Source organism: Camarhynchus parvulus, chromosome 10, assembly GCF_901933205.1.
Source record: "Camarhynchus parvulus chromosome 10, STF_HiC, whole genome shotgun sequence".
Taxonomy (NCBI): domain Eukaryota; kingdom Metazoa; phylum Chordata; class Aves; order Passeriformes; family Thraupidae; genus Camarhynchus; species Camarhynchus parvulus.
In genome coordinates this window covers 1,180,776-1,469,133 of record NC_044580.1, presented here as the reverse complement: position 1 = coordinate 1,469,133, position 288,358 = coordinate 1,180,776, and the positions used below count along the sequence as shown (strand labels likewise).

Below are 288,358 nucleotides of genomic sequence, written 5' to 3'. Positions count from 1 at the left end.
TATCCCAAAAGATTATATGAACACAAGCGTGTATATTATTTAAGACAACTGAATTTATTTACAAAACAATGTTTCATTTTAAAAAATCTCATCCTTGTGCTAATGCCTTCTATGAAACATTTACATATTGAGCAACTGCTAAAGTGATTACAGCTGAGACAAATCACTTATTTAAAGCTCCAAGATGGTGAGTGTTTAACTTCACCCTCTTTCTACCCTTCTCCCCCATAAATGCACATTATTTACTGTTTATCAGCAATATATAGAATTTACCTTTACCTATCTCATTTAAAACTTACACCTGAAGTTCCTCAAAGTCCTTTCTAGACCTAATTTAAATAATCCAAACAATAAATTACTGGAGTAATTCTGTGAGTCTATGGGGGTTTTTTTAGATTTTTTTAGGTCTAATTTAGTGTCTCAGTAAAATACTTTGCTTTTTATTTCTTATCTAGAAGGCCCAGAACATGACTACAGCAAGTTGGTATCTGCTTACAAAATACTTTGTAGATACAAATTTGTTACCAGAATTATCTTCTGCTTCACCATTTATAAATCCACTAACTGCTATGTTTCAGAGCACTTACTGCATTACTTACTGCTCCTGGGAGAAAAGTCTTATACATAAATATTAGATGACCAAGTGGTTTGTGCAGAACAGACCAAATACTTCTCTGATGAGCTTTTAATGGGGCATGTGAAGAAAAAATATAAAGGGAGGGAAGCAGAACAAACCAAAATGCCCACACAAACACTCTTCACTGGACTCTACTATCATCATTACATGTCAAACTCTTTGAAACAAAACTCTCACCAGAAGAGCATATTTTGGTCTACATTAATAGAAACTCACCTGGTTTAAAGAATAAGGGATCATTTTTAAATATCTTCAGTGACTCAATCACACTTTCAAATTTTTCCTTCAAATAATACTCTTCCTGTTCAAACTCCTTGTCGTTCCTGCCAGGCTTTGAATTTCGGCTCTTTGTCTCACTATCATGTTCTTTCTTCTGTTTGACACAATCAGTGTTTTCAGTCCCTTTACCTTCTTTTGCTTTTTGTTCTTTATCCTGATGGGATTTTGTTAGCTTAAGTGCTCTGTTTGCCTTTTCCTTTTCTTCTTTTACTTTTGTAATATCTTTTTCATAGTGACGAATCCCACTCAAGTGTGAAACTAACTGTCTTGTGGTAATAGTGACCTAGGTAGACAGGATAATGTGAGCTCTCTTCATTGAAAGACAAAAAAATAAATCACTGAAAAAGTAAAATTCACCATGACAAAGAACAGACAAAGGTACAAGACATTTTAAAAATCACATCTTGAACAGAGTATTAAAAAAAAAGGGTATATGTGGACACACACTTGATATAAAAGTGAAGATCCAAATATGCTTTTCTGAGCAGGAAATATCAGTACTTGTCTAAATGATTTTGAGTGTTTTATAGGAATAGGTCCAGATCAGGCACCTGTACACAGATAGCTATGTAGTGGCAGGAACAAAAAATTTTAAAAACTCTTACCAATAAACAATTACATACCTTTTCACCCTCGTAGACCTTTTCTGGAAATTCAGGGACATATTTCTGCACTGGAGCATCTAAATCCAGCTTCCCCTCTTCCCAGAGTTTAGCAACAGCCATCATGGTGAGACACTTGCTGATGCTGGCGATGCGCATGACGGTCTCTGGCTTGCACAGCACACGGTTCTCCACGTCAGCATAGCCCAAACCTGCCAGGAAATAAAACACTCTGCTAAGTCCTTTGCACATGCTGAATTCATTACATGCAATGAATTAGATTTACTGGCTCTTTAAAATATTTTTCCTCCAGCTAAACTGGGATATGAAGCGTTGAACTATCCCAGCCCCTGCTTCAGTTCAGTCAGTAACATTTTACTGTAGTAGCAGCAGGTAATCAGAGCCCATTGGATTACACAATGGCATCTCAAATTGCTGATTAAGACTACAACAAACATAATGATAAATGAGATTAAAGATTAAGCCAAAATTTACACTCCTGAGGTCAAATATTCAGTGTAGAAAACCCAAAGAGACCAAAATTTAGACTGTAAAATAACTGACCAACAGTCATAAACACTCATTTTACTGTTTTGAATTAATGGCTAAAGCAATAAAGGGTCTTATTGTATCAATACAGAAACTGAGAGAGGAAATCACTCACAAATTGATTCCCAAACTGTAAGGTTTCACAGAACCCAGGTGTTACTATGTTTCAACATCTCTCAGCATGGCTTCAATTAAAAAATACAGTTTAACACTTTCTGTAACAGTGTTTTCCTATGTAGCCAACCCACAAGTCTGGTAGCAAGAACTGGAATTAGTAAAGCATTTTCGAGCTGCCAAACCAGTCTTCAGTTTGAGAGAGGTTTGAAGAAAGTGAAAGTGATGTTACAGCATAAAAGCAAAAAAAAAAAGCAGCAATGACATATTTGCAGTTTTCAGTACAAGAAAGGCCTGCAAGCAACACATCTCTGTCTATACACAACTGTAGTCTAACAATGAACTGCTCAGGAAATAAAGCCCCAAACCTTGACAAAGTACAAGAAATAAAACAGATGACATCCATTTGCCCTAGACCCTTTCTCTTATATAGCTGCTACTCAAGTGCCTAGTGCTTGTTAATGCAGATGATGTTCTCCCAGTGAAAACACCTCCCAAACCTCACACCATTGCCATCAGCAAGAGAGCAGGTTCAGCACTGTGGTCACAGAATACATGCAGCTCACACCTGTCCCTGCTTTGGCCCCCACAGAGAAGGGAGGAGGAGACTCAAACAACCCAGAACGGAGTGTTTTGAACCTCATGAAAATGTTTCTGAGAACAGATACACATTTTGGTTGGTTTTTTAAAAACATCAAATGTCTACATGAGATGATATGAGAAGTACTAACACACTCTACTTACACCCTGTGTAACCAGAAAAAACAACTGCAATTTCTGAAAGGATAGCACCTGTTAAATCCCAGTAAAGCCACACCTCAGCCCACAAACAGGAGACAGGTCACCAAATGTGAGCCCTTATTCCTTTGACTACTAAGGAAGTTCCTGTGGGGAGAGCAGTTCTTTACCTCCTACATACAGTGCTACCAGACACTGTACAGCTCCATGCCCAGAGTACATTCAAAGGTTAATCTGAAAAATTAATGGAAGAAAGCTCCTCCAATCTAACTGTTGAGACATACAAGCATATTCAGGAAGTTAACAAATTATCAATTCCTAGAAATGATTGAAGTTTACCAAGGAAGGTGTCATTTGATACTCCCTAAGCACCCATTTCTGGCTACTGTACAGAGATGGGACATCAAGTAGACAAAATCCCAGCCTGATTAACTTGTTTGAATTGTTCATTTTTCAGATGTTCATCAGTTCTTGACAGTGTGCACAACTACTTCTCCCACATACTAACCTTCTGACCAGACTTCCTTTCCATCTACAGAAACTCCAACTAATATACCAGGGATTCCTGCTTCATCCTGCAAAAAAAAACAAAATGGACAGAAGACATTTAGAAGGATATTTAAGTTAAAAAACACCTCCTCCCAAGCCCTCGAACTGAAAAAGCTACAAAATACAAAACCCCTACAAATAAACCTGCTTATTGTTGCCAAATTATAGTTGAAATTTTGTTATGTATCACTTTGGAACTGGTACAAACTGCTTTTGCAAAGCTGACATTTTAACTCAGCTATTGGGAAAAACATACCTAACAAGAATAGCAAGGTAATATTTTTGCTTTGATAATTAAATTACTGAATGGAACATGCAAGAGAAACAAAACATGACAGTTAATATGCAACCGGCAAACTGCATCACCTACTGGCAGGCAGTATTTCAAAAAAGCTTCAGCTGGATTTTTGAAGTAAATACAAGGTGCTTTTTAAACAGAATCACAGAATATCCCGAGTCGGAAGAGACCCACAAGGATCTCAGAGACCAACCCCTGGCCCTGCACAGGAGAGCTCCACCAATGCCACCCAGCGCCCGAGAGCGCGGCTCAAACACTCCTGGAGCTCTGCCGGGCTTGAGCCGTGACCACTTACCTGGGGAGCCTCTTCACTGCCTGACCACCCTCGAAGCAAAAAACTTTACGCAATACCCACCTAAACTTCTCCTGACATAATTTCCTGCTGTTTTCTAGTCACAGAAAGCAGAGACGAGTGCCTGCCCCTGCGCTTCCCCTCATGAGGAAGCTGCAGCGAGGTCTCTCCGCCAGGCTGAGCCAAGTGCCCTCGGACGGCTCCAGCCTCTCTCCCCACAGCCTTTCAGGCCCCCCTTGTTCTCAGACGCCCCACACTGTGCCACACTTCCACACACCCCTGTTGAGCTGGCCTGAGCTGCGCCAGCCCCGACAGCCTCCACCGGTCCCCCCTCAGCACCTTGATCCTCCGCACCAGGTCCCTGCTCCTCTCCACGGCCGCGCCGAAGCCCCGCGGCGACGGCGGCTTCTCCTCCCGCCCGCTCTCCGGCTCGCCTCCCGCCGGCGCCGCCCGAACCCCCAGCGCCAGCCCCAGCGCCAGCCCCCAGCCCCAGGGCCGCGGCCCGGCCCCGCCGCCCCTCTGCGGGCCGCGGGGAGCCGCCCGGGAGCCGCCGCCCGCCGCAGGGCCCGCGCCAGGCCCGCCATGGCCGGGGCGGACATGGCACCGCCGGGCCACAGGCACCGCCTCGCCGGGCCGAGCCCCGAGCGCATCGAGCGCCGCCGCCTCACGGAGCAGCGCGGCCGCGGGGATGGGCTCGGCTCCGGCGGGACCTGCGGCGGCGGGATGGGCTCGGCTCCGGCGGGATGGGCTCGGCTCCGGCGGGACCTGCGGCGGCGGGATGGGCTCGGCTCCGGCGGGATGGGCTCCGCTCCGGCAGGGACGGGCTCCGCTCCAGCGGGACCTGCGGCGGCTGGAGCACGGCAGTGCGGCTCGCCGCCTTCACCACGGGCAGCACACGGGGCGCTCGGGCCTCTTCCCCGGGGCTCGGCGCGGCTGGCCGGCCACGGAAAGAAACGGAACCACAGGAACGATGAGGTTGGAAAAGAGCTCTGAGCTCAGCAAGCCCAGCCCGTGGCCGAACACCTCCTTATCAGCTGGACCACGGCGCCAAGTGCAGCGTCCAGTCTTTCCTTGAACACCCCCAGGCTCGGGGACTCCCAACACCTTCCTGCTCAGCCCATTCCAATGTCACTCTTTCAGTGAAGAAATTCTTCCTAGTGTCCATCCTAAACCTCCCATGGTGTAGCTTAAGATTGTGCCCTTTCATCCTGTCACTTGTGGTGTGGAAATAAAGTCAGACCCCCAGCTGGCTACACCCTCCTGGTGTAGGCAGCTCTAGAGGGCCATAAGATCTCCCCAGAATCTCCTTTTCTCCAGGCCAAACACCCCCAGCTCCCTCACCTTACCAGATTTGTGCTCCAGACCTTTCCCCATCTCCATTGTCCCTCTTCGGACCCGCTGCAGCACCTCAGTGTCCTCTTGTCTTGAAGGGCACACAACTGGACACAGCACTTGAGAGGTGGCCTCAGCAGCACCAAGTACAGGGGACTTAGAGCTGGTTCCTTTAGTTAACCAAAAGCCACCAGCTGTGTCCACAGGTGGTATTGGGCAAAATGAGCCAAACCCCCGTGAATCCTCCCCAAACACTCATTTGAAAAGAAAGGTTTTTGAAGCAGGCTCAGTACCACTCACTCCTCCTCCTGATGGAGGTGAGGTTGTGACTCCTACTAGCACCAATGTGGCTCTGACAAAATAACCTATTAACCAATACTTTAATTGCTTTGATGCATAAGAAAAAGGTAGAGAAGGTGAAGAATACTTGAAGCCACAAAATAATTTCTTAATTCTGCACTCCCCAGCAAATGTTTGCAGACCCAAATGAAAAAAGCCTGCTGCTAAACATATGCCAGGCAGAAGTACAGCAAGCTAGGCTAACACCCAGATAAACCCTCTTAACTGCAAGATGACCATATTTGAACTCGGTTTGTCAGGAACTACTTACAGCAGCTGGATCTTCCAGCATTGGCTGTAGTGTCAGGTTTCAGCCTAGAGCAGTGTGGCTGGCACAGCTGGCATACGGAGAGTTCTAGAAGGACAGACTCCCCACTTCTGCTTACAAGTGTGGCTCACTTCTTTGAGGTGCTAACCTAGGAATTTCAATCTTCTTCATGTCTGATGATCTCAAAAATGGCAGGATTTGACAGAAAGTCAGGCCAAATGGCTTCAATGTGTGAAGTCAAATGCAGACCAGCTGCTACCTGTTTCACTGCAGGAATTTATTGCTCATTAATATTTTCTCAATAAAACTCCATTGCTTATCGTAATACAACTTCATACCCAACTGGTACAAGATGATGTATTTACTTTCTTGTAACTCATTTTCACGGTGTTAAGCTGTCTCTGGAAGCATTTTGCAGCAGGATTCTCTGCATTCCTACATTAACCTGCTCAGCATGAACACTCTTTGACATCACACTTTTGAGTGGGCCAGAAACAGAGCTTGCCATTTTTCTCTGCTTGCCTTAATGAAGAGCTTTGTGCTAAGCCCAGTAGCACAACTTGTCCTATTGTTATCTGGTATACTTTCCTCTAAACTGCTGGGTTTGCTAACTTTGAATCGAGCTATCAAGCTTACAATGTTTTGAGGATTTTCTGCTCTTTTTCTACTGTTAGCAATAGAAAATGAGGACAGCAAGCACTAGGCTTATCCAATTCTAATTTAACAATAAAGACAGTGTTTTTCTTCCATTCTTGTCCATCAGTGACTCAGAAGTACAGGCACAGAGTCTCAGCTGTAATCCATCTTTATGTAACATAACCAGAAAAGTCAATCTGGCGACCCCCCTGGCATGGTGGAAAAATCTCCACATGGTTGGTTTAGTACTAAACCAGCTGATTTTTCTCCTGCTCTGCTATACTTGCTGGATTTGTGTTGAGATATGCCTTATTGAGATGATAAAGAATGGTGTGAGACAGTGGGTCTCTCAGCAAGGCAGGGCTGTGCTCACTCTCCTCCACTAGGGCCCAGTTCTGGAGTCTCACCATCAAGAATCCCTTAAGGTTTTAGAGCCTCTAAGATGTGGAGAGATAGAATGCAGAAAATAGTGCAGAAGGCAGTCTCAGCCCTGAGGAGTTGCAGCTGTACTAATCACCAAAGATTAGGAACAGGCCTGCACTTAGCAGGCCACAGCTGTGTCCAAGGAGAAGACGAGTGCTGCAAAAGAGTTTGGAGTTTGTCAGTTGTGCTGTGAACAGAGATGGAGTTTGCTGGTCGTGCTGCAAAGAGGAAGTCAGTGCTGCAAGGAGTTGCCCATGAGAAATCACCAAGAAGATATGGGAACCTTTTCAAAAAGAGGACAATGATTGGTGAGCCCAATGTGATTCTGACATGATGCTGTCGTGATTGAGATGTGATCCTGTAGTGATTTAGGTAGAGAACTGTAGAGAGAGCAGTAAGGAGGAGATCCTATGGTGTTTGGGAAAAAGGACTTAAATACTAAGCAATGTGATGCCAAGGTGATTCAGGAAGATGATGACAGACTTAAGAGAAATAAGATGGTGGAGTCAGGCAGACCAAGAGCCTGAGAGCCTAAAAATCCAGATGAGCTACAGTCAGGCAGACCTGGGAGCCTAGAAGTCTGGACAATGTATGAGATACCACCCCCAAGAAGAAGAGTGCTGGGTATGAGGAGCAGACGCTGCACACTTTGCTGATTTGGTGCATTGGAGCGAGCCCCGTGCCCCTGCCAAGGTATGGCCACAGTCCAGAGGGGACCCAGGACAGTGCTGGGTTCCTCCTGAATGGCAGAGTGTGCAGCAGGACACAATGAGAAAGTCACTGCTACATGAGCAGACAACACATAAAAGAAGTTTTCTAAAACTGAATAGTGGCCATCTCCACAGTAACCCTCTGTGATTCAGGGTTAAGCTGTAGGGTGAGGTGCAGCCAGAGATGGAGCCCAGGGTAGCACTGAGAGCAGCAGGGGAGGCTGCCTGGTCCAGACCTGACAGATTTCAACACCTGGAGCACAGGTGAGCCGCTGGGGACACAACGAGAAATAACATATCAAGTGAAGGGCCAACTATTACAACAAAAACTGTAAAAGGAAGAGGAGAATTATTAAAGCACCAGTGGGAGCTGGAGACAGAGTAGTTCTGTCATTCAGTATGGTGTATTTGCTTGTTGATGAAATACAAGCATTTTGTTTGTGAATTGCAACTATTAATCTTTGATTAGGCATAAGTGTGAAAGTTTATATTCCATAAGCATAAGTACACTCGACAGATATTGGATTGATGTTGTTCAAATTCTATAGCTATTGATAAAATTATGTAACTGTTGATTTGTTACTATCCTAATATATGGCCTTTAACTTGTTCTTGTGAGTTGCCTTATAAAGTTGTACAGCTATTGATATTGTCAACATTCTAGAAGTGTAAGAGTTTCTGATAAATATGTAAGGTGAGTTTGAGTAATGAATCAAGGTCAGTGCACAGACACATTCCAGAGTTAAACAGAAATTACACAAAAGGTGCTTGCACTGGGCTTACTGTCTTTTGCATAGGGCCCTGCAAAAGATAGTAAACACAACATTAGTTTATGAAAAGCCTTAGGTTGATGTTCTAGACTGTGAAAATCAAAACTAAATCAGAACTTAGAAATGCATGTTCTTGCTGTGACCTGTTGCCTGAACATTTGTATGCTGTTAGTCCTAAGTGAGATATGTGAATATGTTATAATATCAGTTTACTTGAACATATCTTTCCAGAGATATTGCAACTTTGTAATTAAAAGAAAAGGGGGAATTGTGGAGGGATAGAATATAAGAAAATAGTGCAGAAGGCAGTCTCACCCCTGAGGAGTTGCAGCTGTACTAATCACCAAAGATTAGGAACAGGCCTGCTCTTAACAGGTTGCTGCTATGTCCAATAAGAAGAGGAGTGCTGCAAAAGAGATGGAGTTTGTTGCTGTGCTGTGAAGGAGTCAGTGCTGCAAGGAGATGCCCCTGAAAAATCACTGAGGAGGTATGGGAACCTTTGCAATAAGAGGCCAACACTAAGACAAACACCAAATGCTCAATAATACAAGATCTCCAAACAAAGTTGTCTTGCCCTTCAGTTGCATGCCACAGCATTCACTGGCTTTTCCATAACATTGATGATGTGAGCTGGGGAACCACAGGAAGGTGGGCAGCAGCTTTTGTGCTGTTCTGCTGTAGCCCACCAGCAAAAGGTACAATATGCTCACTCTGCTGATGATGGCCACCAGTTTGTGGAATCATCAGGCATTTGCAAATTGTGAGGTTTCATCGATGTTTCCTAAAACATAACTTCTGGGGCAAAAAAAGAAATCAGGAATTTTGAAAACAATGTCATCACTTCTATCAGTCCTCCTGCATTTCTGCAAATGCTTTTGTGGATTCTGATGTCTCAGCAATAATAACAGATGTTATTATGGTTGTTCCTGCTTGTAGGTCTGGACTTTGATCACATTATTTCTTGCTATGATGATCTCATTTGCTTTTCTAGCTCACTGACAAACTCTGCAGTGACACACCCCAAAGTATAACCCTTCCATTAAAAAATGGGTAAAGTTTTTAACAAACAACATGTAAGGTTTGGAAGATAGAAAACAAATGATCAGTATTAGTTTTCCCTCATAAAGGGCTGGGCAGACCTGCAATCATGAGCCCATCTCTGCTCTCTCATATTATTAAATACCATTTGTAACTGCCCCAGACCCAGACTGAAACTTGTAGGATGAATGTGTAGGAAAGGGCTCTTAAAAATAAAGAAAGTAGTAGTGTAAGGAAGCTCCTTTGTTTTCTTTTTTGGATTTATTGTGAAACAATGAAATGATCCATTAATCCAATGGATTCCCATTATTCCAACTGGATTCCAGTAATTAGACTAACTTCTGTAAAGATTTCTGGATCTAAAAGTGTTGAATGTAATGGAATATAATTAACAGAGAAGAGCTAAAGTTGCCAAAAAGGATTGTAATTTATATTTGTACTAGATAAAATGAAGAAAAATAGGAAAACAGCAATTAAAAATACTATCTGTGGATACATAGATATGTGGAAAATTTATGTTGACGGAAAATGCAAAGAGTGAAGGGATAACAATTACCTTGATCAAACCTGATGATTCTACTCTCAGGACAGGAAGGAAATAAAAGACTCAAATTATTTCTGAATTAGAAAAGAAGATAAATAAAGAGAATATTAGATGTAGAGAGAAATCAAGCTCTGCTTTCTCTCTCTTTTCAGAAGTAATTTCATTTATTTGAGAACCAAGAGACAGAACTTTTATTTCCCTCTGGCTTGAAGCATTTGCACAGTAGATGGCAGTAAAAACTCTCACCCATTTAACCAGTTGCTAGCAAAGGGAGAGGTTCCACTGCTGTGGGAACTTCCTTGGCTGTCCCAGAGTTACTGATCTCAGTTATTACAGTCTCCTCACCCTCATACATTCTTTTGCTTGGTTTTTGTCAGTATAGCAGTCCTCAGAGTATTATTTGTCAAGTGAGGTAAGAGGTGCCTGATCTCAGTGTATGTACAGTGCAGTAAAAGAGCTGCACTGCCAATCTGCACCTGTAACATTCTGTGCTGATGTCAGAGCCAGCCATAAACCCAGGCATGATCCCCCAAAGGTACAGAAATAAAGGCATACTCACAGCTCCAGTTTAGCATTTAAATCTTCCCCGGGTTGTTTGGGTTGGTTTGGGTCTTCTCCATAAACTCTGCTGAGAAACATTAGTCAGGAACAGATCTTTCAGCATGTAAGATATCTTACAAGAGAACCAAGGGAAAAGAGCAGGATTAAAAGCAGTGGGTCTTCAGACAGTGAGATCAACAGATTTATCATCAGCTCTGCCTAATTTACTTCATTTTCCTGTGTACTCAGGATGTATCATTCTGGGCATTATATGTTTTCAATGAAATAAAATATGCACAGAGTGCCACACTGTTACTGCCTTAGTTTCAGAAGCTGCATGTAGTCTGACATAGTTCCTAAAAAAACAGGATGGGAGTTTGGAAAATATTTTTCATGTTAAAAAAGGAATGCTGAAAAGACCATGCTGTGGTTACAGATCAGCCAAAGTGCACACACACATATTTTTCTTCTTTGCAAAAACATTGGTTTTAAAATTCCAGTTTTGCAGTGGTGATTTTCTCATAGTTTTAATTCAGGGCCTACTTGAACCTTTTTTGGACCCAGAGGAAAAATACTTTTCACCAGCTGAAAGTATGTAGTGAAGGAACATTTGTGAAATGCATCAGCGTAAAAAAGAGAAAACCACCACACATACACTCTCCCTCCAAAGAAAAGAAAACATGCAGATTTTTTTTTTCTGTTTTTTCTTAAGTTATTCTCCAGGTAACAATCCCTTCTGGTAGAAAACAGCACAGAGAGCACTCAACAATTTTGTGCCTGAGAATGTACTCACATTTATCATTAGAATTCAGTTGCTGTGAGTAACCTTTTTACCTTTTCCAGCTTTTCTCCCACTTACTGGGCAGAAGTAGAAGACACCATGGAAAATGATGGTGTGCATCACCACCCAGAGTGCCAGAAGCACCACACAGCATCAGAGAGTTTCACTTTCCACTTGTATCTTTTCAGATTCAACCATGTTGTTTCAAAACAAAGTAAGAGCCATGGAAGATGTAAAACACCTGAAAGATTAAACATATTAACAAGGTATTGTGAGGCTTATATGCCCAAAGATAGAATTACATGTGCAGGCACTTGGGAAAGCTTTCTGGCTTGCTCTAGAAAGAGCTCCTCCATAGCCATGATATTTTATGAAAAATCCTTTCCTTAGGATTTTTTCTCCTGAGAAGCTGAGAGGTCTCAGGAACAACATGTAACCAATGGTTATCTGCTGCTGTGGAATGCAACAGGTGCATCTGTGATTGGTCTCATGTGGTTGTTTCTAATTAATGGCCAATCATAGCCCAGCTGGCTCGGACTCTGTCAGAGCCACAAGCTTTTGTTATCATTCCTTCTTTTTCTATTCTTAGCTAGCCTTCTGATGAAATCCTTTCTTCTATTCTTTTGGTATAGTTTTAATATAATATATATCATAAAATAATAAATCAGCCTTGTGAAACATGGAGTCAGATCCTCGTCTCTTCCCTCTTCCTGGGACCCCTGTGAACACGGGCACACTCCTCACAGGTAGGTGATAAGTACCTCTCTCCACCCTTTCTCCCCAAAATACAAAGCTTAATGAAGTGAACATGGCCCAGAGTCAAAGATGTGGCTGTGACAGGACAGATGTGAGGGCTCTGACAGCCTGACACTTACTGGTGAGAGAAGTGGGCCAGGCACTGCATTCAGCCATCCTGAAGTGCCAGCACCAAGTGCCACCTCCACAGCAGGTGTCTCCAAGCCAGGAAGAAAGAAACAGGCACATTTGCTTGGACAGATACAGCAGCAAGAGGGAAAATGTGGTTCCAGATTTTCCATGTGAATCTTCAGGCATGCCCTGTCTGAAGAGTACAGTCCTGATTTGCGTTTACTGTACTTATCTGTTCTTCTAGACAGAAGAATCTGGATCCTGCTCAGTACCTTGTCCAGCAGTTTTTCCAAGCCATTCAACATTATTTGAAGCCCCAGCATGTATTTTTACTGATATCTTGTTCCACAAGCAAAAGGTTCTCTGCAGTTGATGCCAAATACTCACCCAGATGTAAGTGCAGGCTGGTTGCCAGCCCATTTCCCACACATTTACTGCTCTGACCACCCATTCTCGTGTGCTTTCACCTACCTGTGCTGCAACTACACCTTCATTCTGCTTTGCAGACATGTTCTGTGCCACTAAAATTGCTCTTCGTGGGAAAGGAGTACAGATAGCTTGAGAAACTGCACAGGCTAGTAAAAAACAGGAAAAGGGCTCTTATCAAATTAGTAACGTCTCGGGTATTTGGGTGGAGGCATTTGGCACTGGGCTTGCATATTCTTATGGGACTGAGTCCATGAATACTACAAACTCCATTCCTTTGCTTCATATTTTTCTTCCCAAACTTAGATATATTTCAAAAGAGCCCCTCTAAAGATGCCTAATTACTATATGCTACACAAATTGCTAAGCAGGCATTTGACTTTATTCCATTTCCATACAGGATAAACCAAGTTAATGACCTTTGCACAGGTTTATACTGCAATAGCATATTTGCAAAAACTAAAGGAGGTATTTCTTTAGTACCTTTGCAAGCAGGGCTGTGGGAAACAACTAAGAAAATTTTTAAAATTTTGCTGCTGAGGGAAGACAACTCCCTGGGTAACTTCTCTAATATGCCCTAAGTGTAAGACAGTTCATCTCTCTGGTGACTTGGAGTAACTGATCAACTGCTTGAATTGGAAACACTGTCATTTATTTCTTTTACCTTGAACACAACTAGGACCATTTCCTTGTTTTAGATGCTACTTGTACTTTCTGGTGTATAGCAATGTCCATCACACACTTAACTTATAGTTATGCCTTAGTGTGATTAACATTACTCAGTAAATCTGTTTTACTACCTGCACACTCATCTCAGTGTCTGACACCCAGCTTGGGTTCTTTTCATCCTTTCATCACCAATAACAGCAAGCTGCAGTGTGAAGACAAGCAAGATAAGGACACATCCATCAGAGGAGAATCAAGACTTGCTGGTGCTGGAAGGGAGGCTGTGCTCTACTTAGGGGATGACGACATTTTTTCCAAGTGCTGTAATGAAAGCTAACAAGTTCCTACTCGAGTTAGTGCCTGGCAAATTTAACCAACAGGTGTGGGTAAAAACCATTTTTTATGTGGGCTGTTGTGTTCTTCTAAATTCTCAACCAGGAAAATGAAATAGAACCAAAGCTAAATCCCCATGTTGTCTGAGAAATACATGTATAACTGATAAGTGACATGCCTGATGTTAGAGAGCAATGTCTTCATTATTGATTCACAGGCAAAACAGACCTGGGCTAAAGAGGAACTGGGAAAACAGATATTAGGGCTTCCTGGGTTTAAAGTAGCTTGAAAAGGGATTTCTGCCATCTCACACCTTTAATACAGCATGCAGATGTCCTACTCAGATTAAAAAAAAATTCTCAGCACCTCTGAACACCAGCTTTTTCTTTAGAAATTGAAATATAACATTGCACTGCTCACTGTGGGCAGCTGTTTGGTTTTTAAACCTACATACCAAATGTCACAGCAGCTAAAGATCCAGCAGCTTTGACACAAGAGAGAACTTTTCATTGTGCAATGGCTATTAAAGCTCAATTCTGCAACACTGAGACTTTGCTCTAATGGAACTGTTTGTTTGACTAAGGCTTAGTCAAACAGGCAGGCCTTAGCTGTGTGTGCTCCATATGTGTGTGTGGCCAAAGCTGTGTGTGCACCTGGGTGGTTTGGTAAAATGATCTTTAAAACAACTGAGCTGAAATGGCACAAATCCCTACACAATCTGCACTCAATTTAAACTTGGATTTTATCATTTTTCTCTAATTAAATCCAAACTGTCAATAGTTAGTGATTCACAAATATAATGGATCTGGAGCAAACCCTTCCTCTCAGTCCTTTTGCCAGCTGTAGTGTTCCTACTGCTGGCAGCACAAAAACTGAAGGAGATGCAGAGGGAGGAGGCAATAACTTAATTGCTCAAAATGACAGTAATGTCTGGATCTCCTGCACACAGACTCATAAGCTCATGTGCTTTTCATTCCAATTTATGACAGTAAGTCTCAGCACTGAGCACCTCCCATTGACTGACAGCCAGTTTGGGTTGTTAGCTGTGTATCCACAATCCTTCCCAGCAGTTGTTCATTTCCTGGAACTGCCTTGCTCTCAGATGTAGCAGCGTGTGAATGCAACGAAAGCACACACACATGTGCTGCATGTTTGCTACCTGCTGACAAGCAGCAAAAAATGGTGGGTTAACTTTTTTTTTTTTTTAAGTATTGTAATTTCCTGGTTAAGATAATTGATAATGAAGCCCTAGCATAGACAAATTTTACCCAGATTCTGCCAGTGTGGCAAGAACCACTGAAAGGATGGTTTTTACAGAAAGATTTCCTGCATACTTTAAACCCAGACAAGGTTGACAAAGAATTCCTGTTACCTAGACCTTAGCAAACATCTTCCCCTGTGGCAAAGGAATGTGCTGGCTGCACAGACATGTGGAGGCTGCAGGAGCAGGACAAAACATAACACAGCAGCATTTAGAGGGGAGGATTCATCCCTCTGTAGATCATCTTTGTGTTCTTCATACCCTCCCAACTGGCCCTTAGCCCCCATGTGCAATTCTATCATCTTCTTTCCCTTCCTATTTTCTCACCTAATTCATGTTCCAAACTTTTTTTTTTTTCTGGAAAGCCTGCAGCAATTACATCACCCTTTTATCCTATTTCATGGTCTACATGTGTACAATAAAAAAATAAGGAAGTAGCACAGCAATCCAGATTAAGCAGAAAGAAGTCTGGCAGGCTCTTCCTTGCTGGCTGCAAAAAACCATAATCCTGAAAGCAGAGGAAAGATTCTGAAGCATTTTCCCAGGCTATTTCTCCAAGTAATATTCTAGTCAAGAAAAACATTATAAACTATCCATTGGGTCTGCAAAGAAATGCTCTATTTTTAAACTGGAAACTCACACAGATCTCCATGTTAATATCTATACCAATGTGTCCTAAGAGAAAACAACTTACCAGAGCTTTGTAGTTGCTCCACCCTGATCATTCTTTCACCAGACCTGCATAATTTTCTCCTCAGTGGCACAGCCAGCTATCACTAGGTGCAGCACTTTGCAGGTTTTAGCCAAGGAAACACTGTTTGCCATGAGCTTTGGCTGTGACAGACCACATGGACTCTTGACATTTCTCTTTGTGTCTCAGGGCAAAGAATGAAAACTACATCAAAGAAAGGAACAATCCCAAGAAGCAGATCATAGTCAGGCCCTGGAATAGAAGGCATTGAAAACACTTTGCTGGATCATGGCCTCAAACATGTAACAACCCTTTATACCCACGATCCATAAATCTTGCTGAGAGGAATAGAGAAATGTTCACAACCCTGCATGTCAGTGTGTTATGACATGTGCTCTTGGCAGCTGCAGCTGAGTCTGCAGGACTTGGGGGTTTTGTGTGTCTTTCCTTTATTTCTTTAATGAAAAAGAGGCTGTTTAATCTTTATCCAGCTATTTCTCAAACCAGCAAAGATACAGGAAGAAGCCAGTGCTGTGGTGTCCTTAAGGCCCACAATACTCAAATCCAAAATACTGTAGAATGTGCTTTCATTTTGGGGCATTATGAGTCAGGAAATAACAAATGGAAAGGAGTGGTGGGGTTTTATGTGTCTGTAAGATTTCTATCTGTTTCTGTTTCCCATTGTTTCCATCTGGACTATCTGCACTGCTCACTAAGCTGCTGGCATTGAGGGGCATCCTGCATTTATGTAATTCTCAGCTGCAGCTTATGAATTGGCAAGGCTCTGACTTACAGAAAACTAGATGGGTTTGCAACTGAAGCCAAGGAGATGATGCAAACTTGTACAGATTCTCTGTACCTTGGAAAGAACACAACACACACTGAAGACAGTCAGTTATACAGCTTCCCTCCATTAAAAGAGCTATTGCTGTGTGCATTTTCAAAAAATCCTCCATGAAGATAAAAGGCATTATCCTTGGTTCCTCCACTTTGACCTTTTTGCTGCAACCCCCACTTACTCTTTCACTGATGTTCCTGTTTTATTATTAAAAGAAGCCCACCCAGAGGAACACCTAAAGGAAAAAGTGCTCTCTTTTTCTATGTGCTGAGTAATGTAAAGTATTCCCTTCCTCACTTTTAAAATTTAGTTGGCTAATCAATTTTCTTTTCCTGTCACTAAAGAACATTCTAGCAGTCAGTGACAGCCCAGTGTAATAGATATTCCTGTGATATTCACAGTATAGTGAAGTTTGACAACCCAGATTTTGAGTAGCATTTAATACACAAAATACTTACAGACCCAGAGCCGAGAGGCAGTGCTCTACAGGGGCAGCTACTGCTTTAGCCTTGCTTCCTAATCAAAGTTCCTGTTCTTATCTCTCACTCATTCATTAACTCTGGAGTGAACTGACTGACCACACAGAACTCCAAAAGATAAAATACATTTCTGCAGGTTTTGTGAACATAAGGAACCATTAAGATAGAACAGGCCTCTGAGGGTCATGATGGAAGGAAAGCACACCCTGCAGCAGGCCTTGTACATTATTTGGTATTCTGATACCAAATATCCCAAGGGGGAGCAGGAGACAACAAAAATGTCTGCATATCTGGAAAATAATTAATTCCAAGTTTACAGCCAACCATGAGATAGGAATCTGCAAGAAGGCAGGTTTTGCCAGCTCTGGTGCTCCCAGAACTACTCATTTCCTTGAGAGAGGTCAGCTCAAAACCCAAACCAGACAATTACAGAGCATGGCTGCACAATTAGGGTACATTTCAGACTGCCAAATAGGTTTTTGGATTAAAAGAAAGGGTGAGTAACTCTCCAAACCAGGACATACATCTTGAGGAATGCTGAACGATGCAGGGTTCTGTGAGTTAACAAATTTTTATTTAAAATAGCGAAGTAGCTGCAAATTTGCTAGAATGGTGTGAAATCAAGGCTCAGCTTATTTTTACAAGCCAGTGCTTTGTAGCTTCACTGACTTTTGTCTGATTAGACACCCCATGAGGGGCAGTAGCTTATGAGATATGGTAAAAACAATTTTCCTGCTCCAGCAAATATGCTCTTATTTGTATTTATGGGTCTGTTGTTAGTCAGCAAAAAGCCACTTGGTGAGATCCATCATTATCATGTTCACTGCTCCATTCAGCTCTCCCTGAAACTGGAAAGCTTTTACTTACCTATTATGAAGCTTTATGGATTCATCTGCAACAGTGCACTTTGGGGAAGTCCACTCTGCCAACAGATTTTTTTCAGATTAATTCTTATCTCCTTGCCTGCACCTGCTTGCCCTATTAATGGTGACATGATACCATTAAGAGATATGAAAACCACAGCCTTCTCATATCCTTCCACACAGGGAGAGCTGAACTCAGATTCCCCCAACCACAAGGCAGTTTGTGGTCTCCTGAAAAGCAATATAAGCAGCAAACAAAGGGTCGGACCTCACTCAGAGCCATTGTTTAGGACTCAAGCACACCCCAAGGGCCCACAGCAGCAATGCAGTGGAGCTGGCAGCACACCCAGCTGGGTCAGACTCACAGCCCAGTGCCAAGAGCTCCTCTGTTCTACTCCTGCACAGCCTCTGACTCTCTGGGTGGCCCTGGGCCCCGCTCCACAAACAATTCCCAGCACAGACTTTGCTATGGGAAACCCTCCCTGACTCCAGCAGCACCAGGGGAAGCCACGCAGGGATTTGAACTCTTAGAGCTCAACTACCTCACACCTCATCCTTGTGCCAAGCAAGGAAGGAGCAAGAGATTAGAGTAACTTACCTCAGCACTTTGTGGTTGGAATTTTATCTGTCAGTCTCCAGTACCAGCTAAAGCCTTGTAACATGTATTTTGCTTCCCAAAAACACAAGAGAAACATGAAGCCACGGATTTCATCCTTTCTACTTAGCATGACTTTGCAGCAGTCAACAAATCACATAAAAACTTGTAATGTTACCAAGTTCCTCCCTTTAAAACCCCCAGGCTCATACCAGTACATCTTCCCTCTCTGACTCCCACTTAACCTGAAATTATTGTGTATTACTTTACCCTTTACCAGCTTACACCAGGAGCTGATAAAGCCATCTGTTTTCAGTGGCTTGCTAAGGGCCCACTAATGGAAATTCTTTGGTGATCTGGAAGGTATCTGTACCTGTCTCCTACCAAGCTCCTTGCTGCTAGAGGGATGGACAGCATCTGCTTTCAGCAATATACTACAGAAAAAGAAGGACAAAAAAAATTATTTTTCAAGTCCTGAAGCTGCCTATTGACAGACCTAACAATTCAAATAAAGACACCTACATATGTAGAAATTAGCAACCAGTAGTGAAAACTTGAGTGGAAGTACCTCTTCTGAACATGACACATGATTTTCAAAGGTTTATCAGTGTATTGAAGGAAATTAGCTCATGTTACCAGGTAAGATATACAAATAGATGGTAATGTTTCCAAGAGCACGCCCTTCAGGACTCATTTCCCAAAGAGCTCTGCAATGGTCTTACCAAAACCATTTTGGTCAATGATGAGCAATTCTGGAAAGTTCTACCATCTGCTATGGGATAACTGCCTCCTGCACACAGCTGGGCATGCAGTGAAGTGACAGGGACAGGCTCCTGCAGTATGGCCCCCAAAGGGCCCTCTGAGAGCTGCACATCCACATCTGTCCAAAGCACCCCACTTCCATACCTGGGCCTAACAACACAGCAAAGACTCAGAGCCAGTGTGTTAACAGTGATTCACAGCATGAGAGACACTGCACAATGCAGGGGTCACACAGGGATGCACAGGAAACTGATGTGATGAAAAACAAACCACAGGAGGACAAGATTTACAAAATGTCCTAAAATGTGCATTTTATTTCATATCATTATACAATGTTTACATACAGGTATACTTTTAAGACTGCTCAAAGAAAGTGTGAAAAAAGTGAGGCAAATATCAGTTTAAAAATTCCTCCCCTACCCCAAATCCCCACAAATAAAATACATTTTAACACAATCTCTTCCAAATTAATGTTTTGTCCTGAATTTATTGAATCTTTCATTTCAACATGAAAAATACAATCGAATGAAAACTCAAGGTGAAATGCTGACCTACACTTCTGTATTGAGTTGCAAGAATACAATTTAAAACCTTCAGAAGCCTTCACTTGTCTCCACTGCTTATATATCTTCGTTTTACTAAATTAGAAGGCACAGAAAGTCCAAATTCTCACCGACCAGTCAAGTTCTGATAAAAATAAATTACTGTGCTGGACAACTCCTGACTTGTCTGATATCAAACAAAAGACTTCAAGTAGAACCTTTTGTTCAAAATAGCACCATTTCCACCTGATCTCTCTTGAACACGAATCATTCTTCTTGTGTAAAAACTGTAGTTGGCACTTGAGGTGGGACACTTTCTGCCACAGCCAGGATTCTTCAAAGACTAAGCATACCAAATTGCTGAACTCTCTACAAAGTGTAGGTAACATTTTTGTTGGGAAATGGCACGTTTAAACCATAATGTAATGTCATTTAACCCGCATATGGCTTGCCCATTTTGGTGTTTCCCTGACCCCTGCTCCATAATTTAGCAGATGTTCTTGTGACTGTGGTGAAACTAAAATAAAAACATGTTTATGGGGCTTCACGGCAAGCAGGTGTAAAAATAAACAAACAAATAGTGTGGTTGCCACTAAGAAGGTTTTCACATGTTGTTTAACTCCAGTAAAGTTTGATCCAGCATCTGATGCATATTAAGGTTTTCTTCTTTGGCATGCGCCACTTTCTCTGTTGTGGGATTAGAAAATTAAAACATGAATAGCAGTTCTTTGGAGGCACTGAACATGAAGGCATGCAATCATCATTTCTCTCACAGGGTTTAGAAAGTTAAGAAATGTGCATGCTCATAAATATCAATGTTTCCAGATAACACAACTAGAGAGAATTCCAAATTAATAAAACAAACAGCAAGTAATGCAAGTTTGGAACTGTTCACAGCTGCATTTGTGAAGAAAATGCACTGCCAAGAGAGACACAATGCTCTGGAAACTCTTTGCTTATAGGTGAGATAAAAAAGCAGCTTTTTTTTTTTTTTTTTTTTTTTAAGTAGGCAATAAAGAAAATAAGTTCTTTGCGGATACACAATTAATAGTTTCATAGATTTCAAAAACACAAAGAACAAAAAAATTAAAACTATTTTAGTTTTCAGTGAAGTGACCTTTAAGAAATTTATTTCTTCTAGAAAATAAATTCACTCAAAGTTAGTAGCCTTATGTTGCATGCACACTTTTATAGGACAATCACTTAACACACATAGTTAATACAATAAATGAGCATAATGTTCTGGTGGTGCATCCCACCAGGATCCAGTAATAGTAACTTCATACTAGGCAAGCATACCTTTAACTGATTGAGTATTGTCAGATGGAGCTCCCATTCTTTTTTTTTTTAATGTCAAATACAAGCCAAATTCATAGTAAGGCAAAATTATCTTATCAAAGTCTCCAGACAAAACAGCTGTAGTATCCTTTAAGTTGCTTTTGAAATACAGAAATATGAATTCTAGTGAATATTTTTCTCTCACTGTGGTAAAAATCTTAGGGCCAATTCATGTTGGATAAACTGAGTGCCTTTCTGCAACACAGGCTGTTAGTTTTTGAATACTGTTAGTGAAATGCTGTAGCTCTTTACTTAAGTAGAAAGAAGCTACTGCACAGCAGAAGAGCTTAGTGCTCCTCCAAAATAGGTGAGCAGACACAGAATGAAAAGCCTCATCCAGAAGAAGCATTTCCATATTTTCCCAAGAGAATTTCTTTCATTAATTTACCACAGAATTAACAGGAAAAAAAAATTTCTAAGTTTCTTGCTTATTTCTACAATTACTGATTCATTTTTCAAGGAAATTTGGAAGAAGGTGGTTTCAAACAAGTTAACAACATAGTCCCACTAAAGTTTAATCCTCATTCAATGCCAGCTTTAGTTCATTAGTTAGGCGACTGTTTTGCTCAAGTTGCTGGTAGAGTTGGTCTGTACAGGCAGCAAGCAGGTTAGAAGGGAAAAAAGAGGCAGAATGAAGACAGATTAGACAGAGAAAACAGTTAAATAAGAGTTACTAAAGAAACTGGTCACATGACAGACAGTTCAGTAACATAGAGAGAAACATTTTACCTCTGTTTCTAGAACTCTAGGAATAGCTACTCCAAGGACAGCTATTGTACCATAGCAAGAACTGGCTAAGAATCCTGTTGTGGGGAACAGCTGTGAGACAAAACTGGAATAGAAATGGAAGAACTGCAGCTATACTCCTAGTAGTACTAAATCTTACTTTACTCTTCTGTACAGTGTGTGAAATTGTTTCATGTGTGCCATTTTTCTTTGCAAACTATTTAAAGTGTAGTGGAACCTCATCTGCCAGTAGAGAGAAAGCAATTGCACCACAGCCAGCATCAGTAACAACAGGGGAGATGCCAGTAGGCAACTACCACCAGGTCTGGCTCAGCCCATACTCCTTTCCTAGGAAGTCTGGTGGGCTGAAATGTTATTTTTGATAGGTAAATATTACTGGTGTTACTGGAATCCACACATGTTGATACCTTTAAGTTGCTGAGTTTTACTGTGTACAAAAACAGACTCACATTTGGTGAAAATGAAAAGGAAGGATGAACACTTTGCTCAAAAACAGCAAACAGAGAGGACAATTTGTGTTGGAACAGAACGGCCACAGCCATGTTGTGACAGCACATTAAGTGAGAGTTGCTCTGCAGAGTGAAAAAAATGTTCCACAATGGCTTTTGACTATCTTGTGCTCTCAAATTGTCCATGCTCTTCTCAATAACTGCACTCCTGACCTCTTGATCCCAGATTATTCCCCTACAGGAAATGACTGTTTCTGACTCTTTTCCACAAGCTGCCTAACAGCTTCCACAGGAATCCCCTTCCCCTGCAGGCACTGTTCACAGCACAGGCAAAGCTGTGCAGTGAGCTGGTCTGCAGGACATGCTTGCATGGTGAGCAACTCCTCCCAGCTTCCTCCCCAGCCCAGACTCCCACAGCCAGCTCAGTAAAGCCAGGACACTTCACAGCTCTGATCCTGCACCAGTAACAAATGGATCTTGTCCCTCTCATCATGATAATGTCACATATATGTGGAAAAAAACAAAGCCTTAGAGTAACTAAAATTTCACTTTGTCTAGCAAAGTGTATATAGTTGTTATTCCAAAATGAATTATGTGAACTTACTCTTATTATCATCACAGAAATCTCCTCTCTGACTGAGGCAGAAATTTACATTATTCCTCAACTTCCAAAACAACTAAATCCCCCAGTAAAGCAGGGAAGGCACTTCCCAAGAGTACAGTGAGTCCTGGATTCCCATGGGCCATGTGTCCATCTGCTCCAGAGGCAGAGGCTGGCTCTGCAGGAGCCCCAGCAGCCAAGCAGGGACTTCTGGCTCTGTGCAGAGCCAGCAAAGCCCAGCAGAGCCCAGAGCCAGCCCTGCACTCCTGGGAAGAAGCCTCAGGCACAAAACCAGCTAGACATGGCAGGTACAATTCCACAACTGAGGGTGACAGGAGTGCTGAGCCACACCAGAGCAGGGAACCACAACAGCTCCCTGGAGTGAAGATCAGAGCAGAAGGAGCAGCCAGGAATTCTGCATGCAGCTTCCTGGGGTTCTGCACTGCACTGCTCATTTCCAGTGCTCTGTCCAGCAATCTGTCATCCCTCAGTGCAGAGCTGATCATGTGTGACTGACACAAAAGGCAAAAATTTAATACTGATGTTTAAAATCACTATGTTAAAAACTGACAGGTTCCTACAATGGATTTTGCTTTTTTGTTTACTTTTCTTAAGAAACACCAGTATTGCAAGGAATTGAGTGGACAAAAAACTCTGCTAAAACAATGAACCTAAACACAATAGATTAAGAAGCTGGAGCTGCTGTAGCATATTTTACTCTGGCTCAGATGACAAGTTACAGTTGACCACAACCCCCTACTCCTGCATTTGTGAAGCTATTAACCTCAGTCATTTTACAAATGCTCATCCCATTATATTTGGTTCACTTTTATATATCCCATTCTATCTGGTTACCCTTCACACACAGCCACTTACTGTGTCAGTTGAGGATTGGTAAGTTACTGAACTTTATTACTTGAACTGTCTGTGATTGCTGATTTATATCCTGGATTTGGGGTTCTGCCTCCAGCCAGCAACACTAGGATGTGTCTTAGGTAGAAAACTGGGATATGCCAAAAAGTTATCCAAGGATGGCAGGCTAGGAGGAGCATGCATCCATCCCAAGCCTTGTTGGGAAAACAAGTTTTGAGGAGGGGAGAAAATCTAGTTTCAACTGCACTGTTGAATAATCTTGAAGCTGAACAAGAAAGAGACATTTACATTATTCTAAAAGTTAAAAACTACAGTTCAGCTATGGTATAATGAATTTATTTAGCTTTGGTGACTTAGGAACTTTAGCAATATATAGAGTATCACCAGAAATCAATCAATATATATAGTATCACCAGAAATCAATCTGGTTTTCGCTTCCACGTGAACTGGAAAATAACTTCTTTCACTGTGATGTAAATAAAGTTAAAATAAGGCAATAAACTCCCTAGTTGCAAATAACAATACAAAAAGTGCACAAGATGTCAATATTTAATGCTTCATCCTTGATCAGACAGTGACAACTGAAACCTGAAATCCATGATGTTCCACTTTGCAGCAGAGTAATTTCATTAATAGCATACTCATTAGAATTTTCCTACTCCAGCTTTGAAACATTTCTCATGAGTCTGCAATTCAAACTCACAAGTCTGAACTAAGCACAAGCGGAAAGCTACTGAAACCTCCCCAATGAACTTCCAATACTATCATGCCACTCAAGAAAAAGATATTGTAAAAACCCAGAATGTTAGCAAGCATCATCTTTGCTGAATAACTGAGGTGTGAAAGAGGGAAAACCTTTTTTGCAAGACATTTCAAGGATTACTTTTGGATGAAAAAAATAATTTAAAGTTTATGATGCTGCCTCTTTAAATCTGTTTCAAATATACAAGTTAACAAACAAAGACATTTAAATAAAGATAAGAAGTCTTCAGCATAAAGCTAGGAAAAGATTTCAGGCTTTAAAGTGAAAAATCTGGTTACATCAAGGATGTAACTGCTCCCTCAGCCATGCTCCCACGACCAATGACCCCAAGGAAGTAGTGACCTTGCAAATTTTGACCTAACAATAACAACTGGAAGAGTTCCTATTACATCTATTTGTCATTTTATCTGCAGCAGAGTTTGAGAAAAACTAAGATAATAACTGTCAGTTTTCACACACTGCACTTGCTGGCTTGGCATTGTCAACCTTCAGGCAAAAGTGTTTTCAGCTAAAAAATGAAAACACCAAAAAATGAAATCCCTAATGGCATAAAAGCGCAAATTTTATTAATAACTTAAATAGTTACTTAAATAAATAAAAGGCAAAGGAATAGCAAAAGGGATACAGCTGGGATATTTATTTTACATTGAGAAATGTAGTTTCTGTACAGCAGAGCACAAACAGAGCATGTTCTGAGACAGGTGATAGAGGAAGAGTCAACTAAGCTAGAAGACAGGACAATGAGCCCATGAAACATCCAAAGCTTGGAAAGATGTTTTATCCAACCCGATGAAGATGTCTTTGGAGAACTGAAGCAAAGAAAATTATCTGCATGAAAAGAAAAAGTGAGATAAGGTAGAAAATGAAAAAAGGTGCAGTAAAGACTTTCAAAAAAGCAGCAATGGCACAGCAGAGCCCAGCATGCTGAGATGACTATGCTAGAGAAACAGCACACCATGCTGGGACTGGAATGATACAGTCACGTCCTCATATACCAGTAGACTACAATTTTAAGTCTGTTTTCCACTTAGAAATATCCCAAATTGAAGAAATATTGTAATCTCTGTATAAAGAGGAGGAAAAAAGAAATCCATTTGCTTGATAAACCACTAAGCAAAACCATATGTCGGGGAGGAATTTAAAAACAAAGAATCAAAGCATACAAAGCAAGCAACATGAGACCTCTACTAAAATGTTGGTAGAGAGAAGGAGGAAAGTAATGAACAGACATGGGGACAAAAACAACATGAAGAAAAACCATTTAAAATATGGGTGGAAACAAAATCCGTTTCAAGCTCTAAGACATAAGCAAACCTTATGTTGAAAGCATGCCTGGGTTTCCAAAGGGGAATGCTGGGACTAAACATTGCACCTCCTAAGCACCGGAGAGCCAGAGCTCTTCCCCTGTCCCATGTCAGCTGCAGTGTTCATGCATGGGAAGGTGGAGGTGGCACAGCTGACCTCTGTTCAGAGTCACTTTGTGTCAAACACTGCACTGAGCAGTCACACCTTACAGCTGTTGACTCTCCTACTTTCCTGCCACTCTTTATTTTTCTCCTTATGACTAAAGTTGGTATTGCCACATTTTTGGTGTATGCAAATAAAATTCCTACTGCTATCCAGAAAACATGCAGAAGAAACCTACAATTCAATTGTTGCCTTTATGGGTTTAAATGACAAGGTATTTTCAATCCATTTCCACACATGGAATTCAGTGATAACAGCTAAAATTTTCAGAGCAGTTATGAAAATTTAGATAAACACTTTCTACTGTCATTAACAGAGAATAGAGCTAAATCTAAATTTCTCTGACATTTTTGCAGGAACTTTGCCAGAGTGAAAATCGTGACAGCAGGCAAAGGAATACGCTCTGAATGCAACACGTACCACAGCAATTTTCTTTGGTAAAACAAACATGATGGGCCTGGTAGATAACATTTGAACAGAGGTGAACTGAAAGGATAAACACAGAGCCACAAACAGAGGGCAACCACAAGACACAAGGATTGCAGACACAGAATCAAAAAGTAACCACAAGCTTACAAAATCACCATGAGTATTTACCAGGCTTGGCACAACACTCACCCACACTTTGCCAGGGTAAAGCAATTGTTCATGGTATTTTGTACACCTATTCTCTCTAAAGGAAAGCATCTCCCGCTACACAGGGAGCATCATTTCACAAGGGTGGAAGTGCGCAATCAGTGAGGGCAGGGAAGCAGCAGCGGGCACAGGCTGGGAGGACATTTACATGGAAGTCATATCATTGAGAGCGTGGTCCAGCTCCTCACTGATGGCTTTGTACTTCAGTTTCTGAGCATAGAGCTCATCTGGTGTTCCCCCAGGAAAAGCAGAGGTGTGCAAGGAAATGGAGCAGGATCATGGGATGGAAGGTGGAGGTGGTGGCATGGGGGTACCATCCAGAAGCCATAGGAAATGGGAAGAGTGCACAGAAAGAAGTGTTGTGACAGACAAAATGAAATAAAATTAGAGAAGAATAAAAGAAAGAGAGTAGTGAACAGTTCTATGCAAGAAAATAGTGAACAGTTTTATGCAACAAATTCATTAACTGCACTGCCAACAGGGTAACCTGTGATATACAGAAAAGCAAGAAAATGAGAGTACAAAAGAAGCAAAAATCCATGTTTCTCTGCCCTGGATTTTTGTTTTAATGCTTTTTTGTTTTAATCAAGAGGGGACACAAGAGCTAGGGAGAAAAGATCCAAAAATGGGGCTCAAGGAGGATATTACCCTTTTCTACCACTCTTTTTTTTAATCACTCTGGTTTGTGTGATGTCAAACTCAGCTTCTTACAGCAATTTTTGTTCCTTCTAAACACTTATCTTTCTTCTCTGCTTCCTTCCTGAGTCAGGGATCATAATTTTCAGCAGCTACTTAGGCATTTCATCACCTTCATGCAGAATCCAGCCTGCCACACCATGCAATTTAGCTTCTTCAAATCCTACACTTAGTGTAATGCCTCTAAATAGCCAACTCCACATAACTTCAAATTACAAAGTCCTACTGAATTGTTTTCTCCAGAGGCAGAAAGCACATTCTACTACTCTGCTGCAGTTCTGGCAGATTTATCAAAACCTTACAAACAAACCTCTGAAGTTGAATAATCCTTCTGATAACGTATACAATCTATTAGCTTTACCAAACCCCAATAACTGGTCTATGTCACAAAATGCCTGCCCCAACCCACACTTAACACAGCAATAAATTAGGTTAGCTTGCTACATTCCTAACTATTGCAAACATAATGCAACTCTTCATCAGCTCTTTACTAAGATGATAATAACACTTGTCATCTGTAACATTTATATACTTCCAAATAGAAGAGTATAAAGCAAAAAATGGAAGGAGTCTTGAGAACATAAGAGAAAAAGCAACAGGCAAGAGCAAAACACTGTTCACCTGAAGCATTTAAGACATCAATACATTTCATTTAGAAAATATTTTGTCTACTCTTTAGGTAGACCCATTTATACAAGCAGAACAATTCAGCTCAGTAGAATTGGGTATTAAAAAAAAGCAATAAAAACTCTCACACAAGAGAAGAATAAGGGATATGTATTTCCACAGTAAATAGAAGAACAGCCCCACATACCTTCTAGGTCATCAATGCTCTTCTCCAGCTTGGTTACTGACCTCTCAGCAAACTCAGCACGAGTCTCAGCCTGCAGTCAGGACAAATGCAGACTACTTTAGGAAACATAATTCAAGTGAGGAAAAAAGCACAGTGAGAGGAGACAAATAATAAGGCTAATATAAACTAATTTCTAGGGGAGATATTTAACAGTAAACTGTTTCCAAAATGGTATGTTCATCCTTACAGCATCAAAGTAGTGTTTATACTAAAAGAATCAAAGGTGGACTGGAAGATATGTTGCAAAGAACAGCTTTCATTTTACCTCCTTCAGTTTGTCAGTCAGAACTTTAATCTCCTCTTCATACTTGTCTTCTTTCTGTGAGTACTGTAATTAGACAGAGGATCACTGGTATTAGATGGGTATTCTAAATATACCCAAAACCCCTCACTTTGAAACTCTTGTAACAGATTATCTGTACACAAGAAATTGTTATAGGTAAAACAAAATTAATTCCACTTGGAAGGCTGTGGTAGTGTGGTTTATAACAAGAGTCAAACTTTTCTTGAGTTACATTCCAGTGCAATATGGTGGGAACTTTGAGAAGAAATTAGTACTACCGTTTTAAAGAGGAATGTCTTCTGGAGAAATTAAATGTTAGTATACAATGCCATTCTGAGGGACATTCTATAATTAACGCTTAATCTTGTCAGAATACTCAACAAAACGTGTGGCCAAATAATACTGACCTATTTGGAATGACAAGACATGCTATGTTCCAGTAGGAGCCAAATAGGAATTGAGTAGTAAAGCCAAATGCCTCTACTGACAACAGCCCTGAAGAAATGCTGCAAAGTGACTGGCATACAAAGGAAACCCCATAGGCCAGATGACAGTGTAAGGGACACATTCTCACATAAGTCTCTAGCCTACCTTCTCAGCCTGAGCCTCCAGCGACTTCAGGTTGTTGGTCACAGTTTTCAACTCCTCTTCAAGCTCAGCACATTTGCTGTTATTTCGGAGGTAAGGCAGGAAAGGGGAGGATGGAAGATTCAGTCAAGCAAAAGAAATAGGAGAAAATAGGGGGGAAAGATAGAGAAAAATGAAAACCATTACAGGGCAAAAGAATGGCCTCAAAAGCAGCTGATCCATCACAGACTGAAAGCAGCTCTTTGTGATGCCAAATACCAGTTCAAGTGCACATTAAGACAATGACCAGACAGAAATTTATCTACAGCTCTTGGCTTACACAGAAACATTTACAGAGCTTTTACACGTGAGACAGTTCAGCTTCTTTTGGCTGCACAGGAGATCAGTTTTAAAGATAAAAATCAATAAACAAAAAAAGAGACCAAAGAAAACCACCAAAGCGAGATGCAAAGAGAGAGTAAAGAGCATAGCAAGGACTTATTTGTTACTACTGAGTGAGCTAACTGGCTATGGAAGCTGAAACACTTGGGTTGCAGTTAAACCTAAAAACTGTTTATTAGTATCAGTACCTTATCCTCTGCAGCCATTAATGCTTTCAAGGTTTGATCCATTATTCTTAACTGTTCTTCCAGCTGTCGGACTTGGCTGTTAGTGAACACATGAAATGCACAAAAGCCATTCACAAAATCAGTGTGCAGGTACAGCATGCAGTGACAAAACACGCGCACGCACATAGAACACATTTACTTTGGCACTGACCGTTTGTCTCAACCATTACAGTAAATGAGCAAAACATAGCTTGGAGCTGAACACACAGTGTGCTGCCAACGTTTCATGCAGTTATAGTTCTCTTCTAGCACCTCACATAGATCCCAGGGCAGCTGCACACTTACCTTTCTGATAGCTCAGCACGCTCCTCAGCGCGCTCCAGGTCGCTCTCAATGATCACCAGCTTACGAGCTACCTGCAAGGACAGGCAAGGCACAATCAGGGATGTTGCTGCACTGCACCTCACCTGCTTCTAGAACCTACAAAGCAGGAGGCCAGGTCTCTTCATTTCTTGGTCAACACATAAGTTTTGATTACATGATATCTTCATTATTCATTTGAGACTTAGTTATTGACATTTTTCAAGACCTCCCTTTCATTCACCAAAAGGCAACTGAAAAATATTTCTCTCCCTAAGAGCTTAGGGAATATTCTCAAGCATTTTAGTGAAAGATCTAAGCTCAGATCTCCTGTCACCTTGTCCCTTGAGGTATCTGAGTGCCTGATTTTCCTTCCATAGCTGTGGAGAGGGGTGTTTGTGATCTTTTGAACTTAAAAGGCAAAAGAGAAAAACAAAAATTACAGACCCAGCCTCATGGGCTTCAGAGAGAGATGACCTGCACTCAAGGACTGACCTCTTCATACTTGCGGTCAGCCTCTTCAGCAATGTGCTTAGCCTCTTTGAGCTGGATCTCCTGGATTTCCATCTTCTCCTCATCCTTCTGGGCCCTATTTTCAATGACCTTCATTCCTCTGAAAAACGTGAAAAAAATACAAGGTTCAGGGCTTGCCAGTTTATCTCCAGCTCTACTCCTTGTGGTATGTGACTTTCAGACAGTGGTATTCAGGTGAGTGAAGCACATCGGACACATGAGTCCTCACACCAGAGATTTAATCCTGTGCACTTACATTTCAGAAGTTCAAAGAACAAAACATGACTTAGGAAGAAAGAAAAAGTGTGATTTGTTTAGCTCTTACTGTAATTCAGCTGTAGAATTCTTTTTCATTTTAAACTGCAGGAAAAACTCCTCTTATAGAAAGGTTAACAAAGGTTGTTGCTTCTGAAGACCTAATAAGACTGAAAACATCTGTGCTTTTACACTCATCAACAGCATGTTAGAACCCTTGCAGAACTGAAAAGAACCATGTCTATGGGCCAGACTCCCCTGGGTTTTGCCATGCCAGAGCCCTAGAAGCTCCCTGTGCTCTCTAAAAGCAAAACTGAAATCCTTCATAACAAGAAACACTGTGTGTTGCACATGTCTGATATAAAATTACCTTAAATGTTTCAAAACACACTGTGAGTCTCTGGCAAATTTCTTTTCAACAGACTCCATTCTTAGTAAGGTAGAAGTACACATGCAGAATGTGTGGGTTTCCTTCAGAACAAAAGGTTCTATCACAGGTATAAAGTACCATTGGAAGAAGACAGAAGATCTTCCAAAGTCACGAAGTTTGAGTTCCTAACTTACACTACTGACTTCTGGAAATGTGAAGGAATTATCAGCCTCTTTCCTTTGCTCACCTTCACATACCAATCTTGCCAACAGGAGAACCAAAGCCTCTTCAAGCACTTCACTACTCTCCAGGTGAGATTTTCTACCCACAATGAAAGCAAGAATCACCTAACAGCACAAGAGTATCACAAGGAGTTGTCATCCAACCAGAGAAGTCTGGGCTGGGCCAAGCAGTTTTCCCAGGATGTGAATGATACATCAAAAGACCTATCACACTTAAATCTCATCTTCATAACTGGAAAAGAATCCAAGCCCAGATATTTTGGACATTTCTACAGACAAGCTGTAACTGAAGTCCATGTAGGCAAAGGAAGAGCAGATTACACATATTCAGAGACCTAGGAGTGGTTTAATTTATGTCCCTAACCCACACCCTGGCAATTATGATCTTTGTCATAAGGGTAACAATCCATCCAGGTGTGGCTCCACCCACCTTTCACTCTCATCTGCAGCCTTCTCAGCCTCCTCCAGCTTCTGCAGGGCAGTGGCCAAGCGCTCCTGAGCCCGATCCAACTCTTCCTCAACCAGCTGGATGCGTCTGTTCAGAGAAGCTACTTCACTCTCAGCCTAAGCACAGGAAAAATAGAAATTAATTCATAGTAAGGCACACATCTTCCCTTGTAAAAGGTTACCCCGTTACCTGCTAGTGCCACTTAACAGTACTTTGTCATTTCTGACTTTGTCCACTAGAAAGTCCATACACAGAGATTGAATTGTGAAGTTGTTGCTTAACAGAGGAAAAAAGTGATTAATGCTTGCTTCCAATGAAGCACATCAAGGACTGTACAATTTGTACTAGAAAGAACTGCACAGGAAGAATTATGCACCATTACCCAAATATTTTCTGTTATTGTATTTGCAGACATTCATTACAGACCATCCCTTTTTTAAATCAAACCAACACAAGCTAATTACTCAATTCTTCTGTTACCCCAATTCTTTTATTTATGACCTTTCACCGTATTTGGCAAGAATTGTCCCGACATTTCCTTGAGTCCTGTAAGAAGGCTTCAGTGTAAACATGTAAAAACACACCTGGATCAGCATGTGCAATGAGACAGCTGCCACAGAGAGAGTTTGAGAACATTTAAAAAGTGCCCCAACACCCAGAGGTTTTGTTTACAAGCAAGCTGTGCAAGAGTGGACAAAAAAGGCACCAGCAAGGACCCTAGTACAGGCAGCAATCCCTTAAAACATCCTTTTTTTTTCCTCCCATAGTTCCACCCTCAATCTTCCCCTAAATTTGCCTTTCTTGAATTACCTGTTCACTGAACTTTCTGTACAACACTTGCAACTCATTTGCCTCTTATCACTACAAGCTATTCTATATTACAGCTCCAAACCTGCACTTGGCCTAAGTTGCAGAGTAAGTTCTAAAACAGCCTTCTTGTGGTAACCTCACCATTAAACTTACTTTCTTTCAAAACTATATTAACCACAAAGTATATATAAAAGGGTAACTATTCTAAAAAGTTTATTACTTCAGAGAATAACGCTTAATTAGTTCTGAAAACATATATGATATATATTTGCTGTATGTGAGGAAGTACACATCTGAATTTCCTATGACGTCTAGTTGAGGGGAAAACCAACCCTCTGGCAAAAGTGGATACCAAAAGTATCAGTTTGGTACTTTTTCTTCTCTAACCAGAAGTAGCTGGATAGAGTTGTCCATATCAAAGATTTTGCTGTTCATAACACAAAAAGAATAACTTACAGACCAGAAAATAACCTTTGACACAAAAGTAACAATGTCCAGCTAGAATGACTGGAAGTAACACATGAACAGGGAAGCAATTATATCTTTGAACATTAATATGCATTGGCAGTGAACACAGAACCAGAAGGAGAAGAGACTTCATCCTTAGAGATCCACATTAATCCAAATATAAACCATTTAGCTATGTAATCAAAAAGAAGTATTCAAAATCTCTGGTTTTGGACTTCGGGCTTTAAAACAGTGAGAATTTGAACTTTCACATTTAAGATAGAAAATGACCCTTCATAAAGGCTACCCTAGGGAAATTTGTAATGTTCAAGTTAATTATTATCATGTCAAGACTGCTCATCATGATAACAGCATAAAATTGTGCTTCAAAACACAGAGTGACTAAAGTTCAAGTTTTCACTTCCTGCTCCAGTAACTCACTAAGGATTTACCAATCAGCCTTATATGGCCCCATTACTCTTCTGCAGAGCAGGACTTCTCTCCTTATATGGCAAGGAAGGAAAAAACCCCAGTGACATTCGGGGCACTCCCACTGCTACCATGCAAACATAACCCACGTTTCTGCCGTGGCACTTACACACCACATATTTTTACAATGAGTGCTGACATGGTTAAGTTACCACTGGGTGTTAATTATCACTATTATAAGGGAGATTCTGTTTTCCAGAAGGAGGAAGAAAAATGCGTTTTGAAAAAGTGGTTACCAACAGCCCCTTGAGATGCACGTACTCAAACCAAGATTCTTCTTTAAGGGAATGGCTGCTAATCACAGCTTGAAGCTTTTAACAATCTGGTATAACAATCAAAAGCTGGAGGCTGTGCTACGTTTTGGCCACAGCTGTAGCTTTTCTGTTGTTTGCATATTTGTACCTTGCACAGGAAGAAGAAAACCCTCACCTAACAACCCTAGCTGGTCACATGCCATACATGTAAGGCATTACACTGAGGGAAGGGGCAGATTCACACCTCAGCTCGCTTGCTGCAGTGCTCTCACAGCCTCCCTCCTCAAGCATGCAGAAATACAGCTGCAACAATAAAACCCCTCATCTGTAGCCAGCACTGCAGAAAAAGCACACGTCTACATGTGCCTGGGAGTTCAGCTTTTTCAGCCTTTATTCACCCCAGCACTGACCCCTCCACATAAAAACCTAAATACCATGTAAATGTACTCTGCAGAATTCCACATCATCCACATAAACCAACTCCAAGGAAGAGACAAACATTAACCTGTAGGGTCCTAAGCCTTACTGCAATGTAGCTGAACTCTTAAGGGAAGGCTTCACCAGAAGGCTGTAACCACTCCTCCAGCACTATCCCTTCTGCCACGAAAGTTAACAGCAAAACTTTCCTTTTCAATAGAAATTCCTTAATATGCTGGTCAGAATAATACATGTTACTGAAAGTAGGAATTTTTGTGTCCTTTACTCCACAAAGCTTAGAAAACAAACACAAGTTTTTGAAAAACAGAAACCCTTATGAAATGAGTTATGGCTCTTCACTGAAAAAACTAGATATGCCAAGCGATCTGCAAGAATGCAATAGTTACACAAGCACAAGTGGCCATATTTTGCTCCAGAAGGAAGATCACCTGCAAGTAATCAGGAGGCTCTTCTTTTGAACTTACTGCCCAGAATGTGTAGAAAGGCCCATATTATAAGGAAATCAAATAATCACAATTTTTTCTATTGTAATAAACTACACAAGAGCTTTGCTCTTTTGCTTTGTTTTCACGCAACCACTGGAGACATTAAAACTGCCTCAAAGAACACTGTACATTTTACAGCAGGAAACATTCAGCTACAGCTGCTGGAACTCCCAAAGGTCAGTGATAAGGCAAAGAACAGCCCTATCAGGTTTTTTTATTGTGATTGCCACCCATAATTACATCTCTCTGCTGTGTAAGCCTGTGCTGCTCACACCTGATCCTGCCTCTGCCTAAAACCAAGCCTACTGTTCCTTTCCCCTCTTGGCGAGCAGCTTTGACGAACGGCACACACTGCAGATGTTCAGTGACTGGGGTTGTTGGGGTGTTGTCAGGTACCGTGGCCTCTCAGGTGCACTCCTGCGTACTTCCCCACAGTCGCCATGCTGACTTCCCTCACAAATGAACTCGTTTGGATGGGATACGAGAACTAGGACTAGTGGGGAGCAACACCTCATAAAACCTTGCTCATAGCCTAATACAAAACAAGTAATCTCAAACATCTCGCCTAAGTCCGAGCTCACTCCAGCTCGGGGTTTTGCTGTTGCCCAGCACACCCAGTGCTGTCTCCGGGCGCGCTCACCTGGGCCCGGCCCACGCAGCACTCGGGTTACCGAGCCGGGAACGCAGCGCCGCGGGCCGGCCCCGCCGCCAGCCCGGCAGGTAACAACCACCAGCCCGGCAGGTAACAACCACCTTGTCGGGCACGGCGGCGAAAGAAGCGGCCTCCCGCCCCCCGGCCGGAGAGACAGGCGGGGCACCGCGCCCCGGGACCCGCACCTCCAAGCCCCGGGCCCAAGCCGGGCCGAGGGGCGGCCCTACCTCCTCCCGCAACGCCCGCTCCTGGTCCACCTCCCGCTGCAGCCGTCCCGCCCGCTCCTCGGCGGCGTCCGCCTGCTCCTGCAGGCTGCGGATCTTCCTGCGCACGGCCTCGAGCGAGCTCATCGCCGCCATGCCCGCACCTCGCCCAGCCCGCGCCGTCTCCCTCCGCCCGCCGCAGCCCCGGAAGTCCCCCCGCGCCGCAGCGCTCCGGGGCGGGGCTGCGGCACCGGGCTGGGACCGGGGCGGGGACGGAGGATGGTCCAGCCGTCCTAGGGACGGGCCGGTCCTGCCCAGGGATCGGCCGGTCCTGAACCGGGATGGGCCGGTCGTGGCAGTGAATGGGCCGGGCCTGGCCCGATCCGACAGCGGTTGGGGTGGTCGTGGCCGGGGATGGGCCGCTCCTGACCGGGGATGGGCCGCTCCTGACCGGGATGGGCCGGTCGCGGCAGGGAATGGGCCGGTCCTGCCCGGGATGGGCTGGTCCTGCCCGGCGGATGTGCCGGGGCAGCAGCGCCGCCTGGCGGCAGAGCACTCGAGCTGCCCCGGCCCGGCCCGGCCCGGCCCGGCCCCGCCGTTCCCCCCGCACACCGCCCCATATGAGCGATGTCACCAAATGCCATCGAGGAACCCGCCAGAGGCTGCTGCACCCGGCCTGGCTCCTGAGACACGGGCAGGGGACAGGGGGCTGCAGCTGCCCCCTCTCAGGTGGGGTGGCTCCAGGGATGTGTCTGGCTTTGGGAGATGAGTCACACCGGACAGGTAAGATTTTCTCGTCCCAGTGAAAGGCGAGTCCATCCCAGCGAGCCGACACTCCCTCCCTGCCTCTGCCCTTTCCTAAGGCTTGGAACTATCCAAACGAATAAGGTAAATATTGAGGCAACTGCAATGCCCCAAATATACTCTTCATTGCCAAAAAAAGAGAAATACATCCCTAAACTGTCAAACATATTCCATGCATACAAATAAATAAGACATTTACCTCAATGAAAACAAGCCAGACACTCTCCCACCCTCCACCTCAGGAAAGACTGCAAATAAAATTGCCCTCAACTAGCTTCGAAACACTGCTTTCCAGCAGGGGCAGGTGGCATGGGGATCAGTTAGGAAGATCATTAGTTTCAGAAAGGGAATCTAGTAGCATTTCTCCAGTCTTCATCCAAGGCAAGCTATTTCCAAATAGTCTGCATACTTTTCCATATAAGGAATATCTCCCTTGGATCTATATGCGGTTCCTTTGAACAAGCTAAATAAATGTCCTGCTAGGAAGCTGCCTCTCCTATGGCAGCCTGCACAGAGCAGACATCTGATCCACATTATACACGGATCCCTCTCCCCTGTTCCTTTGAACACTTCTGTTTGTTAAGTTCTTGGGATCTCTTTCAAAGCTCTACAATTAAGTTGCCATACTGAAACGAAGCCTTTTTTTTCTTTATGCCTTTTAGAAATAAAATAAGATAAAAGCATGGTGTCTTCTATGTTGTTTGTAACATTTCCGTTTCTGAAAGTATCCTTCCTCCCCTGAAATACTTTGCTTGCTTCATTTGTGGCAACTCCGTTCCATTTTGGCTTTGAGGTTGACTTTTAAAGCTGAGCTATAGGAAAAGGAGGCTCATTGCTTTGGAAATACTGTAGTATCATCTAATCCTGTAATTCAGACCTGAGATTTACTCAAGGAGAATTGTATTGTCCAACAGCAGCAATAGAGACCAAGACCTTAACTGCACAGACTCTTATGGTTCCATGCATGCGATCCATTAAATGCATGTCAGGAACAGACAGGTGGGAGGGATGAGGGCCTGGGAGAGGCACAAGCTCTTGCCTTATTACCATATAAAGTGCTGAGCTATATATATCTCCCAGCTTGCTCCCAAGATCCCTGTCCTCTGAACAGCAAAACTAGCAAGTATCATCTTCCAGGCAATCTTCTGTCACACAAGACTGAACTTTTCTTTGACAAGTAAAGCAGTTCCACTGATTTCCAAGGGGGAAAAAAACCCAAAAAAACAGGAGAGAACCTTTTATCTCAGGAACTAGTGAGCCAAACCAGTATCTACCAGCAGTTCTAACACATGCATACCTAGGAACAGCTCTCTTGAAATCAGAACTTGCAGCCCTTGCTCTTCTAGATCTCCCTCTCCTGCACCTACTCACTATTAACTCTCTGCTTCTGTTTCACTATCAAGACAGTGTTGTTCCACCCTGAGTTGTTTTACCCATCACCTGAACAGATAAATCACCATTTCTTTACTTTCACATCTAGAGTGGCAAGTACACATAAAAAGCACACGTCAAGTGAGCAGAAACCCAATCAGACACCTCTGATAGTGTGCAAACCTCATGCAGGGAGGCAGTGCTGTGTTTCCCACCTCCCTGTCCAGGAGGTGCCTGGACCCTGCCTTCAGCAAGGCTTTGCAGTGCTGCTGAGGAGGAGTCCAGGCTGTCCTGAGCAGAGGGAGTGTGCGGTTTCTCTGTTGGGTTTGTGGTGAAAGGGATGGGGGTAACTTACATCTGTGGCCTTTTTGTCAGCCAGTTCCAACTTTTCCTGTGCATCTTTAAGGGACTCGGAGTATTTGTCCAGCTCATCCTCAGTGGCCTTCAGCTTCTTTTGCAGAGCCACCAGCTCGTCCTCCAGCTGTGATATGGGTGGAAAGTGGTGGAGAGGGGAGGGCGGGCGGGAAAAGGTGCAGCAGGCAGCGTGATCGTGCAAACGGAGAGGTGCGAGTGCAGAAGAGACAGAAAAGGACAGACAGACAGACAGAGAGAGAAAGAAGGAGAGACAGTTAGATCCTCTTTGCTTGCAGCAAGGGCACGATACCTTGGCAGCATTCTCCTCTGCGGAGAGGAGGCTGTCCTCAGACTTGTGTAGCTCTTCCAGCACTTGGTCCCTGGTATCCTCCGTCCCACGCAATTGCTTTTCCAATTGCACAATGTCATTCTCTAACTAGGTGCACAAGAGGAAATATAACGCACAAATATGTTTCTCCCTTGGCTTAGAAAACTGAAACTAATTCATAAAATCACTCTTCCTTTCTCCCTCCTCCTTCCGGATCTCCCAGAAACGTGCAATCAATGTATCCCCCTCCCTGAATCGAGAAGCCCCAGGTGTAAAGGAAGGGGCTTGGAGAAGGACAAAAAAGTGGAGCATGTGTCCGGAGAGGGGCGGGAGGGCAGTTCGAATCGGACACATCTGCCGAGTGATGCTGGAGTGGGCGAACACAGCTTTCACTGTCCCTTGCCAAAGCGCCGCACATCTGCCCAGTGCTAACCAGGCGCTCTGGACAGCCTCTCTAAGCCGTCCCCCTGTGACAAAGGCACAGAGGCCACGCAGCCGTCCCAGGGCCCAGCTCCCCAGCGGGAACGGTGGGGAAGGGGGAAGAACCTCCTGCCGCACCCCGGGAACCTCCAGCCGGCGGCTGCCAGGCTGAAGCTCTGCCTCAGGGAAAGTTCAACCAGTTCTGCAGGGCGCGGGGGTGGAATATAACAAAGTACGGTGAGGGGGGAAGAAGAGGTGTGGAGGTAAAAAAAAGAGAATAGTCTGGAAAGATTTGCGCCCCGGCGCTCGCTGCGCCCGGGCCCCCGGTGCAGACCTGCTTGCTTCTCTCCTCCGCTGCCTTCTTGTCCGCTTCGGCTTGCTCGGCTCTGTCCAAGGCGTTCTCCTTGTCCAGCTTCAGCATCTGCATCTTCTTCTTGATGGCATCCATGGCGGCGGTGGGCTAGGGCGCGTCCCCGCGCGAACTCCTTCCGAAAGAAAAACTTGAAAAGTTGCGGGAGAGCCCCGAGTCCGGACGCGGGCCCCGGGGGAGCGGAGCGGAGCTGCCGGGCGGGGTTGATCCGTGCGGGACGGGGCGCCGGCCGAATGCAAGCGGCGGGCAGCGAGCGCCTCACAGATATGTACTTTCCCAGGGGGCTGACTGCATTCCTCAAGACATCCAATACTTTTTTGGAAAGGGCTTTTTTTTCTTCCCTCCCTCCCTCCTCCTTTCGTCCCTACCCCTTTCCCTCTCTCACTGCCCCCCGGGTTTTTTTGGGAGGCACAGCTTTCCCATTCGCTGCCGCCTGCCATTTGACCGCAGATATGACTATATATGGGATGCGATGGGCGAGGTAAGGCGGGGGAGCAATTTGTTCCCATTTCCAAATAGGCAGGACGGGACATTTCGCTGCTACTCCTGGGAGGAAAAAAAAAAAAAAAGGCAGCTCGGTGGGGAGCGGAGGAGACGGGCGCGAAGGCTGCTCGCAGCGGGCAGCGTGTCTGGGTGACGCCGGCCCCGGGCTGGAGCCGTCCCCGCCCGTGGAAATCAATCGGTTCTACAGCAGGAGGGTGGCGGAGTCCGAGCGCATCAGGCGGCAGGGGAAGGCGGGGCACGGGGGCTGCCGGACAGGCACTAAGGGGTTAATCGCATGCACGTACGGAATGAATGCGTTCCGAGACCTTCCCCCGGCAGCCCGAGGAGGAGGAGGAGGGGGCACCTCTGCTCAACAGCCAGGCTGCTGCTAATGTGGGCGGCGGGCGCTGCGCCGGCCCGGGCAGCGCCGGGCACCAATTCCAGACTTTGCGGGGAGAGCCGGGCAGGGCTGGCCTTCCGCCGGGACCCACAGCCGGGGGAAGAGGCTGAGGTGCGACCCTGACCCCCAGAGCAGTGCCGGGGCGGGCAGAGGTGCCAGCGGCTGTCGGTGCTTCCGAAGTGCACCGCTGTCTGTGCAGGACCGGGCCGGGGCTCTGGCCCTGCAGAGGGACGCGCCTCGGTACTGCACACGCAGAGAGTGAACAAAAAAAGCGAACGGGAGCTACTGCGACCCTCAGCGGGAACACTGGTGGGGCCATGGCCTGCCAGGGGTATCCAGAGCTGCGAGGGAACGAGCCCAGGAAAAGCTGGGGCAGGCAATCTAGCTACAGCGGTGACTTGCACCCTTTCATAATGCCAGCGAGGGACAGCAGCAGATAGACAATTAACAAAATTACATATAATTAAGTGAAGACCTATTTAATTCACTTCTGGCATGTCTCTCACAGTCTCATCAGCAGAGTGAGCAAGACACAACACGTTGTCCTCAGGATGCACGCTCCCTTGTACAGCGTAGAAAGTACAGGGATGTGCATGAGTCCCACAGGATGTGGGTTACACAAAGAGCAAATTAGGCAGCCTTTGTCTACACTCAATCCTTGTAGCAGAAAATTCCTCCCTGGTGCTGTCACTGCATCAGCTGAGCTGATGTTACTTAGCAGGAGGAGGGAATGTCCTACAACTTCTGGCCCATGGTACTTACCAGGGCAGATAAGGGCTGGATTGGCAAAGCTGGCCTTGGAGGCCAGCTCCTGGAGAGCTTAAATAGGCTGCACACAAAGCCTCAGCTCTACAAGATAGCAAAGCCCCTGATGAGGGTTCAGACCAACAGTTACAGTCCCCAGGTCCTCAGAAAAGCCATAATCTGAATTAACCTAGGAACTATACAAAATTCAGAGACTCACAACTTGGCATGGGGATTCATGTGTACTGCTCCTAGGGAGCAGAAGTCCACTGTCAATATAGAAGCTTTCCTTATGCCTACTTAAAGAAAAGATGATTTCTCACTGTATTGGTTTAATAACCAAACTACTACAACAATAACAGTAAAAATTATTGAGTAAAACATTGCACTTCCACGGAATGTTTCCAAACACAAGAGTATTGAAAAAGTCTACAGATTTAGTTACAACCACCTCTAAATTGTAGTTTTTCTCTTTTCACTTACCTTGATTTTACACTATAGTCAGGTAGAACAGATTAGGGCCTTTCTGAGGTAAGTATAGTGAATATTTAAAAGATACCTAGTTACATATTGTTCAACAACCTGACTGCTTTGTTAAATGTATCAGTATGTTTTAACCCTAGTTTAGGAGAACATATTCCTCTGCCATAGAAGATGCCTTAAAAACATAGAGTGTCATGGCTGGGAATTCACTGAGGTAGCTCTTCTCACTTTGGGGAAAGAAAATGTCTTGCGAAATTAAACAAACATCTGTCTGGTTAATTTGGGAGTGGTGCTGATTGGCTCCTAAAAGAATGCCTGTGCAGCTCCTGTTGGAGTTTTCTGAAAGAATGTTAGCCATGACATGGGAGCCTCTAGGATACAGGAGAAAGGATTAGATACACGCAGAAGGAAAGGAACTTGAAGTTTAAAAAAAATACCTAAAGGGGGGTATCACCTCCACAGGAAAAAAAAACTTGAGGTTCTACTTACATGAAAATGTCCAGTTAATAAGCTTTTTTATAGCAAGATGACCTGTATCCATGGGACTGAACTGGCTGATGGTGATTTAATTTTTGTTTTCCTCCTAGAGAGAATATGAAAAGTACAGACATGTGTTAACATGCTTGCTATACCTTTCATTAACAATTTCAATTACTTGGAAACTTCTGTTCCAGCTGGCCAAGAAAGATAGGTGTAGAAATGAAATAGCTTGTATAGTCTCTCCCTCTTTAATTGGTATGTGAAGACAGATTGTATGCAAATTATTTTTACTTATTGAAAAAAGAAGGCAGCACAAATTTGTTTTTGTGACATAGTACCAATTCTCTAATGTTACTTGTCACCTCTTGTTTTTCATCACATTGGCTCATCTAATCTTATCTCATCTTATCCTCTCTCATTGATAAATGGTGCAGGAACTCCCTAGTAGTAGGTTCACTTTCTTCTGGGGAGTACCTACTGAACTCATTTTGAATTCTGTTAATTTAATTGGGCTCTTTAGAAAATCAAGGCAGCAAACTCACAGCACCAAGAAAGGATAGCTGGTTTTGAAATTCACAACTTTTCTGAGAGCAGGTGATGCCACAGTTCAGGCTTACTGACAATACAGTAAGGAGCAAGGCTGGGACTTGTTTATATAATGATGTTTCTGTCATGTCACCTATCCCTTGTCATGGGCAGAAATTTCCCTTGAGGAGGATCTGCTGTTTGGGCATAGATTGGGTTGGTCATAGGGGGTTGATTCTGAGAACAGACAAAAGGGCAGGTGGACATAATCACTTGGAAAAACTTCAAGCATGCCTTTCAAGTTGCTTTACCTACTTCTTATTCTTCTCCTAGGTCTCTTTCTGGTTTGGGTTGTGGGTTGGGGTTTTTTTGTATGTGGGGGGTTTTTTTTTAAGGAATATACAGGAAATGACACCTAACAACTGGTTCTGCGAGTTCTATAAAACATGCCTCCTAAAAGACTATTAAGGATTCAAGTTAGGTCAGTCAGAGTGAATTCACAGGCCTGTATGTCATTTGAAAAGTGGAGTGTTCCCTCACATGGAGGCAAATATAAATGAAATATAAACCAATTTCTCAAAGGCCTCTGAGACCTCTGCTGCCCTTGTAAAACAGGAATGTTCCTTTTGGACAAAGGAAGCCAACCATATGAGTGTAGGATATTATCAAAAATAGGAAATTGAAAACATCTGCATTCACCTAGAAAAACAAATAAAATAATACTGATGAAATCAGGAAAGTTTTATTAGCACAGTCAGCATATTTTATCCTGTAAGGATCTCCAAGAGCTTTGCACTACAGAAACTGAGGGACAATATTTCTGAAAGAAGCATAAAAAGAGCAAATTTCCCTTGGGGAAATTGGTCATCTATGCTTCAGCCATAAGGGAAGAGAAGGCCCTGAAGCAGAAGGTAGGAATCCCAATGGCCAGTTCTCTGCACAGCTCAGTAGGCAGCAAACAAGTACAGAAATACTCCAGAACATGCCAGTCATGCTTAGTACATGCTGTAACCCTGTAAAGGCTTTCTGTAACAGTTCCTAGGTAATGGTGGAGGGCAGTTTAGCTTTTGTAATTAAGAATTATGGGATTATTTACTGGAAAATTAAGCTTCAAATTATTTTAATAATTTTCCTCTTCAGAACTAATGTTTGTTTGGTTTGTCATTCAAGAAAGTAGTGAACTCCTTAAGTAAAACAGTATTTATAGCACAGTCTTCTGCACCTGCCCTGATCTGTAATCCGAGGGTCTACTCAGATACCACACCAAATGCTAAGAAGCACATGACCTAACTCATGACCTAAGATCTTAAAATAGCTCTGAGAAGGTCTTTTTTATTTTTTCCCTAAGACTCCTTTCACTCTAATTGCACTACTGTTATTTGCTAGATTTCAGCTGAGCAAACATATCTCCCAAATTTTTGTATTGTGCTTTTTTTTAAATCAGATTTGCTTTAGCTGGTAGTTAGGAGTTACTAATGTCATTCTCTGAAAAAAGTCTACAAAAAACAAGTAACAGAAAGACAAAACCCAAAGTCCACTCTTGGTAAGATGTCTTCCTACATCTTTCTCTTTATAGCTTCAAAGTGGTTCAGAGCAAAAAAAGATTAATAGATAATTTAAAACTGTTCATCTGTATTTATATATTGTTGGATTTATGTCCCACTCAGTGAAGTCTTGAGTCACTTAAATCTGACTAAAGTAATCTTCTATTTTAAAAAAGTGTTTAAAAAATAGTCTTGAAAAAGAATATCCAGCCCATTTTGATTAAGAGTATGGTATTTTGCAATAGAAAAGAAGAACAGTGAAGAGGCCAAGTAAAGAAAAAGACAATTAATATGCAATGGGGGAAGAAATACTACAATCAACTGTACCCAAACACCAAACTGCAAAGAACTGTGAATCAACAAATCCAAAAAGAAGTAACTCTTCCTGTGAGAGTCCACTCATGACCTTACAATGGTGCAGAAATTGCATTAGATATTATGATCTCTGATTTACACTTGTTACATTTATCCCAAATGATTACATTTATCCCAAATGATAACAGACCAAGTTCTACTGAATGCAATTGAGAAAAAGTTGTGGACAACAAGAAGGCCAATACCTTCAAAGGCAGAGTTCCATCCTTGTGGAGCAGTGCTTTGAGCTATATATAGATAAATACACTATCACTGTAACATCTGCTGCCATATCTACAAGATTACAAGGTGTCCTGAAATTCAGCTTTGCAGTTTTGCTGGGGATTTTTCCTCAGCAGAACAAAGAGCAACTACCATTGCATACCTCTGACAGATTTGTGTTACTGATCTTACTGGTACAATAACATATGATAGTAGCACAGAGCAGGAATGAAAACTAGGAAACAAGAAACCTGATTATATTTCTGATGTCCATCCCTTGATATAACAGCAGAGGGATGCTGTAGAGAACTATCAGGGCAGACAGCAATTTCCCTTCTCTTGGCTGCAACTGGGAAAAGTTCAAGTGTTTTAGGAATGTCCTGAAATCAAGTATCAGAATTCACAGCAGTTCATACAGCAGTGGCAACTCCTGCAGCACAGAAGGAAAAAAGAAAAGCTGCTGCAGTAAGTGAATGAACAGAAGTTGTTGGGCTGTACATGTGAGCATCCCTCTCCTGACAGGATTTAGTTTTGTCTTGTGGAGGTTCTCAACTATCACACAACAAGGCATCAATCTGAATTTGGACAGGATGTAGGAAAATATGTCCACATTCATACAAACTATTAACATATCTACCTACGACTGATGACTGAGGAATTTATACTGAAGTCTTGAGAGATTTCTACCATGAAGAAATAGCAGAGTGGGACATTTCTACTGTGTGACTTTGGCTCTGGGAAAGGCAAATTTGCTGATAGCAAAAAAGTTAATATTGCACTTAACCTTCAGGAATGATTCTGTTTCAATCAAACTGTGTGTATACCTCAAGAAAATAATTAATTAAGTTGTGAAAATTCATTATATAAGCCTAGGAGGTAAAGAGGTTATTTTTGGAAGACAGGAGACTTTTTATTTGACCTGAATATTCACCTTTCTCAGGATTAGGGAAGATCCTGAGAACCAAACTGATTGTGCCTTCAAACAGTGTAAATGTTTGTCAACAGCCAACCCTGCCAGGTCTGTCCAAAGTTTTTTTTTACCATCAAAGGTAGACCCACTGGGGAACAAGAAAACCCACAAACAAACACTTTAAAAGAAAAAAAATGTCTGCTGAAACCCAGAGAAGTAATTTTTTTTTTCCTGAGAGGAGAGAAAGGGAAGAAAGATGCATGCAGCCTTATCTTATAAACAGCCATTCATCACGTAGCAGAACAAGTAATACTTTATCCCCTTCACCGCAGACCTTGTATTTGTACAGCCTGAGACCAGCTGCCACAGCAAGAGAGCTGGGAAAATGTTCAGTCCCAGCTCAGGAAACAGGAGTGCAGCCCAGGTGCAGCCTCTCTCCTGACATCTCTCTCCATGTGTCCCACAACCTTATCTTGCTCTTTCCTATTGTCCCTGATAGCAAACATGCATTTGGTATCACTGAGATCTTTGCAACTTGATATGTTATTAGCATGCCAGATGAGATTCAGCAGTAGTAAACACAAGAAATCCAATCCACAGGAATAACAAATATATACTAATCTGTCCTCTCATTAGCTCCTTTTTCGTTCTCTGAAACATTTCAATAATTACTTGACAGTTAATGTTTTTATTGTTAAAGAAATTACTTGATGTTCTCATTAATCTTTATGCTATTTTTATTAAGAAAAGCTATTTGGGCAGAACTCATGGGTCTGTATCCTTTACTTTTACATACTGCTCCCTGTCCCAATGCAATAGAAAAAATAAATTCCCAGATCATTTTCCTGGAATCAATCCTGATTTGAATGTAAATCCATCAAACCTCAGAAGACATTTTTTTTAATGTTCCAGCATAAGATCCAAATTACCAGATGCAAAGGGAGTATCTGAAATAGCAAGTTGACAATTTCAGTGAAAAATACTATTTTTCTTCAGAGAAAAACTATCTTTGAGTTAGTTAAAATTATCTCACATACCATGATGCCAAAATTAATGGCTTTTCATTTGTGTGGGACAGCTACTGCAAGACTGCCAAGGGCTTGCCACACAACAGCCCTTGGGCAATAGCAGAGAGAAGAGTCTCTGCACACCCATCACAAAGGTACTGCTGTAATTAATGCAGTGTATCACAGCATGTGTATTTCAGCATGCAGGTGCCAGTTTCAAGCATTAAGGTCATTACAGATAATTGGAGTTCACAGCTCCGTTTCATTTTGCAGGTAAAATTTTCTCTTTATTTCAAATTTTCAATTAGTTTTACTGAGCAACACATTGGTTTGAAGCCTGTCTAGAACCTGGTGTCACACCTCTCCCAGTTCCCCACTGGCACTGTAACAGTGGGTGGCAAAGCAGCAGTTTGCAAGTGTCAACAATAAATCCAGTGGAAGTGGTAATCCTCTGCCTGTCAGAGTGTTTAACATCCATCTCAGCCCTCCCATGGTCTGCAGCAATTGTTAATCAAGCAGAATTGAAAACTGGCACTCAAATGGCATAGCTGCTATGGCTGGATAATAGCCTAGGAGCTAAAGTTTCATTAGGAGCTATTTTAACATTCATTTGTCTACAGGAACAACAAGCTCAGCAAACAACTGGACTGTTACCAGAGCCCTCTGCCACAGGCTCCTGGAAGCTCGTGGCTGAAGTTAAGTTTTACAGAGAATCACCCACACACCTTCCCAGTGCAGGCAGCAGTGAGTTTAACCAGAGCCCCAATTCCCCAGTGGCCTTTTGCACAAGTTTTACTTTGCTGATTGCAATTTCAGCTCAGCAGTTTAGAGGAAAGATGACAATTTCTGACACAAAGGCTGCATGTTCTAACACCAGCACATCAAACACAAATCCTGATGAAACTGAAGGCTGCTCACAGCCTTTCTTCTTTAGTACACAGGTCTAGAGCCAAGGCTTCAAAACATAAAACTGCTGAGAGTTAGTGAGAATTAAATATTCTGGACTCATTCATCTAAGCTACAGAGATGAGGAGGACTCATGAGTGGGACATTCTGACTAATTTCATCACTGATGGAAGGAGGGCCCTGCATGCTAACAGCTATTCCTTCTGAAGACCTTGTTAAAGCTGACAACTACTACAAGTCTAAAACTGAGGCACTTTTTGGATTCTTGACAGGATGCCAGCTCAACTTCTCTATGTGCAGCTTTTAGTGTTTTGGCTATTGCCACAACAGCCTGAAGGATTTTTAAGGCAAGATCTGGCAGTGTTTGCTCATTGCTCCTGATTTTATTAACAAACCCAGTAACAGTCAGCAGATAGGTAAGAAGGGCACCCTGATGGCAAGGGAATATAAGGAAAAAAGTGTGACTTTTAAAACATTTTGTAATGTATTTCAATTTGAGTGTTATACAGGTAAATAGCATTTTAAGATCTGTTGGTTTGCTGAGATAAATCCTGAGTCAGAAGATGGGGTACATGCTGAGCAGCTAAACCTTAACTTGGATTAGAAAAGTAATACACCATGTTTTTGTCAGGGCTGTTGTACAAAACAGGATTGTTTTGCATGATATTTTCCTTGCAAAAGCAGAGCACTGGTTTCATTCTGTTGTCTACAACTGCTCAAATCACTACAGCATATTGTACACTTCACCTGAGCCCTTCTTGTTCACTCTAAATACTCCTCACATTACTTTGATGTAAAGCAAGATACAGATGCCTGTTTCTACAATACTCCAGGGTATAATTGCATTTCCTGTACTTAAGACAATGATATATTCAGAACTTCCTGGTATGGTTACTATTTATCTTTTCTTCTCACAGCATCGCTTATTACCCAGTTCACTTTACAGATCCTTTGGGCACGTATGTATCATATAATAAGCACCCTGTAAAAATCCCTAGGCAAGTGTCAGAACTGAGAGATGTTTAGCTGCTTCAGTACCCAAAGGTGTAAACTCTAATTAGCACTGACAGCACTGCCAGGACCAAATTCTGCTCAGCACCTCTGCATGGTACTGTACTGCCCACCACAGCCTCAGCAGCCTGCTTGGAGGTAAAGCTGGGATTGCTGATTTGGGACTATTCTCTGCAAAGAACACCTGATCATTGGCTTCTCTAATTAAACAGGGGATCTGCAGAACCCCCCCCCTATTCTGCAAAACATAACTTCAGGATGGATGCATAGATCAAACATCTAGTTTTGGCTGAGTGTTCTACATACAGGGAAAATAATACACTCCTGTACCATATATTAAAAAATATAATAAAAAAACTTGTATGGAATATTTAATATTAGTGAAAGATTTAAAAACAAAACCAATGGGTTTCTTCCACCTCCTACATGAGGTGAATCAATTCTCAGTATTAATACAGAAGTTTCGTGTTGAGAATAAGCTCTTTAAGTTTCTTTTCATCCTTTTCGAGTTTTGTATGATATTAAATTTCACTACTTCTTGCATGAAGTTTATTTTGTTTAACAACTGCTTTCAGTTGAAGACCTTAAACTCTCAAGAATTTAACAAAATAGTTGGGGGACATTTTTGGTTTCTTCCCCCCAAATAAATAATTTATTCAATAAATGACAGTGCCAAATTTCATAACAGCTTTGTAACATGTCCTTTAAATTTAAATACAGCAAACAAAGGACAAACTAAATTGTTTAAATTGATTGGATTCCTAAAAACATTGCATGATTTTTTAATTAAAAGAGAAATTTTATAAAAGCTCATGTAACATTGTAGAGATTAAATAAAGGGAAGGTATCCTGTTCTAAATGAGGGCTTATCACTGATTCCCAGTTAGTGCCTTTGCCATGTAACTTACCTGCTTTGTGCCTCTGGTTCTGAGTCTGTGAAAAAAAATTAAAACAGGCTGAAAAATTGCTGTTTGTGAAGCACTGTGAGAACAGTACACAAATAAGAATATTGCTATCTTCCACTACATTGCTGCTAGCAAGGATATATCCTACTTATTTCTAGGCATCTGTACAGCACATAGCATCAGTATCAAGGGAAGTGGGTGAAAATTCTACTAAAACTTCAAAAATAATTACATGAAGTATCACTAAAATCATTGGGACTAGAAATCATATAGAATCACACCAAATCTCCTTTCTACAGAGCCTTGTCTTCAAGAGAATACAGCTGGTGACCAGAAGTTTGGACTAACAAGGCACAAGACCAGCTGAGCCTCTGCTCAGCTCTGCCTCGGCCAGCCTGAGCAATCTCTGACAAAGGTAAATGTGCACATGCTGGCTCTGACAAAACCAGGGATTACTGCTCTTCCTCTTCAGGTTTCAAATATGAGCACTCAGCCCTCAGGGAATTTTTTTTCTCAGATTTTAGGGCTACAGAAGCCCATTTTACAACATGGCGTAACAGTAACAAGTAATACTCTTAAGTTCACAATGTATGAAGCAAAACTCAGACCCAGAATAGTAGCTTCTTTGTTACCTCATGGCACATTTTTTTCTTTGAACTTACAAAAAACCCTCAGGGTTTATGTTACTCAGTACTGGAATTCAACACAGAACCCACACTGCTTATTTTTAAAGCAAAACTAGACACTCAAGATTAAAAGAAAAATGAACAAGTCACTGAGTGATTTTCCCTGCCAGCTGAGCATTTTGCAACTCAAAAATTTTCGAGAGAACCCTCCATTCAGGTGTTCTGAATTTATAAGTAAGGGGATTTCCTAATTCTATTTTTCTTAATCTGTAATTTAAAGGTATATTTTTAACATTCTAAACATTCTCACTCTTCCTCTTCTGACTTCCCTTATTATTTTAAATTAAGATGAAACATTTGCTATGTTAATGCAAAAAAATTTTTCTCCCCCAGAATTGCAGAAATTTGGCAGTAGAAACATGACTGCAAGAGCATTGGGACTAGATAAATTTCTGCTCTCCTGTCTTCACAAAAAATAATTTACTCCAGAAATAGCTGAAAACCTGTCTGTTGGAAGAGTGATGACGACTGGGGAAAGATGACAACCTTTTGGGGTGCTTAATTTACTTCACATGTGGGCACAGGAAGCAGTCACTGAGTACACAACACATAACCAAGATGAGATTTTCCAGAAGTTCCCAAAGAAGCCCTCAACTGCTATCAAGAGTCAATAGGCATAACCAGGCACAGGTTTTTATTGAGTGGAAGAGAAAAATGAGGAAGAACAAACCTAGAACTACACTTTTATCTGTCCCTATCACTGACTGTGATAGAGCACAAGAACAAAACAACATAGAACAGGTTTGATGAAGAGAGGCAGAATGGGGGCAAAATAGGAGGCAGAGTCCTGTGGCCCTTGTTCATTCCCTAAATATTCCCTCTGAAACCAGAAGTATGTCAGGAATCTCAGCTTTCAAAAACAAAGTCTCTTTCCTACATTTAAAAATGGTCCGATGGATTAAATTCAAACATAAGCAAAAAAAAATCCTGGAGTGCATCTTTTAATGCCAAGTGTCTGCCTGGAACAAATTTTTGTGGTTGCATATTAATCTCCTGAGAACAGCACAGAAATTTTGACAACTGCAACAGTTATTCATAATGGTCCTTTAGTCCTTTACTTCCACGAAGTTGCTAAAATCTTGCATTTAATTATCACACAGAAAAGAAAAATCCCACTGACCAACTGACCACTGAACAAAACCCCATTAATTTTCAAGAAAAAGATTTGTTATTCATGGGCAGTCTTTGTCCACAGAATCCCAAGGTCTTCCTAAGGAAAACTACAGGACTTACAGGAGTGGATGAAAACGTTTTAGGTTTAGGGACACTGGTGGCACAGAGATCTTGTTGCACTGGGCAGCAGCTGCTCCCAGTGAAAAGGGCTCTCACTGGTGCATTGCTGCCTTGGAAAATCTGCGCCCAGTGAAAAGGGCTCTCACTGGTGCATTGCTGCCTTGGAAAATCTGTTCCCAGTGAAAAGGGCTCTCACTGGTGCATTGCTGCCTTGGAAAATCTGCCCCCAGTGAAAAGGGCTCTCACTGGTGCATTGCTGCCTTGGAAAATCTGCCCCAGTGAAAAGGGCTCTCACTGCTGCACTGCTGCCTTGGAAAATCTGCATGGGATCTAATCAGCACCCTGCCTTTCCAGGGTTGCCTACATCTCCCACAGCAGCTTGTGATGGATGAACTAGCCAAAACCACTGCTGAAAACAACAGCTCAGCACAATAAAGGATGCAGATGCTGCACGCTTTCAATGTAAAAAACCCACAGTAAATCACTTCTAGCCTTTGCCTGGTGGGGGTCAGATAACATTTGATTATCAGCAGGGAATCCTCCAAGGGTGCTAACAGTTTTCTTAAGAAGTTGGTTCAGAGTTCTCTTTTACATGGGATTTTGGTGTACTTCACTTGAACCACTTCAACATTTGTAACTTATGGACTGTGCTGCCACTTGACTACCCTGCCTGGTAAAACACAGAATTTCTTATCATGTGTGGCTTGAGGTTGGAAATGGGCAGTGCTAAAGCTACCATGGCAGCAAGTTTGATAAAACAGTGTGAAGGGCCAGGAGCCTTTTGTTCTTTTATTGTCCAGTTTCAAAGCACACCCAAAGGAGCAGGGAGGAGCTGCCTCAGTGTCCATTAGTCAGGGGACAAGTTTCAGATTGAGCTGGTTTGAGAAAGCAGAAGGATGGAGCAGGGATACATCAAAAGCAGATTTTAACTGGAAACCAGCTGGGATGCTAATAGAGAGTTTCACCAAACCAAATGAAACAGCTTTCAGCATAAACCCAATAATGATATGTTATTGGTGATTTTTTTCCAAACACAATATTTTAGATCTTATAAATCTTAATTGTAGAGTGCAATAGAACATACAATATTTTAACTTGTCTTTGTTAACACAGAGCAGTTGGGGTGAAACAAAACCACACCAAAAATTAAGGAGCCCTCTCTTGATGAAATGGCAACTAAACTTTTCACAGAGGAATTTACCACAGAAGAGTGCAATGGAAATCTGAAACATCTGCAGGAATACACGTTACTAAAAGTAAAATTAGTTTTTTCTTATTTTCCGTGACTATTTTAGTGCCACCAATATTATATAATACCATGAAAGATACTTAGTATTTTTCTTTCACTATGCTGAAGATTTCAAAATCTTGGGAGGTTTTTTTTTGTCTCCTTTGATTAATTTTTTTTAGTATCAAACATTTCCACAGAGCAAAAACTTCTGGAACAGGGCTTCTGTGGACAAACAGGCTGACAATGATGACAGCATCTGTGAGGGGAGAAATCATATTAACAGAAAATTTTAGAAAACAAAAATTAGGAAGGTTGTCAAAGAATACTGATTCTAAAAAAACAATCACAGTATTCTGATTCATAATCTAAATTCAGAATGATTAAAAGCCCTTGGATTCAGCTACTCCAACAATGACAATTTATTCACAGAAATCATCATAAAGTATTAGGAATATTTCAATTAAAGGTTCTCTCCTGTAGTTTTAACTGGGTTAAAATGAAAAAGCTGGACAGACTAACATCAGGCAAATTCTTTACTTTTCAGAGAGAAGTAATGTACTTTGGGAAAAATGGTCTGAATTTGTCTTAATAGTTAATAACTAACTGCTCGGGCAGCTAATTCTCACAGTTCTGCTAAAATCTCTGTTCATTGGGCTGATGAGGTTAAAAAGGTTAACACTCATGTGGAAAAGAAATAATTATAATATTAAAAGGCTGTTTGAAAGGGAAAAGGATACCTTCATCTGTATTTGTGTCTTCAGTTCTGGTGAGCAACAGGGCAAAGGGAAAGCTGAGGAGAAAGACTGGTGAGGGAATTGGAAAAAGTAAAGACTTCTCTTTAAAAAACCCCATGGATGAAAGGAACTTAAGTGTTTCTTTAATAAAGGAAACTAACAACAGTTAGGCTATATAATAACAAATGGTGCAGGAAAAGATAATCAGGAATTTCTTTTTAGCTACTCTTTAGAAGAAAAATGAAACACTCATTAAGCAGCTAGAAAACAAAAAATTTGAAACTGATAAAAACTTGGATAAAATATGAATCCATGAAACTTCCTGCAGCAGATAAAACTGAGGCTAATATTTTGTCAGATAAAAATTAAAACCAGTTATGAGATGATCAGGAAGTTAAACACCATAGGAATTCTTCACATCAGTTTCTTAGCCCTCTATGCTGCTCCTTTTACCCCTCCAAAGAAACAAAACCAAACCAGAGACTCAAAGAGAATATAGTGCCATGCTTCAGGAAGGAAAATCAATAATTAAAGAGAAATCTAAAACATAGGCAGGTAATGCCAGAATTGTACTTTACAGATTTGGGATATTCTGTTTGAAACATCTGGCTCTGGCTATAGAGTCAGACTTCTGGACTAAATTCCTCAGAGCTATCATGATAAGTTTAGCTTTTGCCTTTATATTGTGTGTATGTTACTTTACTGTTTCCCTATCTGTTAGAGACACAGTCAAAGCTTCCTGTGTTTATGGAATGTCTGCAAAAACCACTCGTTTTTTGGGCAGGGAAAACTGACCACAAGTGCTGAATGTTCAGAGGTTTTCTCAAAAAATCAGCTGATGATTAAAAACAGGCTTTGGGAATAGAACTCTCTCTCTCACTCTTCCATCTCCAAAGCAGTGTGCTGATTTAAAAGCATGCATTTTAAAACTAAGATGAGTAGGATGGGAGTTGTTTTGGTTTTTTACTGTTTGTTTGGGATTTTTGTTTGTTTGTTTTCATAAAGGAAAAGTAAAAGGGCTTTTTTTTTCCCTTAGTATCAAGATCTTGGATTGTGTCAACTTTGAACTTTTCAAGTTCTGTTTCATTTGTGTTTGGATCTCAGCTGGGCACATTCTCCCACTGTGCACACACATTCAAAGAATCTGCAGCATTTTCTGTGGAGTAAGAGAAATAGCAAGCAAAAGCCCAAAACCCCTCACACTTTGCCCAAAATGCTAACTCTTGTACCAGCTCTTTGAACAAGAACCACCACACTGGCTTGGGTCTCTCCCTTTCTTACAGTCTCTCACTAGAGAAGTAAAAAATGAGTAAAGTCTGTTAGACTGTGGTTCTAGCAAATGCTATTCCATTCTCAGAAGACAAAAAGAGGAGCACCAGCGCTGCAAAGATTCCCAGGCAGTGGATATCCCTTGAAAACAGGGTGAGCTGGCAATTCACTCCAGCAAGCTCTGGCAAGGCAATGCTCTCAGCCTTACTGTACAACTGAGGAGCTGAGATGCACAAAAGTAAAGCCACTTATCTACTGTAGAAAATCTCCTGAGAAATGGGACTTGCACTCAGGTCTGCTAAATAAGAAAATACTGAAGCAGTTGCTGGAACATCTCTTCTGGAGTCCTGTTCACACCTTACTGTGCTTTCTCATTTATGATGAATATCATAAATAAGAATCATATTATGATATGATTCTTATTCAGTTGAAGACTTTACCCAGATACAGAAAAACATAATTTAATATTAAAAAACTAATGATTCCTTTTTCCTTTGCAGTTTTTTTTTTTGATGCAGTAGCAAGAAAAACCAAAAAAAGAAGGAAAAAGGTGAGAAGCCATTTCTCTTTGTGAGGACTTGACAATACAAAGCTCAGCTGTAGGATGAATTCTGGTAAGACTGTGAGTCCACCAGCTTTGTTTCTTCATTACGACTGATCACATAACAAACCTCAGCTGGATACTCCCCACTGTATTCCTTTCTCATTGCAATGAAGATGTGTGTTGGACTCTATGAAGAGCCATAGGGAACATCACAACAAACTCCATAGGGACAAACCCTCACTCTCCCCTTGCTCAGAGAGTTTGCACATCTGGAACAGAGCTAAGACTGGCACTTGCCATTTGGCAACTCATGTGCCACACAATTTAACCTGGGAAGTCAAGAACATGTTCAAATGAAACTGCAGAGCAATTTTAGGTAGAATATAGTTACTCACACTAGACTTCAGCTGGGAGATGGGATTTATTAGCACTTGCAAAAATTATGCAAGAAGAGATATTGGACAAGACATGAAACATATCTCTTAGATCCTTCAGTAATGACATGTCAAGGAAAATATGGGACTTTCAGCTTCACATTTGCTACTGGTTCCATTTTCAAACCATTGTTATTTCTGTCTTTTTTTGCCAAAAAAAGACCAGAAAAGGATTAAAGGTGGAAGTGGTGCAGCATAACCAACAAAGCACACGGAATCAGCAGCAACAGTAAAAACTCTGGAGTTGAAGCAGTCCAATGCTGCTTCAATTGCTCAAAACCAGAAGAGGGCTTTAGCACATAGCCCTGACCTTGAGGATAAAGGAACTTTTGTAGGGCCCTCCTGCTGGGATGGTCCCATATACCCTTTAAAAGTCTTGCAAAAAAGGTTGCAGAAGCCAAAAGTATGATTTGTTAGAAGCTAGGGTGAAAGCAAATGACTACAAAGAGGGAGTGGATTAAAAACAAATTAAAATGGATCCTTCTGTTTTTCAAGTACTGCTTTTTAAAGTCAGCTTTCCTAAGCTCCAGATACTGCTCCCTTAGCAGACTGCCTGTGGAGACATTCATTAACCAAGGGTATTTTGGAGCAGATGGTTTCCTTTAATACTTGCATATAAGAAATTGGTGTTTCTCTCTCCCTTTTCCACTGTGACTCTTTGAGATTGTCTCAAGTGCCTTGGCCAACTTAATTAGTCCAGTCAGGCCAGACCCATTTCTCTGGCACCAGCATTTAACAGCTCTGGTCAGCAGATGGATTTTTGGGGGGGCAGGTTTCATGTGGCTTAATTCTGAAATAATGAGAGAGAGGGAAATTTAAAAATAAAATAACTAGAAAATAGGAAGACAAGCCTGTGGAGGTGGTGCCATCCATCCATCTGAGAATGCAGAGTGACCTGACCCCACACTTCACACCTTCCCTACTGCAATGCTGGAGCAGATGTGGCAATAGTCAGCAGTAAGGGCTGTGTTTTCTGCAACTACAACCTGCAGATTTCCTTGGAGGTGTGGAAAGAAACAACAGTTATGGAACAGCATTCTTGGATCACATCATGCCAATAGATACAATACTGTTTTTTTAAAAGAATCTAATACAATAAGGGTATATCTGCAGAAGCCAGCAATTTATTACATTAATTTTATTTCCCATTTATAATGATGTGAAAAGATGAGACAGAACACATTCTGAAGGTCACAGATACTCCACAATGCCCTTGCTATTTTACATGGAATATGTTCACATTCTGCAGTGATGGGAAGCAGCCTAGTCTTCTAATAGCACTAATAACACCTTCTAGCCTTCATTCTTACTAGTTTGTTTTTTTTAAATACAGTTATTCTTTCAAATACATGTGCTTCTGGAAAGCATAAGAATAAGAGAATTTATACCTTCAAAGTGACAGGTCTTCAAAATGGGAGGACACTAAAATAGTGACAAATTATTCTTCTGGGTCAATCATCAAGGGTAAGAGAGAAACACCCAGGAAAGAAGCACTAATGAAGAAGTCCTAGGAGATCAAGGATAGGATGCATTTGAGGTGATACATTTCTGAGAAACTTCGATTAGATTATTCCCAAAGGAAAACTGTCCGGTGAACAAAATTATTCATAATTAGATTATCTTATTATAAATTCCTGATGGAAGAAACCAGTTCTGTAGCAGAATTAGCAATGAAAAGACAACAACGACCCTCCCATCTGTGAACCAGATGGGTTTCACTGTCTGTGTCTTGCAATACAAATACAAAACCTGTTTCCTTTTGGTTGTTCTGGGGGTGTACTACGTTTTCAAGCCGCACAATTTATTTCTTGAAATATCACTGAGATTTTGTGACAAATAGCTATTAGTAACTGATGGCTTGAGTAATACAAGATAGAAAATCAGGAAGTCACGGTGTTAAAAACCTAATCAGATCCTTTCTCTTCACCAAATATTCACATGCAAAATTCTCTTTTGGGATTCAGAGATTTTTATGCCATACTGTTGTTGTCTTTAATGACAGACTTTGGTAGCCAGAATTAATTCAGAAGATTTCTGATCATACTTGGGATATGTAAGTATAGTGCAGAGCAAAGACAATGAAGAGCTCTTTGCTTTGATGTTGACTGCAGTACTGTCACCCACTGGGAGACATTACAGCTAAGTCAAGCAGAAGGAAGATCACAGACAAAGGATACAATAATGGAGAACTTTGCTAATAATCTGAACACCTGGAGACTTCCAGGCATGGATATCTCTATAAAACAACAGAGTATTATATTCAAAGTAGAAGCTACAAAAATGCATATATTAAAATCCTGATAGAATTGTTAAAATATTCAACCTTTTGGCTATGGTCTGGGTGATACACTGTTTTATGAAAACAAAAGCCAGTTCAGATCTTGGAAGTGGAACAACTTGCATTGTCCTGAACCACACCAGCTAATAAACCTTGTTTCTCAGCACCACTAAAGGACGTGGAAGAGTGCAGCCTTCCTGTGGCCACATTGCCTCACTCTGTGTGGGTGCATCCTTTGCACACACAGGCTGAATTACGAAACAAGGAGCAGGAGGTTTGCAGCCAGATGACAGCACAAAGTGAACAGTGCCAGGGCTGGGACTCACAGCTTGCCCCAAGAGAATCCCATTTTCACCGCACTGATCTTCCTATAGCCAAACCCATTCTGATGCCACTTTTTAACACCAGTTGGTTGAGTAAAATGACTTAAGCATATGAATGCATGCGCTAGTTAATTAACACAAGGTTTGGGACAAATAGCAAATTATAAGGCAAGCAATTTTCCCTCTAAGTATTGTGATCTAAACAGCTGTAAATTAAATTTAACACGAGCAAAACCAAGAGAAAGACTTTGGACAAAATGCCTACTTTCTTCCCACCCTCCTCCCTCTGGCTAAATCTAGAGTTAACATTGTAGGAGAAATCCCTCAAAAAGCTGTAAAACAGTATCTGCTGTAGAAATGTCACAGCTAGGTAAGAAAGATCTATCTTGCCTCAGGCTCTTTCTTGCTTAAGACTCTCTAGAAATCCCAGCACTCAAAGCAGTGATCCTATGAGTTTCCCACAGTAGGCAGCAGGAATGACAAACATTCTTTCTGAGGCTATTGCCAGCAGTGGACCCCTCACACAGACTATTAAAAATCCCTTAATCCCCTCCACTTAATGCTGACCTAAAGAAACAGAAGATCAAAACATAACCTCTGGAATGACCTTAGCTTGCTCTGTAACACCTCACCAATGGTCAGGGATGTCAAAGAGTTCCCTGCAGGCCCTTGCTGCTCTCTAAGGAATGTGCTGTTTATCAGATCAACTAGAAAGCTCCTTTATCCTTTAGAAATATGTAAAATATATACAAGGCCTACTGGCCATCTTCCTCATGAGATCTACATGCAAAGCAGAAGGCAAAGATTACATGTACACAACCAAAGCCACTGAAACAAAATCTATACAAATCCAGAGCTGGAAAAACAAAACACCTCAAGGTTGCAACATCAACAGACTGATTCAATGTATTGCTTCACATTTTTAAGTGGTAGAGACATGATGTAAGGCCTAGAACACAACTGCAAAGGACAAGAGCACTACTCTGACACATCCTATTCTCTTCCAGCTATGGACAAATTTGCAGGGACTCAAGAACAAGAAGCCAGGGGATGCTAACCCTGGAATAGGGTTAGACCCTGGAAAACTTTCAAGGCTAGCAGAACAACTCCCTTGGTTTATTTTTTAATAATCACAGTTTGGTGTCAGAAAAAAATTGGAAAACAGGTTACCATGTCTACTGGATGTCACAGCGTATGCCACTGCACATGTCACAGCTGAGACAGCCATCATACACAGAGTATCATCATCCAATTTCAGAAAGCTTCACCCCATACACAGTAACACCACAACACTTCAGAAGGCTTCAGGTGTTGTTTCTGCCCATATAGAATAACATCACATCACTGCAGAAGGCTGCAGCATCTGCTCCTCTTGTTCTTCAGCCCAACCTTTTACACCCCTGATGTTGATGCACTGCACCTGTGTGCCCTCTGTTCCCTTTGGGGGTTGCTCAGGGCCCCTGGGCACTCCATGGCTCATTGCTGTCAGTGCTGCTCACCTGCTTCTCACAGCTGGAGCTCATTGGGGATGAGGCTCCACTCCCAATCACCACACACTGTGTGCCTACAGCTGGGCTTAAGGTTTCCATTGGCAGAGTAGCAAATAGCAAAGTCTACCTCCAAAAATCGACTTCTGGGTGAGCTGACAGAACCCCAAAGGGATCTGCTGTTTTAACCACCGTAGATTCTGGAGATGCTGCAAGGTTCAGCAGACCTGAGGAGTTTGATAAGATAAAAGTCCAGAATAGTAAGGTGAAAAAAGTTCTAGGTGCCATATCAACTAATCACAAAACTCAGCAATCTGAGATAAATTCTGTCTGCTAATCACAAGGCACTGGAATAAAGATTCTTATGGGTTTTTTTCCTACTGGTTATATGTTAGTCTGAATTTACTGGAAGTTCTAAATTATGATCACATTTGTATCCCAGCATTTTTCACAAGTCACATGACTGGTTTCCTAAAGAGGCAGTTGCCACTAGGTTGAACAGCTGGTACTTTCTGCCTTTAGTCATTCTGACTCTCAACAAACCCAAGAAATTAAAATCTATATCTCCCATAGCAGTGCTCACATGCCAGACCTTTTTGATGGCCATCTAAGTTTAAAACAAGATGGGTTATTCCCCACTGAGCATGCTTTAAAGAGCTAAGGGGTCTCAGAGATTATCAGGCCATTTCTGGGGTGCCTTGTTTGATGCACAGAAAGGACACTGCCTCTCTGGCAGAGAGGAAGACTCTGGGCTACGCTGCCATCATTCCCACAAACACATCTGAGCTACCTTAATAGCACTGTTGCCATGGTGGTACAAGGTTAACTCAAAAATCACAGTGTAGGTATTTAGCCATCTTTTAAAATGGATTTTACAGCCTATTTTGCCTTAGCTATACTACTCCCAGTGTTAAAATAGCCTGTTAAAGGACAAATGTGTAAAACCTTTAGTCAATGCCTTCCATTCTAATTATATTTTCTGCTCTACTATAGTCTCTGAAAGGAAATGTCTCCAAGAAAGTAATTTTCCAAGGATTTTCTTTCTAAAATATAAAAAGCAGAGATGGAGAAAGAGAATCATGTTTAAAGCAGCTTAAAAGGAAATGCTGGGATTCCCAGAGGGGCTGAGAAACATGTGGGTTTGGGATGAAAAGAACCAAGCCAAGAGCTAGCTGGCTACTTCCAGTTTCCACACCATAAATTGTTACATTCTTAATGTCCAGTCCTCTTTCACATGTAGAAGGAAACTGAATACAGTAGGATGTAGCAGACAAGACAGAGCTTAGCCAAGGGCACACTGTGTCAGGGACCTTTTGGACTCTCTAGTAATGCAAAGAAAAAGTTGGCACAGGGCCCAGCATCTCTGTAAATCAATACAGCTGTTTATTTAAACCAAATGGCTGGCAACCATATCAAGCTTAGATTGTTGTAGACATTTCCAAAAGGAAATGAATAAAATTTCGGGAGATGACAGCAAACCCATGTAAGAACAAAAGAATTCTTTCCAGCTAAGTTTTATTCATTATAGGGCATGCTTTTAGTTCACTGCTTGAAGCCAAACAACAGGAGTACCCAGTATTAGCAGAATCATTGTAAAGCCCAACAGTCAGCCAGACAGATACTTCTCACGTATTCCTGACTGCAGAAAGCTCCTAAATGTATTTGTAGTCATGAATGACATGGGCTTAAGCTTCTCAGCAATGTGTGAGAATCCAGTCCCTAGATTTCACTGCCAAGTGCATTAAAGACTGGCATGGACATGTGCAGTGACACACAATCCACTGGGTGAGAAGCCAGGCTTGGCATGACTCAGGCCCAAGGTTCTGCCTGTGTACAGGGACAACTGCAACACTAATTTTCTGCAATGTGATATCTCACTCTAATCCATTTTTTCCCTTTGGGGCCATGGCTGCAGATACAGAAACCTCTCACTTAGAAAAAGAGAGGAAGAAAACACCTAAGAGGGAGAATTTGCATCTTTTCACTTCCCCTCCCACTCTATCCTGGATCACACAGATGTTGGGGGATTTTGTTATTGTTTTTAAAGAGATTGCTTTTGCTCCCTTTCTATCTCTTCTCAAGCTTGTTGTTAGTTTTTTTAATAACCCTTTGAGAGATGAAAACAGATACTCTTAAAAAAAGCTGCAACCTTTGACACTTTCAAGCTATGTTGTCACACTGCACTGGATAGATGACAGGGTAAGATAAATGTGACAGCTTCAAGTGAGCATGGGGAACATGAGACTAAAGTGTCTTCTTTTTATACTGAGTGAGAAAACTGCTTGACTGTGGGTCAGACTCACAGTTGATGCAGGGGGATAACAGACATCACTTTGGCCTGTCACTATTTACTGTCAGTAAAATAACATGAACCTCTCCTCAAACATTTGTAATTAGGTGCTGGGAGATTTCTGGTTTGTGCAGCATCAAAAAACCAAGACTGAGAAAGTTGTAGATTGTAAAACAAGCATAAATTGTATTTCAGTCTGCATTTTATCAAAGTTCTTGCAGAAGTCACAGATTCCAACATATTCATATATTAAAAAAAAAATCTGTAGTTCCTGACACACATGATGCTTTGCCTATGAATATGGTTTCAGAACTGAGATATTTTCACAAGAGGCCTCCTTAGCTGAAAGCAGACAACTTCAGGAAGTTAAGAACCACTATTACAATAGCAAAGGCTCTACAGACACAGGATTCCTTTCATGCTGTGCCCACTTGATTAAGAACCATGAAGACCATCTTGCTATTGCTAAGTCTGGTTTTGAAGAGAAATAAAACTTCTGTGGCTGAAGATTGCTGACTGCTAAAAGATGGCAGAGGAAAAGCTCTTTGTCACTGTGCAGTGGAGACTTGTAGGGCATAACAGTCAAAAGGCAGCATTAGTAAGTGAAGTGCTTAGTTAGTTCTGTCATTCACTCCTGCACCTTCAGATATTGCTGGAGCCTCTTGGACACAGTGATGATCCTAAAATTGGTCCTTCAATTCTCAGTGAAAGACACCTACACCTTAGACACAACTCAGAGACTCATGGTGAGAGGCAGCAGAGAAACAGCAATTTGTTCTGCAGTTTTTTGTAACTGTGATGTTATTGGTAGAAATTTTGGGCAATGAGTCTTTGGCATTTTGAGCCTGACTATAGCCAGGATAATGTAAAAGAGAAGAAGCATTGAAGAGTTTCCCACAGGTAAGGGTGCTCCAGCTGGCAGCCTGCAGGACTCTCTCCAACCTGTCCCTTTCCTGTGCTGAGCTCCTTTATCTGCACTGATGGATGTGCACCTGACTGCACCTGCGCACAGCAAAGAACCTTAAACATCACCCACTGGCTCACACGGGCTCTAATTGAGGCCTGAATTCCATCTTCACATGATTGTTCTGCCCTACATAACACATAGTTGGCAACAGTATGCACTCCATAGCACAAACAATCCTGTGTTACATTTTGTCTTCCCCTCAAACTAATGCTTCAGCCATGGATTAATCTTTGTTTCAAGAAAAGAAGGTGGAACAGGAAATCTGTCCTATATTGCATCAAGAACTATCTGGGCTTTCTCTAAAAATCAAACCACTCACTTAAAGCTGTATCAACAAACAAAAAGAAATTAGAATATTATGTGACTAAGAATAGAAATTCAGAATCTGATTTCAGATACGACTGCATCAGTCTGGAAATAAGTACTCCCTTACTTGGCTGAAAATAATAGCAATACTAGTCAACATAAACCCTGTCAAGCTCCATGACAGGGAATGTAATATCTTCCCTACCCAATACAGTAATGCATCATTAAGTACAGTAGTGCATAATTAGCTCTGGTATTAGAGACAGGAAAGGAGTCTCTACCTCTTCTGAGGCAGAAGCTATGTCCTGAAGAATCTAACTGTTGCTTTCAGAAGTCTACTCCCTCAGGAAAAATGTGCTTGCTCTGGTCTTTAGTGGGGCTGTTGCAATATTCCCAACCCTGTAATCAATGGTGAAGCACAGATGTAACCTTACTACTGGTCTGAATATAAGGACTGTAGCCACATTTCTCTTCACAGAGAAATGAAAGGCACAATTCCTCCAAGAATATTTCTGGGTTTCACATTCTCTGAATCTCAGAGAAAGAAAAAACAATTCTTATCTTATTTGCTGTGCCTGTGTTTGTGCCAAAGTAGAATGCAATATGGAGATTGTTTATCCAAAGTGATGGGATTTTGTTTCCTTGCCCTATCAGGGCCAGCCATGTGTGTATGTGTGTGTGGGGACTGTGGGCTGACAGCCATGAGATTCTGTGCAGTGTGAGCAGAGTTGAGTACTTGGCAGATTCAGTTTAGATGTAATATAATATAGAAAAATATAGTATAATAAAGTAATTAATTAGCCTCCTGATAAGATGGAGTCATATGCATCATTCTCTCCCCCTTGTCAGGGGCAAAAATATCCACTAGAAAGGACTTCATGATATTGTACATATGATCAAGCACATGCAAAAAACTGCTTCTCAACACACTGAAAAGATCAACAAGAACAAAAATTATATATATATGGTATCAGGAGTACTGAGTGATCTTAGCCACTTAAACACTGAGTGGGTCCTCACATTTAACTTTTTCAACTCTTCTGTAGACACTGATTTTCAGAATGCATGTAACACCTACCACAGAAGGGCACGGCTACTACACCTAGTGACAGGTGTCCTGTACACCTCAGAGAGAGATCACACCACTCCAACCACTTCAGCCTCTGAAATCCAAATCTCAGGATCTGACCAGCATAGTCAAAAGCACACTGTGATCACAAATACCAGCATAGGGGAATTCAGAGATGATATACATGTTTCAGTGTTTAGACAGTGCAGGAGGACACATGGCAGGGAATGTGCTACCTGCTCATCTTCACATCAAAGCAAGCACATTGCTTCCATTCAAACAGGAAAGAGACACATTCTAAATACTCATTCTTCAAGGGATCATAGGAAATTTTAGCCTGACTCTTCTGAAAACCAGGTCTAACAGCAGTACGAGTATATCCATCTTGCTGTACATGTGTGCCTTATACTCAAATTTCTCTTGAAGTTCATGCTGAGGATATGCTGTGGTCACTGCAATAGATATTTGTAAGGACTGTTACAACAGGAAGAGCAGAGAAGACTCTTAGCTCAATTCAAATGTGTTTCAATGAAAGCAAGCTTATTCTTACATCTATTGGGCAGCTGAATCAGAGTAGAGGAGCCAAGAGCAAAAGGACACTATTGGCTTTTTAACTGTGCAAAATGCTTCAGGGCTGGGCAAACTCTCTGTTCCCATTTCTTTCACACACCCGTGAGGTTCCTCAGCCTTTCATCATTTTAAAACTGAGTGCCAACAGTTACAACGTGAAACTCAGGAGTCCACAAACACAGGAATTCAGAGGCATGAGCTGTACACTCTGTGCAAATTGCTATTCCCTAAGAAGCATCAAGCAGGGCCCCTGCCTCTCTTCCCAGACAAAAACAAAACAGCATTTCCAAATGCAACAGGTGGGAACCTGATTTTGACAGCACAACTTTTCCATGTACTATGGAACATGTGGAAGGCTTGCAATGGGCTACATTGCTGCTCTGCCTGCAGGAAATTCCATGCTGAATGGCACACTGTTTGGAGAGAGAAGGGGAGGAGGACAAAAAAGAACAGAAAGAGAAAAATATTAAAAAATAAAAGAACACGATTTGGCTTAGTAAAATATTATTTCTGGATTCTACACTAATAGATGCATTAAAACTGCACAGCTTGCAGAGTAGAAGGACTGGATAGATTAGCATCTCTATATATTCTCTAGCTTCAGAGAAAATGTGGAAATTGTACAGAAGTTTCTGAAGACTGATTTTGAAAAAATGGAAAAACAGCTCATGTTACACTTACATAGCATACAAAATAACAGTATCTGATATTACCATTTCTGTAGAAGGTTGCTAAATTTTCTGAACTTCAATAAGAAATAATGAGGTGGAAGATTGATTGTAATAGTGAAGAGCATACTTTCATACTTATGAAAGGAGTATTTCTCAACAGGAAGGCTTTCAAATCTGGAGTTAGTTTTTGCACTGGCAACTGTGCTTTCTTTTTTTTTATTTCCTGCAGCTGAAACAAGAAAGCAGACTTCTGTGGCCCAGGGCACTTCTACTCTCAATTGCCACACACTCTTGTGTTCAGGCAATGTTTCTTGCAACATATTGATTTTCTTTTGTTTAAGTTATTAAATATTTTCACTGTGGTTTTTTTAAACCCTGCTGATTGAAAAAAAGCACAACAAAAAAAGCCCCAAACCACCACTTGTTTATAATCCACTATCCCTTTATCTCCTACCCAACCCTTTTTACACAGGGGCTACTTCCTAGGCCATTTACTCGTAGTTCCCTTCATAAACCCAAAAAAGTAAGAAGATGTAATGATCAACTTAAGATTGATGCTTGTTCCCTGAACTCTAACATTTGATCAACAATAAAACAAATATTTGTATGGTCGCCCAGTTAGTAATAATAAAAAAAGATCCCAGATGAAGATTCTGTCACATCCAACTCATTCCTGAATCTGTTCTACAAGAACAAAGCAGTTCTCTGAAGTCCAACATAGCTCAAAAAATATTTTGGATCTCAAAGAAACAACTGTGGAAATACATTGTGACTTCTAATATCTTTTAACAGCTGTTGTACTGAGCTCTGCAAACTTACCTTGGTGCTTTGGGATCATGGCCATAATGTTTGGTGGTGATTGGTCTTTACCTCTGCCAATATCACCACATTTCTCTTTCTAGATGAAATTTGCTGCTTTTTCACCAATATATCTGACTCAATCTTCCCACAAAAAAGCTAGCACAGGGTACTTGGAGGTGTCAATGTCAAAGACAGAGAATAGAACTGTTTATATTTATTTGCATTATCTAAATTCACCCTACTTTAGGCTGTCTGATATAGGCCACAAGAATAAAAGTTAAGCATCTGGAAATGGAGCTGTAAATTCCACACTAATCCATTTGAAAGGAAAGGATAAAAACAACTCAGTCACATGTGTATTGTTATCTTATTCACAGATGAAATAACTGATAGGTTTTTGGCTGTACGTCATTCTGGTTAGAGAGTAATAAACTCAAATACCAGCAAATGGCAAGGGAATTACAGGATTTGTTAGTATATGTCAATAAATTTTAGAATTTATGGACACAGCAGCAATACAGGTGATGCTGATGAAAGCTCTTTCTACTACTTCATAATAATTCCAACCACTTCTGGTTATTGCAGACCTAAAGTACAATACCTACATTACAGAAAAGATCCCTCACATGTAATGACATTCTGCTGCTTCTGCTTCTCTGACTGGATATAATACTATCATCTTTCCAGTCTCTGCAAAAGTGTAAGCTAATGCCAGTAAAGAAGTCTTTAGTGTAAAACAACCTTCTAAATTTCTCATATTGATCATTCCAGAAAGTGGAGTTAATTTCTTATGGATATGCCAGCACAGGAAGGACGTGGGCTTGTTGGAACCAGTCCAAAGGAGGGTGACAAAAATGACCAAAGGACTGGAACACCTTTCCTGCGAGGAAAGTTGAGGTTGTTCAGCCTGGAGAAGAAAAGTGTCCAGCAGGTCCTTATTGCTGCCTTTAGTCCAGCAGTAAAGGAGGGTTATTTTGAGCAGGGCCTTCTGTGATAGGACAATGGGTAATGGTTTTAAACTAAAATAAGGTAGATTAAGACAAGATGTAAGGGAGAAATGTTTACAATGAGGGTGACGAAACACCCTTAGGAACCACTCACCTTGGTGCAAATCCAAGTGAAAGTAATGGACCTCTCACTAATCCTAAACACATTTATAATCCTAACTCTAGCAACCCTCTCTACACCCATCCTATTCCCCCTCCTACCCAACAACCTCAAAAACAACCCCACCACAATCACAAACACAATTAAAACTTCCTTCCTAATCAGTCTAATCCCAATAACAATCTACATCCACTCAGGAATGAGTTGTCCAAAGATGTTGCAGGTGCTCCATCCCTGGAAACATTAAAGGTCAGGTTGGACAGGGCTCTGAACAAACTAGATCTAGTTGAGTATGTCCCTGCTCGTTGCAGGAGGGTTGGACTGGATGACTTTTAAAGGTTCCTTGCAAACCAAACTATTCAATGACTCCATGCTGAAAACATGGAACTGAAAATTTGGCAGCAGACATATAAGGAATTAAAGTACTTGACAGATTCTTTGCTGTGGTGGTATCCACTTTATCTTGATAAAAGCTGGAGGGAAGACACAATGGCTAAAAGGCGTAAGTCTGTTGCACTCTTCTTTCCCTGGACACACTGACCTTTTCTTCAGAGGCAGGGGGTGAACAGTCTTTTGTTTCTGACAGAACAGTCATGTTGGCTGGCACTCCATGTATTGAACTCGGTGTCTCCCGAGCTGAACATGTGAGTTACCACAACCCAAACTCAGGAGCTAACACTTTCTGGCTGGGGCGACAGCTGACTAATAACATTTTGTGGGTTGGGCACAGAGACAGATTTACACCACAGTCTCACTGACAGATTTAAATTCAGTAGTTTTTGAGATTACTGCTGGTAAATATACATAAAAAGAAGGTGCTGTGAAAAATTTGTGCCAAGCTGCTGTCCACTTGGGCAAAACCAGAGCATTTGCAATAAAACTTGAAGTTAGAGCAGCCAATGTATGCTCCAGTTTGAAAGCACAGTGAATTTTCTCTTTTATCCTTCCAGCCCAGTCATACCACAGGCATTTACTTTAACAAGCAGTTTGAGATATGCATTTAAAACACTGATTTGCCTCAATAAAAAATTCTGGGATCAAGGTTTCTCATTCAATATTAAGAATGACTCATTGTACCTTAAATGTTTGACCTGCCAAGGCCTTATTTATTATATATTTGTAACTTGTAAAACTACATAAATACACACATCAATTATAAAGGTGTTTGCTGTGTAAATGCAGGGAGGGGTCTCAGATTTCCAGTAATTCCTCTTCACCCAGTTTTACGTGCTCATCAGGTCTTTATTATTACAGCTTCAGGTATTCCTCACATCCAGGCCCTGATAGCAAGAGGGTGGGTTAGCAATGAGACCAACTGGAAGTGGAGGCCAATGTTCCAACATGCTTCCCTGCCTGGGGCTAATGTTAATTCTAAAGGCTTGGTATCAACCATGGTTTTAAACAGTATAGCTTTCAGCTAACTGACACAAAGGTACCAGCATGCTGCTGATTCCCCTGCAGAAAGCTCTTCTACAATCTGCCTGCTGGTCACAAATGCATGAAATGACAGGCAGCGTTTTGATCTCCTCTGATGCTCTTTTCCCATGTTACTGGAGAACTCCAGGTCTAGGAAGGGGACACTATATGTGTATCATTTGGAAGCTGCTCTCTTCTAATGGTTTGCTGGATCTTCAGCTTAGTTCTAAACACAATTGTCTTCAAGGGTTTAATCAACTGATTAGTGTTTGCTCTGTCAAGGCAGTATGGCAGGGATCCTGCTCTGGAAGCACTCATGCATTTCACTCCTTGGGAGGATCTCCAGGTGCCAGAGCTACAGATAACAGTAGTAAGTTTTCAGACAAAGACTTTCCCCTCAGTTATCCATCTGTGTTTACAGGAGGCCAGGATCAACCTAAAGTAATTTGCCTTGGTAGTCTGGATATGTTTGCACAATGCCTATTTATGTTACACCTGGCTCATACCAACACAATGAGGTCCTTACTTTCATTATCACTAAATACATTACCAAGCTTGAAAGAATGCAGCTGTTAGAGATAGAGGAGGATCCCAGAGCACTCCTCTGTTGAGAGTAATAAATTTTGCTTTGCAAAGCACCTGTACTTTTTTAAACCTCGACACCCAGAGCCAGACTGAGTGGAGATAGGAAAAAGGGGACGTGCAACATGAAACCACTACAATTGGGCAACAGCAAACACCATTCACACAGGCCTGTGAAATGGAAGGTGGACATTCATTTTACTTGCCAAGCCAACTTCTCAGCCTGCTTCCACAAAGCCTAAAACTCCTCTGCCAAAACCTACTGTAAGGGCTATGTCACCTTCATTCAAAATCACCTGTTTCCCATAAAAAGCTTATGAAATACCAAGAATATCTGTTAAGTACTAATTTCAGTGCAAACAATTAAAAATACAGATGCTAGACAGCTAATTTGTGAGTTATGAATGAAATCTGCTTCATAATAAGTGTGTCCCCATTAACAAGTGCCTTATAGTTTAATGATCCTAAATATCTAAAAGGTTTATCATTCAAAAATCTTGAGTGAAGGCTACCATAACACTGTGACATGTTTTTTAACAAATGGTTATATGTGATGATGTCAGAAAGCATAGTCAACTCCTGAGCCTTTCTGTACATGGGGGAAGACAGTTTATCATACAGCATCTATTGTTATCTGGCACTGAAGTGTGCTGCTGAAGACCTGGACTCCTTTCCTTACCTGCCTGCATGCTCACATCAGTTCTTTTGAGTTAGCTGTATTGGTGTTTGCAAAAGTTTGTTGAAGCAAATCTTCTCTAGTCAGTGCTTCTACAGCCCTGAAGGGTTCTCTCCTTTGTAACTGATTCCTCTGCAGATAACTGCAACAAAAGTAACACAGAGATCTTGGTGAAACAAACCAAGCCAAGACTTGGAGGGTGTGGTTCTTCTTCTCATCTGTTTTTGAATGACTTCACATACCTGACAGCCAGATCCAGCGATGGACAGCCATCCTAAGGCATTCTGAGAAATGGAAGAAAATTAAGTCAGTTCTGATTTTCTAGCAAAAGGTTATCTGTGAATATTGCAGGTGAAACACTAAAGCTTTTAAAATTTTTTGGACAGGGACCTGATAGGGATGTTTCAGTTTGTTACATTTATTGTTTTAATTTCCTATTCAATTATTTTGTTTGGTTCGTTGTGATTTTCTTTTTTACTAGAAGATGCTATGAAGTGAGAAGGAAACTCACACTAAGCTCCTTAAATTCTTTCTGGGTCTGGCTTCCAGCCTGAAAAAACATTTCATATGATGTTATTTTGCTGGTCTTTAAAGCTCTATAAGCAGTGTTTGTACCACAACAGACCAAAGTGACAGAAATTTCATAGTCACAGCTCATCTTCTGTTAGGAGAGGGAATCTCAAAACTATTTCTGATATTGTAGGATCATCAAATTTACCATAACTGGCTCCCACCCTTGACCTCAGATACTCAGAAATTCCTGTCTGGCCACTTTCTGTCTTGTTTTCCTGCACGTATACAATTTGGTTTCCTGTTCAGAATAACACAGAATGCAACTCTCTCTACTTTCTGATTAGTCAGAGAGCTGCCTGAATGTTCACAATATTAAAAATAAAAAAATACAAGTGATGCTACAGCTATCTGGTCTTTAACATGCTGGTCATCACTCTTAATCTGCAACTCTGCTGGTTTTAGTTCACCCCACTGTGAGGTTTAGAAATTGTTTATTTAAGGATTGTCACTCTCTGCAGTTCATAAATGCCAAATCAAGTTCCTCTTGCTTCTAGCTTGCCCCTAGGCATTGAAATTTGCTCCTGAAACTTTTGGAGAGGGACTTTCCCATAAATTCACTTAAGCCAAGGAAGAGTCCAATTTATCCCTTCTCATGTTACCCATCTCAGAGGGCTTGCTCATGTGGCACTGCTCTGATGCCCCTACTCCCCATGGTCTCTTACATTTGGCTGCTGGAGGACCCTGTGGAGGTTTCTGCTTCCAATGAGTTTCATGCTTTCATGGTTTTCTGGAGCTGGCAGTTAGAAAAACTGAATCTCTCACTCTTTACCTTGTTCCATCAGCCCTGGAAATGACCCTTTTGCAGATATATACAAACTGATGAGTTGCTTTTGCATGACACTCCAATGCAGTCATGTGAGTCATGTTTCATGGGAGTGAAAAATCCTGTCAAAATTCAAAGCACACAGCAAAATAAAGAACACTGAAATATTTTGGATAAAATATTCATAATATTGAACTATTGAAATGAATTGCTTTGATATTTATTTCAGAACTAAGATTTTGCACCAGAATTTGTTGAAACACACAATCTAAAAAACCTGAGATCTAACAAAGTGTATAAATATATTTACAAATATTCTTCATCCTCATCTGCCTCTGTCCCAGATACATAGATATAAGTGCATCTTCTGACTCCAAATTATTAATAGAGGATCACAAATATATGGAGAAAAATGTACTTCCACATCAGCTACCTGTCAGCAGGTGCAGGCATATAATGTCAAATTTCCATTTATCAGTTTCAGACATCCTCCTTGAAACACCACACTTGTTTTTCAGCTGGTCCATGAGTATGTTTCTTTGCTTCATTGGATTGCTCTGACATCTAAATCTTGAACTAATCTGGAGCACAAAATGCCTCTGACTTACTCAATCCTGACCTTTTTTTATTTAACACAATTACAACAGCAGTTCAGGAACCAAAATGTCAAAGTGGAAGACTTACTTCAGCAGAAGGAAGTTACTAGATCAGAATGGGAAACATTTCTGGTTGCATTCCTGGACATGAAGCTAATCTGCTGCTGAACACTGGGGATATATGAAACACAACATGACTTGAAAAAGTCTAGTTTTAAAGCTGAAAAAATGCAGGGGCAAATTCTGGTGGGTTTAAAATAAAACTTTCAAACCAATCATAAGATGCAACTTTCTTCATCTTCTTCAGGTGAAAGGCAAGAATGGAGAACATTTTAAGTTTTGTTCAATTTACCTCTGTGTTTGAAGCCTTTTTAACTGCATGATGAAGAAGCTGTAAAAAAGCAGATTTCTCCTGGGAACATGTGCCTGAGTCATGCTGACACCAGCAGATATAAATAGCTGTGATCTGTATCAATAGCTATTTTCAGAGGGGATAGAGTCAGGCACAGTTGTATTAATTCATGAGAGCAGGAGGGAGGCAGCACAATCAGCTTAAATGAAACATGAGAAATCCTTCATGTAGGAAAGACTGGACAATGTCTTGTAAGGGAAATCTAACCCATGCAATTTCTCAGAGTGAGGTAAGGACAACAATTCTTTCTGGAATCCCAGCTCTCTGACATCACCAGCTCCTGAAGTCACAGTAAGCTGAGAGAACTGAAAATTCTGGCCATTTGATGACATCACTGAGTAAGACTTCCTCTTGTGACTTACCTTCCTTATAGGATAGAAAGGGTTCACATCCTTTTAAAAGAAGAATGCTACCTTCCTATTCATGTTCTAGACTTTTATTTTCTCCCTTGAGAGCTGGCATATATAATTACCCCTGCTTGATTTCCTACTGAAACAAACTCCCAAGCAGAGGTGCAGTAGTAGAAATCTAGTATAAAATTTCTATAAAGGCTGAAACTTCAAGGGGAGGCCTTGAGCTCCTTCCTCACATTTCCTGTTTTCCCTCACCCTGATGATGGCTCTGTACCTTCTAGTCAGCTGAGAGCACTCAGAAGCAAAAAGTCCTGAAGGATGAAAGTTAAACTGAATGTGGATGACTTGAGGCTTAGTTATGGTTCCTGATGAGTTTTTATGTGATAATTATCCTCCATTGCTTGTTGCACACCAGTTCAGAAATCAAAATCCTGCATTATGGCTGGTACTACCTCAGCACATGCAAGTGAGTTTCTGCTCCACAGACTGGTTTAGTTTGAAACTAAAGAATCAAGCAGAGGTTTTGTGATGGTAGCATGCAAACACTAGCACTCTCATGCTATTCTGAACTGAAATGCCCAAAACCGAAAACAACTTGTGCACTCCAAGAATGGCCAGGAAACAGGTGTGAACTGAGAATATCTGTAATGGTCCAGAGAAAACGGCTCACTATGTACCCAGAGTGGAGAGTAAGAAAAAAATAATGTAAAACATGAAAAAATTTATTTTAATACTACTTACAGACAATGCTACAGGATGTTGTCCTTATTTAAGTAACATGTCCTGCTTTCCTATGTTTCCTTCCCTATTGCTGTTTACTGCCTACATATTACAGAGGTCAATGTTTTGGTGCTGTTTATGCTGATAAATAAATGACAGGAGGTTCCTCTCTGGTGATCCATAGTGTACACAGTAACAATGTTATGCCACACTTCAGAAATACACAGAGTCACTGAAAAACCTGTAAGAGTCAAAACTCACTGTGAGGCTGGAAGTTGATCCACATTATCCTGTGCCTTACATGCTATCCTAACCTGTTTTGCTGTACCAAGGGCTCCTATCACAGAAGGAAAGAAAAAGCAGAATAGCACTTATCATCATCTGGCTGAACTTAGAGTTTGGTCACAGAAATCAGAAGCATTATTCTAGTCTATTCTAGTACTCATCACAAAATATTCTATTCTCTACCATATTCTGTGTTAGAGGGGTGGCAAAGCTCAGCTCTGTTCCCCCACAGCTGAGCTCAGGGAGCCCTCTCTTACTTGCACATTCAGCCACAACCTTGAAAGATATCCTGAGGAGGCCAATCAAAACATTCCCCACCCATGGCAGGAAAAAGAAAATTCCTAACAAACCATTTCCCAACCTTTTCCTCAGGGTCTACTTCTAAACCCCAAATTCAAATATAAGATACACCAATTCAGAGAGCAAAGCACCAAATTCCCTTGTGTGCCCTTCCTGACCACGGAGCAGGAAGGAAAGGGGAACACCCTTCTGATAACCTCAGCCCCAGAGGCTGCTGGTTTGCCCAACACCTTTAACTTGGCTGTAATGTGACCCAGAGCATGCCAGCTATTCACTGTACAGACCCTGGCTCACGTCCTGAGCATGAAAAGGAACACATGAACACCACCTAGGAGTTTTTGCTTAATCACTCAGCTATGCAGACCTTACAAGCAAACCACTCTGGACAGGCAGGAAAGAGAATATTTAATACTCTTTTCTAAAAATACGATTAGAAATGTTTCCCGTAGAAAAATCAAAGTTCTTGTCTCAAACTGGAATTTAATATAGTAATTTTTATGTTTTGAATGAATTTGTGTGGTCAAGCTATAGTTTTGAAAGGAAACCTAATCCATATAAAGCTAGGAAAAATGTGAAATATAATCTAAGAATGTCTTTCAAAGCAAAGGCTAGATGAAAAGAGAGATCCTCCAAGACAGAAGAAGCAGCTCAATTGAAGCAGCTCAATTTGATTCATTATGTACAGACTAAATAAGATATCCCTGGAAGAGAACCTGGGAGACTTGCTCTGTTGGCTCCACTAGCACACCTCCTGCTTTATTGACATTTCATATACAATAATGCATTTGAGAAGAAAATGAAACTGCCTGATGAAATAAAAAAGGAACAAGTGGGAGAACTGCTCAGTGAAAAGAAAGGATGAAAGACTATATTTATTTTTTTACATGGCTGTGAAGTATTATTACTAGCTTAATTTGCAGATAATCTCAATATAGGATCCAAAACAAACCACGAATACACAAACAAAATGTATTACAAGCAGAAGACCTGGAAAACAACTGAACTTCTTACAGCAAAAGTACAGAGGTGTCTCTGGAATTTGAGGTTTAATTTATGAGTCTATTGCCATGCTAAGAATTGTTGCATATGCCTCCTGAAAAGGAGAGACCTGTTACACCCCAAATGAGAGGATTTAGGACAGCAGATTAGTAATCATTCAAATAGAGACTTGTCATGAACTATGAACAAACAGAAGCAGCTCATCCAACACTGACACACCTTCAGAAAAATCTGCTCTGTGATTCACAGAGGAGCTGTGATGCAACCTCCAATGCTCTGCTCCCAATTGATAATGAGAGTCTCATGCACCCTACACAAAAAGAAAATCTCTTATATTGTTCCACTGTTATCCTTTTGATTCACCATGGTTTATAATGGTAGTCTTGGAACAGCCTGAGGGACCAAGAACAGGCTCTTACAAATGATGCTCTGTCTGTGACAGGCTTTCCAGGATTTACAACAATTCTGTCTTGCTTATTTCAGGAATTCAATTGGAATAGATACATGAAAAGAGTAGTATCCTGCACAGAGATTTAAATAACTCAAGTATCTTATCCTAGGATCTGAAGGACAGAAAAAATATCAGTCCAAGGAAGACCCAGAGGAGGCTAACCAAGCACGAAGAATTGGAAGCAAGGGGGCTAATAATTCTTTGTTGTGCAGTTTCACCCAACAGTTTTCACTTCGGATTCTTTTTCCCAGCAAATCTGAATACACACACCACACCTCCACTGTAAGTACCAGCAATTCAAGTTGCTTACATGATTTCCAAAAGCTTGTCTGCTTATCATTCTCAAACTCCACAATACAGAATTTATGAGGTATGAAGATTTTCATTATAGCATTTAAAATTCTCTTTGATGTAGAGAATATCTTGCTGATTATATCTGAAAGAAAACTTCTAATTTCCCTAAGCCAAATTATCACATTTTTTTATTCATCCATTTGTTTATTTGATTTTGATCTATGCAAGGAGTAATTGGACAAGTGAACAGAGTAAACAAAGGCATATGACTGTCCTGATTTAAAAATACCACTGTGTTCAGCAAATTTGCCTAGTTTTTCTTCACTTGTTTAGCATTTTAATAAATTGTTAACAATTGGTCTTCTATCTATAGGCCTAAATCAAGGGTCTGAAAAGAAATATTTGGGAAATATGGATCCATTTCAGGTCCATCTCTGTCCATGTCTTACTTTTGAGATGTCTCACAGATGTTAGGTATGACCTCCTAGGTTCCCTTCTGTCCTTGGTGAGAGACCCCTGGGGCTGGTGATGCACAGCAGCCAGGTCACCACACAGAGAAGGGACACCACCACCACCACCACCAGCACTCACTCCTCACTGCAGAGCTGTGCCTGTTTAACAGGCCCCCTTGCTTCTGTAAGGTGCTTCAATCCCTGATTAGGCAACAATGCTGTTTAGCTTGGTAATTTTTCTGCCTCCAGCTGGTAACCTCACGCCAATACTATCCACTCCCCTTTCCTTGTGATGTTTATCATCTGACATTGCTTGGAAAAATAAACCACACTCACCACAGGCCGAGGAAAGCAGATTCTGAACCACTACTCTCTGCTGGTGATTTCTGAACGTGTTGCCTACCATGGAACAATATGCACCAGTGTGCTGTGCACAGCACCAAATCTCAACCACTGACAATGGAGAAAAAAGGATATCTTGTCATCATTTTCCTTGAATTTGATGTCAGAACTCAAAAAGCGGAGAATAAAAAGTGGCTTGCCTGACAGCAGATCTCAACTCCATGCTACCTTTCCTTAACAAATACACTCCCAAATTGACAACACACTGGATACTGTTGCACACAGCCCACTCGGACAGCTCATTCCTGTCTAGCTTGGGCCACAACACCAGGAAGGTATCATGGGGCTGAGCCAACACAGAGCCAACAGGCTGCTGTTATCAGGAGCACACACTGCAGCACATCCAGATCCTCATCTCCCAGGACAAGAGAAAGGTGCCTTGTCAAATTGCCACTCACTCAGGAACAGTAAAGTTGTTAATATAATGTTTTTTAATTGTAGCTGATTTTTTTTCTTATTTCTCTTTGAATGACACATTAACCTCTGGAGGAATTTTATAATTTAGTTTGTGTTTGTATTGTTTTTTTTTTTTTTTTGGAGAGTTAAAATGTAATTTAGGGAGCAGTATAAAAAAGTATACAACAGCAGTGAGGATTCAATTCCCAGATGTCACAGCTCAGGGGGGTTTTGTTTTGTTTAGGTTTGTTTTTTAATAAATCACAGGCACAGTCTCTCTGAATACAGAGCAAATATCTGTGAGAGGTATAATGGCAGGTGATGAGTGGGACAGGACAGCTTTCTCTTCAGGTCATCAGACATTTGTCTTTCAATCAACTATTTGTTAAAAAAACCAATTTTCTACTATGACCCCACACACCTTCAATCAGTAATAAAATCTTCCACTTGGCTTTAACAAGCTAACTTCAGCATTGCAAGGAATTTAAACAGCTCACAAAGAATGCAGTAAATCTCTTGCCCCTTCTCTGTTTGAGGGAATAGCTCTTTAATTGCTTAGCAGAATGATGCTAGAGATCTTTTAAAAAACGCAGGAATTTCAGGCTTAAGCTACACCCACATGTGTAACTGAGAATGGAAAATTCAGTTCTACTGTCTAGGAATTTTTCCAAAAGTGTAATTTTTACAACGGGAAATAAAACTTCCTTTGAAATAATAAATGGACATGACAATTTTAATCAAGAGTCCAGTAAAACGAAATTTCACAGCCTAAGTTTCAGCAGTACAAAGATGATCTGAAACATCACTGGCTTAATCTGCTTCTGGGAAACAGATTGTAGGCTCACAGCAGCAAGATCATGAGACTGCTCACTCCAGAGACCTCCACAGGAAATCCCTGACCATGGGATAAATTGCTGCTAACAAATAGTGTCATCAGCAGACTAGATTTTAGAGTTTACCTTTGGCAATGGTGAGGGTTGTCCAGAAAACAAGCAACGTGCTGGCTGCATGCTGGTTGAGCCCTGCAGAAGGACCTGGCAGAGGCAGGCACTGTCTGTTGCCAGGAAAGAGGATCCAGTTTCACAGGTCTGTGCAACAAGACCCCCGACAGTTCAGCTGTATGAGCACACCCTGAAAAATACTTAGGGACAGCCAACTTCTACCCAGACATTAAAAGAAGAGCTTTGACAACAAAAGCTTAAGCAAAACAACTTTCTTTTTCTTGTTTTTTTCCTCCCCTATATCAGCAAGAGCTTTTGCAACAAAGTGATATTTAGGAGCTGGATTCATCAATATCTAAGTAATCCTACACTCACATAAAACAACTTCTTCCCCTCCATCTTGATTAGAAGCAAGATGTGCGGTAAGCAATTTCAAGCTCTTTAGCTCAGTACAGTATTAGCAACACCTGCCACCAAGTACAAAAATCCCTGTAGAGCATTTTATAGCATTTTATTTTATAGGAGGATAGCGTTGTTTAGGAGTGGTACTTCTCTAGGGTTGAGTGGTTTAATTCCGACTGGTGGTCATTGTCCTCCTAGTTCGGGTGTGGGAGCGAGGCTTGAGTGGAAGAAAGCTCAGAAGAAACCTAGGAAGAAAAAGGCTTCTGATGTAATAAATAAGGCTATTCCGTAGCGTAGTCCTTTTTGCACAATATAACAACCAGAAGCCTCCCCTGACCCTGTCTGATGTGTGTGAGCTGCAGGGCCTAACCCAGCCCTGCTCAATGGCAGCCGTGGTAGGTGCACAACCTCCTTGGAGCAGGCTGCTAGGATTTTCTCCCATATTTTCAGGGACACCACAGATAGTTGGGATGGAGATGAAAGAGATAGGTGTGCTAGCTCGAAGGACTCCCTCAGGAGCAGTAAAGGATCCTCACCGCCCATGCCTGGCAGCCACGTTGGGAACCCGCCCTGGAGGGCCCTGCGGTCCCCTCACGGCGCTCCCGCCATTTTCCCCCGAGGCTTTTGCTCTGCCTCTCCCAAAGGCGAGGGAAGCGCCCCGAGCCCCCCCAGGCGGGGCTGCAAAAGGAGGGCGGAAATCACCGCCCAGAAGTTACTGTTTTGCCCCTCAAAGAAGGGTGAAAAGGTCTGTGAGGAGAAAAGGTGTCAAACTTGTTTTGACTACGGCTTGAAAAGACGTCATGGGAAGGTAAGGCTGCTGCCAAATCCCGCCCTCGCTCCGGCAGAAATAGCCGCCCTTTGCCTGAGGTGCCCGGGGGGCTGAGGGACGCCAGGCCGCCCTGCTGGAGCCTGCCCGAGCCAGCCCTGGGCACACCCGGGCTCCGTGGGTAACCACCGAGACCTCCCCATGCCTGTTCGACAGTGGGGGATGCCAGGACATCTGCACAGAAAGACCAACGTGCCAAAAACCCACAGAGGAAAGCAAAGTGAAAGCGCCATTTTGCTCAGTGACATGTGGGTTGAACTATACAGTATCAGCCATACAACCTTTACAGTCTGTATACGTAAAGCAGACTATTGTGCTGATGTAAAGATCAGAGCTCAGTGGCAAAGGGAGGTTATGAAATGGCCCCCAAACTTTGACTGCACACCAGAGATCATCACCGCAGCAGTTGCAGTATTATCAGCCTCATCCAAGGGCCCTGCCTTCATAATGGCATTCCCCACGGCACAGAGAGCAGTTAAGATGTCCTTGCCCTTGAGCAGCTCCAGTATGTAATCCAGTAAAATTTACAAAAAAAAAAAAAAAAAAAAGGTTGATGGAGCAAAGATACAAACCTGTACCTGTGCAAGTAAAGGGCTCAGGGACAGCCTGTTCCTTTCTGGTGTCTCTGCCACGAGGGCAACAAGCTTTGGCAGATGGTCAGAGTGGACAGCAGGACAGCCATGGCTTATGAGGCTTTAGTGGGGTTTGTCATTACCTTGATTTAGTGGGATGAATCAATGCTTGCCTGTCCAAGCCTCCAGTCAAGTAAAACATGCCAGGCCTTGCAAAGAGCAGAGCCCAGAGTATCACTCACCTGAAGTCATCTCTGAGACACTTACCTGCAGGGGAATAACAGCTGAGGTAAGATGTTGAATACCAGCCATAGAAATGATTTGTTTCGTATAAACTTGAGAAAATGGCTATCAGCCTATAATTCTTATGTTTCTCTGCTTTGGAGTAACTTACTTGATTTTGTCTGTTTCCTGTGAGGTAGGATAAACCTCACTTTAAGGGTCCTGAACTTTCAAGGACTTTTGATCAAGCATGGCAGCTCTAAACATTGTTCTTGAATCACCTGCTTATATCGGAGCAATATGATAACCCACAAATTTATAATCACCTAATTGACTGCTGTGGAAGTACAGCAACAGCTCCTTAGAATTGGTAAAATAGTCATTGAAACAATATCAACAATTTATCTGCTGCCCATTCTGCAAATCTGAGGAAAGACTTGTCTAATGTCAGCACCAACAAAAAATAAAGCTCTTCTATAGTATATTAAGGTTAATAAAAACCTGGGTTTGTGCAGAAGAGAATCAATTTATGGTATCCACAGAATTACGGAAGACAAGACCTGCAAATGCAAGGTAGGCTAGAGTTTTGGCACCATTTCATTATTAAGTACAGTTTTACAGTTGTGCCCAAACATGCCCACATAGAATTTACTGACTGAAGCAAGAGGCAGTGGTGACTTACAGTGTCTTAAAAAAAAGGTTGTTTGAGTATTATGTGTAATATAATACACATGAGTGTATTATATTACATACATTTGAGTATTATGTGTAATATAATACACTCATGAGGTATTTTGCTGCATTATTGATAAGCAGAACTCTCATGTCTTCCTTTTTTTATTTGCCTCTTCTTGGGCCCTGGCAGTTGGATTAAGAAAATGGAACTGGAATGTTTATGGGCTAATAACCCTTTTTAAATGAGAGATTTGGTCTCTAGCTCACCACTCTTTACTAATCACTGCAGTAGGTTAATCCTGCTGGTTTTGGGAAATAAGTCAATCATCTTCTGTAGTTTGATTTTAATTAACAGCACTAGGTAGGCTCTGTCCACTAGAATATTAGTATTGGAATATAGGAAGTGCTTGGAAGGAAAAATCAGGCTCTGCCTCTTTATGTGGCTGAGATTAATCCTCCTCACCTACCACCTAACCCTCACTGATGTGGAGGATGTTGTAATGCCTTAGAACAGAGACTTTAAGTGAGTCTTGTTACTCTGTAATTCATGAAGTCAGCCTCTCAGTTTGCTGACAAGAACTTCTATAATTTATACCTGGACTGCAGAGACTTGAGAGTTTGCTTTTTCCCCTTCCTTTTTACAGCACAACTGGGTTGTTTGTGTCCAACATCCTTATACTCTGGAGTCTTCAGAGTGGCTGAGTCATCATTTTGCCAGTGTTTCTCTGGTCTAATATGGGCAGGTAAGAAAAAGGTTTGTCAATGCCAAAAGCATTTTCCAGAATGCTCCCTGTAAGGCTTCAGACTGAATATTAAAGACTGGGCTAAAATCCAGCACACTGAATCTACAGAATTAGCTTTCATAAGCTAAGTTGAAGAATTAAACATTTCTGCAGTTTCAAGTGTATCCATAGCACCATGAGCTGAGTGTGGCATGCATCTGAGGCTTTTTAAAAGGGTCATGTACAATTTCCAGTATAAATACTTTAGTATGGTGTAATAACTTGGCATTTAAATTGTGTCTGCTGAAAGATTTGTATACAAGTTAACATGAGAATATTTTTCTTTTTATCTCAAACAATGGTTGAAATTGGTAAAAGCATTTCAAAGTATTTTTGAGGTTTATTTTAGGGGGAGGGGTTATATGAGTAATAACCCATGAAAATAGGGCTTAATTAGGAAGCTGACGTTTGCATACTGATCCTTTCCTCCGTAAGAAGGTCATAGAACAGCTCTCCACACACATGGAAACACACAGCAGCTCTCATGTCCAGCCCACTGTGACATGAGCCTGCACAAAAAAATTTATTGCCAGTTTCTAGAGGTTTCATATGCCACTTGTGAATGTCTTAATTATTTGGATTTAATTACTACAGTTCTAGTTGGGATACGCTTGTGGCTTTCATCCAAACTGTGCAGCTGTCCTGACTGAGGGAACAGTTGGTCAATAAAAGGGACTTAACTAGTTAACAGAAAATAAAAATACACAGCTGAGAATGACACACCTATGATTGTACTTAAGCTAATAGATAGGATGGTGGCCTGGAAACATGTGCCCTGAAATTCAGCTCTAAACACAACTTTCTGCTTACCTTGTGACTTTTAGCAAGTCCTGGTGTTCTGAGCTTTCTTTTCCCCATCTTCAGTTTTGGCTGGTAATTCTGGTTAATTCAAACAGATTTACTAGGGGTATTCAAAAAGCTTTTAAGCTCTTGTATTGATTTGTGCAGCCTACATGTTTGCATTGTGCATTATGGCCCATGATTTATAGCTCCAAGGGCCTTACAGTCAGATTAAAACATCCTCTGTCCTGAAGAGCTGACCCCTGTGGGAAACAGCTGATCTCTGCGGAGCCTCGAGGACCACTGCAATGCCAACACCAGTTCTGGTTGATCTGTTCTCAACAAGCAGAAACATTTCAGGTTAGGGTTGAAGATAAACTCTTCAGGTCTGCCATGGAGTCTGATAAAGGACCAGACAGAAGAGGGGATGGTGTGAGATACAGCCAGCACAACTAGAGAGACCAATTAAGAGGCATGGAGAATAAAGCTGCAGCAATAGCAAGCAAGCAGAGGGGACTGGTTGCTGCACCTGAGAACATTCTGACCATCTCTCAGAATGTGTAACAGCTGTGGTTGTTGCTACTAAAGGAATAAAATACCATTCTGAGAAAGGATATAGAAGTTCAGCAAAAGCTTGCTGAGAAAAGAGCAAAAGGTTTTATAAACCATACTGGATTTTGTAGAAAAAGAATGATACATAGAAATGGGATGCAAGTTCTGCACAGGCAGGAAAGGAAACCTGCAAGAGAATAGGATGCATGTTTTCCCAAAGCAAATTCCTTGCACTTCAATAATCACTAGTCTCTGGATTGATCTTCAGACATTTAGCCAAAATGCCACTTAAGGCAAACGGTATTTTGACTGGAACTTGTCTTGGAGGGTCCAGCACTTGAATGAGAAGCTGGCTCTCCATCGTCTACATTTGAAATAAGTTCATTCTTTCCTAAGGTAGAAAAAGAAACCCAGTTCTTTCAGGATGTTTGTTTGCTTGAGGCAGCATTTTGCTTTTTTTTTTTATTTTACGCCACTTCTGATGAGAAGTAGCTCCAGTTAAAATGCCTTAATAACAATGTGAAAGTCCTGATTTTCATCTCACAAGCCATTTCATGCCAGTATGACTTATGCTTGGGACTTGAGAGTTAAGCCCAGGATGTCCATGACTTCTCACTTCTCCAGGATCCTGAAGATGCAAGTTTTTATAGCTGACACAGGCCTGTGCAGAAGCTGCAGCATTTCTGGAGGTCACTCATGCTTCAAAACCATCGCTGTGGTGAAAGAAGAGTTTACAAACAGCCGTGGTTCATTGCACCTGTGTGTTCTCCCCTCTGTGAATGCTAAAAGCCTGCCTGCTTATATTAAAGTGCTGCTGGCTGCATACAAAATTCAGTGTTTATTTTACCCCAAGAGAAAGAGCTACCGCAAATGGCAGTGCCCACGATCATCAAAGTGAAGGAATGGCAAACGCGCGCGTATGGGAGAGAGTCCTCTGATGGAATTCAGTCCTTAGGAGAGAGCCAAGAGCTGCACAGCCCTCCTTCTCCTTTAGGATACCAGTGAGACTGTGAGCTCTTGGCAGACAGCTTCCGAAGAGAGGCAAGAGCATCACAGCTGCACTCAGCCCTGGCAGATGCAATTTCATAGCCATACTTGGGATTTCTCTCTAGGTCGAACTCCTAGCTGCTTTCTACACTGAATAAGGAAGTGTGAGTGAACACTGCCTCACGTTGGCCTTCTCATATTGGGATTATTTGAAATCTCATCTTAGACAATGACAGGACAAGTCAAAGCTAGCAAAATACTGTGACAGCAATTTTCATTGAGGCACTTTCTTTCTCTTCCTGTCTGAAATTTTTGATACCAAAAATACTCTGTAGCTTTCAAAATGTACTTCTCTATACCAGTCAGAATGGAAAAACTGTAAATAACAGAGAAATTTAGATTATGTTTGAAATTAACTAACCTCAGAACCTGCTGTTATGGAAAACTTCAGGGAAAGCAAGACTGATCTTTCAGCATTAGCCCCATTTATAAATTGAGTCTCATGCCCTCCCACATTTCCTTATCCGGTGTTAACTTGCCTTTTAAGGGACAGTGAATGATCTCTTGTTCTTTGGTACTAATGACAAATATTAACTCATCTATTTCTAACATCCCATTTTGTGAGCTTGATTTTTAACATATTCCTTAATATGGAAATACTTTTACTCCTTCTGAATGTTTATCTGATATTCCTGTGACAGAGTTTAATTCTGGCATTCATTTTTGTATGCAATCAATCCACTTAATGGGTGTTTTTAAGAGAGACTGAAGAAACTTTATAGTGAGCTACCCACTTCAGTCCACACAGAGAGGTAGACATCTACACAGTCTGCTGGTCATGTCAAACTGGAGCTCAAGGAAGCAATCAGAACACATATTTCTCTGCCAAGTACATTATTTGAATTTGGGTTTCCTCAGCCTTGGTCTTGTGAATCCCACTACTTAGAACAGCTCCAGCTCTCTGTCCTTGGGCTTGCTGCAACTCATATTGTAAAGAACATGGGGGAGGAGCTGGCTGACTTAGCTGACTATAAAGATACTGCAATATTTAGGAAATGTTACCTGCTGATATTGGCAGGTTTCAGTTAAATGGCAGTGACTTATGCCAACCCAATACACCTGAAAGCATGATCAAAGGAAGCAACTGATATACTTAAAGATACATGTATGTGTGTATAGTGATGGTCCAGTATAACAGTATCTGCATTAGTGAGTAGAGTGGTGGAAAAGTAACAGTTTTGGAGCAAATAATTTCATTCTAAGGACCTGAGTTGGCCCTCCATACATCAGTGTTTTTTTCAGGCTCACTCCAGTCTTGTCTGTACTAAATGCAGCTTTGGGGTCTGACCACATCTTCTGGTCTCAGCTGAAAGGTACCAGAAGTGTGTGCCTCAAAGCCACCCAGCAGTGCAAACAACAGCACAGGAAGTAAGGTTAATAAAGAGACTCACATCAAAACTACAGTCGTGGATCTAAATTAAAATGCTAATGAAGATGGATGTTATGTCCCACTGGCAGTGCAAATGGGTGGTGTGGTCAGTGCTGTACCATTCTTCTGAAAACCATTTGCAGAGATACCCTCAGTACCTTTAGATGTTAATAATAGTGTGCCTGTACTGCGAATTTTTGTTACATACATGCAGCCTGGCCTCTCTCTGTGTTTAAATGCCATTTCAGATTCATTGCTGGCTAGCAGAGTTTTAAATTATGTTTAGCTTTCTTGTGGCACTTCAAGCTTGTAATGGCCCACCAGAAATGCACTATGCTGCCCATTGTCTGTAGAGCTGAGAAACTGCTTACCAGGGTTTTTTATGAGCAGTCTCTAAGTCATTAGTCAGCTTGGTCAATCTCTATTTTCCACTGGCCTATAAACTGGAAGGGAAAGTAAAATATGCTAAGTTGATGCTAAAATACCATGACATACCTCACTGATTTAGCAGGGAATAAACAAAGGGCAGATCTTGCCTTTTATAGAGGCAAGCTTCTCTTTGCCAAAGTTGTATAATCTGCCTTTGCCAAAGTTTAATTACACACAGTATTTGTGGACTTCTGGAATCACAACCTCAGTTAATTTTCATTAAAAAAAAAATCTGTGTTTAAATATCTCCCCATAAGATTTTTTTTCATCACAGGCAGGCTGTCATGAAGGAATCAACTGAAAAATGACCTATTACCTGTGACTGGAGATGCTCTGCATCCTTTGAAGAGACTGCACATGCATGTAGACATTTCTGATCCATCATAGCACATGCTTTGCTCCATCAGTGCCAAGGAAAGGGGGATAAATTCTGACACCCAGGTCTAGTCTGATTGTTTAGAAAAGATCAGTGGAATCGCAGATCTCAAAACTGCCTGAATGCTGCAACAGAACCCACAGCAGTCAGAAGTGGGATAAGAGGGATCACAGAGGTTCCTTACCCTCCCTGTAAGCTCAGGACACTGCAAATGCAACAGCTTAATCATATCAGCATTACTGCTGAGCATCCTAATGACAGGCACTTAGGGAAACTCCTCACACCAGGGTATTTGGGATATGCCTGAATGCCACAAAGCCCTCTTGTTATTGTAATAGTTGCTCAGAATACTTAAAAAAAGAGAGAAAAAAATAACTGATTAAATTACCTTTTGGCTAAAGATACACATTCAAGAATAGATTAGTCCTGCTGTACATAGCCACTCAGAATTAAGGGGGTTTTGTTCCATTTGCCAAACACTTTTCCCTCCTTCTATCAGCACTCTGCTTCAGAGGCAGATAAACAGAGGTTGTGTTTTAAACTGAACTTTCCAAGCTTCTCAGGCACAACACAGGCATTGAGAAAACCTTCACCGACAGATTTCCAAGGTCAGGCAGAGAATTTCTGTGCCATCCAAGTAGCTGTTTTTTCAAATGCCTCCTTCCCATCTCCCCACGTTTTCATTTGATGGCTACCACCAGTTACTTAAGAGTGGGGTTTGGGTGTTTAAGAGGCAAGTGGCAACAGTAAGCACAATCTGGCAGACAGCAAGATGATGTAAATTTTGGAGTGCCTTCTTTCTGGCCACTGGAATGAGTTAGAGAATGGAGCTTTAATCAAAATCCACTCAACTGGAGCTAGTTTAAAGCTGCCTTTGCAGCTCACCTGTCAGCAGTAGAGTTTAAGTATATTGGATTGCCATGCAGGATAGAATCCAAATGTTATAGGAAATTGTACATCAAGAAATGTTGGTGGTGTATATTGGATAATTAAGTACCCCCAAGCTCTGTCTGGCTTACGGATGTGAGCAAGGAAGAAGATGGTTTTGCAGTTTAATTGACATTTCTTGCAAGATAACATTGTGTTAGTAAGCTTATGGTTTATAGTTACATTCCTTTTCCTGACATCAGAGATCCCTACTTACCAGGACTACCCACTGACCCCTGACACTGGAAATTCAGACTCAAGTCCCTGCACTATGGAATTAGTCAGGAATTTGAAATGTCTCCCACATCTGAACAAAATGCAGTGCTGTTGGCTGCACCATTAAATTGTAACCTTGCAATGTCAAAGTTGTTGCTAACAACAAAGAATCCCAACCTGGCATCTGAGAAAGGAGCAGAGAAACTGGAAGAAGCTGGTGATAAGCGTAACTTTTATTAAAGCATCAGAGCAAAACAGGTGCTTGGAAGGAAACTGTACCTTTCAATGCATTTCTGAAGGCATTAGCTGTGCTAGGTAAGGGCGACTTTCTAAAGTATTTGGACAGTGCAGGAGGGCCCAAACCTTGAATGTCAGGCTGTAGCACAAGTTTGCATGGACATTTTCTCTGATTTTGAAATTGTTTCTTCTGCCTGTCAAAGAAGCAGGAGTTACCAAATTTGGTCAGTGGCCCTGCACTTCTCTTCTGAAACACAGTAATGAATGAAATGAGAGCTTGGGCCTATTTGATCTTTATGTTTTCTAAAATCTGGTTTACATTTTCCTTTTGTCTTTCAAGAACAGATACTAAATGATTGATTCAGTGGGTCAGCTCTCCAGGGCTGCATAAACTATCACAGCCTATGTTAAGGTATTCTAATGAAGACATTTCGGTTTACACTGCTTAAAGTCTCATGAGAAGTCTTACCCAAGATGGCCATTATTTCATTTTGGCACGTTTACACTTCTGTGTTTCATCAAATGACTGGTATTGGTGTGAGAAAACAGGGAAAATAAAACCATGTGGATATTTGTATTAAAAACTAGATGTTAACTAACTTATTTGTGTTCCCAAACCCAAGGGAACTTGCAAGGGCAGGGAATTTCCCTTGCTTTGAATTCTTACCTTTGTGGTCCAGAACATATCAACCAAAAATTAAAAAGCAGGGATATTTCTTGCATGTTGGTCCCAGGCTCTGTACATTCCCTAGTGCTGGCAGACTCTGCCTCACCAGAGGAACCTTGGCTGTAACATTTCCAGCAGCAGACTGAAGTGCTTGACACCAGCAAGTGCCAGACAAAGTGTGTTACTGAGCTGTGTGTGATAAGCCTATCTCCAACAGCAACAACAACTACTGTAACTTATCCAGCTCGTTCCCATACCAATTGACATTTTAACTGCACACACACTGCCTAAAGGATCTAGGGAATTTGACAAGGGATTAGTTCAGATAATGTAGCATTATCACCATCCTACCAGCATTGTATCTTCTCTCCACAATGATATGCTTAATGGAATTGCCTCGTAAGCAGCAAGCCTCAGCTTGTTACTGTCCTTCAGGTTAAGTTTTTAAATCTTGGCAAACAGAAGTAGGGACACTCCTGAATAATACTGCACAGCAATCTGTCCTCTCACACTGACCTGTGGTGGTGTTCACAGGGGTCCCAGGAGGAGGGAAGAGACAAGGATCTGACTCCGTGTTTCAGAAGGCTGGTTTATTACTTTATTATATATATTATATTAAAACTATACTAAAAGATGTTTAGTATAGAAGTAAAGAAGTTTAGTTAATAATAGAAGAAAGGATTTCATCAGAAGGCTAGCAAGGAAAATAAGGAATAATAAAATCTTGTGACTGACCAGACAGTCTGATACAGCTGGGCTGTGATTGGCCATTAATTAGAAACAACCACATGAGACCAATCACAGATGCACCTGTTGCATTCCACAGCAGCAGATAATTATTGCTTACATTTTGTTTCTGAGGCCTCAGCTTCTCAGGAGAAAAAATCCTAAGGAAAGGATTTTTCATAAAAAGTGTCTGTGACACTGACCTGGTAGACATCTGGTGTGCTACAGAAATGCTTCCAGGAGAGTTGCCTAAGTAGGATGGAACTGGGTTGGGATGTCCTCTTTAATCCTGTTTACCTGCAATTATCTATGGTGATAAAAACATGAGTACAAATTAGAGATTGCTTTGAGCTCCTTCAGAAAATGCAGACAAATATTAAACAAGAAGGCAGGTCCACTGTCCAGCACACTCCATGGGAATTCCTCTTTTCCAGGACAATTGATTCATGTCATTCCAAGTTAGATGCATGTTCACATCCCTGCAAAGCTCTCTAGGAACTAGAGCAGTGTAAGATCAAAGCACCTCTCACCTCTCAGCATTTAATCTTGCCAAGTATCTCTGTGAGGTTTACGTGCAATTATCTGACTTTACAGATGAGGTAGAGGCTAAAAGACACGAGTGAGGTCATACAGGAAGTCTGTGGGAGGATGAGGTATTGAACTGACTATTCTCATCTCTTGGTGAGACACCATCTCCAGTGGGGCACTGGAGGTTTGCCTTTATCACTGCAGCAGAGTCTGAAAGAAAACAAGGGGAGTCCCTGCTGACAGTGAATGCATCCATGTGAACACATAAAGGGAAGGAATGAAGGGAATTCTGTGTGAGGGTTTACAGCTTTGATCCATTTGTTTACAGTACTGTGATGTGAGCAGAGAAAAGCGAGTCTCCTTGGGAAACCTAGAAAGAATGTAGCTCCTCTCCCTGCCATGGTAGGCTCTGAAACCACTTGGGATGAGAATCTTGGTTAAAGCTGTAGGGTATTTATTAATGTGAAATAATAGCTGATGATTTTTCAGTGCCTTTGATTGTAACACACTCTGCACACTAGACTTGCTGTGCTGGATGTGGTATTTCTGACATTCTGACACATGAAGAGCCAAATGTTGTTTTGGTCCCACACCACTGATGCTAAGGGAAGGAAATGTGGCAAGAATTAAGAATGCAATGATTCAGCTTGGAATTTAGCCAGAAATATCCAGCTTCTTTTAAAAATATATAATTAGATGTTCAAATAACAAAATATGGAAAGATTTAAAAACCCTAAGACCATAAGCTTTTCTCATGCTTCAAGTCAAGGACTGGGAATTTTCTCAGAATGCTATTATCAAGAGTCATTCCAGTTTATCATTGTACTTTCAGAACTGCTACCCTATGACATCTCTAGGTCAAGATGCCTCAGAGGCAGCACACCTTTGTTTCTTGCAAAGGCAAATGAACAGCCAAGTCTTACATGGGACAGACTCTGCTTCTATTTTCCTTCAAGGCCTGCAGGCATGTCAGTCTCTTGGCAGAGCCACTTGGAGCTGCAGACCACATCCTGGAGTGTCTGTGTCACCCTGGGTAGTGCAGGGCCAGGCCAGACAGCTCTCAGCTCTGTCTTCAACTGAGTGCTGCAAATTGAAGACTTCTGCACTCCTGCACCATGTTACTGGGACTTTCCCAGTTCTGTGGGCATGTCTATGTAAGGAAGCATAACCTGCTTGCAGATCTGCCCATGTATCCATCTGAATAATAAGGCAATCTTAGCAATGTCTGTTTCATTGGTGCGTCAGGTTAAAACTCGCAGATGGCCACAAAACTGAGCATTGCTTTGAGCTGACAGGAGAACATGCACCTTTCCTTATTGTAAAATAACAGTTCCTGTTTCTACAGCCAGCCTTTCCCTATGCCTGAGGAGATCACTCTGTGTGGTTTTTGTTTAATTTAAAGGAAACCAAACCAACCAAATAATAAACACCAGAATTTCAAACACTGCTTTATAGGCCCAGTGTGGTCTTTAAGTGTGCAGAATCTAGCGCCCTAGCATCAGACCACAACATTTACTCCTAGAAACAGGTGGCTTTCAGACCTGCTCTGGGGTAGAAAGGCAGTCATTAGCCTTTTAAACTTTTTGGTTCTAATGAGGACCAAAACTATCCAGGTGTAACACTAAAGCTACCAGTGCCACCCTGTAGCTTTAGCTGAGCCAAAGGAACTAAATTTGCATAAGATGAGCAGTGCAGATGAGAACACTCCTTCCTTGTGAATCAGATGACAGCACAGAACCCAGCCAAAAGAAGGGAGTCAGGCATGCTAGACCATATTTCAAATGTGCTAAACATGTTTCATCATGTTTAGCTCATGTTAAAATCACCAAAAGATTTTTTGTTCTTCCTCTTAAACACATGGAATTGGCTGCTAGCTGAGGTATGACACTGAGCGGCTCCAGGCTGGACTGAGGTGTGCAGTTCCACAGGACTGAGAAGGGTTTGCATCCTCATGGGAGAGCAGTCACAGGCAGGGACTTCTTTTCCACTGCTGCACCCTGAAGCAAGTGAATTGAGACATAACTTCACAGTCAAAGCCTCTCCCATTCTTTCAGGAAAACAGAAAAAGCCAGCTGGGACCCTGGAGAACTACAGCAACAATATGTAACAGGCAGCTACTAGAAGTGTGGCTGGTATGAGTACTGGCAAATAGACATTTATTTCTGAAGCTGAACATGACTTTTAAAAGGACACATATCATGAAATTACTGAAGGAAATTACTTGGTCTCTTAAGCACTAAGAGTCTGTGGAGATTTATTGGTCTCCACCTTTTTTTTCCCTTAGATTTTACGGGCAGATGAAAATTTTTATGTACACTTGCTACTTACTCTTCTCTGTCCTGTCTCCATCACGTAGCATTTTCAGCATGGAAAGCTTCAAGACTGCTGTGGTTAAAATCTAAATTGTCCCCTTGTTTTATCAGGCACCATAATATGATGCTCTGTTTCCTAGCATACACCCTGATTTCCTTAGGGATGTGGTGAAATTACCCAGTGCATGGAGACTGACTTCAGTTGTTCTGAAAGTCTGATTTTCTTTTTCAAAATGGTCAGCATCTCTTTAAGGCTGTTTGACATCTCTGAAAATGGAAAGTAGAGCTTTCTAATGCATGTTTAACAGCAGTCAGGGAATGTTAACAGGATGCAAAAGCATTCTCTACAACCAGACAGGGACTATGAAGAGAAGTGACCAAATATGGTCCTGCTTCAGCATTCCAAAATGCCTTTGCTGATGCATGAGTCTGAGCAGCACAAGTTTTCATCACCACACACATGTGGACTACAACACAGTGTATTTGCATTGTTGCATTTTTACTGCAAAAAACCCTACAAGTAGTCACACACAACCCCCCCCCCTCCTTTTTTTTTTAAACATAAGGCAGTGCCTTGGAGAGTGCCAGGGTGGTGGCTGGAGGAGGCTCCTCCCACACCAGCGCCGCTGAGCCCTTGCCAGAGGCTGTGTCTGTTAGCAAATATTGAGGAGCCAATCTACACAGCCCTGCTTTGGGAAGGGTTTCTGAGCTCCCTGGGGACAATTGCTGGCATCAAGTTAACATTGAAGGCATTTTGGTGTGGTCACTGCTTTACTGTGGGCACGGCAGCTAAGTTAAATAAGGACAGAAGAGGTGTATTATGTGGAACTGCAGTCCTGATCATGCTGATAATTGAGGAAGTGGTTAATAATTGCATTTTTGTGTACAAAAATGGATCTTTGTCTGCCTTATCACAACAATGAGTTGTACCTCCAAGAAGAATTATCCTGACAAGAAGGAATACATAGACTTGGTGTGTTAGCTCCTTCTATTTATAGAATTGGATTTCTCACAGAAATATAGCAGAGAGGTACTCAAACTAGTCCTAAATGAGATATTAGACACCAGAAGTAGTAATATTAAAAAAAATACTTCTGAGGAAGTCCCTCCCTTCTCCTTAATGCTAATACTGAGATATTTCCCCCATTTTGTTTCCTTTTCCTGTCCAGAGAAGTTGATTCTGAGCCAAACATAGTAAGAATGAGAAAAGCTGTAAGACTTTAGTTTGAGGAGGAGAAAAGGGAAGAAGCTTTCTATCACTGTATTTCCTAGGTCTCATGCCTGTGTGCAATACTGTTCTGATTGAATTTTATTTTTAAAACAGTTCAAATAGAGCTGTCTGCAACAATATGAGAACTAAATGAAGAGAAAATAGCTTGTTGACCATTCCTGCAATGCAGTTCAGTGTTTTATACCAAAAGTTGTAACACCAAGTGGTTTCCCCTCCAAATCCTGGATCTGTTAAGACACCTGAAGAAGGATGCTTCACTAATCTCTAATTTTTAAAGACACCTGACCATACAAACCTTTTCCCAGATTATAGGAAGAGTTCTCCACACTATGTGAAATAACTTATTTTCCTATGTCCCCCATGCCTAATGAGCAGTAGTTCCACTTCTGGTGCTTCTGTGGATTTTAGAGGTGTGGGTAGAGCTCTTTCCACGAGAAGGGGACAGGAGCAGGATGTGGCTGTGCTGCTGGTAACGTGGGGTAAGTATTGTGCTGGATCTGAACTGTGAGCTATTCCAAGGCATGTTTAAAGAAGGCAATGTTCCCTGCTGGGTCTGCCTCACCCCAATGTCTTTGGAGATACAAATAAAGAGGAAGCAAAATAGGTTAAAAGATAATCTAACAACAGGCAAAATTAGCATTGAAGGTTATCCCATTTTTCAAACTATTATGTTATCCTTTCTACTTAAAATAATTTAGAGGTTATGCCAAATTAACTCTTTGCCCAAGTTAAACCTTAATTACCTCTCTCTAAAGAGAAAAATTAATTCCATCATCTATATTCACTGAGAGAAGAGAGGAAAATTGCCAAGAGCCATATAGCTCAGTGGTAGAAGAAATTCAGCTCTAAGGCTTGAGGGCTGTAAATCCTCAATGTTAATAGAAGTTTTACTCAGAGAGTGAAAGTACAATTTCTGTGTAGCAATAGTGGCAACAATATAGGGGAGAGCTTGGCATATTAAAGCAGACACACAAATTCCACCCAGCTCCTTGTTCCTTTGTTTCCCAACATTTGTTGAATTCTTCCCACTTTCCATGGTTTTTTCAGGAGTTCTTGCAGATGTTTTAGATTTCATCTAATCACAGTTAGGCACTGCTTATGTTGGGGTATGAACATACAGTATGTTTTTTTTCAAACAGTATGAAATACATAATTTAGTATTAAGCTCCATTTTCCAAAACGTCTGTTCCCCTGTGCCTTTTGTTCTCATGTTACCCATTATAAAAATGGACTTACTAACTAGAAACAATTGCTCTACTATTTTCAAGCTTTGACTATTCTGTCTGTTGGTAAAAATTTCATCTATCTCTGTAGTGCAAGGACACTGTGTGGAATTGTGCTGATTAGTATATTTGCAGTTTTACACTTTACCTGAAGAAAAACTCTTGATGCAGTTCAGCATTGCTTGCTGGAGGTTGAACTGGTGGTTTGGGATGAGGTGATGGAGCACGAGCAGCAGCTTTTCTAGGCAGAAACCAGCTGACACAAACAGGAGGAATCAATAACTCTTCCTAGGAATAGCACTCTTCCTGCTTTCCCTGCACATCCCTGCAGCTGGGCAGTGCAAACAGCATCAGTGGCTGTGAGCAAAGCAGGAGCATTGCTCATCTCTGCCACCCCTGCTAGGACGTGACTTCATCTCATACTCTGCTGTAGCTCAAACCCTGACTTGAAGACTCTGCAGGTTCCACACCATCTTTGTGCCAGAGAGGTACTTACAGACAAAGCAGCTTTGAGAGGAGACAAGTCTGGAGCAACATTAACAAAGCTAATTTTGTTTGGTAGGATGAGATCAACTGTGAGTTGCTGCTGGAAGAAAGATCCTCCCGTGAGTCCATTGCAGGATGAAGTTTTCCTATTTCTTTCCTTCCATCTTCCCTTCAGTCTCTCTGCTCCTCTCAAGCAAAGCCAAGTTAAGAGGTCCCAAGCAACTACATGCCAGAAACACCAGTCAAGTCTGACAGAGCTTTTCTCTTATGTTCAGTCCACAGACAAGGAACAAATGGAAGAGGAAAAAGTGAAACTTCACCCAAAATCACTTCCTGAAACAATCACTTTGTCATCAACTCACCTTTCTCTGGTGGGCAAAAAGAGAGTGAGCAGACAAATGTGAGCAGGAAATGCTTTCCAGTCAAACCCTCCCAGTGATGAAGTGCAAAGACAGCAGAAATGGATCACTGACACAGGCATACAGAACTGTCAGCACCAGCAGGCTGTGTGAAGAAGAGCTAGGGGAAAGCTCCAAGCTCACAGTCAAATCATCCCCAGAGCAAGAGAGAGAGAGAGAGAGAGAGAGAGAGAGTGTCTGAGATTGCAAGGCACATTGAATTTCTACAGTGACAGCACTTTTCTGCTATTAATAAGTTTAATCTTGTCTGTTGTGGCATTTGTCCAGTAGGTGGGAGGTTTCCTTAAGTCCCAGGATTTATTCCCTAGTGAAAAATTGCAATCCAATTGAAGAACAAAGCCATGGAATTGTCCTTTTTGGTTTGGTACACAAATCCAGATACTGTTCTGTCCCTCAAATGAAAGGAATTGAGAATTCAGATACAGAGAATATACAACACTTGCAAGAGAAGACATGGTACTGTTTTGCATGAAGTTTCAGCCATACCTGCACTCCAGGGTGGAGTTGGCCCAACACATTCTGGAGGCAAGTAGGATCTTGGTAGTGACTTTCCCCCAAGAAAGGTACTAGGCCTCTAGCTAACTCAAGTGGACTCTCCCTTAGCTGTTTCTCTCCTTGGCTCCTGGAAGCAGCTGGTTTTAAGTGATATTTATAGAGCAGGGTGTGCTGCTAACTCATCCAAACGGTAGGCCTCCTGCAAACTTTTAAGAGGCCTCTGCTTGTAGCAGGCATAATTTCCCAGATCTTATTAAATGTTATTCTGGGCACTAGTCTATACCCTTGTGAAATTCCTTACTGAGCAGATTATAAGGACAGGCAGTGACCCAATAACCTTCATTTTCCTGGGATGATGCAATAGCTGCTTCATGCTCAGGAAGTAGAGTGGGCTGAGCAGAATGAAATGAGCTGCTGAAATTCCCAAGTCAGCATTTTGTTCCCATGCCATTGAGGGTAGAATTTCAAAGTGTAGAATGGTCCTTCAAGTTCTGTCTTTTATGAGGTCAGGCTAAATGCTTCCCTTTTATATATGAAGAGAGGGTGATCTTTGCCAGAGTCTGCACTGGGTTTGTTCTTATTTTGATTTCTGCTTTGGTTGAGAGCTCTGTGTAGCAGGAAACACAGTTTTCAACAGCAGTTCAGGCTCTGCTGGGAAGTGGCCCCTGCAAGAAGCAGAGGGCTGCAGAAGCATCAAAGCAATTTAGCAGCAGCAGACTCTGTTACTCAAATTTCTCCTTTCTACTCAGTCTCAGCTTCAAGACTATATTTGATTTGGGGCAGTGAAAACCATGAATGAAGAACAAAGCTCTGAAGAGGTGGCCAGGCTGAGAGAGAAGTGTAAGGATTTCCACATAAACCTGACCTAGTGAAGGGCAGGTTATAAACACCCAGGATTCTTGACAAGAAAAAATTTTAAGAGCAGTCTACAGGGATCTCCAGAAAAGCATTAAAAATATATTAAAACTGGTAGATTGAGTGAAATCACCAGAAAACATTCTCTACAGTAGTACTTGCAATAGCAGAGGAATAGACTGGATGCACTGACACACTTGTGGATGCTCTAACACACTTGTACGTGCATTGGCTGCAGGGACTGCAAACAATCCGGGCAGCTGTTTAGATTCAGTCACTCAGGATGATTACCCTGGAACCTAGCATTGGGTTTCCATCACAAAGTAAACACTCTGTAAAGGGCAGAGACACAAAGGCCCTGAGGCCAAGCCCTTACTGTGATGTTAAAGCCTGTTTCTCATTCTTGGTGTCAAAGCAATTTGACCTTTTAAAGACTAGTCCAGAATTTTCTTCCTGCCTAATCTAATTTAGGACCAATACATATCAATTCCTCTTATGCCAACACTACTGTGAATTTAAATAGCACCCTGTCTCCCAAATCTGCACTCACCTTCTTGCTGTTTGTATGCAGAGGAACCATATCTGGCTCAGTCTCTTATGCTTAAACAAAACGTTTCTCCCTTTGGCTCTCAGAACAGACTCTGATTTCCTTTTAATTTCAGAATTTCTGCCCTTTGAAATGTTGTGCTTAGCAGCTCAGGATTTCTGACCATGGAAGTTTCTGTAGGGGAAAAAAAAGTTGTCAGAGCATTCAAAACTGGTCCCTAGCATGAGTCCTGCAGGAGCAGCTCTTCACAGAGCTCGAGGGGCTCTGGGGAAGCAGTTAGGCTGAAGAGCTGCCAAGTGGTTTTTGAGCAAAGAAATGCATTTTTCTTTGAAAATCTAAACAAAGCAACAGGAACTCACTGCTGATGGAAGGGGCTGGACATGAGACTGGACAAGTACTGCAAACACAAGAGAATTTTCCAGGGACCATATAATGTGTAAAAACAAAGCTGCAGCAAGATGCAAAATTTCTCCTTAGGGCTGCAACATAAAGAATAGTCTGTTCTTAGTCCAGAAGGAAACAAAATCAGATGAATTTGATCCCAAGTAGTGAACAAAAAAATGCCAGGCATTTTCTGGATGTCTGTGTTATTACAGGGAACAGCCAGGGATGAATTATTTGTCTTTGAGCTATACAGCTGTTAAAGTTCTAAGAAATGAAGTCATGGCTTTTAACATGCCTCAGTTATTGCATATATTTTTGTTTGAACTCTAAGGTGGCTTGGACTCTCAGAAATGCACAGATGTCTCAAAAGCCACTATTTACTTTTCTGCAAGATCAAAAGGGACTAAAACAACATTTGAGTTCACCTGATTTTAAATATAATTCTGTAATTCACCATAAGTAGTGTCACTGGAAGTTTGACTTACTCTTTGGACACTGCCATTTTTACTGTCAGGGAGGAACTAGAGATGGTATAATCCTTGTTTGGAAGCAAATATCTGCAACAAGCCTCAAATGGTCTGCTTGCTGTCTCAATTAATGTATTTTTGCAATTTTGCTAAACCATTCTATAAAATTGAAAGTAACTCAGCATTTATGTGCTAGGAAAATTCAAGTAAAGTTCCCCCAGTCCTTATTCTGTTGCCCTTTTGCAATACAGTGAAGATGCAGCAATGTCTTTCATTATGTCTATTAAAGGATGGAAAGCTCTTTCCTCATGTTTTGACCCCCTACCTTTGGTCACAGGGATTATTTTTTGTCTCCAGCACAGGATTTGGACTTGTCTGTGCTGCAGTGTTTGGCCAGCCCCATTTCTAGGACACATTCCCACATACCCAAAGCTGTGCTGGCTTCTCAGTTCCACTGCAATAATGTGACCCAGCAGAGAGAGACCTCTGCAAATCTCAAAGCTGCTCCATAACCTGTGCCTGCCTTACAGTCCCAGAAGGAAACTACAGACAATTTTCTATTCTATCCAGCAGCTCTCCCTCCACTCAGAGGCAAGCAGGATAGCAGGAACCCCACAGCATGCTTGGCAGGAGGAGAAAGGGTATGAAACAACCAAATAAAGGGGAGTGCCTGCTGTCTTCATCAACTGACACCATGAATCTACTCATTATAAATCTACACAGGGATCAAGCAGTTTGAACTCTGTTGCAAGCAAATACTTTTGAAAAACAACTAACTGGAATGGAAGGTTCTCTTTTAATGGGTGTTATCCTTAACATAGGGAAGAAGATCTGAATAGGCTCTGACCTCTTCTAAGATGGGTTCAATGGCAGCCTGTTTTATTTTACAGAACATTTAGTCTACAAAATACTCAGCATATTCTGTTTTTCCAGTTCCAGGAGAGAAGTAGGACATCTGAAATAGGGGTCTCCTCAAGTTAGGTGTCATAAGCTCTTGGAGATCTATTTCACACCCAAGATACCTTAGTTACCTTAGCAGGCATAAAATCAGCAGGATGGCTTCTGTGGTAGTGTTGGAAACAAAAAGTTTTAATAAAAGGCAAAATAACAAAACTCTTTACAGGGAAAAACCGAGCCAGGTGCAAGAGGTTCTTGCTCCTGGTAAAACACCTCACAAAAGCAATTAGTTTCTTTGTTCTCTTCTTTTCTAGTAAATTGCTCAGGCAGGACTTTTTGGCTCCTGTCCAATTGGCTGTCCTTAAGTTTGAGGTGAAGTCCCCCAGATGCTATGAGATGTCTTTTCACCTAATTGAGGAGAGAAACTTCTGGGCTTATTTCTTTTTTAAGGGGACAAAGAACAGTTTTGTCACTCTGTCAACAGGGGGCACATTCCTATAGACATCCTTTGAAGATAAATTTTTGCATCTAGCCTATTTTCAAATAAAAAGATCTTGAACAAACCAAAATAGGAGGGATGTGGTCATGTAGTAAGGAGCCACTCCTGTGATTTGGAAGAGATCTGAGATGACTCCTGAACAGTCAAGAAACTAACCAGAAAATTTTCTCTGTGGCCTGAAATGCTGAGCTGCAGCATCTGGAGGCATCATAGGCATGTCACAGCAGTGGTTTAGTTTGAGAATTACCCTAAATAGCCTTATTATCACCACTAAATGATAGAGTATGGCAACTGGAATGCAAGCCAAACACAGTGGAATGACCGATGAAGCTCTTTTTCTGAGGTCATCTTGTTGAACTCTTATTTTTTTCCCCACAGTTTTCACATGTGAAATCTCAGTAACACAAGTCCCAGATCAGAAAAGATCAGCAATATATATGAGATCAGTAACATGTCATTAAAGTTCTCACTCACTTTCATTTTTCTCAGGCAAAAAGAAACATTCTTAAAGTTACACTCACACACAAACATTTAGCTAAAATCACTGCTGAGTTCATAAAGCAAAAGTTCAGTCTTAAAAAACTTAAGTCTTAAAACATAATCATGAGACTGGATCTTAAGAAACTGTGCTAGCCTTTTAGAAACATAGTGTCATTTCAACTCATTTACCATTAAAAAATGCAAACAAACGATGAATATTTAGAAGAGAGAAAATACTCATGCTTATATAGCTGAAGGCAAAGAGTAAGTAATTGCAGACAGACCAGAATCACTGCAGCTGACTAAAGGCATCTCTGAGTAAACTTCAAAACAGGTTCTGTGGCTAAAAGTGTCACACTGAAGGCTTCAGTGCCTCAGGATTGTCATTGTATTTTCCAGGAAGCTTTGGGAAAGCAGGAGGCTGATTTAAATAAACTGCAAAGCTTTTGTCCAAATTATTAAAGCTGTCATTTCTCTTGTAGACAAATTCAGAGAAAAAGAGTGCAGCAAGTACTAAATGAAGGGAACTGAGGCTGGTGCCTTAACAGAAGTGGTTACAACATAAGGCAAAGCCAAGGAACTGAGCAAAGATTCTTGCAGATTAAATTCAACTCTGGAAGACAGGATGTTTGTCTAAAACCTTGGCAGTGAAAGATGGTTATTCTTGGCTCTAATCACAATCACTGTTTAAGTCCCTCTGCTATACAGTTACCAATAAAGAATGCATTTGATTTCTCTGGAACCAACAGAGTGCAGAAACATTAATGCACAACATAATGTATATATAAACTAGATGGGAATATAAGTAGTAAGTCTTTGCTGAACATGGCTTCTACTGGTCTGTCTAGTTCTATGTAGCTCACACAAACTGGACTGGTTATTGCATTCAGGGCAACCTGCTCTATGGATTTGAACAAATTATCTCTGTTCCTGCAACATAATTTTGCCATCTGTACAACAGGAGTGACTCATTTGTATTGATGTCCATATAGGAGTGTCCATTTGTAGTGCTCTACAAAGGACAAATAAGAAATGGTTTCTAAGAGTAGATTATTTTTATTAATGCTTGAAATCTGCTATGGTGATCTTGGAATGGGTATGATGGAGAAGGTGGTTCTAGCAGCAGAGCAGTAAAGCCCACGGGCCAAAAGGTCTGAAACACTGTCATTTGGAAATCTCTTAAGCAGGGGCTTAATCCCAAATTGAGGCAACTGTACTGCAGACAGAATATGAAGGATTTTTTTAAATAATGTAAATATATGCTACAGCATTTGGTGAGCTGGGACATGAATACTTTTTCTGGTTCGGAACCGAGGCTGATGCACTACTGTCTGGCAGCACATCCTTAATACACATAATGTACTTATGGGTGAACTGGAAAAAGTACACAAAAAATACAGTGCAAGCACATTTTTAACATACTCACTGCCCCAGAATCTGACATTCTTGCCAAGACTTAATCAGGTCAACAGTTTGGTGACTTATATTCAAATTAATATTTTAATCAATAACTTAGAATATGCAATGCAATTTGAATGCAAAGATCATCAACTATAATGCTGGAAGAAGCCTCCCTGTTAACCTTTTTACTTGGTCAGTTGTTGCCACTTACAAAATACAAACAGCCACAAAGACCTGGTTTTGAACCATGTTCAGAGAAGGTGGAGCATAGTACAGGCAATTATTCTATAACAAAAGGGTTATACTAACAGCCTAGGCAGTGCTGAATGTTGATCTGTGTGGCATTGAAAATTCCAATTAGTTTTAATAAATTCAGCACTTTAAGAGCAAGAAATGTATTTAGAAAACAGCCAGTGACATTCTCTCACTGTCCTAATGCACCCTTTTTTCCACAACTTGAAAATGCCTCTGACTATTAAATTAACATTTGATTCAGTACCATGAGCAAGTTTTCATCATCATAAGTTCTGGCCTTCTAAACTTAATGCTCCATGTAATTTTTTAATAAAGAGATGTTTAACTTCATAGCAAAACTTGTTACATATAACTGTGCCAAAAGAAACCTCCTTCACCTGGATAAACCCTCACAGTGGACATTCTGGAATGGTACAAAGTCAGCAGCCCTTGTTATCCATTTTAAAAATAAATAAATATACTACAAGAAAGTAACCAGGATGGAAATAAAATCATGTTTGTAAGATAAGCTTTACACCATCCAAATCAGGCAGTATATGGGTAAACCTCACATAGTAGTATTGTCTCTGTCACACTAAACACAACTGACTTGCACAGGTGAAAAACTGAAGTGTATATATTGATAAAAGATGTTCCAGGAGGAAAAAACCCAACTTCCATAAGAGAAAGGCAAAGGCAAACAGACTTGTTAAGAAAGGTAAGGTCAAAATAGATCCAAGCATGTCAAACATTGTGGTTAGGCAATACTGTGCAAACAAAAAGAACTCATTTTCCTAGAGCCTCTAAAGTAGTGCCTAGAATGTTCTGAACACAAATTAAAATTGTGCTACACCAAAAATACAATCAGGCAACAAATTTGCTAAATTTCTTTTTTAGTAGTTTAAAGCATCTATTTTCACAGATGTTTGAAAATATTTTAGCCTAAAACATGCCTAGGGCCTCTATAGCTCCTCAATTCATTATTCAGCTAACCATCATTTAAAAAGGAGCTTCTTCGTCTTGTTTCTGTCATGAAAAATAAGTGAAAAAAGCTATCACATCATCAGAGATGTAACATCCATATCTGGTGAGCCTCTTGAGCACGCAGAATGCCCAAAAGATCCCACTTTGACATGAGTGTAATGATGCCAGAAACAACCTCCTCTGGTAACAACATCAAAGTACTTGTAATGCAGCTGAGCAGTGGCAAAGTTCTGGCACAGTTTTCCTATGGAAAACTGCAGTACCTACACACACACAGTTATATTTGACATGGAAAAAATGTTGAATGAAATGTAAATCATTAAAATATAAAAGCAAAACATGCCTTCCCCCAAAAAAACCTGAACAACACCAAGTATCCAGCACCCTTGAATAACTGCTGTTTGGTTTTTCCATATGTTTGTGTGGTTAACATGTACTCTACTTTAAGGATATTGAATAATCACAAAGAATACCTGATACAAAGATACTGACATATCATAAAGTAAGCACTTCTAGTTCTGTCTGTGCAGCAGAACTTGTAATGGAACACCTGGGAATTTCAACCTCTTACAGGCAACTTCAGCCTTATTGTGCTTAAGGAGCAAAATAATCCTTTGCAAGTCACAAATACCTGAAAGGGGAAAAAAAGGAAAGGAAGCAGGAAAGGAAACAGAAACAGAAAAAGAAACAGAAAAAGAAAAAAAGAAAAAGAGAAAAAGAAAATCTTTCAAGGGGCTTATTGTTGCTGAAGACCAAACTAAAATGTATTACTTACTTATTTTTATGGCCAGATAAATACTATACATAATGTGTGGCAGCAGGACTGAAAACTTCATTGCACTTCTCTTGGGGTTAAAACTTTAAAGGGAAAGGAAGACATTGAAGTGAAAGCTCAAACCCCTAGAAACTTCAGCATAAAATTTCAAAACTATCTTCAGGAAGGTTCTGCCACTGCAACGAAGTGATAATTTGAGGAAAAAACGAGGGGTTTGTACTGCTTTATTTTTTAAAATGTTTTTTTTTAAGTGACAAAATGGCACTTACTTATAGCTCAGTAAATGAGGGCAATTTGTGACAGAGTTGTGACTCATGTGACTAAACAGTTTTTGCATTTGGCATCATTGAATGTGCCACAGAAATGTGATGTTCCATTACCACAACCAACCACAATGTGTTTAATGTAAGTAACATGAATATGGAAGAGCAGGTTTCAGAAATCTTGACAATAATGGGCAGATCATTCTCTCTGTTAACCATGATGCAATTACATAAAGAGAAATCTTCCAGTTTAAGTTACCTGCCCCTAAACCAAGCCCACTTCTAAAGGGAAAAAACCCCAAAACCCAAAAGGTTACAAAATATGTAGGGATGATGAATGCCATACTCCTTGGCTGAATATCTTATCAGTTTGATAAGGACTGATGAAAAACAGAAATGCACTCATGATCTCAGCATATTTAGGTTGAGGAGGTTTGTAGATTTATGTACTCCTCCCTTCATTAGCAATTAAGTAATGACCATGCAGAAAATCAAAGGGAATGGGACATATGAAAAAAGTCTGGAATTCAATTTCTGTTTCAGAACTTTTCTAACTTTTGAGGCTTCTGAAGTATAAAAGTTTAGACAAATGATGAAATACTCAATTTTGTGAACAGTTGGGGAAATGACATTAGACTATTTGTACACAAAGAACTTTGAGGCATTTTGTTTTTAATTTGCATACAATTCTCATAGTGAATTCCACATGAAGAAGGGTGAGATACAACAGAGCTCATTCATCATTTCACAAGTTAACAGAACAAAGTAAACATCTGTCCTTTTTATTAATTAGCATCTACCCCTTACTCCAACTTGTCACTTCCTGCTGCAAGTTCCCATGCCAAAGAAATGGATGGACTAGTTCCAAACTCCACAGATGTTCACATGTGAACTTCAGCGATACTGCAAATTGTAACAGCAAGAAAGAAGTTGAAAGACTTTGGATGACCTTATATTCTCTTAATGGTTCACAAATGAAGACCCAAAATTCTGAGTAAAAAAATACTTCAGTTGTCCAGCTCAGCTATTCACCTGACTGTGGTTTCTCTATGGAGCACCCAGCTAAGGAAAAAATACTTTGTCATGTAAGAGGGGGCACTAAATCAGAACAGAGAAGTCTCAAAATAGCTGTGCTAAAATGGACTTCCCAAACACTTTTCTCTGGAGCACAATTTGGACATGCTCTTACCTTCTACATACTGATAAAGTTTTCTAGCTATATAATTTCCATACATAGCTGCATTTGACAAGGTTTTTTTGGCTTATATCAAACTGGTAGATACCATCCTGACCAAAGTATATTACATCAGTATTATCCCGACAATAAAATAGTGGCATCATCTTTCTTCATGCTTTAATGAGATCAAATAACAGTTAAAGGTAGGTTGAAAGGGAAGTAGTAGCAAATCTGTTTTGCAGATCTTTCTGAAAGAGATCAGAAACTGAAGCTATCCAGGTAAGAAAAGGAAAGGCATAAGCTGCAAAGGAGTTGAACCTACCAACAGCAGCAGAAAATCCCCATCACTTGAGCAGTCTTTATTTAGGTCTTACAGCAATAAATACCAGTTTAGCCTTCTGCCCAAAGACTTACAGAAAGCCTTTTTCTTGGTGGATGATTCCAGACTGTGACACTGTTCACAGTGAGTTGAACAAAACCCTAAATTGTGTTGAATGTTGAAGTGGCGAACGAAAGAACTCAGAATTGCACATCTCTGATAGGACAGGGTTTGCATTTGCACACAAGCCTACACATCACAGCACATCTGTCAATGCCAGTGATTCCATTTGGGATACACCAGGTTTTTTTCCTCATGATTGTGGATTTTCCAGCAACTCTACTGAATCTGAAATATGTCAGTATCAGAGAAGAGACAATAAAAACCTTTTTACACTTCAATATTTATTAATTCTCTAGCAGGTTTTTGCTATATATTTAGTACTAGTGTAACAAAAGTCCTGATAATTCTGTCTCATGCAGGTAACTTAAATGAGGAGTTAGCACTATCTAAACTGATGAACTACCATTGGGGGTTACTGGGGAGTCTACAAGACAGGTATTTCCTGCAGCAAGGACAATGAGGTGGGTAAGCACAGAACACAAGTCAGGCTCAGCTGAACGTACCTGGCTGGGTCTAAGGACAGCCCAGCCTTCAGAAGGACTGGAGGGGCAGCATCCTTTGACCTAAACAGACTTGCCATTGTTGTTAGGAGGGCCTGAGAGGAGTTGGACACATGTTGGAAACTACTGTTAGGAAAGATGGTGTTTCTGTAGTTATGCAAATAGTTTAGCTTTTGCTACCCAAAGTCGCTGTGATTTGTGTTCTCTTTTTGACATAGTAAAAGATGTTACTCTACCCAAATTGCTATTGTTTAGGTCACAACAGAGATACTGAGAGCATACTGTACCTTTCTGCACAAAGATTGCTGATAGACTGCTGCTATTCCTTCTCCCCAATTCCTTGGTGAATACTTTTTCATCAATAGCAACTATGAAAACAAACTCTCTAGAGTCCAAATTTTTAAAAAATATATTACAGGAAAAATTGTAAATCTACTTGTAAATCACTTATTCTTTTCTCCTACAATTCCCACAGGTTTCAAAACATAATAATTATAAATGTAATTATTAAAATAATAACAAGAGTTGTGATAGTCTTTTGCTGTACTGGGCATTTCCCTTTTTTAACTGAGATACATTCTAACAGAAATACCACAGTACGAACCAGATAATTTCAATTAAAAAACAAAATGCAAACTATATCAGTCCAATGTTAGAGCATGTGTATGTGTGTATAATACTGTAAAAGTAGTCACACATTAGAGGTATATAATTGAAACAGCATTTTCTTTCATGAACCTGCTATTATTGAGGCAGTGACAAGGTTTCCATTTCTTTGTTTTTTGAGCTCTTTAAAGAATGGCTATTGCCACATTATGTAAACCTAAATACTGTACAAGCAAAAGCTTGTTGGTATCAGGTAAGGAATAATACTAGTAGTGCAAACAGCTGCAGAGACAATTCCTCCAGTTTTGGGGTGAACCAGCTATATAACACTGCAAGAGGATAGGCTTCTTCTTCAAACTCACACTTGTGTGTGTTTCTCCACTCAGCTATACATCCTTCTCCATCTTGGTCTTCTTTTTACAAGGGTACCTGGGGGACAACCACCAGCTCATGGGGTATTTATTATATGAAAGACTTCTTGACTCTTTTCCTACTTAATCTTATCAATGTTTTAGAACAAGTCAAGGAATGATAAATACCTCAAGCATCAGGAAAGTGACAATAATACTGACTTAGTATCTTTAGTAAAAAGTGAAACATTCTCTCCTGAGATATAAATCAAGGGAGGAACAGGAATGATGAACCTAACACTGTACCATTGTTTGATCATCATGCACCTCAGCTGAGCAGGTGGGAAGGAACAATTGTTTATTGCCCTCTGCTCATCCAAAGCTATGACAGGCAGTTTATTTAGCTAAGTGCTTGGCATATCAGTATGCTGTCAGAGCAGTTCTCAATGTGCTGTCCCCCTTTAGCTTATTTCTTTAAAAGAAAAAAAAAAAGAAAAAAAAAAAAAAGAAAACAAAAGAATAAAAAGGAAGAAAAATCTCAGCAGGTTAACAGTTAACCCTCATCTTCTCTCAGCTCTGTGGGTAGAAATTTGTATTGCTGTTGGCGGATCTGAGCCAGTTTTTTCCTTGCCTCTTCCAGTTCTCTCTCCTTCTTCAGCATTTCTTCTTGGGCTGCAATAATCTAGAAAACAGAAGCAGGAAGGAATACTGTCTGTAAAATATTATTTCTTTCCCTAATGACACCACAGTCACAGCTGGCCCATGTGAGCATTCTCCAGAGAAGCACCTAATTTCAATGACTTCATCAGGAATTGCTCAAATTTTTCCAGATGCCAGGACTAGGCCATCAAGAAAAGTATTCTATTTCCACTTGAATAAAAGAAAAAAAGAATCTACCACCATAGTTTTACCATGCATCCATGATGAATTTTACAGTTCTGCATTCTCCCAACATTCAGCAGGGTGGGGGCTTAGAACATGTAGAATAAGCACTATGTCTTAACATAATGTCTGAGTGACAGTAAAATTGAACTCTCCTCACTGCAGGTATCCACAGTATTTTCCTGCATCTCAGAATGCCAGAGAAAAAACAACAGCAGTACAGACAAGCAGAAATAATCAAGTCCAGTATATTTTAAGTAGCATCATGTACTTGCTACTTAATGATGTACTTCATTCATTATAAGGAATTTAAAGTTGGTACCTCAGAGCCTTGAAATCTACTTTTAAATATTGTTATTATTTCCCAATAATTATTATGGTCACAGTAACAAAACCTCATTTGTTTTTATCTCTCATTCTCTATTTCTTTGCTTAAATACATGCAAAATCATTGTTTCATTAAGATTTGGGAACAGTTAAAGTACATGAGAGAATTCTGAAAAGATCCGTTCATTTAATCTGCTATTACAGCAAATGCTCAGTGGAGAAGTGCAGCTACCACATAGGACATCACTGTGTTCTTATGTCGGGGGTTCCATGATAATGAGGCATCAAGTAATTGATCATGGATTTCTCAATAGATTTGTCCAGCAGGTGGACATTGTAACACCCCTCATTTCTGTGCTGGTTTTTTCCCTGCTTTATTTCTGGAGTGATTGTACCAACCTGAGCAATGCCACCCACAAACTTTGTTTTGACCACAACGTCATCATCCTCTGCTTTTCCAAATGCTGCTTTTTGGGCTGCCCTGACAAGATTGTCTGATGCACGCTTGACAGCATTTCCTGCAGCCTTTGAGAAAAAGAAGAAATTTACTAATAAGGAAAATACATAACTAACATGGATTTGTCTGAACATCAAAACAAACATCTTTGCTTGACTGCATAGGAAAGGTACGTTTTTTTTTTTCCCCAGGGAAAAGCAAATTAATCTGTGAAAATCAGTGGTACAGAGAGAACAAAATTCCTTTGTTTAAGAAGCTGAAAGTTGGAGAAGTCACAAATGAGATTTTTTTTCCCTATAGTTTGAAATAAAGCAGTGGATGAAATTACAATTTATAATTTAATGGATTTTAATCAGGGCAAGTTAGCAACTTACACAGCCATGGTTATCTCACATTTAAACTTTAATTTCCTAAAAATTCTCAGATTTCTAAAGAGAAACGGTCAAATATTTGTAATATGTATCTTTGGTTGTAATATATATCTTTTGTTTCTACAAAATATTTCTCTTTTGTTGTCTGAATATATATATATATATATATTTTGTTGTTATATTATATATATATATATATTTTTTTTTTTATTGTTTGGGTTGGATTCTGCCAGCAGCCCAAACCAGCCTGCTCCCACATGCCAGAGACACACTGGCACTGGGAATGAAAGCCACAGCTCCCATCCTTCCTAGGAAGGAGCAGCTCTGAGCCTGTCCCCCTGCCTTTCCCCGGTCCTATCCCATATTTCCAGCTGCATCTCACTTTCAAGTCTTCCTCACTGAAATGACCCATTAGGATAAATTATTTGAAATTTGCTCTGCTCAGTCTGGAGCTCATCCAGAAAGAATGGAAACATTTCCAATTGCTTCATTAAGTTTTGGAAGATTCTGTAACAGTGCAGTCCAAATTTACATTCATGGGAAATGCAGTTCAAATTGGGGTATGAAGGAAAAAGCCAAGACACTCAAAGTCCTGAATCCAACCTATTGATTAAAGCTATGTAAAACATTTCTGCTGGGGGCAAAGCCAGCTGAAAAGTCTCAGTAGTTTTGGCATGTCCACCAGTAAAAATATTTAGTAGACATCAACTCGTTGTTGCTATGATAAAGGACATGATTTCCAAGTGCAAACTGCTCTTCCTTTCATTATTCATTCTGGGCCTAAAATGAAACTTGGTAAAATGGCAAAGTTCAGTTTCAGTCCAACTTGGGCTTGTTTCCTTTTCACATTCCCTTCCAATTTCTCACATTTGATGTGTATTTAATAATATTTGCCCACAATGACAGAGAACTCCAAATTTCCTGTCAGAGCTGAGAAAAGTCTCTAGTAGTTGAATTTTTCCTGTTCCTATTGTTTGTTCTGCATTTAAAATTCCTTCAGACCCATCTTGGCACCTAGATATTACAGAGCAAATTGCATTATTCCAGTTACTGCCACCTTCCCCACACCCTTTGGCAATGTCAATCTACATGGATTGACTATAAAGCACTAAAACCATCTCAGCCCTATAATTGCCCCATGACATACCACTGTTTTCTGTAGAAACAAGTAGATTTTTCACACCTTCATATATTTTTTCCTCCTAAATATTTAAACAGTTTTTCTACTTTGAAAAAAAAATGATGACATCAGATCCTCATGCTCAGACAGATACTCAGTCATATGTATTTCTGTTGAATTTGATTCTGCCCAGCCATACATGAACTGTTGCACTGAGTGTCCATTAGTAGCAGCTGTGCAAGTACAAGAAAAAAGGGAATTTTCACTGTTCACCAAATGTGGTATAAAAAAAGCAGCTGAGACAGTTGTATGTTCCAGGCTGAGCCTGCAGAGCATGATGTCAGATAAGACTGTGGTCATTTTAAAAATTACCATCCTCAAACAAAACTTCCAGAGACTTTAGATTTTACCCATCAGAACACAGTGGTAATTCAGCAGCAGTTCAGAGAAGCTCAACATGAAATGGATGTGTAACATAAAAGGGAACCAGTTTTATGTAAAGAAGCTCACACAGACTTCAATTGAGATGCTGCATTAGATTCTCCTCTTATTTTTGTCTAACAATGATTGTCCATTTTAGAAATGCTCTATCTACAACTGCTGTCTCTTGACTCACAGAAACAAAGGAAGTCTGACCACAATCCAGGCTAGCACTTAGAGAAATACTTTGTTGAACACATGCATAATCCTGGATTGCTGAAACAGTGTTCACACAGCCCTACCATGGGTTCTCAGTAATTAAAACACAAGTACCTGTAGCCTCCTCATGGCTTCAGAGTCATGATCAGCCTTCACTTTGCAAGCCACAAGCAACTGTGCTGTAGAAGCTGCAACTTGTTTGGCAGATGAGATGAGTTTCTCCTCACTGGCATGGCCTTGGACTGAGGCATTTGCTGCTTCACAGAGATTGCTGGTTGCAGCTGCCACCATTCGGGCCTAAGGCAGTAAAAAAAAAGCCACTGGGTATTCTCACAGATATTATTTCTTCAGAGAATGTGCCAGTTTTCTCAAGAGAAGTAGTTACTCACAGCAGAAATAAGTCCCTGAGACCACTGTCCATCATCAGCTGCATTTGCAGGGATTGCTCCAACCTGAAAAAACAGTTCAGAGATGGCTTACAGGAAAACAGAAAATACAATTGCTCTGTCTCAGACACACAGTAATCCATGAAAAAAGGAAACACCTGTACCTGTGACTCTGCCTAGCACATTCAAGAGCAGAAAATCCAGCTGGAAGTCAGTTGTCAGAGTAACTGTGCTTCCAGCACACATCTGCCTGCTCAGGAAGTGTCCGGCTCACTGTACTGCTTCAGCTGACCCATTCTTGGAACACACAGAAGTAATTACCAGAATAACCAGTAATTAGCAGACTACTGGTGGTTGAAACCACAGCTGAAGCAACAGCTGAAGCAGCAGTTCCTTAAGTCTCAGGCTTTAAAATAACTTACTTCTGTCTCCATAATACATTTGAATTTACATTATTCTTTCATCTCTTCTGATTTGAGCACTGTGGGAAGGTACAGATCAGAAAGCTTCACAGGGAAGCCCCCACGTGCCTTCATGCCTAATAATGGCACTTTAGGAGAGCAGCCCACTTTTCTGCATGCCTTTTCCACTGAAGTGTTCACTGGCATCAGCAGTACCAGCAACAATTTGGAGACAGTTTCCTTCCCATATTGGATGAAAGCAATGAAGCTAAACCCTATAGCTGGTTGCCAGACCCACATCCCCACAGCTGCATGGGTCTGGGTGGTTTTTGGAGAGAAGCTGAAAGATGTGAAATGTAAACATGGTCCAGAACTTGTGTTTTAAAAGAAATGTAAACAGGCATTCAAGCATAATGAGAATTCCAGGGAATTAAATCAAATCATTAAGTACAGCATCAACATAAACAGAAGATATGTTCTCTCATAGCTGTGGTGACACTTATGCAACTAAAAAAAAATCAGTTATAAAAAACCCTAAAGTATTTAGGTTTCAAGTTTTTCTTGCCTCATCATCCCCTGAACAGATATTTTTAAGCAGACCACAGATGAAGTGCTTGTTGGTCCTGTTAAAAACAAAAGCACAAGCTTTCCAGAACCCAGGCTGAAGCAGACAGCATAGCCTGATTGTGGGATCCATGACAGAGCCTGCTCTGAGTTAACAATCAGGTGAAAATGGAAACCATAGCTATACAACAACAGTGGTCCTATAATAAATTGTTCTCACAGGCAACATACCTGGTTGATGTTTAGATTTTATCTTTCAGAGTATACTGACTGTGAAAAATAGTGATGGATGTGAAATGATTTACAAAATCTCAATTCTGATCACACCAAAAGGATGCCACGTGCTGTAAACATTCCTTCCATTGATTGCAACAATAACTACAAGCATGGCCACTGAAATGTCCTGAACTGACATGCAGGCCTGTGTTCCCATTGCATCACAAGACACTGAGGGCACAATTACTGAGGCCTTCTGCTGTTCTGGCCCAGAGCAGTATTGGACATGGTGCCATTTGGGTTTGGATCCTCAAATTGTTGTGTGGGACTATACATTACCAGCTTGAATCACAGATCTTCATGAAGTGAAAAAGCCCCACAGCAAAACTCCCCACGACTGAATAATCTGAAGAGTCAAGCACCTGATTACACTTGTAAGGTTTAAATAAATGTAACTGTGGGATTTTTTAAACAGAACCAGGTCTGGGCCATGTATTATGATGAGCAGTGAACAATTTACATTTTCATTAGTCATTCCAAAGCTCCTTCCTACTGTTTTTAACAGAACCTTTAGGATTTTTGATGCTTTCCCCCACTACTGTTGCTACATGTCCTGTTTACCCACCTTTCCCTGAGCCACCAGTTCCCTCTGGGCTGCTGAAGCTGACTTCACAAGGGCACTGGTAGCAGCTGCAATGGATTTAGCTGCTTCCAGGATCTGTTCTTCAAAATCCAGAGTCTCATCTGCTTGCTATAACCAAGAAAAAACAATGTTACACATTCACCTGAAAGCAACTATACTTTCCAGACTGAGGACATATACAAAGACAAGAAGATTCTGGAGCACATCAGTAAAGTCAGTAAGATCTATAACATCATTTTCTGCAAAGGAGTTTTGTGTGGACCTAAAGCTGGGAGGCAACATAAATATTAGAGCTTGCCCTTGTGCCTGCTCACACTGAAACAGCATCACACAAGATATTTAAACAAAGCCATCAACTTTCTAATGCATTACCTCCACTAGAGCTACTCTAAACTACATTCAGAAAAGTGCAGGTCTGAAAAGAAATTCTTGTTTTTCCTATCAAAATTATCTCTGTAGTGCCATAATAGTGGCTTCCAAGATTGCTAAACTAGGGAAAGCATTTTCTAAATACTTAAAGACTTAAGGCATTGAAAAAGAACAATGATAAATATGTGTTGTCTCATTCACCTGTAGTAAGGAATGTGAAGTAGATACCAAGCAAGAGCACAGATTTAACAGCTTTTGGTAAGAGGTGTCACTGCACAGAAAGCAGCTTTGTGCAGCAGTCCAGTTCAGTGATCTTGGAGATAGGAAGTTCCAAAGCTCTGTCTGGAACACTTCAGTCATCCAAGTATGTCTTTGACCAAGCATATGCAAAACCTCCTAATGAGGGTTTCTTACTATTTAAAATGTAAATTTATTGTTCTATAAAAACTTTCCTGACTTTCAAATAATTTAAACAAATATTGAAAACCTTTGTCCATCTAAACATGCTTACTAGCTTTTGAACAGTTAACAAAATAGATAGAGATGAACAATTATTGTTATTTTAAACAGAACCAGGTCTGGGCCTTGTATTCTGATTGTTTTTGATATAAAATATTCCAACAGAATGTATTTGTTTGTGACTCAATCACAAGCCTACTGGAATCCAAGGCTGTATGACAAGTAGGGCTAGTGGCTACAGTGTCAGGACATCCTATTTTGTGAGAGATAAGGCTTTTGAAATAAAGGTTTATTCTAACTACAACCACAATGTTCTTGTGGCACACAACTAACGTTAAAAAACTGGGCACTCATTTGCAAGTCTAAGCACACCCATCTAAATTCAAGTCAGGTTTAGTTCTCCTGTTACTGCAGTCTGATGAAATAGTAAATTATAAAATAATAAAGGATAATGATAAGTAATTACAAAATGACCCATCAAGCAGCACTCAGTCGTACAGCACTTCACAAAACTGTCACATAACTAAAAGTCTGGGAGATGAAACAATAGCATCCACAGACACCAGGAGAACTGAATCATCTGAAAATCAAAACTGATGTGTAGATAAAGATGTTCGGCACTTTAAAGTTTGTCTTTTTTTAAGAAAAGCCACCTAATCCACAGAAAACTATTTGTCTTGCCTTGCTGTTGGGCCATTCCCATCAACTGAAGTATATGCCTTTGTAATAAAAGAAATTGCTTTGGAAAGTGAGCAAGTCATGTTCCACGTACAATTTTGGCAGTGCTTGCAATGCCACATCATGACCATTGTTATAGCAAAGTACAATCACACTGGCCCTCTACAGGCCTCAAGTTTCATAAATAAAACTCTTATTTCAATCATGATATTGCCAGAGTGATTAAATGGAATCCAGTACAGTCTGTCAGAATTACTGTCCTTATTAAAACAGATGCATTATTGACTTTGATTTGACTAAAGACTGAAACAGAAATGTCAACAAAAATACCACTGACTGACAGTAAATTGAGGAGACTGTTACTGCACTTTTAAAAGACTGTAATTGCACTTCTACTTTTGTCCAAAATTTCTTGCTATCAAGTTTTTAAATTCTTATTTCCAACATAAAATATATGATGTGCATTACTGTGTATATGTCAGCACTGTCAGGAATTCAGACTTAAATGAGTGAGAATTTCAATATTTGCTTATTTATTACAAAGAAGTGTCAGTCTTTGTTGACATTTAATAAAATGCTCATGGCCATAGTGTGATCTACTGGACAGCTATGAATGTGCTCAGATGGAGTTCAATTTGTGAAAAAACAGACACCAAAAAGATGCTGAACAAAAGCAGTTGTTTAAACTCAGTTCAGGGTAGTGAGTGGACTAAATATTGCACACAATTCCTAAGCAAAAATTACTGCTTTTCAAAGAGAATGCCAAGGAATCAGGAGTGCCATTGCACAATGGCTGGATTAACTTCCACTGTGGAGCAGCAGGTGAAGCTCAACAGGAGAACAGACAGCTAAACCTCAGTATCTCATCTGGTAACAGATTTTTTTCTCCCCTGTTTGCCAAATCACTTTCTTTCCAATTATACTGAAATCCAGGGCTTGGAAGATCAAGCCATAAATCAAATTTCTCAAACTTCCAAGTCTTGCGTGCTCTGACATCTCACAACTTCTTTTACTTCTGGAAAAAAAAAACTCTGAATAGTTGATCCTTTCCGTGAAGAATTTATTTTTGTAGCAGCCTTACACAGCACTCAAACTGTTGAATGCCTGTTGGCTTTTTATCTTTTCTAACAAATCCTTCTTTTCTAGTCCTCCTCTGTGATTTTCCCTTCACCATTCTCAGGTGTGCCACATCTCAGGGCTGGACACTCCATGGGGGAGGCACAATGCTCAGCCAGCACTGTGGGTGTCACTGCCAGAGCTCTACCAAGAGCATTCCTTAGCAACAGGGACAGGGAGCAGCACAAGACTGAGCACAGCAAAATGCCCTACAAGAAAAGTAAATATTTCATTCCCATTGTTAAAAGAGTGTGTCTCCTGGACTGTCTTAAGTTCACACTCATCAACAGTACCCTACAATGTGTCAGTTCACAGCCTTCATGAATAAAGTTGAGAGCAATGATGGCAGAAAATATCACATTGGGAGATTTTAGAGCAGGTTTCTTTAAAAAACAAGATCTAGGACAAAAGGGATGAGCTTCTCCTTCCTCAAGCAGCCCCCATGAAGATCAGCATCTCGTTTTCCTCAAGCCTGAGCTAATATGCTGTTATTAACCATGTACACCTATAAATAGATTGGAAAATTAAGTCACCAGAGCAAACAAACATTAGGCTCACTACAAAGTCTTTAAAATGGGATATCCTTAAAATGTTGATTATGCCATTGAAAAGAAAACTAAAAAGATATGGTTTTGTATTGCATTTTAACCATTTTTCTACAGCATCTCCATTATTAGGGGGAGCATAAATAAAGTCAAGGTTAATTGGAAAACAAATGAGCCCCCAATCTCATTGCAAAACAGTAGCAAAAATTACAAAAGACAAACCATTTTATTTTCAAGCACCTCTAATTTTCTACTTTATAATGAGCAAACCAATATGAGTAAGTTTCTGCACTGAGCCATGGAAAGCACAATAAGAATTTCAGTGAAAGTCAGCTGCTGCTCACTGTCACAAAGAGCCCTACACAACTTAAAAGTCTCCCCAAGAGCAACTCTACTGATAAAGGAGCACTCCATGTATGTATTTTATACCAGATTAGATTAGGAGTCTACAGGAAGTCTTCTAAACCTGCTTGTGAGTGACTGAACTCCTTCATATTGCCTTCTACTAGGTTAAAACCCCCGGAGACAGGGCAGGACACTGTAGGAATATGTTTGATATATAGTTGGATTAAATAACAACCTAATATATCAAACATATCACACAGAGTCCTGCAGAAAAAGGCATCCAGGTTTGATTCATCTGGGGTTAAAAAAACAAAGGACCAACTGCTGAAAGCTGCCAGCAGGGAACTCTTCCTGACTACAAGACACCCATGTCTGGAGGCAGAGGCCTGCACAGAAGCTTGAAGAGCAGACAGAACAGGGGATGGACAGCAATGCTCTCTCCTTTGTACCTCATCTACCATACCTTTTATTTAAAAGTGGTTTTTCCTCAGTATTAGCATGAAGATTTTACTAGACCAAATAGTTTTCTTCAGAAAATAACTAGTTGTGGGGGTTATTTTACAGGAAGTAGCATATTTGCATAACAGAAGGAATGTGTGTCTGCATTGCAATACAACTGACTCTCCAAATGGAAAACTGAAAAAATAACAGTCCACGTTCAGGAAAAATAATTGTACTTAAAGGAAACATGACAGCCAACTCCTGCTTAATAAACCATAAAGATCTCAGTGCTTCTCAGATCATTTCCCACCTTGACCACTGCAAGGAGAATACTGAACAGGTTTTGTGTTACAGACAGCAGTAACACCAGCTACCCAGGAGAGTCCTCAAAGTTCTTCCAAGATATGAGCTCAGAAGACATACAGATATTTACAGGGTGTCAGTGGGGCTGTGGACTAGTGGACTAAGCATTTTGGGAGCACATTCACCTGCAGCCAAACAACCAGGATTTGAAGCAAACAAAATAAGCATTGTACAATAAAGCACAGGCAGCAGTTAGCAGGACTGTGTCTCATTAGAAATTGTCCTCTGGGATGATTCCCAGCAGCAGAAAATGAAGATGTCTCATGCTATTTGTGTCAGTCTAAGACATCAGGGGGGTATGATAGGTGCAAAAATATGAAGAGGAAACAAGGAAAAGAAGAAATTAAAAAAAATTCCAAAAGTTAAAAAACATAAAATGGTGGAACAAATGAGAAGAAACCCTACCTTCAGCTATTTGGGGGTTTTTTGGAGGTAAAAGACAAACTGGAACACAAAGATCAAAATTTCAACCTGAAATCAATTTACTCCCATTCCTTGCACTAGTAAAAAAACTTCACCAAAAAATAGAGAATCAGCCACCAAGCAGTAATGATGAAGATGATGGATTTCCTGCAGGTAGACATTCTAAAATTACCAACTGAGGACTCCTCTGCAAGTTCACTTGATGATGATTGCTGCTAACGAAAGCAGGATTTTGTCTAGATAGTCTGTTCCATTGTAGAAAATAACTCCTATTCCTGCATTTCACAGCCTGAGCACAAGACAAAGCAGCCCTTCCTGATCTAAGCATTCCTACTGCAACACTCTGTGTGCTGTCAAAGGTGGGCATTAGGAAGACAGAGCTCGTTCACCACAGGAAATCCTGCTCTGGGAGGACACAAGCTACAAGTCTGCAGCAGAAAAAGTGCTGTTTGAGCCACTCTGTGATCTTCCTAGTAACTTTTGGTGTGGATTATAATCCTTATTGTGAAAGAGATTAAACATCTGAAAAGGATGCAAAGGCTGCTGAAATCCCAAATCAAACAAACAGTTGGATATGAATTTTAGTTTCAGAAAATGACAAACAAACCACTAAGTCACAAGGAGACTGGATACTCAAATTAACATGTTAAATGATGAGCAGGTGTGAGAACTGGGAAATTCACTGGGAGATTACAATGACCCTGGAGGGGCTTAGATGTTGGAAGGAAACTGCTCCATGGTTACCAGGCAACACACATGTGCTATTGTGCAGTGACTGTATAGAAAAGGTGATGGAGGACTTTTCCACTCCTCAGACTCAGCCTGTGGAATCTCATTATAAAGGACCATTTTTCTTTATAAACAAAATGGATGTACTTGTTAAAAAATGCAGACAAAGAGCATTTTTTTTCATGAGCTAATTTATTCCTATCACTGAACAGGGAGTGGGGGGTGAGAGGTCCTCAAAGGCTGAAGCTTCCAAGAACTATTTCATCTGATGCTCCTAAATAACAAAGTACTACCCTGCATCAATACAATCATCCAACACTGGATGAATGGTCTTGAGGCTCTGCTTTTTAGAAAGACTTCTCATTAGCTTTACTTTGAAAACAGATTTGCACCTACAAAGCAGCATAAAGAGGAAAATAGATACATAGTCCTTTCCTGACATCAATTACACAGCCAAAACATGTTTTTAATTTTAAAGAGATGCAACATAGTAATTTCTACTAAAACCTGTTAACACCAGGCAAAAGGTAGCAATTCTCTGGGATCCACCAGTTTCATACATTCCCTCTCTACTTCAACTATGTGAAAATAGTTGGCTTAATTTTAGAATATCTTCAGAGACACATTTGAAAGGATCTGGCAACATGCAACACCACTTGATATCATAATGAACTGTAATTTAATTTCCTTCAGGAAAATGACATAGAAATGATCATACATTGTATCTGATTCTATACTGAAACAGCTACTCTCTAAGCATGGCATAAAATGCTGGCTTTAGTCTTAGAAAATCCTGTAGGTCCTTTGCATTCTCTTGAATCCCAGCTGTGTTACTGCTGCTTTCTCCTGCTACACCACACAAATTCAGATATGAACAAAGGGTCTTCAAAAGAAAGCAAGTAAGAATGACTACACAGCAGTAAAATATGTTTGGAAACAGAAAGGTAAATAATCCCTGAAAAGCACCTTTTTACCCTCTACCCTCAGGGGCAAGTGCAATCCAGAGCAGGGTTTTGTGGCACTAAAACTCATGCAAGGTTTGATTGCTTACACCACTATTGTGGCCAGTAGCAAAGTACACCCCAAACTATGGGCAGTGTGCATCCTCTGCCTTGTTAACCTCAAACAAACAGTGGGGATGGACACTCACCTTGGGCTTGGCTCTTGGTTTCAGCTGCTCTAACTTCTTTGCTGCAGCCTCAATTGATGCTGCAGCCCCTAATAGCTCTGTCTCTGCAATGACTGTTGGGTCTTCTGGATCCACCCACTCTGTCCCTGAAATTAATGGAGATGGAGACAATAACTTCAGTGTCACTGTGAGTGAGCTGCCACTCAAACAGGGGGAATTGCAATCACACCTCAAGTGTCCAATACAGAATGTACACCACAGAAAACTGTAAAGCCGAGGGGAAAGAAATATTTAGTCGGATTATTTTTTCATGAAAGTAACTTATTAAATAATTGTGTAAGCAAAGAAACTTCAGAAAGGGATACTGTCCATGCTGGGAACAAAACCAGTTGTCACTCAACTTGTGTTTATCAGAGGTCCTACTCAGATGACTCCTAATTTGACCAAGCCACAGGGTACATTGAGAAGTCTGACACAGTGGTGGAGAGAACAGGCTGCAGCCAACACAGTCACCCCCAGCACACTCTGCAGTCCCCCTGCTCTGCCCTGGCAGTCTGGTCACTGGCAGTGCCTGGGGATGAAGTTAGCACTGGCTGAAGGAAGCACACTTTTGGCAGTGTGTGTCTTACAGTGATGTAGAAAAAGCCAAAGCAGTTTCTGTACCACATCTGAAGGGTAACTTCTTTTTTGCTGTTGACTTTTTGGCATATCTCTTTTCTCAAAGAGATTTTATAGATCCACAAAATGAATACTTGGCTGGAAGTGGTTTCAGATTTTTGGAAGTTGTCAGTGCATTATTATTTTTGATTTCCTAACACCATTCTCTGAATGATAAGATTCAGAAAGCATCCCTATTCCGGATTGAGGGAAACAATGAAACAGCCAGAAGAAGTTCATAACCTCTAAGGGCATGGTCTAAAAACCATTTCTCAGCTCAAATGCTGTACAGGATGAAGATGTTCTATATTAAATCCTAATACTGGCAGATAAACAGGGTAAAAAAAAAGGCAGCAAGTATAAATGCAGTCAACCCCAAATTTGTAAAATGTACTAGTTGCTCTTAAAAAAAAGGCATTTCACAAAGGTTAAAACATTTACATGCTGAATTTGTTAGGAGACAACTTCATTGTGTACCTATAAATGAAAATGAGGAAAGAAAATTATGAATGGCTAAAACACATTTTACTTCCCACAAAAAAAGCTTCTAAAGTGAATAAAGACATCCTCTACAGGCAGCAAGTGAAAAAAGAAATAAGTAGTGTTTTTTTATTTTAGTGAATATGAATTAAAATGCAAAAATCGTCAGAAATTAATAACTGTGTCCAAAGATGAGAATAATATAAAGATTTTTAAAAAGCACTTAGGGAAGAGAAGAAGTTTGATATTGGCTTGCCTTATTAGCCAATGAAAACAGAAATTTTGAAATACAAGAGAATGCAGGAAAAGTTGAAGAATTCAATAAAGCTACTTGAACAGGGAAATAGCATCATGTAGATCACTGTTCTATGAAAAAGAGTAACTCTATTAAGAGATAAGGAGGGAAGGAGGAAAAAAAATGGATTTCCATATATGAAAATTGCTTATAGTTCAGGTTCATTTGCAAGGATCAGGTACTGATAACAGCAGGAAATAACTGAGGAGACCCTGCAGTGTATATGACACAGAATATCAGATCCTGATTTCTGGAGTGATGAGCACAGCACACTGGGAGCCTGGCTTCCCAACTCACCCTTCATTGCTTCTGCTGACTGGATAAGCTCTGTGACAGCACCTGCAACCCGCTTGGAGAAAGAGGCCAGCTGATGCTTTAGCTCTGGAGTTGCTTTTTGAAGAATCTAGACAAAGAGAATGCACATTATTAAGGATTCCAGGATGCTGGAAGATTCCCAAGGCACTCTAGTGAAAGATTTATTTTGTATAGCAATTGTCTGAGAGCCCAGTGAGAGACCTGTAACTGTCAGGAGGCACAAGGAGCAGAGGCTTACACTACAGTGTTGGATGTACCCCAGGAAAGTGGCACTGCCTTGCACAGCTCCAGACTTCCCCTAACTCAGCACGAATCAGCACTGGCCAGGATGGAGCACATGGATCTGCAGGTCAGGTCACTCTTGATTCTCACTAGCAGAGCTTACAAGGAGTTTTACTAAAATGTGCAGAATTCAGCTGGAATTAGCATGTTCCTGGCCCTAGCCCTAGCTAGGTGATTAGTGGAATAGTGCTTTGAGCAAACGAGTCACTTTGTGCCACTTGCCCAATGCAACATTACACAAGTTAATACACTGGTTTGGGAATTTTTAGATATTGCATCTGACAACTCTTGTACCTAACAAGTGTCATTTTCAAAGAAATATGGCTACTGAATGCCCCTTGGCACCCCTGTGTTGAGGCACCCATGCAACATCCCTAGCCTGAGCACTGAGGGTATAACTGAACTTACTGACAACTGTGTCACAGGGTGCCAGATGGACCAGTTAGAGATTCCTAATCCCACATGATCTGCATTTCTGGAGGTTATAAATTAATGAGATTGCAGACCTAGGGGTTCTAAACCACCAGAGGCAGCCAACACTGGGGTAGGGGCAGGGGGGTGGTATGAGGGGGCAGAACTTGCTTGTGGCTTCAGGGTTAAAAGGCTTAAGGTAGAAAAGGCCTGTTACTTCAATAAAATGGAACATGCCTTTCTTAGCTTAAGCCTCTTGACTTTGCAGAGAGACAGAAATAAATGAGCAAAAACTGATTCAAGTGTTTGGTCTGTTCTGGCACTCAGTTTGAAACGCATAGTGCTAGCCTTCTAGGGGTCAAATCTGAAAAATTCCCCACAGTCCTCTAAACTAAAAATGGAACAGACATCTAATGCTAAATCACTTACTGCAATACAGCTCTAAGAATTCCACTAGCAAGTTCCAATTTTCCTGAACTATTTTTTACTTGCTAGTGGCAAGCACAACTGTGACTGGACTTTTACTTTACATATAAATTTCAGTGAGTTGATGCAAATAATTACACATGCTCTGTTCTCAGCAGAAAAACTGATTTGGGTTTTCTAATCTGCAGTTATGGCTGCAAATTTCATTTCCACAGACTTTAATATGTCAGCTGAGAGCCACCTAAAAGAAATTGCTGGTCATCCATGAAGCTGATTGCTAATTTAAATTTTCTCCAGAAACTTCAGTATCTCATAAATGTTAGTTCAAACACATTTTATTGCTTCCTACAAAAGTAATAGTGACAGAAGAACAAATAATATGGGATAACTAATATAATATGGGATAACTAATATAATATGGGATAACTAATATAATATGGGATAATTAAGTATGGTCAAGCAAAGCCCACTAACAGCAGGATTCATGAGTTTGGATTTGAGTGTAGAAGTTTATGCAGAGCTTTGGGGGTGCCATGTCTGATGTGTTGGAGAGTTCTTTGTGAGGCAGCGCTGGCTGGAGATTTTGGGATGGCTTGGAGTAGGTGTGGCTGTGGGAGTAACAGTAACACTGAGGTAACAGTGCCTTCATAAAGATTGTGTAACCTCTTCAGCCTGGGGCGCAGGCCTGTGCCTAATATGCCTAGTGTTTATTGAGGGCTTAAAAGAAGGCTGAACTGTCTTAGTTTAATTCCTTTGCCAGGGACCTTTTTTAGGTTCAGATCCAGACTGCCTCCAATGTGATCCAGAATGCAGCTCCATTTAAGTACTCCAGTATTCCTCCTGCCTCACAGAGCTGAAATACTGAGTTTCCTTTAGCTTTCTCTGACAACAAAACTTCAGAACCTTGTGACAAACTGACAAAAATATGTCACTAGCAATCACTACAGAAAGAGGGCAGAGAGATTACTCTCCTAGGAAGCGCCCCAGTGTGTGCATGCAGATGACTCCTTACCAGGAGAACGTGCTCCAGGAGCTCCAGGTATCCCAGGGTACATTCTGTTCCGAAGCGCAGGGCTCTCTCCCGAACTTCTTCACTCACATCTGGGTGATAGGATGCTTGCTGAGGAGGCAAAACAACATCAGCATCCAAAATGGCTCCCACAAGACAAGATCAGCACAGAGATGGGGGAAAGAGAAGGGAGGAGATGTTTTTAGAGTGTGCAAATGACATTGGAGCTCAAGGGCCGGCCATTTCTGCTGTAAGCAAATGGTGCTGGAAGAGCAGCAGAGCTCCAGTTCTGGGAAGGCTCATTAATGCTGTTAGCTTGACAGAGATTTAACACAGCAACAGCAGGGCTGGAACCATCTGCTTAAATACAGAGAGAAGCTGCAGCAGAGTCAGGTCTTTGTAAGGATTTCCACTAAGTGTCATGTCCGGCATCTGACATAGGCCCGACTAATTCAACCATTTTATTTTTAATAAAAAGTGAAACCTGCAGCCTCTTCAAGCCTTGTACTTTCTACAATAAACTTCTAGGGAAGTTTTTTATTTAGCAGAAGCACCACTTGTTGCCAAGTGGAAGTTCCCAAAACGCACAGCCTTTCCTCTCACAGAGCAGCTCCTTCCATTCCTGCGCCCCTTCTCTCCCGCTGAGACGGGCATTATCTCCCGGCTCACTTATTCTCGGCCCTTCCTGCACACCCGCAGCATCCCGAGCCAGGAGGGTCTCGGGCTCCCTCTGCAGGGAAGCTGGGGATGAGCCGAGCACGGGAACGGCCCGCAGGAGCCACCTCCCCTCCCCATCCCCACACCCTGGCTGAGGGGATGGAGGTGGGAGGAACAGCGCTGACTTTCCTCATCCTCAGCATACTTCAAACGAGCTGCCGAAGCCCAGAAAGTTCACAACAGTTTTGGTTTTTTTGAAATTTTCAAACAGGGCAAAGGGCCCCCGAGTGTTTCTTATGCACACATTGTAAAGCATCCTAAAATGTCTCTTCTGCATTTAAATAGTACTGTAACACAGGGAATTAGAGCAAGCATCTGTAGGAGGGAAGTACAAAGTTCCTTCTGTGTTTTCCATACATAGCCAAGACTGGTATCAGAATATTTTGGGAGCACTTTTACGGTTCAGTATAAATTCTGTGTACTTCACAGCAGGCTAAAGAGGTGACAGAAGCCATTTTAGGAAATAATTTTCAGAACCCAGAACCATCTGAACACACATCTCACTCTACCAGTGGGGAGTCACAACAGAAATGTCTTCTCCTCCAGCCCTGGGCAGAAGGTCCACCCAAACATCTCAAACTGAAACATGTCTGAAGAAGCAGAACACACATTTGTTTCCTCATGCTGAGGCTTCACTGTCAGCCCTCCTTTTCTCTCCACATGCCAGCACTGCCTGCCTCTGGTCCAACTCCCACCCGGTCAGCAGCACGGGTGCCTCGGGGAGGGAGGTGTGTGGGGGTTTCTGGGAGCTCCCCTGAGCCAGTTTTGCCTGGCTGAGCCCCAGCTGGGCTGTGCCTGCTCCCAGGGCCTGTGCTCCAGCCTGGCTCTGCTGAGCTGCCTCCAGTGCCACCAGTGCTGAGAAAGGGTGAGAAGTTGTTTCCCTCAATCCACTGCCTATGGAATGAGCTAAGGGATTGCTCACTTCCATTGCTTCCTATGGTTTTGATAGGCCTTTCATATCTGCTTCCTTTCCAACAGCAGTCACTCCAAATAGTGCTACTGTGCACAGGTTACTTATGGCATTATTTTATACAAACACGTAATAAAAAAAAGAAATTGTTAGCTTAGGGCCTGCTCTAACATTCAATAAATGTAATTACAGCATTCCACCGACTTTAATGAGAGTTGTCTCAGTACATCCCACAATAAGCATCCTTGTTGTCTTTTGAAATAGCATCTGCTTGTAGCAACTGAATTAGTAATGAGCACTGTAAATTCATCTACAGCAGACCAAGCACATAAGCAAGCAGACCAGGCATCTACATAACTGTTCATTCTGACTCCTTACACTACTTGCCTTGGGCAAGAGGCAATTAAATAGAGCTTGCACTCAAATTCCTGACACTGGGGAAGTCAGAGCTATGTTCTGTACAATTCTACCACAGATCATATACATGTACTTCTGTCTTGGACCAAAGAACATAAAAATCTGATAATCTATCAGTTATATTTCTACAGAGTACCTCAATATCACTGTAAAACCCCTCCAGTGTTTGTCAAATACCACAAAACCCAAGTTCCATTGCATCACACAGCTTTTACAGCATAGTAGGGCTAAGACTGCTAGTTCCTATCCCTAAAATTCAAGGAATGTGGCTTATCATGGAAATGCCACATCAAGTAATCAATTTGTAGAATTAATGACATAAGATTTCTAAGACTCTAAGGAAAATTTGTAGAAACAAGATTTTCTAAATCAAGTTTGTTTAAAACTGTGCATTTAAAATCTTTGTTAAATGACACAGTTATTTTCTCATACATTTTAGATAATGCATAAAATTAGTATTCTTGGAGACTTTTATTCTTGTCCAATAAATGCTCTTGGTCTTAAGAAAGTAGACTAGATCTCAGGCCTTGGCACTGTGTCATTACAGCAAGTAAAATGATTCCCAGTCCTGTTCCTTCTGCAGGCTCCTTTCTTTGTGAAAGCAATTCCCTGGGAGATCACAAAGGCTTTTCCAGCATCCCACACCTCCACTGTTCCATTTGCAGGAAGCTTCATCCTGTCAGCCACTTACAATGCACAAACCATTCAAAATCATTAAATTAACTGGGAGCAAATGTAAACCTAAAAACATTAAAAAAAAAGAATGTTCATAAATAGATATTCAAAAGTATGTACTGGCTGTGCATGCATGGAAGTGTTTTATAACATTACTAAAACCAAAGGATTCTGTTCCTGAGAATTTGCTGCCTGTTTGGAAAGACAAATGAAAATCTGAAGCATGCAAAGTGGTTAGACACTAAAAAACCTGCTACAAAACGAAGTCATTATAAAAAGTTTCATTCAGTGGTTTTGTATAAAGGCAGTTCTAAATCAGAACTTGCACTTTTGAAAGAGGATAATTTTTAAAACAAACATTACCCTTCTGTTTGGGCAGTATTAGGCTAAAAATCACTCTGGGACTGATGTAGGCAGTTAGGATTTAAACAGATACTGAAAATCAGACACCCCACAGAGCACCATTATTTCACTGTCATCTTCCATCCATGGAAAGGCAAAAGTAAATAACTGTGATTTACAGGCAAAGGCAGTTTACTACTACAGCCACTACTGAAAATCAAACGGAATGAGATCTTAATAATCCCAGTTTTTAATCATTTATGCCTAGATTTTTTTATCATCAGAACAAGGCCAAATGGCTTAACAGTCACTTATGTAGCATACAATGTAGAAAATAGAGCTACAGCTATTTCTATTAAAAAATTGCAATAAAAATTGCACACATTCTTGAAAAGCACAAAAGAAATTGAGCAAACCAACAATTTTAGTCAGGGGGAAAAGAACTACTAAAGATAGATCAGAGTGATTTCTTTTACCAATCCTTTCACTGTTCTAGGAACATTGAAATTATATTTGTGACAACAGGAATATTTGTATATTCTACTACTTGCACAAATTGTTTGTCTTCTGACTGAAAACCAGGAAATTCCAAAAAATTCACAAAAAATCCTTTCTGAGAGAGGTTTCCTTAAAATTATCTCAACTTTCTCATATGAAAAGCAGAAAACTGAACAAATACATAATGTTCTATGGATTTAGAGGCAGACAAACACAAGATGATCAGTGTTAGGCAAGGAAGGGAAGGTTTACCTTACAAGCTGTTAGCATGTCAGCTACTGCTTTGCGGCTCAGATTTGCTGTGGCAATCACATCCTCCTGCCTGCACGAGTTCCCAGCTGCCACAGCTTTGGCAGTTGCCATGGTGATCCCTTTCGTCATCCGGATCGATTCCTCAGGTGATGATGTCTTCTCTGGAACCTCGCTCGACTGAAACACCTAAAAGTGAAAGCAGAAGGCAAATCTGATAGCAGCCAAGTCAAAGCAGAACAACCATGAGAGAGACAGCAAAAGGAAGCAGCCTTGGAAGAGCAGGAAATTAGAAACATATTTGGAGAACTTGGATATCATTGCTGCTTGTCATGGGCCTGGATCTGATAAGCCTGCTCACCTACAGACACCAGAGAGGATCAATAAGCTGAGGGAAGGAGACAATAAAAAAGGTTAACCCATTCATCTCATCTGCATTTAACTACTCACAAGACAGTTACAGGCAGCTGTTCAGAGCCTTACCAGGTGAAAAGAATTACTGCTCCTTTCATTATATTCTTTTCTCATCCTGACTGCTGTTTAGGCTGGTCTGCTCACATGAGGAGATCCTTCCCCTGCAGAGGCTGGACCCTACCCAGTGCTTGTTGGTAGCACAGAGCGGTGGAGACTGAGAACATCACCACTAAAATATTCAAATGTGTCTTAAAAAAGCAGAGGTGGAGCATTGTCTCTGAGGCTATATTTAGTCTCCCTTAGAAACCTGAAGATACAATTTTGCAGGGTGAATAATGTGAAAATAGTTCAAAGTACCTGACAAGTTCTGGAATACAGGAACTGTGGGAAGGTGTAGGTAACAAGAGTTGCACAACCTTAATTTGATCACATATTTTCTCTTCCCAAGCTTTAGTCTGTATTTGCTTGCCTTTCTTTTAATGTACAGCCTGTATTTGCTTGCCATTCTTTTACTGTGCAGGGGCAATTTGGAGTGCACAATTAATCAGGGGGTTTCTTGACCACACACAGTGCAACCTAAGCAGGCCAGTGGTTTCAGAATGCAAGTGTCTGGACAAAAATGAACCTGGCCTATCCTGTGCTCCTGGTAAATCAGTTTTTCACTTCCTCTCTCCAGAAACAGAAGCAACGTTAAGAAATGAATTCTAGTTATACATGCAAAGACATCCCTCAGTGTTGCTCAGAGTCAGCCCCTGGAATTCCAGATCAAGCCTGACACATTTTCTTGAGTACCTGTGTGCCACCCTCTGTTCTCCCCATGAATGAGATGACAATACCACAAGCAGAGGTTCATCCCTCAGCAATGCTGACAAAAGCAAGAGGAACACTTCAAACAGGTACCAACCAAACTGAGAAAGATGTGATAACCCAATGACAGCTCTGAACAGGTTTTAGCTCAGAGTTCTAGGATGGGATGTAACAGCCAGGCCTTCATGAGGATACACAACAGTAACTTGTGAGATAATGTACAGAACATGCCTGATCAGGTACCAGATCAGGAGGTTTTATGACTGCCATATGAATTCCCAGTGACTATAAACAGATATTTAAAAAGAAAATATTTTAAAATAAATTTCCTCATTACAACAGCTTTGCTCACACAATGAAAACTGGATGTTTGATGGAGAGCATTTGATAAAATGGTGCCACAGTGCAGTTATGGTGTAAGAATTGCTAATCCACAGCCTATATAACAAAACATTTCCTGCTGAAGACGGTCTATAGGGGTTTTTTAACAAAAATGGACTGTAAGTAGAGGAAGAAAAAAGTCAGGCTTCTTCACAATCATGCAGGTATTAATTTATGTCATTCATGATTATGCTAGTAAAGAAAAACCCCTAAATATACTTTTATGTCTTAAGAGGTAGGAAAACAATTCTCATGGTAGAACACCGAATTTGAGAGAGAATTGCACACTATCATTAATTCCTGCTTACACAGGATATCCATAGCAGGCCATGTATCACAGGTACAATCATTCCACAATAAGGGAAAAATAGAAACAAGTTTCAACTGCAGACACAATATGAGAGTGATGTTGAGGAGACACTACCAAAGCCAGGATGAAAAAAAAGTGAAAAGCATCAGACAGAAAACAGTATCTGTACTGAAAGCTGAAGGTCTAATGAAAAAGGAAGCAATTGCTCCCAGCTGTGTGTAAGGACACATTTGCAAAAGCCACTACAACAATTCAGTTCTGTACCGTGAGCTCCTGTTTGATGTACTCAATTGTGGCCTCAAGGGCTCTTGTCCCTCGAGTAGCTTCATCTTCTACTGCTTTAACAGTCTTCAAGAGGGATGTGACATTTGTTACCATCACCTGAAGAAGAGAAGCAAAGCAAAAAAAAAAAAGTGAATCTTTCCTCCTGTTTTCAGGGTATGGAGCAAGGCAAGCTGGGGAGCATTGTCAGTTCTAATAGGACCAAAGAGACTTCATGAATTCTACTTGTTACAGGACGAAATACCAACTCTTGTGTTGGCCATGATACCATGAAAATTAAACAAATAAAGGAGTTTTCAGGCAATTAGAAATTGCTGAAGTCAAAATTCCACATGTTTATCAAATGTGATTGCAGAGACACTTGCAAATAAAATTTAAGACTAAGGTTTTACCTTGGCAGCACCTTTCAGCTGGTACATGGATGGATCATCTGCTGGTTTGCTGGCAGCCCCTTTGGTAGCACTAATGAGATCAGAAAGGGCCTTTGCAACATCCTTGATAGCATTGATCAGAACAACCTGTGGAATGAGAAACAGCCATAAGGCTCAGGCAATAAAGTGTGAGGGTGTGATTTTCAGAGCACACCTAAAAAAAAAAAAATCGGTGTCTTTTTCAAACATCTGCAATATGCTTGCCTGCCTCCATTTTACTGAGATCCAAACAAGAAACTGAAGAAATATTAGGGATTATCCACATGAAAAAGTGTGGAGTTAATTGAAAAACAGGACACATATAGCTGGAGAACAGCAAGAGTTTGTCAGTCTACACAAATAATACACAGCACAGTCCAGACATAAGCTGGATAAAGCAGCTTTAAAGCCCTGCAAGCTCTTCAGAACAAAATTGGGATGAGCCAGAGTTCCAATCACAAGTTAGTAAAAATGAGCCACATACTTTGCCAGAAGCATCCCAGCTGGAACTCAGCAGTGAAATAAAAGCAGAAGGATTCCACAAAGGCCTGACTAGTTCCAATCAATGCTTGAGCCTTTTGACTGTATTCTAAACAAGTGATATCTGCGTAAACCCAGAAAACTCCCAGAGGAGATGGACCATATTGTGTTTCTTAAAAGCATTAAATCACACAAAGTTCTACCAGATGAAAACTGTTCTCTGTAAGAGTATCAGAAAATCTTAAAACATCTCACCTGTGTTTCAGGATCATCAGATCCCAAGCTAGCTGCTCCCAATTTTACTACCTCAGCAAGTTGAGTGATGGTGTTAGCTGATGACTGAGCTGCTTGGGCCAGTTTGTCCTGACTTGAGGCAGCACCAGAAACCAACAATTTTGTGTCTTCAACTAAAGCTTTTGCTGTTTTCAGGATATTTTCCCTGTAGCAAAGGAAGAGGAAGGAGGGAAGGAGTGGAAAATGAGAAGAGGGGGAAAATGTGTTTTCCAGAGTTATGGTGACTAACATGAAAGAGCTGATCTAAATCATCATACCAATGTCCCTTCATAACAACACAGGTCAAGGGTGTAAGTTAAAAAAAAAACAAACCCAAAAGCAACTATTAAAACAGCAGCAGAGCATTTGGGGCAAATGCAGGGCATTGTAATAAAATGAGCTCATCTTGAAAAGGAGGAGATTGGGCAGTAGCGTGGGAGATCATTGTATTTGAATACTAAAACAAAATCTGGCCATGCTGTGAGAGAAGTACCAGCTGATGAACATCCATAATAATCAGCATATTATGAGAAAAACTAAAGTAATCACAGGTGAGGAAGGTAGAAGGAAGAATGGGAGCATGAACAGAGAGTGTGTCCTGGTCAGGGTTCCCCACACCCTCCCACCCGTATCTGTATTTTGACATGTCAGGACAACAAATCCAAAGCAACACTTAGGTAAAAGAGGAAATAATTTTGAGTATGCAGTTCACAAACAAGTCACATTCCAGGTTTCCTATTCCTCCTCTCACTCCCCTGCCTCATTCAATTTCATTCACAGGAATCCAAAAAGGTAAAAATTTATCTCCATGTCCCAGTCTCTTCTGCCAGTTCCACTGTTCCCCTGGGCATGCACTCTTCCATCTTTTTCAGCAACACTGACCTATGATCTGCAAATGATTCATTGTTCTCAGCATTAAGGGTTCCAGCAGTAGCAAACATGATAGTGGTGTCCAGATCTGCAATTATCCCAGACACAGCACTGGCTGCAGTAATACAGGCTTGTGTGCCTTTGTTCCCTGCCTGGAGGGCAGACAAAACCAAGGAGACCTAGAAACAGCAAAAAGCAACAAGGTGGTCATTGAAAGAAAGTTGGTTCTGTGAATCATTACTACTCCCTTATCAGCCTTAACTTGAATTACTAGGTATTGTCTACCCCTGTCTAAATTTGGAATTGTCACTACTCCTGGGATACATCATGAAACTGGTACAGCTGAGAGCACATTCACACAGGCTGAACCAATGGTGTTTGGTGAGATCTGAAAACTGCTGGCACCAACTCTCAATGTTCATGTCCAATAAAAGGAGAGAGATGCCATCAAAAGGGTTCAACAAAACTACCCAGGCCATTTATTTGAAGGGGATGTTTCCAAGGAACAAGAAGCCCCAGAGTTTGAAGATGCAGTTCTAGGCAGTTACTTCTGTCCTAAAAGGAGAGAACATTGCTGCATGAAACCACGTGTCACTGACCAACCTCACAGTAACTGTGGCCAGGGAGTGCCTCATAAGGCACAAGAGCCATCTCACATCTTAGGATATTGGTCCAAAACAATCTCCCTCTGACAGGAGGTTGAAGTTTTATTGCAAGGCCTGAGGAAGGACTAATCATGGGCTAATCCAGCACATGAACACTGAATGCTTGAAAGAGAAGCAAGACCTTTGGGTAATTCAGACACTATTGTACTACAGTGCAAAGTTAAAAGAAACACTTTCCTGAATCCAGTTTGACTGGTTTACTCCCAGTGGAAGCTGGGTAGACAAACGCTGTGGGGTAACAAGGAAAGGAGCCTACCTTTTCTGTGACAGCACGAGCACATTCTATCAACTCCCTTTTGGTGTAGCTGTCTGTAGGGCAAATCTGGAGAGCTCCAGCTTTTTGCACAAGAAATATACACCCATGGCCAAGCTCCTGCACCCGAGTCCTGATCTGGAACCCGATCTAGATGGCAAAGAAGGCACAGGGAAAAAGGAAGAAAGCAAATAAATAAATGTCATGCTGGTACACTGTGTCGACAGAAATGGAAACACCATCTCTCTGGTGAATATCAATATTCTGCCCACCACTATATCCTCTCCAAAGATCAGAAAAAAAGCACAGATGTAATTCCATCTACACATGAAGCACAACCCTATAAAGGCTACAGGGCAGGAATGACTCAGAAAGAGAAGGGTAAGGTAGGTAATTGAGTCAAAGGGACATAATTCAAGCAACTTCACATTTAAACAATGCTACTGCATCGTCCAGAACTGCCCTGCCAGCATGAGCTGTACTCAAGGTATGTTCAACAGGTAAAAGCACATTATACTGTTCACTGCTGAAACTGGGTCAAAAAGTAAGTATGTGATTCTCTTTGCTTGGTTTTGAACCTTGCACAGTCTTCACGCTCCAGAATCTATCACATCCATGTGGATCACTGAAATGGGGAAAATTCTGCTATTACTTCTTCTGATTTATTAATAATCCCACATCTTAATATGTGCAGTCCCTGTTTTGAAACATGATAGCTGTAGTCCCTGCATGTATGCCCTCATTCCAGTGTGATTTGGGATTAATACATGAGCAGGAATCACAGCCATTAGTATCACAAATGGAATTATTTTAACCTCAGGCACAAAGTAACATGCAGAAATCGTAATTCAATTTAACAATATTGAGCCAAGTGCAAGGCATTGCTTTTCATGTAGCTGATGAGCACAAAACACTTAAGTCTATCAGCAGGATGTGTAAGCACAAAGTCAAAAACGCTTTAAAAGACTTTTATGTAGATAATCTGATACATCTGGAGAAGGTGAGATATCCTCTACCCCATCTTGACAAAGTTTGTCTATGCTCCAGTAAGAAGAGGGGGGTGGAAGGGCTGTGCAGTTGTGCTCAGAGAAGATGCAGCAACTCCCACAACAGGTTAATGCAACTGAGGCAAACAGCCCATCCTCCTCACTTAGCACAAGGCAAGTAAGATACTTCTCCCACATCACATTCCAACTCTGAGCTATGGATGATGTCCTTCAGCAAAAGGCATTTGTGCTCCGACTGCTTGCATGAATCTCAGTTTTAGGACAGCAAGGTGTACTTAAAATCACTTACAGGCGAGATAAAAAAAGCATATAAATATTTGTAACTTGTCAAAACATGCAAGATTGAAGGAAAGCCACATAGTAACAAGTTAAGAGTTTTAAGAGTTTTCATTGTATTTGCAAGTTGCGTGTAAGTGAAAGCTCCAAGTAATTTAGGAGGTTCTGTTGTGGTCTATGGAATTATCCACTTTTATCCCGAGGTGTTTCTTTCTAAAGCCAGACAGAGGTTTTGACAACGGATTTCTGTTTTTTGACTGGGCAATTCTTATAACAAGGCTTGTCACCTTTACTGTGCTCTTCACAGTAAAAGAACACCCTTGTTAACACCACCATGTACAGAGAATGAAGAGGTCTAAAAGCTGCAGACCTCCTCTGGTTCTGCCGTAGCTGCAGCCATTCGGCCCTGCAGAGCCAAATGCCCATAGTCATTGGTCATTTGCGATGCCAGTCCTCCCAGCTCCTCCGGGTTAGTAACCGACTTAGTCATCTGCAAAAAGAACACAGGCAAGAGAAACAGAAAATTGACAGGCATGAGAATAACTTGTTAATACACCCCAGATTAGAAGCACACTCATCTGTTTGGCCACGCTGATAAAATGGGGTAATCTTCTTGCCATGGAAGGGACGTGTCCTCCAGCAAGAATTCCAGAGGAAACTCAAGCAAACATGCTTTATTAGAGTCATGGCAACTGGGCAGGTGCTGCAGATACCGAGGAATCCAAGAGCAGCAGTTAGAGCCAATACTTCACTCTGACACAGAGGGGCCATTGGCCAGGTACAGCTATTCAGACTGGGAAGGAAAGTGGGGTTTGTGTGTCACAGCCATCTCATTTTGTCAAAGGTGAGCTAATCCCCATCAGCCTCAGCTGAGATGTGGAAGCATGGAAATGGAAAAAATCTGAGGACCAACGCAAAACACATCTCAGATGAGGGAACAGGATGGAGAAGAAATAGGCAGGATGACACAGAATGTCTCAGTAGAATGTCAGTACAAATAACTGAATCTCTCTTTAGAAAATTCCTATCTTTTAACAGAGATAGTTCTTCTGTCTCAAATTAATGTAAGTAAAAGCAATGGAGGTCCATTCCTGGGACAAAACTAGTTTTAGACCAGTTTCTACTGTCATAGATAGCAGAATCATGGACCTGTCTTGACTGCAAGAGCAATCAACTTCATGAACAATCCTGTCTGTAGCACTCATGAACAGTCACCTCAACTCTCTCAACAACAAATTAGCAACCACTGTACTGTTCCAAGGGAAGACACATTATGCATTACTGTGAAACAAGTCAAGAAAAACCTCAGTTCAACAGGTGTCACTTTTTTCTTTTTTTAAACCCAGGTGAGTCATAGAAATGAAAGAAAAGGACAGTGTGGGATGTTGATCTGCATTCATTCATGAAGCATTATAGAGCTCTGAAAACACTGACGTTATTTCACTGGCTATATGAAACAGTAAGTGTGAAAAAGTATCCTAAAGTCATTGATAAACAAAAGGTGGCATTTCAGCCCAGTTAAATGGGCTGATGAAAAAGCATGCAGTTTTCTTTTTATTTCTCCTCAAAAATGAGCCAAATAAAGAACTTTTATGCAGAAGAGCCACAATATAATCCAGGGCTCCTCCTGTAGAGGACCCCTCCATGATTATACCACTAAGATGCAAGAGTCAAATGAACAAGATCATCACTCCTTTTGCTCCATTACCCCCAAAGAGGTGAGGTTATTGAAAATTTGATGATCAAGAGTGTCTCAATACTGCGCGGATAATTCCATGTTCCTTACACACACAGAGTTTGGACCCTGTCAAGGTAATTTCTTACCATTTCCTGTGCTGTAACAGCAATGGCTTTAGAATATTTCACCACAGTGGTCTGATAATCAACAAAAGTTCCTTTGGGATCTGGAGGTGTACCTTCATCCAGCTGCAAGACAGAGGGAAAACCACAGCATTAAAAATTCACAATAAACAGCATACTTTACAGGCAACAGTAAAATTGTATTATATATTCAATTCTGTGATCTCAAGTGAAAATAGTGCACCAGGATGTACAAAGAAGCTCAGCAAATACTTGAGCCCAGGTTATGAGTATGGGAGATGCAGAGAATGTACAGAGCAAAGTACAGTTTTTGAGCATGAGGTTTGCTTCTCATGCAAGATCAAATAATTTGCTCTTCTCAGCTAATACAGAGAAAGGTGCAACAGTTACAAACCAAAATGTTCGTGACAGAAGATAATGTAAGATTTCTTTATATGCTAAAGTCTTTAATCTTTAAGTCAGGATGGGAAAAGCCAAATATTTGGATTGAACTTCTATACAGTTTGCAACTATACATCTTCAGTAGATTGCATTACAAAGCACAGCAGAGCATTTCAGACTTTGACATCTTCTCCGAAAGTAACTTGCTTCAAGGTTGGCCTGCTGTTCATTTAAGAGACTAACATGAAAGATAAGGGGAAAAAAAAGGAAGCAAAAGTAAGAGGTCACTTGACCTAAGATGATAGTTAAATGCCAGAATATTACAGAACAAAGTATTTTGTAGGAATTCTACTGACAGGAACCACGTAGGTTGTAAACGTGAGCACCATGGCCCACATCAGTTTGATTTTACAATATGCAAAATCAAATAATCTTCAGGTTTCCTGTGACAACATTTCACAACTGAACACTAAATCAGCACCAGTTTGTCCAAAGCTCTGCAATGGAGATCAGCTTTCAAACACAAAGTGAGAAAGGGGTTTATTTCTATGCTCACCTTGGTCATTGCCTCTGCAATCGAGTCTACCATACCTCCAACCATGCCAACTTCACTTGCAGCTTCATTTAAAGTGACCATGATGTCATCCACAGCCTCCTTCATCAGCTGTGCAGCCTCAGTGATGGCATCGTGAGTGTGAGATGCCTGGAGGACACAGAATGAGAGAACCGAGATACTCAGAGATGTTCTCTCTGCAAAACAATGTGTGAATCAGAAGCATAAGAAATTAAAACAGTAAAGGCACTGAAATTAACACTTCTGGGCAAAGATGGCAAGTAAAAACACTGCAGCAAAGCAGACAGAACAGAACTTGGTAACTTCTACAAGGCACTGTGCACATGACACTTTCAGCCTCAGGTGCCACAGCCTTTTTAAATGTCCTCTAAAGACAGCAGCTCTCTGTAAGTCACCAATGGCACCTGAGTTGTGTAATGCTGCTCTCTCCTGCCAAGGGTCCCCAAACCATTGGGCCATGCACCAGACAAGCCCTGCTTTTTAACCCTTTGCTTTCTCTATGAGAGTCTAGATTGCTGCTGTCATACCCTGACTTTGTGTCCCCTGAGACAATGCTGTGAGAAGACTGGAATCCTGTCCTGGAGAAATGTTTCCACTCAGGAGACACCAGAAGAGCTGTCACTGGCACTTGGACTGCAAACATATCCCTTGACTGTACAGCAGGTACGTGCTGGGTTTTCTGCCATTCTTGCCTTCCTCTCTCACCCTTAATGCCACACAACCACCTTACCTTGGGGTTTCCTCCCCCTTCTTTGGCAGCATACAGTATCTGTAAGGCAGATTCTGCTAGAGTCTTGCTCTGGTCCAACACAGTCATCTGTTGCTGATGATTCAGTGTCTTGGATGCCACACCAACTGCAGCTGAAACAAGGGGTTCGAAGTAACTTGCCAGCTGTGTTACCTAAGAAAGCCAAAACCCCAGAAATCCATTAACCACACCTCTCAGGTGAAACACAGAAAACACATTCCCTGCTTACCACTGGGATGTGGGTTAGCTCAAGGAGCACAATGCTTCTGCAGTGTACAGCATTGGGTTTGGATCATGTGCCCAGGGATTGGGTCTGCCCTCACTGCCCAACTCCTTTGCAAAGCCACAGGTCTCCTCCTCCACAAGCACATGGTCCCTTGAGGTTACATCAAACTGTTCAAGACTGTCACAGGAACCACATGCTATTCAAGAGCATCCCTCAAAAGCATCTCCTCTGGGCAAGGGAGGAACCTCTCAATCTTTGTTGCCTCTGCAGTTTTTACTCTCAAGAGTATACAGGATGAGAACTTGCTACGTGAGAAACTTCTATATCTTGCAATAACCATGGTAAATATGCTTTTGGTGTGTGCATTCTAACATTTGTTTTTTTGGACAGACATCCTACAAGCATGAGCTTGACTCCACTTACACTCCATATAGCAGAGGAGAGAGAGACATTTACACAAAGCCCCTATCCAAAAACCTCAATAAGAATTTCTCCCCTCTGGCCCAAAATGTAAAAAGCTTTATTTGGTCTTGGCTCTGAGTATTTTAAAATTTCATTTTTTTTCTCATTACAAATGTGTTCTTCTGCATTCCCATAGGAAGGGAAACTGCCATCAGATTGGGGTGTCCCCTAACATTCAGCTGTCCAAGATCTCAAATGCCTCTGTCATGGCAGCACAGTACCTTGTGCCCCAGCTGAGCTGCCTCTCCCCGAGCTGCAGTGGCTATGGGATCAATGAGGTGGCCAATTTCCTGTACAACTGATGTCAGCTGCTCCTGTAGAGCCTAAAAGAGAGAGAAATTGTCAGTTGCTGTCACAGCTATTCTCTCATCCAGTTGTACACTTGACAATCACCCTTGGACCAGCCAACATCCTCAAAGCTGTTCAAGTGACCCCCTCTGGCAGAATGCAGAAATCCACACTGGTAGTTTTCCTCACATACTGGCTCCTTTCTTCTCCCTTATCCTCTTTCAACAACAGCAACCCTGAGATGGGCCTGCTCCTCTTAGGTTTATATGACAGATCTGGGGAGAGAGTGCTGACACCAGCAAACTCAGGGCTAGGTGTTCTTTCTCACTGCAATGTGATTAGGGCCCCCCTGACACCTCCCAAGCTATTTTTGATCTGACAAAGAATTAATATCACTGCTCTAATCAGAAAACTATCAGGAGCTCTGATTTAAGTGTGAAAAAACATTTTTCAAAGCAAAAAATACAATGCAAGAACAAAAAACTCTGCTGCAGATTTTGAAGCAAGTGGGACAAGTCCACTGGCGAAGGAAAAATGTCACATCTCTGAAGGACAGAGATGAGGAGTGACCTCCTGAATACGATCTGCAGGACAGAAGTAAACACATTAAAAGCACATTAGTGGCCTGGCCAAGACATAAATACTGGCTTTTAATTCAGAGGCACTTGATGTCTTGGCAGCTGTCAGGATTAAGGTCACCCTCATGATAGGGAACAGAAAAAAAAATTATTTTTGCCCTTTGTTACATTCCTTTATTGCTTTATAGCTGCCATTTTTGGTAACATTTACTTCAGTTCAACATGGTGAACACAATAACTGCATTTCAATTAAAATGAATGATAACATATTTCCTGCAATGACTTCTTTTGCACAGCTTCATTTGGTCTGACACGTTTCTAGTATGCAGTGTTACAGCCCAAAGGAACCACTGCAATAAACATGTCAGTTCAAGAAGCAACAGTGTGCAAATACATGAATACCAAGATGAGAATCTCAGTGTGAGTTGACACACTGAAGAGGGCAGAGAAGGAAGCTTTCTTTAAGAGAACATATCAATATCAACTTCAAATTTCACTTATCAAAGGACAAACTGGGCATTAAGAATAAAGAACATTGATATTTATGTCATTGGACTTCTAGTAACAGACCAGCTTCAGAAACAAATTTATTAAAAATCTTCAGAAACTAATCCTGGCTTCCCCATGGCAAGGCACCACAAAAACTCTGTCAGTCTGTCATATCAGCACAGGGACTCAGTAACATGTGGGTGGCAGTAAAAAATAACTACTTTCCCCTACTACTCCCTGGTGATTTTGGGATTGTTGAAGAAGTGATACACTTTTGTCTGTGTATGGCTCTGCCTAGAAAGACCCCAGTAAGGACATTTCTCCCTTCCCTGGCAGTGGACTGTGCTGTGGTTGAGCAGCAGGGTGTCCAGCACTGCTGTGTTTGTGCCTGCTCTCTGCCTCACCTCCACAGAGATGTCATCCCTGGTGGCCAGGCTCTGGCTCACAGCAGCGAGCGAGGCCTGCTCAATGTCCCTGATGCACCTGTTGATGCCATCGATGGAGAAATCACACTCGCGCTGCCCGGGGGCCTTGTCCCTGCAAGACAAACACTCAGCTGAGCACAATGGCAAGGAGCAGGGTCTTTCCTGAATGCACACAGGACCTCTTAAAAAAAAAGAAACAAAAAAAAAAAAACCAAAAAAACCCATTTCCCATATGTTGCTACACGATCTACATGGAGGTAATATTGGCTAGTGTTCACTTTCCACAGCATTCATTATTACTTTTACCTTAGAGTGAATTAGGGGTGGAACCAGAGAAGGAAAACAGAACACAAACACAGAACAGCCCTGTGCTGCAGGGTGCTGCAGTCATCAATTATGATTAAACACCCAGTGTAACTGGGGAGATATTGTGCATCACAGAGTAATTTCCATCAGAGAAAAAGAACACAGTGCTAATGGCCATATGGCGTTTTTCTTTATGAACAGTTGCTCAATTACTATAAAAGACATACCTGATAGAGGTAATAAGACTCTTGATAGAATCTGAGACTGTATGGGAATGCCCTGCTAGTACAGACCATGTAGGAGGGTCTTTGGGATTGATAGCCAGAGAACGGGCAGTTTTGATCAACAAAGATGAGCTCTCCAACATTGTCCTAGCAGAAACCAGAATTGGCTCCTGTGCTTGTGATCCCTGTGGTCAGGAAGGTATAAGAACAGAAGGAATATCTGAATTATTGTTCGAGTTCATCCACACTTTGTGCTCCTAAAAGTCTATTTAATTAACAGCGTTAAAATGGAATTATAATCTCCTCCATTGTACTATTATATTCACAGATAGTCAACACAGAACAAAAATCATCTGTCCAACAGCTTTCTCTGAAACATACTTAAGAAACATGTCTCAAGAAATGCATTTCCCAGCTGAGAAACAATGCCTTGTCGAGTTGCAGACTACAGAAATATCATTGAAAATACACTTTGTCACAAAAATTCTTGTCAACAACAGATGTGCCCTTTCCCCAGTCAGACTTACTTCAAGTGATGACTGATGACTCTTGACTGGGTTTTCATTTGTGTATCTATTTTATTTTATTTTATAGTCTGATAAACTCAGGTACCACAGACCTGGAGGACACATTTAGATTTCAGTTACAGCCCCACAGCTGTAAGATTGCAACAGCTACTGCATCATCTGATACTGCCATCTGGAGCAGAGCCTGACAAAAGCAGGAAGCAGCCCTTAGGGGGCCAGTAACAACACATGATCTCTACTCCAAAGCTTTTACAGAGCTTGAGGGGTTTGCTTTTTTATATTTTCCCTGTGAAAAACCCCAAACCCAATGAATCCTTTATTAGTCTCTTCACATTCTACTCTGCTGTAGTTACACAGTTTGAGGATGGCGAACTTGTGGGCAAAAAGGAAAAAACCCAGGGACATCCCTTTGATTCTTGTCAGAACTAACTAGGTTCCATTTGTTAAAACTGCTCTTGAGGGAAAACAAAGGATATTTACTATTGTATTGCATGGAAGGATCCAGCTACCAAAACATGCAAATCCCCTGTGCTGTATGGCTTTGCTAACAGCAGACTTGCAGCACTTACTGTAGCCAAACTGTGCATCCTGCTGGTAGAAAAGCCAAGGCCAGAGGTTAAACACAAGACAGCAGAATGCCCTGAGAACACCCAGAAACCCAAGGAAATACTGTGGGGTCTTTACACTCACTCTCTCCCAACAAAGGATTAATTCAACATTTCCAGCTTTTGGAGGCTGGAAATGCAGTATCCTGCTTTACCTCAGTGCTGATCTGTGCTGGGATGCTGACAAATTCTGGGTTTGAAGCAAATGCTGTCAAATTTTCCACAGCCTCTATTAAAGGTGCAGTGGCAGTTCTGCACTTGTTGCGGTTCTCCTCCGAGAAATCTCCATCCAGTGCCTGGAAATGAAATCAGCATTGAGCTCTCTCTGAACAGGTTTCTTTAGCAAAATGGAAGGAAGATGGCTTAAGTCTTCCTAGTTTTAAACCACTGCATGTTAAGGATATTTGAAAGCTCCTTCACAAACAAGACTGATGCAAAGAATATGATCTTTTAGGAGTGTTTCCTTCCTCAGCTGGTTACTGACCCTAAACTTTAAACTGCTGCAGGTTTTCTGTCATTGCACTCTGATGAATCTTTCAGGTCTCTCTCTGATGAGACTCAAGTCTCTCAAGTGTCCTAGGACCTCACACTCCAAAGGGTGGAAGGGGCTAACTCCCACCTTTTTGTGGTTTGTGAAGGTGGTTGTTTTCTATGGACTGGTTTTGAAAATTCTTAGTTATTTCTGTTTTAAGCAAACCAGTAATATATTGCTCTCATTTTCATGCAAGTCAACTGATCTCTCTCACAATCAGAATAAACATTTCAGCTAATGAAATCAGATTAGATCAGTTAATGGCTTCCAGAAGTGTTCAGAATTGTGAATTCTCCACAGCTTCACAAGTATTACTTCTGCTTGCATGAGAAAAACCTACTCCCTACCAAATTGCTGGAAGGAATCTGGAAAATGAAAGGTTACTATTAAGAGACTACTAGCAACATAAACGGCTTCTGTTTGGTTCCCACTATTATTTATTCCTTTTTTTTCCCCTTTAATGTTAAGTTAAAGCTGTCAGAAACAGCTCCAAAAGCCTCCATATACTGGAGAACTTAACACCATTAAAAACCTTCACATTCAGTTGTTTGCAGATTATTCTTATAGTGCAAGATCATTAAATACATCAATCCCATCATACTGGTGGGCCAGCTGCCTCTCCTAATATTAAAACTGCCCAATTTTTTCAACTTGAATTCAGCAGTTATGCCATTGAACATGTTTTCCAATTCAGATCTTCAAAAATTTAATTAGTGATTTTTTAAAGCATGCATGCCCAAGAATATAAAAAGATATTTATAACTGTTCTGATTTTGTCTCAACAGGGGGGATAAACCAAACAAGAAAACCCTCTAAATCACAAAGGAGGAAGAAAGCACAACTGAGCAGCATTTGTACCTTGATAGTTTTAACCAGGTTAGCAGTGCTGTTTGCAACTTCCTTGGCAGATTGCACAAAGTGTCTCTTGGCAACAGGATTTGCTGTTTTTGATGAAGCAATGCGACAGGCGTTGCACAGAGCAGACGTGTGTTTGGCCACGATGGTGGCAGCTGATAAGACCTGTAAAAACCAGCACAGAACAGGAATAATGTCTTAAACCACAATGTTTAGGACCTGTAAAAACCAGCACAGAACAGGCACAATGTTTAGGACCTGTAAAAACCAGCACAGAACAGGCACAATGAGGTTACTGTGGGACAGTAACCACACTGCAGCTCTGCAACACCAGCATCCAAAGCCAGGCAACAGAGTCCAACCAAAACTCCTCAGAATGGACAGGAACAAAGCAAAGTCCTGTGTCCCAACAGGGATGGTCCCTCTGCATCACCTGGGATGGGCTGCTCGCTGGATCCACCAGGTTCTGACAGGCCATCTGGATCGCTTGGTTGGCACGGGCAAACTGGATTGGGTCAACGAGGCCCTGCTGACCAGCCTGGCTGTTTGGATCTGAGATACCGACCAGGTAAGCAGCCTACAAATGGGGAAAAGAGGAAAACAATCCTATTAAGTCATGTTAATTGTGTGTAGGATCTCTGGTAAGCTGGCCATATGTCATAGCACATGGTGGTCAGAGATTATTCAGAAATCATACTGTGAAATACAATTACCATTTGTTTTTAGCAATACAACGCCAGAATCCACTGAAACCAAGAAAACATACCCTTACACTTGCAAAATTTAATTAGTGAAACAAAACTAACAGTCCACTGTTTAGACAAGTGCTGTTCCTGAAAGCATTGCTTGTCACTTGCACAGCCAATGGAGAGAGCTTTAAAGATTACAGGTACTGGCAATTATTTACTGTATTAGCCACAGTTGGAGGCAGTGGAGGTTTTTGTCAAGACTGTAAAAGCAATCCAGCAATGGCACTTCTGCTGAGTGCAGATCCCACCAGGCCTGCAGCTGCTGGTCTCACTGCAGCTCAAGGTGTCTGATGGCCAACTTTACCTCCTCTCTCAGGTATAAGTTTCATGCCTCTCAACAACCACAATTTATCTGAACTGACACAATCATGTATGAAGATTCCTCATCTCTATTACAGGTACAATTATCTGTCACCTTAATATGCCAGTAAGGCAACTCAGAGTTAGATGTGGAGGAGATTTAGTCCATAGCAAGGCATTATACATTTGGGGAAATTAAGAAGAGGTTTTCAGATGCAGAGCACAATTCCCCACAGCCAAATCCTTCAAGGTGACTGTATCAGCTCTTTATAGTTCACTCAGTTATCAGATCAGTGAAACCAAAGAAATCAGACCCTAATTTAAAACTTTGGTTACTCCATAAGTATCTGAACAGCTGAAACAGGTTTCTTCTTAGTTCCAATGTCTGAAACTTGTAGTGCTCCTTAAGAACTTCTACAAACTCGAACTTGATTCATTACTTTTAATTGTGGCTTTTTTGTGCATTTCTCTATGATATAACAGTTCTGAGCTTGAGCTAGAAACATGAATTCCATATGCTGCAGCTTTGCTTTATCCTCAGCAAAGCTTCCTTAGAAAATACTCATGTTATTGCACTCTGCTCCTCCTGCAGTTTGTGCAATTTCTGTGATTTACACAGAACACACTGTGTAATACAAACTCATCACTTGCTTGACCACAGGGAAGTGAATTTCAGATTACAGACCCAGAACATGAGCTTGCTAAAACATAAAAACTTAATTGCTTTACAGCCTTCAGTCTCTTACCTGAGCTGCTGCCTCTGTGAGGCCACAAAGAGCCTTGGATGCAACTCCAACACATTCTCCAAAGACTAGAAGATCCCCAGTCTTTGCATTCTGGGAAATGCCTGCCATTGATTCTCCAAGAACCTCAGAAATTAAAAAAACAAAGTTATCTTCCAGATATCCATCCCTTCCACTTAGAGGCAAGCAATTGCTGGCCTGAAACCAATTTTGGCCCATAAAACCCCTGGACTCAGCTTCAGGATTTTTAGACATCACTGAAGTGGGCTCATTGCTCTGTGTGGTGTGAGGGATCAGGCATGCACACCAACACTGGACTGACAGGGAACAGAACACTGCTGCAGCTCAAGTGACTGAGAGGGTGCAGAATTACCCCTCATTCACTTTGCTGTCATCCATTAGTCAAAACAGCTGACCTGGCACTAGGTGCATTTCATGCAGCCTGCATGGCAATCCTGCAGATGCTGTTGACACCTACAGGATCATCTTTGTAACCAAACTCACTGAAGCTCAGTGGGAATGAAACTGCACCTAGACTTCTGGAACCATCTTAGGGTCAGAATGCACATCAATTCCCACATTATGTCCCACTGAATTCAGTTCACTTGGATTTAAAATCCAAAATGAGCTCTGACTGCAGTAGAGCATTAGATGCAAGATGACACACACATCCATTAGGTACTTTCTTTTTCTTTTACAGAAGAAGGAATAAGAGATCATTCCAACAAATCAAATAATAAGGACACAAAAGCCAGCTTCAAAGGAAAATGTACAGCAGAGTTTGATTAAAAGTAACTGAAGAGGTTTCCCACAGGTTTTCTGATGTGGTGGGGTGTCTGGACTGCTCAGACATTTGGCAGAGCTGTTCTGCACAGCACAATACAAGGGGATTTCATTGTCAAGCCCTCCCATTCATGCTTTGGGCTGTTCTAACAGAGCTGCAGTCAAAATACAGCACCCAAAGTATGACATGCTGTCTAGTGCACAGGAGAGGGAGGGAGAGAGGAGAAGCTTTCAGAGCATTGTGTACCTGTCACTTAATTAAAAATTTCTTACTGAGGCAATACACCTTCTAAGTGACCAAGACCTGAAATCACCTCTAAGAGACCTATCTCAGGCAGAGTTTATCAAGGAGTGTAGCAGACATGTTAGCTATAAACACTGACTGCACCTCTAATGTTCAATATGCATGTGGAAACTCTTGAAAATCCAAACATATTTTATAACAGAAACAGAGGTGGAAAAAAGAAATTACCTTGGAGTTTTCCATGACGCCCTCAATACAATCAAAATATGAGAGATCACTCACAGGCTCATTGGGGTTATCCAGCATTCCCTTAACTGTCTGAAATAATGAAAGCAACTGATTACTGACAGTCTGAAATACTGAGCTGAGAAGAACACAGACCATCCTGCCTATTCTGTTTATCCCAGTGTAATCTTCCATGTTTGTCTCCAGCAAGCAGCCAAAGCTACACACTCCCCAAGGGTGTGCCATGCAGGAAACCACACCTGACAGGAACTGAGCTCTGGGAACTCCATGTTTGTGCACCACCAATCTCTTGGAAATTCAGGTTTACCTCGTGTTTGTGATGAGTGATATATGGTCAGAGGTGCTCAGCTTGACATGAGGCAATCTGGTTTTCTGTCAGGTGTCAGCAGTGTAACACATGTTTTCAGTACTATTTTAAATTTCATAACCAGATTTAAAGAAGTGATAAGAAAAACAGCTGCCATTTGTGGAGCACTGTCTGGAAACACAAAGGGGTACTGAACTGAGTACACATCCACCACCTGCCTGCCTCTTACAGTGTCAGATTCCCCCAACACAGGAAAATTTTCTGTCAGGAAACTACATATAGTTGGGTTTAATTTCTTTTTTTGAGGTGATTCTAAGTCCTGAATATAACAATGTGACAATCAGTCACATATTCATTGAGAAGAATGAATGCAGTCAGATAACGAAACTTGTAAAAAGTTGCAAAATGCAGGAGGCTAATTCTTTTATACATTAAAATATCTGTAGCACGCCTTTTTTCAAGTCTTAAGGAACACTATTTTACTGCCAAATATCATGCAGAAAAGACTTTTAATCCTTCTGATGAAAGTGAAATCAATATGGACTTGCATATTAAGAAAAATCACAATATCCTGGAATGACTTTTGTATCCTTGTGACACTAAGGGCTGGAAATAAAAAGTTTAATGGTATTTTATGCTCTCCACACAGGCCAGTAACCCCTTGATGTTTTGACCTTGACAGTAAACAATAAATATCTAGTTCAAATTAAAAGATTATTTCCTACTACTGACAGTGGCCTGTCTGTGATCAGTGGAGGTCTCTCAACTGACCCATTATTTAGCCAGCCAAACCTTTCACTCAGGATCAAGAACTTATCTTGCAAGAGCCTGTACTGACACACACATTGTATCAGTTTGGCAGGGAAGGCAGAAACAAGGCACTAAAAATCTACACTGAGAAAAGTCAAGGTAGAAGATTGCAAGCATCATCCTAAAGTGGGATGTCAGCAACAACTTCTTGCAAGTGGAAAAACCAAGATACTGCAGCTCCCTCCAGGTGCACTGGTGGTAGTAGAAATGTCCATCTTGTCATGATTCTTCCTTAAGTTACAGTAAGTATGAATAATAGGGACTAAAGTGCATCTTTGGAGGGCAGGACAGAGGAGATGGGGACAGGGCAGCAAATTTCATTCTGGCCAAACCTAGCAGATGTTTATATGGGTTCCATGCTCACCTTGTACACAGTTAAAACCCCTGCCACAGATGAAGTGAGAGAACAGTAACAGGAGCTATTCAGACACAGAATATAAAGGGAACAATATAAGAACTTTTGAAATAGAGTAATACCTCCAGTTCTCTGAGTGCATTATCACATTCCTTCTGCCCTGGAGCTTGCTGGGTGCACAGTGTGATGAGCTGGTTTATACTCTCAGTCACAGCTCTGGGGAAAGCAGGAGGGAAAAAAAAAAGGTGGATTTAAAAATTGAACTATTCCTCTTAGCAAAACTTTTGTCATTAAATGTATACTGCATAAAGATATAACACTTGGATCAGTCACTACACAGCTGAGCCCAGCAGCCAAACTGGTGGCACCTCTGGAAAACACTGGTGACAAAGGACAGAACACCACCTGGCAGCAGGCCACAGCCAGCTTATTACACTGGCACAGTGACATAGTGTAGCTGCTAAAAGGTCTTCTTTTAGCACTTCTCCAGGTCTGACATTAACTGAATAATTTCTCAACTTCCACCCCAGAAGCCCTAAGGATCCAGAAACAAGTGTCTGGTATGGAAAACAATGGTGAATGTAAAGTAAATGTTATTTACCTTTCTCTGGCAAAGCCTTGTGTCTTGTCTGACATACTGTAATACACACAACCCTGCTATATATCTCTATAGTCTCTTAGTGAATCAGTCTTTTTTCTCTTTAGCTAATAATTGATATTCTCCCATAGGTTTATATCCCCAGAGAACAAGTTCTGCAAAGGCACACAGGCTGAACCTGACATACAACATCACCGTCTGTCTTTCTGATGAATGCTCTGATAACAGACAAAATTCATTATAGCTACATTCATTTCAGACTCATGACTAACAACCCAGGAAAGTGGCATCTAGAAGAAGAGAAAATTAGTGAAATTGCAGTGCATGGAGAATATGCTTTCCTCTGGCCTTGGAAACTGAATGGCATTTGCATTACTTTCCCTTTCAGAAAACAGGCACTTGATAACTTATCAATAACCTGATTACCTGGCTGGATGGTATCCTACTGTTACAAAAGGAAACAGGATGTGCCTATTACATTTAACATGTTTATGTTAAATTCCAGGGCAAAAAGAATGGAAACTAAATGCATACTTGTTTATCTGAGACTCCTACCCTTTTCAGCAGCCTTGGTGTCCTTGTGGAGGACCTGGTGTTCACCTGCTGAACAGCAGTGATTTCTATGCATCAGAAAATAATCATTGCATACAGACATAGGAATATATGACAAAATTGAAACTTCTGTTCACTCCCAGAGAAACTTCACACAAAAATATCTTGTCTGCTGTTGATTTTAATCTGAGACACAATTCATACTGACTCAGAGAACGTCAGCAGTTGAAGAGAGAATTATCAGTTTTCTAGAGGAGGCCACATGGTCTCACAAATACCATTATTACACACCAGGTACCTCTCCCAGGAATCCTTCCAGTGTACAAACATTACTTTGAAAACCATTTGGACACAGTAGAACCAGGAAGGTGGCCCCTCAAACACCAATCCCAGAGTGGAAGAGGAATGCTAGGACCCTAAAGGCCACATCTGTTTTCATCAAACACAACACACAAAATACTTGGACCCTGTAGGGAACTCAGCCAGTGCTGCTGCCCTGTCAGAGGTGGTCAAGAAAAATCCCTCCACAAGGAAGACAAGACTACTGAAAAAGCTGGTGTCCCTTACAGCTGGTGCAAATGGGGATGAAAGCAAAACAAACCCAGCAAAACCCCCAGACTAATCACAGTACCATAGATGATGAGAGAAAAATGAGAAGGAAAGCTATCTTACAATAAGGCAGCTGTGCCTCTTCTTTCATTTTCATAAGAGAGAAAGTACAAATATTTGACCCTGATTGTATCATAGCAGGGAAAGAGAAGAGAGCCCTGGCAAGCTTGTCACAAGCCAGAACACAGGTCTGAGAAAGGAGTAAGTGTCATCTCAGCACCTTAAACACAGCCAGAACCGGTGCAGTATTAACTTCCCACAGCTCTGTGGTGTCTGTGTAAGGTCTCACACAAGCACACACACAGGACAGCTCAAGGCTTGACCTGGCTCACCTCCCTTTTTCTATTAAATGCTTCCACAGAGGCAATACCAACCTGGCAGGAACTTACAACTACCTGGATTTCACTGGGGTCAAATTCCTCTACACTCCAATCAGGAATGCTCCAAGCCTACAGCAGAAATCTGGAGCAGTTTGATGCTGCAGCAGTAACAAAATCTCATGTGACTCCTTCACTTTTAAGCAGCCTGTCTTTGGTTATCTATAATTTTCACAGATGTTATTTATTTCCAGGAAGACAAGACAGATGTATTTTTTTAAACAAAACACAACAAAGTAAAGTAGCGTGAGTCCTTAAGGAGCCCTTTACTCAGGGAGTGGATTTAAAATCCTTAAAGTAAGGGTATGCTCCACTGCAGAAATGTAGTACCTAACCCTTTCAAGCATTCCTGATCACACACACATACACACTGTTAGTGATAGGTAGCTATGATTTTTAAGCACATTTTATATAAGATTATTTTTCCATTTCTTTTCTTTCAGGGACTGAGAAGCTTAATGTTAGCTATTGCCTTGGCAGAACACAGATGGTGAGAAAACAGTAGGTAAAATACACTGGTTCCTTTCAGAAACCAGGCCAAGTCTTCAAAATCTGTTCCTATTTCCACCAAGGGTAACAAGTTAGCCCAGTTGAGGAACTACTCAACTCTCCTCTGGCCTACTTCCATTTAAACAGAACTGCAGGTTCCAATCACTCACTTAACTGTCAATAGCAGAAGAATATATAAGCACAATATAAATACTACAGAGAAAAGCAAATATCCCAGGAAAACAAAGCAAGCAACACATCCTTACCTTGCTGCTGCTGCTAAGAGGTTCTTGGCATTAGGAGCTCCAGGATCAACAGACAGAGATTTGGCAGCCAGTAACAGCTTGCTGGAAGCCATTGAGATGCTCTTGAGGTTACCTATGACTTGAATCTGGTCCTCTTTAGTCTGGAAAGCCACAGCAGCACAACATTAAGTACAAAATCAGCAATCAAGAGAGTGTGCTAAAAGCACACATGGAAACCCAGTTTGTTTATCCACCTGGAACCACTGACATAGGTGAGCTCAGAGAAGGATGGCTCAAGCCATCCTTCACCCAGACAGGTGCCTCTAGCTTCACTTACATAACAGAAAAATACCCTTACAACAAACAGCTTGGCTTCTAACAGTGGTAGTATTCACAAATGAGCAATGGAGGAACTTCCCTACTTGTTGAACAATGCTTTTGTTGACAAGACTCTTATGTGTCTCTGCCTGGCACAACTGCTTCACATTATTCAGTCAGTGTAGGCTCTCTGGCACCCTTTGTGCAGCCCACAGGCTTCTCCAGCATCTCACTGGGATTGCTCACACAAAAATATCCTCCAGGAAGTCATCTTTCCCAATGAAATAACTTTCTATAAGCTTACTTTGGTCAACATTCTGACTTGGATGTTTTGGTACATTTTAAGACGTTGCTTGAAAAGGGAAACCTGTATTTAAATCCAATTACAGAAAAGTATTGCATCTTCACAGTAAACAGCTGTGACTAGATTCTTCTGCCAATGATCAGCAGAAGTGAACCCATTTTTTGAACAGTCACTTCATGGTTTTAGGTAAAGGGGTTGTATAATATTCAGCTGATAGAATAGCTTTTACTCTATATTTACTACCTTCTACTTCCTCCCTACCCCTACATTTTGCTACTCACCCAAAATACCTGGTATTGCTTCTGTTCAGGCCAAATAACTACACACAGAAGACCTCCTCATTTGAAAGATCATCCATTAATAATTCAGAATAATAACCACCCCCATGTCAGCAGGGTCAGCAAATTCACAAGGGCAACAAGGTCATCAGCAGCCATTTGCAGCATTATTTCTGCCTCTGCCTTCACTGAATTGCCTCAAACAAAACATTCTAAAAGTCAGTGTGGTCCACAGCTAGAGAGACAGTCAGGTACCTCACTACTGCTCACTTTCAGAGTCAGCTGTATATGGAGCCTAACTCACTTTACACATCTGGAACCTGAATGATGAAGTCCTGATGGAGAAAAACCACCAACCACTGTCAGATATCTCTACTCAATTCTATCTACAGAGTTATCTGCTCTAGAGAGATCTTTCATAAATGACTTCCAAGGACTGACATATTCAGGCCCTTCTGGCCATTTTCTGGCAATCATTTCTTCAGTTTGCAGGGTCCTCCTACTAACCAGGGTAAAAGCATCTGCAGATTCTTTTTTCTGCAAGTCCTCCCATCTCTTCTGATACACAATTCCTTTTTATATGCTGACATTTGTTATGCTTAATCATTACCAAATGACCAATTACTGTAGCTCAGCACGACTGTATCCACTAAGATAAACTGAAGGTGGTATCTCCAACTACCAGGAATGAGCTCAGCAATGTGTGACAACATTCCTGATTGCTAGAGCTCCTCAGAGTAGATCTCTGCCAGATTTTATATCACTGAACACAAGTCCAAGTGCTTGCTGTCAGATCCAAGGATGGTATTTTAGGCAGCCCTGTTCAAGTGCTTGCTCCACTCTAGCAGGTCCACAGCACCATGGAGCAATATCAAAGCATCATTTCCTCCATCTAGTTAAAGCATTTCAAAAGTAGCAAAGAAAGGTGCTACATTTTGAACAGCATTCACCTAATTTATGCTCCATGGTAGTTCCACCAAAAGGAAGCAGCCCTTTCCACAAGCTCCCAGGTTCAGCACACCTTTGTACCTTTGCAGCTCAAACTGCACACAGGAGCATGAAGTTGTATTTCTCACTGGACACAGAAACAAATCCCAACATCCTGTGGAAGATGCAAATGTTGAGTCCTGTCCTTTCCAGATAACAGCTCCAGATGACTCCCTCACAACAAACATCTCCTCACACAGCAGCATGCTGTGCTGCACTGTAGTGCTGCATAAACAGTGTGCTGCACTGCCAGAGGTTATGGCCAAGATTATCCCTCAGTTAGCATGATCGAGGACTTACTTGTGCTTGGCCAGCCATTTCAATACCAGCATCAAGAAATTCATCAAAGTCATCACTGAATTTGCCAGAGGCTGCAGCCAGCTCCCCACTTTGGCCCCGTGTAGCATGGACAACTTCTCCAGCTGACTGATTCAGGTCTGCTGCTGCCTGGTTCAGTTCACTCTGAGCTTCTTGAAATGACTTAGAACTTGGAGGTAGCTGTAAGAGACAAAGCTCAGTATTTTACTGTCACATCACACCAGCCCTTCATGGAGAGTTCAACACGTGCTGAGAATCCCAAATGCAACAGAGCAGTGAGCTGGAACTGTGGGACAGCTGTCAACCAGAAATCTGTCCAGCAACTTGTGTCCTGCTGTTTCTTTCAAGGGACAGACAAGTCTGTAAGCTTTTCAAGGGACACAAATATTGGCAGCTCTTCAAAATTACTCTAAACTCTCTCTAGTAAACCAGTTTGCTAAAAACCTCCCTGGTTTTATCAAAAGGCATTGCACAAAGATATCAAAACACAATTCCTCCTTCATTCACAGGATAGCAAGGTCAGTGATAAATGCAGAAAAAAAAGCTGTTCAAATATTATAACCTTCTGGCAAATTACCAATGCAAAAAGGGTTTGTTGACATGAATGCAGTTAAACAAAGTAACAATTCTATTCTTTACACAAAATGACCAAGCATTTTTTGACAGATCACAATGCTCCTTCAAGTAAACTGATCACTTCTAGGTGGGAAATGAACTGTAATTTTCTAATTTTCATATTCTTCAGAATGTTAAGTCATAACTTGCCATTTTCAAAGCCAAAAAGTTAATATCAATCTATGACCATTTTAATATTGCCTTCACAAGTCACAGACACATTTCACCTTGCCCATAAAACTACAAAAATGGTATTTCAGTCTAAATAGCAGCTGCCCAAAGGTGCATAAACTTAAACACAGCTTAAATGAACTACACTTAGGGCTCATTTACTAAATAATGATTTGACACATGAGGAACTCAGATCTGCTGTTCAGTTTTCTAACATCTATTTGCACATGAAAAGCCATCTTACCGAATCAACCAGGAGCTTCTTGCTGGATTCCCCAATGCTCTTTAGGGCCACATCCACATCCTTTTGTCCAGGCAGACAATTCACACAGTTATTCAAGGAGTGAGACACCGCTTTGGCCACCTACAACACACAGGTGAACACAGTCACACTGAGAGGTTTAAGTGCTCATCAATGGGAGGCACAGCCTCTACTCCACAGCCAGCAATTCCTACATTCTGACCCTTACAGGAACATTTTTGAGGCTTGCATCTTTCTCAGTTTGTTGCCCTGCAATCTTGATTTAGGCTCATGCATGGGACAGGATGGTGTTGGCAGGGCAGCCCCACAACTGCTCCTGGCACCTGTGATAAAGGCTGCAGCACTGCAGATAAGGGAATCCCCTGAAGTTATCTATAGACTAATCACAGAAATTCGTTGCATGCCACTTTTTACAAAGATCTGATTAAAACAAAGATATCTTCATAAGAAATTATTTACAATGCAGGCCAATTCTAGAACTTTTCAAATCAGTAAAAAATTAACCTGTCACTCCTAAAGAATTCAAACATAGTGGTGCCACACATGAAGAAAACATGCACTCCTTTTTTGAATGTAACATGGAGAAAGAGCTTTTCTTTGAAAATTACCAGTTTAATGGCTGTCTCACTTTTGCAGTCAAGCAGTCTCCTCACATATGTTGTAAGTAAAAGCACAGAGCTGCATCTTTGTATATTTTTCTAAGAGATGACTAAAATACCATACTTTATACCACCTGCATTGTTTAACCTAGGCAAGATGTTATTGTCTGAGAGCTGTTGAAAGGAACAGAAAGTTGAAATATCTATCAGCCTTATTTTCTGCCATTCTCTCTCCTTATTCAGTGCTGGTTTGGAGTAAATTCACTGCGTCTTCGACAACTCATGCACAGCTGCTCAAGTCCCAGCTTACCTGGGCTAATCTCTGCTGACTGTCTGCATCCCCTGGGGCAGCCAGGGCCTGCTTGGCCTCCTGGATCAGCATGGCAGAGCCTTCCATGACATCCCTGGCTGAATCCAGCATGGCATGGGCTGCCACAGGGTCACTGGTAGACGCTGCAACCCCTCGTGCTGCCTGAGCCAACGTCTTCAAGGCCTGAGCAGTTTCTCTGGCAGCAACTCCTGTGGTCACATTGCACCAAGGATTTTATTAGTGCCTTTAAAGACAATCTTTGTTTTTCATGACATGATCTTGCAGGTAATGATCCCATTGCAAAGTAACACTGCAAATGCAACTTAAAAGAAAATCTTCTAACAGGAACAAATTTGAAATGCACAGAATCATTTGCTTATTGAAATGCTTGTAGTGAAGCCATAAATTAAATGTTATAGCCCAAAGACCACATTCTGGGCACAGCTCTCCATACCAGTGACTACATCCTAGTGAGGCACTGAAAAAGAAGAAAAGCTAAAACCTGAAGATGAGGAAAAACTCATACTCCAAGCTATGGGGGAAGTGAATGTCTGCAAGAATGGTGTACAGGAATTCAGAGCCACAGCACAACAACAGTTTAACTTCAAGCAACCAAAAAAGAGATTATTAGGAATGATACAACTTGATATAATCTAACATCACTGTGAGTAAAAACATATAAAAATAACTGAATGAAGTCACAGAAAGGATGTAATAAAATTACCTTCTGCTAAAGGACATCAATCAACTCCAGTGCTAAGCCATAGGACTATGTGAATAATGGTCTCCTTCTTCTATTTATGAAATTATTGAAAAGGAACTCATTGCTCTGTAGGGTTTCCTACAATCTGATGATAAGAGCTCCTAGATTTAGCTATTCATTATCAGCTGCAAGTATCTATGCTCCCTTGCCTGATACCTGGTGCCTACTTGTGCACAACTATGTGACAGAAACATGAGCTGTCTTGATGAAATTCCATCTGCTTCAAATGAAAGCAGCTCTAAGTTCTAGAGCCCAGATGCAATTATAACCAATGAAGTGGTAATTGCCATAATGCATTTTATCAGTAATATTAGACAAAAAATCTTATGGGAGCATTTGCAACAACAGCTTTCATTTCTAACAGGAATAAGGACACAGAACATGTTAACATCTACAAGTAAGCTTTTGTCCCTCCTGTAGAGCATTTTTCTTATTAAGGCATTTTTGCTTCTAAACTAAAAGTACAGGTACAAAAATAAACTGTAGAATCTGTGTGCCCAGGTTTCCTATTGGCTTCACCTCAAACTATGCAAATGTGCTCAATGAATCAGCCAGAGCAGCTGCATTGTACATGAACTGGTAACACCTAGGAAGAGATGCAGTTCTGAATGTCACCAAGCTGTCCCCACTATGTTTGCACCCTGTAGCTTTAAAACATATCCAAGGCACCCTTTAAACCTTCTGAGGGACATAGCAACATTTCCAGTGGCACTGACCTTTAAAATGCAATACATTTTATTTCAGCCTTTCACAGTTTCAGTGGCACATATTTACAAAAACAACAGATGTCCCAATCTATTCTGATTAAAGACAGAGCAGATTGCACCACTGTTCTTTTATGAAGTGTGAGTCACACTCAATTCTTCATAACTTACCACAATTCACTATCAGCACTATAAAAAATGAAGTCATTTCTTTATCTAAGTAGTCTGTGACAAGAAAACCTTTCCTCAAGGTGATGGACAGCAGAGGTTTCAGAGCCATTATGGATAAAGCAGTACCTGTGTAGTGCTCGTTGCCCTGAGCAGCACAAGTTAACAACTGGGCCATGGAAGAACCCACTGCTTTGGATGTGCTCCCCAGGTCCTGAGTGCATTTCTCGAGCTGTAAAAAATTGCAAAGGACAAATCACTTAGTTTAAGCTCAATAAAAATACACTTTGTTTTAAATAGTACTGAAAAACTCCTCATTCCACAAAAACCTAAACTTTCACCTCAGCTACTGAACACAAACACAGTTTCTCTGAAATCTGACTAACACATTTTCCCCACTCAGGATGAAGTAAATTAACATATTATAGGCAGTGTGAACAATAAAAGTATTTTACAATTAGCAATGGAAATAAATACCTTCATCCAAGGAAGGGCTTTCCCCCCCCCCCAAATAAGCCATTTCATTTTCTAAGCCTACTAGAACTGGCTGTCCTGAGTTCTCATCATTGTCACTATTGAAAAAAAAATCTTTTTGACAAGACCAAAACATTATTGTTACCAAACTGTAATTTGTACAATAGAGGAGGCCCTACAATCCTATGAGTAACTCTACTACAGAACATACTGTTGCTGTAGCAGTAACATACACAATTTTAAGAGAATCAGTGCAAAATCCTATCAGCATGATCATTATCCAAAGCTTCATGACTTGTTTTGCCTCTAATATTTAAGTTTTTAACAGCTAACTTTGTTTGTTTTTAAATGAAGAACATCCTTCCTCAATTACAGTTTCTCCTGGGAGAGGTTTTAACTGTCCATCCACAGCTGCCATCTTCGCATCCTGCAGTTCATTTTTGAGTGTCTGGACTGTATTCAAAGCAGAATCAATTTCCATTGGGCCACAAGCTTCATGAGCCTGTTCAGAAACCAGATCAGTACAGTGTTAGCAGCTGTATGCAACTGTCAGAAACAGTAAATGCTTCAGATCTAATCTCCCCTCCCATATTATTTCTCTTCCTACTTTAGAGGCCATTGTGAGCCCTCTAAGGGTTTTACATCATGGATTCCAAACTCCTGAACAATATTTTCAGTCTGTGAAGACAACAACACCCTGCTAAGAGGCACCAGGGGAATGAGGTGCACTTGCCCTGTGTGCATGTCCCTTCACAGCAGGCAGCCCAGGGACTGAGAAAGAAACTGTGGCACTCTGCACTTCCCCTTGGACAGCGGCCTCACTGGGCATCACGACCAAAATCCCAGGGACTCCCTGATGTGGCAGCCCACTCTCACCAGTGTGAGATGGAAATTGTAGCATTAGCTCTGCTGTGGCCACCTCAATGCTACAGTCCTGGTTTCAGGCCTCAGTGTACACACACAAAAAAGATCAGACTTTCCACTTGCATTTTTTAAGCCCCACATAGTTTAGAAAGCTGTGTGTGAAACACAGAGCATCTGCTTCCCTGAGTTTTACAGATGGTGATTCCAGTTCACAATTACAGCACAGCAGAGCTGTAGCTGGGCTCTCACTGGTTTGGTGTGGCACGAGATGTGTTCCCTTTTCCCTGCTCTCCCCTGAATGTAACAGCAGCTCAGAGTCCTGGTGTGCTGCTCTGTATACTCTGCTCCCATTTGGCTGGGATGGAAAGGGCAGCACAAGCTTTTTCAGCTTCCTTGTCACTTCTCCCTCCCCTTTCTCTCATGACACAGAGGCCACCTGGGAGTCAGAGCAAGTTGTGCACAAAATTCAGCAGTGAGAGGGGGAGCACTGCCTCGGGGGGGACAAGAAGTCCTCTTGTTTTAGCTGATTAAAAGCAGTATTTATTTACCTACCTTCTGGGAGGCAGTTCTCAGCTCAGCTAAGCTGGTAGCAAGATTCTTTGCACACTGACTGAGCTGCATTGCTGCTGCTTGGTCAGTCACTGTGGGGACAGCAGCTTTAGCAGATGCCACCATTTTACTTCCAGGCTGTTCAAAGAACAACAGTGAACACAATTAATTTTACCAGCTCATTTTCTTTAAAGAAGAATTCAATAAAACTGCTTCCTCCATTCACACACTCATGAGGTTTCTAGATTTTTCTTTAATGACTAGCACATTCCTGCTCCTTAAGCTGGAACATCCTGTCAGAATTCTGTCACATTTCCAAGCCCTCTGCAGCAGGACTCATCTGTGCTTTACTGGGACAATGACTACTCCACTGGTTCCAATGTCTGCCTGAGGCCTTTGAATACTCATGTACACTACTTAAAAACACTGAAATGTGAAATTTTGCCACTCACCATTCATGTGGTACAATCAGCTCAAGGTGGCAGAGATGGCAAATTTCTCTCTAAGTTTCTAAATATTAACCTCTGCCAAAATTCTGTGAAATTAAAATTGTAATCCAAACAATGCTTCTACACAGGGATTACTGCTGATACAACTAAAAACCTTTGCTGATTCTCACCATCACCACTGTACACACATACAGCCACAGGGGAGATGGATCAATCATGTGAATGACTCCAGAGGGAATCATAAAGCAAATACTTAGAGTGAGAAGATGGTTGGTGATCCCTCTGCCTACACAGGCCCATAAAAACCTGCTAGCAGCCATCACATTTAAGGTAAGACTAACTGATGCCAATAATGACCATGCCATTACACAGAGAATTGGTTTCTGGCGTTGTTTCCTGTAATGTTAACAATAAGCCCATAGTTTTGTTATCAATACTCAATACTCTATCTTTCTATTTTAAGATGTTACAGAAAAAGCACACAGTCAAATTTTGTATTTTTCCCAAACCATCAATCTAGATCTATTATGCAGGCTAATATCTAAAAAACCATGCTAGTATTCCCTTTTGTTTCTGAGGAATTCTGAAACCTGTTGCTGCAACACTAAGTTTACCTTGCTTAAAAATGTTACCACAGCCTGCCACGTATTCAGACTCAGACCTCTACTTAGAAAGATGCTAAATTCTCTCTATTTTGTACTTTAAATTCTAACCCAGAAGACAAGTGTACAGCAATGAATGTTTCTTCTCCATAAACATACTTTTTTCTTGTTACTTTTAACCTCAATGTCAGCAGGTCTCACTCTCCATAGCTACAATGGATTTTGGCCACCTAACCTGAGGAATGAAATTCTGCCTGCCTATGGCTCATAGCAGTGAACTTCTTTACATGGTTCTTAACAGTTGACTGGTTATTTATCACAAATGAAAACATACAGCACTAAAAAAAAGCTTTTTACATCTACTGCAATGATTGGTTCACTTCACCTGAAGGAAATTCTGGCTGGAATTGATTAAAGCAAGCTGAGCACTGAGGTCTTCTGCCTGAGCTTGACTTCCTCTTACACCCTGCACCAGCTGAGGAATGTGGTCTGCAACAGTCTAAAATGGACAAAGGGAAAAGATTTTCAGTAAAAAAATAAAAACTCAAAATCCTCTGAAAATAAAACAAGCACCCTTCCCACTCCCCTTGAAGACAGCTGCAGTATTCCTGAGTAAATTACTTCTGTGCTGTCATAGAATTAATTTAGGATGCATGGAACCAAACTAGTATACAATAAGACTTTTTTATAGATGTTTTATGTAAGAAATAATTATTGATTTCATTATTGATTGGTGATCCTCATCAGTTCCCCAAAAAGCATTGCTCAAGAGTTCTTTGTCATGGGCTGTGCTGTGCTTACCTTGCAGCTCTGCACAAGTTGCTGGTGGGCTGCTGTGTTCTTATTGGAAACAGCTGCATTCTGAGAAGCTGCAATAGTCTGAGTAGCAGCAGCTGCAGCTTGTTTAGCTGCAATCTTTGGAGAAAAAGAAAGTTAAATCAGTGCTAAAAGTGAGTAGTTCAGAGGATGGAACACACATTACTATAGGTAACCTTGACAGTAACAACATTGACAAATTAATACATTTTATCCCTTAATTTGATTTGCCTTAAGGAAACCTCAACTGACCATCATTGCTCTTCTCTCAAGGTGATAATTATTTGAATACTGTTATCCATCTCTGATTTGCCAATAAAGAAAAAGGCAGACTTAGAAGCATTCTATGCCCTTATTCTTTCACAGCTTAGGTTTGAACAGGAGGAAGATAAGTGAACTGCAAACAGCAGAAATGGTCTAAACAAAGAGTTCCTGCGATGGCCAGAGGAAACAGCAAAGCCCCCACAGTGCTGCACTGCTACCTCTGACCCAGGACTCAAGGGAGCCAATTTCTGCTGAGACTGCTCTATGGCAAAAGCAAAGATCCTACAATGATACAGAGGTACCAAATACTGCTATTTCTGAGTCTAAAAGCATTCTGAAGAAAATCTTCAAATGTTATTATCAACCTCTCCCTATTACAAAAATAAAAATTCAACAGTTTATCCAAGGTACTTCAATGTGTTGTACAATACTAACTGGCCCACTAAATAGAAGCAAGCATGAAGTTTATTACATATTTTACTCCTTTGTAAGGCAGTATATGTTATAACAGCAAAACATATTAAATACTCTTTCTTGAATGCAATTTGGAAATTACAGACATCAGCCTTTATTTCCTAAAGTACTCCTGATATTTACTTCTAGACAGACACAGGAACTTGATGTATTTCTGGAACATGGTCACCTTACTGCATTAGAATCAGACTAATGCAAAAATCACAGTTGCAAACTAGGAACTATGAAAAGTTTCTTTTTTCAATCTGTCTTTTCTTCACTTTAGTTGAGAATGTGAAGATCAAACTTTGCCCACAAAACAAACTCCCATGGTATTTTATCCTTACTAAATTGCTTTTCTCCTTGGCTGGGCCACTAGATAGGATGTATCTTTTTACTTCCATTTCAGCTTCTTGACTCTGATTAATTTCCCAGTTTAATTGGACATGCTGTGATCCAACTAACTTTGTACAGAAATTCATCTGGAATTCTATATCCTAGTAAAGGCACCAAGAGGTACTGTGTGTAAATGGCACACCAGAGAGATAAATTAACACAGCAGTGAAGCCATTTCAGCTCAGCTGTTTCATTTTAGGGCTAAGCCGCCATCAAATGCCTTCTGAGTCAAATCCTTACACCACTTTACCACATCTGTGATACAAGTTACTCAATTTTCTGAGGACTGTGTTATGATATACTGCCATGTCTAATTCTAAGCTTGTACTCTGGAACTGAGCTTACAGCACTGTCATTCTCTGCTTAGCACTTTCACTACATGGTTTCCAACCTCCAATCTGTTGACAATTTTCTTCTTGATGGCATTCTGTGCAGCAGCATTTGTAGCAACCCGCAGTCCCTCTGCTGCTTCCCTCAGACGCTGCTGCTGATCTTCATTTTCAGGATTGGCTGCAGCTCCCTGCACAAAAGGTCCAAGCAAAAACTGTAAGTCTGAGTAAAAATGACTGGAGAAAATGAGGATGAGCATCAAGACTTAAGTTCAGACAGCATCTGCTACATCAGCATTCATTTTCCTTAAACTATCATAAGGAAGTTGGAAGAACACTGAAGTTTTACAAAACTTTAGAAAGTCTGTTTCTAGTGGAAGGCTGTTACTATGTCTGGTACTTAGAGGAAGAAAGCTGAACATTTGCTTCATATACCACTTCAGGTGCTTGGGGAAAAAGCCTTTTTTAACTGCTTCTCCTTTGATCTGAAATAATGCACTTGTATGAATATAGGTTTTTGAAAAAAAAAAATCCCCATTCAGTATGTCTTTCAGTAATTGCAGTCCAAAATTTGAAGTTTGACACAGTAGATCATCTCCACTTGAAGTCAGAAAATACTAGAAAGCCAAGGACAGGCAGCCAGGCACACAGGCCTTTTGCAGTCCCAGCAAGAATGGCTGGCCCTGCTGCTGTAAAAATCATTTCAGTGCAGGATCTGGGAAACAGTTCAAAGGAATTCAAAAATTCAATTCCTCCCTAGCAGACTGAAATAGAAAGGGAAGAAAAGTTGTGCTATTTGTGTCTCTTGTAAAAACAAGGAGGGAAGGATGTGGAAGGGAACAACACAGGCAAGATTCCCCAGGTGAAGGAAACTGCTTCTCAGGCAGAGGGGAGTTGCTGTGTAATAACTCCAGGAAGAGATTGCTGTGGTTCTGTTGCTCCATTTGCACTGGTGCAAGGCCCTGCACCATAGCAGGGCTCAGGGCTGGTGGTAACTGCCCCACATGGCTTGAGCCATGACCCTATGCACACAGGAAAGCAGAAGCAGTGCAAGATGATCTTTTAAAACCAAAAAAATCCAGGTAGCTAATAAATTGGTTTTTGGAATGTGGTAAGTCATTAAATGCTGAACTTTTACAGGATAAGAGAAACTGGATAAACAGCCAGATGCTATTTATAAATCCCACACACCCTCTCTTCCTTGTGCACAGCATTACAATTTTAAGCTGACAGCTCATTTCCCTGGTACCTTTGCAGCTTCCACCATGCGGGCTGTGGAGTCTGCCAGGAGCTTTGCAGCAGCCAGGAGCTTCTTGGAGTTCTCCATGTCAATCTCAGCCTCTGCATCAGACCTCATGGCATTGACGAGATCCGAGGTGGCCTGAGCCAGCACCCGGGCCTGCCGCACCATCTCACCTGGGAGCACAGGGAATGGAAAATGCACAGCCCCATCTTCACCTGCTCCTCTCTGCACTGCACACTTGCTTTCAAAACTCAGCACCGTTTCACAAGGTAAAAATTTAACTTCCATTTGCTGAAGTATTTTTTCACTTGAAAATGACACGCATGTATATACACATATAACTTGAAAGTTTCATAAACAAATCTTGGACCCCAATATAAATGACAGAAATCACTACAGCGGAGATAAAAGTGTAGTATTTGCAATCTAGATTGTAAGACAAAACCACACAATCAGTAGTTTTAGGTAATTTTGAATATATAGTTCAAGGAAACTCCTGTCCCAGCAAAAACTAACAACTTGGCTTTCAAATCACAGCCAAGATTTCACTCCTTCAATAAAAATCACCCATCTTCTTCCTGTGTTTCTGGGGAATTATCTTTTGTCTAATATAAACTGAGAACTTTGTCAGAAAACACTTAGCACCATTAAGATGGTTTCAGCCAAAACCATCTTGTTTCCTGTTTTAGAAGTTGCACTTTTTAGAAACGTCTCAGAAGAAAAAGCAGATGTAAGTTTAAAAACCTACAACAAAATCTATGCATAGTAACACCAATCACTGTGCAGGATTTGCCCAGGTGCCTGTCTTCTTATTTGGAGATGAGAAACTGCCATACAATACTGTGAAGTGAAGCAGTGGCAGAAAACACAAAATATTATAGTATTCCTTTAGCATGGTTTTGATTGTTTTCACTGAATATTTAATCCACCTAGCACACAGCTATGTGCATACTGCTGATTTATATTATGGGCTGGATCACTACCCATGGCAACAGCACTAGCTTAGAGGCAGAAAACAGAGAAGAAGGATTTTTATTTTCTTGACATGTGAACCGTTGTAGCTATCATATTTTATGAAAAATCCTTTCCTTGTGATTTTTTCTCCTGAGAAGCTGAGAGGCCTCAGGAACAAAATGTAACCAATGGTTATCTGCTGCTGTGTAATGCAACAGGTGCATCTGTGATTGGGCTCACGTGGTTGTTTCTAATTAATGGCCAATCCCAGTCAGCTGGCTCGGACTCTGTGCCCGAGACAGAAGCTTTTGTTATGATTCTTTCTTTTTTCTATTCTTAAGAAAGAATGAATGATGAGTGAATGAAATCCTTTCATCCTTCTGATGAAATCCTTTCTTCTATTCTTTTAGCATAGTTTTAATATAATATATATAATAAAATAATAAATCAAGCCTTCTAAAACATGGAGTCAAATCCTCATCTCTTCCCTCATCCTCAGAGCCCTGTGAACACGGTCACAAACCGTGGTGAGCCCGTGCTGCTCGGGGCACTCACCAGCGTCCCCCATGGAGCTGAAGATGCTCTCGGTGACACACATGATGGTGTCGGTGGCCTGGTCGTAGCGGCCGATGGGCTCCCCCCTGCTGGCGAACTGCCGCACGTGCTGCAGGAGGTCGTGCAGGGCCTGGCTCACGATGCTGGCGGCGGCGCTGACCTGCTTCAGCAGCTCGCTGTCATCCGTGGCTGCCTGGCACGCCCGCACGCAGTTCTCCACGGAGCGGTCCACCAGCTTCCCCGCCTCGATCAGCTGCTCCTGGCACACCGGGGAGCTGATGGTGGGGCTCACCACCTGCATGGGGACAGCACCCAGAGCACTCAGCAAAGGTTTGTTGCCTAACAGTCCATGCTCAAGGCATTGGGGACACACAGCAGCACCCCCTGGACAGAGGCTTTGGCCCTCGACCGACAGCCCTGCCTCACCTTGGCACACGCCACAAGCTGGGAAGTGGACAGTGCGCACTGGGTGGCAGCAGCAATGACCCTGTTCTGCAGGACTGTGTCCTCAGCCACCTGGGCCACGTTCTTGGCCTTCAGCACCAGCATGGCAGCAGCGTTGGCAACAGCTTTGGCCAAACTCATCAGGACATCCTGGTAAAGTAAAAGGAAAAGTCAGTCTGTGACAGGAAAACACACTCAGGTGTTAGTTCCTGCAGTCACTAAGTGACAATAATTTCTTCCCATTTCCCAACTTAAATTCCATCCATATACTTCAGTTTTTTAGTAGGATGGAGTCTTCCTAACCCCTCTAATGTTAAAATGACCTGGTTTTCCAGTAAAGGAAATACTTCCAATACACTTCTTTATAATTTCAGCATCACAGCAGGCGGAAAATCTTCCATTTCAAAAACCAAATCCACTACTTTTTGTTTTGCTTTTAGATATGATAAACCATCCCTTTCCTTACCCACTATCTCCAACACTCCATAACACTGATAAGAATGCTTACATTCTCTCTTAGACAAGAGTTGTAATGCATATATTCAGCTAGGAATACAAATGAGAACTCTGATGAAGTTCACAGATTCACTGCTGGATGAAGGGTGAAAATGGCCTGTAAGTTGTATTAACAGGCAGGCACCTTGCACACAGTACACTCCAGAGGTCTGCTGAAAAGTGCCTTCCCTTGCTTCTGCTGCAAACATGTCCTTGGCATTCAGTGAGAAAATCCACACAGGTTTTTTACAGAGGATTTAAGAGCACTGGTAACAGCAAACACTTAATAAGGCATTAATGATTTTGTAATTGATGCTACTTTTCATCTTAAAGAAATTCTGTTTGCAATACAGCTTTTTTCTCTACTCAGTTTACCAAAAGATTTTATTAACTTCTACATGTTTACATGTATACAGACAGACACAGCAAACACTTACATAAACCCCATTATATTTAATGACAAGAAATACAGTGCAAAAAGCTCTCCATGAAGCACCTGTATGATGCACAAGAGAAGAAGGGGTTTCTATGAAATCAGCATTCTGTGATTGTGTGTGACATTGACATTCTCTGAAAAAATCCCTTCACCCAGGATTTTTCTCCTGGGAAGCTGAGGAGCCTCAGAGAAAGGGAAAACAATTATTTTCTCATTTGCTTCTCCCTGTGTTTTGCTGCTTTGGAATGTGTTTGGAGATTGTTTACCCACAGGAGATTGTTTCATTGCATTCTGCTGTGAGTTGTTTTCACTCTGTGGCCAATCAGGGCCAAGCTGTGTCAGGACTCTTTCCAGAGTCACGAGTTTTCATTATTATCTTTTTAGCATTCAGTAAGTATCCCTTCTGTATTCTTTAGTATAGTTTAGTATAGTATTCTTTAATATAATATAGTATAATAAAGTAATAAATTAGGCTTCTGAGAACATGGAGTCAGATTCATCAGTCCTGCCTTTGCCACGGCATTCCCAGCAAATACAATAATTGTGTAATTAAAATCAACTTCAAAATGGATTCAATTAGCATAGAGAACCTTCAGCATTTTCTAACCACGCTGAGCAGCTTGGTTTTATGCAGGGACCTCCTCATTACAAAAGTGCACAGTTCTGACAGTGACAAACAATCCCCTCATTACCTGGAACCTTTCATCTGTCTCATTCTCCCCAATTTGTCTCAGCAGCTCCCCACTGGCCTGTCCAATGCTCCCAGCTGCAGTCAGAACTGTCTGGCGAGGCTGGGAAGAGGTAACAGTGAAATGCATTAATTCACAGAAACTGCATTTTATATTTCCTCAAGGAACTTGTGCATTAGTGTGCAGGCAATATGGCCAAAAAGGGGGAACCTGAGAAGTTTTTCTTTGCTCACCTCTCCTGATGTAGGTTGCACAGCCTTCAGCAGGTCTGAGACAGCACTGGCCAAGGTTCTAGCAGCTTTCAGGAGGTCTTCTCCACTTCCAACTTCATCATCCATGAGAGCAGCGAGCAGTTTCACACCTTTGGACATCTCAGTGAGGTTGGAGGAGATGGTTGTAATTGCACATCCCACAGCAGTGTAATCAGTGTCAACTGGGTCCCCTGCAGAGCAAATGTTTTTCCATGATCAGAATGCTTTAGTGGCTAAAAGGGAAAAGCAGCAGCTACAACAAACAAGCTACACTCTGGAGAGAGATAAAAGAGACATTTCAAGACAGCCAAGCAATGTCTATTAAGTAACGTGCCACTTAAAAAAACATTAGATTGCTCTAAACTTTCTCATTTCTACACTTCTTCTGCAATAATCTATCCTCTAATAGAATGTTTCTTCATTCAATGCAATTTGCTGGGAAGTCCACAGTTTCAGCATCCTTCAATACTAGAATAACCTAAGGCAATACAGTCTTGTCTACTTTAAGCCACTCACAGCTCTCTCAACCTGTAATTTGCTGAAGAAAAACCCACTGTCAATAAAAACAGAATCTCTCCTTAACAACTGCCAGATCAATGATGCTTTCTTCTAGCAACCTTGCAAACACTCTGCTCTGTGGGATAAGCCAGCTACATTTTGTCTTCATTGACTGTTACACCTTTAGAGAAACTGAAGACAGAAAAAACTGTGCTGGGAGGGACACCAAGTTTGTTCCACACATCAGTGCACTTAGCTACTGACATGTTTTAAAGAAAATTTTCGGCAGCTGCCCCATAGTCAGTTCATGTTTCTTGACTTAGATTGACAAATAGTGAGGAGACAGCAAGGAAATCCTTCCCATTGAAATTTACCTGCTGTAAGGTTAACAACAGATGCAGTTCCTGCAGTGATTGCATCAACCTGAGAGTGTATTTCATGTTTTGATTCATCAACCTTGTTCTGAACCCATACTCGTGATGCCTGAAGAACAATAATGAAAAGAAGAATTAAGGACTGCAGTGAGGTTCTGTAAGGTAAGATACCAGGTACATATCCCATTCCTTTGTGAATGTTTAAAAGTGAAACAGAAGACAAGCAGCAGGCCCTTAAGTGAAATATGAATGCATTTTCTTCTGCTGATTCATTCATTACAGATTTGCTCTCACATTTCAACAGCTGCCCTTTTAAGGTAAATGCCATAACAAAGGCTAAACACTCTTGACTGACAGTCCCCCATAAGCAATGACCCTCTGGGGCTCTGTCCTCCTGCCCTAACCTGGATCATGAACAACAGAATCATGTTTTGTTCTCTTTTCCCATGTTTCTGAGAGGCAGTAAGTCCCACCATTAATACTGCCCACAGTTTGTGTTTAACTGCACATACGCCCACAAAACAAGAGCACTCCAGGCAGGATTATGAAGTCTGCTACATCTGGTGTCAGGAGACTGATTCTCTAATCAGTTCCCTGGTGTCCTGGTGGACCAGTGAGGTGGACCACTGTTCATGAATTCTTTGAACAGAACACAACATTTTCACCCCATATTAAAAGCTTTAGCAGTATCACTTTAGATCTGGGGACAATGACTAAACTGCTCTGTGAACAACCCAAAAGCCCAAAGGCCATTGCTGTGTGCCCAGAACTCACCATGTCCTGCCCCAGGGGTGGCAGGTTGTCCACCTCGCTGAGGTCGGCCTGTGCCTGCTGCACGGCGTGCATGCTGCTGTTGATGGTCCCCATCAGGGCCTGCTGGGCTGAGGTCTGCAAGGCAGAGCAAGGCAATGGCTGGGCTGTGCTCCACAGGGCACTCCAGGCACAGGCCACACGTGCATGAAGGGACCCTGAGTGACAGCAGTCCAGCACCCACCCCAGGCCATTTCAGAGAGCTGCCTTTTCCTGGCACAGTGCAGAAAGCAAAGCCCTCACACTCTTCTCCCAGTCCTGATCCTGCTCATGCCATTTTACACTCTGCTACTTTCACACACACATAAAGTGCTCACCTTTCTCAGCTCAATGGCCAACAGACCCACACAAACCCACTGAGCTGTCTTACTGACCTGCATTTGAACAACATGAAAAATCAATTTGCTTCTAGGAGATCATTACTGATTTCCTGGGACAGCCTCCCAGCGCAATCAAGGATGATTCCAAAACTAGATTGTCATCAACATGCATAAGCTAACAGAAAACGGAAGGGGTTTAGGCAGAGCAGGATGCTGTCTGTACTGGGTGTCTGTGGCAGAAGTTTTGGCTGCACACACAGCTGGATCCAGACAGCTCCAACAGACCCAGCACAGGACACAGCTGAGTGCAGCAGCCAAACTGATGGCACCTCTGGGAAATCATTGGTGACAAAGGGGAAAACATTGGTGAGAAAGGGCAGTGAGGGAACAAGGAGCTCAAGAAACAGCCTTGCAAATGCCAGTGCCTGACAGGGGTGTGGAGGGCACGCTCAAGACAGCAGAGCCTGTGGGAGAGAGCCAAGTGCAGCAGGTATTTAAACCTTTTTTCCCTTTGAATACTTGTTTTAACTACTTAAAAGTAAAGAAAAGGCTGGAAGAGCCTGCTTTAAAGAAAATAAATCAAGAAGTGACACCCTAAATATTTAAGGGATACTCATAACTTATGTTTGGTAGAAGAGTCAGGACAATACAGCCAGGACTCTGGGTCTCAGAAATGGGTATAACATTCTGTTTCTGACTACTTGCTGCACAGACAGGTTTCACACACAAAAAATCTGGCTTTATGGTCTCACTGCACAGAAAGATTTGACATTCCTTTTCAAGAGTGTGGCCAGCCCTACAGTTCTGTGTTTCCCTATATTCAGTTACTCTCCCATCAAAACCATAACCTGACCTACCTGCACCAAACCCTTTCCCCTGCCCACACCACACATCTGATGGCTCTGGCTGCAGAAATAAGCCAGCTCTGCTCATAACACTGTGTACAACCAAACTGACAGGTGTCAAATCCACTGGAAACCATGGAACTAGCAGACACAAGCAACCAAAACCTTGTAAATCACACATGAAGATGAAAAAAATACTACAACTTTTCAGCTCTGCTTCATTATCCCCTTCTCTGCCTCAGCATTTTACTGAATTACAGCCTGAGTGCCTTTGCTCAAGAGTCAAGTTGATGGTGCCATTGCTGGTTGTCCTAATCAACAATTTTGTGACAAATATCTGCTCTTCAATCCTTGAATGAAGCTAGGAGCCTGCTGAACTGCCTGGGGACAGTAGTTCCTCCTACTGAAATACTCTGTAGAAAACCATTCATTCCCAGCAATCAGTGTTTCTCACAAGAGGGGGCATGTGTCCTCTGTGCATCTGGCCCGTTGTCACTTGCTGCTGAGGGGAGGGCATGATGCCCACGTTGAAGGTCTCGGGGCCGCTGGAGCCCGAGCGCATCACGGCCGGCAGCGCCACCGAGCCGTGCTCCACCTTGCCCGTCCTGTTGAACTGCTGCTGCAGGATGGTGGGTCTGCAAAACAGCAACACACAGGCAGTCAGCTCCTGCAAACTCAGCTCTCCTTCCTCTAGGGTTTCAATTGCATTTCACAATGCTTGGAGAAGCTGGAGAACTTGGTTTTTCTTTCTAGCCATTTTTTAACATACTGGAAAAAAGATAACGTGGGGCTTCTGGCAGATAGTTATTAACAGCACTAATGAGCAGGCACCCAGGAAAGATGGCAATGTGCAGTTTTGTTAAACATGAAACAATGGCTTTACCCCCGTTAGACACAGAGCAGACAGAACCAGAACAAGGTTTATGGCATAACAACTACTTTGTTTCAGTTGTATCACAGGGTGATCAATACAAAATAGAAGCATGAACCTTGTGGAGATCTTTTGCAAGTACTCCCTAGAACTGGGATAAAAACTTAATTCTTCCCCCTTTATACAAATAAGCACACACAGTACTTGCAAATAATCTGGCAATCCCCCAGATACTGGACTGGAGAATAATAAATAAAGTTACTGCCATCCTGAACTGCCTTGCCAGATATACTGCTCATATTTAAACATGATTCAACCTTTAATAGCTAGCAGTGTTGACAGAAATTCAGGCTGTAACAACAACACTCTGCTCAGGGGAAAAAAAAAGTGATTTCAACTGTGAAAAAAATCTTGTATCTATCTACTACAAGTTTTGGGCTTCTCTGCACAGCACTTAACTAACAGTATATTCTGCAAGTGATTTGGAAAGGGCCATGTCAAAATAAAGCACATCTGAACATGTGTGATCCATCAAAAGATGAAATTTCCCATAAGGCCACATGAAATACTAACAAATCTATCTCCTATAAACTGTAGGCTTAACAATAAATCAAATGGACTTTTCACATACACACTGCTGACACTGCCACCCTCAAGATCTCCAAGAAAAGACTTGAGTGCCTCATTACAGCTTATAATGTCACAAATCTGGTTTTATGGTCGCACTGCACAGAAAGATTTGACATTCTTTTTCAAGAGTGTGGCCAGCTCCACAGTTCTGTGTTTTGCTTTATTCAGTTACTCTCCTATCAAAACCATAACCTGACCTACCTGTACCAAACCCTTTCCCCTACTCACACCACACATCTGATGGCTCTGGCTGCAGAAATAAGCCAGCTCTGCTCATAACACTGTGTACAACCAAACTGACAGGTGTCAAATCCACTGGAAACCATGGAACTAGCAGACACAAGCAACCAAAACCTTGTAAATCACACACGAAGATGAAAAAAAAATACTACAAAACTTTTCAGCTATGCTTCATTATCCCCCTCTCTGCCTCAGCATTTTACTGAATTACAGCCTGAGTGCCTTTGCTCAAGAGTCAAGTTAGCTCAAGTTGGTGCTATTGCTGGTTGTCCTAATCAAGAATTTTGTGACAAATATCTGCTCTTCAATCCTTGAATGAAGCTAGGAGCCTGCTGAACTGCCTGGGGACAGTAGTTCCTCCTACTGAAATACTCTGTAGAAAACCATTCATTCCCAGTAATAACTGTAATGTTTCATTTGAAAAAGCTGCCACTGCTAATGTGGCACTCTTAAAACCAGACCATTTCCTCCTGTTGCATGCACTCACTTCTTAGGTGAAACAGATTCTTCCAACATGGTTGATTCCTCATCACCTTCAAGCCCAAATCTATCTTTACTTTGTTTCTGGAGGGGAAAAATAAAAGATAAGTTAAACAATGAATGTTGTTTCTTGCTTTCTCTCCACCATTTATCACAAACATAAACAAAAGACCAGCAGAGCCTTGTCTGGTGCTGGACACCACACTGTTGGGCAGTGAGTGACAACACAAGCTCCCCCAGAGAAGAGGAACTCTTCAGCACTTAACAGCCCAGGCTCTAAACCCTGGCAGATGAAGGATGCAAAGGAAAAAACCTGCTGGTGCCTTTTTGAACAAAGGTAGAAGGAAAGTGCTGAAGTGTTACTGTATGGTGCTACTTACTGATGCCTTAAGATTTTAGCCTTTATATTTTTGAAATCTTGTACTGCAATATGCATAATTCTAAACTCCATATAGATGTGTTAGTTAACTTGTTAAAGTGTTAGTTACCTGTCTTCTCATTTTGCTCAGACCAAACAATCCCTCTAGGCCTGAGATCCAAGGACACCCTTACAGCCCCAGGCCCCAAAAAGTGTGAACAAAAGTGAAGGGGAAGGGGGTGGGGAGCAAACTGGGGGAATGTAACCTCATCACCTGAAGCTGTAATTGCAGGATTAACGCCTGACATGTAAATGGATCAAACTTATATCTGTCTGAAAAACTCGTGACCACCGTTCATTTCTGGGAGGCTCTGTCTGCCCTTAATAAACCTGAAAGCACTTAATTAAATAAATCTACTTTTATTCTTTATCTTTGTCTGGCCTCTCTTTCTAGATAAGCCCAAAAAAGGCATCACTACCAGTAGGAAATACATACCCACAAGTAAAGACAATAAATTGAATAGTGTCTCCAAGTCATTTTATCATAGTCTTTAAAAGTTCAGGACTTTAAAGTTGACTTTAAAGACTAAAATTTAACTAAAATTTCAGGAGAGTCTGACTTCAGGCTGAAGATTGAGGCAGGGGTTTTTTGGTGCTAAGAGAGATTTGTAAATATATGTAAGGCCACTAAGTCTAGAAACAACAGGAAACTACAAATCATAGAAATGGTGCCTTATAGAGAGAGCCTACTTCTACCTGTTGCCTAGTGCAGGTAGAACAGGAACTGTCTCCTTTCCCTCTTGCTACACAATTTGTAGTCTCAGTCCATATAGAGGAATATAAATAGAGAAGTATCCACTGTGCCCTGCCATCCAAGTGGAACTCCTCATGCACATCCACATGAACACACAACTTTGGAGAAAGAAGCTCTTACTACTCGAGATTGATTTTATGCATGAACTGAAACTCCCTATGTCTGTGCTTTACTTGTCATGATTGTGCTTTACTTCTGTAATAATATGAAGTAAAAAAGGAAATCTACTGTTTTTAATTTAGATATATGCTACTCAAGTTCTGGGCTCTCTGTCAGCTGATTAATGACCTATCACTAAAATTGCAGGACATGAGGGGTTGGGTGGAGTGGGGGGGAACACTGTGCTAGTAACACTTGAGCAGAAAATAATGTACTATCATTGCACACTGGAGAAAATGAGTTGGACCAGCCCAAAACACAGCAAGAATTAACAATATGCAACTGAAAGCAACAAACCCCACGTTGATGCATCCATCCCAGACATTACTGGGCTCAACAACTACAACCTGCAGCTTCTCATAGGAATCAGGGATGTCTATGATTGAACCTGTTCCTAATTAATTAGTTTCAAACTGCCTGTGTCAGCAGATGGTAGAGGAAAAAAAATCAAAGAACTGGGAGTAGAAATTTGCACATGTGTATTCTATCAAGACAGAAGGCTGCTTTCATTTGGCACTAGACAGTAAAGCTACTTTTGAATCAAGTTTCAAACCATCTACAGAAACCTGAACTTTATTTGATGTTTATTAAACCTGAGCCTGATAGTCTCAGAGAAAAAGCATGTGATGAATTCTGTGTGATGAATTCTGGCAATCCTCCTCAACCTCTTATTACATAACCCTTAATGTTACATCCTACACTGCTCACACTAACAAAGGCAATAAATTCTTCTGGGCTTCTTAACTTCTTAACTAAAATCTATTACAGTAAAGAATGATGTAGTTGGAATGTCAATGAAGTAAAATTTTGACAAGACTGAATCAGAGCTGTTTGGAACACCACACTTTTCTATGTAACATGATTAGAATGGGACCATTCAGCTCCATGTTTGTTGGCAAATTTGCCATTTTTTGCTGTTGCACTTGCTTGCTTGGGAATATTTTGAAGACTGGAAATTTCTATCAGCCCTTCCTCTCTCCTGCCAGGCACATTCTACAAAAACAAGTTTCAAGGCAGTCTGACCTCTTCACAAACACTGATTTTTATCTCCCTCTGAACAACTCAAGTAGAATTCTTTGCTTTGCTAATCACAGTGTTTTTAAAGCAATGCACTGTTGGGGCTTTTTGGTTTGTTTCTCTGGCCAAAAAACTTCCTCAGCTTTGCAACATTATATACAAGAGCACCTAAACAACTATTGTGTAGTCCTGGCTGCAGTTTTAAATACTGCTTCTAGGGCAATTTCTTCCCACCTGATTAATCACTTTGGACACAGCTTAAAGAGCCACAGCTGAAGCTTTGGACTCTTCCCTGGATAAACACTCGCAGCCACCAGGTCACCTTCCAGACAGAAAAACAAAGCCCAGGAGTGCTGTATGAGCCTGACACATGCTAGAGATGTAAGGAATAGCCTTGATTTTTCCAGAAGCAGTGCCTCACTTGCAGGTAAAAATATAACATCAAAACACAAGATACAACACTGACTCCGTGAGAGGAAAAACTGCAGTTTGCACATATCTGAATTTTTGCATTGTTTTTTTTTGCTACATGCCAAGATGTTGATACTGTACCTTCTTTAGGATGATATCAATGTAACCTGCAATCAACTGAGAGATCTGTTCTCCTTCAGTGGTCTGTACTGAGTAATAGCTTTCCTGATATTCACCAAAATCCTGAAGAAAAAGGGGAAAAAATCCCAAAACTCATTTGAAAGTGTGAAGTAAGTAAATGAAGAAACAGCACCAAATATGAGTAAGAAAATTCAAATTCTGAAATTGTATAGACATTTTATTATATCCAACAGTAAGTTAAACTTCTCCAAGATTCTAAACCAGTCTGTATGCAAGATTGAGGGAAGAGAGAAGAACACTTTTTATTTCAGTTTACTCACAGATGTTTCATAAATTGAAATACCCAAGAGATACTTCATCTAACTTTATCAGATTCAGTCACTTGAGTATGAAGAAAAGTTTTTTTTAGAATTTAATCCTAGAGTATAATCATCCATGCAACTGGAAATTAGAGGTACATGAATTCAGTGAATGCAATTTTCTAGCTTCTGCCTCTTGCTCCATCACTTCAAACAACCTTTTCATACACAAAATGTATGTTGCAGTGGTCTCCTATTGACCAAATAATTAGCAAAATATCACATTCATGAAGCTTCTCTAAATTCATAATTATCAAATACATGAATGAGCCAGCTGACTTTGTTTATGTTCACATCTTGCAAGTCACAGAGTACATTATGAATGACAAGCATCATAACCACGTACACAAGGGTGAATAATAATGCTTTCTTAACTGGTTCATCAGTTAGGCACAAACCAGATTTAAACAGTGGTTTGTTGAAAGATTTAAACAGTACTTCTGAGGAACCGGCCTGTCCAGAAGCACCAAACTCCAGACTGAACCTGGACTACAGCATGTGCCAATTTACTGCCTGAGGACTCAGTGACTCCATCAGGCTAGAGAATTAGAGATGGAACCAGTCACAGTACAGAAAGTATTCTAAGCCTCCCTGCCACATAAATCCCTTGTCCTCTGCATACACACAGCAAGATTACCAGAGTGAAGCTTTTAGGTGAGGCAGCCCAGCGTTTCACAGTTGTCAGGGGCCACTCCTGCAACACCTCCTTGGTCTTCTCATCCACACGCATCACGGAGTCCTTGGTGACCCCCAGCAAACGAGGAACCAGCTTGTTTTTGCCTTTCATTTTTTCCTATAACAAGGTGTGGAAGATTGTTTTCCTTACAAATGCAGCTTTCCACAGGACAAAGGAAAAGCAAGATAGAATATACTGCAAAGGGAAGCAACTGGCATGCAGACAGTGACAATTTATAAGTCAAGGCTGAGTTTGTTTACAGACAATGATTTTCAAGCAATGCACTAATTAAGAAGCTGTGGTCTTTAGTGCACCTTTACTATTCAGTTCAAAAGACAACCCTACTGGTGAAATTTCTCCTGATGGGTGGGAAGAGTGATGAGCAGGACTCCATGATATCACAAGGCTAATTAATTAATTATACCATATTATTCTATACTATATTACACTACATCTAAACTGAAACTGAACAAGAACCCAACTAAACAAAATCTTGTGATTGTCTCCTGACCAACCACCAGGACACAGCTTGCAGTGATTGGTCAAGAAAACAAAACACTCACACCAGAACCCAATTACCAAATCCCTTCAGGTAAACAATCTTCCATAATGCATTCCACTTGTGCACAAACACAGCAGCAGCAAATGAGATAAGAACTGTTTTGATCATTCTCTTCTCTGCTTCTCCAGGAAAAAAGCTGAGAGAGAGAATTGTCCCTCTGTGTTCCGAGAATGTGAATCCCACACAAGCCCTGTTCTCACTCCTCCAGGAAACTGGAATATCTCAGTGGTTGAGGTAGCAAACCTTAGCTTAGAGAGGGACCTGAGATAATCCATAACCAAGGGCCCAGGATGGTCCCAGCAAGAGCTGTGTTACCTTAACAAGGAAAAAGGAGACCCCGTAGGTGCGCAGGGACCGCGCCAGCTTCACGTACTTCACTTTGGCCTCTATTTCTGTCATCTCACCACAGTTCTTGTGCTCCTGCAAGAGAATTCAGTATCAATTAGGCAGAACCAAAGCTTTCTAGAAATAAACAGGAAAAGGGTACAGCTTTTATCTATTTCATGATGCTTAGTTCACAATCATCACAATTAGAATATTTGAAAAAAAATACTGGGTAGAAATGCTAGCAAAACTATCACATAATGCCTCACATGAGAGAAAATAACTAACCTTGGCAAACAGAACACTCCTCTTTGACCATCAACCGTTCAATCTGTGCCTCAGACCATGCACATTAAACCCCTTCTGACACAGTTTAACATTCTAGGTATTCCTGCTGCTTGACATCATTAGGTTTCATACAATTAATGCCTCTTCACTCAGCTTTTAAACATCATTTAAGTGTACCTGCACCCTTTTTTTTCCTCCCAGAAATAGATTCTTTATTTCTGCTTTCTACCCAAAACTTCTGACTCATGACAGCCTCACACTTTGTACTTGAGACAATTTCTCATGTCTTGCAGGCACTTCCAATGGGCCTTTTTTGCCAGTTGGAGCATTATCTAAATTTTTTTTCCATCAGGAAAATATCAGGAAAATATCTCTACAGCTGAGGAACAAAAAATTATTTTTCTGAATAGTGTGGCCTGAAATACTTAACTAAGTGTGTCTTGTAACTCAGTCTCCATTTATTATTTAAACAATTTGGTCATTAGTAGATTGATGACTATGTGTGAGTAATGACACGTACCCATCTTATGTATTTAAATTTATTAAATTTAAGTAGCATCTGCTCTCCTATCCAGACCACTGTGCTGAAATCCACATCCCAATGTCTCCCTATTCAAATCCTGTGTGTGGGATTGCCCATATCCCCCCATCCTCCCCTCACGTGCCTCTGAACTGCCGGCTGCACCTCTTTGGTGCTGACTGATGGCAGCAGGGGGAGCAGCAGGAACATGGGAAACGCCTTCCGATTCCACTTGTTCCCACCTCAGCAGCGTGGGAGCTTCCAAGGGACAGCACTGGGAGGGGAATGCAACTCCAAAAACCTCCTGCATCCCAAGAACACAGGCTGCTCCCATCTGTCAGCTTCAGCAGAGAGCACAACCAGGATCCCCAAAGAACAAGGAGCACAAATGGAGCACCTGCCAAGCTCCAGAACTTCGTGGCTTGGGAAACAGCTGAGTTTCTTTCAAAAAGACAGCTCACATTTGCTACCTTGTCTATTCCTTGCCCAGATCAGTGCCCTCACTGATGAGCCTCTGGGCCATGCACTAAAGCACATAAAGAGTGAAACTACTCCTAGGTCATGTCTGACATGGGCAAAAATCCCATGCTCCGAAAAGCCTGGCTGTGATACTCAGAAGTGAATGAATCTGGTTTTTGCTCAAACTGCAATGTCACTGCACCCCCTAAAGGTGCACAGAAAGTGTCAGACACACTCATCACAAGGAAGTACTGAAAACTCAAGGTAGAACAGACTCACTGATTTATAGGATTCTTCAGCTGGGAGTGTGGCAGACAAAAGAAAGGATGTGACCTGTTCCTGCCCTTGAACTTGTCTCCCTGGCTGGGACCACAGATCTCTGGTGTGCCCTTCCAGAAGCCACAAGAGTCCATCTCACCTGCTGACCTGAGAATTTTCCAACTTCCATTGTATTGCCAAACTTGTATTTCAGTGGGCAGTCACCTGGTCCATCTACAGAACTCAGATTGAGACCACTTCTAACAATACCAGCACATGTTACCATTTGTACTTAACTGCTCCAGTCCTTTAAAATGGGGGGATTCCCACACACACTACTGAACTGAAGCATTAACAAGCAGAATTGAGGCTCATGTTTGAATGAGGCATGAAATTAAAACTGGCTTTCCTAAACACGTGTCTATTGTAATACAAATATTCATCTTTATATTTCAATGCAACTGACAAAAAGATCTTAAAAATACTTAATTTTTGCTCTCTGCATTGGATAACCATCAGTAAAGAATAAATTATCAGGACAATAAACCTGCTGAAGAAATAAAATAAAAGCTGTCAAATACTTGATACTTCATTTTCTGAGAGCTATATAGTTCAAAGTTCTTTGTATATATACAAAGACTACACCTGGGAATTTCAGATTTTTCTTATAAAGGTAGTGAAACTATAGTAGTTTTTTTCAGCCTCACAATTACCTGAAATATTCTCTTTTCAGCCCCTCTTTGTTTGGTATATTCTTTAGGCAGGAATTCTTTCAGGCTAGGGGAAAAACAAAACAGAAGTTCCAAAGTTAATGGCTGCTCCTGGAGGAGGGATGCTTTCCATACATCTTCACTGGCACCAGGTCCCCCAGGCTTCCTGATGTGGGTGTTAAATACTTGCACAACAAAACAAAACCGAGCAGAGCAAGAGCAAGTGGTTGCCTTACCACTTGAGATGCTGCCCCATGTAGTCACCTTTTGATGTTTTGAAAATTCATCAAAAATAAACAACAGCTGGGACACTTTCCAATTTTAAATTATAGGATGTCTCTCAGCAGCTCAGAGGTTTCATATCTAAATGTAACTACACTTAGTGTGATCTGGGACAAGGGACATGGAGGCTTGAGCCAGCTCTGGGTTACTCTACAGCAGCACTTTGATTTACTGATGTGTGGGAACAAGTCCTTTCCCTGTCATCCAAGAAGTGTCAGAGCACTAATACTGTACTGAAAAACCAGACACTCATTTAAGTGGACACTTAATACCAGTTTGTGTTATTTTGTGTTGTCCCAAAGTAAGAAAAGAAGCAGTTTTAATTTCTGCAGCACTCAGGTTGCAAGGCTCTCAGAACAGGGATTAAATCAAACAAGTTCAGCCTCCCTGGCAGAGTTCAGCCAGAAGGAATCCTTCAACACCTCATCTGCCCCTCCTTGCTGTACAATAAAATAACTCTTGATCTCAGCCAGATTTCACCCTAACCCAAGGGCATATCAGCATCATCCTTTAACAAATAACTGTTCTGGACTGTCCCTTCCTATCTGGAATATTCTACTCTGATGAAACCATGTCATATATTCAGCAGGTCATTTTCCACCTGAAGAAACTTGCACAGTTTAAATAATTAGTCTCTAAGGATTCCCCCTACTTTGGACTATTAAGAATCATAGAAAAAGTATGACTGGAGAATGTCCTCCTTATTCTGATTTATTCAGTGAACAAGCAACACTTAACACTGAAGGCCAGACTACCTACTAGGATACAAAGTTAGACATTGGAGAAGGATGGATTGTTTTAAACAAGATTGGCAAAATATTGCTCAGCTGTTCTGTGGGAGTTGCTTTGTTTTTATGTCTTGAAGGTGTTTTTGTTGGGTTTTTTGTTTGTGTTTTCAAACACAAAAGACTGCCATTTCAGAGAATCAAAAAATAGATCAAAATACTAAATTAGGATTTTGTGCTTCAAAAATACTACTCTGTACTGAGATCACACATTTTGTCTTTTCCATATTATGAAACAAAGTAAGAACAACTGTCCTTGCTAATCTTTCTTCTGATGTTCTCATAGCTACATCTCACTTATCCATGATAAAGAAATCTCTTCTTGGGGACTTATTTACAAAGACACATCGTGGGTAGGGAAGGCTGAAGAGCCAAATTAAAACTCTAGATAAGAACTGAATACAGTTTATTATCTTAAAAAGCTGGTGTATCTATTATGAAATAACTGGTGGTTTTATACAGAATTTCACAGGTTCAAACCAGTTTAGTTAAATTCAACTCTAAGGCAAATAAAGAAAACAACAAACTCAAACCTGAATTAAACAAAGTTTCATTCTGGAAATCGATTTATATGAACAAATAAATTTTAGCTATCAATACCCTCTAAATAATCATCTTTTATGAGCTAATTTTCTCAGCTATCTGCATACAGAAAAACTATCAGAACCATTACCTTTTTAAGCTTGCCTACTTAATTTTTAATTAATATAACACTTTAAAAAACCTTGTAAAGCAAGCATTATTTGGAGCTCCATAAGCAGCAAGGGTTAAGAAAACAACTTTGTGCTTTGTCCACTAACAGCAATTGTAATATCCCTGCACATGTGGGTGGCAATTGGATTGGAAGTTTTTTCCTTCTATCACCTTCCACTACTTTTAAATCAAGAGGCAAGTGATCACCTCATCTGAAAGAGTGAAATGCCCCTGTGAACAGACTGAAATTATTTAATTCTACCTATAATCCAGGTATTTTCTTTACAGACATAGTTTCACTTTATTTTGCAGCTTTTTAATGGAGCTAGCAAAAACAATGGAAATATCATTTAGCTTTCTTCAATCCCTTAAATTACACATATTAAAAAGTGTACATTGAACTCAGAAAAAAACAAAACCCAGCTAATAGCAAGCAGGGTTGATTTCACTTGGTTTACACTGAGTTTCATCTTCTAGTTCCTTAAAAAGTTACATAAGTGCCAACACTTGGATTGTTTCTCATTAGCACAAGTGTGTTCTTGAAAAACACAGCTTCATTCAGCAAACCAGGTTAGACTGAAGAACTGAGCTCAGCAGCAAGCTCACTCATCATGTGCAGTTATCTGTTTTTCAGTGTGCTTGCCCAGAATGGAGGTGTGCAGCTTGAGGTGCTCCTTTCCTACCTGCACAGGAGCAGTGGGAGCTCTTTATTAGATATTCTCTCAGCAAATTCAGCCCCAGGGCAGCCTCTGTAGGTGCCATGCAAAACTAGATCTGTACCACAAAGGAGGACTTCTTTTAAATTGACAGTTTAATGCTTCCACAATTTACTTTGGCATGAGCTTCAAGGGAATTCCAAGAACCAATACCAACGTCTTAGCAAGATGCAGAAAAAAATCTTCATCTGTGCCAAGAATATTTTAGCAACGACAAAAAAAGATACAAAAGGTGTCTCTACACAAACATATTGTAGACAGGCAACTAAACTAAGCTGTTTCCAAACAATATCATTACATACTAGTACTGTTCTGTTCTATTTTTTGTACAAGCTGACGGATTCTCCTTAAGGGAACCTGTAGCATCTTAAGGTTTCAGTAGTGAGTGACTGGATCCTTCTCCAATGTATTTCACATACTGAGCTACAGCATATAGTTTATATAAAAGAAAACTACTTTCTTACTTGAAAAGCATGTTTATGCATTAAATAGTAGAAAATAGTTGGACGAAAGTTTAAAAAAAATGAAGGTTTTTTTTCTGAAAGGATGAGAGATGCATCTTCAGAAAAAACAATGAGCATTTAACTACACTTTTCTCTATATTGTTCACAGTGAGCCAGGATCACTTGGCTCACTTAGACTCACAAAACAAAAACATGAGGTTTCACAACAAGGCTGCCATGATGGCTATGTAAAGTAAAGACATCACCACTAAATCATAAACATGTGCATTTCAAATTAGGAGACAATGACCAGGGACTTACAGTTCTGGAGCAAGTTCATCTACAGAGGAAAAAACTGAATTACCTCCAAATAAGAAATGCTTAATTTTATGAAACTGATTAAACACCAGGACAGAGAGCAATTACACTTGGTTACCTGCCAAGTTTGGTTCAAATATAATCAAAGGCCTAAATGAAAATAAAACAAGAGCAGAGAAAAATGCCCTACTCAATATAAGAAGGTTCTGAATTTTGGAATTCTGGTTCAAAATGGTTTCCACTGGACTAACATTATTTTTCTAACAGATTGTTCCATTATTAATACCTTTCATCTCTATTAGGATTAAAAAACATAATGCACATTATATGAGTGATGACTGTTCCATGATGGGCTCCAAACTATCCAGGACTGCATGCAAAGTACAAGTAGTTCTTGCATACAAAGCAGCTTCAGTACACCATAAAACACACTCACTATTACATGGGAGCTTAAAAAAAAGAAAAGAGAAAGAAACTTTCCACTGAAAAAACCAAGCAGTGCATTAGAAAATCCTAAAAAATTTAAGCAACTGAATGCTGTTCAGCAGTTTGCAAAAGCCACAGGTTAAGCTTGTGGGAAATTACTGCTTTAAAAATTAAAAGCAACTATTTCAGGGAACATCTAACTCTTGAAATCATTACCATGACACAGCATGAGCTTATCATGACATAATACCCAATGGTTTGCTGCAGGAATACTCCTCAGTGAGTGGAGAGAGAAGGGAAGAATAAGCAGACAATGGACAAATCCCAGAGAAAGATTGTTGTGTAACTGGCCACAGTTCTAGGAAATAAAAACCAGGAGTACACTGAAGCTCTTACACTGGGCCCCTGTAATTCTTAGACATCAGTAGCTCTAATAGAAAAGATTCATGGGCCAACCAGGAGCACACAGACAGGAAAAGCTGATCATTAATTGGAACTGAAAGATGTTTATCTGCATAACTGAACTGCTGCTCCAGGAATAGGCTTCAGAAGTGAAGTGTTTCAGACAACCAGAGCTGCAGCACTGCCCATTCCACAGCAAGGCACCACCTCAGAGGGCTTCCCTGAGACACCATAAACCCCACAGAGGCTCACAAAGGGAGCCTGAGGCAGCACTGAGCACTGCCAGTGGAACAGGACAGAAACTAAATACACACCCATTGTTGTGTGCCTCCAGTTAAGGGATTTATGAGCCTCATGTAGGCAAGGCTTGATGGACTGGGCAGTAAATAGCTCTCTTGCACCTTCCTACATTGCCTTCCTCAAACTTCAGCCCTTGGTTAATTCTACTGCAGGTAAAGCAATCAGAACATCCAAATCAGTAGAAAAACGGGACATCTACATTTTAGTCAAACTTAACTTGCCCTCCTGATAGCAGTAAATTAAATATTACAATAAAGATGAAAGGATGAGCCACTTGTGAGCAGGACTTGTGTCCATGCCTGAAACAAAGAGCACAGGTCTAGAATTCCATTCATACAACACCACGAGAGGCTGAATCTGACCAAGTGGTTATTGCCACTAAAAAGTTTGGGAAATTTAATTTCCACACACAGGAGTATTCACTTTATTCAAATGACAAAACTCCTTCCCACTCGTGTACTTTCCTGGTACTAAGTGTATTTAACTGGCACTCTGGGAGGAGCCAGTGTCCTTATTGGTGCTGTCTGATAAGCCACTGCCAAAGGTCCCCTCATCAGCTGAGGCTGCTGATTTGTGCAATAAAGCTCCTTTCACTGGGAGATTTGCTATTGAAAATACACTGAATCTGATTACCTCTGCTTGGAGTAATAAAATGTGCTTAATCTGTGACAACTCAACATTAGTTACACTTGAGGTCACCCAAAGTTAGAAGTTAGAAGTGTTTACTCTAAAAATCCAGGTTTATGTTTGTGTTCTACATGAGGTCCAAACTGGATCTGTGCTTGAAAGCCTCCGAATTCACAAGCCTTCTCAAAGGAGACAGGATGGGAGCCATTCAGAATGTCATCACGAGCCTAGAGGGGACAAACAAAGATGTGTCAGACACACCCAAACAGCTGAACCCATCTCCAGTTCCTTGAAAGCTCCAATACAGCCAGCAACACACCCTTTTCCTTCTGAATGTCTTTGTTAATCCATTCTGCATGTGTATGTGACTAGTAAAACAAAGGGCTAGATTATTTCATGGTGAGTATGTATGGAGACTTACTGAAGCTATGATTGTATCAGCTTTGATCAAAAAGAGAATTTGACAGCCATTTCCTGTGTATATGTGTAAATAAAATACAACCTGCACAGACACTTCTGTGTATGTACACACATGTAGAGATGCACGTGTGTGCAAATACACACATTGAAAAGCCTCCATCCCACTGCCTCATACAGGAGGGAAAGAGATCTCCATAGTTATAAGGTAAAAACAAAATTACTGTTACAGATATGGCCATAGGACAGGCCCACAGCATTTTTCTTCCTTCTGTGTAAATTTGGTGGTCATTGAAGATGACAGATTTTATAGCTCTGGCAGTAGAAGACTCACCTACCCATAGACAAAGCAATGACAAAGCATTATCAACACATACTGTCACACCAGCCTGAATTAAATATTTCAGTGGCAGGAGACAGCTCAGTGGGACAGTCTTCTAAAATACTTCAAAAAGGTACAGCTCTTCTACAAGCAATAGAACAGCCTTACCTTTTGCCTCAGATTTTAAAAATGCAATTTATAGCAACATCAAGTATAACAATAGCACATTTTATCAAACTTTCAATTTTTTTCTTTGAAAAAAACCCCAAAACTTTAACAAAGAATTTAAAGCCTACTTTCTTTTTTCAGACTGAATTGCAGGCAACTGCAACAGCACCTTCAGTTAAATACTATCTTCTGCATAAAGCTCCTGGCTTAGCTGAGCTATGCACAGTCCCTCTGGGAGTTTAGGAAACTTCTCCAGATGGAATCCTACTGTGTTACATGACATGGTCCCTTCTGATGGAAAGCCTGCCTGCCTTGTGTGCTGTCTGGGCAGAAAAAGCTCTCTCACTGATCAGGCAGAAGAGAAACAGAAAAGCTGTTCACAACACTGGCCTGAGGTTCCACATGACACAGAGCACCATCCAGAGAAGAGAAGAGAGAGAAGAACTAAAAAGAGCAACTTGGGACTAAAGACAAGTATCATTTTAAGGAAGTAGGACATGAAAGCCAGTGGATTTTTGGCTCAGTGTCCATTACTAGGTTCAAAGCATTGGATTAAAAAAACCAGCAAAGCCCCTGTACTATCATGTGTTTTTGGAGGGCTAGACAGAAGAGCAAAACTAAAGCACATCCGGAATTCTAGAAGGTGGAGTATTTGAGCAGTGTATTTTTCTAATTAACCTCCATGGGGGTTTCCTCAGACAAGGTAGAAAGCACTGTACCTGAACATAGAGCAAATTAAGCTGGACAGGATCTCTTGAATCTACATTCTGGTCTGAATAGAAGAACTTTCGTCTCAAGAGCAGCGTTTCGTTCTCATCCACGCCTTGCTCGCGGAAGGTGCGGCTGTGATCCAGCCAGTTCACTGCAACACAGGCACAGCCAGGGACACTGTGAAACTCATGGCATCATGGGCATTTCCACTGTGGGGAACTGGGATCCAGCCAGTTCAACAGAGGCACAGCCAGGGACACTGTGAAACCCACACAGCCCTTGTGAAATTCATGGGATAATGGGCATTTCCACTGTGGGGGAACTGGGATCCAGCCAGTTCACTGCAACAGCAGCACAGCCACACACACTGTAAAATCCACACTGCCACAGTGTCACAGCCCTTGTCAAACCCACAGGATAATGGGCTTTTCCACTGTGGGGGAACTGGGATCCAGCCAGTCCAACAGAGGCACAGCCAGGGACACTGTTAAACCCACACTGCTGCAGTGTCACAGCCCTTGTCACACTCATGGGATAAACGGCATTTCCACTGTGGGAGGAAACTCCACAAGAAATGTTACTTTCATTCCTAGTGCTAGGCATGAGTGTTGAAGCTTTGCTACAAATGAGAACTGTAAAACAGTGCTGCTGAGAAACAAGGATATACTATAACATAAACATTGTTATTATTGAAGAAACAACTACAGTAACATGTTACTAGTAAATTTGTATCTTTAAAGCTTCACAACAAAATAAGTGTGCCACATTTTACCTCTAAAACACGATTCTGTTTACCTTTCTTATCCCTGAACACAATTTTAAAACACCTTCCTGCCACTTACAGTTAACCTTAGTGTCTTACAGTAGAACAGAAAACACAGTTATAGTGACTTAGCACACAAACCAAATCAAAGACTGTCTTAATTCTTCGGCAAATTTCACTTACAGTTAAAACTTACACCTTCAAACACAAAACTACCTTTTGATGGCTTTCAGTAGGCATCAATTATTAAATATCCAACTTCAATGAAGGGACAAAAACAACCCTTCACACTGAAGCTGGAATAGCCTTACCGAACACATACCACAATGCACCTCAAAACACCTGCTAACTCTCAAACTTACCCATTCACTCAATTTAAAAAATACTCAATTGCAGACAGCACTACACAAAAAAGGGATGCAAAACACAGCCAGGAACCAACTGAAACACACTGAATGGCCACTGCAGGGCTTCTTTGCATCATACTGTGGACAGATATTAATCCAAGAATTACCCTGGAACACAATACTCACAATCATCATCTGTATGAAGCTTTGCCTTGAGTTTTTCCATTTTTCTTTCATCACGTAACAGGGTCCTGTCTTTCTTAAGTGTTCCTGTACTCTCCTCTTTCTTCTCTTCGATGCTCTCCTGGATTAATGAATATTCCTCATAATTTGTTATTCCTGGAATTATAAATAAATCCAATATCTGACCTCACCTTTGCAATACATGAGTTCTTTGTCATATGTTGCATTTGCCACTTTCAGAAAGGTATTGAGTATAAGGTATTTTTTTTCTGGTGCCTACCCAAGAGAAGCTGCCAGTTTAAAAACATGATGGAATGTAAAACAACTGTAAATTCAAAAATGGGGACAGGCCATAGTAAATTTCCATTCATGGATGCCTACAATTGCTTCCTGAGGACGGAGTAATTTCAGCTTGCCCGTGATGTAAAAGAAATGTGGCAGAGCCAAGTGAGGAACAGAAGCCATGTGAAATTCATGATTTTTTTGTTTAAAGTGTTATGACTCAACTCTTCCTGTGAATTTTACATGAAACTGAATGAAAAATCAGTTCAAAATATTTAGCATATATGCTAAATTGTTCCAATTTCTTTGTTCTGTTTGATTTTTCTGTACTGTTTAGGAAAGCATGTTTATGTTACACCAGACAGCAAATTAAATGCTCACCTACATGACCACATTCATGAAAATAAATCAAACTAATTTTTGAGGTAAATTAGTTACAGCACATTAGAATCCAACAAAACCTCAAAGCTGAAATAGATTATTCCCTTTCCAAGTAAAGTAATATAAATCAAATTAAGGCTGCTTGAACTCTAAATGAGATTTAAGCAGTTTTAAGACTTAAATCAATCCATGTTGGATGCATACTTATAGTACATGTATTAAATACAAATTTGTTTTAAAAAATGTCTATTTAGCTAAGTATTGAGACAGACTATAAGCACCATCACACATTTTTGACCAGCTGCACTGCATGCCTTCTGTGTGTATTTATACAAATGATACAACCCTGTGATCAACTCAATCATAACAACACACACTCCTAAGCTTGAGTACATTTCAAGGTCAGCAATGTCCCTCTTTTATCCAATTAACACTGAATATAAATTCAGTTCTAAACCTTTATCTCATAGCAAGAAAGAGTACATAAATGTAATGTACAACAAAAAATTGGTACCTGTACTGTTGGATAACTTTGTGCCTTCAACTGCTAAATCCTGAAGTCTAAGGATACAGCTGACTCTCTACAGACTTTGATAAAACCTGGACAACAGGTTTCAAGAAAGTGTTTGGTAAGTAGTAACTTAAAACAAATTTAAATTTTTCACATGTATACCGATTTCAAGCCACATAACATCCTAACAATTAAAACTGAAATATGACAGAAGAACAAATTCTTAAGCATGTGGGTCCCAAAACCTTACCTATCCTGCTGCAAATGGTAACCAGCAATTCACCCACTGTTTTAGAATCATCCACCATGACTGTTTTCACTGAACCATCCAACATACGTATTTTCTGAGGTCTCTGTTTCTTTTTGTACTCCAATATATCCTAGGAAGTAAACACAACTGTTTGTAAATGCTTCTGGAAGCCACCACAAGCCAAAGCACTACCTTAGATGCCTAAAACAGGATTCCCTCCCCACCCTCCAAGCTGGATTTTTCCTTTGTTACACTATAGGCAAAGGTACTCATTTAATAAACTTGAGCAGTGACTGCTTTTAGATCTGCCAATGTCATTTTTCAAGGATTGTTCTGAGTGGCAAGACCTAGTCAGGGCAGGATAGACCAAAGTACCCTTGTGCTGTGCAATCTAGTCCAGCATTTCCAAAGGACTGCAATGCTGTGGCTGCAGCAAGCTGGCCAGAACAGGAGCCAGTGTGACCTCACCACCTCCAGCACACAAGAAACCACCTCTAACACAAGGTCATGTCAAATATAAAGGATATAACCAAAGTTATTTTTCAACCTTCTGTTAATCATTCTCTGAAGACACTACTGACCACATTGCTCATGATCACAATCTGAGTGCAGGAAAAAACTGATCTCTGAGGCACAGCAAGGAAGAGGACCGGGTCAAGTTCAGGAACAGACTCAGACCCCCCCAGCCCTCCAAATGCTGCACATTCTTCTTGCTGTTTAGGATACAAGATTTCTAAGAACACGGTGATGCAGGAAGCAAGAGACTTGCAGCATACCCCATTTCTCAGCATGTAGTAATCCAGGGTCCTCCCAGCCTCCAGCCAGATCCCTTTCCGAGGGTCATCATCTGACAAGAACAATCCATAGTCAGAGGCTGTGGGACAGAACAGACAGAGGCACATTGAAAAACACCAAACCTGATAAAGCCAACATGGTTTCATTCAGGGCTATTCAGATTCAGGGTTAAGCCTACATTACATTTACCTTCCATTCTTAGTAACCTTGGATAGAATATTTTTCTGTGCTTCATGAAAAATTTAGTTTAGTAGCAGATAGCAGGGTACATTAGGCTTTACAGAAGGCTTGGAAAAAAGCTTCACTATGCCATCACATCCTCACATGTCACATCTTCTGTGTATTATATTTATAACTACTTTTTTTTGAGACAACCTGTTTTAAATGCTCACAGGTCCTGCTTTGGAATTGACTAACCAAAAATATGAGCAAGTTTGGCCTTAACCACAGTGTACTATTTCAGGCAGCAGCTCTATTTTCAAAACACAGTTTTCTTTCAACCCTCCACAAAATGAGTTTATTATAAACTTGGGAATCTTTTGGGTAGATGATTCAGGTTTAGCTATTTAAAAATATACAAGGCTTCTAGAATTATACTCATGGCAAACACAGCAAAAACTTGTATCTTTTGAAGGCTAAACAATGACAATAAACAATGTCAATTGATTCTTTCAGAAGTAAATGATAAAATTTTCACTGCCACACAAAACCAAACCCAGGCTAAGGTTTCAAAGACTAAACTCCAGATACACAAAATGAATCATCATGACTGTTAATTTAAGGCCTAAACTCCAGATACACAAAACGAAGCATTATGACTGTTAATTTAAGGCCTATCCACATGCATGAAGAATCAATGCAGATTATACTTCACAAACAACAACCAGCCACTCAGCAGCTGAGCCTGCTCTGTTTGCAGCTCTGCAGGTTAGGCTAATGCCCCTTCACATGGCCAGCAGTGCAGAGTCTGCTGCAGCAGCTCTGGGCCCCACCTTGTTACTGTCAGCCATGTGTCAGGACCCTTTGGCCAGAAAGCCAGGTAAAAATACCTACAATTTTTTGGTAATATTTCATCCTTAAATGCCATGCATAGTAATAATTTACATTTAACAGCATTTACCTTAAACACATGATTACTTATGCAACTATATAAAAGACCTTAAACATAATTGATAGAAGTGCAACTGACTTACAGAGACCCAATTTAAAAGGAAGAGCCCTTCCATAAACAACTAAGTAAGATGAAAAACTTTCCCTGCTGACCCTAATTAAAAACTCCCCTGAAAGGTCAAGTGATCTGTACATATAGGGACATTTATGATACAGATTCAATACACAATCACTTCTGTAAGATTTGTAAGATTCCAGAATTTGTGCCTATAAATGGGTTGTGACCTTTAGGAGCAGACAAAGTGCCCAGAGCACAGAAGTACCAAGGAAGCACAGAGTGCTCTGATACTCATTTGTGGTGCATGCACCTGGAAATGAAACAGCAGGAGCTGTGCAAGTGCACATGAAAATCATGGTCACCTTTGTGCTGGGACCAGGCTTGTGGGAGAAGTGAAATGGGCACAGCTGACAGGCATAAGGACATTTTTTATCGTGCAGAACCAGTTTGTCAACTGTTCTGCACCACTGTGAGTCTCCTGAACTAACAGGCAAACACACACATTTTAACAGCCACCAAGAAAGGGAAAGGATGTGTTGGAAACATTTCTGTTCATCACTCAATCTTTTATTGAAGACTCTGTGCACTGCAACCATAAGTAAAGGAAAAACCCTGCTATAAAATCTGAGGACTCCTTGGCTTTTCTTTGAGGTTCATGATGTTCAGGGATATTTATCACTCAACTTCTCCAAATTCAACAGCTGTCTACAATCACTGCCTTGAGAGACCAGCATGGTAAAAATGCACAACTTTTATCTGAAAACTGAAGCAATTCTCAATAATAGTAATGAAGTCCATTACTAGCAAGTTTTTCTAACAAGATTTTTGAAATGGCTGTAGAGTTTGAGAGCTTAAACCTCAATGAACAACCTGCTTTAAGAATTGCATTCTGGTAGCATGATATACAATGCAGCACCAAAGGGCTTTGAAGTATCTGAATTTTCTGACAACTTTGGCTGTGTTAGAACCAGATCTTTTGTCCATGGTGTTTCCCAGTCTGCATTCACCTAATTTGCTCAATAGGTACAGAGAGTTACATCTGGCTAACATGGAGCACCATGGTAACTATGGTATGCACAGCAGGGTGACTTTAGTTATTAACCAGCTTCAAACATTTCTCTTGGCACATTTTGGAGATGCCCAGCCATCCTTTTGTAATTTGTGCTGTCGCTTCCTTTGCTGAGGCATAAAATAAGTCTGTGCAGATTTTCTTAGAACACTTTGCCAGAAACACTGCTTTAAGTAGGCAATACCAAACAAAATGCTCCAACAAGGAAAGCAATTTCTCATCTTTAAGGCAAACAAGATATTTATTTAAGAAATCTAAAACCATCCGTTGTAGGAAAACCTTTGTCAGGACGAAAGGAAGAAAAACAACTGTCAAAACCCAAAACATTTCTCTGACTGCCCTAGAAGACTCAAAACCCCAGCAAAGAGCTCAAAGAGTCGTGCCCACCCAGGGACACCAGCCTTGGGTTTTGTGTTGCTGAAATGGCTTTTGAGGTATTAAAGAGTTGTTTTTTTGATTTTGCGATTGAAGAAGAAGTTGAGATTTTTTAGCTTTGGTTTTTAATTTTTTTTTTATTTAATACATTCTTTTTTTGACTTGTTGAGGTTTATTTAGCAGGTTGGGTTGAGGCACACTGACTGCTTTAGGAGTGGTGTTAGTTTTTTATACTAGAAACTATGTGTACTTTATTTATAATAATTTTTAATACTTATTATTTATGTTAGAGAGTTTGTCTTTAAACTAATTTAGAAGTGTCACTATTATAGCAGAAGATGGAGGGCAAGAAGAAGGACAGGATATTATTAGATTTTTTTATTTTGCTTTTTGAGCTTCCATTTTAAAAACTTTAAAATTTTACTTTTTCACTTTGTGACAAGTTAGTTATCATTTTACTTAAACTTTTGTGGCTTGTAAATCTTCACTCAAAGTTGCTAATTGTTTCTATGGGTTAAAATTGAAGGTGCAGGTGTCTTTGATTTTGTGCTAAGGTCTTTGAGCTCGTTGCTAGGGTTTTGAGTCTTCTAGGGCAGTCAGAGAGTTTTGGGTTTTGACAACAACTCAGCTACTTTTTGTCCCTTAATTTGTTTGCACTTGTTTCCTTCCACTCCAGAGCCCTACAACTTAATTTTAAAAAAATTAAATTAAATTTAAAATTTTAATTTAAAAAAATTAAAACAAACCAAACTCTCCTGTCACAGACATATTTTATTTAAAAATTCTTTTGCTAGGATCTTTTTCTCCTGAGAAGCTGAGAGGCCTCAGAAATGAAATGTAAACAATGATTATCTGCTGCTGTGGAATGCAACAGGTGAATCTGACTGGTCTCATGTGGTTGTTTTTAATTAATGGCCAATCACAGCCCAGCTGTCTCAGACTATCTGGTCAGTCACAAGATTTTATTATCATTCTATTCTTTTCTATTCCTTTCTAGCCTTCTGATGAATCCTTTCTTCTATTCTTTTAGTGTAGTTTTAATATATAATTTTCTTTTAATATATTTCTTTTAATATAATAAAATAATAAATCAGTCTTCTGAACATGGAGTCAAGGTTCTCATCTCTTCCCACGTCAGGGTTGCCTGCAAATTCAACACTCTCCAACATAAAAAATAAATGAAGAAACAGGACAATGTCAAAAACCCTTTCTGGGTTCATGTCCATTTCACTTCAGGCAGTGGAGCGAGGAAGGAGAATTGAGAGCTCACCCTGCCCTGTCTGAGCCTCGGGCACTCGCTCTCGGATCACGCGGCACGCGTCGTTCACGGCGGTGGACGGCTCAAACTGCATCGTCTTCACCACGTTGCACTGGCGGACACAGATCTTCAGGGACAGAGCCACCATGGTGCCAAGTCACTTGCAAGTTCCTACTAAAGCACCTGAAAAAGCAGTAGTGGTATTGTTGCTTAGTTTTTCATTTAATGCTTTAATATAATCAGCTTTTCATTAAACAAATGAAACTAGTTCAGTAAAATTGCATTTATTCAATTGCACTTCTATATAAAGTCTCATTAAGATCATTAAGATAGAAACTAGCCAAAACATGTATTTTTCTTGGTGTAATGGAAATTCATTTTTCAAAAACTTGTGTACACATACTAAATGTTCATACTTTCTTTGAGAAAGGTTAAAATGGTGCATAAAAAGCCAACACACTTACTGGGTATATCAGCAACATATTTACTGCTGACAGAAAATTCTTTTTCTCTCAACACATTTGTATTAGATCATCTAGACCAGCTTGTAACCAACAGCTTAAAATAACTACTTCATCAAAAGTAGGATTTTCTTAGCACATAACTACTCTTTCCTGAAGATTCTGAAATGTGCAATATAGTGTTATGGTTTTTCTCAAGTCTCCACATAGACCTGCTAGATGTTTTTAGCCTATTGCACAGCTACAGAGAGCTTCAAGAATGAGTTATTTTTCATTTCAGCTGTATTTAAAAACTACACCAAATCTGACAGCATTTTTTTACAGAAACAGGAAGCTACAGATGCTTTTTGTATTCTTTCATTTTGTAGATAGTCTGGATTTTGTCTCCAGTGTCTTCCCTTGCTGTTTTAACAGTCCAAACCATTCTTCCATCACCTGACTTTCCACAATCATCTCCAAGAACTCACCAGAACTTAAATCCATTCTCCATAAATACAGAATGCACTAGAATCCCCAAATAATTTCTGCATAAATTGATGTGTGTGTTTTAAAACAGGACTTTCCTAGGGGATCCTAGTGACTAACTTGAAGAGCTAGAAGCTTGTTTGCCTCAAGATCAGGGGCCTGACGTTCCTCTTCATCTGACCCACATCTCTCACACTGCCAGACCAGAGTGCCTCCAAACCCAGCAGCCCTGCTGAGCCCTGCTGGCCACCAGGATCACCCTGAAGGGATGTCCATCACCTGCTGCACAGGTTCCCCTCTCTGCACTCCCTGGGGCCCCTGCACTGCCCAGGCTCACAGTGCTGCTTCTCCAGCAGCTGCAGCAGTGGCTGCAGTGCCCCAGCAGGACCAGCACTGTGTCAGTGGCTCCCCTGCAGCAGACACCCACCACGAGGTTTTGTTTCCTCACACTCTGATTCTTCTCCACAGGCTTTCAACCTGCTCACAGCCATTCTTCAGATCCAGCTCTTGGCACCCTCTCCTGATGTAGGGGGTTACACCTCCCCTCTCCTCACTCCTGTCCCTTCTGAAGTGCCAGAAGCCACTGAGAGTGACACCCCAGCCATGGGATTCATCTCACCAGCTTTCAGTAAAGGCAACAGGGCCATGGCTTCCTGGCAGCAAGGTGTACTCTGTTAGTGTGACACAATGCTCTGCTGGCTAACTTAAAAACAAGCAGGGGTCCTGTGTCTTAGAGAATGTTCTTTTAAAAGTACATTGTTTCGGTTTTCAGCTTTTTAGTGTTTTCACTTTGTGATGGTGCACCCCATAAACGTGTGTGGCAGAAAGAACATCACAAGGCAGCCTAGCATAGTGCCTTGCATTGTAAAATGATGCATCCCCATGCTGTCCCTACCAGATGCTCATTTAATCCATTCTGACAAAGCTCCATAAAATGGGAGTCCACAACATCCACAGCTAAGCTGCTCCATTTTTACTTTTCTTTTTACTATTTCTACATTTTGGATGGCTCTCCTTCATACAAGTTTTCAACTAAGGTTCTCCACTTTGCAAAAGAATGTTTTTTCCCTTCCCTATATAAATAGATATACAAATTTATCCCTGATATCTTTAATGCACTTTTACAAGTTGGGAACCTGTTACTGTGTGCTCCCACCACCACTCCTATTTTTTTTTTCCAGGGTCAGATTCAACTCAAAGAAGGAAAGACCTAAATATATCAGTGGTCTGGTTTTCTTCAGTTCAGTGTTCTTGGTTTCAGAGACACCAAAGGATGCTTCATCTGAAAAAGAGCTCATGACTTATCAGCTTCCTCCAATAGTATCTTCTCAAACTCAAGAAAAAGGTTTTTATTTGCCTCCTCCAGATTATCCTCAGGCTCTAAATCTCTCCATTTGGCTTTCAGTAATAAATGGGATAGGCAGTTTCCATCTCCTGGGTAACAGCCAGAACAGGACAGCTGTTTTTTCTCAAAAGATCTAAGAACTTGGTCAAGAAAAAGGGCTGAGATCACAGAGAAAAACAAGGGGAAAATATCATCCACATTCCCTTTATCTTCTATACATTGATTCACATCATTTAAATATTTCTCTGTGCAAGTAATGGACTCTCTGTTCCCCCAAAATCACTCTGTCTGTGGAACGGCTGACCAAAACTTAAAAGGATTCTGAAAATTAAGAAAATTTTACATGGAACAGTTTGCTTGGTACTGTCTAATTCTCTGTGAGTAATAAAGTAGGAAATTTCTAAATCAGACTGTGACTAATCTGTGCTTGTAAGGTGGGAGACAGGAATAATAAATTATGAATCTGACAGCTTTGGGAGGAATAGCAGCAGCTTTGAGCTCTTAAAAAAGCCACAGAGCATAACTCAGAGAACCCAGTGCCTGCAGATATATATCAGAGTGTGCATGTCAAAGCCTTGAGCTGAACCATCACGGGGCTCACGTTCTGGAACATCTGAACAAAACAGAATTCTAAGCAGTGCTTGAATTAAATGAGCAGGCCTTGGTGTGCTCACAGAGATACCTCACCAACAAAGCAAACAAGCACAAGTATTTCAAACACATATTATCCAAGATAATAAGGTATAAAGTAAAGTAATAAGATATTTTCCCAAGAGGTTATCAAGACTGAAAAGTAAAACAAGAATGAGGCAGCAATAAGGTTCTTAAAAGTAACTTCAGGCTGGAGAAACGTGTGCCTCTGGGTTAAGGAGTGATTACACACCCTCAGCCAGAACATCCATGGCAGCAGGAGGCAAACACTGCCCCAGCTGGGGCACCCTGGGCTCTGCTCCCTGGCCCTAGCAGGACAGAGCTCCAGCAGACACCTCCTTCCATCTGCACAGCCTCCTGCAAGTCTCACCCGAGCCACTGCGTCCTCCCCAAAGCTCTCTGCCTGCCTACATTCTCACCAGAGCTGGGATGCTGTTACATAAATCACCAAGGTGTGGCCTTAGAACAGATACATACTCCATGAGCAGGTAAAATATTTTTCTTTAATAATTTCTCTTCATTAAAAAAATGAAGAGAAAAATCTGAAAATTCCGAAAAAATCAGAAAATTCTGAAAATAAGGACCAATATTTACAAAACTAAACATCTCTTCATATCTTGTAAAGTAGGTGTTTTCAGTGAAACCATCTGAACATTAAATACAAAAAAAGTTATTTGATGAAACACTTATATATAAAAAGATATTAAGTTTATTATTATATATAAAAAGATATTAAGTATTATTATATATTAAAAGGTATTAAATATATTTTATTTTATGAAATAAATCTGTAAGTTGCCTACTGCAAGTCACAAACTAATATTTTGAACAAAGGCTCCAACATATTTGTTTGAGAAATGTTCCCAAATTAACAGGAAGAAAGTTGATGCCAAAACAACACACACCCCCACCCTTAATTTCCACTGGAAATTAATTTAAAATTGCTTTTACTCCTGGTGTCATTCAAGAGGAGCAAAACAGAACTAACCAACATCTAGTAGGACTGCCAAAGCTGAGTAACAAATGAATTTATTCATATCCTACTGCATCTCTTCCTCCATCAGTTCCAACAGTAATTTCTAGAAGGGTATTTTCTAACTAAATAGTAATTTCTATACACTGTCTGTGCTACCACAGTAAATGAACAGTTTTTGCATGGATTTACTCTCAAACTTCCTTGTTCCACTCCTGCTTCACCAACAAATGACTTTCCCAACCAGCCTCTTAAAAAGCCTTCTCTAACAATATGCAAAAATGAGTTTTGTCTGCTGTTTGTGAATGCATCTATGTTAAAATGTTAAAAGCATTGGATGACGCACATATTATCAGGTTCAGACTTGCCCTAATTAGAGAACTTCCATGATTTTTGGTCATTAACAGAGTACTAAACCAGTGTAGCATCCAACTCAACACTAGTGAAAATTTCACAAGTCAAACCAATACTCTGAATGTAAGCCTCAGGTAATGTACAAAACAGGTCTCCATTCCACAACACCTTCCTTGCTGAGATAACAAACATGATAAAACCAAAATTACAGAAATTCCAGAAAAGGTTTCCCAAGAAACCAAATTGTACCTGAGAGTCCAGCTCTGCTGGGCTGGGAAGGTGGCACTGAGCTCATCAGCTGCTGGACACAGACAAAGCAAGGGGCAGCAAACTTATCCCAACAAGCATTTTACACGGCCTCTCAAGACACATGCAACACAAGGTAAATAGCTATTTCTCCCAATACTGACAAGGAGAGAAGTTTGTATCACAATTTCAACAGGTATCAACTACCCTCAAGCCAAAAACATAAAATAAAATAAAACAAAACAGTAAAACAAAGATGCAGGGAGAAGGGGGATTTAGAGGGGAGACCAGATAGGGCACACTGACCTCCCTGATCATTTACCCACTCACCTGGATTAATTTGTACCATTCCTACCCTCATATCTATGGTGTCTGAGCTGACAAGGCCATGATTTTATCTGCATATTCTGAAGTGCAATGCTAAGCAAACAGAGAATGCACAATGTCAGCTCAGTGCTATGAGGGCATGTGCATTTCCCATCCTTGCCAAGTGAGCTGAGGTAACACATAGCCCAGAACCAGCTGCATTTCACAACCAAGCAAAGGTGGAACAGCCACCACTGCCAGTGCCAGACACGGACCACACCCACCCAGCTAAAGCAAAGTTGTCACTGCCAGTGCTATGGTTAAAGCAAAGCTCTGCCATGATTTAGTAAAGGTCTGTCTCCCTGGAGATATTTCTTAACTGGTTCATTCAAGCTTGAGCAAACACAAATCTAGGTCATGAGACTGCCACAGCCTCAAAGCCTGTATGTGTACATGCTGGTGAAGGCAAAGCTACGTGTTTTTATACTAGACTAACTTTGTAACAAAATCCAATGGAACACAAGTCCTCCACTCTTTTCAGTATTCCTACCAACTACCTGCTGGCACTGAGGGACCAGCAGTACAGGACAGATGACATTTTGTGTTGTTCACAGAGGCTGAACATCTAATTCTATTTGTTTAGTGGACTGGTGCCTGCTAAGACCTCTGTGAGCAAAATGCTCTCTGAAGTACAAACCCAGCTGAACTGATAGCTTTGTATGCTTCCAAAATTATGAATGCAAATGAAAGCATCACCCTTCAAAAATCAAGCATAATGGAAGCACAAGGCAGGCAGACAGGCACAGAGAGTAACAACATCCATTTTACTCTGAACTCACAATGGCACCTGTGTTGGCATCTTACCATAAAAGAGGTGACACTGCACCTTTCAAGGAGCCCTCCCTTCAGTGCTCCAGCACTGTCCATCTGTAACTCATTTATACCACAATCTCTTAAGGGCTGACATTAACAGTATTTCTGAGACTAAGTTGATTATCCAGTATAGGAACCAAGCTATCCTCTGTGGGTTGTATGCCTGAAATGTATGCTCACATGTCACAGCAAGGCCATCATCAACTCCTTGCTGCACAAGACACTGTGAAGATCTCATCACTGCTTGTTGCCATTCCACTGGGAACGGTGTAGTGAGGTGCTTTCAGTGCTTTCAGGGGTAACTATCACTCATGCACAAATATCACATTTGTAAGCACTGGACTGGAAGTTGTCTTGTCATTAAGGTTAGAATCTCTTCTGGTCAGAAAGGAAACAAAACAATATCTCTTAGTTTCCCTCTAATCAGCTTAAAGCAGAAGGTAAGAGCAGTAAACCAAGAGAGGAAAAGCTGAAGTTCTAAATGGGCAGCAAGTACAAAGATATCAATTGGAGGGTCCAGAAGCAGCCTGACAACCTCAGACACCACACACTGTCTGGGTGGCTGATCAGAACTCTTGATGTTTGAACAAGCAACCAAAAAAGCATAACCCTTCCTTCCACTGGTTAGAATACAGGGAACTTAACACTGTGCAGCACCAAACATGGTTTATTCTGTTTGCAAGCATGCACAGACAATTAAAATGCAAGAACTCTCACATGCCACCCCTGCCCTAAGAAAATCCCTGCTCAACCACTATGGCTGTATACACACACCACACATGCTGGTAAGTTTTTTACCGTAAAAAACTTCAAGAATCTCAGGAAAAATTTACTGCATTTAGCTGTAGCATGCAGCACTAAATTTCACAAACAAACTACTTGGAAAAAAAATCCCCACAGCAAAACAAGAATGAACCAGGACAAGCTTTGAAAGGTTGCTATGAGAGCAGGCTGTAATTATTAGCATTAATAGATACCATTCTCAGTCCATGCTTTATAGTCATTCAGCAACAGCATCTCTTTTGCTAAGAGCCCAGCAAGGAAGTTCCCTTAAGCAGAATTATGTAAGAGACCAAAATATTTGGGTCTAATTAAGAGTTGTTTATAGGACAGTCAGCTTATTAGCAACTGAACTTCAGCTTGCTTTTTAAGTCAAAAGGCATATTTGCAAACTAACTTGCTTGTATAAATCTTCAAAAGGAAGTATGAATTACAAGAACTACAGAAGGAATGTCACTGTCCCAGACAGAGCTGAAACAGCTTTTAGATAAGATAAGCCAAGAGCTTGACTGGAGCTAGCTGTAACACAGAAATCACAAGGCTCAGCAGCAAGAGCCTTCACTGTGGCAGTCAGTGACACGTCTTTGAAGAGGCCTTCCAGACTTTGTTTTCCTATTTTGCAAGAAGACAGCAAGAGAAAAGCAAAACCAGAAGCATGAGTTTCTGTAGAAACCAGAAGAGAATCACATCCTTTGGCCAGGCTCCTCCCCCAGAGTCCTTGGGAGGACTGGAGTAAATATGTGCACAGACTATTACTAAAATGGTATCTGATGTATAGATGACATTTGTATTTGGTGTGGGTTTGTTTTTCCCTCTTTTTAAAGGGTTTGTTGGGTTTTAGAGGGGTGCTTTATTTTTTTAAACTCAACTCCTATAAGGTAAATCTAGGTCCACCTCAAGCACTGCAACTTGCTTACAGTGGGAGATATTTGTTTATACAGCTTCAAATATATTATCCAATCTGTAGTACCTATGTAAATTATAGGATAAGAAAAATAAATGATGATTAAAAATAGTCCCTATTCTTTTGAAAGGTCTGGCTGATAGAAAACTGATTTTCCAAAGCAGCAGATATGACTATTTGAAACATTTCACCTAGATTCTAAATCACACTAAGAACAGGCTGAACTAGAAAATGGGCTGTTAAATCCAGGCTAGAACAGTTCTGTATATTCACACTATTTTCAACTGCTTAAATACTGTAATGTTTTGAAGGACAATTTTAAAGCTTTTATGCCTAGGTCTACAACCTCTGAGCACACTCAATTCAATGCTTTTTTCCTCCCCATTGCATAAACTGAAGCCACCACTCAAACTTCAGAGCTCCACCTGCCATTCTTGGGAGGCACCACAAAGTCAGATGTAATAAATCCCTTGGAGTTCTTTCCTGAGTCATTTAATGACACAGCTAGGACATGACTTCTTGGGTTCACCTGCTGTGCTCTAACTATTACTCTGCATTTTCTATTTTACTTCTTTTCTAAAGTGACATGTTTTGGCAGAGAAACACTATTGCAAAGTCCCAGATGAACTGTCATGGTAAATCATATATGGATTCTTCTTTTGCTTTCCTTTCACCCTCCTGAACATCATCTGATGCTGCCCAGGAACTTTTTAATCATTTTCTTTAAGAAGAACAGCAGTCAACAGTTACCTCACACACATCTACTTGATTATCTACTTCAGGGAACATGAAGGCAACTAACAGGCTTGAGTTTCTTACAGGCTTTATAACCAACCTTACTAATTTCTTAAAGAATTTGAACTATTTAATAATATGAAATCCACTCAGCTACTGCAATCACTGAAGTAAATCCACATTGATAATTCTGATCAGCATCACCATTCAGAATTAGATGGGGTTGATAAGTCTTCAAAAACAGCTTTGCTACACAGAAGAAAATTAGTGAGGCTCAAATACAGTAATTTTTTGCCAGTCCTGTAATGGGGTTTATATGGAATGGTTCTCTGCTCTCATTGATTCTATCTGAAATGGTAGACTTAACAGGCACTGAAATTGCTCTCAGTAGGTTTTTGATCCATTTGTCCCAAAAATCAATTAATTCAATTATTTAAAACAGATCACTTAAACAGGAAGTGAGGCAGAAAAAATTAAACATTTATAAAATGCTATTTGAATGAATGTAAGAGTAGTCTTAGCAAGTCAGCATTCCATTTATCAAGTAAGCCAAGAAAACGTGGAGGATTCCCACAACTGGTTGTCATGCTGGCAACCAAACTGTGATCTCCACAATAAGCCTCAACTCCTCACCTAGAATCCTCACAAATTCAAGATGAAGGCAAAGAGATTTCTGACTTGGAAAACTGTTATTTCTTGCAGGCCCATTTAAAAGACAGGAGGCTTGGTAAAGAGCTCATTTATTTAGTGAAAATTCAGGTTGACAGCTTAGAGACTGACTGTCACTGATATTAGGGAAAGCATGGCAAAGTGGGTCCCAGTCACAGCTACAGGTACTCTTTAAGCAAGATAACCCATTTTTTCCTCTGTTCAAGAGCACAGAATGCACTAAAATCCCTTCTATGTTCAAACAGCCACATACAGAACAATGAAGTGCACTTTAAAATCATATAGTTCAGGATCAGGTAAGTTCACTGCTTTAGCAGGAGAATTCAAAACAAAGCCAAGCACTACTTAAATCTAAATTATAATTAATTCAGTTATGTTTCTACCCTTTAAACACTCAGGTCTCTATTCCATCTACTGTAGGACTATCTAGACAATTTTTTCTCACAAGCTATCACAATTTGGTATCAACATGAAATTAACACAATTTTTTTAATAAATTACCACTCTTTATCAATTTTCACATCATGGAGATAGAAAACAGTTTACAAAAAAATAGTAAAAATAAAAAAACCTTAATGTCAGTGATGACACCAATTGTAATCCAACATATATCCCTCATTAGGAATGGGTCACATGGAACTGTCACCATATCCTGGCAATGCTGGAAAGTTTACACACAGTCTACAACTCAGACGGTGCCATGCCAAAGAGAAAAGCAGCAGATCATGCAATCTCCTTCCAATGGGTTTAAATAGCCACTAAAAAAAACCTTTTCTTGCTCTTCCAACCTCCATCACCTCCCTGAGATCTACCACACACAAATATGGTTTACCACACACACATTACCTGTCATAGTTTACAATTTTTAGGATAATAATGCTTTGGCTGATGCTACTGCAGCAAGGCTGAATGACCTTAGTGCATGCTCCCTTCATTTTCTGATGCCAGCACCTGAACAGAGAGGGAAGGGAAGGGACAACAAGATGTCTCAAAACTTCACCATTTCTCACCATCTCAAAGGCTGAGTGCCAGCTCTAAACATTTTTTTTTTTTGAACCTCAGGTTCGGGCAGAGATGCCAGATTCTGCTTTTTGATTACTAAATTATTTTTTATTAAAAAGAACATTTCTTCCAAAAGAAGAAATAAACAGGGAATGGCCAGTCAAAAGAGCTCTGAACAACCAATAAAGGGATAAAAAGAAAAAAAAATTTTAAAAAAGAGTACCTGAGGAAAGGAAAAAGATCTAGAGCTAGAGACCGCAGAAAGCTCAGTTACTACCAGAATCAGCAACATTAATGAAAACAGAAAAGCTCAGCAAGAACAGTGTGCTTGCACCCATCAAATTAACATCTCTGTCACAGCCACAGAACAGGACAACACAGACTGAGCTCCAACTTTAAGAGCACTCCCCAAGGTAAAAAAAAGCTCACAACACTGGATAAGGAAGGACAGAAATCAGAAGGTGGTGTGGTCCTTATAAAGATTTATGAGCAGGGTTTGAGAAAAAACCTAGATTTCAGAAGGGAACAGGATTGAACCCCAAAACATCCACTGCTTCTACAGCAGAGACAGAGGAACAAAGAAATCATGAAACACAGCTGAACTTTTAACAGGGGGTGACAGTGTGTGCAAACATTACGTGTCAGTTGGATTATACTGAGTCTAGCACACTGCCAGCTGTGTGCTAATGTGAAGTCAAACCCCCTCCTACACCAAATGTGCTCACCAAGAGCACATCTCACCACTAAGCTCAAAGTCAGCTCGGCAGCCTTAAAATGGCTGAAGCTAAATTCACACATTTTGTTATTTTTCATAGCAAAGCCTACTTCAGTATGTACCTAAACCACCTTCATTTAACCTTGTCCTTAGACATCTTTGATACAAACTGACACGTTGCTTTAATTATAGGCTGCTTTGAAAGTTCACTGAAGACATTTTTCAAACATGGAGAATTGCAGGACGAAATTCCATTAGTGACCTTTCAGTATTTCAAGCTCCATTTCCAGATGAGCAGTCAAAGCCAGAGCCACATTTAGAACAGTAATGTGGACAAGGTCAAAGTAACTCCAAGAGATGAAGAACATGGGGTGAGATTTATCAACATCTTGCCCAAAGCCAATTTTACCATTTAGTGACATTCTCTTCTGAGAGCATTACAGTACAGAAGTGGTGATGTATCTGTGAAGTTATCCCAGTAATGATTTTTCCTTGTTCTTTTTGCCACCTCTTACATGTGTTCAGATGAAAGAGTTAAGTCATCTCCTCAGCTATTTGTTTCATACCAATGAAAGGCATGGCCCTTTTTCTCAAGGCTTAGAGAAATCACTTATTACATGATCATATTCTCCAGTCTCCCTGGCAACTGTTTCAAAACAGTCAATGTCTGTCATAGTCAGGTTAATCTCCAGGCTGTTAATTACAATATTTATTTGGCACTTCAATGTTCATTCATCACATTTATTTTTCAGCTCAGATTCTCTCTTCATAAACACAGTCACAGAAGTATATATTTCACATTCTCCCTACAGAAAATTTTATACTAATCTGCACAAGCTTTTAAATTACTGTAGGTTTTATGTCATTATATGCATAACAAAGAAAATTAAACAGGACCTTACCTCAAAATTAAACTTCATTTAATAGAAAATTAGTTTGTCTGAAAGTACTGCTTGATCACATGGAAGGCTTCCAGCAACCAAGTCTGTAACACAAAATACAAACAAGTTACTTCCTTATCCCCAGTTCAATAATTTCTATTTTTCAAGTACCTCATCTGTCAACACACTGGAAAGAAAACAACTCAGGAAGTTGTAAGTTTCCTTTTCCCTTCAGGAGTCAGAATTTGCATTGCCAACATGTCTTTGTGCTCAAGAAAATAAATTTCAGTCCAAGCTTCTAAATTACTCACATATAAGAGCTCATAATAAATGAATTCATTATTTTTTACAGGTAAACACTTTGAAATTGCCAAAAGTGTCAATTATGAAAACACTTGTAGCACAAGTCTGGGTGCTAACATAAATCAAACTATCACATTGACCTCTCAAAACCATTTCTTTTGCATTAGCTTGCTTTTCCATGGTTTACTGTCCATGTGTGGAATAACAGTTTAAACACCACAACTCAGGCCTCTCTGGGCAATCTCCCTTCTGAAAATATGATGGCAAAAAAAAGGCAAAAACGGAGTTTTGTTTTGTTTTTAAAAGATGACAAACTCTGTTCCAAAGGCTTTGGCTGTTTTGAGGAGGTGGGTTTTCTTGTTTGGGTATTTTCAGGCTTTTTTTATTAGAGTTTGTTTTCTTTTCCCCCCCCTAAGTTTCTTAGGATCATTTGTCAGCTTTTACTCTAAACAAAAGCTAATATACCATAATGTTTTAATAATAATAAGGAGGATGGGCAAATCAGCTTGCACACAAGCCATTTAGCAATTCTGGATGCCCAGAGTGCTCTGCAATAAACACCAGCATCTCTCCCAGCATCCCCAAACACCCCCAGGCTCAGCATTACCCAGGCCTGGCTGCTGGCAAAGCCTTGTGTTCCATGTGTGCGGTTATGGAAGGCTCTCATCCCATTTCTATATCTCCTAGACAACCTAAAAATTCAAATGAAGTTCTGACCCACTGCAGCTACCTAAATTTGAAACCAGTTTATGCATCAATTCAGAAAGACCAGGATGTTAAAGAATAAAGTTACACTTTCATACAGCTACATGGCACGGAATGCCTTTTAGCTGAGAAAAGCCCACAGCAACAAAAGAATTCTTGCAAATTTTAACCAAACAAAGCTGGCAAAACCATTTCTGATAAAACAAATTCATCACTTAATGTTTTTCTTGTCTTGGTTGGTTAGAAAAGTGATTTTTTGCTTTCAGTGTTCTTTTAAGCAACATCAGCTCTGTGCCAACACAACTATTAACTACAGGTTAACAGATTTAAAGCAGGCCAGAGTAAATGCAGGACACATACCACAATTATTTCAGCACCCAGTTGATCACCTGCACCTGCATTAAAATAGGCAATGCAGTCATTTTCTACTTGGAAATTGAGATCCTTGATCACACTCATCCAACTTCTCAATGCCTGCCCAGTTCCCAGTAATAAGTAATGTACAATTACATCTAATTAAAGGGATGCCAGCAGCCTGCACCTCATGGGCTTCCCCTCAAACAGAAGGTGAGGATAAAAGCAAGTTCAGCTCACAGGAATCTGAGTATCTGAGGCATTCCCTGAGGTGGCTGTATCAGTGCATAAGGATTGATCTGCAAGACAAGGATCTGCATTGCAGGAACATGCCAAATTCCTGTTCAGTCCAGCCCATAAACTCACCAGCCACCCCACTGCCTGGACATCACTGTGTCATTCTCCATACTTGCATATATTGGAAAGTTCTAAAATTTGTGTGAAGTGCACTTGTGAAGTAGCTCGGTCACTTGCAGCTGCCCTGTCTCTGCTCTCAGTCTGTTTACAGACACCAGAAGCCCTTTCCAGCCCCCGTGTTCTGTAAGCACAAAGCAGCAGCTGAAGCATCTTCACCTCTACTCAGAACCACCACCAGTGAAGGCTGACACCTTCTGGACTTGTATCAAAACCTGAATGCCTGTAGAACACACCATAGCAAAGAGCAAAACCAGACATAGCAGAGAAGGAAGTGACCATCCCAATATTCCTGCCTTCTAGCTGCACCACACAAAGACCCCCAGATAAATTTTCCAATTCACTATATGTTGTTACCTTCATGGCGATTTAAATAGTTGTGAAACTGCTTTGAAATTTGCCCTTTTCAAATGCAGTTCCAAAAGAGAATCATTGCTTAAAATAAGAAGAAAAGAAAAATCAAGCAAACACAAAAAAAACCCCAATAGTTTGTTTTTTTCAAGCTGCACACCAAACATGGGTAACTAGAAAGTTATTTTTCTGTAGTTTATCAGGAGAGTCTATCTACTTACTCAAGTGTTAATGAGACTAGGAAGGAAGGGGGTAAGGCAACTGCTGTCTTAACATTTTACATCAAGGGATGAAACAACACAATTAATTTGCATGCACTACGAAAATAACTCAATGAATAGAATACCATGTTTCAAAGTGACAATTTTAAATAGAAGATTTTATGTCATCAAAATACTTAAGAGTAGAAATTTGAATATATGTTGTGGAGTCTGAAGAGAACAAAAGCTGCTTGTACTAGGATATATTGTAAGACTAGCTGGAATAAATATGACTGTGAAAACAACACTCATTTTGCAAGTGGGTTAATTACTGCTGAAGCAGCCATATATTTTTTTACTTATCAACAGGGAGATAGAGAGTCCCTAAATAAACCTATTAATCACTGTTTTTTTATTCTATTGTCCTCACTTCCTGGAATGTAGTCAGAGAGGGAACTAGACTGCCTAGAAGCCCAGTCAGCAAAGCAGCTGCCCTGAACCCGGGATCTGTTTACAATTACTGGAGGGTGGAAGCACTGAGTGTGTGAAGCACCTAATTGCAGAAGTTTACACAGGGCTTTCTCAATATTTGGAGAATATAGAAAGCCCCCCTCCTCCTCTCTTTCCTCAGCTATAGCTACACTTCTATGAAATGCTTTTGCTTCAAATGCTAGTGATGTTGTTTACAGAACAAGAAAACTGAATAAAGAAAAGCACTGAAGCAGAATGTACTTTCTCAATTCTGCTGCAGATTCCTACACTATGAATTAGAAGTAAATTACAATTTTGTCTTTATAGATATTTCCCAGGTATTCTGTAAATTCTTGGTGGTAACAGTTTCATTCAGTAGCATTTGAATTTCAGGCTCACTGAGATCAAACATGAATTCTAGCATCATCTCATACTACATCTTCTGAAAGTGGAAGATCTTTCTGCCCACGTATTTCCTTCGGGTTTATGATGTGTGTTTTTCCTATGCTGTGTTCTGTGGGCTGTTCTTTTTGTTTGTGCTTCTTTGATTGTGTGGGTTTGGGTTTTTTTCACCACAACCAAATCCAAATCCATGTTACACAGGGTGTGCTTTAATCCTGTTGGCATTCACCTTCACTGTATCACCTCTGCTAAATGAATCTGCTAACAGCTTAATATTTTAAAGCTACAGACAGGGGAATTGTTACTTTGGGACATTGGCAAGTTTGATTTAGGACATCTGGAACATTGAGGAGTCTAGTTCTGTGATCAAGTTCCAAACTATATTCCTTGCACATAATAAAGATATTGAATGGCTGTTTCAGGCTGGTACTAATTCAGATGTCCTGTAGTGTGTGACTTCCTTAAATTCCAGTTCCTTCTTACCTGTCTCTGGTACTTGCTTCAAGACTGCTTCATAAATGATCACAATTCACCACTAGAAGGTTTTTCAGCATTTAGGCAAAGTTGACTATGCCCCATATGAAACTATACTCTCCAAAGCAGTTCTTCCCTACTTGGAACAAAATGTTATTTCTTAAAAATGGTGAAGTTTTGAAAGTGTTGGTTCAAGCCAGACTTTGTGGGAACCTGACAGATGGTGGTAGCTTATCCCTGCCCTGGTCTGCCAAAACTCAGCTTTCAGCCCCTCAGGACCTATTACAGCTTCACTCCTATCAGATCTTAACTACTGTATTTCAGCTATCAATCCTTACAACAACCTGCACATCTGGGATAATGGTTTTGAGGAAGTCTGACAAGGTAGAACAAGTAAATTCTGCACCACAAGAGCAAAGCTTGGCATTAATTTCTTCTCAAAGCTTCATGTTAGTATAGAGCAGAGAAAAAGTATCTGCTGTGATCATTAAAGTCAGCTATACTCTGATTAATTTTCAAAATTATGTAAATTTTATCTCTTACATTATGCTGCTGACCCAACTTTCTGTGATTACTGTTCTGTTTTCATGAATATGAACTTTTTGTCAAGCAAATATTACTTGCCTTCTGTTCAGGGCTCTTCAAGAGCAATCAATAATTTTTAATAAAGGAGCAGTTATTATTTGAACTTTATTCTGAACTCCAGTTTCCCCCTCTAAGTAAATTTTTAAAAAAAGTTTCCAATTTTGTTGTCTAGGAGAAAGACAACCTTGTTTGAAGTAAGTTGTACTCCTATTATGGTTAAATGATAACTTTAATTTTTTTTATTACTATTACTCTTATTATGGCTACTACCACAGAAAAAGCTACAGCAAATATTCACATCCAGTCACCCTTGGCAAGTTCTTTGAAACACGTTTGCCCAGAACATTGTCTTGTTGGCATCAAACGGCAGAGCCTCTCCTCTGATGAGAGGCAGAGGAGAGGCTTTTTGACCTGAGTGCACAGGGATGGGGTGAAGTTCAGGCAGCCAGGCCCTCCTGCCCTGCCCAGGGCACTGGGAGTGCCACATCTCAAACCCCCCCACTCTCCTGTCCTGACATGAGTGACCCTCACACCCCAGCCCCAGCACAGGAGTGGCCACACAATGACAACCATCAACCACTACTATGTAATATCTGCCAGGAATTAACTACTACAGCCTCAACGGCTTTTCCCTTATTCCAAAATCTCTGGCTGTAGATGTCACTGTCACATTTTCTGAAAAATCCTCTTTGCCCAAGATTTTTCTCCTGGGAAGCTGAAAGGCCTCAGAGAAAAATGAAAACAATATTATCTCATTTGCTTCTCCTGTGTTTTGCTGCTTTGGAATGTGGTTGGAGATTGTTTATCCAACATGTGAATTGTTTTAACCTAATGACCAATCACAGTCCAGCTGTGTCAGGACTCGAGAGTCACAAGATTTTCATTAGTATCTTGTTAAGCCTTCTGTCTGCATCCTTTCTCTATTCTTTAGTATAGTTTTAGTACAGCATTCTTTAACATATTATCATAAAATAATAAATTAGCTTTCTAAGAACATGTAGTCAGATTCATCATTTCCTTCCTGCCATGGGGACCTGAGAAAATACCACATATAGATTTGAACTTAGAATATAGTCTTTTAAAAGCAGAGCTAAACACAAAATTTGCAACTATTTAATAAATACAATGCATAGTAATTTAAAATGACAGGTAAAGATGTGAAACAACAGGTCCTCAAAAAACAAGTGCATGGCACTTTCCTCACCAAGGTACCATTCACACTACCTGTAGTTTCTGACCTTTTACAATTTGCAATCTATGTTAATGTTATCCTTTATTTCAAAACAGACCGTCTGCAAGCAGTTTACAAATGCAAAGAAGATGCTGAGCCAAGCTGTCATAAGAGCAGCCAGTGTAGCTTGCCTTAGAACAGCTGCAGAATACCAGGAGCTGAGCAGCGAAAACAACCCCAGATATCAGAAATCCCCCAGCAAAGGGACTATTTTCTTCTCATGCTGTGGTGCTGTACACTCTGGATATTCAAATATGTACTTGCACTCAGGTCAAAATTAAACAGGTTTCTCATCCATTTATGGTGCTAAACATGACAGAATCACTAATGCAGCAGTCTAAGGCAAAGATTCACTGGTTCAGTGGCATCTGCTGAGTTTCTGCCCTCCTATGGCAATATAAATAAAAAATAGTACTTTTTGCATGACCTTTATGAAAAGGTGTGAATTCAGCTGTCATAAGCAACTACCATAAAAACAATATGGAAACCTGCACTTTTGCTTTGTTTTTGAGTCATTAATCACTCAGGCCTCAAACCTTTCTCCTCAATATTCTACAGTGGGTTCACATTTCCCTTCAAACTACTTATCCCAAAAGGCATATCAATCCAGGATACAACAGGCCCTGTTCCCAATCCCCACTGAGATTGTCTGCAATGTGAACACTTCCACCCTGAACAATGACATGCAATTCATCATCCACTTCTGCCTCAATACCTGCAAACAAAGTCATTGGCGATATGGCTGTTAGAAGCTGAGATTTCATGTCCAGGGTTGGTGCGTGAGCTGAAGAGGCAATAAAATAACAACAGTAATCCTTCAGTGGGCAGGTGAGAGAGAGAGAAAAAAACCAAAACAATCCCACAACAAAACAGCACCAGGTTTTTGCTGTTGGTACAACTTCTTCAGAGCATGTTACCAAGACAGGGCACCTGCCATTCTGATGGGGTAACGCTCAAGCTGTCTGCAGTTAACAAAGCTTGCCAGCTAAATCTGTTCACAACAGAACTATGGCTCACTCACACTGCAGCAGACAAAACATACAGTTTACTTCCTTGGCATGACTAACAGCAAGTTTGCCAGCTTTCCAAACACACTCCTAGAAAGCTGGGCTGCTCTGTGTTGGCATCCAAAGGGTCAGTAGAGTAATAGTTCAGAGAGTCCAGATCCAAAGCGTTGGAAAGCCAGCTTCAACAGATATAAATTTGGATTTTCCATTTTTATGCTATCCTCATTACTACAGTAGACTGAAGAGCTTCCTTTTAAAGAGCAGTGCTTTGTAAAATTTCCATATCTTCACACCAAGTTTGTTAAACACTAATTTAGGCAACACATCAACTATCCTGCAAGGAAATACACCGAATCACAACTACACTAAATATTCAAAGTTCATGTTAGCATAGAAATTTATGAGGTATGGAGTGAGAAAGTATTTTGAACTCAAACCAGAATGATACAAAACAAATTTATTAAAAATTAAAATTAATTCCTTTCTTTTAGCATACCAACAAAGCTTCAATGGGCCAGGCCAGTCTGCATTACAGAGAATTTCCAAACAAACAAACAGACAGACAGAACCAGTCCTAGACCTCCTGAGAATGAAACCTGGTTACCAAACAAAATGCAGCTTCACTGAGGTGTGGGAGGAAGTGATTCTGGCCCAACTCTAAATACATACACATATGTACATATATGTTGTTAATTTCGGACATGCAAGCATACGTGGCCTTCTCCCAGAGCTCATCATGACCTTAGCTAGGTGTCCTCCACACTCCATCAATTCAGCACACTCATATTTCCAACAGGAGGAAGTCTATTGTATAGATACACCCCAAGGTGTAAACCACATCAGCACCTGGGAAAAGACACAACTTCAGAACCCTAGGAAACGTGGAGAACATCCAATAAACCATTTCTGGGGGAAGTAAAGGCCAAGGCACAACTTGTTGATTTTCTTGTATGCTTGCAGTTCGTGTTCTCCCAGTACCAGGACTTGGTATCAAGCCTCCCATACAAAATTTCAACATTAGCCATGACTTCTAAACTACTTTCAATACACTTCCCTCTCCAAATCACAGCCATTTATACAAGTGAGTGAAGACACATCAAACAGATGAAGAAGCTCAGTGCCTACCTCCTGCATATACTTCTTGAAGGAGGTACATGTCTTTTGATGTGACTGTGGGAAGGGAATTTGAAAGGCAGCTTTAATCATTACTACTTATTAGTGTTCCTCAGCAAGGGAGAAGTTACTATGTTTGCAGACTGCACGCATTAGTGCTGTTCACTATACCAAAAATGCATAAAGCAGCTCCCCTTCTGCCTGATTTGCCTTGGAGGACATTAAGTTAACATTTCAGAAAGAAACAGCAGCTCTTTAACTATGCAGCTGCCAAATCAATTCTTTCTGATTCAAATATGCTTTGAATTTCATAAGATCTTTCCACAGACATAAATCTTTCAGTCCCAAGCACTTCCTGTCATTTTAATTACTTCCCTTCAAGTCCCCTGAAGAACAAAAATGATGCTTTGCAGTGTCCACAGACAGGATGAACAGCACTTACTGTGTCCTAGGGGAGAACACTGTCAGGAAGGGCTATTTCAGTGGGGGCAGGAGGAGAGGCAATGCTGGAAAACACATACCTAAGAAATGCATACAGTTAATACTCAATTGAAATTGAAAATATGAGAAGCCCAACCTCCTTCTCACTCCCCCTTTCCAGTAAATAGAGGAGAGATGCCTTCTCTTGACACATTGAGCTTTCCAAGCACACATTTCTGGAGTGAAACAGCACCTGAGTTACATAGCAGCACATGAAATAATCCTTACCAAGTTGCTTCCCCTACTTCTAGATATGTGGTGGTTTTAGATCAAGGGGTTTTTATATAAATATATTTATTCAATAGGGTAAAAACCAACCAAGTCTCGATCACACCTGTGCACTGATACAGTCTTGAACCAAGTCAGATGTGTACACATCAAATCCCAAGTAATGTCCTTTCCAATCACCCCCACACAGGAGCTGCTTCCATTTCTAACCTCCTGCCTCACTGTGGTTCACCTCGAAGTTACCTCCTGTAAGCTCCCTCCACACACCAGCCCAGACTCCCATAATCTTGCTGTGTAGAAATTTAAATCAGGTCACCCCGAGGCAATTTGCTAAAGAGAAAGCATTGTTTGCCTTCATGTCAAATAAGCTGCTTAAATACTGCAAAAAAACTTCAAGCACTCAATCTCAGTCACTCGGAGCTGGCTTCAGTTGTTTAGGTGACTGTAGACCTGTAACAGTGCAGCTGCAGATGGAGACAATGCCCTTTGCCTGCCACTGAGAAGAGGGTTAGCATGGTTGCCCCATGCTAACAGCTGCAGGAATTCATGCTAAGAAATAAAACCCAAAAAACTCCAAACAAAACCACCAAACACAAAAAATTAGAACATAACTACTTGGCATTTTCAACATGCCAGCAACACACCAAACTGTTTGTACGGAAGAATGAACTGACTTCTAATACTTTGAATAACAGAGATCCCAGAAAGATGTATTTTCACTGATTTTCCATTCATTGTCCTGGAGTTGAAGCCAAAACAATGTGTAAATCAAGCAATTTTCCTATCTGGTCTTTTTGAAACACTAACATCAGCATGCACAGAATGAAGGCTTTAGAAAGGAAGAGGTAAAACATTCCATTCTTAGCTCCACTCAGCATATTGCATTTCAGTATTTTCACAATAACATACAGTTGATATCCAAAGTTAATTCCAAAAGTTTTTTCCTGCAACGTCTGCCCAAGGGACTGATTCCACTGCATTAGAAAAGCACATCTGAAGTGTTTATTGCTTCCAGATTTTGAAAGGAGAAATTACTGTTATAACTCAGCTGAGTCATCTTAACAGCTCTGCTAAAATCTCTCTGGTTTTCATCCCAAAGTCTCACTTTAGAAAAGACATGCTTCCTGTGTATTAATTCTCCAAGCATATAAAGCCCATATTCAACATTTTGGCAAAAAATAGATTTAACAAGGAAGATGAATGCAACCCAAAACTTATAGTGCAGGCTGCTTGAAGCACACAGCAAACTTTTGGGACCTTCACTTACTGCATCCAACACTCCCTAACCTTTCTTCCATTCTCTGCCAAAAAGCCAAAACACCATATTCAGAATTTGCACGAAAAGCAAAATTTGATAATCACAACCTGTGTCCAATTCTGCCTGTAATGGTTTTATTGGATCAAGTTAGCACATAGGTGACAACTGACCTCAGTCTGCAGACACGCCAGCTGTGTCACAAGAGCAGCAGCCAATCCAGGCAGAGCCCAGTTAATGACAAATGAGGCTGATTGGAACATTGAGATCTGGAGGTCCAGTAATGCAACAGCTCAGCTACAGACTGAACCCAGCAATCAGAGAACAGGAACTAATCAGAGATGCAAAAAAAGTCTGAAACTTCTGCCCAGAGAGCTTTTGCTGGGAAAAGGCACAGATTTTAAAATTAAAGAGTCTATCAAGAATGCAAATGACTGTTGAATGCAACAAATAAAATACCTGCTCAGTAGCACTCACTTTGGTCATAGATCACAGAAATGCATGAAACAACATTAAGTAAATGATTAGCACAACATTATACAAAAGTCATTTGGGCTGAACAGAGCAAGTGAGCATGCTCATGAAAACTGGTGAAATTATGCAACTGTTCTTTGGTAGGTAACATTCAACAGGCCAACAGGCCAAGTGGCAATATCTGAATTCAACTTGCATTGTTTTATTGCCCTGTTTCTAAATCTGTGGTTTAGATATTAAATGGATTTTATCATAACAACTTTCAAGTACTCCTCACTATGTTTTAAGTGATAGATTCCACTTCTGTCATAGTGCACTCTGGAAGTAAAGCTTCTGACTTGTCTGAAAATTCAGAGCAGCCCAACTCAGAGCTGTGTTCTGGATTTACTTTCACTCCAGCTGCTCTCATGAATGATTAACACTCAAGTCTTCTACAACCACGTGTTACTGGCTCCTTGGACAGCACTTAGCTGTAGGAGCAGATGGACTACAAGCTTTTGGAAGCAATTCTGCCAAGAATGTCCAAGCCAAATGCTCTTTTTGGACTGGCATGAGGAGAAGCATGTGGGAAGAAACACACTTCTGGTTGACATGTTTGCCACTTGGAATGCTGCCCTGAACTGGCAACTGGCAAATATTTACAGAGGAAGCTTTTCTCATGGTTAGAAAGTGACAGGGGACACATCAGTCAGAGTGTGGAAAATGACAGATCGAGTCTTGTGTTTAGAAGCACCACTGTAGGATCAAACAAAGACTAAATGCTGCAGGACATTAGAGCAGCTTCAGAAACGCACACAACAGGCAGAGGATCAAAGTTTTAGCAATGTAAAATACTCAATTCTACAATATCCAATTCTTCTGAAATATTTCTGAATTGCTGGAGGGGAGAGGCTCCCCCTCAGGGAAGAGACCAAGGATCAGTATCTTAAATCTGAAGAAATCCCCACAGCTGCCTAGAACTTAGCCAGTGCACTAGAGAAAAGCTCATGTATTCTGGCACTGTTGCTACCTCCTTGAATCTTTGCAGCTGTACAGAAATCTGTGAAGGTGGAGAGTATCAGCTCTGATTGCATGGACCCAGAAGTGAAGGCTTAAAAAAATTCAGGTGACAGAAAAGACTTTTTCACAACCATCAGATGGCTGAGGAAGTAAAAAAGCCTTATGATGGACAGTCTGTGTCTCTGAGCTTTTATGCCTTCTTGTCCCAAGGACATATATGCCTGAAGTGACAGAATTACTCCAATTAAATTATAAGACTGAACTTCTAGTCAAAGGAAAAGCAGGAGAAAAAGGGTAAAAAACAGAAGTGAAGGTTTTTTCATTTCTTTATTCCATGATTATCACTAGACATATGGGTATGTATAATGTTAACAATCCTAGCCTGTTTGTAACACAGGCAGCAGAGAGAACATTCAAAAAATGGTAAGACAAAAAACTAATGTGATAAGTAATACTGATACATGAAATAAAAGAGTTCAGAGGAAATGCCTCTATACAAAGGAAGTGTGTATAAGGGTGCTGAAAAACTATCACAGAGTAGACTTTTAAAACAACAAAATCAAAATTTACAAAAAATCAAGATAACAGTAAAAGCATAAATGAACAGCTGTATCTGCAGAAGCTTCTGCCTTGACATCTGTGCTTCGGTTGAACAGACAGGTCATTGCTGCACAAACCTTCACAGAAATCAGGCTTTGGGGAAGAAAGGGACACCTAGCCATGCTCACCTCCCTCATGGCTGCAATACTAAGGCAATAAAAGAGATTCCTGAGAATTTCAGAGATGGAAGTAGCTGCAAAGAGGACCAGTGTAAAGACAACCAGGACCTTGGCAACTTCAGGTGTTTTCATCACAAGGGAGTCAAATATACCCTCACAAAAACACAGTAGCTTTCTTCAAGGTCATGGGGTGGTTTATAATTCTCCCAGAAACTTCTGTGCTCTCTACTTGAAGCCAAATTTCTCTGAAGTTTTCGTCTTCAAGTTGCAAAGAAGGGTTTTTTCCCCTTTAACTTTCATTTCTGGCAGCAACTGCTCCACAACAGCTTTGCAGTTCCCCCTACCAGGCACTCCTTTGAAAGAACCAAGTTTCAGGACATGTTCCAAAGCATCTCTCATTCTCCACAGGGGATTTAGAAGCACTCCCAGCTTTCCCACTGGTCCAAAACCCAAGCAGTTGTTTCTGTCATGTGGTCCATTCTCACTGTTTTCATGAATGCAGTCACCCCTCTGAGGGCTGGAGGAAGCTGTCAGCCTTTAAATGGGCAATTCCAGCAGAGATGCCAAACTCTAGATGCCCTAAACTACCACAGATGCCCTAAACTACCAAACCAGAGATGCCCTAACCTACCCTGAGAAGAAGACACCATATGTGCAACCCTAGTGCACAATCAGGCGAATGCTCAAAGCGACAGCAGTAAAAACCTACTGAAGCTACATGGTACCTCCATATCTTCCTTTGTGGCCGTAAAGCCCTGCTTTAATCCGGTCATCCAGAACAGAGTTCCACTGGAATTCCAGGGCTTTATTTCACAGAAGGCATTGTGCACAGCAATATGAGCTGGAGAATGAGAAGACGTTGTCAACAAGCAGAGCACGTTTCAGCCACATGGTCAAATTCCAGTTGTGACCTTACTCCAATACACTGCACTGGGGTGATAGGATTGAACAATACTTGAATTTAGCCCAGAGGGAAAAAAATCTGTGTTTCTGTGGTTATGAACTAGAAAAACTAAATTTTCAAAGGTCCCTGCTCCAAATTAAATATTCACACAAAAAGAAATTTCCAAAAATGAGACAGTTTCCAGAAAAGTTATGGGGACTATTTGATTCAGTCTCCCAAGGAATTTGCCTTCCCACACAAGCTGTAAATTTGAATGATACTCAGAATAGTTGTTTTTCTATCTTTTCTGTAACTAAGATTTGTAGACACTACTGTCAGAATGTTCATCAACAAGCAGCCAACGTTCCAAACAAAACTAAATTTAAAAATCAGAAATAGTGATTCCAAGACAATTAGTTACTGTGCTATTTGATACCTGCTAAAGATAACTGGAAACTTGAGTTCTTTTTCTAGACAACCAGACATCCTGGTATTGCTCTTAAAATTATTTCTAAGGAATGTATAGTGTTAGATTAAAAACTGAATAGAGGAGTTCTCTGTTGGAAAACTGCTTGCAAGGGTTGTTTTGCTGTTAGTTCAAGTTTGAGGGGGCATTTCTTTTTCTTAAATCAAACTGTGGTGAAAGTTACTTCTTTCTTACAAAAATAGTTCTGAAAAATCAGGTATTTTCAACCAGTATGCACAGTGTTCTTCACTTAGCAGCTAAATTGTGGATGCACAATGCCAGGTGTGGCAGACCATGCTCAGAGAGTTAACTGATAAATCAATAAATCAGCTGATTTAGCTTGGCCCACACTGTGCAAGCAAGGGGCATCAGAACTCCAGCCCAACTCTACAACACAGCCTGCACTGCTGCTGCATTTTCTGCTTGGCTGCAAATGTTTCTGCTAATGTTTTCATCTAGAGATGGGGAGGGGGGTGGGAATCACTGGCATGCTGTAGCCAAGATTAATACCTTTTGTACCTTTTAATATGCTATGCATACTTTGTTAGAGCATTTTTAGATAATTTCAGGTAATTTGACAGCTATGCTGTTTAAAGGCACAGTTTAATCACTCCTGACTCTGGCATGGTTTCATACAAAGCTTTCCACTGTCTTACTTGTTCCAGTCTAAGGTGAGCCTACAGAAAAGGAATTTACAAAACCAGAGAAAGGTGAATATGTACATTTTTTAGCACTATTATCCAAGAGAGCACTTCAGGCATGCTAAATGGCAGCCTAGACAAGGGGAAGGAAAGTAAACCAGATTCTAATCCTGGAGTTTCACACAGAGTTGTGAGCATGACGAAGAGGCAGGCAAACACTAAAATCTAGGCCATGAAATACCACCTCATTTACATGCAGAGTTTCTGGAAAGACAAAAGTGGAAGAGCTTACAGTCAATGAACCAAAGTTCACTGATTCTTTCCTAGCATTCTCAAAGATAAAACACAGTCCTTTCAAACAATATGAACAACCAGCAAGCAAAAGAGGCAAGCAATTTCCATCAGGCTCTCCAGATGGGGAGATTTCCAAATCTGAAACCTGTTGACTACTTGTAATTATCCTCAGTCAGGGAAATCTAAGTTTTAAAATGTTCTTAGCAACATTTAACTGTTTATCTTCATCATTTCTAGCCTACCTGATAAACAACCTTGACTACAAATTGCTTTATTCAAAATTATTTATTTATTGAGTGGAAACCCAAAACCAACTGTCATAAGAGGAAGCTGGCATCCTATTCCCTTCCTGTTTGCTGCCTCCCAGAGCTGACATCATTTCTCATGTCTGCCCACAATTCCTTATAAACCTCCATAACTTGACTAGAGCTATGTAGAAAAAGACCTGACAGCCAAGTCCATTTTTGGAACGTTAGCTTGCAACCAACCTATCTGAGAGCATCTGCAATGCAGAAAAATCCAATCAAGGGCAGAGCTTGCTGTCCCACCACTGAAGGTCATTTGTGCTCCTGATGTGCTCCCACAGGTTTCATCTGTAAAATGCAGTTTGCAAAGCTGCCTCTTCCCGGCTGCGTCTCTCCTCACCATGTGTGACGTGCTCAGTCAGGAGAATCCTACATTGAAACTGCTATGGTTTCAAAACCAAGCAAAATCCAGCTAGGTTAGGTCATTTTCTTACCTCTGGAATACAACAGAAGTTCAGCTATAGAAAGTTAACAGTTAAAACTTGAACAAAAAAGGGGCCAAACAGCAGCGTCTTTCATTTCAGCACTCACATGCTATAAAATGCAATGAAATTCAGTTGCAGTCACTCAGGCTTTCTCATGTCATTATTTCTACTCTATGCCACATTTTGTATGACAAGACAAAATTTAATCAGCATGCAAAATTTCATGCAATAATTACACAACAATTTTCACCAACCATGTGTTTCTCCATTACCATTCAATCAACATATTCCACTATGGACACTTCAGTACAATTTCAACCATTTCTGCCATCAAATGGAATAGATTAGGGCATTACATGACAGTCATGACAGCCTACAACTTACACTCTGACATCTTGTTACTCAAGCAAATCCATAGTCCCCACAAACTGAACACTACCATTTAGCCTAAATTGATTTTCTCCACATTAATTTCATCATACCAGCTCCTATACCCCTAGTAGTACCTCAGGAGAATGTACAAATAAGTTAAAATAATATTACACTACCACATAAAAATAACTGTTTACATGGTGTTTTTATAAAAAACAAAGTCCTTCTTATTTTCAAAATCTAGATTTCAAATGCACTCCTGGGCTCTGCTGTAAGGATATATTTAGTGCTGATACACTGCTCTCCTCTCAGATTACACTACTTAAATCTAAAAGGCAATGCACGTGCTCAAGAGGACTGTTAAGAGTAAACATGAAAGTCCTGATGGAAAGTTCCTGTGGAGTAGGTTAAGCTTTATAGAGATATAAAATCAGGCATTACCAGAGAAAACTTGGACACCTTGTTTGTCACTTTTTAGCCTTCAAAAGTGCCCAATTCCTCAGTTAAGGATGGGAGGAGATTAATTGCTCTCCCTCTTATTGGAGAAGACCCTTTGTCCACCAGGCTGAGACATAAATAGGGCCACCACAGCCTCAATCAGGCCCAGATAAAAACGAAGTCCTGTGGTTTCCAAGCCCTCTACCCTTGAAAGGGCAACTAACCACACAAACCACAAAAGGAAGAGGACAAGAACTGAGTAGTTTTCTGTATATAAAGCTATGAAATCTTTCACAGCCTTGCACAGGTGCTTGATAGCTTGAGATTGCTTCAGCTGCCTTGGTTCTCTGGATATGGAGAGGAGTAACAGTGCCCTTTCCAAAGCAAATATACAGCCTTGAAAAGGACCAGGAATGACTGTGCAACCTGAAGACCAGAGGGTAGAAAACAGCAGGCTGAAGGGGAAGATAAAGAGAAGGGCTTGGCAGCAATTCCTCCTTCCATGTAGTGCTTGTGAAAAAACTGTCTGTGGCATTCACATTTGATGATAAGAAGCTTGAGACACACAACTGCAGGAGGCTGAACACCTGGGAAAGCACCTTTTGTGGCTCTCCAAAAAAACTGCTTTATGCAAGTCAATCCACTGCAGAACTACAGCTTTTGCTGAGTCCCTCTCCTTTACTATTAGGGAAAAGTCACCCATTTGCTGACCCATGCTCAGAGCTCAGATTTTCAGCTGAACCAACTTCACTTGGATGAAATGGGAAGAAATACAGCCCCTCACTTGTACCTAAATCAGTGTTAGGAGTATTAAGCAGATCCTACCTGTGTTTAATTCCCAACCAAAAAACTGACTTCAACCACATGCATGGCACCTTTAATTACTACCAACTCTAAGTAACAACTGAAAAATTACACTGGGTAATTTTAGAAAATAATTTACAATATTTGAAAATGGGAAAGAGAAAAAAATTACTTAAAGTAACAAAAAATGACACCGTTGTCATATTAAAGAAGCTTGACCTTTCTGACGTTGCTCCCTAAGGAGCCTTCTGCAGCAGCAGGCAGAAAGCCAAGTCAAGAAATTCAGGCTGCAAAAAAGAGAAAGCTGACAGCATGCAGGTGATGAACAAGTTAAGTGTGCTAAAAGAAAGCAATGGTGTACACTGAAGACAACAGCCAGGACCACAACAGTTGCAGTGTTTTGGAGAAAAAGAGGATGCAGAGGCAGCTGCAGCATTAGAAGAATCAAAGCATCAAATAAAGGCTGACACCCCAGCATCTCTCCTTCCAGTTAATTTACCTCAAAATTCTCGTTTCAAGGTGATCCAAGTATGGACTTAAGCAGTTTAAAAATTTTACATTAGAACAACTGCAGTGAAAATGCAGGGTTTTTTTCATTTTTTTTTTCTCCTGCATAAATGGAAGGATGGCTGAACTCCTGGTAAACTAAACAGAAGCTCACAATAATGAGATAAAGATTCAGATATAACCTGACAGTGACAGATCTGTACTGACAAGTTTGCAGACACCTTTCTTTTAACCACATTCCCTGGAGGAAGAGAGAGGCTGAGTAGAATCCCCAGATGGTTTGAAAGAGTCAAAGTGAACAGCTAAAAACCAAGGGGCCTCTCACTGAATGTAAACTGAGTAAATGTAAACCCTACTGAGTTTTCTATCTGGTGAAGACTGAATTTGATCCCTCAGTGCTTCTAATAAGGAAGAAAAACGGCAGACATTTATTTTTCCTACTTTTCCTCATTCAGCTCAACCACTGACAGCCAAGCAGCAGTGTTGGAACTTTAGATCAACAGACCTCTACAGCTTTAACTTCATAGACTGTACATCACATTAGCTATCCTGAAAGTAACCCAAGTGCATCATCAAAGCTCAAGCCATAGAAACACAGAGAAGTGCTACAGTCAGTGAAAAATGCAAAATTCATTTGTCAGAAATTGGTTTTCCACAGCACTAATGCATATTTGATTTTTTTTCTATTTACTCCCCTGACCACCTTCTAAATGAGCACAAGTCACCCTCCTGACATCACTCATATGAACTTCAAATCACTTGAGCCACTTGAAGACAACAGCAGCATAATCTGAAGCACTTCACAGAAAAAACAAACACCTAAATGCCCAAGAGAGTACCCTAGCCTGTACTGCCATTTCCCATGGAATCCTGATACAATTTCACTCACTCTGGTCTCTTGCTGAGGTCCTAAGATGCCTTTTTACCCTAGCCCATGGATGGAGATGTCTGCTAACAGGCACACAATGGAAACACTGAAAGCAGGGATATGGCACATGGAGCAAGGAAATGCGCCCACAAGGAAGTCAAATCAAGCTCTTCCCTGTGTATTGAAGGATATTTTCCAGAGCAACTCAGTTTACTTCAGTTTGCTTCTCTCCACCCTGTAATTCAACAGGCTTTGTGGCCTGTTCCTCCAGAGATTTTTTGGTCCCACGCTCCAAGCACCATCACTGTGTCACCTATTTAATCTTCCCTAGTAAACAAACACTTCTCTTTTACTGTTGTCACCTAGAATAGATCTCCTCAGAGCCCAAGCAAAGGCAGGGTGGAAGGAATTCAGTTTCAGCCATTCTGGCACGAGTATTACAGAAGAAAGACAAACAGGATACCAATGAACACCCCAGGGATGAAAGCCCCTTCTGGAACTAGCCCCTCTTAGGTCTAGATATGCAATTAAAATTCAGTCTGGTATTTTATAATCCACTTCAAAATGAGAGATATCTAATCATTTAGTGAAAGCAAAAGAATTCAAATAAAAAACTCATCACACAACATCTGCACACATAATTGCTAAACAGGAAGCTTGCTCTGGTTTGCATAATACCTTAATAAACTGCATACTGGATTTTTGAGGGGGTAGCATTTGTAAATCCCAACTGCAAAATAAAATTAAGATTCCAAGTAAACAAAAGCAATCTATTCTTCAATTTACACTGAGCTTTCTTGGAAGAGCCTTATAAGAGTATATATTAACTTGTTTACCTAGGAAGGGAAAGTATTTTTTCATGACCAAACATATCCATGGTTATGCTGCAGAGTCTGTTCTAGGTTTAGAGTTTAGAGTTTTCTAAAAGTTTCTCAAGACTTTTCAAGGATCTGATCATGACAGCTGTTTATAAAGGTCCCACCCATCAAAGAAGAATTGCAGAAATATGAAAAAATCCTAAGCTGCAGAGCAAGTTCTCACAGCTTTGCCCTCTTGAGCTGCTGCCTCACTCACAAAGCAGCACTGACCTTGCAGAAGGCTGAGAACCCAGTTCTGGGCAGCAATCAAAGCTGCTGACAAAGGGGGCAAAACAGCTCCTGCTCCAGAGCTCTTCCACACAGGGAAACGTTTGTTCTGTAAGCTGAAAGGGAATATGCATAAGGCACTCCCATTTCTTGAAAATCTTTGAAGTCTCAAGGATTAAACTCGACTAATATGTTCTTTCTCTTACATTATTTCAGGCAGAAGCTTTTTTCTATAATGTTGAGCACTTCAACTCCAGAAAGTACAACTTTAACTCTGTTCCCATCTCTTATCTAAACAAGATCTTTCTTTAAAGGACTCTTGATGAAAAGACTCTACAAATCATAGATGTGTGTGAGTAATTCTTTTCAACTATTTCAAATATCAGTCAATGATCACCCAAATACTAGAAGCTGTTCAGAGTTTCTTTCCTTCCGTTAGCTGCATTTTTAATTCCTATATTCCTCAAATTCCAGGAAAAGAACTATGTTGTAATGATAATAAAAGCACTGACAACATAAAACCAGATTTTTCACTCTACACTATGTATCATTATTTGGTACTACAGTCCCAGCATACTTGGTAGCTCCTCAGACTTTTGGAGGAGCTCCTAAAATATTTAAGCTTTCCTTCTGTCTCCCCTTAGTTATTAAATGTATCTTGCCCATTTAGCTAACTTGGTCAAAGCAGATATTTTAAGCTCAATATTTCTTTACACATTTCCAAAGATATTTAACTTCTCATCATTTACGTACAAAGATAACAGCTTCTGACACATCCTGAAATTAATTGGCTAGAACTGCTTATCTATTCATTTGAAGTATGGAAAGCACATACAAAGAAAAAATATTTGGTAGAACAGAACATTTAAACTGGAATTCTCTCTCACTCTTTCCCACCTCTCAGAAAACAGGCTTCCTCTATAAGCCAGATCTCAGAAAACATCAGAAAACTCTTCAGATATAACAGAGTTGATTGATAAAATATGCCTGATTACCAAGTAACACTTAAGTCCAGTATCATCTTCAAAGTCCTATAAATTAGACTGTTTTTCTTTGAGAACAACACATAAATAATCTAAGGGAGAAAAAGCAGAGAGGTAGACAACTCTGGAACAACAGAGTAACAGCAAGAAGAATTCTGCTAAAGTGTGGACAGGTACAGAAGGCCCTCCTACTGTCTAGAAGGTTCAGAGAAAGTGAAGCAGTGTGCACGGAGTTAAGTTGAAATGCACACCATTTAATACCTGATTTAACTGTGACTTTTTAAATACTAAAACAAGAATAATGCCTCAGTTTTAACTTCAGGACAAATATTTCAAGGCCTATTCCAAGGGGTATTTCCCTACTGCTAGAAAAGGCAGTAGGGATAGACCCCCTGGAACACTCCTTTAGCTTTACAGTCAGCACCAATTTCTTACAAGCTTTACATTTCTTCAAGCATGAACTGACACACCTTTCTAAAACTCATAGTGTTGGAGTTCTCTTTATTAGGCTGCTTAAACTGGCTCTGCATCTTAGATTAGATTATTTTGTGAGCAGTTCTTTCTTACTAAAAGAACCTTTAGAATAATCTTTGAACTACAGAACCAGCCAGCACAAAAACACTAAACCAAAAGTTGCACATTTTGTAGCGGTTAACATCCAGCCACCAACCCTATCTGCAGCAAACCCTGCCTGGCAGCAGCACCCAAATACATAACCTGAGGCTGCAGTAGGTTTTTGAAGAAGCTGAACAACAACATATTGGCAAATTTCCTGGAACTCAATCTGAACAGAAGTCAAGGACACTTGGGCAACACTGTGGGGTTGGTGCCACAGCACGAGCCCTGAGTACAACAAAGAATGCCTGGGCTGCAGCTTCAGTGCTGCCCTAAGCTCAGCCCTCACAAGCCAAAGAGCCAAGCTGGAAGCTCTGCCTGAACAGTAACTTTATTGTTGGACTGACACTGCCGTGGAGATTGCCTTCATTTGGGCTTCCCCCTCTGTAGGAGAGGCCATTTTATTACACTCTGTCCTCCTTCTTAAAAGCTAGCATAATTAAGCCTTTAAATAAATTAACCTTGAAGCTTTTAAGAGTTACTCTACATATATACAGAGTGAGATAAGGAAAGAAAGTAAATAATACTTTTTTTCTCTTAGTTGTTTTCAAATCTGGAACAGAAGAGGCAAAGCCTCCTGGCAATAGTTGTGAGCATTGATGTATACATAGTAGCAGCCCCAAGTACCAGAGATGAATATCAGCAGGGCAGTGAGCAGCTGAAACAATCTTCAGTGCTGAAAATTCCAGTAAATCAGAGTGTTTGCACTTCAAAATCAAGTCAGTATTCTGACAATTAAATATAACTAATACTAGGAATTGACTGTATTGACAGAAGAAAGCCATGCCAGTGGAGACAGGAATGGGAGAAGAAAATTAATTTTACTTACACTTGAATGTTCTTGTGCCCAAAAATCGCCTCAAACAACATACTGGGGAAAGTAAATTACCATGCCAATCTTCATTAAAAAAGAAAAAAAAAAATAGAAATTAAAAAGTTGAAACACATGTCACATGATGAAGAAACCTTTGTTTTCAGAGCAAGATAACTGATGAAGACATCAATAGATTCTCTCAAAGGGAGATGTGCATTTCCCATCACATTTCAATCACATTTTGACTGAAGGATTTTCATGTTTCTGCCTCCTCTAATAATAAATTGAGGCAATGATAAAAAATATTCTAGCATTTCCCATTTCTGAACTATGACAGTATGAAAACCTGGCCACAAAAACCAGGTTTTTTTCAGTTCAGCTATTTCTCTAGAACCCAATTATTGCAGCATGACAGATGCTTGGAATACTATGCAGTGTTTATTATGGCACTCCCAGCAAGGAGAACCTAATGAATTGCTCAAAAAGCCCCAGATGTTTGTTTTTCTTTGTTTTTGCTAGGACAATTATTTCAGTAACCATTCTCTTCATTTCCCATTCCTCTACAGATAATACCATTTCCTCCAGAGTAGTTGTTCAAATATGATATTCCTAGTTTTATCCATGACTTTGCAACAACAAAACAAAGCACAAAGCAGCAAAGGCACCCAAGTAGTCCCCTGAGGCTGCTGATTAGGGACCCAGCCTCAGGGGTCTGAAATAAGAGATGGAGTGATACATTCAGCTGTTCATCATAGAAACCACACACTGGTGATGACACAGTTTGCATGTGCCTAAAGCAGAAAGGCCTTTCAGCCTTTACCTGCTAAAGCTCCAGCTGCAGAGGTGGCCAAGAGGGGAACCAGAAAAGGAAAAGGCAAAAGAACTCACTAAGCATGAGATCAGTGGGGAAATCAAGTCAGCTGCTGCAGCTACCGTGCTTCAGTTCCTGAGGCCAGCTCAGACATCTGGGCAGAAATACCAGACTGTCAGAAATGCCACCTACCAAGACACTCCCTGGGCATTTAGAAAGAATGCTGCTCGGATGACACGGCTTGTTTCCAAACTAAGCAACTGTAACAAAATGTACTACACAACACAAATCTTCCTATGTATTTACCATGTACCAGTGTACAAATAACTCCTGTGAATAACTCACATGCCAAGAACACCGAGATGAGGCAGAACAACACATACACATCATGTCCTGTCAAAGACAAAAGTTCCTCATGGCAAACTCCAGACTGTCAAATTAAATCTGATCACACTGTTATTTTGAATACTGTTGAATAATGTCCCTCCTCCTGTTGATACAATTTTATAGGTTATGCAGTCAAATATTTTCCCTAAGTTGGTAAGACTGTAAAGAAGATAGATACATTAAAAGAATATTTTCTGCTCTTTTTCATTTAATATGTTAAGGGATGCAGATGTAAAATACAGTTCTAAGATAGCAGTGCCTAAACTCTGATTACTGATCAGCTAAGGCTAAAAATAAAAGCTACGAATAAAATAAATGCTGGCGCTAGCCACTTGTTTTGCCAGGTTTCTCAAAGCACACACAGTATCACTCTGACTGGTGCTATCTGGCTCGGAGGTATGCAGAGCATTAAATGCCAGTAAAATATTCCCCCATACCATTGTACTTACTGGTTCCTTCCTGCCAGTCTGGGATCTCTGAATAATGCAACAGCTCTACAGGACAGTCCAGCAGCAAGCAAGACTTAGATGTTAACTCACATCAGAGCACTGTTGTGGGGAGAAAAACACTTCAAATACTTTACCTAAGCTAAGAGGTTTGTGAAAGAAACAGCATGTTATGACACTGCTTTTCAAAATGACAGCCACACCAAGCCAAATAACAGAAAAACTTGAATAACTTGACTTGTGGCAGTAAAGCAACCACGTTTCAGTCCTTCAGAGTAAAGTTAATAACAAACTAGGGCAGCTCAAATTGCAGAACTGAGCTGGAATGACCTGACAGCAGCAACTGCTGCCCAAACACACATGAGCTACAGCAAACCTACAGCATCTGATCAATGCTTCCAAGAAAGTCCATATTAGAGATGTGTGGAGAAGAAACTCTTGACAGATAATTTTAATATTTGCAGTGCCACTATTTCTATTACCCAACACTTACTTCTAGACAAGGTATCTTCATTTTCAAGATATTTGTGATAAAACACTACAGCCAATCAGGAACGCTTCAAGCAGTGACTGTTTCTGAATCCAGCTTCTCTATAAATGTCATTTGTCCTCATTGACATCCATGAACCTAAAGGCCAAAGTCTGAGATTGTCAAAAACTACAATATTTTTGCCAAATCATAACAGAGTACTTTTATGAAATGCCAATTTTTACATATTTCTAAAATTCCCGTATTTCATTCTCATGCAACTCATCAATTCAGCATTGACATATTTAGGCTAAACTTCACACAGCAAACTAAGCAAAGAAATTACACTAGAGCCAGTAAATATTGCAATCCTAAAAGGGTTTTTAGTCTTTGAGACTGTTAAAACATTGATTCTAAAATGTTAATTTGAGAAGAAATGTATCTTCTACAACTGAAGTGCTTCTTCACGGACCTCATCTCCCTTTCAAATCACTAAAATTCACATTATGCAAGTCTAACAAATACTTCTCACTTTAATACTTGCCCTTGAAACTTTCAACATGCTCACAAAGTTAAAAGAATTGCAAGGTTTTAAACAGGACTTAGAAGCTGCTGGTGGTGTTATCCAGTGATGCAAACACAAAAGCAACCCTGCATATGCCTGCAGATACACAGGCTTTAGCCCTGACTGGTTTCACTATTCCCAAACTGAGGAATGAACATGCCACTACAATGTGTTGTTAGAGGCTGCAAGCATTAATTTACAAGTGCTTAACTTTTCACAAAAAAAAAAAATTAATCTAGGAAATGAAGTCATTTGTTGGTCTTGAAACTGCAGCAGCTGTCATTGCCATTCACTGCAGTGCTGCTGCTCTTCCAGGCAGTGAAGCCAGACGTTCCAAAAGACATCAGATATTCCCAGCATGAGCACCTGCCCTCCTGCCCTTCAATTCACTATCCTACACCTACTGAGGGTAAGGTACAAAACTTAATAGAAAATATTAGCTTTTTGCCCTTTGATTAAAAGAAAATAAAGTGCATCAATAGCTTTCCTTCAGTTTTAAGGCTCATTACAAAGAAGTACTTCATAAACATGTACAAGTTATTTAAAATCATTTCATCTCAAGAGTTTACAGATAAGGGCAATGCTAATCTTATTTAAGAAAACTGAAGCCATGTCAGAAATAACTGGAGACTCAAAACAAACCTCCACTGTAATCTATTGTTAGGTATCTATCTTACCCAAGTTCTTACTGGAATGATCCTGTGCCTGTTGCCACCAGCAACCTCACTTTATTTAAGAACTGCTGGCCTGTCAGGGATTTTAGTGAAAAAGCACCTCAAACATCAAATGCCAGGTTGAATTCTGAGGTCTCAGCACTGCAACTGTAAGACTTCAGCAATCCTCTGGATGGGAAATTGGGAGAACACAACACAGCCAGCACTGTTGTGGCACTGGGTGAACTTGCTGCACTCTTGGGGAATTTTTACAAGACTAGCTGTTCCCAAAGTAGAAATTACAATCCCTGTATTTTTGAGATACAGAATGTAGTATTATGCTACAAAATTCCACAATGACTACTCAGAGATGCCTTCTCCTGTGCATGTAGTGCCCACTGCAGATCAGGGATTGCAGTCAATCTGCACTTCAATACCAGCAGCACACTGTAAGCAGAGCAGAATTCAGACTCTTCTTCCAAGACATCGGGGTTGAATTAAAAGATGCTTCAATCTGTGCATGTCCAAGTCCTTGCAGTGTTGAGTGAAAACTACTGCTCAGACCCAGCTTTCAAATGGTTACATAGTCAGGGAAAGAATACATTGCCATACAGATACATACAGAATAGAGATAAGCTGGTCACTCAAAAACCATCAGAGCCATCTCAGATAGAGCACACAAAACTGATTCCATTTCCATGCAGATCAGCTTGTTAATTACATTTCATATATCCTCCCAGACTGATACTTATACAAATATTCTGGTCTTTTGCTGCCTCCTTCTAAAACAAAAATGTAATAAATAGCTGATGGTGGTTAATACTTCTAAATCTGATGATCTAAATTACCCCAAAATTATGCTTGTCTCAGGAGATGGTTAATGTTCTGTCAAGACAATTATAACTTACTAACAAGAACACATTCCACAATCTTCTTCACTTTCATACAGGACAAAATACTCAATTTATGCAAGGTACATGTAAACAATGGCCTTGGCTGCAACAGAACAGCTTTGCAAAGAGAAGCAGATGAAGCTGAGCAGCTTCCTTCATGAATTGAAGAGCACTGAAAAACCCACAACTGTAGCTGCTTCTTAATCTCAACAACTGAAAGTACAATCACCACTCATAACCTACTTGTGTCAATCATAGAGAAGCTGAACCAGACAAATCTGGTTTTAGTTTGTCTGACATGAGCAAAAGGATGGAAAAGGATTGACATGAGCCCATAACAGATGATGTTTTTCAAACTAATTCTACCTTCGCCCACGGTTTTGTTGTCTTGTTTTGGGAAATGACATAAAACTACTACTTATGTCAAATCAATTTAACTAGCACTTGAAGTCAGAGACCAAGCCTGCCTTCATTCTCCCTTCAAAACCAGGTTATAGTGATGTACAAAATAATGGAGTATCACTAATTATGCCCTGCCATGCATACAGAGCTTTTTACACTGCTTCACAGGAGCTGTTCTCCCATACAACCCACAGAAACCTTTCATTAGAAATCCTCTTGTCCAATGGTACTACTTGCAAGATCAAGTATCAATCATATGATCATATTCTAAATGATCAAATGCTTCCTCCCAACACATTCACATAATTGCACAGCTGAAGATATAAACAGTGTGACTTGAAGGTGGGGTGTAAACTGGACACCAATACCAACCTGCATTTGGCCAAAAATGTATTTTAATCAGGTAACTGATCAGCTAGTGAGATACACAACATATATAATTACATGGCTGAGAACAGTTAGCACTTCTAGTATCAAATTAGGGTGTGTCTTCACTAACACTATATAGAGCTGATTTTTAAAACTATGTTTAAATGTGATCTTAAAGAAACAACACACATCAAAACCAAGATAATGACTAAGATGTTTTGCCATTTATTTCAAGTGCTTTCCTTCCACAACAGCACAAGAACCACAGCACTCTAAGAGAAAGCAATATGAACAAAGAAAAAGGGTTGCCCTTTCAAGCTGTCCTATACACAAGATTTTCTTTCTTCAAATTTCTAGCACAGTAGTGTTTCACCATTAACAGCTTCTCCTGATTCAACAGAGCCCAAAGGAACACATGAGGCACACAAATTAGCACATGGGCACTGTTTCAATACATATGGTGGCATCTCTTAACTCCACCAACTAAAAAAGAAACAAAAAGAACTTGTACCAGAGCAATGTTACCTGCTTATGACCTCAAGCACACAGTTTTTGGATTGCAACTACATTTGTTGCAGCATGCTGAAGGCTGGAAGTCACAGTGCACTCATTGTAAAACGTGGCTATAACCAAAATAGAAAGCCATGAATGGGGCTTGACAGCAGGGGAATCCCCTTCCTTTTTACTGCTATTTATAACTGAAGGCAAGTAAGGTCATTTCCAACTTAACAGGCAGTTCTTAAAGCAACTTTTTCTGCAGGGAAGGGGAAAAAATGAAAGGTCCAAGTATTCCAAACACAACATTCTTAGGCTTCATCTGCCAGCAAGACACACTGACCATTTCTACAACACAAATTAGTAACAGTCAACATTTAGTGTTCTGTGTAGAACATTTATTTTAATGCCAAATGCAGTGAATATGGAAGCACCTGGCACTGAAATAAGGAGTAAACAAAGAAAACTAATACTAGCTTTCCCACAGCTTTTCAGCTGAAAGAAAGACTAGATTTTGCATTGGCTGGGCTCAGTTGACAATTTGGTTTGGCTGCAAGTGTGCTCCATCAAGCAGACTTCACTCCTCAGAAAGAATTTCTTTCAAAAGGAATTTCCAGTTTCTAGCTCAACACCAAAAAGAAGTGTGCAAACTGATATACATAATTTGCTTTCACACAACTAAAGTATCAAAACACACAGTTGATTAAAACTTCTGTCCCACTATTAGGCAGAATCTCTCCTAACACTCTCTAACTCATTTAAATTTAAAATAATGAATATAATAATGCTTTCAAACTTTGAAAGTTCAAACTTTGAGAAGAACAATGGAAGTCAACCAAGTCATCTGTTAATACACTGCCCAAATAGTTTTCAGCCCCATCTCCATCAAGCAGATAGATATTGTACTAGAGTTCACTTAAGCTACTGATTTCAGGAAAAACTGAAGAGTGGTCAGCAGAGCAGTTAATCCCATCAGGAAGCTTGCTTGTAGGTGTTTCTGCACACAAGAGACTGTAAAACAGTTTTCTGCACTGTTGGATGGGCCAGGGATTCATCACAGCCACAATAATCAGTAGAGATCTCTGCATTTTATTTGATCCTCTGAAGCAGGAAATAATCTTTGGAACCATATTTACAAGAGTACATAATACAGAAAACTGATGAGAATTCTGTTCTTGAAAGTTGGCATCAAAAGTGTCACTGCTGCTGAAAGGCTGTCATAAACTAACAGCATATCAATAGAACTTCACTTGAAATGAAACAAAAGGGTTTCCAGCACAAAATACACATTAAATGATACTAACTGTTTATGAGATTCTCTTTCAAACATGGGCCAGAAGTGTGACACTAGCTGAATTAGCACCCTCCTGTGTGGAGTTAACATGCCCCAAGCCTTTTGAAAACTGTGTTTAAGAAAAAGATGACATGCCACCAAGAGAGCATCTCCAGGTTCCCAGTATTTTCTGTGTGCACCAGCACACACTGCCTGTCCCACCCACAGCAAGGGCAGATTCCTCACTGCTGTGCAAACAACTGCTGCATGTCTAAAGCCCAGCCCTTCATGTGCTGTGATGCAAGATTCAATAAACATCAGTACATTAATAAGACCCCTATTTTCACACAGAATAGACAATCTGAGAAGAAAACATCATTAATGACAATTGCTCATTATGGATGATGTGCTTTGTGAGGCTGGAATAAAGTTTGTTACTTGGTGACAAACATTCCTTGCAAGATTTGGCATTAGATATTTGTTGCCAAACATAACCCACACTTCAAAACAAGGGTTCTCTTTAGTATTAGCAGGAGGCAACTGGAAAAGATATTCCCTATTAAGAGCAGCTGAGGAGGAACCAAAGAAAAGCCAGTGCCTGCCCTGTAACCTGACAGCCTTCAAACAAAGAGCTGCTTCTTACAGAGGGCAAGTGGTAGCTGGACACAGGAAACTATTTTTATGGTATTCATCCCAAGGGATGAAACCCAAACCTTGCTAGAGGGACATATTTTTTTCCCAAGTCTTAATTTTAATAAAAGAGGATTATCTCTTTACGGAATAGAACGATGGGATTCAAACTCTAGCAATGTGTAGAACAATGAGAGTTTGCCATGCAGGCAGACACCTTCCAAGGAATGACCCCTTTACTGTCCCAGGCTGTACACCAATATGCAGCTGGTAACTATTTCAGTAATGCTTCCAAGCAGCTGTTTGGGGGGAAAAAAATGCCCAAAAACCTGGGGTATGGGAAGGAGTGAGGCAGCACAAATTGAAGAACCAAATCCAATAACCAGGATGGAAAAAACTTAGTTTTGAGTTTTAGGATCAAGAGTAACAGAACATAACTGAGATTGGATCTATTTTAATTTCAAGAATGCATAATACTTGCAGCACACCAAAATGGGTTGCTCACATTCCAGGTGCAAGCTCCTGAGCAAGATCTTTCCCCTTTCTCTATTTGGCCATTAGAAACAAACAAGTAGCTTAAAATCATCTTGGTTTTAATTTTAACCAAACTTACAACTTATCAAATCCTAAACCAGGTACAAGTGGAGAGCAAGCCACAATCTAAAAACCTATTTACAACCTATTTACTTCTTCAAGCCCAAGTCATTAATGCTTAGGAAGCTGGAATAAACTTAAGTTACATGTCACTGCAAGTTGGGGTCAGTTACAACACTGAGTACAAAAAGATAAATATATCCCTGGGGAACTGGAGCATTTTCAATTTTTCCTGAATTGCTGCCAATTTTTTTTGTTTTTATTTTTAATAATGCAACAATTGGAATATATTAGTCCTTTTTTCTCTGAAAAAATATATACTTTTGCAAATGAGGAGAAGACTTTTCACACTACTAATAATGGTGTGCAACATCCATTCCCTCAGTTTCTCAAGTATCATCAGAATACAGCAATTCAGATTTGTTACTTCTATCATGCTCCGTGAGTACATGAAACATTATTGGAGAAGGGCATGAGAAAGAAAGGGTAGAGGATGCAAGTTTAATAAAGCTTCAAACGCAAGCTGTAGGTCAGAATATGCCTTCCAAGTCCATATTTCAAATTAAATTTTCAAATCCAAACTTGACATTTCAGGAACTCAATTTGCTGTGACACACAAAGTTACTTTCCCCTTGCCCATCAAGGTTTCTGCCTTTACCTTTGACAGAGCAATTACAAGTCTGTAATGCTTCTGAGAAAGGTAAAATCCTGATTGTTTAGCCACGCCTGCATATGCAATGCAAGCAAAAAAACGTTCCCCCAGGCTCTCTGTAAATCGAACTGTTTGTGGCTGAAGCTGAGGCTTCAGCTGTAGCTGCATACCCACAGCCCATATGGCTGCCCAGCTCTGACAGCCAAAAGCCACAGAGCCCACAGAGGGGCTCCATGCTGTGGGAAAGCATCAAATGACAGGAGAACTTGGCTTTCAACTATCAAAACCTTTTTTCTCCAAAAGAAAATGCAGAAACAAAAAAATGAATGCCAGTAATTTATTGATGCTGGGTATGTTACTCCATTCTACCTAAGAGAACACTACAGAAATAGTTCAGATTTCAGTTCAATGTCCAGACACTTTGTCACTGAAGCATAAAGCCTGGTCCTGGTCTCTGACTCACAATAACTATGCTAAAGCACTCAAAATCAACAGCACGTACTCCTGGGTCTATTTATCCTTGTAAAGACAAACAAACCATCTTGAAGTTAAATGATTTCCACTTTTCAAAATAAATGTATATTTATTCTTTCTGACCATCAGCACTAAATAAGTGAATTTATTTTGATGTGAGGGTTGAATTATAGTAAGTAATCAACTGCCAAAGCCACAGGCTGTATTGGTACTCATCTAGACAGATGTGACACATCATATGTGCTCATTTTACAGACACATTTCCTCAGAGCTGTTCCTCCTCATCCTCAGATTTCAATAGTGCTTCAATGACTTTGCCTCCATGAATAACTGAACATTTGAGCTCAGTAGATTAGAAGATATCAAGTATATGCACCAGAAAGCACAATTTCACTATCTCATTAATAACTTACATTGCCTTCAAGTGCAGGAACTGTCATAGAGCAAGCTCATTCTTTTGACACTTTATGGAGGCAGCCCAGAGTACTATTTATAAGATTCTTTTGAAGTAATTTGTAAAGGGTAATTCATCTCTGTAGACCTCCTCAAAGGCTTCCTATGGTTTTTTCACTTGAACACCACCACAGTGCCTCTCTTGTAATTACAAACCTGGGGCTTATGTTCTATATTGTGTATAGTTTTCTACTCTGCCTGAAGAAACACTTTTTCCACTGCAAGCCTGAATCCATAGGGCCTAGGAGTAACCTAGAGCCCTAGGAAGTCAAATATCATTTCCTTAGTTTTCAGGATCCCATGGTCACCATGGAGACCTAAGCTATTACTAGCTCAGGTTTGCATTTCCAGCCTGTATGTCTGTTAAGAGCACCTTAAAAAACAAAGCAGTCACATTGGTATCTCAGCAGGACAAGAATTTGAAACAACAGCTCAGAAAATGCAACCAGCTGGTTCAATGTGAGAAGTTATTCAACATTAACACATACCTCATAGAGATCTGGAAGTGGGCAAACCTCCTCCTGCCTACACACGGCTTTATGTAGGACTAAACCCAAGTTCCTATGGATTTGGAATCACTAAAGACAGCCGAGCATGCATGGGAAAAGCAGAGCATGTGTGAGAAAACAACTTTTTTTTCAATTCGAGGATTTCAAAGCTGAGTTACTGGGAAGTACCTTTTCTCGACTACCTGCTAAGCACTCTCTCAAACACTCAACACTGCTCCTTTGTTCAGCTGCAGGAAATAACTATTGCAAGACTTCCCAAACAAGCCAAGAACAGACATTTAGAAACCAGCAGTATAAACAAACAAATTAAGTTGCAGCACCCTGCAGACTTGGACATAGACTCTCAGAAAACAGCTAAACATATTAAGTTATATCTTCCAGCTCAAGGAATCAAACTCTTCTACAATAAATACTCGCTTTGAGGGCTTTAGTTCCTTACTCATTCTGCTAGAAAGATACAGCACTGTATTATTCATTTGCAGTATAGCACCCATGTTAGAGACCCTTTAGCACACTCAGACTTCATTCCCCTTCAGTGAGATATCAGCCACTGGCCACCATGTGCTGAACAGGTCATTTAAAGCTTTGCATGATGGACAAGTACTACCTGACAAAGCAGGCAACAAAAGGATGCTGGAACTGCAAAAGGTCTTGTCTAAATCCCCTCCTTAGTTAACTCTTAGTCAGGATTTCTGCCTTCCACACATCACTAGAGCTTTTTTGCTGAACACAGGTTCCTTGTTAACAATGCCTTTCACTTCTAGACTGTGGGACTTGCACCAAGATCTGCATCCCGCTTGAGTTTCATTTCTGCTGTTCCCAAGACATCCACTATGGACCAGGGTCTGCCTAACAATGACCCAGATCCACCTGTGTACATTCTTCACCAAGCATGATAATGGTATTTTTCATGCAAACAGCTCAGTTTAACCCCATTTTGCATCAGATGCATTGTGGAGAAAGAGCTGGTTTCATGGCAGCAACAAGAGCTCCAAGAGAGAAGCCCAGAGTGGCCTGCCCTATTTGCCCCAACTCCTCCACCCCACGTGCAGCTGTTTCACCAGCCAACGGTCACTCACACCACCCAAAATTGTCTCCTACCCAGTCAAAGGCAGCATTCCAACAGCTACTGACAAGACAGCCATACTCCTCAGGCAAACCTGATTATACAAATACTAGGCTTTCATTAGCTTATTACTTACAAAGAAGCATTTTCTTATTGCTTAGTTGAATATCCCATGAATGTTGCCAGAAGAAAGCTTTTCTAATTCTAAGCTACTTGGAGATATCTAAAGTATGAATTGCTTAGATTCAAATGGCAACTCCTAACAAGCACAAGTATTTGAAGCATCTGTACACTGACCAGGAAGAAACAAAACTTCTACTAAACACTAGAGACTCAGAAGGAAGACAAATTTCAAGTCTCAAGGACCCTAATTCACTCATCACATGTCATGGAGGAGTTAGATTTCACAGAATACATGTAAAGAAAAATGTGCCAAACAAGAGAAAGCTAAATTAGAGAGTTCTTACACAACAATTCAAATTCAGAAGGAAACAGCAAAACTACTGAAGACATCAGAACAAGTGTTGATACAAAATGCAGCTATTCTGTAAGGTCTGTTTCTGTGATGACATGGTTGCTTTCTGCATCTGGTCATAATAACATAAAGAGTATTTGACAAGCAGTAATATAGCTGTGCTTAAAATAATGATGTAAACATGAAGCAAGAAATTTGGCATGAGTCAAATTAGTCCAGAAAAACAAAACAAAACCAAAACCAATTAGTCAATACACACTGCTAGAAACCTTCAGTCTTTACAAAGCTGTAACTACAGTTTGCAGAAAAGCATTTTAAAATGCTTTTCTCATTCTTATTTCTATTCTATCATTTTCTGTCCTCATTCTACTTTTCTTCCTTTGCTTCTCAGTGTCTTGTAAACAACTCCTAAAAGCAACTCCCTGCTTTATCTTCTCTTTCTACCCAAAACACAATTATCTGCAATCCCACCTTGTTTTTTCCATCTTCCTCAGGGCAAAAATTGTATTTCACTCCTTGGCAGCTACAGAAAGATGAGCTGTACAAGAAAAGATACACTTTTTGGGTGGGTACCAAGACAGCACTGGTGCTTTGATAGCAGATGTTTTGCAGGTACTTGGAATTTATCTGCTGTGGCCTCAGGCAGGATGGGAACTACACTATGTTGGCTGCTATAAGCAAACCAGAAGAATTGCTGTCCCTCCTTACAAGTCCCAGAAGCAAAGAAAACCAAAAGCAACAAAACTTCCATTATTTAGGAATGCTTATTTCTAAAGGTTTTACTGGCACAACCTAAGACCACAATTAACAAAGGCATCCTTACAGAAATTTGCATGCTGTCACAACACATGTGGACTAGTAACTAAATACTCTATTTTCAAGTATGGTAACACGAGACAAATGAAGGCAAAGAACTCTAACCAGGGAAACAGACAAATGGTTTAGGGCCCTTTAAGGCCCCCTACAGCTGCAAACCTTCCTAAAATCACCTCTGATCCCGACGACTCTGAAGTGTCACTATGTCAGATACACAAATGCCAAGACAGATCTTCTTTTTGCTTTAAAATCCATATGCAACAGCTGACTTCCTATTCCCAGTAAAAACTACTTGTCACATAAATTATGAGGTAAAAATCAACAATCTAATCAGATCTGACAAAAAGTTGGCCAAAAAAATTGGAATGATGATGATAATTATATGAAATATGGATTTACATCTACCATCATTAATGATGAACCTCACTGTAAATACACATTTTGCCTTGAGATACTAGATAATGATAATATGAAGCCATCATGATTAGCAAGATATTTAAAAATTAAGTTCCCAGTGAGGTGAGGACAAATCTTTACAATTTCTTCAAGTCATGTGATATTTAATACAGTACTTCACTTAAAAAAACCCCAACCACCTGAACTCAATGGCAAACATTCAAAAGCCTTTTTAAAGCTTTCTTACTTTACAGCAGAAGAAACAAAGGCATATAGCACGAGAGACCATTTGGTTTTCCTACTGCAGTAAAAAATGGCTGAAATAATACATGGAAGACAATATGGCATTCATTTGTCAGCAAATACTGCTGGAAGACTCACAGAAAACAGCTGAAGATTTGAGGAAACAAGAATTAGAACAAATTATGCAGTGTGGGAGGTGTGCTACACTTTTGGCTGACCTTACAGATGTTTCTGACATGCCTCAAGTTAGGGTATATGCTGGATTGTTTCACCAGTGAAACACACTGGGAACTTCTCTTTTGTGAGCCACTCCAGGAATGATGTATCAGAGTAAACTCAACAGCAAATTATTTCTCTATTAGAAACAATGTTTTATTAAACTCTGCAAGTGTACACTTATGTGATTTTATCTGTAACCTTTACACTGGAACCCTTTTATTTTTTATTCCAGTTAAAGCAGTCACTCTATAACCACACATGAAATTCTTTCACTGCATCATTCATAGAAAAACCAACACAGCAATGCTGGAGGCAGGAGTGCACCAAGTGCTCAGGATGTCACTGATTATATAATTTTATAAAAATTAGAGCTTCAAGCAGCAGAATACCTTGTAACAAGATGGGGAGTGACCACAAAATTCATACTCCCACAGTAAGTTTTGCTAGTTATCTTGTGGCAAAGGGCCTAAAAGAGTTGTCACACTTAATGACACACCATGTGTTTTTTCCTACAAAGGCAACTGTTCAAAACTGCCTGTTCTTTTCTGGGCTGAGAAGGGGCTGTCTGCACTATCCTACTTACCAGATATTTTCAAATAAATACACACCTAAGGTGTCCCTTCATGGTGAAGCTGACAGCCTGTTGTAACAGGGAGCAAGAGGGTAACTGCCTTCCAGAAGAAACTCACTTTACAGAGACTGTTTTGAAAACAGATGTTTGCAAATGTGTCCACTGAAAAAGCCTCCTATAAAAACTTCTGAAAGCTGTATATAATTTTAAAAATTTTTAAATCTTTTTTAAAACCCCAACACTGTTTAAAAATCTTCCAAAAGAAGTGCTTCAGGAAAAGAGAAGAATGCAACATCTTCCCATTAGCCTGCAAGAAGAACTGATTGGCATCAGGGAAGGCAGAAATTTAATAGATGAATTCCAAGAAGAATCTCTGCATAATTAGCGTATGGGACTGGAAAATTAGTATCATTATTTACTAAACCAACAAGGCACTTCTTCCACTTGGATCTGTCGTTGTCAGGCATCTTATTTGGCTTGGAAAGTCATTAAAACCAAGTATTGAACTAAACTAAACTGAACCTAGAACCAGCCCTTAAAATGGCTGTATACAAGTGAGAAACCAACACTTAAAAAAAAATTTTGAGAGGCACATTCAATTACATAGCTCTCACTAAATGATTCCTAAATGAAAGTAAAAACTGAGTTTTGTTTAAAAATAAAACATATTCTATTTGTCTTCTCTTCTATTAATTTCTCATTTTTGTGTATGTTCTGTAATGTGTATAATAACAGTTGAGTAGTATGTGTGCAAATTGATGAATAATACATATATATTTTGGTGTGTGTGCTCACAAATCTTTTACTGATAAGGGTGTGAGATCAAAAAAAAACTTTCTAAACTATTGCCTTAGATGATGGCAATATTATCCCAGAGAAGTTAAAGCAATGACTGATTATACTAAAATCCACATGGAAAACAGTGCTTTGTGTTTAGTGGTACTAGAGGATTTTTACCCTCACACACAGATGGCATTTTTAATGCTTCAAACTGCAATTTATCCCTGAAAAGGAATGATAATAGCATTGAGGCAGGAACACATTGCTCCCACACAGATATTCCCACTCATTACTGAGCCACTGCCATAGCCTGGCCTTACAGCTGCTGCTGTACTGGTGTGCTTGATTCCCCAGGCACATCCACCCTTCCTTCAGCTGTGCTGAACAACCCCCAGGTGCACAACTGCTGCATAAGCAGCTCACCTCAACCACACACTTGTACCACCATCAAGGGGTTTTTCTGCCTCATCTCTCCATCACCAAAGCCCTGCTGTTCCCTTGGGACTGGTATCACAGTGTCAGCTAAAGCTCTGACATGAAAACTCTAAAAATACATTCTCTGCCTAGGACAGAGAGAGTAAATTTGCACTCCCTCATACACCACCTGTGATCCATTTGAACTCCCCCTTACATGTCCAGGTCCACTACATACAAAGCCCTCACTCAAAACTCATTACATCCCCTCCTCACTGTCTGGATTTGTTCTGTACTTCATCCATAGTCTGGTCTGCCCAAGCTCACAAGGCAAAGTCAACTACCCTTTCCTCACAGCTTCTGCCCTTCTGGACACACACCCACACTAATCAGCTGCTTTTAAGTCTCATTAGTACCACAGGGCAGCTGAACAGCCAGCCCAGCAAACAACCAGGCTTATCTGGACCTTACTCACAACTGCAAACACAGCCACCAATTTTTTTTAAATTAAAAAAACTCAAATACTCCTCAAAGTTGGTACATACTACAACATCTTGGGTTCTTGCCTGGGGTCTGTACATCCTCAGCTATTGCAAATAACATTTCCAAAGAGTACTTTAAACATCACAACAGAGTGATCTCATTTCCCACAGCCTTTGCTTTTTTCAACTGAAGCTGGACATTGATCTCTTCCTCCCTGTACCCATGCCTTTAGAGATACCCTGACCCAGGAGACACCACTGGTTCTTTTGCCTGGCCCTGCGTGCTGGCTGTGCAGCAATGACTCCCACTCAAGCCCTTCCCCAGGGAGCTCAGACATGCCCTTGTCAACAGATATGTCCTTATACCACAACAAAAAATCACCTAAGAAAATCTTGCAGTCACAAATGACAAAGAATTACAAGAATTACAGAAATTGTAAGCTACAGTAAACTGAAATATTCAGATTAGATCTCCTGATTTCACTTATTCATACATTCACTCATAGACCCATTGCTAAATTTTGATTGTCGTGGTATCTGAACATATTCATTGGGTCTAAGGATGATGCCCATCAGTCCTACACCACCATCACACTCCTGAGACCATCCCTCCTACTATCACAGGTCTTCTCTAAAACATGCACCACCACTTCTGTCAGACATTGACAATCTGTCTTTCCTGCTGCTGTTCTGTCTGCCAAGTGCCACTTTGCCATTTCCTGGTGCACAGCACTTGGCACACATAAATTGAACTAAGGTAAAAGGTACTCACTGTAAATTACTTTAAGCCTAATTAATGTTTCCAGCTGAACAAATTCAAGCCAGCAATTTTTGGAACTGTTTTATGCTTATATTTATGTCAACTATACACAAATTTTAAATCTCACATTCCAGAAAAATCAGAACTTTCCTGATAGTACAGAACATGACTGAAACCAAACCACAGGACAGGCTGGACTTAAGGCTGCTGAGACAAAGGGTTACTCACCCCATTACAGCTATCAACTCTCAAGAAAAGTAAAGAGAGATCATTATATGAAAATAAATAATATGTAATAAGAAAAGGATTACACAACTGAAGACAATGCCATTGTTTAAGAGGTTCTCACACCACTACACCAAATACTTCAGAAAAAGCTAAACTCTTCTACATATTAGAGCAACAAACCTACCACAGCTGGCAAATGTAAATTGTTATTCAACTCAAAAAAGTAATCAGTCCATGTAGTACCGTTGATTCTTTATCACCTCAATTGTTATTTACTGTGATTTAGAAGCCTGAGAGTCTGCTGCTTGTTCCTGGGTTACATGTCACTTTTCCACAAAAATAAGAAATCTCAACCTTACAAAAGTTGCCAGAGAGAAAGACACAAGGTTCATTTACAATTCACTTCAGACCACACTTTCTTCCTGCTGCCTGAACACAGAAAGATGAGCTACCTACTGAGAATGAAAGGAAGGCAGTTTCAAGTGCCAGCCTGGCCCATCTTGGCAGGAAATCAACTGGCACCTGCCAAGTAAAGGGACTACAAGCAAGTCAGCACAGTAATACTGTAAAGATATTTTAAGACAAGACTTACTGTTGCATAGTCACCCTCACCTTGTGAAGTCAGTCAGTGCATTTTCTAGCTTTATGAAGATGCTTGAGTAAAAAGGTGCTGGAGCTTTGAGAATCGAGGGGGTGGATCTCTGGGGATGAAATTCCAGCTTGCAACTGGAAGTGGAAAATATCAAAATGTTATCACAATTGCTTCAAGTATGCAGGCTAATTCAAACTCAATTCCAAGATAAGCATGTGTGCACACAGCACACCCAGGGAAATGGTTCTCTGACTACTGTGAAATGGGTTTTCAGCAGCATTAGCAGGGACAGCAAGCTACAAAATTCACTGTACACAGTTAAAAGTCTGGTGTTAAAACGAAGCCCAGGGCTCCTTACCCCCTTCTCACACTCAAGCATACCAGCCTCACGCCAAAGGTGGAACTTCCCTGCACTCAGAGACAAAAGGCACAACACTGAACACTGATCAGACCCAGGATTGCACCACGTGCTGTGAATCAGCACTTACACATCTAAGGAGCTCAGGCTACCTTCAAGGCATTCTTTGGGCAAAAGGAATAGACTGTTTAATCACAACAATAAAAATCAAGTATAAAGGAGCTTAAGACACAGCATGATGTCCATAATCATAATCTCATCCACTGAGTTGCAAAACCCTAGATTATTTTGCTTAACATAGCCTCTGGAAGTTGCAAGATAAACTACTCTGAAAAAACCCCTCTGATTTATCATCTGCATCTCCTTTGCCCCAAAATTTTTGCAGTTCAATTTACTGTGTATTTTTTATAACCATATGTAGTCAAAAGCAGAACGCTTGAAGCAAAAACCTGCATTCTCCTTCAGGACTACCTGACACTGCAATTTCCACCTCCAATTGTCCCAACTGAAACACTGAAATCCAAGAGTAAACAAATGAAACATAACACTGCATTATTAAGACAGCCTCCCTCCATGTGCAACAACACCCAACATTTTGCTTGCTGTTCTCAATTTGCATCAGCATTCTATTGTCTGTAGAAACATGCATAAGCAGACTTGCCAAAAATTTTAAAGATTCAAAAGCAGGGAGGAGAAAAGAATTTCTGAAAGCTGGTACAGTGGTCTGTAGAGACATTCACACTTCTTCCCTAATTAGGGGCTGGTGCAAAAGCAGCATCTGGAAAACACTGCTTAGCAAGAAACTCTTCATATTAAAAAAAATAATAATATCAAGATGTCTACGTATTTGGCAGCTTACCAACATCTCCAAAGGTCAGATAGGACTGGCAGCTGAGAATCAACTCAAATGGTGTTTTCAGCACCATACTGCTAAAATTATGGATTGTAGGGATACTTCAACAAATGGTATTGCTCATATTTCAGGAACATACAATATTGATAACCCAACAGTTATCTGACACTACAATGGAATGCAGGTGAGATGTTTCAACTCCTGTCTCGATGTGGTGACTAATTAAGCACTGCCATTTTTGCAAACCATCTAGACTGCATTTGCACAGATTTAATAGATACATATCATATAAGTAAGCATATAAAGTGACAATCCAAATAGTAATGCATCAGAACATCCTTGCTACAGGCAGCCAAATCTTTGTAGAAACAATATCAAATAAATGAAAGTTTTCACAGCAAATCTTCCAAGTCTCATGCAGTTCAAGCTATGCCACAGCTAGACAGTTCTTTCAAGCCCACTTCTTCCACTCCAGAATAAGACTGGGACTCTACTGTAGTGGTGCTTTGTACTGATAGTTATATTTATAACTGTAGATGGATTTCCTAATATAAGTAGAATTCAGTCATTGCATTAGCTGGCAAATGATGAAAGAAGACTAAGTAAAACTGTAAAACAAACCAAGCTCAGAGTAAAATTACTTAATCCTCTGCAGTTCAAATGCAAGTTCATCTTCCTCAATATTGTCTACTGGTAACCAATCTATCCATCACACACACCACAAAACCTCTCACCCTCTCAGGCACCACTACAGTGCAATGGCAATGTTTCAAAACAACTTAAATTAGGCTGCACCACATTCCATTACATGATATCATGCAACAGATGTTACTCCAAAAACACACAGGACAATTATTCAGGATAAACTCCTGTAATCTGAATGGTAAAATGAATGGGTATCCCATGAAATGGCTGCAGAGTTTATCTAACTTTATACTGAGATTCAGAACTTGAATATTATTCAGGTTTGTCATAGTTAACCCACTTAGATTGGCAACCAGAAACAAGAAGTACTCTTATCTTACATAAGCTCAATAATTTTGTCACAAATAGATAAGCTAGAATTCCACTTAACCCTTTAGTTCTGCAGTGACCAGTGAGTTAAATGAGGCATTAGGAAACTCAAATGAAATGCACTTCCAAGAATCAAGAGGCACTCCCCATCCCTCCTCAGCTGTGTGATAACCTTGAATCTCCCTTGAAAATGTCACATTATGAAAATTAAAGCAGGAATGGTAGTTCACCCAACTTAACTCTCAGTTAACTTGTCTAACAGCTGATCTGTTGGAAGCATGGCTGACCAATATACCATAGAGATATGGAAGCTTTTCCTATGCTACAATTTGTAAGGTATTTTTAATTAACACTGGCAGCTTGCATTCCTATTTAAAAGACACTGCCATAAACATACAAATAAGTCATGTTTTACACAAGCAAGAGCAAGCTCAGAAATATGTTGCTTCTTTGCTTTTAAATCATAGGGACATGGTTCCATGGCCATTGGGCTCTTCTGAGAATGCAGAACTCCTCAGCACCTCTAAGTAACATACTTCCAAACCCAGAACTGCCTTGAAATTTAATATGGCTCAAACTTTGCCCCAAAAAATAGGTCAACAACATAAACTTTAAAAATATTTGGAGGGAAGCGGACAATTGTTTAATCTGACAAGAGGTTTTTTCAATCAATGAAGATTCCCACAATCTTCCTAACTAGACATCACAGCAGCATTTTAACACACAAAAAGTGAAGCCTAAATGAAAAAAAAGCCTAAAATGAAATGGCTGGTCAGCAGAACAAAAGCGCTATAGAAGGTGAGCATAAAGGCAGCAAAGGCCCCAGCTCTCAGTAAGGTGTTCCCATGCAGTGACACTGTGCTGGGCTCTCCAGACACCCGAGGGCAAGGCTGCACGCAGAGACAGAAACCTGCTAGGAGGGCACGGGAGAAACAGAGGGACCAGGGAACACAGGAGAACCCCAGTACCTGCTAGGAGAGCACGGGAGAAACAGAGGGATTGGGCACACAGAACCCCAGTACCTGCTAGGAGAGCACGGGAGAAACAGAGGGATCGGGGCACACAGGAGAACCCCAGTACCTGCTAGGAGAGCATGGGAGAAACAGAGGGACCGGGCACACAGGAGAACCCCAGTACCTGCTAGGAGAGCACGGGAGAAACAGAGGGATTGGGCACACAGAACCCCAGTACCTGCTAGGAGAGCATGGGAGAAACAGAGGGACCGGGCACACAGGAGAACCCCAGCCGGGACACAGACAGCCCCGCTGCAAGCACACAACGCCGCCTCGCACTAAGGGAGGTTTTGCGCTTTGCTTCGCCCTGGACACGAGGGCTCACCGGGGCAGGTAGCCCGGAGCGCTGGAGCCATGCACGGCCCAGGTCGGCCCGGAGAACAGCGAGGCTGCGGAGCAGCGCCCACCCATCCTCGCCTGCGCTGCGCAGCGGCGGCCGCGTCCTTCGCTCCCCTCCGGGATGGCCCCACGGGACCGCCCCGCTCCCAACGCGAGCCTTCCACCGCTCCCGTGGGAAGATGCGGACACAGACACAGAGATAGATACAGATCCACGCGTATGCAGACGCGGCAGGATCGTCCTTGGGAGGTCGTCACTTCACCGCGTATTGCGAAAAGGTTTTTTCTACATCACGGTCGCCAATAGCGCCCAACAGCGAACAGCTCCGTTCCGCGGGCAAACACAGCTCCGACCCGGCCACGCCACACTCCCCCAGGCATGATGCGAGGGGCCGGCCAACCCAGCACCTGCCTCCTACTCCTGCCCTCCACGGCACAGGGAAATCCCGAGAGACCGCTGCTTCCCTCTCATGCCGGCCCGGCTCCTGACGAACGATAGGTGAGCCGAGGCCGCTCTCCCCTTGCCTGGGCTCAGCCCGCACGGCACCGGGCCGGGCTGTTGCTGTCCTCCCTGGAACCAGCAACTTGTTGTGCAGGCAGCGCTGCCCGCGGGCGAGCCTGCCCGGGCGCAGCGGGGAGCGGCAAGAGGCGGCTGCTGCCGCTCGGAGAGCCCGCACCGAGAGCCCCGGGCAGCCGAGCGGCTCCGCGCTGCCGCCGCTCAGCCCCGCGCCGAGTCTTCCCCCTCTCGGCGGCTCCGCACAGACCACACGCTCTATGCAATGTGCAACGGCGGGGCAGGACGAGGGTCCTCGCGGGCTCCTACCGGGAACGCTGTTACTGTGGCATTGCGGAGCGCCTGAGCCCCGCCGCTCTCTCGCTTCCTTCCTTCCCCCCGCTCGCCTCTTGCCCGCTCCCGCCGGCTCCACCGCCGCCGCCCGCAGCCGCCGCCGCTGCGGACTCGAGGCGCAGACCCCCGGCGGGGAGGGCAGGAAGCGCGTCATCACTCCGGGCCGCTCCACCGCCCTCCGCCCGGCCCGCTTGGGGGGACCCGCGGCTCCCGCCCCGCGCCCGGAGAGCGGCGGGAGCAGAGCCCGCCTCACCTGAGGGCTCGGAGCTCCCCTATACCTGGGCCTGAGGGAGAGGCACCTCCGCCGGCCGCAGCCCTCACCCAGGCGGGGAGGTAGCGTCGTTCTCGCTCTGCCCGCCCGGCACCGCGGCGGCCAGGGCACGGCAGCTCCTCGGGAGAAGGAGGAGGAAAGCCGGAGCAGCGCCTCGGGGAGGGGAGAGACCCGGCAGGGCAGGGCAGGGCAGGGCAGGACCCACCAGCAGCGGGGCGCCCCTGAGGCAGCGCGCGGGACGGAGCGGGGCAGGGGCGAGGGCGCGGCCGCAGGTGCGGGGAGCAGCCCCGACCCCCGCCCCGTGCCGAGCGCTTGCGGTCACGGAACCCATTAGGGTGGAAAAGACCACTGAGGTAATCGAGCTTAAGGCCGAGCACCACCTTGTCAAACAGAGCGTGGCACTGAGTGGTGCCAGACGCTTCTTGAGCGTCTCTAGAGATGGTGACTCCACCACCTCCCTGGGCAGCCCGTTCCCATCTCTAATCATCCTCTGTATGAAGAAATTCCTCCTAATGTCCAACCAAAACCTCCCCTGGCATAGTTTAAAACTATGTCCTCTTCACCTCTTACTGGTTGTCTGGGAAAATAACCCGACCCCCCTGGCTGCAGGCTCCTTTGAGGGAAATGTGAAGTGATAAAGTCACGGCTGAGCCTCCTCCAGGCTGAGCACGCTCAGTGCTCCTCACAGCACCCGTGCTCCAGACCTCTCCCCAGCAGTGTTACCCTTCTCTGGACCCACTCCAGCCCTTCCGTGTCCTCTCTGAACTGAGGGGCCCAGAACAGGACACGTCTCGAGGTGTGCCCCCAGCGGAGCACAGCACAGGGCATGAATCGCACCCCTTGTCCTGCTGGCCACACCGTTCCTGACACGGGCCAGGGTCCAGCACCAGCCGCAAATGAACTGCTGCAGCAGCAAAGGAGACTCAGGCCTTCCCTCACACAGCTTGTATCATTTGAACAGTTCTAACACTATTAGAGTCATGAAAATGCTTTTCACAGCAATATATTAATACAAATATGAGAAAATAAATACATACTCCAGCTTAGGTCCCTTACATGAATTAGTACCATATATACTGGGACCTCTGTAAAACTGCAACAGTTGAAAATCATGCAGTTAAAATAATTTCACTTGATTTAGCTGAAGTACAGTCATTAGTTAATGTTTTTACTTGTAACCAGCTTAAAAGAGCTACATCAGTATACAGCCGGTTTTGCCTTTTAGAGTAATCTTGCTCCAACAAATTACCCTTAAGACACTAAACTCACAATGCATGGTGACACAGTCCAACACAGCTTGGATCAATGCACTTGGTGGGCATGTTCAAGGCAGTCCAGAGATATAGAACCCAACCAGATTATTTTATACACCCACCCTACAGAATTAAAAGCATCACAATTTCAACAGGTTGTCTTTTCCTGCCACCCCTAACAGTTACCCTGAGCTGTGCCAGCTTTATCATACAAGAGGTGTCTGCTCTGTTAGCTAAAATAGAAGCTACACAGGATTTACCTCATAACTTGCCAATACTTGACAATATTATGAGTTTTACAAATGAGTTATTGTTATCATCTGTTACTAAAGAGATACTATCCAACCTGTTATTAAAAGAAGTGATAAGTAAAGTTTATTTTTTGTGGTTTAGAGGTACTTTTGCACATGTAAGTTACCTGTGAACAGCCATAATATTTACATAAAGAACAGTTTGGGATGTTTTGGTTTGTTGGCTTTTTTGTTTGGTTTGGGTGTTTTCCTGGCCATGATGATAAGCTTCTGACAATGTGGTTTTCTCTGGGTGGCACACAACTTAAATTTCCCTCTAAAAAAATAAATAATGATGCATTTCATTCTTCTCTTCACGCAGTATTACCCTATTTCCTGGCTTCAATACTGCATCAAGAGAAATTTCTTGTACACCATGAGTATTCCTGATTGCATTATCTGTTTCTGCCTTCACTTTAAAACTTTTCCCTAACCTGTGTGTTCTCTTACATAGTAACATGCAAGGCCACAATTTCAGTCTCTGTTGCCCTTGCCATTTCTGTGTTCTTCTGTTTCTCCTCTGCTCACTGGAAGGCTGTTTAAATCTCTGTGCTGCATTGACCTCCAAATAACTCCTGTGAAATGTCTGCAAAGAGATTTCAGCAAAATGTCAGTAAGATCCCAAAGAACAAAATTTCACTACAATGTGGAGTGCAATGTCCAGACCAGGCTCTCCTGTGTTATTTCTGTGTCTTGCTCCTCCCAAGACATCTGTGTGTCTGGACACATTTACTGCCTCCCTTTGTGCCAAACAAGCTGGTTTTTGCCTCTCCATGTTTGTATCATATCAAATACAAGGGGATCTGAGCACATACCTGCATTCTACAGTATGAATCCTTGATAAAACTAATGCAATAATAAATGAGGTATTCTGTCAATCTGTCAAGTGAGGATTCAGCTTTTGTTATTTCAGTAACAATTCTAGGCTTATTTGTATTCAGAGAATACTTTGAAGTTAAGGCATTCTATTGAACACCTGACTTCACTTCTAAAGTTGGGGTTTTTTTCCTGCCATCCCAGCTATTCTAACACTTTATCTTTCCATCTTCTTATTACCAAACCCCAGAACTTTAGGGTAAGAGTGTTTTATCAGAGAAAGAATTACAGCAATCTAATGTCCTTCTTCAAAGTGGCTGTGGTGTGTGAACATGAGGATGTCTCCAGTGGTTTTCCTTTCCCACAGGTCAGGAGACAGACATTAAATGATCTCCCAAAAGAGTCATGAAGCACCCTCCCAAACTATCCCTAAATGCTGCCATACCTGTCATACTTGTTCACAGCCCTCTGTTAATCCTGGTACTGCAACTGCTTTAGCATTCTGGCCCTGAAAACATCCTGTGGAAGAGAACAGCACTGGCATATTTACTGATGTTTGGGTGAAGCAGTCTGTGTGCAATGAAGTACATTATAAACAATTTTCTCATCTGTCATGTCAAATACATTTTAAATCACTGTCTCAGAACAAGTCCATTAAAATGTAGCCTAAATCATACCAACCCTGTAAACTAGATTCTCTGTGTGTGACAAGACAATTTTAATAATTACACTGGATAGCTTAGAGAGACATATTGAAGACATTTATAAAAGTGACCTTTATAATAAGTCACATTTATCCTTGGTAAGTAATACTGAGCAAAGCTCAGCACTGCCAGTATTACTTTGGCATTGCAGGTGGGGATGGTTCTGAGTGATCTCAGAGCCCTCAATGGCCCTGACCAACCTCACCTGGGGCCTCCACCCACCCCCCTGCCCACGTGGCCCAGGTCTCAATATCAGAGCAGTCCTAAGCCTGGGGCTTTTTAGCTCTCTTTTTTGATGCAAGTTTCTCTAGAAATTTAGGTTCTTTATTGCACTTGTCTGCTGTCCCAATAGCTGTCTTGTAACTCTTGTTTTTATACTGCAGGGTGGCTTCTGTTTTTTTTTTTTTTTGTTGGGAGTGGTTTTCGTTGGGTTTTTGGTTTTTTCCTTTGTTAAAATGCTTGGACTAGGGAATTTTACAGATCCTTGATGTAGCTGGTTCTGGTATTCTACCAGTCTTACTGGGAAGTTTCTATGGGGACCCAGTCCAGGTTTGTGGTGCTAATTCAGATGGGTTCTTTTTGTTCTGCTCCCTGTAGTTGCAATAAACAAGTGGATTGTAGTCTAGACTTTATATTATTGAAGTTGTAACTTCATAGTTTGAAATTTTTTCTTTGCTCTGTTTGACACCTATTTAGGTGTTCATGGGAAGATTACTAATTTCTTTGGGGGTTTTGTACTCTTCTTTGGATCATTATAACTTTATGCTTTTCAAAGACTATTGCATCCCTCTCCAGTGTCTTTTTAGCTTTAGTTTGTGAATCCAATTAGCTCTCTAGCTGATCTCTGCTCTTCTGATACTGAGCTGATTAATTTCTAATTGGTGTTTGTATTTAACCTTTTAATTTTCTGTTTGAGTCCTTCTTTACCAGCTGAGTTTATTGGAGCATATCTTCAGATTATTCCTATCATTCTGGATTTTTCAGCCTCTTCCTCAGTACTCACAGGTATTTTAAACTGCAGTGCTTACTTCTGCTGAATTGGTGTTTTCTTGATACCATGGTGCCTGGTATTGAGCAGTTCATGGGCTTTATGGGGATTAAATCATCTCTGCTCCCTTGTGGTTTATTGCTGTCCTCTGACTTCATCAGAGTCATAACAATCTCCTCCTTGGGCAGCATCCCAGAACCTCCCTGAGCTGAGGGGCAGCAAACCCCCTGTGCTGCAGGTGGGCAGGGCACAGGGGAAGGAGGAGGGCTCTGATTTCCTTCCCCCTCACTCACCCCCACTGGAAGCTGCCAGGTATCCACCAGCAGTGTGAAATAGCTTGTGTCCAACGTTCAGTGAAGGTCTTGTGTGTGTGAGAGGGAAGTGAATTTGTGGGTGACAATTTTGCTGCTTGCCTGGTGTAAATACTGCCTTCCTTTTTGGCAACATCCACTTTATTCCATACTATTGCACTATATAAAAACCACAGCATTGCTGTGCTACCACAACCATGTTCTTAATTTACCTGGGCCTCTTTATTCTTGTAATAATTGGACCTATCTGTAAACTTTTCACTGGTCCTGCTGAAGATCCAGTTCTGTAAGGAAGTAGGTCATTAGTAAGAGGCATTCAGTATTGCTGAATCTTACTCTTCAGACTTGCACAGTAACTTTCAGAAATTATTTTATTAGAAAAAAAATTCTTTGGATATCAGTCCTTAAAAAAGATATTAAATAACTGAAGGGATCATGTCCCTCTCATCTTATGGTAGAGGATTACAGTATTCTATGGAATGCACAGCAGTTTAGCAGACTTGCTGTAATCTAACAATTTTTCCCAGCTCTACTAATTCTAGTTTTGATGAAAGGACAATGCATTGCCTGTTAAGGCACGATCAGCTGATCTTATAAAATTAATTTTCTAGCTTTGTGGTTACAAAATACAATATGGAAAAGAAATTGTATTTTTCTTTTATGGGGGTTATAGCTGCAAAAAAATTATCAGCTATTTGTAAATGAGAAAATAAATTTATAGGGTTGACATTATTGGTAAGGAACACTCAAGACCAAGACTGCAGAAAATAAAGAGGGTATTTTGGTGCCTAAACTTCAAGGGAACAGCTACAAGAGGATAAAGGGTAGGATTTTAATTCAGATTTAGTTACCACAGAAAATGTCAGTCCTAGCAAAGTTAATGGGACACAGGTTTGGTGGTGTGGGAGGTCAGGACACCAAGAACCAGAGTGGCATCCCTCATAATTGTGTCTGACACAGCACCTGCAGTGGCAGGGTCACAAATTGATCCTGTAGTCAATGTGCCTGTCTGCCCTTGAGCAGCCAGATTTTCTGGTTATTTCTGTATCATCAGAAAAATTCTGACTCCCTACCAGCAGTGTTTTCTGTCCCTCAGAAGGCAACCCAAGCTGCCTTTTAGTTATACATCTCTGTGGCTTCTGATAAACACATTAGCACTTCTGTTTGCAGCTGAGCTACATTCTGCTCTGATGAACACTTCCAGGTTTTCAAGAGTGCTGCAAGAAAGATCAGAAAATGAACATGAGGACTATTGTTCACAAACCCACATCCATCTAGGTGATAATTCTCAATATGAACAGTAAGTAAGACAGAGTCTTTAATACAGGGATTCCTGAGTAGCAGTATATGTGCTTTGCCAGGTTTGTTTTCAAAAACACCTACTAAATTAGTATTGATTTTTAGAAGTCTGACCCTCTCTTGTTTTCTTGTCCATATCTAGAACATTAAGTTTGCTGTACAAATTACATGAAAATACTTTATTGCAGTTCTAAAAACAGAATTCAGCCTTGTAAATTGCTTGGCTATTACATGGCGTGATCCAAATTGGATGTGACTTGTATGGAATTATGCTGAACTTTTTGCTTTGTCTGAAATTCATATCATGCAGCAATAATGGGTATTTTTTCAATTGCCTGTATTTTCAGGATGCTGATAAAGCCCTGGAACAATGCCAGGTATTTTAGGAAATGCATTGCTGTTTCCCTGGATCACCAGATGTTACAATACATTAACTCTGTTTCCGGAATGAAGAGTAATTTTTATTGTGTTTCTTTAACTGGGGTGATTCAGTGTTAGATAATTCAGTGTCAGACAAAAACCTTTACCTTTAAAATGAGAGATGTTGTTAGCACCTTACCTAATACTACATTTTATCTAAGTTATTTGTTTGAAGACATGAAACTGTTTCCTTTTCCTTGTACAATCTCTTTCAGTGCATGGTAAGAACTGTGCCTCGTTTTTATCAAGTTGTTCTATTGTTCAGAATTATTGGTTATTTATGATTTTTAGCAAAAAAGTCTTTAAAAACAATGAAACACAGACTTGGAAGTATTTAAATGAATCCAACATGTGCATTGAATCTGTGTGGTACCAGAGGACAGAACTGTAGCTGACACAGGATTATTTCCTGCTGGAGTTTTGCCAAAGAAAAATTGGTGTCATTCTCACTATTCTTTATTGCAAGTCTCCTCTAATGTGTGTGTTTAATAAAACAAACATCTGGGCCCATAGGGTACACATACAGCTCCATGTGTACCAGCAGTGTAACTCTCCCAAATCAATTTTTATTTGCAAACTTTTCACTCAAGCAAAACCATCTCTGAAGTATCTGCTCTGGGGCTGTGTGCTACTGTAGTGCTCCTTTAGCACTGCTTGGGTGAGGGTCCATGGTGAGGCAGAGTCCCCAGGCAGATGCAAAGGAGAGCTGCTTTATTGCAAAAGCCAGGCCTTTTTAAGCAGAGAGCCCATTATCAGTTACACAGCTCTAAAGCATAACAAACATAATTCAACCAACCACCACAAGCCACAATGTGAACACGTGGTGGTTATAGAACTTGATTTTCTACCCCTAATTCAGCTGAGTCTCTTTCCCACAGTTCTTTTCTTCTTAGCCAAAGTAACAGGTCTGAGCCGTGATTTTACAAGGCCTTCCTTTTGTAAAGTTTTCCTTGTCAGTAACACGTGGGGTTTGAGGAGCTGAGCTATTAGATAAGCTTTGTTCCTTCCTCTGCTTCCCATTCAGTTGCTGTTCTCTTTATGGCCACACTGGGATTTCCATGGCATGGCCCCAGGCTTGTGCAGGCAGCCAGCACTGCTGTGTCTATTGATCTCCTCTGGAGAGCCAAGGAATGCAATCACAGGAAAATGGAGCTGTGTTTTGGGATGGTTGCTTCTAAGATAAGGCATGTGGTAGGCCAGAGCACAGGAAGGCATTTGTCATCTGTGCTGTCAGGAAGCTGCTTACATGGATTTCTCAGTCTGTTTCTTCCTGGGTGTTTTGGTGCTTTCCCTTGTCCTTGTGCCTTTAACAGCTGGAGAGGGTGCTGCACTCAGGTGTGAGGTGAGCACTGAGCCGTGAGCAGGGGCCACATGGGCTCATGTGTACTGCACAGGCTTGTGATGATTCTGGCCTTTTCCACAGCAAGGGGAAAGCCCTGCCAAGGGCTTCTGCTATAGCACTCGCTGGCCTTAGTTTAAACTAACTTTTCACACACCTGAGATTCTGCTTGGGTGTCTTTCTAGATGTTTGTATTCTTGTTGGGTGTCTTGTTGGGTTTGTTTTTTTTAGTGAACCAAATCCTCAAACCTGCTCAAACAGTAATAGCAAAAATTTTTTTTCCCTACTGAAATCAGTATATGTACATAAGCAGTATATGTACATAAAAGCATAAGTTTCATGTGGTAGAAATATGCCAGTGCTTTTGTTCAATGGTATTTTACTGTATTGCTGACAAATCGTAAAATCTGAGGGGGAAAAAATAAGAGGAGGGGGGCAAAAGATAAGGAAACTTCTCCCTTGTAGCTGGTGGCAATGCTTTAAATAGCCTTGAGCTCTGAAGGGGATTGCAGTATGTGGGTAGGATTTTGCTCCATAAACAGAGTGGTTGCATAGACCTAGACAGTAACTTGGGGGATAAAAGGAGCTACCATAAAGAAGGCAGTAGATTTTTGAGAATCTATCTTCTACAATAAAGTCTTAGGTCAGTTTATCCAATGCTATCTAAATGGGTGAAAAATGCAACATTATAAAAACCTGATGAAGCAGATCAGCTTTTACAAGGTCTGTGTGGGAAGAGAAGAGCCACTTCTGCCATTAAGTGGGAGACTATAATTATACATAGTTGATAATTCTGCATAATGTGTCTTAAAGGGTAAATGTGCAAGTAGAGTCCTTGTCTGGCAGTGCTGAGCAAGCATCCTCTACCTGTGTGCATGTTCTTTGTGCACATCAGGATGGCCTCTGTTTAACTGAAGTGATGTCTAGATCTTGCAGCATTCTTGTTTGCAGAGGCATTTTCTAGACATTTGTGCTGTTGCTGTTATTTCTGCTTCCTGCTCTAATCAGAGCACATCATTTTGTTCATGCATATGAAACCAGGTTTATAAGAATAACAGTCTCAACCAAGTAATTAATAATTTCTGATTACGATTGTCAAGTTCATATATAATTGTCTTTTGAGCCATGGGAATAGCAAATTAATTTTCCCTCAGTAAAATGAAAAATTTGTACTCTTTGTATGAGAGCACGGACAGCACATAATTAATAAAATATTCCATGTAATTTGTGTTTTTATAAAAATAGATCAGTGCATCCTTTTGTGTCCTATGAATCCTTATCTTAGACTGTTTTGAAAGTAAACTGCCTTTTCTGTGATTTCATTGATAAATCTCTTGATTGCTACGGTCTTTTGTTGATGTATTAAGTCAATAATGATTGAACAGCCTTTTAAAAATTATAACAGCAGTTACTAATGAGAACTGTACTACTTCAGGCATGCCTGAGCTCTGGGGGAAACATAAATGCAACTGCCATGACTGTAGATTTTATGCTCCATTGTGTGATCCTTTGGTTTTGGGGGACATTTTAGCTCTCAGGGTTGGGCTGTTTATGTTCAGCTGTCCCATCTCCTGCTGGGTGGTGGGAAGTGAAGGATGGCTGGCACTGCTCCTTCTCCCACACTCTGGGAAAGCCCCAGTGCCAGCCCTGTGCTGCCATCAACCCCTTTTTGGGACATTATTCCCTGCAAGGGGCCATGTCCATTGCTTTTCTGCTGCTTGTGATGCAGATGAGGTGGGTGCCCTGGAGCAGCTCTTGTACCCAGCTATACCACTAGCACAGGGCTAGACATTCCCCAGCCTTTTCTTTTTAGAGATCTCATAACAGAAGAGTCTTTAAATGTACTAATTGTAATCAGGGCTTGTGTATTTGGCAGTTTTCCCTTTCTCCCTGACCAGCTTTACTGTTTCTGCCAAGCCACCCCTTCCTTCCCACAGCTGAATGCTTTGCAGGGCTGGGCCTGAGACAGCTTGTCCCAACTCTGGAAAATGGACCCATGGATTTCTTCCTACAGATATAATGAATTCTACAAAATTATTTGCTCTTTTTGGATTGTATTTATGACCTCAAGAGCAAAATTCACTGTTTAAGTGCAGACCTGCATTCCTTCCAGAATGGGTTAGTCTTCATTGTGCTGCATGCTCCTCCTCCTTATCCTGCAGGAAGGGGGAATGAGAGATCTGGAGCTTTTGCGTGGATAAATCCCTGATGTTTTGCTTGCTGGAATGCATTGCATATGAACATGCACTATTACACATTTTGTGGTCAATTGCTAAGGAAAAAGTGTATCCCAAAGCAAGGGAGCAGCACAAGTTCTCTTATATCACTCTAGACTTGTGCTCATGGAGTGTTGAGGGATTTCTTAAGTGTAGTACATCTTTTTTAATTATGAAGCATGAACTGAGACTTCACTGGGGTGGGTATCCTGATGGGAACTTGGGGTCATTCTCAGGTCTTACATGCCATTCTGCACCCTGCATTGTGCATAGCTGGCTTTAGAGTTGATTTTTTTTTTTTTGCTAGTATCCTTGCAAAAATTTGACCATTCGAATGAAGCACAAAACAAGTTCTTTGCCTTTTGAATGCAGTAGGTCTGTGAGCATGTGTGTGCATGTACATGCCTACATCATTTACCAAAGAGAAACAATTAATAGTGACCTTGGCAATTTGGGCAGAGGTGGTTTTTCTTTTAGCATATTTCAGTAAGAGTTGAACTCAAGGTGGGAACTGACACATACTGCTCATAATTTTGTTTCAACTTTGCAGGCAAGGTTATTGATAGATAAATAATTTCTAGTGAGGTGGAAGTGTGTGCAGAGGTAGAACTCCTAGACAGAGTTGATTTGGGGATTTTTCTTTAGTTTTGAATGAGGCTAATCTCAGTGCTTGGCAGGGCCAGATCCAGGCACAGGAGGCAGCCATGGTGATGGCAGAATGGGCTCTGGCAAAGCCCTGGAAACCAGCCTGGCAGCTGCTGCTGCCAGCAAAGGGCATGAGAATGTATGAAACAGCAGCTACTTCAGGAAAAGTGGGTCATGTGAGCCTCTGCTGGATCCTGTTCACTTTTCTGTGGCAGAAAAGGCCAGCTCTGTGTGTGATGTGTGCACTTCATCCTCAGGGCAGCACAGGGTGGTTTGCTCAAAAGAAGCCTTGGGCCAGCTCTGGTGGTTGTCTTCCAAAGAGCATGCATTCAATTATTCATTAGCCACTTCACAAATCAAACAGGTACTGCTTAAAAACAACTATCAGGGAAAGCTATTGATGAGTAGTGGCAGACACTCATGGATATTTACAGACAGACAGAAACTTAGACCCACATGAAATGAAATATGAAAAATGAGCAGAACAATTGAGAACAAAGTCATCTGTTCCAGCAGGGCAGCAAGCTGTGGGCTCTTCCATGGTGTGCAGACAGAAGTGGCAAGATGGAGAAATGCAGGAGAGTGCTCCAGATGTCAGAGTTGTGGAGAATGCTCTTGGGCTTTTGTGGGCCTTTGTAAAGGGGCCTAGAAGCAGGAGCCTGTTCTTGAACTGGTGGAGTAAATGAGGGCTAGAGAGTAAGTCTATGGGATAGAGAATTGGTCTATGAATAATCAGTCTTTAATAAGTGTTACTTTTACTTTTCCACAATTCTATCCAGAAAAAATTGTAATAATGTCTCCGAGTGTTGCTGAGTCCAATGAGTAACTTTCTCCAGTGGCACACTTCCAACCATTCTTGTCTTCTGAGCTTTCTGAGATGCAATACTCTTCCCTTGCCCAGAAGTGTCATCTCTTTTGTGGCCACTAAACTGGATTTCCACGTAGGAGTCTAGACTGTAGATTCTCCCACATATCTAAATAAATGCAATAGAGGCTTACTTTTACCATATTAGGGGCAGCCACCTCTGTGAGACAAATACTGATGGATCTAGCAGGAATGCTGCCACACCAGGGGCAAAAATGGATTTCCCCTCACTATTGCTCTTTGAGGAATGATACTGAAGTGCCACAATGTACAGCACTCGGTATGTGGGGAGAACTCATCCATGCACTTAAATGTCAATTGGTCTACATGTTACAGTACTCAAAAGCCCCCTACTTTGTTAAATGTATTTTTCACAGAGCTTCAGTAACTATTGGCACCTTTAGATCCCTTTAGTATTCATCAGGATTTCTTTGCATTGCCTCTTCCTACCACTCTGACAAAGCTCTGTGTGTCAGATTGTTTTTCTAGGCCCTGATTCAGCAGCCAGCATCAGGATTGAATGTCTCAGCAGTAGCAGCATATTCAGAGTTGTGACTGTGGCAACAGTGAAAATGAAAAACTGGTTAGGTTTGTGGTGGTATCCATTTTCTTGGAGGAAAAACAGTCCAAGGGGCAAGGATCAGTTTTCTGAAGGAGCCCATCACCTAAAAAGGCTGGTAGAACTGCTGCAATTTTGAAATATCTCAATGCCAGTCTGTGTCCTATCTGTGCAAAAGCAATTTTTAACAGATTGCTCCTGCACCTCTTGAAGCTGATGGCACAAATCCTGCTGGGGTCTGTGGGGCAGGATTGGGCATTGCCACAGCTCGCTGGTGAGCACTGGCACTGTGGCTGTACTGCAGGGGGAAAGCACTCAGTGAAGTGAGGAGGCAGAGCCCTGTTCTGGCACCTCTGGTGTTGCTGAGAGGCCATAAGATGAGGCAGTATCTGAGCCCTGGCCTGCCAAACATTAGCTCTCTGTCTGTGCAAGCATTTGGGGAATCTAAAACATGGCTGGCATGGTGCTGAGGCAACAGCTACATCCAGGGTGAGTGGTCCTGTTTTATCAGATGTTTTTTAGAGAACTGGGAGCTGTAACCCTCATGACACAGTGAGCTGGGCTGTTTCCTTCCAGTGCTCCTGGGGTTGCCAGGATAACCCTATAGTTAGGGTTCCTGCAGTTGCAGTACTGCAGCAAGCAGTACTAGACACTACTACTAAGTGTAAGCATCCTGCCTTAGGATTGATTTTGGCACTCCTTCAATAATATGTAGCAGTGCCAATTAGAGATAGCACACAAATTAGAAACACAGCTTGCACAGAAATGTTTTGTATCCCTTAAGTGTTTAATTAAATTGTATCCTAATACAGATTTACTCTAGCAGTTCTAGTTGAATTTTATGTAGTATTACTTTATGTTCATAGAATTGGAATGGTTTAAGTATTTCTTACCACCCAGGGAGGAAGAAGTATCTGTCCTGCAGCAATAGAACAGGCTCTGTAGCTGTGCCAGCCTTTGCCCTCAGAAGCTGGCATGCAAGCTTTGCAGATATCTCAAGCTTTCCTTAGCAAACAGCACTGGAACTTGCTGTGTATCATGCATGTTTGGGGGTAGGAAGGAAGTAGAAAGGAAAAAAACCCCCATTTTTCCTAAGTCTCTTGTTTGACAAGAGACTTAAGTAATGAGTTAGGAAAAGTGTGAGATTTTTTTCTGCTTCTTGCCTGCCTAAACAGAATTTTTTTTTCGTTGTTGACTACAGCCCAGGAGTAACAGATGAGAAAAGGGTTTATATCTACACTTCATGTACAGGTTTAGCAACCTGGAATCCATTTTGTAAATGTTATGGTACTCTTATCTTGCACAGTCTTGCTAAGTTACTGCAATTCTGTGCACTTCTGTCACTCAGACCCAGGGAGGAGGAGGGTGCAGTGCTGCAGCTACCCTGTGGAGTCATCTGTGCCACAGTGGTAACAGGAGATTATGTGCCCCAAACACACAGCAGAAGGGACAGCTGCTCCTCTGCCTAGGAGAGAGTAACAGGGGTGTCCCTCACACCCTGGGAGCTGGACATGTTTGGGCTGCATCTCTAGAATATGCTTGCAGTGGTTACATCTCCCTCCTGTGAGGCAGATACTGGCCTCATGTGGGATTGGCCAAGGGAACTCCCCAGAAGACAGAGGTTGGTACCTGCTTTACCACCTTGAGAGGAACTGCAGAACCAGCTGATGGGGCTTTCCTTGAGAACTCAGTCTCTTCAAGTAATAGAACCTGTTAGCTGTAAGTAGGAGCAGCCTTTTTGTGTTAAGATTTACAATATAGAATCATCTCACACTTGATGTTCACCCTTGTTTTCCTCTTTTTTTATGCTTTGTACTTTGGTAAGGCAGATTTCCATTTGCTCAGCTGAAAAGTCTCCAAAGCTGGGCTTGCAAGCTGTTTGAGCTAAAAAGAGCAACCAGGGTCTTGCATTACCAAGTGCTTTTGTGCTGGGGCACTGCAGGGTACAGGGAAGGTGATTACAGGTGCTGAGGTAATGCCACCCTCAGACAGGGGGCATATGCACAGCTCTTAAGTGAGTGTTTCAAGGGGTGTCAGAAAATTAACAGTGACATGCGACAAGGGGTCAATCCAGGACGCAGCCTGCTGGTGGCTGGGCTCACTATTGCTGTCCTGCTTGTGAGATAGGTAGTGTGTCCTCAGTGCAGCCATCTCCAATGCTCATTGCTTCATCCCACACACCCAGGGTCTACCAGGCCTCCACTGGGACTCACTTTTCACTTAGCTGAGAAAGCCACAAGTCAGATTTCCAGCTAAACCCAGATGGGGAAAAATGCTTCTTCCAGTGCGAAAGGGGAAATGAGGGTGAAATGGAAATGCCATAGTGACTAAGTGCTTGAACAAAATGAGGGAACTTCTGTGTACTTGAAGGACTAATGTTGGTGGGGAAATTGAATTTCAAGACACTATCCAGTTGTATTGCACAAGAATTAAAGGAAACTGAGGTGGTGAACATAAATTGTTTAGTCATGATCAATATAATAATCTTTAATTTCACCCCAAAATTTAATTTCAGCTCAGGTCTGTGATGTTCCATGTTAGTAGCTGGCTTTCTTACTTAAATTTAAGGAAAAGACTAAGCCTGTAATACTTGTCATTTTATGGGTAAAGAAAAGGCTTTGACAGGGCTGGAATCTCCAGTCACCAGAGCCCCATCCATGCAGATACACAGCTGACCCCTTAAGTCTCAGGTAGCAGGGAGGGCAAGGCCTGGGGGCTGAAGATTTGGTGGCTTTCTGCACACCCTGATCAGTGGTTGGAATGGACAGTAGCTTGTGAGGGATGCTTTGGAGTCTTTTCATGAAGTACTGATGTTTACTGATGTTCACATTGCAATACCCAGATGGAGGAGCTTGGGTGAGGTGTGTCCTGATTGAAAGTTGGGGAAGGGGTTGGAGGGACCTGGCTGATTGACCAGATGTAGCTGGGGAAATGGTGTGTGCCTGAAATCACTGCATGTTTTGCTGTATATTTGAGTGAGAACTGAACAGCCAAGGGGCTGAATTCAGGAAGGTGTGGAATTGCCTGTGTACATAGACTTAAGGAATGCAGAACTGTAAAAGCACCTGAGCTCTAAGTGCAAGTCCCATAATTCAGCTGCTATTTAAAATCCCATTTCAAGAGACCCTGCTGAGTGTTTATTCCCATCACTGAGTGTGTAAGTACATTTTCAACTCTGTCACTGCACACTGAGGTTTGCTGTGCTTTCCCTTCCTGAGAACAACTGTAAGCACTTCTCATTGAGCTGCTTTGCTTAGGTCTTATTGAAGGACACAGCAGAAATCCCAAGCAGCTTAGAGCCCACCAGGTGTGCAAACCTCCCCCCTGTGCCAGCCAGCTTGTCCCACTGCAAGGGAGAGCTCCAGTGTTTTAGCACAGGTGCAGCCCAGGCCATCACAAGCTGTTTCCCAGTTGCATGAGACTGGTGGTGTGCAGGAGCACTGAGTGCTGGGAAAACAGCTATAAACTGGTTACAGCTGGGAACAGCAAACACATGAGACAAGGAGTGGGGGAAGAAGAGGGAGAGCAGAACATTAGATTTTCTATGCATTTTTGACTGTGTAAGGAGTCAGTTACAACTTTATAGTTTTGCAAGGCAGTTTGTGCTGCTTCAGAAAACTTGGCCACAGGGCAGCGGGGTCTACCAATCTCACAACTCAAAATCCCTTTTTGGCTCTTGGACAGCTTTTGCAGATGTTTCTTGTGTGCTAAGACACTGCTTCTGCTAAGCAATTCAGTGAGGGAACAATATCCTGCTGCCCAATATCCAGCCCTTCCAAAGAGAGGAGCTATGCTAATCACCTGTTCTGGGGTTTTTCATGTGGAATGTTTGAGGGAAAATAATCCCAAACAAAATCCATGAGGTAAGCTGCATTTTGTTTGTACTCAGTATTTGAAATCATGTTAACAGTGAACAGCTCTAAGTTTTTGTGGGGACTTTAATACTGGAATATAAAGTATCTTGTGCTACTGGAGCCCTGTTCAACACCTCAAGCAGAGGTGGGTACTGGGGAGGGTTTCCCCTAGAGGAAGGAGCCATTATTTCAGAGAGCATGGCCAGTTCTGTGCTTCTGCAACACCAGGTTTACTTTCCCTATGATAACTCAGAACTGGGTTTTTCACATCATCAGGTAGTAAAAAGCTGGGATTTTTATCTGCATTTCTAAAGCTGACTTGTCAAAAGATGTTACAATTAAACTCACACACATGAGTGCTTTTGAGAAAGTTATGCCCCATTATTGATAAAGTCAAGGACTGACTTAGAGTGAGTTGAAAATTCATGTAGTGTACATCTTTATTTCCCTCCCTTTTAAATGAGGTATTCAAGACAGAGCAGTGAGATCTTTCCATCTCCCCTTTTGGCAGATTTGTGATGCATTGATTGCTTTATATTTTCTTATTCTATTTGTTGGTTTGTGGAATTTCCAGTTCCTTGGTTTGCTTTGTGAATATTGTTAAAATCAGGAAGTTCAGTAAAACACCTAGAGACAAACAGATGTGGTCATGGGCCTGAATCATTTAGGGGATTCCAAGTAAACTCATTACATCTTTACTGTTTCACTGAAAAAACTTACGTAAAACATTGACTGGCTATGATCTTAAATCTTTTGGGTTTGTTACATGCCCTGATAGCCTGCAGAAAATTAAAGCATCTGGAAAAAAAAGTCTTTTTCTCTGGATTTGCAAAAATGGAAACCAACAGCTGTTTCAGAGCCAAAAATAAATAAAAAGCATGTAGCAGGTGGTACCATGCATGTACATCTAATTGTAATCTAACAATCTGCAAGCCAGCTACCAAACAGTGAGGGGTGAGATCATAATTTGGGCAGAGAAGGGGAACAAAGACAATGGGAAAGTGAGAGAAATAGTTTTGGCTCAGGAAATTGGTATCTTTGTAGAGGAGAGAAATGAGTGTAACTGAGAGCAGTGAGTTGTGATATCCTTTTGTTTTTGAAATGTTGGGCTCTTGACTCATCAGTGTCTAGAGAAACTGGCTATAGATGCCAGAAATAGTGGGGAGGTGATGGCATGTCTGGTTCATGGCTCAGTACAAGTAACCCTGATGTCAGGTGAGGTGCAGCTCGTGGCTCTGAGGATCACACAGAGCAGTCCTGGGGCTGCTCCTGGGCCTCCTCTCACACAATGTGTGTGTCTGCTCACACCTGGGCTGTGGGGGAGCAGAGTGGGAACAGCCCTTCTCAGCTCCTCAGGAAGGAGATTTCTTAAAGGGCTGGGTTTTGTGGTGTGGGTCTCAAGTGCTCCAGTAAAGGTCAGGATGGATAGAAGGATTAATGTGGGTGACTTTGCAGTCCCAGTGGCTAGGTTGGGTCACGGGCAGTGTGGTGTGTATTTGGATAGAAGGATTAATGTGGGTGACTCTGCAGTCCCAGTGGCTAGGCTGGGTCACGGGCAGTGTGGTGTGTATTTGGCAGGTGATTCTCTTCTCACTTGCGCAGTGAAGTCTGAAGTCAGCAGGATTACACAGAGGTGAAGCCAGCATGACTGAGAGGAGGAAGCATGAGCCCATTCGCAGCTGCTTTCTCTCCAGAGATCTGATGGTGATTTACTTTAATGCTGTTTTTCACTGGGGCCCCCCATGAGGCATAATTTGTTTGCATTTTCTGTGATCAGATCAATCTTCCCTCTTATTGTCAGCCATTCACTGATAGTAATCCTCAGTTAGTTCTTTCTTTTAAAGCTATCTTATTGTACAGATAAACCATAAAGGATTTCTTTGCCTGGAGGACATGTGCTACTAACTGAAACTGATTTAGGAACTGCTTTTCCAGAATTTCACTGGGCAGCACACTGAAAGCATTTTGAACAAATATTTAAAATTAAAGCATTCAGTACAATAGTACAAGCCCAAGGGTGCTTTTTTCCCTTGCCTGGCACTCCTTTCAGTGGGTGAAATGTTCTCCTGCGTGGTACCAATAAGATCATACCTCTGGAACCATCCTTGAAGGGCTTCTATCAAGGTAAGTGTCATAGCAGCTCCCTGTTGCCAGAGCAATACTTCAAAAATGAGAAATCTACAAACCTGTAGCTTATTTTGCAAGTTTCCTTCAGAAAACTTAAGCCCAGGATCACTAAGGTTCCTCACAACTTCTAAGGGGCTTTGACTTATATCTAAGCACAAGTAGAAGAGATCTGAATCATATTCTTAGAGGACAGCAAATTGTTGACAGGTGAAGTTAGGCTGCTGTGGATGACTTTTAGTCTGCCTGAAAGAGCTGATCTTTGAATGGACAACGTGGGCTAAATATCTGGGGGCTGAATGAATGACAATCTTCATTGCTTTAGGGAAGTTGCTGAGCCGTACATTGCCAAGTATAATATTTTAATTAGTTAAGATCAGTTGCTCTTCCCAATTTCCACTGGTCACAGTAAATAGCAATTAAGAGCACTCAGCAGAGACTGAGGGTGCTGCTGCCATGGAGCTCAATATTAGGAATAATCAAAGCCAGAGTTCTGGGCTTTTCAATGCCTGGGCCATTGGCTGGCCTGCAGTTTGCTGAGGAGTTCTGCTTAATTAAAAGCAGCAGGGACAAGCTGATGGCTTTGTGACCCTGGCCCTACAGCCTGAGAGTGCTGATGGGGCAGACCCTGCTGTGGCACAGGGCAGAAGGGCAATCTCACTCTGGAGGCCAGAGATGGGATTTTCTCTGTGGAACAGCAGCTTTCAGGTGTGTTTTGCCCCAGAGACACATGAGAGGAGCTGGTCCCTGCCCTCAGCTGATCATCTGCATAATGAATTAATGTCAGGGACTGAAAAATACTGCTGCCCAGGAAGTGTCTAATTTATTAATGTAGGGGGAAAATACAGAACCTGCTGGATCCCCTGGCTGGTTTCACACTCAGCTCTGAGGATGGTGCTGCCCATCATGAAGGGAGAGCTGTGTTTCCCACAAGTGCAGCCTGGAAAAGGTGTCCTCCCCTCATGCCCCTCCTTTCTTCTCAATGACCTGCCTATGCAGCCTCTTGTAAGACTGGTGCTAGAAGGGACATTTTCCAGAGCTTTCCTTGTATTTGTTGTTTTAATAGAGACAAAATAACAGTGAACAATACTTGCAAGTGCCAGGAAATAGGAAAGCATCTTCTGCTTTACATGCTTGGGTAGCAAATAACCCTACAAGAGTCTTAACAGCTGAATTATTGGGTTCTGTTTGGGGTGTGTGCAGCCTCCAGTGAAACAAGCACCACAAGTGAATTGCAGCCTGTTTGAAGCATTTGGGTTGGAGGAGGTTCCCAGGACACAAGTGCCATGTGTTGCACATTGCCTGCTCCAGCAGGAGCCTGCTGGCCCTGGGGGATGAGAGAGGGAGGCTGAGGCAGGATTCAAACTGCAGGCAATGAAAGGATGAGGAAGCCAAACAATAAAGGGTTTAATTTTGTCCTCCCCACTTAAGCAAAGCTGCTTACCATGAAACAATTTTTACCAAGTGCCAGAGAATCTGTTATAGCCACATGAGCCTATTTCTGCTTTTCCAGTGGGAATGTGTGTGACAGCAATAACTGCAAATTATTTTTCTTTGTACAGTAATATCTGGCCATATGTTTAAACTTGGTGTTTAGTAGCAGTAGTTAAACAGTTTTTCTCATGCCTAGTGCTTCCTGAGTTGGAAGTAATTTTGTCAAGGAAAATCCTTGCATTTCTGCCACTCTTCTTGCTTGCTGCTGTGAGCCAGTGTTGTTCTCCAAGCACTTTTAACCTAATTTGCTACACATCTCTGGTTATAAACCATTAATAGCAGATGTTTAACATGGGAATTCTGGGGTGTGATCCACAACATGCCCCAGAGCTGCTGCTTTATCCCAGGATATAATTATAGTATCCTGTGACTTTTCTTCTAATTTTCCTTTAAAGGAAATTTCAGACAATCCATTTCCTCATGGTAACAAAACTGTCACTGTCTGTTTTCACCCTTTCTGCTCCCAAAGACCAAAACCAGCACCTCCACAAAATCCTGAGCCTTTTCCCAAAGCTGCCTGAAGTCTGCAAGGCTCTTCACACTGATTCCTGCAATCAGATTCCTCTTACCAGTATCAGGTTAATTAATGGATTTTTTCCCCCATCACTGATGGTCCAAGGGATTGTTGTTCTCCAAATATTTTTGGGGCATTAGGAGCTCTGAGATTGGGGAGGTATTCATAAATCATCTGTGTGAAGCTTTGCAGGGTCAGGGCCATAGCAGGCCCTGTTTTGGAAATGGAAAGTACAAGTGGAATGCTATCTCATTTCTGAAAATACTCCTGCAGAAACACAAGCTAGGGGACAGAAAGCCACAATGTAGAAATGTGCAAACTCTAGAAAAAGAACTGTCCTTTTGTACACAGAAATGCCAAGGACAGCCTAAGGGTGAAGAGTCTAGCTTTGAGCTGTGCTTTGAAGGTTGAACTTCAGTGTACTGAAAGCACCATCTGTTTCCTAATGAGATGCTGCTGGTTCATGAAACTACCCTGAAATGCATTCCACTTACAGGTCTGACTCTCATCACTACATGTCCTACCCAGCAAGATGTGGTGGCCAATTCCAGCAGTGTGCTGTGCCACCTTCAGGAGAAGAAATGTTCAACTAAATTTGACTCTTCAGAAGAAAACAATACTCTTCAGTTATTGGTGAGTTTTCTTTTTTCATATTTAATTTGCAATGATTGGTCAGGCTGCCTGGAGTAGCAGGCAGACTTCCCCAAGCTAGCTCTTGATCTGCCTCCCACTGGGACTGGGCTGGGGCCATGGGAGGAAGAGCAGAGTCCCCACACTCAGCTCCAGCACAGGATGACTGCATGGCCTGCAGGCAGCTGCACTTGTTGGGCAGAGCTTGGAAACTCCCCCTGCAGTGCCATCTCACTCTTTGTAGCTCGTGGCATGGAAAATGATGGGAAGTGATGATTGCCAGCACACCTGTTTTTGAAGTGTGAAACACTCCCGGTCGAGACCCAGCATGTTTTGATGAGGTGAACTATCCTTTTGGAAATGTCCTTGGCTTGCTGCCTTGTTCCTTCTCATGAGCCCTGTGTGCACCAGCAGGCTGCTGCTCCAACACAGGCACCTGTTCTGGTGCCTTTATCTTCATCCATACTAAACATGCAGGACACACTGCAGCCAGCCAGGAAGTCCTGAGCGTGGATTTCAGGAGCAGTGCAGGGAGATCCTTCCTCTGTTTTTAAGGTTGCTTTGGATCTGTGCTCTTTGGAGACTTTGTGGGTGTGACTGGACAGGGAGGAAGGTTATTAAGAAGTGCTTGTTTAATAAAACATGCCAGTAAGGGTTTTGCAGTGCATAGATGAACCCTGCCAAACTTTTGGAAATCACTATCACCTTTTACAGGTTTCTGCATGGCTGCAGGAATATTATATGGCACAATTATTGAGGAAATTCTCAATATTATTTATGCAAATCATGGGGCATAACTCGACAATTGTGGTGCCTAAGGTGACAGCTTTAGCCTTTTATCTTGAAGGAAGATGGCAATCAGGGAAATCCTAGGAGTTACCCTTCCAAAGAATAACTACTGACATTGTAATAGCTGGTTAAGGTGCTAGTAGGAGATAATTATCCATTTGCTGACTCACATAGTCTTCCTTTGAGGTATAAAATGATTAAAAATCAACACATAGATCCATAGCTTTTCTCTAATTTGACTTCTTGAAATGGATGTAAAAAATACATTCTTTGCATGGACAAGCATAGATTTAGTTCCCTAATACACAGTCCTGGCACTGTTTTCTTCTTTTCTCTTTAACCTTGATACAAGTGATCCTTACTGATTTTAAGATTTGTGGAGACTTTTTTATTTTGTTTCTTTTTACAAAGGCTTACTTTTATTTGAAAGCAAAAATTATTTGTAACTTTTATCTTTCATATTTAAATTTACTTTGAGCACAAAGAAGATGGAGAGAATAGTTTTTCTCTCAGTATGTGTGATTCACCAAGCAGGTGTCACTGTAACTTTTCATGGAATGAATTAATTTAGGTCACATGAGAATGACCATCAAATTCGACTACATCAGGCATGAGACCAAACTGCAGAAAATATTCCTCTATTGAGGCTACCAGAATAGAGATGGTTGCACGAAGTGTTTATTTTTGCTTTTGTGCCTAAGCAGGGAATGTGAAATGAATGTGGCTGAGCAGCAGCTGAGGACACTGTGTTTGCCTGGCTTGAAGAACAGGAGGCTGAGGGGTGACCTAATTGCTAATTGATCGAATTGCTCTCTACAGCTTCCTGATGAGGGGAGGCAGAGGGAGGTGCTGAACTCTTCTCCTGGGATCCAGTGGCTGGATGTGTGGCAGTGATTGAAAGCTGGATGTTCTGAAGCATTTCTTTACCAAGAGGGTGGTCAGACACTGGATCAGGCAGGTGATCAGTGCTCCAAGCCTGTCAATGAGTTAAGAAGCATTGGGACAAGGCCCTTAATAACACACTTTTAACTTGTGAGGAACCCTGGACTGGTCTGGCAGTTGGACTTAGATGATTGTTGTAGGTCCCTTTCAACTGAAATAGTCTGGTCTATAAATGATAAAGTTGTACTGCCTGATTTAATTGCTGGTTTTACTCTGAGGAAAATACTAGTGGTAATTCTCACACTTCATTATTGAGGATGTATCCTGCTATTAGCACAGCACAGTAACTCTACAAAGCTATGACAGAAGGGGGGACAGTACATCTCTGTGACACGACCTAATCAGTTTGGTGGACTTTTTTTCCTGACAATCCTAAAAGGCACTTACCTGGCCTAGTGGGAGAGGCCTGCCCTGAAATTGAGCTGTTTGACACTGGAATAAGTTTATCTTCCACAACAGAAGAGTGACTTGAACAAGACAGTCTAGGGGCAGTTCTGCTTTCACCAGATTGCAGAATTCTTGAAAGAAACACAGTCTGTAATACCGAGCTGTTACTGTGGGAAATGTCATGGGAATTTTTAGGTTTTCATCATGTTTAGCCCTATAAGATTGAAATGAAACATCCACAAACAATGCAGTTTATACAGCAGTCCCTTGGGTATGTGTTCCTTCTCTCTTGCTGCAAGGTTTGATCATGCCCAAAGTGTGCACCTCTGCTTCAAGAATCTGAATTAAAGACTCTCACAGAGTATTCTATGGAATGTAAATTTTTTAGAGGAAATACAATTTCCACTCTTTGTGTCTGCATCTGTGACTTGGCTGTGACCTTATGGCTGGCCTCTCAGTGAGCATATAGCCAGCAGCAAAGTTTTCTTCCTGACTGGACATCCTTTAGCTCTTTTGGTTAAATTGATTCCCTGGAGGAAGATCAGACACTTTGATGCTTCACAATGGTGGCCATGCACAGGGGTACCAGCAGCCTCCTTTTGAGTACCTGAGCCCCTTTCCCCTTTGAAGTTTAAGATTAATCACTGGAAGGCACTGCACTGAAAGGCAGCAGTTTGCCAGGCCTTGGCTGGGAGTCACATGTGCCTTCGAAGTTGGAGCTGTGTAACACAACTCAGAAATCCCTGCTCTTTTTTCCCAGAAGCAAGCAGTCTTTCTGCCTATTGCATTTTTTAAAAAAATTAAATAATCCCACATTCTTTTATCTTCCTCCCTCAAATTAGTTCCAGTCTTCTTTAGGATCCTTTCCACCAGCATACCTAAAGTGCCCAGGCTGCCTAGTAAACCCTCTGGTTCTGGGAAATCTGCTCCACTTTGCTGTTAATTTTTTACTGGTTATCCTTGTTATCTTTTATCCTGGTTATCTGTCTGTAGAAACTTGCCTTTTTGGGAATCTGGCTGAGTGCAATTAGTAACAGCATATCTTTCTTGGATTTTTGCATGGCAATTCTCAGCTTCTCATAACAGGACCATGTAATATGCTAGGAAGAATGAATTTTTCAGTTCATACTTTTAGATTTTTACAGTTCACACTGCTGTGACACAAGGCACTTGAGGTACTTGGCATGAAGTCCCCAAGTGCCTGAAGGGCCCTGCAGCTCCTGAGCTATTGCTGCCAGCACTTGGGCACCTCTTCATTCATTTGTTCATTTAAAGGAGCATGGACAGTTCTTGTAAAGCAATGCAGAAACTTTTATTTGCTGATGAGATAAAATATAAGCTACTCTGTGATGCAAAAGAAGAAAGGTCAAGTTGTCAGATCAGGTTTGCTGAATGTCTGTTACTACTTTGTATTACTGTGAAAGTAATGCAGAATGATTTGGCCATTGATTTAGGCCAGAAATGGTGAGCAGTCTGCTAATAGGTATCTTTGCCATTAGTCAAAGTGACAGGAAGGAATTAATGCACTATACAATGTGCTGTATTTGCTCATGATACCAATCTCTAACGAAAAACTGGATCTAAGTGCCTCTCAGTTGATTGAAGTCCTCTTTCAAGAAGCTACCGCTGAGTTACTGCTGCATTCTTTAGCAAAATAAAGCTGAACAGGGCTCTCTATTCTCACAAAAGTTTGTGGAAATTTGGAGTATTTTAGGTAATATAATGCACAGCCATTGCTGTTGCTTTAAGAATGGTGGGATGTTATGTGCTATCTCATCCAGGACTGGCATTCACATCTCCCCCTTTCACAGTAGAGCCAGAGGTTTTGTGGTTTTTATCTTTATAGTCATTTTTCCCCTCCCTTGGTGCACATCCTCCAAGGGCCGTCAGCTCCTGCAGCTCTCCTACCTCTGTATCCCCTGTAAACCACGGAGAGGGTTCTCCTTGCAGTTCCAGCCCTTGGAGCAGTCAGCTTGAGCCGTGCTCTGCATTGCGATGCTTTACCCGCATCTCCCCGGGCTCCCGGCAGGGAGGGAGCCGGAGGTGGGCGAGGCGCGGCCGGACCCGTCCGGAGCCGCTGTGCCCAGGGAAGTCCGAACGGCAGGGGACGAGATAAATCATAGCAGAACACACGAAGGAAAACTCCCGAGCTCCTCCTGTGTTGGTGGGAAATTCCATTTTTTACAGCCCCTGCCCAGATCCCAGGCTTTCACCGGTCGTTGGTGAAACCCTTTATTACAGGGGTTGTAATAAAGACTTTCCACGAATTATATCCGCTTTAAAAGTGGATCATTGTAGGCATATTTTTTACAACAACAGGAAGTCCTGTTGGCAGTATATTTTAATTATTCTCTGAAGCTAATCAAGGAAAGAATCTGTTCTGAACACAGGAAGTTATATATACACATTTGAGTGCCTATTTCCATGGGGCAGGTTCAAGTGCTCAAGTGTTGCTGAACTCCCAGCCCATGAGCAATCTGTTAAATCTCTATAAAGTGCAGGCTTTCATAGGAAGGAGAGGATCCACCACCCCGTGTAAGGCACCTGCTTCCTCTCTGCAGTCACTGGAGGGAGACAGGCAACTGAGATCATGAGACTCTGATCACCTCTGGAGAAGCCCTAACTCTTTTCCCTGGTGGTAAAGAGAAGATACTCAGGAGAAATCAAGTACCTATAAGTGTAGCTATTTTATTTCATCACTGCCTGATGCCAGCTGTGAACTTAGTGCACCTGAGGCTGGTTGCCATGATTGCTGCATATGAACAGCTTCTGTGATCTGTTACTGAAGGCTATAAGGTTTCCACTAAAAAGTGCCATTTCCTTAATTTTTCTCCATGTTTAATTTTTTAAAATTAATTAATGATTTGATTTTTTTTATTAAAGGCAGAGGTGCATAGCACATAGAACAAGCCCACTTACCCTTTGTAAAGTAGATGGTGTGTAATGCAGGATACATGGTATGGTATTGCCTGGTCTGAATGGATAACAGCTGAAAGGTGCACACACTGCTTCCTGAAGGAGAGCATCCCAGAGTCTCCAGGAACTCCTCTTACTGCTCTGCTGTAAAGCCTCATGGGCTGGAGATGGCACTAACCCTCTCCAGAAGCCTGTAAATTGGATTGGAGATTATTTGAAGCACACTCACATCAAGTAAGTTCATCTAAGTAAACTACATGAGCTCCTACAACTGGAAGGTCACTGGGATGTTTGGGGTGTCCTGAACCTTTTTACAAAGCACGGCAGAAAGAATTTTGTCAGATTTTAATCACCAGGAGGTTGTTATGCTAATGAAGCCTAACTGGTATAAAAAAAAACAGGAGAGAAGCAGGGCTTACACCCAGAACACGTGTGTACCCAGCTAAATCTTTCAGCAGGTTCAAAATATTCCCTGCCCCTGTTGCCCACGGGATTTATTTTCTCTGAGCACATCTCGTCTATTTCAAGCACTCAATAAACATGCACTTCAGCTCTTCAGTGAAGAGGGAAGAAGAATATTACTTGTCTACTATCCCTGTGTTATAGGCTTCAGATGAGTATTTAGCCAACCAGTTTGGCAGGCCTTCCTGGCTTTGCATTAAAGATTCCCTCATGCAGAATAATTACAGAGTTTGCAGAGGTCCGTTCGGGCTCTGCTGCCTTGGTGAGGAAGTCCACGGATCCCACCTGGCTTTGGGCAGGGTCTGTAAAGCATCACGCGGGCCTGGGTTTCTGATGTGCTGCTTTTCAAGGCGACTTGCCAAAGCATTTCGTGCCTTGTCTTTCCCCTCGCTGCACCTGCATTCCCGTTTCTGTCGCTGCTCAGTGCCAGCGATAAGAACGCTGTGTCAGGGCTCCGCAACTCGTGTTCTTTGTGAGTAACGAGGGGGTGGACACACATTCAGATCAGCAAAGTTCTTTACAAATGAGCTCGAAAACCGCAATCCCCACTTCCTACTGCTCTAACGCTGGAAAGCTGCCAGGATCTCCCGAAGAAAAGAATCCCCAAGACAATGTTGCTTTTGTCCTGGCTTTGTTAGTTATCTCCAAACACCTCGGGCCGCCTCTGTAAGTAGATATGAATGAAAAAGAACCCGGAGGCAGGGGAAGGGCTGGGGCTGGGCTGCCCCGTCCCCCCGCGCTCGCAGGCGAGCGCCAAGCGCCGGGAACATCCGCTGCCCTGCGGGGGCGGCAGGACACGCTCAAACAGCGCTTTCCCCGGAGAGGCCCCTTCGGCAAGTCCCTCCCCATGGCCCCGGAGCCCGGCACAGCGCCCTGCAGGGCCGCTCCCCCTCCTCACCCTCCGCACGAGAATGGGAGGTGCGGGTGCGGCCCCCGCCCCTGGCCGCGCTGGGAGGCGCCCGGCGCGGATACTAAAGGGGAGGATCGGGGCGGGCTGCGCCGTCCTGCTCGGAGCTGCTGGAAACAACGAGGCTTGGGCTTGTCAAGGTACGTCCTCCGCTGAGGGAAAAGCGCCGCAGGGATTGTGCGAGAGGGGCGTTTTCCTCTGGTAGTCATTCGATGCTGTCTTCTCTCTTTAGTGCTTTAGTTCTGTTCTTGCACCATTTGACTTCGCTACAGGTAGTGTGCTGGGCAGGGGCTGTTTTGAACATGCCTTGAATGGCACCCTTTGTGCCTTGCTTGGCTGTAGTGTGTCCAAAAATGATGTTCATGTACCTTTTCCTCTCTGTATGTCTGCAGGTGGATTTCTCCTTCAAACTTTTCCCCTTTGAGGACCTCCTGCCCAGCTACAGTGATGTGGTTGTTGGAAAAGATCAGAGCATCACATGAAAATGGAAACCTCCCCAGCTCTTCCTTCCTGGGACTGCCACAAAGCCAAAATCTGCCAGAAAAAGCCCAGCTGAGGGCTGCTGCTTTTCCAAATGTGATCACTCCTGACAGAATCCCTGAATTCTGCATTCCCCCCAGGCTGACCAGCTCTGGCCCCATTAAGGGCAGCAGCTTCCACCAGGATCACAGTTCAGTGGATGCAGCTCTTGCTGCTGATTATAGCCCCAGCTCTTGCCCACATCTCATTCAGGTGGAAAGTGTTGAAGAGGAGATCCCTGCCCTGGAGGAAGAAAGCACCAATGCAGACCCACAGTCCCAAGCAGCGCTCTCCCTGCCCCACTTTCCCAGAGCCGCCACTTCCTATGGCTTCTGCACTTTGCTGGAGAGTCCCCACACCAGGAGGAAGGAGTCCATCTTCCATGGTGATCCACGTGCGGCTCTGCCCAGCCTGAAGCTGTCTCGATCCAGAGCTAACACCTTCAGTGGCAAAGGGAGCATGTCTAACCCCATTGCTATCAGCTTTGCTTCGGTGAGACTGCCACCCAAGCACCTCTCTCTGCACAGGCAAGGCGCCTGCGACAGTGACACTGCCTCTTCCAGTGATTCCTCTCCTTTCAGTTCTCCACTTCTCACCAGGTCACCTCCCAGACCCTGCTCCCTGATCAAAGCACAAAGTCAGGAGGGATTGCTCTGCAGAGCACTGAAAGACAAGAGCAAACACAGTATGCCCAGGAACAATTCTCTCTCTACAGAGGAGAGCAGCTCCACTGACAACAGCCCCAGTGCCATCAGGAGGGCCTCCGAGGGGCTGCTCGGCATCCGGAGCTTTAGCACCTCCTGCTCTCCCCTGTTTCCAGTGGACCTGAGCTGCAGTCGGGAGAGACTGGTGGGGGAGAGTGCTGTGGTCATGGACAAGGGAGGCGTGTTGAGGCTGTCAGCTGAGTACTGTTCAGAGAACGAGAGGCTGCGGATCCGCCTGATCAGCGCAGAGGGTTTGTATGATGATTCTGTAGAGCCCAAAACCATAAACTGCTGCATCTCCTTCTCCCTGGTGCCAGGGAAAACACAGAAGCAGAGAAGCACAGTTATAAAGAGAAGCAGAAATCCCATCTTCAATGAGGACTTCTTTTTTGATGGCATTGCAGAAGAAGAGCTGTACAGTCTCTCTGTCAGGATGAAAGCAACAAATAAAGGGTGCAGTATGAAAAGGGATTATACCTTAGGAGAACGGGAGTTGTCTTTAATGAGTATGTTGGCAGTGTAGTGCTTCAAATATTCAAACAAACTGTTTTCTGAAAGTTTTCTACTAAATAAAGTTTTAGGTTGACTTTAATGTTGTTGGGTTTTTTTTCTTTAGGAATACTTAAAAGCACTGCCTTGCTCGGTGTCATGCTCTCGTGCCTTGTTTTGCTGCTTAACACTTCAAACTGAGATATTGACAGGAGGGGGGAGAAAGGCTAGTTTGCCTTTAGGATAAAGGATTAGGTTGTTACCAAGTCAAGGCTGTTGTTTATGGCTTTCAGGCCATAAATTTCAGGTGGAAGTGTTTTTCCCTCTACCTGGTCCCTGAGTGGGTAGCAGTCTGTGCACACAGTACACCCTGAGCTCTATTGCAGCTCCTTGGTAAACCATCAGCTCAATGGACCATTTTGACAGCACTCATATTTACACAAATGAATGTTTTAATGAGCCTGCGTTCGAAGGGAGAATGAGGTGGATTTTACACCTTTTACAACAGGTGGATTTGGATTCCCACAGCCGGTGTAAGTTTGTGTTGAGGATAACAAGATCAGCTCCTGAGCAGCAGCTAAAAGCCACTGGAGGCAGGGCTCTCTTTACACAGCCCGACAGTATCAACACTTGAACAGCCTGGTGAGGTTGCAGCACGGCCAGCATCTTCTTTTACCTTCCCTTTCCATGGTCGGTTTCACAGCCCACAGAAACAAGTTGCCAGGTAATTTCGTTTTGATCAGGAATGTTCCTGAGAGCTACAGCCCTCAGCAAATCCGCTATTGAATCCTTTCTGGAGCTGAAGCAGATAAGATAGTGCAGCAAGGACAAAGGACAGCTTGGGATCTCGGCATTGAATTCCTGCTTCAGCTAATGACTTCATGCATACCTTGCTCAAGTCATTGTCATACAATTAGTGTAATCAATCTGTCCTGTCACCACGTGGTGAGTGGCTGAAGCCTTGCCTCAGTGCCAGGGGAAACAGGAAACATAAAGGTACAGAACTCCAGCATGCTTGAGACCATCTTCCCTTCTTTTTTTCTTTTCTTCCCCTTTTTTTTTTTAATGAGGTTTACTTGGGGCTGGGTAAATGGATACATTAGTAGAAGGCAAAAGTGTCTCGAAAGTCCAGGTGTGTTGCTGCCTCCCTTGAATAAGTTGCAAGCTTCATTACATGAAGGTAGATAAACCTTAATGGAGGATCAATCCATGCAAGCAAGGGGCAGAGAAAACAAGGTTTACTTTTGTGTTCCCTTTGAGGCTGTAGAAACAGGGCCTTGCTAGTGCCCAAATACACACCTTAAAAGCAATTTCACAAAGATTTTAGCAGGATCTCCCTCTGGCCCATCCTGGCAAGAGTCTAGTTGTCTGCAAATCGTGGGACTGCTCACAGGGAGACTGTGGTATTCCTTGACCAATGAATAATTTGACTCAGTTTCAGACAGAAATACTCCAGGAAGGACAGCAGAAAATTCCTTCTGATAGCAGAAGAAGCCCAAGGGATGTTAGCTGTGACCACACGTGCTCAGAAATGCCTACTGTCAATCCCTGATCCAACTCACGTGAGATGCTTCTAAAAACAGAATCCTTGTACAAGGGACAACTCACACAGGTGAATGGCTGGGTGTATTCCCAGAAGCCAACTGAAATAAAATGGAATAATAATCCCTTTGTGCTAAGGAGAGAAATTAAATGTACTGACACACTGCTCAGATGGAGGTGATGCACTGTCACTTTTATCCTTGAATCAGGGCAAATTGACCATAAGGGAAAACTTAAAGGAAGTGGGGAGGAGTGAAATTTAAAACATGTGACTTCAAGGAAGAATCAATAATGTTGAAAAAAAAAAAAAAAAAAGGCCAAATTAATTAGTTATTGCATATGATCTCCTGAAGGAGGGCAGAGGCTCCCTCTCAGGCTTGTCACTCATCCACCATCACATTTTTAGTTCCTGGGATTTAGGGTCTCTTCACAGGTATACTCACATGGGCGTTGTCTGAGATAACAGGGAGCAGTTCAGGCCTCAGAGGAGCATGTACAGTCACTCTGTGCTGGGTGTCTGTCTGCCCTGTGCCCTGTGCCATGCCAGTGCTGTCCTGCAGGGACACAGTGATGGGGAGGTTAGAGGTGGGGCAGGGCCCTTTGGGGATTCTATCACCTGATTCCTGCTGGAAGCACAGTCAGCTCCAGCAGGTTACCCAGGACCATGGCCTATATTGGGCTTAAAGTGCCTCCAAGGATGGAGACTCCCAGATCTGCTTGGGAAACATACTCCAGTGTTTTACCAGCAGAAATGGGTTTTTTTCCTGCATAAGTGAAATTTCCTGTATTTCAATATGTCCTCATGGCCTCTTGTCCTGTCACTGGATACTGCTGAGTAAAGCCTGGCTCCATTCTCTCCACTCCCTCCCAGAAAATATTCATACATATCCATGAGATCTCCCCTGAGCCTTCTCTTCTGCAGCCCAGTGGGCATACTGCAGTTCCTGCCACAAAAGAAATGTGCTTCTGAAGCTTTATCTTTTATTAGGCAGAGAAGGAGTTAAGTCCTTAAAAAAGTTGTTCCTTCCTGTCACAGGAAGATAGATAGGTTTCCAGCTGGGCTCATCTGTTCAAGTATTTAAACAGGTGAAGGCCACCTCCTTGGCTGGTTGAAAGGAAACCCAGCTGTTTTTTAAGACTCTTTAAAAAAATTATATATTTCTGAGAAAGTCTCATCATGGAAGTTTGATGATAGACCTGTAAGTTAGAGGAGGACAAAGCAAAGCAGTAGAAGACTTGCAGACCCAATTCAAAGGCAGAGTTTAAGCCTGGGAAGGATAGAGGGACTTTGCCTACATTTCTCCAGTAAATAATTTAGATTCAGATTTTTCTAGATAATTTTCTTCCTTAATATAAGAACTTTGAATTAAGTTCCTATTCAGGTACATCAGACTAGACTAGACATAACTGTAACACTAGATGGAAAACAGCTTTGGTGGGCTCCCCCCATTTCAGTGTGTCTCTTTATGTTTTAGAATATTTGATTAATTTTGAGTTTTGGGGTGTTATTAACAGGTGTTATTAACAATGCAAAGCCAAAATATAATTTGAACACTTCAATTAGCCTGCCTAGAAAACACAGGACTTGTTTTGCTGTGCTCTTAGAGGCCAGCTAAGCTGTGAGTGGTGAAAGTGGTGAACACCTACAACGCTGCCTGTGCTGCAGCTGCTTTCCGTGAGCGTCAGCCTTATTGGGGCAATTACGTAAAACACCTGCATAAGCAAACAAAAAGGCAACTGGATACTTGAGCCTGGAAAAACGCATGATGCCTCAATGCTTCTGTTAAGAGTCAGCAGCAAGAAGAAAATCAACTTCCTGGCATTAGCAAACAGCTACTCAGAGTTAAGAAATATTATCTTCAGGAGTTTTCAGAACTTCTGAAACAATGTGAAAATATGGGAGCATAAATAGCTCTTTCAAGCAAAAATCCTGTTTTGGGTAGTCTGATCAGCTGTGTTCACTGGTACTCACTGGTTGGAAGATCACATCTCAATTTAAATTAAAAAAAACCAAACAGACAATTGTTTGAGGAAAAGAAGGTCATTGTGCCAAGATCCTGGACTCACGTTCTACTAAGCAAATATTATTTGTTTCAGCTGCACTGGAAGTCATACTTTTGCTGGCCTTCTCAAATGCAGTTATTGCAAGCATGCCTCTTCAGTTCTGGAGCAATGTTACTGCAAAGCAAGGCTTATGTTTTTCTTTTCAGAAATCCACTCAGGTTATCTCAAATACAATTTAAATTGAAATATACTGACATATGGTACAGTAAAATGCAATTCCTGTAACTGAGCTCCTTTTCAGGTAAAATTCAGAAATAACACCAAGGGAAGCAAATACATGTGACCTAAAAAGCCTAACAGGACAGATCTTAAGACCAGGGATTAGGCAACATAGTGTTTGCAGTATCAAATTCTGCTTATTGCATCACTTCTTCTAAGCTGCTTCCATTTCTCAGTCTGCCTTTGGAGAGGCACTGCTGAACACAGCACCTGTGCTGCTTCCAAGTGCTTCATCTGAGAGGGCTTTTTGGGGAGGGTGAAACTTCTTCTCCCGGGGCTTGACTTTTCAGTCAGCAACAGTGACTGTGGTGAAAGACTGAGCATGTGGGCCTAATGGGCAAAAATTCCTCTATTTTTTTAGTCTAGCTAGTAATTGCTGTGGGTAAACTCTTAGTTTCCTTAGAGAACCGATGAAAGAACAATTAGATAAATGTATAAATCTGTGAAAAGCCTATCTGTGGGTTGCCAAGCTGGGGAAGTTGTCCTGGAGAAATCTGTCAGTGGGATTGCTCAGTGTGACGACCTCTCTTGCAGGAGCTCTAGGGAGGTCATGCCACAAGCTGTGTGCTCACCAGGCCTGTCCCAGCTGTTGGCTGCTGGTTGTTGTCCTGTGTCTGGGTTGGAGCTCCGGCTTGCATGGGTGCCTGAATTGTGGGCCATGCTATTTGGCCAGGGTAGGAAAGGGAATAAGTCATATCTACTGATAGTTTTTTGCAGCAGGATTAAAACCAGCAGTAGCCTTACACTCACAGAATGAATAGTATAGTTAGAGGCTATTTGTTTGTTTCCAAGTTCTGTGTGCCCTGAACAAAAAATGTGTGTAAGATTTATCTGCATATTTAAATGAATGGCATTTCAGTGCAGACAATGCTGGTGACTGTCACTGAGATGTACTCTAATATCATTAATAGTGCCTTAGAAGCAAAGACAGATGCTGAACAATCTGTCCTTGTAGCAGAGGTAAAATGAAGTTTAATGTAGTGGAGGGTCTGCAAACAAACCTACTTTGCATTGAGGTGATTGATGTAAAACAGGAGTGATGCCCCAAAGCCCATCTCAGCCTGGCTGTGCACAGTGCTGCCTGCAGAGTGGGGAAAGGCTCTACATTCTTTGACTATTTGTGCCTCCATTAGGATTGATAAGCAAGTCATGTTTTGTGCTGCTGCATCTTTGTGTTTAGAGTATCCTTTTGAGAGGAAAAGAGCTTCCAGTAGTTCTTTGTTCCTGTCAGGAACAGAAATAGCTACAGCCCAGGTTCCTGGTTATAGGTGGCAACTGAGGAGAGCTACTGGGAACTGAGCAGAGTCAATTGGGTGAGAGGAAGGGTCCAACAAACAGGAGTGAGTAGAATTCACAGCCCTTTTTGCTTAGATAACCACCACATGTGACCAGACATGTCCAGTCTTCTGGTTTTGTTATTCCTATTCCTGCTACTTTTCTCTTTCTGGCTATAAATATTCCAATGCTGCAAAATTAGCAATCCTGTGTGGTACAGTGAGAACCTGACCTTGTCAAGCATTGCATGTTCTGGACAGGAAAGAACTGAACAAGATTTTCCACTTTGCCTCTGTTCTGTTAAATCAAAATGATTTTTCTACTTACCTTTCTCAGCCTCTTCAGTGCAGGAAACATCTGAAGGAGCACAAGGTGAAAGAAGATAATCTGAAAAACCTTAGAGTTGCTTCTTTTTAGTGGGATGACCAGACAGTTTTGGGTCTTCACTACGTTGCTATAATGGAGAAGCACTTAGAGGGAAGCAAGTCACAGCCTGTCTGTTTCAACTGTTGCTGTGAATTAGAGGAGCTCACACAAGTTGTTCCTGATGCTTGCATCCCTGTGTGCTCTGGATTTCCTATGGCTGTGTCACCACGTTCCTCAGCTGCCTGTAAGGAAGAGCTCTTCCCTCCTTAAGAGGTGAGAAAGACATTGAGAAATGTCACTCAGGAAAGAGGCTTATACTGGAGGTGCTCATTTGCTCATGTGCAGAGGTGACGGATGAAGTAGCTTACAATGGCAATGTATGAATATTCAGGATCATTTCTATAAGCTCCTTATGAAAGTGCACAGTTCTAGAAGGTGAAACCCTTTAACTCAAATATCTGTTCTGGTTTTGGTGGGGTGGTTTGAGGTTTTTTTTGGGTCAAATCTTCCTGTGCTAACCACTGCCTGTTTCCCATGAGCAATAAACCTGAGTTTACCATACCAGTAAATAAAAAAGCAGGAACGGGTATTGTCTTGAAATCCCAGAGCCAACTTCAGCTTGCCTCTGAGGTTTCTGTGATTTCACTGGATTACTTTATTTATCTAATTTTGATTCTAGAAGATACCTAGCTGTCAGCATGTGTTGTTTGATCCTTTCTGACAGCCCAGTGCCCACAGCAGAGAATTGTTTTCTGTTGAAATCCCAGCTCCTACATTTTGCAGAAGGCATTGGGCACTGGGCACCGCTGGCTTTGCAGTGCTGCCTGCCAGAGCCTCAGCTGAGCTGGGGCCCAGCTCTGCTCCTGCCTGCACTGGAGCAGCATGACAGAGCTTTGGTGTTACACAGGCTCAGCATGACCTGCCCAGCCTGCAGGGCCTGCTGTGCTGAGGCTGACAGTAAAGATGGAGGTGAAGTGAAGGAGAAGAAGCATCACCCAGTAGAGCTTGTTAAAGGCAAATAGCTCATGCTGAGTGTTGGCAAGAGCAATGTCACAAATGGTGAAAAAGTGACTGTGGTGGTAAATGCTGACTTTCACACCCCTAATTAGCTGCTGTCAAAGCTCATTCAAGACAGTAATTCAGCTGTGCAGTGTTGAACTGGCTGGTCTGTGGGGGAAGAAGGAGAGTCAAACCTCCACAGATGATTTCTAATGGATGGGACCAGTTCTGTGGAGCCCTAAGTGTTGTTTGTCTGCCATGTGTGCTCCACCAGTGATGGGGGATGGCTGGGCTGGGAGTGAAGGCTTTGTCAAGTGGGATTCTGTAAAGGAAAATATCCACCCTTCTCCTCAGATGGGTGATTAACCCTGCGCCCTGGCAGAGGTTGCAGTGCACCAGAGAAATAATTTTGCATTTTTAAGATAAAACTTATGATTTCTAGAAAGTTCGGAAAAGTTATGAAACTTATCCCACAGCTTTGTTGCTTATTAACCCAGCTGGTTTTGTTAGCAGAACATTTTGCTGGGCTATTTCCTCTGGTATAAGCCAGAGGAATCTGAAACAAGACCATTAGTATGAAAACACTGGTGAAACTGAGAATTATTCTTAACCCACTGGGAACATGGAACATTTTCCAAGTCTCCATAAATCCTAAGCACAAATCTAATTCAATAGTGTGCTTCCTAAGACTTGTCTTAACTAGATCTATTGGAAAGGAACAGACACATCTAGTAAATGCAGACAAAGAGGTATGGGAACCAGCTGGAATATTTTTGTATTGTTCTAAAAAGCATGTGACTTTTTTTCATCATCTGTTTTGAAGATGTCTTGCTAGGAATGAATGAATGAAGTTTGTTTCAGGAACTGGACTGGGTGGAAGTTATGGGACAACAGACATGCCCAGCTGACAACCCTTGGAAGTTCTGCACAGGAGATGAGCAGAACACTTGAGAATTGCACCAATATGAACAAAAACAAAGGGAGATTTAATCCATGGGACTTTTTAAAAGTTCAAAATGCAGCATGATCTCAGGGAAGTTACTGGAAAAAAACCTGATAAAGTCAAAAGCCAAATGCAGGGCAGGTCTGCCAGTATGGAACTAATCTGCTCCATTTATTTATATTTCCACTCAGTGCTTGTGTTGTAAAGAAATATTTGAGGACTGAGTACCACTCACATTTCACTTTTGCTTGATAAGAATTTTTTTTCCTAAAGAAAATTAGACCTTGTTATGGCTTTGGCCCATGACTTTTGGCAGCTCAAGAATCCTGGCATAGCTGATGCTGGCAGGGAGCCAGAGATCCCTGACTCCAGCCCCTTGCTGCCAGTGAGGTCAGTACAGCAGTGTGCCCAGGACCATGTTCACTTGGATTTTGAATATCTGCAAAGGATGGAGATATCCTACATCATCTCTGGGAAACCTGTCCTAGTGCTTCCCCACCCCCAGAGTAAAAAAGTGGCATTTTTCTCCTCTTCCTTCTCCTCTGTCATCCATCTTTTGTGAAAATGGAATTTCCCACGTGTCATCTGCATCCATTTCTTTTTGTTCATTCTGCTTGCACTGAGAAGAATTTGGCTCCATCTTTGCTTCCTCAAATCACACTACCATTGCTCCTTTTGCTCAGTTTCACTTTCCAAACACAGGAGATGACTTTTCTGTGCTTATATGTTTTGCTAATACCAGAAGTGTAATAATATAAGATGTCTCACCCATCTTGGCTTTATTTTAAGGTAGTACAAATATCTGTGGTCTGACCCTACTTACATTACATGCAAAGGGAATCTCAGAATGTCATAAGTGCCATGTTAAAAAACTTTTAATACCTATGTGAGATGCACTGTCATCAGTATAAAATGCAAGTGTTACAAAACAAAGCAAGACTTAAAACCTGAAAAGTATACTGACAAAAGTTAATTTGGCAAGGCTGATGTCTTGCTTCTTCAATAGGTTACCAGTGCACAACACTGTAATTCAGTCATGATCCATTTCTCTGCTCACTGCACCTAAATTAACAAGATTTTTAACTGCACAGGCTGCAGGACCAAAGTGTGTCAAGTGAAAGGGTGAAAAGATTTGCGGTATGTAATTCCAAATGCATCAACCAGACTGACAGCAGTTTTAAAGTGAAGAAGAATGCAGGACTGAGTTACTGGTAGCAGCAGTGGCAGTAAGAACTGTATTTCTGTGTATGAAGGGAGGGGAACTTTACCTCTTTCTGCTTTCCATTGCTTTCCATTTTCATTCTGCTTTCCATTCCCTCTGACACTGTGCAGCCTTCTCCATTGCCTCACTGTGCCCTCCTGATTATCCTTATTTTGTTGTGTGATGATTATGTGAGCAGGTGGACACCTCAGATGTGTCCATCTGGAGAAAACCCAAGTAGTCTCAAACTGACATCTGTGCATCTAGACATCCAGCTAAAGAACCTGAAAATTATGCTATTTTCACCTATTATGTTGTACAGATTATGAGGAATAAGAAAAAGTGAAAGTAGCACTTATGTGCCATGTGTCTCATAGGTATAATAACAGCAAAAACAGAAACCTGGGTGTATTGAAGGGAGGCCTGAACCCTGAAACAAAACATGAAATATCCCCAAGTAAAACAGTGCTGACAATTTTATAAATCAGCTAATCAGAAAAAGATCATTTTCTAGTGGATACGTCATAAGAAAAGCTGGGATCACCCCCACTTTAATTCACATTCAATGACATGAGCATTTTGGGTTCTGCAATGCTACTGAATTGGCACCTACATGTCTCACACTGCCCTGGTGACTGATTTGAAAATGTGGGTAACAGTTCTCTGATTTGGAAAGAGCTGGCAGCACACCACAGCTTGGCTTGCTCGTGGTGCTCTTACACATTGAGTGGTGGTAGGTGAGATGAGACCTGTAAGCCATATTCACATGATTAAACTAACACAGGCTGTACTGCCAGATTTCCTGGAAACTACAAAAGGAGACATAATTGGATGTAAAGGGAAAGGAGCAATCCAGCACATCACACAGAACTCTAGTTCTACAGGTTTCTTCTACACCATGTCCACTTAAATGTTACTGAAATATAAACATTAACAAAATCCATTGGCAGAGCAGAGCAGGACTTGCTCAGGTATATGAAGCAGAAAACATTGAATGAGGAAACTGGTGATATTAAAGTACATCATAAAACGCAATTATTGACCTCCTAATTTAATGAAGCATCGCGCCTCACTGGAACAAGCAATTTGTGCAATAGAATAGTTTAGGAAATAAGAGACCTATTTATATCTCCCAGTAGTTTAAAATAGTTCTAGAGATGAAGAAACAAAAAAGCAAGGCCATGGTGATGTCAAGCTAACTGTCCAGGTGAGGAAAGATTTTGGATTTGCTAATTCATGATGTGCCTTGACTAGACAGGGTTTTTCCTTCCTCCTATTCCCCCACCCCTTCCAGTTTCTGAGTTTCTGTATACAGGCACCCATAAGTGTGCCAATAATGTAACAGGATTCTACTCTGTGCATGTGAGAGGGAAGCACACAGCCAGACTCTATGTCCCTGCTCAGTGTATATGAAAACAGATTCATAATTTATGCTACTGCTGAATAAGTCCAGGTACCAGCGCATTGCAATGATTAATTTAACAAAGCTTACTTAGAAATGACACCACAAGTAACAGCTAATGGCAGGTTGTTTCACTCTTGTAAGTGCATATTAGCTGTTACTTTTAAGAAAGAACAAAGGGCGGAAAGTCTGTTCCTCCTAGTCCGTCTGACAGATAAAATGGGAGATTGTATATTTCTGATTGCTCAGGGAACCCCGCATAATTGCTCAGGTGTGTCAGCTGCTTGAAGCAGCTTTGGCCTGCAAAGGAGAGGGTAGATTTCCACCCATGCATGATCAGGGCTCAGTAGAATGTTTAATCAAGGTGAATGCTTATCCCTTTCATGAGCCCACAGTGGGTACAGATAGCACTCAGCCAGTCTGCCGGGGCCACCGGGCTTACTTGGTTTGGTTTGGAATTATCAGTTGCTTCACACCTGGGACACAGTACCCAGACTCCAAGTGCACCTGGACAAATGTTTTGAAGAACACTTTGCAACTGTAACTATGTGCCTCTCAGGCACTTAGTGCCATGAGCTGCTGATGTTTCTTGGTGCAGCTTTGACTTACCAAACAGGTTCTTGGGGCAAGGTTGGCCAAACAGTTTGGTTCATCAGCTCAACAGTGAACAGACCTCCCAGACTGCCTCAGAACAGTCAGATCACTGGACCTGCCATGAAAACAAATTAACTTGATATAAAAATACTTTTAACCTGTAATTGAATGTTTTTGTCAGGGAAATTGCCGAATCCTCATTTCACATGAACAGATATGTGAGTCATAACAGTTGAGCATGTTTATTGTACATGGCAGTTCTTTTCAAAACACACGGTTTAAACAGATGGCTGGTGTTGACTATTAATGCAGTTCCTGCAATTAAGTTCAATCTGAACAAAGTCGACAGGGACTGACATTCTACTGACATCAAAGCTGCTCTACTGCATCTTGTCCCTACGAATGTTCAAATTTGGATCTGCTCCTCCAGCCTTACTGAAATGTCAACTGTGATAAGTCACGACGCAACTGAAGAGCAGAGATAAGGTACCTGGCGTCTTCCTAAATTACTTTTTGACAGGGATTTATTATTTACATATTCATGCTGTTACATTTCAATGGTGAAAGTCCATGTTTGAGCAAATTGTTAGAAATAAACACAGCAGTAGGAAGAAACTTGTCTCTCTCTCTCCAGATGTGGTGAGCTCAAAGCACAGGCAAGTGAAGTCCCCATACAAGGAGCCCAAGTCCACGGTGGTGCCGTGCTCTGCCCACCATAATGCCCAAAAATGCTGCTGTCAGATCACTGGTCATGCCAGTGATCTGGTTTTCACATACCTAGTGAAATCCAAAGCAGTTCAAGTGCAACGTTGTGTTGAGGCAGGATATTGTAATAGTGACTGGCAGAGGAGTGTGAGAGCAGACCTGGTGACACAACCCAGACTACAGAGGTTGCTTTGGGGCTTTCTGATACGCAGTTCATTTTGATTTGCTTAAAAATGCCAGACAGCTTTCTCCTCTACAAATTTTTTGCAGAGTCTTTTGAATTTATGTAAACATTCATTCCTGCAGCAAAGTGCTTCATACTTTAGCTGTGCACTATGTGAAAAAATGTCTCCCCTTCTTTTGAGTTAGCTATTATCTTCATTTGACAATCTGCAGGTCTTTCATTGGAAGAAACACAGAACAATTGTTCCCTACTCACTGTCTTTTGTCACCGGTGATTTTACAAGTCTATTCTATCATCTGGTGTGTTTTGCAGCCTGAGGGATCCTATGCTATTTTTAGCACTTTTTCCTGTATTAACTCACCAGTAATTTACTTACCTATCTCAGTAATTTCCAAACACCTGCCTGCAGCAGGTAATGTGTTGGCCCTGAAGCTGGGTTTGTATGGCTGCAACTCAGCAAAGAGGGTATCCAGCCCCTAGTGATCCATTTAGGAGCTGTTGACTGTGACTTCTGAAGTGACACAGAAAAATGTTTAGTGAAGGTTTAGCGAATTAGGGTAACAGGAATAGTTTAACAAGCATGTCAGGTCTATTAGATACTGCTTACCTTTCCCTCCTTCCTTGGTACTCTCCTAAAGCAAATTCCATCTTTACAACTTTTTCTACTATATTGTTCAGTTTCACTTAGTAGTGGGAAAACATGCATTTCATACAAGCCTTTAGAAAGAGATGTGTTCAAATGTCCTTTCATTTTTCAGTAGCAACTTTGTAAATGTGCATGGGAGCAGCTTTCATACAGCACAGAGCTGTACAGTAGTTAAGCTATTTTTCCTATCTGCTCTAGCAGGGCCTGTGACACACATTCTTGACAGACCTCCAAGTGTCACTGCATGATGCTGGACAAGGCTGAGGTTGAAGCAGAACAAGGTCCCTTCTATTTCCAAGTCTGGCACACATTCAGTGTTGCAGGGCTGGCACTGTCCAGCAGTGAAACAGCCTCCATGCTGGAACTCCACCATCTGCTGGAGCAGAGAGCTCGTTTGCAGTCACACTCATGCAAATACCCAGGCAGCCATAGTCAACAATCTAATTAAGTCTGAACATTGATACATGCAACCTAAACCACAGATAATTACCATTCTTTGAGTGGAACTCACTGCTGGAATTAAAAATCCCACTGTAGTTCTGGGAAAGACTTTCTGAGGAACAACATCAAAGCTCTCTGAGGAGCAATGTGCAATGCTTAAATGTCTTCTGATTTGTTTCTTATTAGCTTTAACAAAATCTACACCTCATGAAGAAGGGCAACAGCTATATATCTCATTACATAAGTTCTGACCTTTCATTTCTGTAAATATATTATAATAGTAATGAACTTCAGAGAGTTATTATTTCAGCACTCTCAGATAATAAAAATATCGAACTTCACCAAACAACACTTCATCTTAAACTCCTGAAAACCTATATACCTCTCACCAAGCCAGTGAAATATCCTGGCAAGAGTCGATTTTCTCTCTGGAAAGCTATAGTTAGCATTTTAGCTGACCACAGTTCTAGGAAGGAAGTCTTGAACCCAAAGGGAGAACAGCCTGGATGCTTCTCCAGTAGGATGTAACTACAGCAACCATGAGGCACAGATATTTGCCTTTATAGAAAGGAGCAAAGTTGTGCTGGAGCTTGATTAAATATTTGAGAAGCTGACTTAACATCCTTTTGCCAGGTGAACCTATCATGCTTTAAACAGCTGGGTAAAAATAACCTGTGAAAACAGATTAATTTTATAACTTTTCCTGAAAAATGGCTCCAGAGAAGTACAGGTAATGAAGAGGTACCAGAAACACCAGGAAGCTGATTACAGTTGTAGCTCAAAAAGCTGGTTATTTAGGTTGCTTGATATTTCTTGTCATTGGAGCTGGATTTCAGTCATTGTTAACTTTCTCAAATTCCAAGTTTTTGGTCTCATGTTTTCTAACCTGGATGTTAACCTCAGACTGTATTTTAGTGAGAAAATGATTAATTTTTCTTGTTTCTGATCAAGCTGTGTGTACATGAACTCTAAAGAGTAATTAAGCCTGTTTTGCCTATGCATGCAAACAGGGTCAGACTTTGCCCATCAAAGCTGCTCTGGGCCCAGCACAGAGCTTGTATTTTTTTGTGCTTACATTGATCCTGTGCTAATGGAACCTAATGGGTGCATGATAAGGAGGAGAGAAGACCAAGAGGAGGGAGGGGTCACCTCAGGGAGCTGGCAGGACATGGCAGCCCTCTGCAGGAGTGGGTCATGACTCTGGAAGACAGGGGTGGCTGGGGGGACCAGCCCAGCTGGCCAAGGACTCAGCAGGAATACAGCTCAGAGAACTGGGGCTCTGAGAAGACAAAAGAGGGAAGAGAGTCAACCTAGCAGAAGAGGTAAAGCAATGGAGATTTTGGAGGGACTGTAGTTGCACTGGTCAAGGTAAGAAAATCAACAACAGCAGCAGTTTCTCAAGCAG

General features: G+C 41.3%; 4 protein-coding genes across 22 annotated transcripts in view; 1 reads left to right on the top strand and 3 right to left on the bottom strand.

Annotated features, from left to right (window-relative positions):
• The window catches only part of LACTB (lactamase beta), a 10,371-nt gene extending 5,729 nt beyond the window's left edge, over nucleotides 1–4,642 (bottom strand). The window contains 5 exon segments of the mRNA XM_030955508.1: nucleotides 854–1,199; nucleotides 1,540–1,730; nucleotides 3,428–3,494; nucleotides 4,398–4,576; nucleotides 4,579–4,642. Coding sequence (XP_030811368.1) covers nucleotides 854–1,199; nucleotides 1,540–1,730; nucleotides 3,428–3,494; nucleotides 4,398–4,576; nucleotides 4,579–4,642 — 847 coding nt within the window.
• A 14,863-nt stretch (nucleotides 4,643–19,505) lies between these two features.
• TPM1 (tropomyosin 1) lies at nucleotides 19,506–39,549 on the bottom strand. Of its 15 annotated transcripts, none has more exons than XM_030954890.1 (10): nucleotides 39,182–39,546; nucleotides 38,410–38,535; nucleotides 38,101–38,226; nucleotides 31,775–31,908; nucleotides 30,460–30,577; nucleotides 29,950–30,020; nucleotides 29,060–29,135; nucleotides 28,451–28,513; nucleotides 28,147–28,216; nucleotides 19,506–20,449 (listed from the first exon to the last, which is right to left on the bottom strand). In XM_030954890.1, exons 1-10 carry the CDS (start codon nucleotides 39,293–39,295, stop codon nucleotides 20,367–20,369), a joined length of 981 nt encoding a protein of 326 aa, XP_030810750.1. In that variant the 5' UTR covers nucleotides 39,296–39,546; the 3' UTR covers nucleotides 19,506–20,366. The 15 variants fall into 15 exon arrangements, with proteins under 15 accessions (XP_030810750.1, XP_030810743.1, XP_030810739.1 ...); XM_030954878.1 differs by lacking the exons at nucleotides 19,506–20,449; nucleotides 38,410–38,535 and adding exons at nucleotides 25,078–25,361; nucleotides 26,785–26,863 and having other exon boundaries at nucleotides 39,182–39,545; XM_030954881.1 differs by lacking the exons at nucleotides 19,506–20,449; nucleotides 38,101–38,226 and adding exons at nucleotides 25,155–25,361; nucleotides 26,785–26,863 and having other exon boundaries at nucleotides 39,182–39,549.
• A 64,193-nt stretch (nucleotides 39,550–103,742) lies between these two features.
• On the bottom strand, nucleotides 103,743–245,792 carry TLN2 (talin 2). 5 transcript variants are annotated; one of them, XM_030955643.1, is made up of 60 exons: nucleotides 245,642–245,792; nucleotides 241,263–241,376; nucleotides 224,141–224,209; nucleotides 202,882–202,964; nucleotides 191,513–191,683; nucleotides 187,612–187,709; nucleotides 186,836–186,965; nucleotides 185,415–185,567; nucleotides 184,127–184,269; nucleotides 182,600–182,727; nucleotides 177,512–177,575; nucleotides 175,265–175,369; nucleotides 174,349–174,504; nucleotides 173,353–173,454; nucleotides 170,460–170,536; nucleotides 168,686–168,866; nucleotides 167,031–167,144; nucleotides 166,257–166,365; nucleotides 165,367–165,575; nucleotides 165,137–165,235; nucleotides 163,496–163,663; nucleotides 163,070–163,364; nucleotides 161,567–161,733; nucleotides 160,380–160,508; nucleotides 158,861–158,974; nucleotides 158,445–158,558; nucleotides 157,012–157,146; nucleotides 155,969–156,097; nucleotides 155,251–155,353; nucleotides 153,487–153,695; nucleotides 152,560–152,679; nucleotides 151,512–151,709; nucleotides 149,346–149,485; nucleotides 146,577–146,670; nucleotides 144,965–145,054; nucleotides 143,713–143,835; nucleotides 142,351–142,494; nucleotides 141,921–142,082; nucleotides 140,686–140,826; nucleotides 139,402–139,583; nucleotides 138,848–138,980; nucleotides 137,310–137,411; nucleotides 136,383–136,553; nucleotides 135,635–135,781; nucleotides 134,701–134,802; nucleotides 133,247–133,366; nucleotides 131,597–131,743; nucleotides 130,688–130,854; nucleotides 129,788–129,971; nucleotides 129,035–129,160; nucleotides 128,625–128,741; nucleotides 126,452–126,637; nucleotides 122,644–122,751; nucleotides 120,495–120,600; nucleotides 118,787–118,911; nucleotides 112,151–112,276; nucleotides 110,348–110,410; nucleotides 110,073–110,255; nucleotides 107,771–107,896; nucleotides 103,743–106,844 (listed from the first exon to the last, which is right to left on the bottom strand). In XM_030955643.1, the coding sequence occupies exons 5-60, from the start codon at nucleotides 191,646–191,648 to the stop codon at nucleotides 106,716–106,718; spliced, it is 7,629 nt and encodes a 2,542-aa protein (XP_030811503.1). In that variant the 5' UTR covers nucleotides 191,649–191,683; nucleotides 202,882–202,964; nucleotides 224,141–224,209; nucleotides 241,263–241,376; nucleotides 245,642–245,792; the 3' UTR covers nucleotides 103,743–106,715. The 5 variants fall into 5 exon arrangements, with proteins under 5 accessions (XP_030811503.1, XP_030811502.1, XP_030811506.1 ...); XM_030955642.1 differs by lacking the exon at nucleotides 224,141–224,209; XM_030955646.1 differs by lacking the exon at nucleotides 224,141–224,209 and having other exon boundaries at nucleotides 187,612–187,682.
• Nucleotides 245,793–272,653: 26,861 nt separating this feature from the next.
• Nucleotides 272,654–274,473, top strand: LOC115907480 (C2 calcium-dependent domain-containing protein 4C-like). Its single transcript, XM_030955419.1, has 2 exons — nucleotides 272,654–272,800; nucleotides 273,053–274,473. Exon 2 carries the CDS (start codon nucleotides 273,108–273,110, stop codon nucleotides 274,404–274,406), a length of 1,299 nt encoding a protein of 432 aa, XP_030811279.1. The 5' UTR covers nucleotides 272,654–272,800; nucleotides 273,053–273,107; the 3' UTR covers nucleotides 274,407–274,473.
• Nucleotides 274,474–288,358: the final 13,885 nt, after the last annotated feature.

Coding starts and splice junctions, on each gene's coding strand:
- TPM1 (XM_030954891.1), bottom strand. CDS start 39,295: ATGGATGCCATCAAGAAGAAGATGCAGATGCTGAAGCTGGACAAGGAG. Junction 31,909..38,100: donor CTGACAAAAAGGCCACAGAT/GTAAGTTACCCC, acceptor TCCTGTGCTTAG/GCTGAGAGTGAAGTAGCTTC. Junction 25,362..28,146: donor GAGCATTGATGACCTAGAAG/GTATGTGGGGCT, acceptor CTTTTCATGCAG/ATAATTTTCTTTGCTTCAGT.
- LOC115907480 (XM_030955419.1), top strand. CDS start 273,108: ATGTGGTTGTTGGAAAAGATCAGAGCATCACATGAAAATGGAAACCTC.
- TLN2 (XM_030955643.1), bottom strand. CDS start 191,648: ATGGTGGCTCTGTCCCTGAAGATCTGTGTCCGCCAGTGCAACGTGGTG. Junction 173,455..174,348: donor CACCTAAAAGCTTCACTCTG/GTAATCTTGCTG, acceptor CTTTTTCTTCAG/GATTTTGGTGAATATCAGGA. Junction 142,083..142,350: donor CAGCGAGCAGCCCATCCCAG/GTGATGCAGAGG, acceptor TGGTTTTTACAG/GTCTTATCAGCTGCCACCAT.